At 41.6% G+C, this 228,174-nt stretch overlaps 3 protein-coding genes, 1 long non-coding RNA gene and 1 pseudogene across 20 annotated transcripts in view; all 5 read left to right on the forward strand.

Annotated features, from left to right (window-relative positions):
- chd9 (chromodomain helicase DNA binding protein 9) overlaps window positions 1–4,858 on the forward strand; it is a 43,030-nt gene extending 38,172 nt beyond the window's left edge. For 5 of the 8 annotated variants that reach the window (XM_088370204.1, XM_088370206.1, XM_088370211.1 and 2 more), the window contains 8 exons: window positions 1–11; window positions 82–306; window positions 845–1,025; window positions 1,107–1,237; window positions 1,335–1,559; window positions 1,634–1,783; window positions 1,979–2,083; window positions 2,227–4,858. The exon at window positions 1–11 is cut by the window's left edge and continues 159 nt beyond it. In XM_088370204.1, coding sequence (XP_088226330.1) covers window positions 1–11; window positions 82–306; window positions 845–1,025; window positions 1,107–1,237; window positions 1,335–1,559; window positions 1,634–1,783; window positions 1,979–2,083; window positions 2,227–3,084 — 1,886 coding nt within the window. In that variant the 3' untranslated portion in view covers window positions 3,085–4,858. The remainder of the gene's footprint in view (window positions 12–81; window positions 307–844; window positions 1,026–1,106; window positions 1,238–1,334; window positions 1,560–1,633; window positions 1,784–1,978; window positions 2,084–2,226) is intronic. The other 3 variants (XM_088370205.1, XM_088370207.1, XM_088370208.1) reach the window with 3 other exon arrangements.
- Window positions 4,859–4,867: 9 nt separating this feature from the next.
- Window positions 4,868–11,207, forward strand: LOC148400904 (uncharacterized). The gene is made up of 3 exons (XR_015857388.1): window positions 4,868–5,666; window positions 5,909–5,966; window positions 9,154–11,207. It is a non-coding gene; the product is annotated as an uncharacterized LOC148400904 (long non-coding RNA).
- A 16,157-nt stretch (window positions 11,208–27,364) lies between these two features.
- tox3 (TOX high mobility group box family member 3) lies at window positions 27,365–84,399 on the forward strand. 2 transcript variants are annotated; one of them, XM_088370214.1, is made up of 8 exons: window positions 27,365–27,395; window positions 28,833–28,892; window positions 69,882–69,947; window positions 75,516–75,767; window positions 81,107–81,370; window positions 81,466–81,696; window positions 81,837–81,917; window positions 82,004–84,399. In XM_088370214.1, the coding sequence occupies exons 2-8, from the start codon at window positions 28,845–28,847 to the stop codon at window positions 82,754–82,756; spliced, it is 1,695 nt and encodes a 564-aa protein (XP_088226340.1). In that variant the 5' UTR covers window positions 27,365–27,395; window positions 28,833–28,844; the 3' UTR covers window positions 82,757–84,399. The 2 variants fall into 2 exon arrangements, with proteins under 2 accessions (XP_088226340.1, XP_088226339.1); XM_088370213.1 differs by lacking the exons at window positions 27,365–27,395; window positions 28,833–28,892 and adding an exon at window positions 51,819–52,462.
- A 14,356-nt stretch (window positions 84,400–98,755) lies between these two features.
- On the forward strand, window positions 98,756–223,143 carry sall1a (spalt-like transcription factor 1a). 9 transcript variants are annotated; one of them, XM_088371053.1, is made up of 7 exons: window positions 98,756–99,077; window positions 160,965–161,058; window positions 163,545–163,665; window positions 188,038–188,127; window positions 195,269–195,397; window positions 216,679–220,067; window positions 221,725–223,143. In XM_088371053.1, exons 4-7 carry the CDS (start codon window positions 188,121–188,123, stop codon window positions 222,172–222,174), a joined length of 3,975 nt encoding a protein of 1,324 aa, XP_088227179.1. In that variant the 5' UTR covers window positions 98,756–99,077; window positions 160,965–161,058; window positions 163,545–163,665; window positions 188,038–188,120; the 3' UTR covers window positions 222,175–223,143. The 9 variants fall into 9 exon arrangements, with proteins under 9 accessions (XP_088227179.1, XP_088227178.1, XP_088227182.1 ...); XM_088371056.1 differs by lacking the exon at window positions 195,269–195,397 and adding an exon at window positions 211,772–212,670 and having other exon boundaries at window positions 98,757–99,077; XM_088371052.1 differs by lacking the exon at window positions 163,545–163,665.
- On the forward strand, window positions 108,137–109,015 carry LOC148400907 (profilin-2 pseudogene; annotated as a pseudogene).
- Window positions 223,144–228,174: the final 5,031 nt, after the last annotated feature.

The raw sequence follows: 228,174 nt of genomic DNA on the forward strand, positions 1-228,174 counted from the left end.
ACTGGCCGAAGGTGAGTCGCCGTGTCGCTTATTGACGAACGACAGGCGCCATTTGCAATCTGACGATTTTGCAAAATTCAGGACCGGGTGATCATCAACCGTCTGGACAGCATATGCCAGGCGGTGCTGAAGGGCAAATGGCCGGCCACGCGGCGCGTCTACGAGCCCGGCGGCCCCGTGGCGTCCTTCTACACCACCAAGCTTTTGGACAGCAGCCTGTGCGAGGACCCCTCGGCCTCGCCACAGGGGTCAAAGGTGACCGAGCATGTTGCAGAAAGCAAGGAATTCTCAGTCAAGCTGAACGATGTATGTTGATTTCTCCCCTCCTCGCCTCGTCCCCCCCCCCACTCCCGGCTCCTCCGCCGCCACGCTGGGCATGTCGCTCTGATTTTCCCGCTCTGTCTTTCCTTCGGGGGCGTGGGTAGTTCTTCTCACAGCGGGAAGAACGTAATTACTGCCCTTCCTCTCTTTTTCCTATGCGCTTACTTTAAAATAGCCCCCAAGGACAACATTAGCCCAACGTAAAAGGTTCCACAATCTCCTTCGCGCTTATAACACTTGGATTTCTCCTTGTTTGGCTTCCATTTACAGTCTGATTAATTCTGCCTACTTGGCACCGTCTTGTGTGTCAAGTTTTCTGGTTGCACTAATACGCTTACAGTGGAACCTCAGGAAAAAATATATATATATCAAGCCGGTCTAAAAAGGTCATATTCTACAAAAACAAACCAACGGCAACACAAAACCTTTTGCTGTATAGGAAATGTTACCATTCTCCAGTTTTACCAAATACATGCAAAAAAAAGAACCCTTTTGGACTTAATCAAGTTTGGCCTCTGTGCAGCAGGAGGGAGGTCTCAAGTTGACCTTCCAGAAACAGGGTCTACCTCTGAAGAGAGCCCTGGACTCAGAGGAGGCACCCCAAGCCCAGCAGCAGCAGTATCTGGCCCGGCTCCATGATCTGCAGAGCGCCTCTGACACGGGCCTGGCTGACATCACCAAGCCACAATGCAGCTTCCAGAACAGTACGTGCAAAATGAGATGATCGGTGACCCACAAAATGGCAGCAAAGTTTGTTGCAGAGATTTATTCTTGCGTGCTTTCAGGTTTTTCTGGCACCGTGAGGCTGAACGGGGTTCTGGATTGCCAACCGGTAGTGAAGCGTCGACGGGGGAGGAGGAAGAACGTGGAGGGCATGGACCTGCTCTTCATGAACAGGACTCAGGTTCCCGAACAGGTAAACTTCAGCACCAAAATATGATTTACAAATGCATAAACTGGAATGACCTCTAGAGGGCGTCAGAAATGAAATTGACCCTCACCTATGTTTCCAGGCGGCTCCTGGGTGGGGCGGCATTGGCCAAGTGGGCGCGGCAATTCCAGGGTACAACCACCAGACCTCTGGGCTGGGCACGGAAGACGTGGAGAGCAGGGTCTCGGTCATCAACCTCAAAGACGGCACCCGGCTGGCTGGGGACGACGCTCCCAAGAGGAAAGACCTGGACCAGTGGCTGAAGGAGCACCCGGGCTTCGTGGCCGACACGGGCGCTTTTATCCCCGTGAGTTATCTACCGTTACCAGGCAACCTCTTGAGTATGTTGTCGTGGTGTAACGCGTTTGTCTTGGTGCGCAGGGCGTGAACAAGATGCCTCTGCAGTTCCACGTCCAGGACGGGCGACCCAAGCAGAAGAGGCACCGTTGCCGGAACCCCAACAAAATCGACGTCAACAGCCTGACGGGCGAGGAGCGAGTGCAGATCATCAACAGGAGGAACGCCCGAAAGGTAGACAGCTAATGTGTGCCTTGGATTGGAGAACACTGTTGCTTTCATTTTACTGATTTATTTTTCTAAATTCTTTCTAAAGTTTGTTTTCTACGTTGATCCTAAAGACTTTTAGAAATCGGTTTCATTGTCATTTGTACAGTAGCTGCAAACTCCAAGCAGGCCCGTAACATCTGTTGAATTTTTGCCCTCAAGGTTGGTGGAGCTTTTGCGCCTCCTCTCAAGGATCTGTGCCGCTTCCTTCAGGAGAACCCGGAGTACGGCGTCCCGCCCGAATGGGCCGACGTCGTCAAACAGTCGGTGAGTCACTGAAAATGTTACGCTATACAGCAAAGCAAGATAAAGTATATTTATTCATTTAAGTTATTCGATGTGGTAGTAGCAGCAAATCAGGTTGTCCACAACTTAAATGTTGGTTTGAGGGAATACCTTTCTTCTTTCAGGGTTACCTCCCAGCGAGCATGTTTGACAGGATCCTGACGGGTCCCATCGTTCCCGAGGAGGTGAGCCGGCGAGGGCGGCGTCCAAAGAATCCTCTGGTTAAGGCAGCGACGGCGGCCATGACGCCTAACACTACGGCGATGGCGGCGTCTTCCGCCCTGGGCCTCAACCCCCTTCTGGCCAATGGGCTTCTGGCGGGCATGGACCTGAGCAGCCTTCAGGCCTTACAGCAGAACCTGCAGCTCACCGCCGGCCTCATGGGCCTGCCCCCCTCGGACGCCGGAAACCTGGCGGCGAGTAATCTGGCCGCCATGTTTCCCATGATGCTCTCAGGCATGGCGGGGCTGCCCAACCTCCTGGATGTGAGCGGCTTGCTTGGGAAGAATCAGGAAGGAGGCGCAGGCGGCACGAGCGGCGTGGGCTCCGAGGACAAGGAGATGGGAATCGGCGGCACTACAGGAGAGCCCTGCGCCCCCAGCGAGGAACGGACAAAAGGCGGCGACTCCGCCGCCGCCGCCTCCTCCCAAAGTGCCTCGTCCACCTCTAGCCCCCCTCTCCCGCTCAACCCCTTGTTGCTGTCCAGCATGCTTTACCCAGGGATGCTTCTCACTCCAGGCCTTAACCTTCCCGTGCCCAACACGCAACCCGACAACACGCCGGTTCCTCCTCCCAGTCCCCCGCCTCCTCCTCAAGCACCCGCTGTCAAAGCGGAAACTCTGGAAGATGACGACGACGACGACGACGAGGATGAAGAATCAGGAGAGCACAAAGACAACAGCGGGAAAGCCGAGTCGTCTTCATCCGACTCCGGGAGCTCTTCTTCTTCCTCAGACGACTCTGACTCCAGCAGCAAGGACTGACGGAATATTCATTTATTTATGTACTCCCCCCTTACAAATGTATTCATATATTCACAAATATGTGGACCCCCCCACCTACCACCATCTATCACCCTCCTCCCAGCACTTACGTTTTCTTTACATGTAAATAACTAACTGCATTGTTGTGTATTAAAGCAAAAATTTCAACAAAAACCACCACCAACAAAAAGAAAACTGAAATCAAATGTCAACGTTGGTGGATGAGGTAGCGTCTTGTTTCCAGACATTTTGCATGTCGGACTTGAATAGAAGCGTCACCTTGTACTGTTTCAAACAAAACAAACAAAAAAAAAGGCATTATTGTAATTATTATGAAGTCAGGATTTAATTTTATTATTAAAAATGCGTCAAGCTGTACTATTAATATATATTTGATGGCGGGGTTATGATGTAAATAAGGCACGCTTGCTTTGCAGATCATGCGGATGTGAGCAATAACTCGGGCAGCTAACGAATGTCACTCAAGCTGTAGATTCTGTCATGTTCCAAAAATGGCTTTTCACTTTGGTCCTGTCATTCATTTATTTTTTTATTGTATTTTTTTTTGGGGGGGAGATGACCTCACAGTGGGATGAGTGTTTTCAACACATCCACCTCACAATCGAGAGTCTCTCCCTGTGCGGAGTTTGCATGTCGACCTCGTGCTTACGTCTCTGGTTACTCCAGCTTCCTCCTGCTTCCTCAAAACATGAATTTCAGCTTTATTGAAGACTCTAAATTTTCCAAAAGTGTCAATGTGAGTGTTTGACCTTGCATCAAGATGGGGTAATAATAGAAGTTGTTTCTTGATGGAAATTTACCCACCGCATCACGCAAACAGCCCTTGAAGCCTTCCTGCCCTTCTGCTGTGCCAAAAGCCAACCTTCTCCATGTTCTTCAAGAGCTTCCTGATGCGTTGTACCTCTTCTTCCTGTTTCCCAGCCTACCTTCAACAACCTTCCGACAGCACAAGCACAGAAAAAAAAATATGGTTTTGATTGTTGTTCGACACAGCAGTGCCACATCTAGCGAGCGCGCTAGTATGCTAGCTAGCTCGGGCAAGGGCTCGAACAATCTCGCTACTCACGCTAGTTTTGTTTTCGCTTGTTGTTTTGAGCTTCAGCTTAGACTTAGAAGTGCCCTTATCTTGTACCTCTGATTTTCAATCCTCTTATACATTGTGTTTTTGACCGCCAACACTGGAATTCCAACAAAGCCGAAGTACCTTTGCCCCCCTCTTGTGGACTGTTATTTCATCAACACTCTTGATTGTGACCGTCGCTCTGTTCTCCAATGGTCAGTGAATGCACCCAGACTGAAACGCTTGCAGTGACTTACACACAATATGCTTATTTTTTTGTTTTTCCTGTTGTAGTGCCCTTATGCATATGTGACTATTATGGTACAATCACACACATTATACACACACACACACTACTGCTGTAAAAGATGGTATCATCCATGTCATCACTGAGACAAAATCATTTGTATTATTTTGTTTGTTTGTTTATTTTATTTCATGCTTTGACGATATCCAAGTGTCACCATGGTCAGTTTTTGTCTTATTTTCTGTAAGTAATATTTCGTGCTCTGTATAGTCAAACTAATTTCATGTAGTCAAATGGAGGAGAAAAAAGCAGGGGGGAGGGGGGATGTGTCTTAAAAACAGACAAAAAACAAGAGTCATTTGTAATTTATTGGATTACTTTCTATGAAGTTCTATAGAGGAAACTGAGGTTTAATTATTTTTATTAAACATATTCTTCTGACTATCCATCAGGTGTCAATTTGTATGAGCTTTGTTCATAATTTTTAAGAAAATATGTTTTGTTTACATTTGTTTTATTTTATTTGGATCGCACTGCTTTTGTGATGTAATCTTTATGTATGACAGTATCACTTGAGATTTAAACGTGAGCGTCCCCCTGGTTGTGTTCCGGAACCCTAACCCTAACCCCCATGGCGACGGGCACATATTGCAGTAGGGATGGGAATCTTCACCCGCCTATTCGCGCGAGACCTGAGCCGAGACTTGAGCAGAGACTTGAGTAGTAGGAGTGACTGAAACCCAGAGACCCGTTTCTAAAAAGTTATAATTGTAGATATTAATCGATATGTATCGATGCAAATAATTTAGATACGATGCATCTCGTGTTTTAGTACGTTTTTACGGATACAGACGTTTGCAAATCGATGCAACTGCATCTTATAAGTCGTATCGATTTACCGATGCATACCGGTGAATCTTCCCAACCCTACATTGCAGTGTGTCACCAGGTATGTTTAGGTAAGCGAGCAGAACAATAGGAGGATCCAGTTGCACGTTAGGTTGTGATCAAGGTTCCGAACACCATACTGAGATTAGGACAGCGCTTTAAAGTCTACTGGCGTGCAGAGAAAGCAGTAACTTTAAAGTTATGGGCTGCAACACCAGTAGGTGCACCCTTCGGAACCGCCAACCGAAAGACCCAAAACGGCGGCGTTGGCTTCTTCGCAGAATGTTAAAATGGACGGGAAGACAGATAAAGGGAAAGCTGAACAGGAGGACAGCTGAAGAATGACATTACAATACATCAAATAAAGTAAGTCACCAAACATCAGCCAACAGTATCTGCTTACACAAGTATGTATCAATTGATCAAAGTATGATGAGGAAAAATCTCATAATATGCTGAGAATATGTTGTCATTTTGGAAAAAAGATGGTTTCCCAGATTATATATTATTAGATGAATATATATTTTTTTAAATTACATTGATTTTGTTTTTAAGGAAATAGTATTGATTTTATTTATTTATTTGTTTATTTGTTTGTTTGTTTGTAGAGATCCAGAAGTAAATGAGGGGAAAAAAGACGATGCTTGTATTCAATGAAATATTTTGGTAAATATATTTTTAATCTACCTTTACACATCTCTCAATTCTGTATTTCTGCTAGTCCACCGCTAGAGAGCGACATAGTGTAGGAAAAAAATTAGCTGCAGTTTTTCTTTCCTCCACCAGAGTGTAGCAGCGGCCTTGAACTAAGTAGGAAAACGAGCAATGTCAAAATGTGACATGTCCATTGGAAAACTACTTTTTTACATTTTTAATTACATTAAATATCAATTGTACAAATATCAGGCAACACGGAGCAGTCTGCTACACAATTGTGGTGCTAAGCAAAACCGACAGTGCCATGAAGGGGAATAATACAGCTTGTCTCATTATTTAAGGTGGAAATTTGATAAAGGAACAAATAATTATTAAATAAATAGGTGGATCTTTTTGGGGGTCAAATGTCAAACTCCACTAGAAGTGAGTAAAATGTACAAGTAGTTGATGAACAAATGGAGAGGAGGTCGTGTTAGTCCTGAAGGCAAATCCTATTCAAGTGGACTTCAAAAGGTCAACAGATATAAGGAGACATGCATGTGCACCTCCTCCACTGGATGTTAGCAGGACTAACCTTTAGGGTACAAAAATACAACCAGACTTAATAACCTCATCTTACTCAGGAATTATTATTTTTTCAATCATCAAGTCACCTTTTCAATTGGCTCAACATGCCCCAAAAGTGGTAAAAATATGACCGATCAACCCGAAATTGGGCGGACATGTTTATCATAACAGCTCCAGTTGTCGTGAAAAGTGCTACATAACTAAAGTTGCATTTTTGTGTGGAACATGATGCATGAAAAACAAGTCCCAGGGTTCTGGCTAACTATACTTAAAAATGAATAGAGAGTCAGCCATTTTGGTTTGGAGCGGCAATTCTGTGACTCGGTGAACTCTCCTACAAGAAATGCAACTTGATTAAATTAGTATGTGTAGATAATGTGAATGCCATTCATTTAAGTACAAGGTTCTCTTTTTATGGTGAGCTAAAATATCATGCTTCTTGACAAAGAAGGAAAGTGTTTATTTGTGTAGCAGTGGTCTAGTGTAAGTCTGTCATTTTTTTTTGTGGAATTCCGAATTATATATTCGCTCTGCACCATCAGTTCATAGAGTACTCTTCTATATGCATTTATTTATATCCAATATCAATATAATCATGTACATTTTGCCTGTGTGTGCCAGGTGGCCGTATCGCTGAGAGCTATAATAATAATCATTATTATTAGACTCTCATATCCTTTCCCAGACCTAATTACATGGCTGCCATTAAAATGCTAATTGGTGCTATAAAAGGGGCAATTAAAAGGCTCATTAAAAAGCCTTTGTTCCAGCAGCCTACCTGCATGACCACTGGTACTAAAGTCGACTAATCCCTTTTAAATGCGGGTTCAGATGAGGGTCAGCGCCTTCTCATAGGGGGCGCTATGAGGCTTTTAATTCTCAAGCTACACGTCAATCGTTACAAGTGCTAAAAATCAGTCTTGGTCAATCTAGTGGCAAAGTAATGTTGCAGTCATTGATCATGCCCCCCCCCCCCCCCCCCCCTTCGCCTCCAACGCCACCCCAACCATTATTTTTACTTTTTAAATGTTATTTAAAATCAAATAGTGGCTTAGTGAGTTGACAAGTTGGTGTTGACACCGAGGAAACAAATCTTGTCATGTGACCCATGGTAGCCATGTGGCCCGGGGGTGGGCTTGGGGGTCGGGTGTCCAGGTTATGGGTTGTCCCCCTGGATCAGCTCACCTCCTCCTACCAAAAGTGGTTCATATGTTCGATATGACACATGACTGCCTTGATATACGTAAGTGTGTTCACCCCCCTATCTTGCAACCAGCAACATCACACAGATGGGATGTGATGGAGACAATTCTATCTCTATTCCCTGGACCTCTGGGGACCTGAAAAATACATTTAAATAATCCTGTATATCGGTATGTTTTGTCTCTGTGAGGATATCATCATGTTTTGTTTTCGGCTGTGGAAATTCCCCTCTTAAAAGGTCAGCTGGCTCCGAGAGGTCGCAGTATAAACTACCAGGAGCATATTCGGTTCAGACCAGATGAGTAAATCGTACACATGTTGGAGTTGACATGGAGTCATTCTGTTGAACTGTACAATGTCCACCGGGCCGAGATGCAATATGACAAGCAGACTGGAGCCTCACGGCGCTCTCTGCTCTGTTTTGTTCCGAGTACCATGAGCTGTTTGGTGGAGTACAACCGCATAGTACGACAAAGTCAATCATTCCATAACGAGTCAGTCCTTTAGATAGACACACAAACCTCACTGTAGATAGTCATATAAAATACAACATTGGTTGCTGTCTTTAAAAATACATGGTTACACTTTACAAGGCTTGTTATTCCCCATGTGCTTCTCTTATTTATTAGTCTGTCCACAGCCAGCATATATTCCTTTTTATAACTGTCAGCTAAACTAGTTAAAAAAAAAACAGTGTGCATCATAAGGCATCTTTTATTGTAAGTGTAACAAGGCAATGCCTTGTCTGTCTTGGTTTTCCACTTGAATGACAATTAAAAATGATAAAACTTGACTTCAAACATTGCTACAAAACAGTTGGAGATCAGTGTTTATAGTTTAGACTGCCCCCTACTGGATGGGAGTTTGTCTGTTTTAGTCCATCAATACCACTTATCCTATTCCAGCCACAGACTTCAGTTTAATAAACTAACTATTGACCCCTCACAACTGAATCCAGATGGCGACCATCTTGTGCGGCCACTGAAAAGACAATTATCAGTATGGTTTTGTTTTTATACACCTGTAAGAGAATTGAAGTGTGTGCATGTGTGTATATGCGTGTGTCTATGAATCCCAATCCAATCTTTCACGCCTTGGAAAGCAGCTGCTCCATTTTCTCTTCATCTCAAAAACAGCACAGCACCCATATTCTACTCATATGTTGTCATATCAGAACAAAGCACAACAAGCATGAAAAACAAAAAAACAAAAAATGATAGAACTCGCTGGGGGGTGGGTGTACATCGCCGGGGAGATGATCTATCCAGGCCAGACGACAACCATACGAGCAGATGAAGTGCAACAACGTGACATTTGTTCCACTTTAATTACTTTGCAGGGCTGGGCCACGCGGGTTAAAAGCAAACAAACCGTAACTTTCCCTGACATCCCTATCCCCCTCCCCCTATGCCATTCCCCCTTACAGTGACCTCTGATGGATTCTCCCTGACAAAGCATTCCTTATGACAGAGGACACGAAGGTTTCCATGACCTGCCTCGAGGCGCACGTCAAGACTAACGAGTCGTAGAGGTAATCCAAAAATGTTTAAAGTCCCAACCAATGAATAATAATTGTCCATTTTAAGTCACTATATTGAGGAGTTGAGCCAAGTTAATGTGTGTAATACCATGAGAAACCTCTAGTGGCCGCTGTATTGCTCAGGCAAGTCTTTGGCATTTAGCTCCTCCTATCATTTTACTGATGGGTCTTGTTGTTATAACATGATTTTTTATTTTATTATACATATTTTTAGAATTTGTTAATGAGTTGATGTTGGAGTCTGTTTACAAAAAAGGTCTACATCTGTTTAAAATAATGAAACTTGTCAAAATTTCAAGAAAAACGATGCTAGATTTTTCTTCTTTGCACTGTAAAGTGCTTCAAAATGTAATTCATCAAAAATCTTTCCAACTGTCTTTCAAAAATGGACTTTCTTTTGAAGTATTTGACATGCCACATTCATTGAACTAGAAACGCCATCCAGCTCGTGTCGCGCAAGGTCACAAGGAATCACTGCAGAGTAGAGAGAACCACTCGGAACAATTCCAAACCCTAGCAAACAACAGCTTGTCACACACGTGGTCGATGAACATTTAATGAATTTGGATCGTAACTCGGAAAGGTTGGGAAGTGCGCTATGATTTGATTCAAATATTGTGATTGGAAGGGTGGATGAAAAAAAAAAAAACACCTCTCCAATCTTCAATAATTGTTTCCCAGAGTGAAATTGATTCACGCCCAACCGAGCATGAAATAAGCTTGGCAGATGACACACTTGTAACTGTGCCCGAGACCTAAGTCACACCACTGGAATAGCAATAATCGAGCTGAAATGTTATTATAAGATACTTCAACAGGTTGGATTTATGCTTATTACTTCAAATTGTGTGTTTTTTAATGTATATTCTGAAAATATGGAAAAATGAATGGATGGATGATGGAAGGGTCCAACAAAGTATGATTTATGAATGCATGGTGGTGGTATGTATGCAATAATAGACAGTGTGACTATTTAATTGAGATGATTGATAAAATTTGACTATCCAAGCGACTACCATCTTGACTCTGATTGGCTGCCTTTGGCCCAGCCCTCACCATTATCCTCCCATTCGACCCCACCAACAAGCCAGTTGCCTCACCAAAAAGAATTTAGTATAAGCACACATCACAATAGCACTTTAGTCCAAATCAATAGGACACATTGTCTTTGTCCACAGAAAAAGCAAACAAATAGATCAGTGAGGCAGAATTGAACAGAACAAGCAATTACAGTCTTGTGGGCAATCCTATACTGTAATTATGCTTGGTCGTTTTATTCAGTGTTTTATCTTGTCAATTTTGGTGGGCTGTGCTAATTTCTGCTCTTGCTAGCATTTTTATGTCAATTTGTGTGATTGTGTGTGTTCACATTTTTTTTTTTTTTTAAACCCACCCAGTCCCACTGTGAATTTCCACTTGCCCCATGTGCCAGTAGGGGGCACTGACGCAACATAGCAGGCTGCCAATCTGTTCTGCCTGGCTGGCCCTCAGAGATGTTTGCAGTAATTTAGTTCCACTGCCAATATATAAATAGGCATTCTGCTGTTAGCACAAAAGAGGAAAAGGGGGAGTGGAAAGAGAAAAAGAGAGGGTGCAGAATGAATGTGAATTGCTCCCTTGCTCCCATTTCGACATCAAAGTAATCAAGGAAACAAGCTTTTCTTTTAATGGAAAGTATACAGTTACAAAAAAGCAAGAAATGGATGGAGGAATCCACCAGAGATCATCCAACGTTCTGATTATTTCTTCATATTATAATATATCTTGTTACTTCTTTCCTTTGTGCGAAACAATAGCTCCATTTTGTGCATTTGAAGGACACTTTTTGTCTTAATGTCTCACGGAAAATAAGAGAAAATGTGTTGCCATGCAAGGACATGAGATCTTTTACCGCACTCATTTGTTTGACACCTATAATACACACACACACACACACACACACACACACACACACAGTGGGGGCCATCTATATGGCGACCCCATGCTGTCCTGTCCTGTGCAATGTCACAACAACGCTAAACATTTGGTAGCTATAGAGGCCGCAGAGCTGAATGGGCTGTTTTGTCCCGCTGAACAATGGCGGGGCTAAAAAGTGCTTAGCAGCTGTGCACTGCAGCAGGCTCACTCGTTTGTGCACTTGATCCAGGCACAAGCTTTTACAGCACTGCCATCATTCAAGTAGGAAAGATTGTAATATAAAAAGATATGCACTCCCATTGGATGAAAATAAATAGAACTTATTTATTTAGGGTGATGTGATGTTATTGTTTACACTTGTAGGTATTCCTTTTTATATGTATGGGGTGATTCTTTTTTATTGGATTTCATGTAACGGTGCAGGGACCTAATGAAGTGTCCAGGAAAAAGCAAAGACCGAGGCTAAATGACTCTCACTTTGTTTGGAATGGAGTGGGGGTATCAACGTGGCTCTCGGCCGCAGCTGTCATGTTTGATGCATTCAGTACGCTCAACACCCAACGTCTGCTTCGGCGCTGTGTGTGCCAGTGTAATCAAGCTTTGTCACATGACTGACAAGCCATCTTCTCCACTTGACTTTTTCCTCATTCACACCATCCCCGTGGACTCCATCCATCTTGTCTGTCCACACACGTGTCAAATGATTGCGTTGCAGCATTGAAAGCTGTTGTTGACGCTCTGCGACTCACTATTCACGCGTCTTATGTGTGAACGCAATTATACTTGTATTAAAGCTGGTGTTGTAAATCGTCCATTGAACAAATATTTTTCAAATACTTCTTAAGTACTCCATTGAACAAATGCTTTTGTTGTCTAGCCATTTACAAATTGACTAACACATGCACCAACAAACTGATTTACGAAGCTAATGATTAACTCACCTATGACTGACTAACTGACTCAATGACTCACTAATCGACCAATCTGCTCAGTAACAATGGACTGACTAAGTGCATATGTACTTGACCAACCAGTTTGAGTAAATTCAACACATCATTCGCAGTGTAAATAACTACCGTATTTTCCGCACTATAAGGCGCACTGGATTATAAGGCGCACCTTCAATGACTGGCCCATTTTAAAACTTTGTCCATATGTAAGATATATACATTTAGCCCGCGGGCCGGACTTTGGACACGCCTGCTGTAGTGGCTCAATATTGGTCCATATATAAGGCGCACCTGATTATAAGGCGCACTGTCGGCTTTTGAGAAAATTGGAGGTTTTTAGGTGCGCATTATAGTGCGGAAAATACGGTACCTAACATTTCCACCAGTTGATAATACGAAAAATACGGATCCACTCCAGCCCTGTAGGTGGTGCTAATCAACATTACAAAACTAGTTCTAACTGCTACACTTGGCAAACCGTTTTCCCAACTGCTTGAATGGCTGAGACCACCAACGTATGCAGACTATAAATGCAGTAGGCTACCAACAATGTGAATTAGTTTCATCGCCTGCTTAACATCCAGGAGCCAGTATATGAATACAAATGATATCAGCGTGGCACTGTGTGTGTTCTCTGACCCGCTGCTCTGGTCACATCTTTGTCTCCTGGAGAAGAAACAGAGAGAGACCTCATTAAGATACACTCCAATTACACCTCAAATCAAACATGCTGCTCTATCTTCAAGTCATGTTATTTGCTATTTTATTGTTTTTTTATGTGTACGATTCGTCACATGTTAGAGGGCTTGCTTCAGATGACCTAAAATCTGTTTTGTCTGCGAGGTTGCATCAACAGCTCCCAACCTTTATTGATCCAAGACCTCTAGTTTACCTCTGAAAAATCTCAAGGCATACTACAACAATAAATAAATAAAAGAACTGAGATAGAGATGAATTCATTTGATGCTGAACTACGTTTCAAAAGGATTATTGTATCTCCTACTTGCGTCCGCTCTAGTGGATGTGGAATGTTTATTTCGTATGCATTTATTTATATATTCATGTATTTATTTATGTATTTATTTAACATACAATGGATGACATGTTAATCATTTAATTTTATAAATTATTTTAATTTATTGAAGAATCCTGTAATTGACTGTTTAAATATGCATGCAGAAATAGCCTAAAGATGTCAGCTGGAGGCAAGTGCCTTGTTTAATGTAACGATAAGTAAATATGAAAATCACAAGCACATCCTGGTGATTAAAAAAAATCTCTTTAAAATGCATTGAAACAAAAAGGCTTTTGCATGCAAGTCCTGCAAAAGGAATCAGTGAATAAAACACAGTGAACAATGTGAGTCAATGACTCAATAAAAATGCAGCAGCAAAATGTATTTAAATGTATTCATTTCAGCCGTGCAAAATGGAACATATGGTTATTTTCAAATTGTAATCTTCTGCTTGTGATTCATGTGCATGATAATTGACGCCGCGCAAGCTTATTTAGTGGACACGCTTCATCTTTTTGCTGCTAACAATTATGTGATATTCAACACCATCCATCACAAGGGAACCTGCAAAATGGAGAAATATGCGTGGGCATGCAAAAGTTACCAACATTTAAAGTACTGAGTGAGTTTGGAGGGTCGTGTTCGGAACATTTTCACCGGGCTTACAAAACTTGGTGAGTTTTGGTTGATTACAAAAGTTTCGGTCGAAGCCCCACAGGTGATTTAATCATCATAAGAAGAATAAATCTATTTGCATTCCAATATGACATCTGGTCGCATTTCCAAGCTCAACAGATGTGTAGATCTGGACCTGCTCTCATTAACATCATCAGAAGCCTTTGTTGACATAATATTTGTCTCTTTTATATCGCAAGTAGTTCAACCGTGAGATCAGAAGCGCCTGTGCTAATAACAGCATCTCTCATTAAACAATTCCAGTAAACAAAATGAGCTCGCAGAAGAGGCTTGAGTGGATTTTTCTCCCCAAATGACGGCAAAGAAATCAGAGTAACGAAGAAGCCTAAATAAGGAGGGTGCATGGCGGGTTGTCGTGAAACAATCCGTGTCACTCTGGGGGTCCTGCAGGAGAAGGCCGGGATGCGGGAGGAGGAGCTCCATTAAAAATTCATCACCTCGCATGCATATTTCCATGAAAGACATTATTCAGATTATGCTAAGTCACATCATCTTGTCTACTCATCTCATCCAAAGAGATTCATTCAATCATTCTAAAGTGTACATGTCATCTAGCATCAGGCTACGTATGCTAATTGTGAAACGCTTAGCTCTAGCAATGTAGCCATTACATTTAAGACTCGCCACAATGGCCAACAAAAAGTGTAAAAATGACTTGATTCCTTTTATTTGAAAAATGTTCAACACGTGAATTTTAAACCCTTCTTTTCTGGGAATGCTGTGGCTCCTCAAATTAATAATTTTGCTTCCATTACAAACTGCGCATCATATCCCAGCATACCTGCTGCGAAACAAGGTATGAAGGCCATGTTGTGGGGAGCTCCTGCGGCGCATCAGTGTAGCACTTGTTAACTAAATGGAAAGGTCTGGGGGTCCTCTTTCCCCCTACTGTCTCTACGCCTGTGCCGATAGCACAAAGCCTGAATAGCGGTAGGAAGCGACCGGGTCTTCGGAGAAACACAACTCGCCGCAGACAAACGCCGCCAATTAGCCAAGCGCCTCTTACTCATTAGCCGCGCGTTCACATCTGATTAACAGAGCGCATTTGTTGTAACGGGTCCGGGCAAACGGGAAACCTTTCCCCTCAGGCACTTGCTTTTCTCCTCCTATCTTAATTTATGTCAATTAAAAGCCTTTATTATGATGCTAACCGTGAGACCCCTCATGGGAGCGTAGTGGGAGAGAGAGAGAGGAAAAAAGCTGTTACTGTATTGCACCTTTGTTTCCTGTGTACCAATAGAAATCTCAGTTTGGCCTCCTTGAACATTCTGAAGAGGAAGCGCAAGGAAGAATCGACCACTTTTTAATGACCAAATACTTCTTCGAGTGGCTTGTGTGGAATTGCGCAGCCGAAAAGGTGATGCATTGTGTTGCAGCTGCTCGCTCAGAGGCCAGCTGCCCTCACCTGGACAGCTGCAACTTCAAACTACTAATTCACCTAAATCGTGGTGTTCGTGAATAGGACAAATTTGGACTAAAAAAGAGAAAGAAACAAGAGTTACATCAGGAAGAGTGAAAAGAAAGACCTGAGTGAAGACAAAGGCAAGGTGATGAGGTTGTGGGTCTGCTCAGAAAGAAAAATGGTTCCATTGTTAGGGGAGATTGATGAGGCTGAAAGTTGACTTAAACCTGCTGGAACCATGTCAAAGTATTGGCGCAGATGCCGTAATAGGATTTTGGTAAATTGAATCGGGGCCCGGGCAGATAGATTCGGATTCATTAAAAGCATTTTTATTTCTATTATTATCTTTATTATATGTATTTTTAATGAGTTGGGGTCACACGTCTGTGTCTCCGAGAGCCCGCTTCTGTGATCGCCCTAACCAACATTACATCATGTAACTGCTTGCACTTCCTTAAAAACACACTTCAACCTCCAGCAAGGACTCCAGCAAAAATCAATTTCTTCTTCCGCCATGTCAAGGACTGCACTTCGCGTGTGCCAATTTGAAAGGGAATGAAAGGAGCCGCTTTCATTACCAGTGGATCAAGTCAGCTGTGTTCACACCCACAACGGCGCAAAACCATCAAAAAACCCTGCAAAGATTTAAACTGTGCCTCGCACTAGACATAGAACATAAAGCCCTCAGTCACATGACCAATGTCAGGCACCATTTGTAATATCTGACACATCGTCACATGAATGACTGTGGTAACCCGCCAAACGACTGACATGTCGAGCCATCAGTTGGTGTCAGGTACACACGAGCGACACAATTGCAAGCGGCGTCCTGTCACGTATCTCCATTTTGACAACCCTAATCTAATCTATCCGCTCACACACATGACCCCATTGTGTTGTCTTTTAAGGTGCCTCCTCACGGACGCCCTCTAACACACTTAATAGTGTTTGTAGACTTTCTCAAAGGCACTGGCTTTATTGTGGGTGAGACCGACACGAGGCATACCAACGCCAACTGGAATATTAAGTGAGGCGGACGCGGCAATATAGAATATAAATGGGCTTATTTTACACGTTGGAGCTGTGCAAAGCTATGCGCAGACTCCTCTCGTCGTAATAAATCACTCCCATTCAGACAGCCTTTACTCTTAGGGCATTGTTTAATACTATCTGCAGTAGAAGGGAGGGGCGGATGGGTAAATAAATTGGTTTACACTGAAAACAAAAGATTGTTGGGAAACAACACGATATGCTGATGAAAGATAGAAAATACTTGACTTATTGATGATAATGAATTTGCAGATAAAAGAAGGCAGCCCGGACGGGAGTCAGGGGGGACTCGTACCAAGACGAGAGAATGGAGAGAAATCTCAAGTAAGCAGTAAATGGAGCAGAGTAAGGTTTTCTCTCTTCCGAATAGCGTTTTAGTGCCGAGCCAGCCGTGGATGGAGCTACATAAAAATGCAATCTATGTCTCGGTGACACAGTGAGATAAATATTTGGTCAGACGTGCTGAAGCTTAACGGCCCTCGAGAAACACATCTTGCCACTTTGCTGGGTTTTTTTCAGGGGGGGGGGGTCGAGTCAATCAGATTTCAGATGATTTGTAGAAGTCTATCATTTATACACAGGCTATATTGTGATGAATCAATAACACTAGTAGTCGCGTCTCTTTCATTTGAAGACATTCATAGTTCTAGTTCGCTCACAAGATGGCCACTTTGCGGCAATGACAACTTACTGTTGCAAAGACACAATGATCACTTCTGTCTTGCTTTGACGGTTTAGTTGATTGAATAAAAGCCTCTTCAGCACTAGCAAAGTGATTTAAAAAGATTGCTTGCGTGGAGAAATAATCACATGACCAAAATGCTAATTATGTCACCAACCAATGGCTGGGACAACATGCAATGACTGACAATTGATTGTAATTCGGTTTATATTTTCATTTTAAAGATCGAATCTGATATTTATTGAATTAGTTCTGGTATGAGAGGAATTGCACTCTAGTGATTGGAGGATGATCCTGTCAATCCGTTAAAACCTCTCCCACGTGTTAATAGGCTTCGAAATGGTCAGTTAACAGTTTAGCGAATTAAGCCGTTTTTAAATTGGTCTGCATTTCAGCGCAGTTGACGGATTAATTCCTTTTTTGACTGTTTCATAATGGGAAACGAGCACTGAGTCGGTATCAGTTGCTCTTGCTGGTGCCTCATTATTCTCGTGTTGTAGTCGCTTTCCCTATGTTTTTTCATTATAATTAAAGACTAGCCCAAAAGGTCAAGAAAAACAAAACAAATTTAATCATCGGTTAAGTAAGGTCTTGCGAGGTCATGCGTGATATGCTGACTATGGTCTTGTGGATAAGAGGTCAGAAAAAAAATCTGACGAGTGGAGTCGGTGTAAAATTGCTCATTCCTGCTCGAAATGGTAAATCGTTGAGCCTCCCTGAAATTGAAAGTGTCCACACGATAGCAGTGGATCTTCTTTTGATATGACAGGCGTTCTACTAAATGTGTTAAGCACTGTATGCACACGTACCAGGAGATGAGGCGTTAAACAATTTATATGCTTTTAAACGCACGTCGTAAAGCAACGACACCGGACGATGAAGAACGATGACATACAGCACTGCATTGTTAAACCTCATTTTTAACTCTCTTTTACAAAGACCATCTTTTACCAAAAAATCTTTCGAGAACTCTTACGATCAATAGCAAATTGCTCCATTTATCAAGCCTACATTAAAAAAAAAGCACATCTCTCTGCCAGTGCACACATAGAGTAAAATTCCTCGTTTAATCCGCAATAAAAAAATAGATACCTTAGCGAAACGTATTCTTTCCAGGAAATTAATCATCCGATTTTAACACATATCTAATAATGAACGGACAGCTTGGTATTGCCACAACTCTCTGGCCAGATCGATTGCGTGTAAGGGAAAATCCATAATTAAAATGATGCCAGCAAGAGAGAGCAAATCATTAAGGTTTCTCTAGGCTGCTTAGGGAGAGTGAAATATGCACCCCCTGCCGGTGGTGATTCATTGATTCTTAGGAGAGATGGTATCCACAATGTGTACTTGAGCAGAAATATTTAAAACGTAGAAATAGAAGAATAGTGCTCCGAAGATACATAAGCAATGATTTTTTTCTACCCATAGATTTTTTAATGTAAGTACAGTGTATAAAAATGCTAAATTATGATTATATTAATCTAGCTATGACATCTACCAGACATTTGGTCTCGCTAGAATAGCACAGGAAAAATAGTACTATATTTTTATTACTTAGTTCTTTCCCACCAAGGCAGAAATAAATGATTATAGTCTTTTGCAAAAACTGGGTGCTTAGTAAAGCATGTGATAATTCTTGTGTAAAGGGTGAAGTCTCTGTAGCACGGACAAAAAAAAAACGCATTAAAAACGGCATGATTGATTAAAATGGCCGTTGCATTTACTGCCTGCCACTAACCCCGGCCATTGCTGTGCTCACATCTAACGTTGTGTTAATATCGAGACATCTGAGTGCGAACAAGCTGAATTGTGTCTATATAAATTATTCAGCCGCTCTGTATCAATATCTCATTTGCTGCATTTATAGTATTCTTAATGGATGTATAAAGTATTACTCAAAAACACCAGAGGGAAATCGATGTTAAATAAACAATAAATAGTGTTAAATGGTACAATGATGGATTGCTTTGGGTCTGTGAGTCGGGTGTTGGGGGTTGTGTGTTTTATTAAGGGGGTCTTTTAAACTAGCAGTATGTCTACATTTTGGATTATCTCATTAAGTTTGGGGTTTTCAGTATGTCTTGAGATATGAGAGGTACTGACATGCTATGCTACGTGTTAGCATACAAAGTATTCTGCTTAGCTGAGTTGCGTAGTTTCGCAGAAACAAATGTGTTCCTTTGCTACCATCTTGTGGCATTTACAGGCAATTACGAACCTGTTCGAAATTGGATCAGCAACACTCCATAGTGGTTCGAAAACTGAGCATGATTGGCATGTGCCATTTGGTTATGCAGAGGGCCGACCACTGGGGGTACTGGAGGGCACTCTGGTCGCACCGTCAGGGATAGAGCATGGAAGCTGTAAGGGCAGCATGTTCTACCTGTCGGAAGACTCACACGCTCAGAAGATTGAATTTCACAACACAACCAATTTTCAATGCTAGCATTTGCTAATGCTAAAAGCTAGCAGGTTGCTAGCAATTTACCGTTGTCTTGATTGAAACAAGGCTAAATTTTGCTCCGCCCAGGCTTGAGCTATGCCCTTAGATGAGCTCGCCGCAAGTACAGATAAACACCACTCACAATGCAAGTGTTCCAGAACAATAACACAAGTGGCCTATTTACGGCACTCATTTTGACCGAGTCCAAGAAAAATGTTCAAGACATTGATTCACCTTTTGTTGAGAAGCGTACAATCTAATTATAGCGCTGGGACTCCGAGTCAAGGCTGCGGTAGTTCTCCAACATCTTGCTCTGCTCGACGTGAATCATAACCCCCCGTGTGGTTTTGGCAGCCATTAGAAAGAAAAAGAGCGCCCTTTCTATTTCGTCTCTTCCATCCACCGCAGCGGAAAGGTTAACGTCTTTAAAACATTCGAATGATCAACGTGGATAGAAAAATAAGAGAGGAAAAGAAAGTAGGGTCACCGCTTGCAAGCTTTTCTAACGAGCCTCTACTGTGTTTGTAATTTGTGTGCGGGTGTGTAAAGTAATCAGCTTCTTGTCGCTGTTCTACTTGGCACCCTGTGAAAGTGTTGCTTATGCATGTATCAGCTGCATCAAAGGAAAAAGTAGGGGGGGCAGCGGGGGTCTTTGTGAGAAAGAAGGAGGCAGGGAGTTGTTCTGTGAAGCTCATTATTCAGTCGATACCACATCGCATCCACTTCATTGTTCTGCACATCAGCCTACGCACAACACAGCTGCTTCATTTGTGCTGAGCAGATTTCTCCGACCATGAAGCGCCATTTTGAATCAAGTCTTTGCTTATAAATAGCTAAAATCTATAACATGACAACACTATATATTGAAAGATTCTTATGACTCGTTTAGACCTATTTTGTTAATATCTCGTCGTTCCGTGGAACCACTCCAGTCTAATGTGAGACAGTATGAGTAGCTTGCTAGCAACTTGCACGGGCCAAATGAAAATGGCGGAATCCGTACTTTATGTTGATTGCTAACATTCTAACACTTATTATGCTAATATTCAATGACAGATAAAACATGACTTGACTAAGTCTGTCCCTATCCATCTTGCTAAAATGCCAACTTAAACTACACGTTGCACAAAATTGTGTCTATCAAGGCCACAAATGTGCTGCGTTGTTAACTTTTTCCTGTAAGATTTATTTTTCTGCTAAAGCGTTTATTCAGCCAAATATCCAATGGAATGAAAATGGAAAACATGAGGCTAGTATATGCCACAAACATGAGTCCTAGTAATATGTAGTGTTTATCTTTTTGTCAATATTTCAATCTGCTCATAGTGTGTAGTGAATCATTGCAAGGCCTACATGACCCAGATGACCTTGTGGGGATAATGGCGAGGCATTGTTGCTGATATAAAGAGTATGAGAGGGGAGAAAATTCAATTTTGATTCAGCAGAGTGGGTCCAAGTGATTTTGACCTAATGGATTGGCAGAGATGTTGCATGTAGAGGTCACCCTGGATGATGGGCTAAATGAGATTTGTTGAAAAACACACAAGAATGCTTTGTCTCAAGGTTACATTCTTTTTGAATGTTCCACTACTTTAATAGTTCATTTTTTATTTCGTGTCTGCGCTTCAAGGTCTTAATTTCCTTTCTCCCAGCCCTTATTTGAGTACTTTGTGCAGTGTGTGTGTTTGTGTATATGTGTGTATGTATGTATATTTATTTATTAATTTTGAAGGGAGGGCTTGTATTGACACACACTGTTGTCATGATGGTGCTATGTGTTACATCCCAGCAGAGGAGAGATGGAAAAGTGCAATCGAAGCAGTGGTGCATCTAAAGTCTCCATGAAAAGCCACTTGGACCGTTGTTGTTGTTTCACTTGTGAGGGGACACTGTGCTCTCGCTCTCTCTCGCTCTCTCTCCTTCAAAGCAGCCAGTGCAAATAAATCATTCAGCGAGCAGTATACACACGTTCAATTTATATATGCTCCCGCTATGTTTCTTCTCTGCTGACATGCCTCAAGTAATATAGAGGGGGAGAAAAAATGGAGCCTGCCATCTCCCTCATGTCTCCTGCAAGAATTGGTAAACAGATGTACACTTTGATAAGGTCGTGTTGAAGTAAATCTAGAGGTGAACAAGGTGCACTGCGACGACATTCTTGCTTTTGCTGTGCCAACTAGTTTGTTGTTGGACAACTTCAGCTGTTAATGCTGCAAGATGTTCTATCCGATATCAAGGAACTGCTTGGGAACATCTACAACATCCAAAATATTGAGGCGATGGTTGTAATATTTTATGAATATGAAGTGGGCATGCACAATAGGTTTTGTATATTAGGCGACATTAATATTTTCTCCTCCTGAATCCGAGGTTCGACCTCCCGACGGACCCTCCTCTCCAGCACCCCTGAATAGACCTTACCAGGGAGGCTGAGGAGTGTGATTCCCCTTCTAATTGGAACACACCCTCCGGTCCCCCTTCTTAAAGAGGGGAACCACCACCCCAGTCTGCCAATCCAGAGGCACTGTCCCCGATGTCCACGCAACGTTGTAGAGGCATGTCAGCCATGACAGCCCCACAACATCCAGAGCCTTTAAGAACTCGGGCGGATCTCATCCACCCCCGGGGCCTTGCCACCAAGGAGTTTTTTAACTACCTCAGTGACTTCGACCCCAGAGATTGGAGAATCCGCCTCAGAGTCTCCAGGCCCTGCTTCCTCAATGGAAGCCGTGTAGGTGGAATTGAGGAGGTCTTCGAAGTATTCTCCCCACCGACTCACGACGTCCCGAGTCGAGGTCAGCAGCACGCCATCCCCACTGTAAACAGTGTTGACGTTGCACTGCTTCCCCCTCCTGAGACGCCGGATGGTGGACCAGAATTTCCTCGAAGCCGTCCGAAAGTCATTCTCCATGGCCTCACCAAACTCCTCTCACGCCCGGGTTTTTGCCTCAGCAACCGCCGAAGCCGCGTTCCGCTTGGCCATCCGGTACCTGTCAGCTGCCTCCGGAGTCCCGCAGGCCAAAACGGCCCGATAGGACTCCTTCTTCAGCTTGACGGCATCCCTTACCGCCGGTGTCCACCAGCGGGTTCGGGGATTGCCGCCACGACAGGCACCAACGACCTTACGGCCACAGCTCCGGTCGGCCACTTCAACAATGGAGGCGCGGAACATGGTCCACTCAGACTCAATGTCCGCCGCCTCCCCCGGGACGTGGGAAAAGCTCTGCCGGAGGTGGGAGTTGAAGCTCTTCCTGACAGGAGATTCTGCCAGACGTTCCCAGCAGACCCTCACAGAGCGTTTGGGTCTGCCAGGTCGGACCGGCATCTTCCCCCACCATCGGAGCCAACCCACCACCAGGTGGTGATCAGTTGACAGCTCCGCCCCTCTCTTCACCCGAGTGTCCAAAACATGCGGCCGCAAATCCGATGACACGACTACAAAGTCGATCATCGAACTGCGGCCTAGGGTGTCCTGGTGCCAAGTGCACACATGGACACCCTTATGTTTGAACATGGTGTTCATTATTGAAAATCCGTGTCGAGCACAGAAGTCCAACAATAGAACACCGCTCGGGTTCAGATCGGGGGGGGGCGTTCCTCCCAATCACGCCCTTCCAGGTCTCACTGTCATTGCCCACGTGAGCATTGAAGTCACCCAGTAGAACGATGGAGTCCCCAGAAGGAGCGCTCTCCAGCACTTCCTCCAGGGACCCCAAGAAGGGTGGGTACTCTGAGTTGCCGTTTGGTGCATAGACACAAACAACAGTCAGAACCCGTCCCCCCACCCGAAGGCGGAGGGAGGCTACCCTCTCGTTCACCGGGGTGAACCCCAATGTGCAGGCGCCCAGCCGGGGGGCAATAAGTATACCCACACCTGCTCGACGCCTCTCACCGTGGGCAACTCCAGAGTGGAAGAGAGTCCAGCCCCTCTCGAGAGGGCTTGTACCGGAGCCCAAACTGTGCGTGGAGGCTAGTCCGACTATATCTAGTCGGAATTTTTCTGCCTCGCACACCAGCTCGGGCTCCTTTCCAGCCAGAGAGGTGACATTCCATGTCCCAAGAGCCAGCTTCTGCAGCCGGGGATCAGACCGCCAAGGTCCCTGCCTTTGGCTGCCGCCCAGCTCACATTGCACCCGACCCCTTCGGCCCCTCCCACAGGTGGTGAGCCCATGGGAAGGGGGACCCACGTTTCCTTTTCGGGCTATGGTGCTCGCCTTCGAGCCCCGCCTCCAGGCCTGGCTCCAGAGGGAGGCCCCGGTGACCCGCGTCCGGGCGAGGGAAAACTAAGTCCATTTATATCACTCATCATAAGGGGCTTCTGTGAGCCGTGCTTTGTCTGGCCCCTCACCTAGGACCCGTTTGCCATGGGTGACCCTACCAGGGGCATGAAGCCTACTTGGCTCCTAGGATCATAGGGGCACACAAACCCCTCCACCACGATAAGGTGACGACTCACGGAGGGTCAGCACCTCCAAATCCGAGTCCATGGTCCTCGATCGGAAAAGGGTGGAATGCCCTCTCCGGATCGGGGATGAGATCCTGCCCCAAGTGGAGGAGTTCAAGTATCTTGGAGTCTTGTTCACGAGTGAGGGGAGGATGGAGCGCGAGATCGACAGGCGGATCGGTGCAGCGTCGGCAGTAATGCGGACCCTGTACCGGTCCGTTGTGGTGAAGAGAGAGCTGAGCCAAAAGGCAAAGCTCTCAATTTACCGGTCGATTTACGCTCCTACCCTCACCTATGGTCACGAGCTATGGGTCGTGACCGAAAGAACGAGATCCCGGATACAAGCGGCCGAAATGAGTTTTCTCCGCAGGATGTCCGGGCTCTCCCTTAGAGATAGGGTGAGAAGCTCGGTCATCCGGGAGAGACTCGGAGTAGAGTCGCTACTCCTCCACGTTGAGAGGAGCCAGATGAGGTGGCTCGGGCATCTTATCAGGATGCCTTCTGGACGCCTCCCTGGGGAGGTGTTCCGGGCATGTCCCACCGGTAGGAGACCCCGGGGACGACCCAGGACGCGCTGGAGAGACTATGTCTCTCAGCTGGCCTGGGAACGCCTTGGGATCCCCCGGGATGAGCTGGATGAAGTGGCTGGGGAGAGGGAAGTCTGGGAGTCCCTCCTAAAGCTGCTGCCCCCGCGACCCGACCCCGGATAAGCGGAAGAAGATGGATGGATGGATGGATGAATATTTTCTTTTTAGGAACTTATATGAGGCAGAAACGGCTGCATAAAATCAAAAATATTGAAACGACCTTTCTAATCTTATCAGTGTAGAGTTGTGCACATTCATATTGGTGAGGATCAATCACATTTTTTGGATGTAGAGCTTGTCATAGACTGTGCTGTTCAAAGTCTGACTGCATTCTCTAGCCACTGCCACTGTAAAAGTATTTTTTTATTCTTTTCTCGAAGGAAGAACATGAAACACTGACATGGTTTGGTGGTAAATTATGGCGATACTTGACAACGCCTTATGGCATTTTTATGGCAAAATAGATGAGGAAAACAAGATGGAAACTGAACCATGTGACACGTTGCCATAGTGACCACGTGCCTGCTCAAAACTGATGTGGTACTTGTATATCATTATTTTGACACTACATCAGCTTAGCTTTGAAGCTTCATATTTGCAGTCTTATTGTTTATACACACTGCTTAATCGAATGAATGACGATTAATTTTCAGTGTGCTGGAAACAGTGACGATAAGCAGGATAGAAAATCGATGAGACTATAGGTATATTCCAAGAAAACAATATACGGTGCAACCATTCCTCATTTGTTGTCAAGCAAAACAAGAAGTACGATGGTCTCGGAAGATTAATTCCACCTTCCCGTTGAATTTATCTTAAGTGTTAAGTTGGAGTGTACAACTGGAGATGACGAGCCATAACTTCAAGATACTTTTGTTCCTGTCTCAAGGCAGCATATCAAAATTACCTTTCCCGTCGCCTCATCAATTTGCTCCTCCTCCCATGAAGACTGATGTTTTTTTTCCTATTACTCTGAATGCTTTAAAGCCTCTTTCCCAAGCAGTCTAGTTGAATTCACTTCTCATTTGAAAATGAGCGATTGAAGTCTTGCGCTAATGTCGTGCCGCAAGGCTACAGTGTTTACCGCGCAGCTAGTTCGGTTTTACACCGTCGCTCTTGAGTTTTATTGAGCATTACTTTTGCTTTATGGAGTGATTTCCACACGTGGTGTCCTTGTCAGTAGCAGTGGTCTCGCAACTCGAGTGATTACGCAGCCTTAAACTAATGAGTTAATACCTGCCCTTAAGGTACGGATGTCGAGAATTTTTCCACAGGAATAGGCGGGGGATATTTTACCTTATACAACTTAAAGGAAACTAAAAGCTCACTTGAAAATCTGGAGTACAGACAGGACTTCGAACAAGTTTTTACTTTCTAGGTTTACACTTCAAACATGCTTTAAACAGAATCAAACTTATTTAAAATACCAATTTTAATTATTCCTTAGAGCTTGTTCTCACTCTTTTTCTGGCAGTTTTCCCAGCAATATGAAGAAAAATGCTCTTTTAGCTGTTGTAAGATGTGACAAATAAACATAACAATTTATATTAATTATTAAATTTATACATAATTAAATTATATTGTGATTAATCTATATTTTTAATATGTCCTAACAAATCTAGGCTAGCAAGAGTTGCCTAGTTTATTACTAACATATATCTAACATAATGTGAAACGTGACAAACTCGACATCATGAACTAGCATTCATTTTACGATAATTTGAAATAACAAACCCGCAAATAACTAGTACTTGTATACTAATGTACTGTGAAAACTCAAAAAAATGTGATGCAGTATAGGGACATAATGGATGGTTACAATATTTGAAAAAAATCATATTGTGCAATACTTTGAATACTTGTGTCTTGTTAAAGAATTGAAATGTGACCCTCGGGCGGGACAGATGCTGTCGACCTTCATTTGTTGATTGTTTGTGTAGCACTAACGCATCGACACAGAAGACATTCTCGAGATCCATCACCATGACTTCCGTGTGGAAATTTATTGGACGCGTCAGGTGAAAGTGGTCGAGCCGAGGGACTGACTATTAGTCGCCCCTGAGTAATCATTGCACAATGTTTTTTCTATCTTCGCGGACAACAAATAGGTCGAAGGTTTGCTGCTAAGGCACGGTGACATATGTTGTCCAGCGGCTATGCATCAAGAGGTCCTTAGACTTCGCTTTGTAGCTTTTCATTATTGATGGATCTGTGAAGTTGGGCCTAGCGTAGCGATGCGGTGACAATGTCAGGCGTGTCAAGCATGACGCTGCACTGAATGATACGTAAACATTGATGAATGATTTAGCTTTGTGGGAAGCTGCTGCTGTGTGAAGCAAGCAGTCGGAACACAGCAATTAGAATTTTCTGTAAAAATATATTGTGCCTAATATGAATGGCCCAAAACTTCCATAATTTTCAACCAATTTTGCTTTCTATACTACCTCACTAATTTTACCTAAATAAATAAACACAAATGTGATAGCGGTTGAAAATATTGGTGTCCGACTTGAGATCAATATTTAATAAAACAGAATTATGAGAAACATATTTTCTCCAAAGGTTTACATCCAAGCTTTTGTCACAGAGCTGATTTAAGGCGGTACAAATAGTTGTGCTTTATGGAGCGTAATATTTTCATCACATCCAAGTATATTTCATTATCGGCTCCTCCAGTAATTCTACGATTGCCTTGACACTTATGAGATGAAATTGAGCTCAGTTTTGGCCGACAGCTCACTCTCTCATATTTCTTTTCTTTTTTTTTCTTTTCAGCACAAGCCCAGCTTATGACCTCAGCTCTGATTTGCGCTTCAGGGGATCTTTAAAGCAACCTCAGTAAGCATCACAGTGTGTCCGAGTGCCCGTGTCCGTCTGCGTTAATATACTGCAGATGATATTTTCATGGAAGACGGAAGATTTTACAGCACCTCTCCAGAGTGAGTGAGTAAATGTGAAAATGCAGCCAAAATGATTGCAAAGATCTCGCCGTAGGCGCAGAGCAATACTGATAACTACAATGATGTGACTTGTTGGCTGCAGGTGTTTGACATCAGATGGATATCGTGACCATTTCCACCTAGACTTCTTTTGGAATTATTGTTTCACACAATGACTTCCAAATAGTTATATATAATTGTAAAAAAAAAAAAAAAAAAGTATGTGTAGGACTAAAAACATTAATTAAATAAACAAATAAACAAATAAATAAATAAATAAATAAATAAATAAATAAATAGATAAATAGATAAATAAATAAATAAAGCCTCTGCCCTCAATGTATGGATGATACAAAACAGAGCTACAAGATCCCATGTTATATTATCGGCTCAATCACATTTGGTAAATGTTTAATGATCCCCCCCCCCCCCCCCTTTCCCCAAAAAGAAAAGAATAATTGCTCCTGACAGTATCTCTGAATATTTATTCAAAAGATAATATTTATGCAAAGAGGGTCCTGGAGTCTTTTCTCTTGAGATGACTGCTTCCCTTAAAGCAACATCATAAATCCACACTAAGATAATGCGCCGCAGTGCTAAGGTGCACTTTTTATTTTAAAAAGGCTTAAACCTATTTAATTGACACTTTGTCCCCCTGAGTTGAATGGAATATTCTCCAGAGGAATCAGCATACATTAATAATATTCATCCGTCTTTGAGAAAATGAGCCTTTATTTAAGGGAGATGTGTAGGTTTCCGTTTACAGATATTGTCATTTCAAAATAATAATTTAGCAGTCTCTCTGATATAATTACATGCTGTTTGATTAACACACATACATTACATGTTGCCACATGAATACGAAATGAGCATACTGAATGAATGTGTGATTAACACAAGAATAATAGAAGTCTAATGGAATTTTTTTTTTTTGGGGGGTAACATCCATAATCTGCTTCTTTCTCTTTGTTCAAACACAAACGCTTCCGGCTTCAATTTCCACTCCCTCACTGGGAATAATGAGACAGTAAATTGAAGTGAGCGGTCCAGTCAAAGAAAGGAGGAAGGACAACTTTCAAATTCAGCTCATACGTATTCTGACCTTGATTTTTTTTTTGTAGCATTATTTAAAAAAAAAAGAAAGAAACTATGTGATGCAATCACAGCGATTCAAATGGAAATCAACGAGGTCATGGTCACAGCGGCATTGACTTTACACTTCATTAAAAGACACTTCATCATTTGTTAGTGCTGTTTATATTATGTGTGGGGGCGAGGGGAGTTCATTACAGTAAATTGTGGGTTTTTCAATGAAAGAAGAAAAATTACCAAGCTACACGAAGTAACTAAACACACACAGTATATGAAGTTTTGCTGGCTCTCTGGTTAGCTGTGATTTTTATGCTCAAAACAGTTTCAAATATTTGTTCTATTTAGATTGCCTTAAACATGTGTGACAAAGCAGCATTGTGGAAGAAGAGTCGAACTGAGCTTCAGGTACAGTACGTCTTATCTTATATCATGTCCGATCTGACCTCATTGTGCGAGTACGTTTAGGCAGCCAGTCTCCTGGATAAGGTTAGACTTGGTTGTCATGGTAACAGTTACAGCAACGGATGATTCATGATGTTAAGTCACTGCTGGTTTACATGACAAATGCTGAAATCCAACAAATGGGAGCTTGTTGACTCAAGTTCTTACACAAGAGAAATGTCCTGGCTGGTATTATGGGTTACTAATTATAAAGGATGGAGGGCTGGACAACGGGCGGACTAGATATTTATCTACTATTGTCCCTTATAAAAGCCCTTGTACAACCCAGAGCAGTTTGAAGCCATTTTAACGGTCACATAATTACATGTTGTGGCTTTTACAGCGTGAAAATGACACAATTGAACTACTGTACAGCTTCATCAACAGTGCTCTTTTAGTGGCAAAATTGCACTAACAACATGACCTCATTGGCAGAGGTAATAAGGTCTCAACACACACACGCACACATGTATAAGTCCCCCCCCCCCCCACCTTCCCACCACCCTCCATCCATCTATTCCCTCATGGTTAATTGAACAGAATAGTTCAGTGTGCAATTAATTATGATGTGCTGAGATGATGTATGGACCTGACAGGGCATTGTGGGTAATAATAATAGGGGGGCAATTTATTTACTGGGACTACTCACATCCAGAAAAAAATTAATACATTTTCACAAATTCAAATTATGGAAGAAAATAGGTACGGAATTGTGTCAGACTCATACGTGAGCAAGCCACTCGGGGATGTGGCTTGTGCGCATTATAAGGCACACACACACACGTGCATGTGCACACACATAGACGAACAGAGACAAAGGGAATCGATGTTCTTGTGGGAAAATTGCAAATGTAAAACGGCAGAAATGAATCACGCTAATGACACAGCTGACACTTGTGCTCAATATTGTGATTTCAAATCCCCTGGAAAGATTGATTGCATGTAAGCTCTCCTTTATTTACTTGCTGCAAGACAATAAGAACTGACAGTGCTGGTGGATGAACAAATTATTCAAAAGGACTCACTATCATGTTAGCACAGCAACTGTTACAACGCATAAAAATCTGTACGCGTTTGTAATTTTGCCTCTGCCCATCAAAGCACAATAGGGCCACGCCAATTGCTAGCATGCTAGATGTTAGCATAGCTAGTTCTAGCAGCCACACCTTGCTGCTCATTTGCACGTGTTCAATCCGAAAATTAGGTTTCTCATCTTTTTTTTTAAAGTTCTTAAAATGATAATGTAACCAAAGGCGTTTCTTTAATCAATGGGGTTCGAAGCTAACTGAGATTGTTGCAATCGACACTCTTAGTGGGTGTGGCTTGCCAGGTTAGTCACTAAGCTTAAACCTCGGGCGGCCAACTCAGTGCCCAACACCTCCGTTGAGGGCTCAGACGACTGAGTTTTTACGATATCGTACGAGAGTACAATAACTATAAGCATAATATCCTCGCAAAGGGCTATTCAGTTTGGGAGCAGAAAATCAGGTAGTGGTGCACTGCTAGTTTGTATGCAGTCAAAGTTGCTCTCCTCAGGCGTCGCTATCGTTTCTCCACTTAAGTGGCTCTTTGAAAAGTCCAATGAATTGAACGTAGCAGCAGATACGTCTGTCAATCAGAGTGGATGCTTACTGGCTTTCTAGTAGCGTACTTGGAGTAACCCTTTCTAAAAGAATGACATTGATAGCGCTTTACTTGTACTTTTCATTGCGTATTGTTATCACATCAACTTTATATTTTTCTTTTTGACTTGAATTCTACCTGGTTATGAAGGATATTGAATTAATCTGATCGTGGTGATCCATTAGCGTTGGAGCCACCATCTTGTTAATGAATCATTAATGGACAATATAGGTAAGCGGATGTTGACTGATGAGTCGTGTGATTAAGTAACATACTTTGTCTTGTCTCGGTAAAAAAATAAAATAATAAGTATCAACTGCTTATCAGGGGGCTAAGTGATGTAATAAAGTGACTTTCAACACCTCACTGCTGCTTTGTTCGGGCGACGTTAGAGCAAATGCCTTTTTTCAGCTCTGAACTCATTTCCCCAGCACTTCTGTCGGAGATTAATGGGCCTTGGCTTCCTTGATATTGTCCCCCTCTGATCACAGGAATGAAAAAAAAAAAAGGTGCCTGAGATTGGGCCGGTCATCGGGTTAAACTGATACACTCACTGGACAGAGATTAGACGGCATGGGAATCAAAGCATTTGATGGATTCATGCAATATTCCAATTAACGACTGCCTGAAAAGAGCGTGTGTAATGACGGCCAATTGTTCTGTTTGTCTGTGCGCGGTGCTTGACAAATGTATTAGACCAGCACCTGATGTCAGGGTGATGCCACTGCTGATGGAAATTAACAGCGTTGGTAATTACCAAAATTATAAAGGCCTGAATGGAATTTGAATTACTGTGATGATTATAAATGTGTTTAATAAATGATTCAGATTTTTTTTAGGGGGAGGGTCATCATTCTTGAGAACGGTGTGCATTTTAATCAAAATTAACATTTTGGTGATCTCAAACACAATCCTCTGAGAAAAAAAAAATCAACATGAGTTTCATCAATTAACACTTAAATTTTTTGGACATATCTATCATAACAGAATTCATGAAAACATCTGGACGACCAGTGCCCGAAAATGGAAGTCATCCATTTTTGTTTGAACCAGCCATTTTGTGTGAATTCTAGCATTTGTATTTTGGCAGACTTTTACCAGGGAATTGGCCCAAATGAGCCGAAATTAGGCATACAAAACAGCTTTTTTGATTCTCAGACAAAGTCACCAGTTTCGCCTAATGACTCAAAATTGGGTGGACATGCCTATCTTAACAGGATGATGAGTTAATTCCTCTTCAAAAACTGTAAATCTTCAACAACTCACTGCATAAGCACTATTGCATGTTTCATATGATCAGTATTAATCAATCCCAAATTCAATAGCAGCAGTGCACTATGCAGTTAATAAATCATATCCGCCTGACCGTAATTCATTCATCTTTTTTTTTTCCCTGATTGTAAGGTCTCACAAAGAGACGTATTGTATTTTCATGCTGTGGGATGAAAAGACAAAGCATACTTTCATCATTGGGTCCCATTTGACATCACTCTGGGAGCTTTTTCGATGCGGCACCAAGGACGGAACGAGGCCACTCATAGCGGAATAAAGATAGCTACGCATACATGCGGAAATAACGAACACGCTCACTGAGTATACTGTTATTTGCTATTCAGTCTTTGCCAAAAATGACTGGAAATATTTTATTTGTACCAATTTTACATACCGCTAGTTATGTTTTTGCATTGTTTTAATTAATATTTACTATATGTTATTGTAGTCGCCATTTTTGTGATATTTACTGTAGTATTATGTAGCTTAAGCAGCTAGCTATCGGCTAGTCGAGATGCTAACAGAAAGTCTACTGTGGTTTCTTGTAGATATTTTGAGCTGCTACAGAGGAGGAACACAAAAAAAATGTGAATAGTTTTTTCCTCATAGATCGTTTCCACAGGGGGAAAAAAACGGAAAATAGGAACGTGCAGTATTCCCCCACAGTATCACTATACCAGTGAAGACCAGGGTTCACTCTACTATTAATTGCCGCTTAAAGCCTCAGCATGAATTTATTCATATAGTCGTAATATCTTGTAGTCATCACTTGAGTCAAGTTGAGATGCAAAGTGAGAAATGGTGCATAAAAGATTTCATCAATTTCTGCGATCCATGGTGATGTACAATCAAGAGGCTTTAATAGCATCATAATCATATTCATGATGGGGAGAGTAATTAGGTTGTGAAAGGGAGACAAATGTAATAAGAAGACTGATTTAGACGCTCTCGTCACCAACAGCTGCCGCCTGTAATCATGACGCCATGTTGGTGTGGGACATGCTGTTATTAGATTCCTGTCGTGATGAATGTTATTTATTGATGGTGTGAATGTTTTATTCTGAGGGTGTTCGCTTTTTCGCCAAAGATGTTTCAAGATGTTTATTTCTAATAAGCAACACAACATAGCGATAAAGACTTTGAAGGTTTTGACCTTCTCCACCTGCGTTCCTCTGATTACAAATAGTGCAAGCTGCTCTTCCCTTCTCGATAGCTAAATTAAAAAGGAACTTATTTAAAACCCAACCTTGATATCAAAAACCTTGGTGCTGGTAGCAGATGTGTAAGCGTGCTGTGTATGTTTAGCATTACGGGTAGGAGTCATAAATCATTCAGCACTTTCTAAGCTCAGTGTGTTTGTTTGTTGACCCCTCTGCGCTAAGTTAAGACACTCAAACCGACCACGCTATCTTCAATATCATATTGTATATAAAACCTTGGCTATTTGTCACTCGGTATGACGCAAAGCTAAAGTTGTGCTTTAGTTGTGCCCAAGAACTTGAAAAAGGATGATGTAAAGGGGAATCAGCCTAGTATACTTTATTCCCAGAGTGAAGTGCTCATTCATTATGTAACACACAGCATTCATTTGAATTCAGACCACAGAGCCGCAGTATACTTTCGATATACTATGTTTTCATATAAAGTGCTTCTTCATGCGGACAGGACTCTCACTGTACTGATTATCGCTTAAGTCAATCAATAGTCATGTCACAGGGTTATAATAGTTTTGGAATTTTTATTATGGATGTTTTGAGAAAATTGGAGGTTTGTAGGTGCGCCTTATAGTGCGGAAAATACGGTAATAGAAAATTCCAAATTACATCACGGATATTGTGTAGTAGCTAAAACCTCAACAAAAATATTATTTTATGAACAGCCATCCATTAATCAAATAGAAATGTTTAACAGTCCACAGACTTTGAAGCACATTTTGACTTCAGCTGCAAGTGCTGTTCACGGCCATGTTTGCCAAGGTCTGGCTAAGGACAACCTCTTTTGAAAACCAGACCAAAAATATTTATTCTATTATAGTCCTAAATTAATTCCTTTTTTTGAATATGTTTGCCTATTTACAGCATCTCTTAGCACTCCCGCTCAATTTCTTAGGGAATTGCCAATCCAAGTTCGTGTTGTTTATGTTATCAACTCCCCTTCCAATTTTGAAGCTGTCATTTCTTCAAAACATCACACGTGTAAACAAATTTTTACCAAAACACTCCCATAAGCCCTCGTGCCTCACAAAGCAGAAGATTGGAAAAGATGCTTCGTGCAAACACATCCAAACAACATCTCTCTAGAGGCAAATTACACATTGCTTCTTTAATTGACTAGACAGGAGGGAGAAGAAGCTGTGTGAATTTAGAGAGAGCCGAGAGAATCAGTACTTCCTGAAAGAGGAGCTTCTCCTTTCTGCTCTTTCCACGCCACTTTGATAAAGGTGCCTGACATCATCTAGGCAGAGTGAAGCCCATTTGTAACCAGGTTACAGACTATCTCTCATCTGTAATTGAGAACATGCAGCTTGAGTCAGAAGTGTATCAACAATATAAAATGTTGTTAGCCTTCCATCAAGCCGACTCTGTGGAGAATTAATAGCTATGGTCTGAGAGAGAGCGAGGGGGGGGGGGGTCTCAGACAGACAGTGACGGTGAATGATGTTGCAGCTATGGGTATTGCCAGTGCAAGAAAAAAGGTAATAATATCTCACGTATGTTAATAGAGAGATACAATTCTCTCCTTTTCTTAAAAGAGTCAAAAAATGAAAAAAAGTTGAGAATTTGTGGCCATCTTGTTAGTTACTGTTCATGCAAGCGTTGGCCACTGGCGCAGCTAGAGGGTGGCCACAGGAGCACCAGCCTCCCCTGAAATATGATTGGACCTCCGTCGGGGGGGTTCAGGCTGAATAATTGGCTATTTTCCTGCTTTTTTTCAGGAATTATTTTTAATACTTCCACCCTTATGGAACATATAATGACTCTTTATGAGCATTTTCCGAAAAATATTAAGAGTTTGTTTTCTTGGGTCCCTGTGGTTAATGCCGTGTACACCTGTGCTCATTTGCTCGTTCCTTTGTGTTACCCAATCAGCCTCCTCCTACCATTTGCATCTTGTCTAGGTGTTCCCTGTTGTCTTGTTAGCTGGTTTGTATTTAGTTCCTTGCTTTTTTAAGACCGTGTTAATTGTCTTTATCACAGCTTTTTTTTTTTGCTAGTGTTTGTTTTGATACTCTGTTCGCCTGTTGTTTTGCATTCCTGTTGATTAAGTGTTCAATCCACATAGCAGCAATTGTAAAAGTTGATTACTTAATGTACTGGAACACAATCAAAATTCAGAAAGTGTCCCGTGGGATACATAGAACAGTTTTGCATTTACCGCAATCTTTGGGTTTCTATAAAAAAAAACATGTACAGTACAGTATGAAACGCACATGCTCGGTCGTCCATCTTGCTGTCATATTGTGAAACATGTTTTCTATTTCGGTTCACTTTGTTTTTGCAGGGAGGTTGAAATGAGATCCTGCCATGCTGTAAAGCTAAACAAATGGATTAGAATGCGCTGTACGAAATGTTGTGCGCGCGTGTGTGTGTGCGTGTGTGTGCGTGTGCACGTTTGCTGCAGGCACTCAGCACTTTGTCCTAATGGGAATTTCGCTCCAGTCTTGTTTGCCTGCGAGTGGTCTCACTGCTTGTGTGTGCTCTAATTACAGACAAGATTAGGGGGGAAGGCAAATGAAAGCACTCGCAGCCACTCCTTTGTAATTGCCACAAGCAAACGTTTGTAATTATGAACAGATTGCTTCACTATTGACAATTAAAACAAGAGCGCAACTTATTTAACGACTGTCGGGAGACTGGCGGAAGGTGAGGGTGAAAAAAAATATCCCTTTCTACTGCATGAAAGTGTTTTTTGTTCTACAGTTAGTTAATCTGTACTGTAGATGCAAAGTAGTAACAGCAAGTAGTAGTAGTAATTTTTGTAGAAATTGCATATAAATGCTCAAATGTTGGAAAAAAATTAACATGACAAAATTTGGGAAAAAATTCTTAAGAAAATAAATGATTCTGTCAAAAAGTAGGATTCTTCTATTTGAGTATATTCAACAATCTGAAAGTGAACTGTTTAATTCTGGGGAGAAATGATCAATTAAAGAAACTCAAGTTGGGGAATTTAAAACTATTTGGGGCGGAATGTTAAAAGAGAAAGAAAGAGTGAGAAATCATTTATTTTAAGTGCAAATTTATATGTGGGGGAAAAAATAGGAGCCCGGATGTTCTGAGCAAGAAGAACATTTCATCATCGGAAACATCGGCCATGTTTTTCCGCCCAACATGCTGTTTAGCATTCACGCAACAATAACAAGGTCGCCAGGATTACTGCAATTGTCCATTTTGTTTCTTGGTAAACGATACGCCAACGGCGTCGGTATTATTAGTTGCATAGCCATGACTATAATATCTCCCCACCCCACCTGTTGCCCATGGCCATTTGATACTGACACGCGATATCAAAGTGAGGTGGGTGACCATGTCGCTTTGCTACCTACTAATGAGCTGCATTATGAGCAACTGGCAGCAAGCTGCTATACATTTCAATCCAATGATGATGATAATGACGGTATAGTTAGGGTGGCCATTAAATCCTCATACTAGTCTACTGTTTATGTAAAGACCGTGCATACCATGTGCTCTTTTTCAAGGATATGTCCCCTGTGTGTGGCCAATGTGAAGTAATTTGAATTTTAAAATCATGCATCCTTTTTTCGTCATTGGTCTTTTATTCACATTACACTCGCCATCAGCTCCCATTATCAAGCGTATTCATTATTACACTCATTTTCTTTTTCTTTTTTTATTCATCTTGTGTGCAAGGTCTTTATGTCCTCATAAGTCGCTCTCGATGCCATAACAGATGGTGTTTCATTTTGTGGTCAAAGAGTGCCAGGAGTTGTGTTTGATTTTATTAGCGGCGAGATTTAGCACATACATGCTACATTACAACACAACACAAGTCCCATTTCTCATCTGCGGGAGAAAATGAAAGTGTGATGAAATGTAATATAGTCACCCTCGGGCACGACTGCAGGGACTGGGAATTGCGGCACAATAAATCTAATGGATATTACTACAACCCCTTCACCCCCACCCCCAACCCTACTAGGTCTATCCTTTATAATCGCTCACTCTATGCCTAGGTTACCTTCCTTTATTCTCTGTACAATGCATATGTTTTCACCCCCTCTTTCTGTCACTTAGTTTTCCCATCAGATTCGTTTTGCATGCGCCTAATGGATTTCAAGATGGGATCGCTAAATGCGAGTCTGGCTGCGTTTTAAAGAGCATGTCGTCGGAGGCATACATACACAAGTCATTACGGAAGCATGTGACCGTGACATGAAAAGCAATGGCGGGTTGTTCGTTATTGTAACAAAAGATGCAGTTACCAAATTCTATTAGTGCAGGATGTTGACAATTTTAGTTTTATTTTTTTGCAGTGATGCATATTGCTGTCAGGCAGAAATATCCTACATTCAAATTCCATTAATTAATTAATTTTTTTGTAAATCTAAGTCCCTTCGTGTGCCCTTTATTTTATTATTATTAATATTATTTGATAAAATTTTGACTAAGTGATGAAAATGATGACGTCTCAGTGGCTCAACAAGCATGCAATATTATTATATTGTTACAAAAAAGGATTAAAGATGGGATGAGAAACTTCAGAGGAAAAAAAAACTATAATTTATTTTTAATGAGGCGTATATTTCTGAAGAACAAACATCACTATACAATCCTGCACAGGATGAAAAGGAAATTAGTAAACGGATGTTTTAGAGCATATTTAGTATAAAATTAAATGACATGTTGACTGACAAAAAAACGAAACGTGGAATGACATTGAACTATACGGAATGATAACGAAAGATATAAAATGATGTGAAATGATATTGACTATAATGAATTTTTCAAATGTGTCAATGGGAATGAATGTGTGCTTTTACCAAAAGAAATTGAGACTCAAAGTGCACATAGAATTCATATGTGAACTATTCAAAGCCTTGTTTAAGGGCACAAATGTGAATAGCACAGATAGAAATAGAAAAAATATAGTAAGAGGTGCTGTCTTAACAGATGGCGGAACACCTACACAGTGGCAGCAAATGCTTCTTGTTGCCTTGCGTATTTATAGCTCGCTCAACTTTGCTTTCATTTGACTATTTACTGTTTTCTAAAGCATTGAAACCAGTCTGCTGAAAAGTGATGCTTTCAGAAGTTGGTGGATTTTTGGAACCAAGCTAGCGATATATAAAGTTGCTTTCATTTTTTTTTCGCTCAATTTTCAATATTTCAGAATATTACTTGTTGAAATATGACCTTATTATTCTTATTATTTATTTTATAGTCAGCGAAAAAAAAATATAAAAATATAGAGACAATTTCTCTCTATTATATCTATATTTTTCTTATTACTTATTCTGTAATCACAGGAAAAAAAAACACAAATTAATAATACATAAAAATATTTAACCTAATTAAAATAAAATAAAAATTTACCAAGAAAAAATAAGACATTTCTTTTGAATTGTGGCTCAACAGAATTATATATTAAGAAAAAACAAAACAAAACACTGTACTCTTGGTTTTTGAAGTAAGTGCTAAGCGTACAGTTGTGAATGACGCCACCACCTCCATCTTTTGTACTCGTCTCTATTGTGCTTTGCTTACTCCGGCGCTTTCTGCCATGAAGCGACAACCCACACCTCCTATTAATGCCTGATTAGGCCCAACACTGGCTGTGAGCATTTGGGGCGCCACTCCCACACCAGAGAATTGGAAAATGACTACGCCCCCCTTCCCCTCCCCTCTCCAAAAAGGCCAGCACTTATCCTCAGTCTCTCCAATGCTCTATGCACTCATAGCACAAAACTTTTTTTGGGGGGGGGGGTTCGACAAGTGTCAAGCTTTTACCACACACGAAGGCCAAACTTTTTTTTTTTTTTTTGCTCATTTCCTGCAAATACGTTCATTCAAACAAACTTCAAGATCAAGTTCTCCTTTGGGGTTTTGGGATTTGTTTAAGCTAAATAAACCTGCACAGGAAGACAGCTTCAATATGTGCTTTTCATCTCATGGCAACAGGGAAGAGAGAGAGAAAGGGAGGGAAGGGAAAATGGCTCATTTAAGTTCAGCTAATTAGAAATCCCTTCCATTCTTTTATACAAATGTTCTATTTAAGAATTGAGGAAATCAGCAGAATAACTTTCAATTAGGGGAGCTCTGCATAACAGAAAACTCTAGGTTTTTTAAGAAGAAAAAGTTTGTTCGGGGTCCTGAACTTTTTGACTTTTTCAATTTTATGACAATCTTTACTGTGACTTGATATGCTTCATAAAATCATCCCACATTATCTTGCAGTAAACTGTAAATTTATTCTTGCTGCGTTTTATTTTTGGGTGAAATTCCACAAATTACGTTCACTCGCCTCGTAAATTTAAAGGGATCGTTTATAGAATATTACAACTTGATTAGTAGCAAAAAATGACCACATTCAGATATTTCTTATTTTCATTATTTTACAAAAGGAAGACAGCAATTTCATTTCACAAGCTCATTTAAGTTGAAGAACTAACTACAAATGATTTCTTTGATTAATGAAAAAACTCCAGTTCATCTCAGCTCATCTCTAACTTGTGAAATGTAAAAAAAAAAAATATCAGATAATTAAAACCCTTTCAAGGACATTCTTTAAGGGGGAACCATTTATTAAGTATTCATTAATATAAGTTAGAGTGAAGTTTGAAGCTAATTAAAAATTGGCGCAGACAGAATTGTGTGAGTGCCTGAGTCAACTGGAATGCTAATCATTGCTGAAAAAGCAAGAAGTGAGATTGTCATTTTCTGGAACTCATCCACACAGATAAAATGAAGAGAGATATATTATTTGTAATAAATAATTAGCAGCGCTAAGCTCATACTTATTGTTGAGCCAGTCCACTCAGACCAGGCTGAGGTAAGAAGGGGCTCCCTGTGAAGAGTCAGCACAACATTAGTCAGCTAAGGGGGTGGGTGGTGGAAGGGGGGGGGGATCAAAAACAGAATATGCATGCATTAAATTCAACACATTTGTTCCCATGGCAACCATTCAGTATGTCATTCACTTGTCAAGCCGCATCAGGGCCAACGAAATCCATTGTCTGGGTCCTGGTGGGCAAGGTTACTCCAAGGAAGGGGGGGGGGGGGGTTGAGTCCCCCAAATCTTCCCCGTTCCCCCCCTCCTAGCTAACATCCAGGTCATTCAGCATGCTGTTATTTTGCTTTAATTTAGATTTTTTTTCTTTTCTTCCAGTGCTAATCACACGACAAATGACCAGCTAAAAAGAAAGCAGCAGTGTGGTATCGAGGCGTGGTTCTTATTAGAATGGGGGGGGAGGGGGGATTAGGGGGACCAAACACCTCAAAGATTTCCCCGCTTCACTTCATAGATGCAGTCCACCCTTGACGACTGGCTGTCAAGATCGGTTAAACACACACAATGGCAGAAAGGGACATTTGACTTTTCTTTTCTTACTGTTCCCAAAACTCTCGGCATGATTGAAACCCCACATTGCGTTTTATTTTTCGCACCGATACTACTCGGGACGGGAAGTATTGCAGAACGAACGGTTTGTTTGTTTGGCTGGAACAGACCCGATCTCCTTTGGTTTAACAAATGTACACTTCCTCCTCGGTGTTAATGATCAACCTCAACTTGTTCACTAGCTAAACATTCAAGTCAATGTTGTGCGGCGTGACGCAAACATTGATAAAGGCTGACTCTTATCCATTCATTTTCTTGGGCGTTTTTTTTCTTATTAGGGTGGTGAGTTGAGTATGTTCAAGTGTGGTACGAGAGGCGAATGATCATTTCTGAGAAACTTTGCATTACTGCGGTGTTTGACTTTTAAGGAATAATGGACGAGAACATAGAAAACATTGTGCCTTGAAAACGACAAGCATGCTTGTCGGGTTAATAAGTAACATAATTTGTCACCTGTTTATCAGCAGATACCCTCATGGTTGCGATATTTCATTCTCAGGAGTGATTTCCTGTCTGCACAATAATGACTGGCTAAATTGCACCGGAGGGGGAGGGGTGTAAAGAATGTTTGTATCATATCCGCAAATTGCGTGACATGTCGGCTTTTGTGAAACAGACTCTGATCAAAAGGTGAGAATCTTCAGACAGACGCAATGAGAGTGTGTGTGTGTGTGTGTTTGTGTGCGTGGCAAGAGCGACATCTGAAATATTACCAGCACCAATTTATCATTTTCACACCCGGATAATAGAAAGCAATCTTCCGACCGTCCGGGCTCACACTTCTCCAAGAAATCATATTTCATGTAAGGAAAGACATGCTCGGCGGAATATCTAAAGTGCCAATCGCAGAGTGTAAACACTCCAAAGTCAAGAATGCCGATGAAATCGTGGCGGTGGATCAGGCAAAGGGGGGGGGGGGGGGGGGGGGGGATATGTAGTGGATAGGCCTGACCCCGAGAAAATACGTTTGTGTTGATGCAAAGCACTTGACAGATAATATGACAACATGACAAAGTTTGAATGCTTCATACTAGCAACATGAAAAACAGATTCAGTCAAGCAATATTATGGATGTCTGGTGTGAATTGCTCTTGTGAGGTCACGCCACAGCATCTCCATTGAGTTCGTTTTGGTCTTTTGGTGCCATTCAGTTGTCTTCTGCATCATAGAGGATTATTTTAATGCATTTGATCAATGCTAATGTAGCTTTATTTTTTTTTCAAACAAAAAAATTATACATATACATAATATACCTTGATACTATTTTGTGAAAAAAAATATGGTTAATTTTTATTGTCATATTTATTTATATTACGATATATTTATAAAAATACACCAAAATATCTATTTATTCTCTAGCTGTTTAAATACACCAAAATATTTACTATTTTGTGAAAAAAATATGGTTGATTTTTATTGTCATATATATTTATATTACGATATAGTATTATATATTTGTAAAAATACACCTATTTTTTATCATCCTATATTATCATCAGTAGCAATTAGCATCCCATTATACAAATTAAGTGGACTTAGTACTTTAGGTGTTTATATATCGCTGTAGGTGCTGCTGTTTTGACTCGTAACAGAGCTCTAATGAACTGTTTGTCTACATAAAAACAAATATGTTTGGTTACTCCCCGTCTATTTGAGGGAGGAGTTTATTCATCCAAAGTGGACTGCACCACTATTTGAGGTAATAATACACTTTGTACTTTGTATTTGCACTTTGTATCAGCACTTTGTCACTGCTTATGTGCTATCAAGGTTCACATCTGAGCATGTTTTCTTTTCAACAGATACATTCCCTGGTCCCTTGGCGTTTCTCTATAAGTATCTGCAGTCGGACTGTTTATGTTCTTATCCAATGCAGACGACAGTGTGTTGTGATTGTGCTGCTGCTGAAAGGGGAGAGAGATAGAGAGAAGGGGGGGCTGGGTAGATCGAGGAAGAGGAGGAGGAGAGTACATGCCAGTGAGTGTCCCAAGCCATTAGAACAAGGGATATTTCTGCTTGACTGAGCAATTCATTCTCTACATGTCACATTGAATTTTTTCCATTATAAAACACTGCTGCCTTTTCCACTCCAAAGGCAGATTGCCTGCACCTCTTTGGCCCACTGAAATATTGCCTCGCTCGCCCTCAAACCATCTTTTCTTGAGGCAAAAAAAAAAAAAAACTTCAGGGAGGTGTTTGCAAACAGTTATGAGTCTATGCTCACTCTCGAGGTTGCACATTATTAGGGTGAGACACAAATGCAAATATGCACATATGGAAAAAGTATTCAGATGTACGTTTGCTTATGTAAATGCAGCAACCGCCGAGTGTGAAATTACTCTCGTGCAAGTACAAAAGCAAAGTATGACTGGGAAATAGAAAAACTTAATTTCCTTCAATAAAGCTCATCCTTTTAATATATGCCTTGCCCAAATGATTTCAAATTGGTTTCATATTCAAACAAAAGAAGTGCTTTGGCGCCAGCTTGGCATTTCACAAACTGAATTGCAGGGAAGCGGTTCGAATAAGTCAAATCGTGACGATGAATCTCCGACGTGTATTACCCTGTGACTGACAGGTTGCTGGCTCCCTCCATCTTCCCAAAAGTCAACCGGAGAAAAGCTCTCACCATAGAAAATGGATGAATGGGAATGTGTGTGTGTGTAGGGGGGTGTCCAGAACTCCTAACAACTAAATTGATATATTTATCATGCACTTTATTGTCAGCGCACGGTGACATGCCATGTAAAGAGGACGAGCAAGTATTTAAGCTGAGCCGCTTGCATGGCGCTTCATCCTCACTCTGACACTTTCCCCAAAGCCCAACACAGGAGATCTGAGTTCACTCCGCGAGCCTCCCAGACAGCTCTGACAAGAGCTGCAACAGAGATTGATGTTGCCCGGATAGAAAATATAACAAGAGCGGGGCAATTATGTGCCGTGTAGCAGTACGGCAAACTGCACTGGCTGCATTGTTATCGTTCTCAATATCTCCAAGGTGTGTTGTGGGGAGTAAATGGATTGTCTGCGAGAACATTTCATCCTCCTGCTCTTCAGCTTTGTTCAATCTCACTGCCATTTTTTTCACCCCCTCTCTCCTCTTTTTTACACAACTGCATGTTATACAACTGGCATGCTGTTAGTTTAGACCCAGAACACGGCATTGCGTCTTCAATGCTCTGAACATGAAAGGCTAAGATAACCGAGGTGATGCAAGAGCTATTGTATTACGAAAGATGACGAAAGAGAAACTTCACGGCTAAACCGCTGTGTACAGTGTACGATTGCTTTTACCAGCACGGAGAAGCCAATCGTGTCATTCATGAAGACTTAAAGGACACAGTCCAATCGAAGCGAGTTGAGAGTTTGTCAGGGCACTGGCGGCTCTACACTAATGGAAATGACAGCTTTCGGAGAGAGACGGCAAAGGGGTCGAGGCTCCTATTTGTCGACGCTCAGCCGTATCGAGCGATTCAATTCACAATATGAAGTAACTTGACCTTAAAATAACTTGAAATGAAAATAATTTAGATGACATACTATCGTCTCTTGAGGAAAAGTGCGAGCCTGTGACTGAAATGTAGTCAGACGTTTAAGAGGTTGATGCGGTAGTGCTAACTTCTGCGTTAATCTTACTGTGCTCTCATTTATTTTCTCAAAAAATTCTATCCGATTGAATTTGTAAGTTTAAAAAAAAAATCATTCTGTATTTTAATTTATTTTCCTGATTTTGTGGTATATTCTGGAGCCCTGGTACCCTTAGGCCCAGTGCTCAAACAATTTATCTCCTCAAAAAATTCTATCCGATTGAATTTGTAAGAAGAGTGAGTAGTAGTGAGAACTAGTTTAAAAAAATCACGATACTGTATTTTATTTTATTTTTTTCCTGATTTTGTGGTACTGGAGCCCTGGTACCCTTAGCTTAGCATAGGCTTGGCTTGCTGCTTCCATGAGGCAAACCTTTATGCCCTTCCCTTTTCATTCTGGACTAGTAGTAGCTCATATCGTCATGGTAACCAAAACTGTACTTGTCTTCAGTTAGTCATAGAGCAAGTGAGGTGGCAGTGGCTCATTTGCATGAGACAATAGCAGCCTGGAAAAAAAAGTTAATTATACAATAATACTTGAGTCTTGGTGGTATTTTGGGGAGAAAAAAAAAAAATCACACATATGTTCGAGTCCTGGAAACTGTTTTAAATTGTGAAAAATAATGCATAGTAAGCCCCCTGAAAATATTTGCATGCATTCTGGCATAATTAAGCAGCAGAAATCAATTATATTAGAGAAATATTATCATCAGCGCCATCAGCAATTTGTTTTGACTCGTTAAACGAGGTTGATTTAAATTACGCTACGTCGCCTTGATTCTGCTTCAGCTTACATTAGCAAATAAGTTTCACTTATTAGATGTCGGCATATTACTTTTCTCCCTGAATGATTGCGGTGGGGGGGATGAGATGCCGTGAGGAATTACAGCAGAGATTGAAATGAACTTTTTGCTGCAAATCAAAGATGTGTCACTCAAGTGCTGACACCCTCTCTTATTAATTTATGAGCACGCAGATGAGCCCCGCTCTCTTCGCGATGGACATCTCATCTATGGCAGAAGAGTGGCACGTTTATATTCCGTCAGAAATGAGGTTACATTTAGTTTGACACCATTGTTGACATTTAATTCAAAAGACAACGTTCAAGAGGGCAAGGCTATTCTCTGAGCCGTTTTAATGTGTTTCAACATTCAGTCGTTGTGAAAAAAAAAAGGAGAAAAAAGAGCTCCAATTTTATTGTGATAATGGAAAAGTAGACTGGAAAAGTGGATTTGGAATTGGTTTGCACATAATATCGGGCTGCTATAAAAATGAGATTTGCAGCCATGGGGGAAAACAAATCAAGCTCCTTTCTTCAGTTATTGGAGCATGGAAGCGAAAATGCAGTTATTTTAATGTAGCTGGGAAAAGTGCACTGTGTTCATAGTGTCTGTCTCGATACTCTGAGTCTGATGTGATTGCCGGCCAAGAAACACGATTGTCTGTAAATGTGCATTGGCAAAATGTCTTTTTTTTTTTTGCCCACCGCCTGCCTATCTAAAACGTCTTTTATTGCCACACAAACAGAGAAACACAACAGATAAAAAGTGAGCACATTCAAAAATAACACAACAAGCTATTTCTTCATATCAGATATGGCGACTGTTTGAAGGACCCTGCAAGTTCTGCCTGTATCCATTTGTATGTATCGGGCCATATGTAGATTTCGATTTGTCTAAGGGGCGCGCTATTTCATTTCATGCTGAGTGTTCAGTTGAGCTGGAGGGCATACATATGCATGAGGAGTTCTCCTCCCATGATATAAACGCGGGAATATGGCCGGCGACAGGCATTACTGAGCTGGGCCACAGTGGATCAAATAGAATAACCTGTCTTTGATACTACAGAGACGTCGGCGGCATTACTGTGATTACACAAAACGTATGCGGCATAAATAGGACTCGTTAAAGCCGCTTTGCCGCCTTTTCTTATGCTGTAATGCACTGTGATGATTACATCACATTTACACACCTCTACAAAACAGTCCAATAGTGAGGCCAAATACTTTATTTTTATTATGGATCGCTTACCAGTTTAACAATTTGTGAGCAAAAGTATTGAAACACTAGAATGTGTGTCCAATATATGTGTTATAGAAACAATCACTAGTGCTGATTGCCACAAAACAACATAATAAAACTTCAAAATGACTGGACAAGCAAGATAATGACCCCAAACACAATTCATCAGAAGCAGTGGCGGCGCTAGGATTTTTTGCTTGGGGTGGCCAAGGATATCCCAGCAGGTCTTTAAAACAACCTGATAGGATTTCAAAATGATCACTTCATAATCTCAATCTTCTTAGGGTCCTCATTTTCAGTTACAGATGCAAGAAAAAACAACTTTTCTCCTTGTCCTTTCTATTAAGTATACAAAGGAATGTTTTCCTGCAGAATAATTGACTGTTGTAGCTGAGAGCTATTAATCATCCCACATTGAAATTTCATTATTAAAAACTCATTACGGCGCACCATTTAGAGTACGTACACAACCACAGGAGACGCATATCATGTTTCCTCGCGAGCCAACGTTTCTGAAATAACAGATGTACTGTCAAAATGTAAGCTAATTAATGTTTGGTGGCAATGGAATAAATATTTTACACGTTGTGTGTCTGTGTGTGTGCGCTTGCATGTGCTTTTAATTTATGTTGAATGTGAACTGCAGCTCAGAGGAGTGACTTTACACCGCTTTATAAATCAGCAAATCATTAAAATTTCACACAATTCTTTCCCCAACACCAAAACTGCCGCGTGGAATAAAGACTCGCATCCAAGTATCTGTTCAAGATGATTTTTTTAATTTGATACGCTTATGAAAAGCAAACGACGGATGGTTCAAAACGGCTGCAGTTTGACAACGAGAAAAAAAAAAAGCTGAATAAATCAGATGTAAGCACAAGTAATGGATTTATCACAGTGTGAAATATCATAACTTGAACTCCTTAAAAAAACTCGATTTATTAAAAGGAAAAAGTGAAGCACGATTCAATCCTCTCCCGGGTTTTAAATTGAACGTCAATCAAAAGCTCTATCTTGGAATGGCTTAATAGGATATTGAAATGTCCTCCTTCCAGCACGCAAGACGAGCACTAATTAGTATGAATGGCGAGCGCTAAGATGACTAACGTGACTGAGGACGGATATTTAATTGGGAGTAATGTAATGAAGTCTCCTGCACATTTGTCATTGTGCAGTCCTTGCTCCTTATTGGCCACCGAAGGCCAATATGGAAATCATTTTACGGCAACACAACGAAATCCCTTTAGGAGCCTCTTTGGGTTTTGCATTCAGACTATATTTATACTTGGGGTGTAACCAATATAAAAAGCGGCAAGCAACCAGACATTGTTAAAAATACACACGGAACACTCCCCTAAAATGAAATATGGGATTTGAACTACAGTGTGACAAGTATATAGATATTCTGTTATTATGGAATACTTTGACCGTAAAATGTTACATACAAGATGATTGGGAACTGTTTTGAATCATAGTATGAAGATATTCTGTCATTATGGAATATTTTGACCACAGATGTCATGAAGACATCTGGGAACTGTTAAATTTTAAATAATAATAAATGAAAACAATATTTCCGTTAAAATAATTGGCCCTGGAAATGCTGTCAATGGAAATGGGGTGTCAAACTCATTTTTGTCACGGGCCGCATATTTTCCTTCAAAGGGCCATTATGACAATGCCTTGTATTATATCCAGTATAGGCTACACAACAAACAGTTCTGAATAACTAGTAAAAACTGTTTAAATATTTTAAAAAAGATGAAAACATTTCTAGCAATTTTTCTATTTTTCAAAAGTCGATGCACAATTTGTCTTTGCAGGCCACACAAAATTATTTGGCGGGCCATATCTGGGACCCCAGGCCTTGGGTTTGACACATATGACCTAAACGGAGGGTTAACTTACATTTTCTGCATTGGTTTTAGGTGAGCTTCAGGTGAGCTTTTCATATTAATACTGAAAAGAAAAGCACTAACATTATTGCCTCGAAAAAAAGTCATTAAACTTCTTTATTACTGCAATATCTTCCGACATTAGAAATTGCCCCCTTGTGGATCAATATGTTGCTTGGAGTGCAGTAAAAAGACCAGAAACCATTGCGCAGGATTTTATATTAATAAAAGATACTTTGGAAAACCTCAAATGCGATGAATTTCGTAAATGTTGCAATTGAAACAAAATACGTCACGACAGTCAAATGAGACGTCACATTTCGTTTAAGAATTCAATAATCTCAAGAGACCTGAACGAACATATGTCCTCAACTTTTTTATGTATGGGAAAAATGTGACACAATATCGTTCCTTTTTAGTGGTAGTCCAAATTTTTGCTCAACCCATATTGCTTAGCTTTCAACATCTTAAAAAGTCACGATAATCATGATTATTGTCTGCCGTGGTAAATACAACCATTGTCAAATTATTTTTTATTGTCTAAGTTTAAAGAGCAATTCATGAGGTGTCGCACGAAATCAACAATCAACAACATTATTAAGATACTGAATTATTTTTGCATTTATTATTTTTGTGGGCCTAATCACGCTGCTCCGCTTTAAATGCAGGCGAGCAGGAGTCGGCAGATGATGATAATTTGTTTTCATGTCGTTTCGGTGATGCCAGGCCTCGGAGGAAATGACATATGGTGGAGACGCGTAACTCATCTTCGCTTTTTCCAAAAAGCAGAGGACAGAAAAGGAAATTAATTCCACCGGCTGGTTGCACTGCTAAACAACAATAAAAAAAACATGGAATAAGGTGCGAAAAATAAAAAAAGATTGTGTCATGTGGCCAACACAACATCCAATAAGCAAGCACAGAGTAGAAGCTTGCTTATCTGATGTGTGCTGCGTGGGAGACGGCGTGGGATGTTTTATGTGTCACTTGAATGGGATTTGATTGGGTGGGCGTATCTGCATGTGTAGCACTGCTTGCTTCTGCGTACTGGTGCAGGGAAACGATATCAAACGAGAACACGTTTTGCATGTAGGCCAACATCAATGTGTCCGTAATTACAAAGCGCATTTCTTGGCGACACTTCCGGATTGTTGACCATCTCCCGAGCAAGGAGGTTGGAGAGCGTTCAAATGGGGATTATCTGCCTGGAGCACAGCAGCACACTGTACCACATTGATTACGCTCACAGACGGTCGCAAACATGCCAACACACACTGCGCTCACTTTCATTGGCTTCTCTGGCTTGTACAATATACTCCGAAAGGCAACAAAACTATGAGTGAGTTGATTTTGCGCATGAATTCTGCTATTAGATGAAATAAAAAGATATAATAACTCAAATCTTGATTGATTTGATTAGTTTTTGGTTTGATTACATTTATATATGCAAAATAGTCCTGTCACTATGATAGATTTCTTTAGAATTAATCATTCCAATGATGAAGGGAATAATCGGAGTCTTGCAAAACCATTTTCCACCGATTATTGTTGATTGAAGATGAAGTCAAGTCAAAATTTTCTTTGCAATACTAATTCCCCCCATAACCTAACCCTTAACATTGTATTGCAATTAAAATTGCATTTGTGGAATATGAATTAAGCAGCAAATCTGTCCTGTTTTTATGCATCTCGGGGTTAGCCATTTTGCCACTTGCTGTCAAGGTCACGTGACCAGGTAGGCGTGATGGTCATTACCTGAGCAGAGCACAGATTTAGGATACAAGCGCCTGATGATGGCAGTAAACTAAACTCAGCCCACAGCAGTACAGCAAATAGTGAATAATTGATCAAAAATTGTAACTTCAAGCTATTTAATGCCACTCCCAATTGAAGTTTTGTCAGACTAGACATAAAACAAAACAAATGACACCTCATTTTTTATGCTATTTTATGTCTGTACGGCGACCGTGAGTGCCTTGAAAGGCGCCTTATAAATAAAATGTATTATTATTATTATTATTATTATTATTATTATTATTATTATTATTATTATTATTATTATTATAGGCATTAAAAACAGTCAAACTTAAGAAACGCCCTGTTAACATAATGCTAATGCTATTTTTTGTTGTGGCGCTTTAACCCTTTAAGGCATGTTAAAATGTAAAATAAACTAACTTGGGCGATTCAAGTCAAGCAACACCTCACTCATTTTTTAAATCTTTTTTGCATTTTTGTTACATATTATATGTTATGTTAACCAAAAAGATGAAAACGGTCTTGCAGTTATTGATAAAGCGTAATGCAAAGGTGTTTGGGGGCTACAGAAGGTGTTTTGATGGCCTATAAAGTTTCTGAAGGGCTGAAATAAAAGTTTTGTGACTTTTATTTAGATTTGTTAGTCAAAGGGGAGCTGCATCAACTCCGACACCGTGTTGAAAAAGGTGCAATACATGTCAAAATAAGTGTGTTTTGACTTTGTTGAGCGTGGATGACAGGTAGAGTGGGTGCATCAACTCCATCAAGAATGTTGACACGGCTTGAAAAATTTGTAAAAAGCTCCACCAACATCTTTCAGTCACACAGATGCACAGGTCTCTCATATACTGTACAGTTGGATGGATTTCCAACAAAAGATTTGTTGTTTTGTATGTACAGACACTTTTGACATTTTGCAAACCAAACACAAACACAAAGCTTTGCTCATGTGTCACACTCAAGGCCGACGCCATTGATTTCCATGTTTATTCGCACCTCTTTTGCCCCCCTGACAGAGCCAAATGTGACAACCTCACTGAAAGAGCCCTGTTTGAAAAACACCGCATAGTAGTAAATAGCAAGGTTGTAAATCTAGTTTATTTGACAAGAAGGAGCACCGAGTGAAGATGTCGTCCGCTATGTTAACTTCTCTCGCCAGCTGCCGACTGGTTGTGTTAAAAAGGAATATAAAATACATTTTGTGTTTTATCACCTTCATCTCACATCAAATGTTGGATTACACTGCTGTTGAAAAGCGCTGACCTATTTATTAAAACACGCAGGAACCAAAATTCTGTTACTCCTCAGAGGAGCAACCTATTTCTTAACACAATGTATTATTAATGTTTGCAGAACTTTGTAGTTTAACCACATGTATATGACTAGAAATATTGGCATGTGTGTAGAGATAAGTTGTTAGCATTAGCTGAAAGGTGATCTAATTGTCAATGACTGACAATTAAAAAAAACAAACTAAAACTTGCAGCTAGATCTACACAAATTTAACACTAAACATGCAAATTGCGCAATATATATATATATATATATATATATATATATATATATATATATATATATATATATATATATATATATATATATATATATATATATATATATATGCGACATGACCTAAAAACTAGTTTCAACGCATTCATGTCATAAGTACAGTAAGTTACAGTAGTAGATAGCAGTGAGTGTCACCTTGTGGAAGAAATGGGGCAACATTTTTGGTTCATGGAGATGTCTCATAAATTGTGGACAATTTGGGACTCAATTGAACAGTAGTTTTATTCCATTGACATTTTGTTTTAAGTGGAGAAACTGTGTTGTTTGTCATGTTACCAATGGAAAGTGGCCATAACATGTTTTTCACCAGTCAAAATGCATTCACACATAATCAAATCTCACAAATTATTTTATCTCTGCTGTATGTCTGCAATATTCTAAGACGTGAAATCCCGAGATTGATTATAAAGGGAAAAAAATCACGAGCATCAAAGTAAACCTGCGTTTCATGCAATTGGACCATACTTTCAGAGAACTACCCATATAGTATGTAGTGACAAATCGTGATTTTTTTCTTTCTTTCTTTTTCTTTTTCCACGTTAATCATCAATATGTGTTGCCAGCCTTTTAGCATGGGCGTGTCTTGATCTCCTGCGCACACTTTACCTTGTTTTCCTCTGGTTGTGTGCGTTCAGTCAGTCTTTACCGATCACGCATCACTTCCACTCACCGCGTATCCTATAATAATCTACTTTCCTCCGCTAATATTGCATCTACTCGCGTGGAAATGTGTCGGAAGGACTAACTTTTAACTTTTAATGGGTGCACGTGAGAAGGAGCTGGAGAAGAAGTAGTAGGAAAGGAGGTGGACCCGCGCTCACTTGAGCCTCGCTCACTCGCCCGCCCGCTCGCTCACTCGCTCCCTGCCGGTCTTTTGTATCCAGCAGCTGCGCGTACATGCTCGGCCACTGGCGCTCCATGAGGGGCACCTTCTTACAGCTTTCCTGCAAGGATTCCTTGCGCGCAGAAGAGGGATAATCCAACTTCTACTTTGACTACTTTTACTGCAACTACTACTACCACCACCTCCACCACCAGGCTCCCCCGGTGCGCTTTGGATTGTAAAGCTGAGCACAGCACCCAGTACCCCGGTGCGCCACAGCCGCGCAACCCCCTCTCATCTTTTTGCCATGGATGTACGTTTTTACCCCAATGCCGGTGGAAATTCTATTCCTGGAGAACCAGCGAATCTGGATTTCTCCCACTGTTTGGGATACTACAACTTCAACAAGGTGAGGAGGGCTTATTTGGTGATGATAACCCTAACATCAGCGTGCACCTCTTGCAAACTGACTTCCAACATGTACAGTATTTTTTTTCTGATCTTGATCTAACCCCATTGGATTGAAATCTACTCGGTTGATTCATTTATAAGCAAACTTTTAACAGACTTTGGTGCAGCGTGTTAAAATCTGCCAAGATCAAACTTAATGAATGACATCACGAATTAGGAACAAGCGCACAGGAGGCATTGACTTCTTATTGCTGCAAAAATGGACCGTAAAGCCATAAAAAAAGAAAAAAATCTTCACTTGCAAATATTTTTAGGATCTAAAGGCATAGTTTGGTCAACCTCAAATAATGCAAGATAAAATCCGATCTGTACTGTAGTAGTTGCTGCAGTAAATAGTATTTCAGTTTTTCCACGAAATGTAAAATTATTCTTCAGAAATAGTTCATGCATTTTCTACTCCAGGATGTTTTTCAAGATAATATAGAAGTACTTTGAAATAATTCAATATCGGGATTATCTTTTCCTATTCGACTGCTTTGCACAAGTTATGGTATCCCTTAAAAAATTGTTTAAAAAAAAAAAAACATGAAACAATGGTGGAACACAAGGCTGTTACTGTTGCACTTTTCTTCTCCTCCTACCTCATAATTTTGACTTTTCTACTGTCGTATTATTGATTTAGTGATTGACTGCAGGCAGTCTGGACTTGAGTACAAAATTGTGTTGTAAACTAAGAAACTAAACAGCATGTCAAATTGTATTAGTACTTGGGTGTGAAACTTTACTAAGTCACTACAGTTTTTGGCATTTTCCGTAAATGTCATGTTGCTTCTCGTTACGAGCCAAGTCGTGCACTCCAATTTCAAAACAAACCAAATTCATAACAATCTCAAATTCTCATACCCATTCAAAACAGATTTTAACCACCATATCTCATCAGCTATGTTTCCAAATGCAAATTATCAGCGACCATGTGATGTTGTCCATTAACACGACGATTTCCAAGAATCACCTCACTGCCTGCTTGATAAGCATCTCCAGAGAGTTGTACTCTGTTCATTAGCCCCACAATGTTACGTAAGCCCCACTTTTTTTTCTTCTCACAATATGTCAGCATTGTAGCGGTGGTGATACATCACTCCGATAAAAAAATAAAATAAACCCCCACAACTGTTTTTGTTGTTGTCCAACCTATGCCCCTCCTTTGCCCCCAAGTTATCAGATTTATTTGGCCTCTCCAGCTACATTAAAAAAAAAAAAAAGTTGCCGGCTTTGTCGCACTGTTTCATCATCTCCATTGTGACCAAGTTGTCATATGTGCCTGATTTCATCATGTCTTCATCAGCCCCTAGAGAACGCTTCTTTGATTTGGCTTGATACCTTCGTTGACTTCTGAATTCCTCAGGTCAAGTGTAATCGTCCGTAACAGTTAATTGCCAACAACGTTAAAAGAGTTATGATGGGAAGGGAGATGATGCATGGTGGACGCGTGCTCTCGTTTGCACGCATCATTCAAACTCGCCCTCTGTTTATTTCTCACTTTGCCAAGCACTTGCAGTCAGTTGCTGTTATGCATCGCTCAATTAAATCTATTAATGCATCCTGACAGGATCTTGAGTAAAAGAACAAAAACATACTCAACACAGAAGCAGTTTTGGAGACATGGGAGGAATGGACAGAAAAAGCCAAACGAGTGACACAAAAGTTAATTAGGTGCTCAAGTTATAATTAATAGAGATGAGATGGAGGAGGATCAAGCTACGACTTCACACAGATGAATAGTGATTCTGTAAAATGCTTTCAATTGAATGAGGGAATTTCATCATCCAGTCTATAAACTAAGCATGTAAGAGGAGAACATGAAACTAAAAAAGGTGGACTGGGCCAAGATTCATAACCAGAATGTCAAAAGTGTGAGACGTCTCTAATAAAAAAAAAAAGAAGAAAAAAAATTATATATATATATATATATATATATATATATATATATATATATATATATATATATATATATATATTTATTTATTTGGGATTGTTTTTTACCTCAGAAGTTCCATTCTACTCAGATTTAGTCTGTTGCATTCACTGTCAGGTGTTGACATTATTACTTCACTGATTGGTTGTTAAGTTGCTGACTCAGCCTTGTGACTCACGTTTTTTATTTTATTGCAATTTTGGATTACATGAAACAACACAAGGTTACAGTCAGTAACAGAGCTGCTTTCAATGTTTGGAAAAGCTTTAAATGAGCACACTGGAGTTTTATTTCCACGCATCCAGTGTTTATTTGTTCGATTCCGTGTAATGCCCATGATGGGAGACAGCGAAGGTTATGCGGTTTACACATGTAAATCTCAGCAGTGAACAGAAGACAAGGAGCTATTTGGGTTTGTCTGGCTTTTTGGTATTTGTAAAAGCAGAATGTGATCAACCTAAATGCTTTCATGAAAAAGGGACCCAGTGTATCCCTCAGATTTATGACCATCTGGTCTGCCTCCCTCCTGTTTTTTCTTCCTTAATAATGTTTCAGATACAGTATCCATTTAGTGTGGGATTTCATTGCCTCCAGGCACAGAGAGATTGAAATTACCAACAGATGTTCTTGCAAACTCTTCACCTGCTCTGGTGCTAATACTCAAACCAACAGGAATTCCACCAGTGCTAAAACATATGGAGAGACGTAAAACAACTTTTGTGTTTAAGAGAGGATGAAAGAAAAAACATTGGCAGAATAGTTGTTGCACTTGTAACATTTGATCATACATGATGATAAATGATAAATAATAATGCATATGCTAACATTACCTTACCTTGTTGCTGTGCATTTGATCTGGATACGGCACTTTGCTGGAACAGTCCTCAGTATCTAAATAAAATTGACATATTATTGTAAAATTTGAGTGAATTTGGCTAGATATGACAAATAAACACATGTACTGTGTTACTGTTGGCATACTAGCTAACATTTGAAATGCCGTTGCGAGAAATAATCAAATAATGTATGCTAACTTTAGCTTACCCTGTTCCTGCACAGCAGCTCTGGACATTGAAAATGTCCACTCCAGCTACTCCACAAGGTGCAGCAGCCCATTTTCTTGCTTCATTCAATCTCCTCTACAATAAAATTGCAGCTCCACAGTAATATTTAAGTACAGACAGTGATAAATGAGAACGAAAAAAACATAGCTTACCCTGTTGTAGGGCAGTATTACACTCCAGTCTCCACTTCACTGCAGCAGTCTCGTTTTTTTTTCTCCCCTTGAATAAAATCTGTCCTCCAATGCCAAGAGGTCCAGCAGACCATTCTTCACCCCAATTGTTATTGTTGTTTATACCATGCCTCATTTTGAGTAATCTGCTCAATGCGGTATGCTACATATTACATTAATGTTTGGTGGGCTCCTCTGGCTGCTAAATTAATCTATTTTATGTTCTTAGTAGCCTAGAACATTACAAGTGCAAATTGCATTTTTACAATTATGCATTTTTTTTTTTTTAAGCAACTAATGAGCATCTCGAGTCACTCATGTTTAAGCTGTGGAAAAAAACAGTCAGTTGAAGGGTTGCAGCTGTAATTACCTGAGGCATTTACTGGGTCTGTAAAAAGAAACTGATCCTGACACTGAATAGTTGCAAAAGCTCTACCCCCCCCCTCCCCTTCCCTCCCTACTCTCATTGTGTCCTTTGTCCCGCCTTCTGCACAGTAAGCATGGAACGGGTTAAAGCTTCGCCTGGTGGAGCTTGTGCATCCCTCTAGTGTACACAGCTGGTGCCATTTCATCACACACATTCTAAACATATCCAAACACAACCTAAACTGTGTGCCCGGGAAGCGTGTGTTTATGTGTGTGTACATGTGTGTATGGATACGTGTGTGTGTGTGACCTCACAAGCTGTTTTTTCAAGGCCCACGGTTGACAGATAGGACTCCAGGGTACGTGTAAAATGCGTAATTGTACAAGACGTGAATAGTTGATCCTGTTATTTTTTATTTTTGGGGGGGTACAGCCTTTTAATTGTAGGCTGTCAGGAACTGTAGTTTGCCAGATTTATTAAACACCCAATTTTCCCACTGAGATGAGAGAGGGTTTATTTTTAGTGCCTCGTCATCGCCGCAGTAATCTGAAGCTGAGAATTATGTTGACGACAGAGGCTTTGACACTGCCAACAGTCAAAGTGACCAATTTATTTTGTTATATTAGTTTGTTGTTGATTTGCAGGATCACTTATTTTGATACATTTGATTTTTTTTCTGAAACATCGTACTCTTTGTACTCTTTCTAAAATATTGATTGAGTTGTAAAACACAACTCGTGTTTTATAAGACAGATTTGACAGAGGCGCCAAAAAAAAAGAACAGGCACTAGAATAGTCCAACACCCAAACCGCTCTTTAATTCTGACATTGAAGCTTGTTAAAAAAAAAAAAAAACTCACAACAACGACTCTTGTTTACTCAGCGTTCAGGGCGGAGCACACATCTTTAAATCTGCTCTATCGCTTGTTAATCAAATTTATTTGTCATCTTGTTGTCATCGGGGATAGCTTTGTGTTCTTTCGCATTTTGGCTTTGATTCGAGTCTGGCATTGTTTCACTACAAATACTACCACAAATCGGCTGCCCACAAAAATGTGCGGGGTAGTGACTGACCCATTTGCAAATTATTGTGGTCTTAAATTTGTCTGTCTGGGTCACAATGAAGTAATTATCCATGTAAGTATTAAATTGGTATTGTCCATCATACAGGCATGGATGAACAAATTCTGTCTCTCCTCAATTAGTTCACATAAATGTAGTTTAAACAATAAATGGCCCTTGACAGATGTTTTTAATTGGCTCTCGTGCTATTACTAACAAATCTCAGCAGAATTCTTTGAGCATTTATTCTGTTTGCAAAAAAACTACAACATAGTTGTCGACAATTAAAGTCGGCGACCCTTAAAAGGCGGCGAAGCACCCCGAGTTTGAAACCACCAAGTACATAATAACATGGTTCTTGTTTTTTCTCTCTCTCTCATTTCAAACACTTCCCTAAATCGAAATTTTAAAGGCCCTAAATGATGTTTGCACATGTTGACTCAGTGCTATTAGTGCCCAAGCCTCCGTGTGAACTCGCAGCTGTGCATTCAGTTCGCAGCTCATATTATACCGCTTATCTCCGTTGTGTGCTTGTACAATGAAGATATGCGCTTGTTAAGTCGGCAGCCATAGAGACCACACTTTCCTGTCACAATACATTCAACATCAAATTGCTGGATATATAAAATTGGAATTAAAGACAGGCAAAATAAAATTCTAATTTATTAGCAACACCATTTCAGTCGGTGTATTACTTTCCCCAGATCATCAAATCACAAATAAAAAAAATAGTCGTAATTCCGAGTCGCCATAAAAGAAGCGCTACATTGCTCAGTTTTATTTATATGTTCTGTAAATGTTTAACGCTTGCTTTAAGAGTTGATTTACGATGATTTCGTAATCAGATGTGGTAATCAAACAAGGTCAAAACAAGTGCAGGTGTTTAGGACTTGAGATCCTGCTTCCAAAGGACCCTGTCCTGGTCTTATCACCTCAAAGTCTCTGGTTTGGTATCGGGCTCACTGCATCTTAATTGTGGACGATACTCACTACCCAGCGACGTCTATCCCAAGTATTCCTCAATCGAGTCAGTCAATCACGAGTTGTTGGCTGATTCAATAAGTGTTGTACGTGTCCCTTCAGTGGTTAGGACAAATCCATTTTTAAAGCTTTCCAGATGGGGCAGAACTTGGATGTTTCATAGCTCTAATATCCAATCCTCCTAATGGGCTCATGGGTCGTGTTAAAACAGTTGTCTTTTCACTTGACATGCTTGATTTAAGATCTCCCCCCCATTCCGCCCATGATAAATTCACTCCCCACATAATTCTCTCAGTTAGATTGCTCACATTCTTTTTAAATGTTTCTGCTGGTTATCTTCAATTCAGATGGTAATCAAGATAGATGTGTAACATCATAAATATGGAATAGTATCGTCCCCTGTCAAAACTAGTTTAGATTTTTTTTTTTCCAGCAACAGGGTTAGAATTTCTTCCTTCTGGGCTGCTGGTGTGTTTTGCGTATGATTTATCTGCACAATACAATTAACCGCCAGTCCGCTCCCCTCACATGACACATTCCCATAATGCAATGCGTTACCAGGCTGCACTCAAAAGGACCGACAAAAGCAGCAGGTGTGCAAATATCTCACGGAGCCATCGGGCAAAAAGCTTCAATATTAGCTTTAAATAAAAATTGACTAATGGGTGCACGGCGGAACACCGAGCTTTTTATTTTTTTTATCACAGCGATGAAACGATAGTGTGGCTTTTATTATGTTAATCGTGCAAGTGTAACCAGAAACAAAGAACTACAGTAGAACTAGTGAAAAGACATTGTTGGGTAGGACAAAAATCCTGTAGGTTCTTTCTTGATCCCGATGCAAGTGGACTATCGTAGTGGAAAATCCAAATAAATTATCGTTCCTGTCAGAAGTGTCGCTTGCATTCAATTCAGCTGACAATCTCTTATTACGCTGTCTGTCGATGGATTATCATATCTTTGAGAGGTGTTTGGTCTACTGGTGTAATTACCAAAGGAAAGTGCAGCACGGCGGGCGGCCCAGTCCCTGAAATATCAACTAACATTTCGCTGAAAAGGGGCTCTATGAAATTCTTGATTCAACTTCTGATATTTTGGAGTGTTCACAGCATGTCCTGGTTGTTTTCTTTGGCTGCTGGAGTCGTCCATGAGGCGGAGTATTAGATGAAGGCTTCGACATTGGCAGTGTATGCCCTTGATGGCATGACTGTTTTATTTTTTTGGGGTAACTGTCTTAATACCTGCACAGCCCGTAAAATTGTGCATTTGATGTTTTTTTTTCCTGGCCGATAAACAAGGAGAGGGGCGGCCCGATCGCCCTGTTTGGAAAGCATTACTGGCAGCTGATTACAACGTTAGGTCAAAGTTAGCCAAGGTTAACCGTCCATAATGAAACACTTTGAAAATAATGATACGCCGCATGGTTTTATGAAGGCCTGCTGCTGGCTGCTCCGCTCTACAGTGGTGACCTTCAGCAGCTCCAGCAGCTAATCGAAGCTAAGCGCTCCCTGTAGCACAGAGACTCCGTTTGCTTCTGGGAACTGACCGTCAGATGTGTTCTGTTGACCATCTTTTGTACACTTCACCTTGAAGCTGGTCTTGATTCTTCCCAAACACAAAGTTGTTTGAACAAAAGAATTTAACTTGTCTCAGCTGATCATCCTGAGAAAAAGAGCTAAGAAACTACCCGGCACATCTGTTCGGGGATTAACAACAGAACTAAATTGGATGGAGGTAATCAGAAGCACATTGTGTTGCGAGAGTTATTCCAGGGAATGCAGCCTGTTAAAACAGCTAAGTATTGAACACCTGGATTATATTACATTTGTTCCATATTCAGGGCAGGTCTCCATCCACGATGTGTTGTAACGAGAGACAGATACAACACTGTTAGCTTTGGCTACAGTGGTAAAACTAAACAGGCCTCTTGCAATAAATTGCGTTGTTAACTGTCATGGTACAGTATCGCTAAGTGTGGGAAAATAGCAATCGCAAAGAATAGTATCGTGACGATTCGGCGATGCATGAGAATACGTTTAGTGATAATAAATCGTAGAAGATAATTTGGTATGTCACAATGTGATCTTTTGGGTCCCCCGAATTGACTTAATGTAAGGTAAACGATAAATGAAAATAAGTTTTATTGTATCATAATATCAACTTATTGATTACCTGGTGGATAATCGTATCTTGATTTTACGATAATATTACGATTATATTGTATTGCACTAAATGCACCACGGATGGATGGATGGATGGATGGATGGATGGATGGATGGATGGATGGATGGATGGATGGATGGATGGATGGATGGATGGATGGATGGATATTATTTAGTTTCATGCTACAGATACTGGAAACACTTTTTTGGTTACATTCAGCCTGACACTTGCATGTTCAATAGTTCTTCATACAATTTGATTTTTTTTTATTCCGCAGAAGAACGGACGGGAACTAATTAACAAATTAGAAAGAAAACGTCTCGGGCTCTTTCATTTATCAATGCAGCTCCCTCGTAAGAGGCGAGCTTCAAGTAGAAACAACAAAGTAGTAAATCAAAGTGGTTTCCTTTGCCAAGTCGGAGCCCCTTGGGAGCTACCTTGGTGCTTAATTAAAATCCAGAAGGATCATGTTTTAAGTGTAGGTGAGCTAGCACTGAATTACAATGACAAATCACACCCCAGAGCACAAGTGCCTTATTTTATTCATTTCTTTCTTTGAAAAAAGCAGACACTTATTTCTTTTATGTTGCATGAATTCAATTTGATATGACAGGGAACCATATTTAGTGCATCTTTCTAGAGAACATGCCAAAAAATAGGATTGACATACTGTATTAATCTCTTCATTATCCAAATAGGATTAAAAGGAATTATTCAACATTATTAAGACCTCTCACTGCTTTGTTTATGGTATTATAGAATTGTTGTCTTAATGCTGTAATTCCATGTCAATATACTTTGATTTATAGTCAAATAATTATTGGAAAGGATTTAAATTTTTGATTAGCGTTGAAGCTTAAAGGCTGTTTTGGAATAACAGCACAGTTTAGTACTGTATCCTTGGAATTAAATAGTTTTATTTCCATTTTTCTCCCGTGAGGAAACATAATTGAAAAAATCGTTGACCAAGATCCTGAGAATTGTGTTCAACCATATAGTTTCAGTTCTACTTTAGTTCCGAGAGCATTTTCCTTATCATGCCTACATACCGCACTGGATGTCAGAGACCTTGGCAGCCATCCTGTGGGCTTTTCTTGTCCCTGATCTTTCACTTTGTATACATGACATCTCCAAAGTGACACGAGCCTGTCTGGGGTTACAACACATACAGAAAAAAAAGGTATACAATATTGATCCGTTCCCACAAAGAAAAAGATTAACTTTCCCTATGATTCTGGGTGACTCTGCCCTTTGGCTGTTGGTAAATGAGTTGATGACAGCGGGGAAGCCATTTCTAAGCCTTTCTGGCTGGGCGCCCCCTTGTTGAATGAACAGATTTCCTCATTGTTTTTACATCGATTAATCGGCTTAGTGCAGTTTGGCTCTCGAGGCTTCTTGACCATCAACCTAGCTGAAAGTGTCCACATTGCTTTAGGAAGGATTTACAAAATTCTGTCGGAGGTGTAAATAAAAAGTGAAGTCCATAAAGAATAAGCTGGCTGACCTCATCTGTGTGAGCGGAGAAACTCGCCTTCTGGTCCAACAAATCGGGTCAAGGCTCAAGTACAGAAAATGTCAATGAGTCCCTTTCTTTTAAAGCGACTTGCAGTGGAGAAACAAGGGGGATGGGTAAAGGAGAGGGCACTAACAGGGGGCGTAGATGGAGGAGGAAATCAATACTGCCGGGGGGGAGGGGGAATAGACGTCCAACAGAACATACAAGGTTGTTTCAATGCGCTCTAATAGCAGAAGAACAAGAGCAATTTCTATAATGATGCTGGTGTTTGTGGGCGTGCAGCAAATGGTCTTCATTCATAATCACTAATTTAATTGTGCTCATTGTGTCAGTTGTGCGTGACAAGCTCAAGTCCGCAGGATTAATTACATGCTTGATCCAATCAATGGAGAAATCAATGGAGGAATAGTGGTTTACCACAAGCTTGTTAGTCTTGTGGTGCGTTCTAGCGTTCCATTGTGTCATTTCCACTTCCACTTTTCAGTTTTATCTCTCAGGGTTACCGTCGTGACTCATTCGCTGCCAGCTCAGTACAAAGTGATGTTTGACGTCAATGCCAGCCCAGTACAAAGTAATGCTTGACGTCTATTCTCGTCAATGGCAGTGATGGAGTTAATATATACCCTGTAGGCCTTATTATTGCGCTTCAAAATATTACCAAGGGTTGAAAAGAGTTCCAAGTTATAAAAGTGAAACTGTCGGAATACCAGCCTGAAAATTATAATTATTATGGAATTATAATATGTGAAATTAAATTCAATCTGAAATTTGATTTAACATTGTCACTCAAATGTAGGTCAATGCTCATCAGATTAATACACTTCCACCCTCTGACTACAAATAAATCTTCGATTTACTGTTTACTAGGAAGCTACTTCAACCAATTTAGTCCCAGTGCTATAAATAGCAATATAAAGGTCTCAAATAATCCCACTGTATCATCTAACTGACATTTCGCTGTTTTTCCATCATGCTGTAGGGTACGTTTTTCTTGCTCTTTCTGTCTTTAAAATGGCTCTCTCCTCCCAAATCACATTAGCTCGCAAGCTGCATGTGTAAGCTCGCATGGCCATGTGAGAAACCTGAGATTTGGTGCAATAATGTGACTCTCACTAGGAAACTCTTGGACCCAAATCTCTGTCTATTCCATATATCATAGCAGAGATGTAAGATTTTCTGATTTAATATAAAAATATTCCTTTTACAATCAGGTAATTTGTTTTGTTTGAAGGTATTCAAACAATGAAACGACATTTGAGCGTTTATCAGATTTGACTAATAATGTCCCGAGTTGCTGTCAGTCTCACAGATGAATGCAAAATAGTCCACCAAGGAGAAAATACTTGAAAAAGCTAATTGCCTCTAAAAGCCCACTCAGCCATTCTGCGACTGCTGCATGTTCACAGATGTCTTTTCCAGCTTTTTTTTTTCTTTTTTATTCAACGAAACTCGGCAATAACATTAAGTGAGATCGAACAGTATGAAAACATTGAAACATTTTTAAACACAACAAAGTATATTCTGACTTTAGAAAGAATAGACAAAGGACATTTTCAGAAAAACACATTTGGGACCATCTTTGAATTACAACAGTAATTAGAAAACATTTGGAATGTTATCAAGTTGTTACGAACTGGAAACATGCGGCGATTACGTTTTCCAACCAGTTGCAGGAAAAGTTGTGTCACACAATCTGCATTTTGTACATTCTCACAGCTTTCGTTTTAATTTTACCCGGCTGTTGCCGTTTATTCCCTGCCAACTTGTTGATTGTCACTTTTTGGAAGACACATTTCTGGAGAGCGGCCCGAGAGTATTTGCAGTGCCGGACCTCTGTCGGGGAGTGCCAAGCAACACAGCCACAAATTGGAATGTGGCGCAGCTCTGGGAACGCTGCCAGGATTTAAATTAGACAATAACCTCTGCTCTCTCCATATTGCTTCTCTTTTCCAGCTGCAGGCCCGGGCAATTTGTTTAATACAGTCGAGCTCGGCGCTATATAATAGACTGATATACGAGTCGTCGCTCAGCAGTTTGTGTGTTTCAGATTTATAGAGATTGAACAACTGGTCGTGCTTATATGTTTGCTGCAGCTTTATGCTATGAATACCAGTGAGGACAAAAGCGGCACTGGGGATTTGTCTCACTAAAGGAAAAAGAAACAGATGAGAATGGAATGCTTTTATTGATATTCTGTCTCCCCCCTCCCTCCCTTAATGATACTCCGACGCATTCAAAACAAACACAGCAAGCCACGTCATAGAAAAACTAGTTGAACTTTGACTTCCAAATGAGCATGTACTAAAAATAGGTTGACGAAATTCTGCTTCCTGCATTGCAGGCTTTGAAAAAAGTGACTTATTTCACGTTCCATACGGTTGTTGTAAAAGGGATATTTGCTAATAATAGTACTGCAGGGTGAGACCCATGTGTGAGTGTGTTGCTTCAGTAACTGGACGTTTTTCTGATTCCGTAACTTGCTGCTCAGTCAAGCAGCAGAAGTAAAACCAGAGTCACCATTAGTACCACTAAAAAAATATAATTATACACAGATATTTGCTAGCCACAAAGCTACATGGCTCTTTTTTTATACCGACACAAGACCACAATGATACCAAGGCCGTGTCGTGAAAATTGTGACATCCCGACTAATTAGTTGTCCCGTGTTTGGTAGTGAGCTCCACTCAAACACAGCAAACTGAGCTTAGTCCCAAATACATTGAGAGCATCTTGGAGTTTGTTCAAAGCCTCTAGGAACAAACAGTGTGAAGACGACGTGGGGGCTCAAGCTGAGACAACAAGAGCCCACCATCAGGCCTCTCATGACACCGCCACTCCAGCTTCAGTGTTCATGTGCTAGAACCAGCCATTGTGACAAGACTACACCATATTTCTGAGGCCCTCTTCATCTCCTAAGCTTCTTTTGTGGCCGTCAGCCAATGGCCGCTCACCCCGCAAGATCAAAGATGGCGCCCCATTTAGCTGGTTGCTTTCTTGTAGGACGACGGTCTCATCTCAAGGACGGGAAGCAACACGGAACAAAAGCGAGGTTGGATGTTGACCTGCACTACCACGGTGTTGACATACTAAGCTCAAGCAACAAACAAATGATGTGAGTTAATTAGTCAGCCATGCCGGTGGAACCTTGTTAGGTCAAGCCATCGGGAATTTAACTTGCCTTTAAAGTTCCCGAAAACCTTACCGACTGAATATAAATTCATCCTTAAGGAATAAAACAATACCATGCCTTCAACTGTTAGTTGATCTTAAAGAAGAATAAAGGCACGGGAATCTCCATCTTGACTTTGATGTGTCGACAGAGTGGATTTCATTGACACCTAGACTCCAAGTAGATTTACAGCGGGAGTTTAAACTGCGCCTCTAGGCTGCGTTGACGCTCGCTCGCAGAGATAATCAGTGAGGCCAGAACTGAACTGAACCGTCCCGACTCCGAGCCCAACCACCGAGATGACATTCAGCGATACTCGGAACAAACTTCCCCTCGGCGCTGCCCTTTCTTGAGGACTGGCCGTCCTAATAGTGGAAGACAGTGCTGGGCCGGGGGAGTAATGATTTTAGCTTTAAACTGAATTAACTATTGATTCAGCAGCAGCCCACTGTGTGGACATGCTGTTCTGTAGTCTTGCTTCTCCAAAACGTAGCCCTCCACACATATGACGGGATACATCCATATATGTCAGCTCAGCATCGTATTTGCTAGCCTGCTGGGCGTGAACGGGCCCCGTGAGGGCTACAGTAGCAGCTGCCCACTGTTTATGCTGAATGAGTTTATAGATGAGCACAGATTTTGGAGAACTGGTGGTGTATCCCGCCAGGATTTTTTTTTTTCGTGGACAAGGCTTGCTGTTTTATTTGGAACATGTTCTGAAATCCGCAGTTCCATCAAGCGGGTTGTATCAGTTAAATCCGGCAGTTTGTTGGCGGGATTGAGATCGCTACGTTGGCGATGTAAATAACGTGATATCACATTCGCATCTTCCAAATAATAGTTCTCCCTCCTTTCTCTTATTAGATTATGAGTGAACCCCATTTATTGGTGGTTGGCTATTCACTAATTCACCTAATCATTAATGGATTTTTTTGCATGTTTGGGAGTTTGAGAATTTGCATCTCGCGGTTGGCATTTTTTGTATTTAACTTTAAATTAGTTTGTAAATCATGTAGCTGTCTCTTTTGTAATGTTGCACAAAATGTGAAAAACTAATTTGGAGTGCTCCACCCTTAGAATTAAACTTTTTTAAAAAAGTGAGCACAGTAAATTTGGAAAAGGCTAGTATAAACTTGCACAACAGTAATATATACTCCTAGTTTGTTCTTACTTTGGCTCGTTAAAAAAATAAATAAAAGTAGCGTTTCAGAGTTTTACTAAATGCGAGTCAGTGACATTGTTGGCCGAGCTCTAAAGGAAATTGAAAGAAATAACGGAGTGTGTGTGTTGTACTGCAGAACATATTAGCATAAGTGTCATGTTCCGGAGGTCTTGGCTTGACTGTAAAATGGCTTGTCAGCAGTTTATGTAATGATGGAAATGAGGGGGTTGAATTAGTTTAGTCCTTTTCGATTAGCTTAACGGTTATGACTGTTTGATTGTACCCTTGGAAAACTGCTAAAGCTAATGAAAAAAGTGGTAAGAAGCCCTGCCATGTGTTCACAGACCTCCATTGTCGTCAAGGTAATATTTGATATTCGATGCCAACGCATGCAGACATTGATGGTCCTCAGCTAGCGTTCAACGCTCATGTTTGCTGATGTGTGGTTACTCCATCAGATTGAGGGTGAGGTGGGGGTCATATGGATGCAATATTGTGTTCACCCTAAAGGTTGAAATAATTTTGTGCAGGATAATAGCTGCAAAATGCCTTATTTCCCAGTGGACGTTGGTTCTTTCACACAAATATTCCTGCACTGGGATTTAAAGAATAGGTGTGAAACCAGCTCTCAATTGAGACAGACAAAAGAAAATATACTTGTATTCATGCTGGGTTTAAATAGACAGTGGTGTCCATTCAAATTGAGCTCAGCATCTGTGTAGCCCTTAATATCTCCTCTCTTATTGAAGAAGAGGAATATAAACACTGTGGCTTTCTCTTTATGCCGCTACATTTCATCAAGCGCATGTGCCATAAGCCACCGTTTTTCCATTAAAACTGTAATGCATTTTTATTGAATGCACAAATCGTTGTTGCCTCTTGACATTTCAGCTGAATGCGTTTTAGGAGTGGCGATGTAAAATAAATTGACTTTCCTCTGCGTTTCACTCACAGGAACGACAAAGAACAAGGTAGTTGTTGAACAAGAAATAGAAGAAGCTAGGCTAACTGGAATCTTCTATGTTTTTGGAAAACCTTCTTGTTATTTTTTATCGTGGAAAACGACCCAGACAAGTTATTTAAGCTCTCAACACTACCAGTTGGCCCTCTGTTTGGATCTGTCAATTGCACAGGTTGTTTCCTGTTTGGCTATCATTCTGTTTCCTGTCACAATCGCAGTCAGTTACTCGAACCATTCACACACATATATATTAATTTTATTCATATATATATATATATATATATATATATATATATATATATATATATATATATATATATATATATATATATACAGTAATTGCCAAAGTAAGTTGGGCAAAAAAACAGCACTTGAGCTTCATAATGCGTTCCATTCTACATACATAGAGACGCACATTCATCCGTCTCATCATTTTTAATTACAGAGCCTACATTGTCTGCGCTGACCCATTTTACCGTCAGCTGCGCAGCCCCTCCAATCACACTTAATTTCATCTGGCATTGGACTCCAAGAACAGTAAGGACCTCCTCCTCTTTGGAAAAAAAAAATGAATCGGGAATGACACGCCCGATCTCCACCGAGGCCTTTGAGCCCCCCTTGGCTCGGAGACACGAAACAGCTTTTAGCGGCAAAGATTGATACAGGTGGCAAGGGATGTTTTCTCAAGATGTTCATTGAGGAGATTAGTAAACACACTTAAAGAGCCCCTTTAAAAACCAATAAAAACCCAGAGCTCCATGGGGATGTCACACAGCTAATTATCACTTTGACGATCCCGATCAATGTCCGCGCTTTCGCGTCTGTTGACGTTTGTGTTTATGACACGTGGCTTACTGATGTATAAACTCTTGCGTGCTCATGAAGTTGTCATCCTCATTAGCTGCTCATGTGTGATGTTTGGGATGTCACCTCAGAATGTGCATGGAATTGGCATCTACAGTTCTCGGAGGAGAATCATTTTGCTCTCTACAGACTGTTTGAAAAGATCTTATGATCTCAGAACACGAGAAATTGTAAGGACAAATTGGTCCCTCCATTCCTTGTCAATGTTGCATAAATATGCTCCTCAAAAGTGTATCGTTGACATTTCTGAGACTCCGTGGAAGTAACAGACCAACACTTTCCATCTTTTGGGTTAATTACCAATTCGCTAAGCGAGGTCGCATCTTACGTGCGACACTCCTGGTTGAACACAAGTTCAGCAGGACATCTTTAGGTGTGATGGCACCAGAGGCTACGAACCACCTGCTCCGACAACCTCTTCTCGTTGATGCGGAACACTGTTAACATGGCTCCCCCACGCCACCCTCCGCTCACACTCTCTCTCTCTCCCTCCAGGGCTCAGACTAATTAATGGATACCATTCCTAGTTGATTAGCCCAAGTCCTTTCGGTAATTACATTCGCATACTAACCACTCGGAATAAAAGGAGATGGTGGAGAGAAAAAATGGACACAAAAGGCTGGGAAATATATGAATGCACTTCATGCGTTGGCTCTGATCTTAATTTGTTTCACTATTGTTTGGCCCTGGCAAAGATAAGATGTTTTATTTCTTCTTCTTCTCATCAACTGGAGTTCCTGGCGACTTTTTTTCCACACACACACAAAAAGAATGATAAAACGTAAGAAGTTTAACGAAGACCCCGCGATTCTTACTATACCATCCCCCAAGCCAAACCGGGTCTTGCGTGGGTCGAGCCCACACCACACAGAGCTTCATTGTGCTGCCTGACCCAGCTGCTAGCCCATAATTCTTCATTCTACGTCCTATTGTTCCGACCTTTCACCACGCTTGTGTCCCTAAAGAAAGGAAGTGGCTGCCACTTTTCCAGCAGGAGATGCACGGGTCAGGAAGGGGGTTTCAGAGGTTGTGAAAACATTTCTTTGCAAAGTGTCCATTTTAGTAGCTGAAACTAGCATGTGGCATTTACACCCTCCATGACTTTAATACAGGAAGTCCTATGGTTGTCCATTACAAATAATGAGACCTTTACCAACTAATATTAGGTTTGTTAATTGGTTAGCGATAAAAACTATTCTGACTTTACACCAACTATTGAAGGGAGTGCATGGCTTGTGAGAGACTGCCAAAACTCACATTAACTAGCTCTGATTACCCCCTGTCACCCCCCCCCCCCAACCTCTTGCGGTATCACTACTCGCCCACAGGTTGTGTGAAGTTAATAAGCCGCTAGTGCATCTTGATGCTTGTCTTTGTCATGCAAACACACTTAATTGTCATCCCCGAAGCCGCTGAATAGACAGAGAAGCGTCTCATTACTTTCCACTTTGAATCAACCCGGGCCTCTCCGAGCGACACGCTCATCGGGGGCCAAAGTAGCGGCACGGCCTCGTGCAAGCGGTAAAAATAACTAAAAAAAAATAAAGTTTTAAGGCTGCTATGTAAACGTTGGCCAGTGAGTGAAAGGTACAGCAGCCTGCGCTCCCGCACCGCCAGACTCACCAACAACTTCATTCTCCAGGCTGTTACAATCCTGAACTCTCTTCCCCCTTCTGCGTAGCGTCCTGTACTTATTTATTGTGTTATTTGTTTATTTATTATTTATTCATCACTATTTATTCATTGATTGTGCCTTCTTGTTTTATTTTTCTTGTGTTGTTTACTTGTATGTACATTGTGAACTGTCTCGTCACCGTGGGATAGTGGGAACGTAATTTCGATCTCTGTGCGTCTTGGTATGTGAAGAAATTGACAATAAAGCAGACTTTGACTTTGATAGCTGTCCACGATGAACAGAGCAGCAAGTTGATGGTGTTTTTGTTGTTTCTTCTTCCCCTTTCAGTTCCAGAACAACAACAACTACATGAATATGTCAGAAGCGAACGGCGCCCTGCTGACTGCTAGTGATGTGAGTATACATGACTTTGAGCAATAACTCTAATACATTGTTAGACCATTTCATTTTGAGGAGATAGTATCGTATATCTGTGTATAGTCTCGGGACAATGCAGGAATAGTGTACTAGGGCCCATTTTAAGAACAAGGGCAATGAGTTGTGAGGACTGTATAGGATTCAAGTTGATGAGCCACACTATAAAATTACAGAAAACAGAAATGGAGGCAAGAATCAGAAAATAAGTATTTGTGAGCTTAATTGTGGTTTCTTGTCTCGGAAGACCACCACAGAATGATTATTTGCCTTGTTAGAGCTCGCAAAAGCTCATTACAGGATTCCCAAAGAGCCCTTGTGGTACTGCATGAAGAGGTCTGGGGCAGCAGGAAAGTGTTTTGGAATAGTCCAGAACATGAATGAGTGCGGTAGGACAGCAGTTAGGTGTGATAGGTGGAGGTGGGACGGCATCAGGGATTAAATCTGAGCCCCTTCCTTTTTGCAATAGTGATACAATCTTAGTTGTTTCAAATTCTGTCTAACTCATTGATACTCCAAATGAAGTTCGCTCAGAGGAACAAAAATCAAGTTAAATATTTAGTCATCTTCAGATTTTCCCCCTTTTTTGTCCTTGGTCTTATTGTGGTGGTCTTTAAAAAATGCAGTATGAGCAAAAGAAAAAGAATAACCGACCTTTGGAGTTCATCCTCCAGATGCTCAATGAGCCAAACTCTCAAGAGATTTGATGATGGCACTTCAATCTCTATTTTTCTCTGTGACTTTCAGATTTGTCCTGATCATATTTTGACTTTATTTGGAAATTAATTTCTTTTCAGTTGCATGCTGAAGTGTCTATAAAACTGGCAAAAAATGTGTTGTTTAAACAAGAAGGGGGAACATAGCTTCCCTTCCTTGGTAATCCTTCAGCATAATTTCCATTCAGTTCATTCTTTTCATTGGCCCCATTCCATGAATAATAGAGCTCTTTTTCATTTCTTTGTGTCACATAATTCACCACTTCTAAGCATCAATTCCAATAAGCCCAATACACCATGAAGCCCTCTCTACTTTTCATATGGATGAATTCCTCTTACTCCATTCTGCTCTGTTATTTTTATGACCTGAAACGTTTCAGCCCAGAGAGAGACCCAGAGACAACACAGGTAGCTTAGTGCTGACATCTTGCGTTGTCTGCTGCTGACGTCCAAGGAGGGGACGTTGATACGATGTGACTGCACTCGGTTAGAGATGCTCTGATATACTGGAAATAATGACAATGCCTGCTTTGCTTCTCAAAGACAAAGTTAAAAGTTCAGCAGTTCTCCCTCCTGATAGAAACAGAAATTCAGCTTCTATCGTTATTTTCTCCTTATTTACGCGATACAGACCTCAAAGGCATATAATCGAAAAAATTGACAGGTTTTATCTGTACCATAAGAGGAGAGTTACTAGCCGTGATCGCATAATCATCCACTTCGGGAAAAGGAGGTGGGAAGGGGGGAGTTTGGTAAATCGTGGATGCTCCTTGAGTTATAGAACGAAAGAAAAAACCAGCCAAACTCATTTGCACTTTATCAAAAGGAACAACTGTTTCCAGTGTTTGGGCACAGATGGTACTGCTTCTTGCTAAGGAGGACACAGAGAAAGAGATGGAGGATAAGAAGCATGAAGGCTTCATTGTCGGGATTCTTCAAGCTACTCATCAATTCAATGTACATGTCAAAGTAGGAATTAATTTGAGATGTTGTATTTCCTCACATATTGGACAAGGATATTTATTGACACTAATTTGTTGCCTAGGTGTTACAAATTAAGTCAATTTCAAGTGGAGGGTTTTTTTTTTTGTATTTTATTCACAGCTTTCAAGTTTTAAAGAGAAGGGAGCAAAGGCACAATAAAACACCCCGAAAAATTGCCGCAATTAAGCAACAAAGATAGAAAGAAATTTAGTGTGTGATCAGCACGTGTGCTCCTCCTCCACTAAATTGGAGGGAATGAGTGGAAGATGTTCAGTTTATAATAAAAGTGTCTTTTCATACGGCGCAACCCAATCAATTCCGACTCAGGGACATTAAATGCTGCTGTTTTGGTTAGCAACATCGATCAAACAGGTTAATTCTTTCAGGTCTGTGTGTGAATGATAAGGCTTTTTTTTTCCTTATGGAAAATGGGAGGTGATTATTGGAGGCACAGGCAATAATGTTTTCCATCCCAGCGTGATCGCTTACTTGTGTTGCATTTATTTGGCGTGGCGTTTTGATGGCCGGTGTATCATTTACCTGATGCACTTAGAGGATGAGATAAGATGACCTGGTTGTGCCTCCTAAAGCATACATCCTTACCGGCAAAAACGTTGACTGCAATCCAGTAAGATTGTCTTCCACGTCGATGGATCACTTTACTTAGTCAATCACATTAGAGACATCTAATGAACTATAAATATGTAGAAATGGACTACAAATTTGAAATAATGTTGATTAGGGCTTACAGTGGCTGATGTTGTCATTTGAGCAGTTGCACTCTGGCTGTCTGCTGATTTGAAACTGGATCCTTAATCCTGCCTGCCATTGATTCGCAGGCCGGCTACATTCAGTAATTACATGCTGCTGCCTTCAACATGTCTTGGTTATTGCATCTGTGAATCACATTAGTACATTTATTGAAGGGCTGGGAGTACTGCCTGAAAAGCTTTTTGTTCTCTCTCCCTGAAAGAGCAGCCTGATGGCACTCGGATAAGAATATAAATAAAAAATCCCAACAACAAAGCCATGCAGGAGAAAATCCACTGATAACAATTCAACCTTGTTTGTTTTTATGTTTGTTTCTGTAAGCAGTGTTGTAATCTTTTTGCTTTTGTGCATTATATATGGACCAATCAAAGGGTAGGGTCAGTGAGGTGTCGAGGAAATAGTTCACAAATTCTAAAGCTGATACTGTACAAGGTTAAAACAGGGAATAAATCATTCAACAAACAAAATAGTGCTTACCCAAGATGCAATATTCGCCTTTTTTTTTCTTAACAGTATAGCCAATTGCTTTATTTTTGCTGTCGCCCCCCCCAAAAAAAACCATTTGGATTAAAAAATATGAATATGAGAGAAGAAATCAACAATTTTAGGACATTAAACTAGTCAATCCTCAGACTTAAACCCTAGAGAGGATGCAGTTTGTAGTAAATACCTGAAAATGAACATTTTTTATTTATTTTTATTTTATTTATTTATTTTATTTTTGGGGATGTTCATCTGGTCTTATTTTTATGAACTATATTTTTGAATATAATTTCTTCACGTCCGCGAGTGCTAATGCTAGGCTAATCACCCATAACGGCAGCCAACGTTGCCCCCTCGTTAACATGAACGTGTACTTCCATCCCGTGCCAGCAGTTCTTTTGGCACTTTCTCAACCGTTTGAATGCATTCACAAACAGACAATGAAAAGAAATTAGACTGTGCGTTTCGTAATCTTCGATCACAGCCGTCCTTTAAGCTGCTCCTGTTGTGGAATTAGCTTGGCTTTATTGCAAATGACTCGCGGCTGTGTTAGCAACACCGTGACACCCTGCTACAGCCAGTAGGATCTGACACCTCTACCCTCCCCGGAGAGGGTCTTTCCTCATGGACAGGAGACATATTTCAACCCTCTGTGTTCCAAATGAGATCTGACCGCACCGACGGCCTCCGGTGCATATGTTAATTTGCATCATCGTTAACATACAGAGGAGATGGACCCGGCAGTAATACTGCTGCCCGTTTCCATCACCGCATGTCATCAACTTCCTTGTTGTTCATTAAAAATTAAACAACTGATGAAGACAATTCTGATCCCCCTTCAAAAATGCCTCACTATGGCCAACCTTCTATTTTGTTGGACTCTAATATCCTGTTCTGCAAAGCAAGCCTATTGGGCCACAAATATAAACCTAGCTATTGATTGGACGTCTTTTGTAACCTTGAGACACTATGTCGGGAGTGTTATAAACTAAAGAAAAACCCTTGTACAAGGTCCTCTCAGAACAGACCACAAGGTCTCCACACCAGCATACAGCTTGACCCGGCTCGCTCGAAGAAGTCAGAAAAGATGAATGGACGCGGCAAAGATGGAGTATCTGGAGCTTTGCCCCTGCTTGACTTGTGGCAGTTTAGTGTATTAACTTTTAGACACATTTATATTTTTTCATTGACATGCTGGCATCGCTGGGACTTGAGTGGACGGAAGCTTGTGATAGCGGAGAGCTTGTTGCGAACAGCTCTCACTGGAAGTTCTTGTAATCTATTCAGCACTCAGGCAACCAGAGGCTGGCATTTTGACAAATTGGGCTTTAGCTCCCTGTGAACTGAAGGTGAACTGGTTCTGTTTTCGGAACGAAAATAGTATTAATGGGTTCTGCCCTGGATGGTTATTGGTTATTAGTGCGTCTTTCGATGCCCTCAGCAGTCATGATTAAAAAAAAAAAATCACATTCATAGACATTTATTATTTGGATGGATCAGAACTCCCGAGTTTAACTTCTGCACCCAGCTAACTAGTTTGGAATGAGTCAATAGGTTGCAGCCAGGAACTGCAGTCCAACTGTCCAAACAATTGTCGAAGAACTTACCAGGATCCCTCAGAATGGTACAAAAGTTTGTGTTTCTGTAGAATTGTCTCCTCAGGAATATGAATAAAAAATGTGACCATCAAAATTTGATGCTGGTGTACTGACAGTTTTCTTTGTCATATAGATATTCTCTCCCACCTTATTGACCATAGAATTGGTATCTTCTCACTCAACTGTGTCCTCTGGGTTTGGATGCAAGGTTGTCATGGTGGTGTATGGTGTGAGCACGTCACCTTGAATCTTTAAAAATTAAACTGTGTTTGAAAAGAGACCTTCGTGGTTAAAGTAAAGGCCTTATTTTGGCTTTCAAGCCAATTATCGTCATGTCAAGGATGCTTTTAAGTAGAATAGTCCTGTAAAAATGATCCCAATTGGTTTTGGATATGTTCCATTATTTTACAGATATAATAATTTTAAGCTTTTCAAGCAATCCTGGTTTTGCGAAATTACCTATCATTACCTTTGACACCGTCTTTTGGTTTTGCTGTGGTCATTGTGAGCTTATGAATATCCCCCATTTCCGCAGAGTGGCTTAACGCAACATTACACATAAAAACAAGACCTAAGTGTGTGAACATTCCCATCTCCAAGAAGGCGAGTAAGCAAATTAAGCGTGTCGGAAAGCTTTAATTCCAAAGGCAGAAGGATTAGGCTGTTTGATGAGCAGATTTAAGGGTGCAGGCAAGGGGAACAAAAAAAGAAATACTCCTGGCCAAGTGTAATCATCTTGAAAATGTTTTTTAAAGCCATCTCGTTGGTGACATGTATTGCACCCCAATGTTTTGCATCCTTAAGATTAACTGCTTTAAGATTAACTGCCTTTATCACACATCATCTCACTCTTACGTGATCGTTGCTTGATTTTTTTTTTTAATGCCTTCAGCAAATACAATATTTTACTGCACTTAGAAGACTTAGTTACGTATAACCTCACTCCAAAAACTCAACGTCAGTCAGATCAACCAATGCTTTCTCTTTCCTTGCAGACCTTTCACACACCAAGTCTAGGGGACGAGGAGTTTGAGATTCCCCCTATCACACCTCCACCGGAAATGGAGTCTGGCCTCGGCCTGTCTGATGGCGAATCGCCTTTCCCCACCATGCCGGAGCCTCCGGTCCAGCACAGGGGCTCACTCATCCCTCAGTTCCCCCCTCAGAGCTTGGATCTGCCTTCCATCACAATCTCGCGCAACATGATGGACCAGGAAGGACTGACGATGAGCAATGGCCAACCGGTGGTGAGTTTGACTGCCCTTCTACTTTGGTTCGACAAAAACGGGACAATGATAAAGTTGTTTCATCAACTAAAGTCTTCATCAAGTTGTTGTACCGTTCCAACAAAATGGCCACCATAGCAACATGCTAATGCCTTTTCAAAACATTGTTCTGTAAGCTGTAGAAGACGAAACTCACATTGTTCGAGGTGCGCTAAAATGGTGTTGTCTCATCCCTGACATGAAATGGTCAATTGCGGGGTAGCTGGCAGGCCTGTGAGATTGTTGTCTGAGGTTGGAAAAAGGTGTTCTTAAATGCCATGGTGGGTAGAAGCACTGAGGAGGAAAAATGGAAATGTCAACTGGATGACTGCTTGTCTATTAGGAAGAAAACGACAGATTCATTTAGCGAAAGGACAAAAGCATGATTGGCCCAGATAATGACGAAATTGAGGTGTCGTTCTGAGTAGATACAAAGCCACACTTTTCCTTGTTTTTATCACTGATAAACCTCCGAGGTGTTTTCACGAGAAATGTAAATCGTATTTTTTTTGTTGCATCAAACATCTATTGAACATATATGTCACAATAAGATCCATATTTGATTTTTCGGTTATTATGTTTTGTTGTTGTTATCACTGATAAACTTTGGTGGTGATATCACTAAGAAGACAAACTACGGTATTTTTTCAGACCACCAAGTGCACTTGATCATAAGAGTCTCAAGGAACAGGTCTATTTTGGAAATTTCTATATATAGAAAGGGTTATAAGGTCATTGTTGTTTTTTGATCATATATAAGGATTTAAAGTGCGCCTTATTGTTCGAAAAATACGGGACGCAACCCCAGAAATTCTGAAGTCCTCAACCATTTGACGGTTTGAGGTATTGTTTAACTTTTGAGTCATATTTTTTCCTGGTTCCACTGCATTTATTTACATTCCATAAGGGGAGACGGGCTATAAACTCTTAACAGCTCAGTTTCCCTGCCTCCGTGCTCCAGGGCCCACAAGATAATTGCCGCTTTTTTAAAACATCCCGTACAGTAAGTGAGGGCCCCAAAAGGCTTGTGCCTAAAGAATTTTCATTTCACGGTCAGTTAAGCTCGGTACATCTGGAGGAACCTTGACACAATTACATTCCGGACCGTTCTCACGACTTGCTAGAGGATTAGATTTTGATTCCCTGGCATTTATTCCTCCTTTAAGACCATTTGCATGGCTCATGTGTCTGATTGGACTCTTATTTCAAAGCTGAGAAAGTAGGTTGCCGCTCGTTATCGGCCATCGCACATTCTGCCACGAGAAAAAAAAGGAGATGGTCCCTCATTTTCTCCTGAAATGGGATTGATTCCCCAAAAGCTTTGGCACAATGAATATCGTCACTCCTTTCACCTGATTCTTTCTTTTTTTTGTTATCTCCAAGAGGAAACTTTTGAAACAAGATAAGTGCCGGTCTCAGTTTGCAGACAGTGATTTACGAGAGGCTGAGAGGGGTGTTTTGTCATTGTTGTCAGCACGCTGATAAAGGAATGACATGCTTATGTACGTGATTACAAGCTCTCTTCTTTGTTATGGCTGCAGGGGCCAACAAATAAACAGCACAATATTACAATTACATTTTTCATTTGATTTGTTTGCTTTCTGCTCACTTTGCTCCCATAATTACGCAAAGTGGCTGTAACAGAAGATATGCCGTTTATCTACCCGATGCTAGTTTTTAGTGTCAGTGTGAAAACAGCTTTTGATTCTTATTCCGGAGGTGGACAGTTGTCGAGTTGATATTACCTCAAAAGACAAAAAAATATTTTTTTTCTTCTGATACTACCAATTGTGTAAAGCTACATCAGGTATGGTCAATCTGTACATAAGGCAAAGTCTCCTAGTCCATGTCGGCGAAGGTTCTACAGAAAGGTAAATCAGAAAAAGTTGGAGATACAATATTCGCTTTTACACTCATTGTAAAAAAAAGACTTATTTGTTTCAAAAAAAAAAAAGTGAAAGCCAGGCTGTGAATACAGCAGTTCTGATTTGCAAGAATTTCTATTGCATTGCCAAGTGCTCCTCTAATTCCCCAGTCCTGACTGCTCATGCAGCACGTAGATCTTGCAAATTGTTCACCTTGTTAGGGGCAATGCAACGCCTGAATGCCAAGTCATTATTTATTTAATCCGCTCTCTTAACAAGCTCCGAACTCTCGAATTTTTTGTTTCCCAGTGTGTTACCATCCCCTCGTTTGTGCTCAAACCCAATCGTACCGGAGGGTACAGCTTGCCAGCGTAGCTTTATTCACAATTTCTTCTCCCACCTCTCCTCTACTGTACAACGAGGGTCCTGGGCTTCTATTTCCAAAGAACGCCTGGTGCTTTCGCCATGTCTTGACATGTGCAAGGACACAGAGAAAATTGCCTCAGTCTGTCCTCATATGATTGGATTAAAAACATACAGTAGATGTCTTGTAATGCAATCTCTGTTTACCAATGTCATGTCATTCCACCCGTCCGTGTTCTATTATCCTGTTCAGGGTCACAGGACAGCTGGAATTTAGTGTCAGAAGCGGGGGTAATATCCTACCCTGATCACTTGTCAAGAGTCTTAGGCACTGAAGTGGTCCTGTAATGTTAGCATTGATGCTAACATAGTATGACAAGTGCCCAATATTATAGACTAGGTAATGTGTGGATTTGCATATTTATGGCTAATTTTATATATTTGAGATTGCCCCAAAAAATTAATTATTGGTTTTTTTTATAATTTGTTGGTTTGGTAACAAAAAGCTAAATACTGTTAAATGGGACACTCAGAATGTGGACAGGCTGCCATTTGCCCGTCTTTGTTTATTCACACAATAATAATTCATTATGTTTGATCGTTACGTTTTTAAATAAAAACCGTGTGCCCCCAGAGGACTAAAATAGCCCCGCCCCTGGATTGTAGCCTTTACCAGTACTCACAATTGTATTTTTCTCATTTAGCTTAAGCACAGTTGCTGAAAATGGAAAAAGGGGAAGGGCCGTGTGTGCTTGCACTTGTATGTGTTTCTGTGTGTGTGTTTTAAAAATAAAAATGATGTCGCCATTTAGAAGCCCAGTAAAGGAATATGTGCAGAGTGCTGATAAACTATCTTTAATAGGACTGACCTTTCATGCTGGCGAAAGTTACTGGGGGATTCATCCACCCATAATTACCATATAGATGATTTTTAGCCCTCTGCTGCCACAGAACATTTCCAAGAGCTCTGCTCATTGATTGAATGGAAATTGAACTTGTTAACATTCTTTTCAGTGCTCTTACAGCTTAGCACATGCGGGCACTGTTCATAAACTCTTCATCAATTCAGATTTTCTATTTCATTTTTTCAGATATCTTTGTTGAAATTGTATCGCACGTGTCATCGGAGCCCCGAAAGATGACATTCATTTTATTGCTGTCATTCTGCAATAGAAATGCAGTAAATAAGTCATTTTCCTCTTCCTTTCTCAGAGGTTATGTGAGGGATATTGCAAAGTGGATTAACATGTATTGATTAGAGACATAGTAGCTTGTTTAGCTGCTGAGCGCCGGAGATAAGGACTTATTTGCCGATTTACGACAACTATCAAAACATCTCGTCAGGAGTGCTGACAATACCGTAATCAAAATGCAAACGAGGAACGGCAAGGCCGTGATCTATTTGTAAGCGACTGTGAGCCAAGATGATTCGTCAGCCTTTATCGTCACACGCTGATTCCAATTCGACACACTGCATTCACTGTTGAAAAACTGATGCCATCGTGAACTTTTTTCATTATATGCCTCAAAAGTAAAAAAAAAAAAAAAAAAAGGGAAGTTAGGAAAAAACAAATGAAAAAAATCAGGAAAATCTTAAAATAATACAGACAAGTACAGTAAAATTAAGTATTATATAAAAACAAAAATACTATCTGCGCATGTAAAAAAAAATAAATAAATAAAAAAAAAAAAAACAAGGTCACCCCTGAGCACAAAAGTTTGCCATCTCCAGTTTCAGGTTGTTTCACTTCCAAAGTTTCACTAACATTTAACCGAAAAAAATTCTCAATGCTTAAGAGGCATTTTGAGGTAATCAGCATATTCCAAACAAACGGCGCAACGGCTCATTGGCCGGTCTGCATCGTTGCCATACAGATGGCCGCGACTAATGAGCTCAGCATGCGTCTTTTTATGGCGCAAACGGCAACCCGTCATGTTTTCGGTAATGACAAAAGCACTTGGAAGTGAGGTGGCTATGCAAATATGCTCACAAGCTTGTCTATGTTTTTTATTATTTGGGAAAAAAAACAAAAGATTTTCTCACTGCATCTTCCTGCCACGAGTAAACAGACACCTTCCATCCCTCCCCACAAATTGTATTCATGATAAGAGAGAAGTGACAACAATATGTTGTATCCTTAAAAGCTGTTACAATACTTCAGCAAGATGGGCGAGTTCAATAGAGCCTCATGCGTTGGTTTATGATGTGTTGATTTAGGTGGAGATTGAGATTGTGTCGCTGAATACCAGATGGACTCAGCCAGAAGGAACAAATCACCTTCTTGTGTTGCGCTCACATCTCCTCCTCTGTTCCATGTCAGCTCTCTGATCTGGCAGCCCTTAGAGACGGCTGCTGGTTTCAACCGAGTTGCAATCAATGCTAACCTGTGTAAACATGCACCTTGCATAAGGCACTTCTAAGAATATGCAGTTTCTTCCCGAACACTCTTTTAAGGCTCGGTTGTTCGGTCTCAAAGACTCTTTGAAGAGTCTGTTGTTACAAGACCCGGTTGTTTCATTTTAAAGCATCAAAAAAAATCTTTGTTGTTACTTGAAAGATAATATACGACTCAGCTCTGTTAAATGCAAACTCAATGTTCCCTCTTAAGTGCAATTCCAAGAAACAGTTCATGATTAAAGATTTTTTTTTTCAAACGCTCAGTGTTCCTCAGTTATCTCCTGAAAATCAATTGTGCCTTCTCAATCACAAGAATTTATTGTTCAGTCTTAAAGATCATTCCCAATTCTGGATTACCGTGATTGCCGTTGATGACATCCGCGCGTAGAGAATGGTTAGCAGTGATCATTGATTATACCATATTGTTTCAAGTATAAACGACTTATCATTTTGTACATGTAATGAAGAAGCTGTCGCACAAAAACTAAAATATGAATATAAAAACATTTTTACTTTAAGTCAATAATTTCATATAACATGCACATTGTGGCACTACCATTTAACAATCCACCATCCATTCCTCTCTTGAACGAAGACACTTGAGCTGCAGGCATAGCAACTTAACATCAAAACAGAGAATCAATACTGCATTACCATGTAAACAATGCCTCATTTTCCATTGATGCCACTAACAGAACGTTGGATCGGCCCATATCCGCCAGTACGCAACCAACCCAGCCATGCTGATGAAGTCCATTGCCAACATAAACGGCCCCAACGGGATGATCTCGCGGAATCAGCTGACCACCATCAACCAATCGCATCTCAACGCGCAGTTGAACCTGAACATGGGTGGAGCCAACATCGCCCACACTTCGCCATCACCGCCGGCTAGCAAGTCTGCCACACCGTCGCCTTCCAGCTCCATCAACGAAGATGACCAGGATGACGGCAACAGGGTGAGGAAGTCATCAGATGTCTGCGAAAAAGCTTGAATCTATATGTATATTTACAAGCCACAGCCCTGAGCAACATCTATCCTCTATTATTTCAGGTTGTGGGCGAAAAGAGACCGGCACCCGTCGATCCCACGAAAAAGCCCAAGACCCCCAAGAAGAAGAAGAAGAAGGATCCTAACGAACCTCAGAAGCCAGTGTCGGCATATGCCCTGTTCTTCCGAGACACTCAAGCCGCTATCAAGGGTCAGAACCCCAACGCCACCTTTGGCGAAGTGTCCAAGATCGTGGCATCCATGTGGGACGGTCTCGGAGAAGAGCAGAAACAGGTACGTCTAACGGAATATGAAGTTTCTACTGACCCTGCTGTATGCAACTTGCAACATCTTTTGTCGGTCTTCCTTCCATGCCTTCCGTGTTTCAAGAAGAATCTCGTCCCTCATTGATCTCTTTCGTGGTGTTATTTCAGGTGTACAAAAGCAAAACAGAGGCTGCCAAGAAAGAGTACTTGAAGGCCTTGGCAGCATACCGCGCGAGTCTGGTGTCCAAGGTCAGTCATTTCTCTCCTTATCCTGAAAACAATTGCATTGTGAAAACTCAGATGATTGATTCGTCTGGTTTTTTTGCGGGGTCCAGGCTGCGGCAGAATCCGCAGAGGCCCAGACGATCCGGTCTGTGCAGCAGACTTTGGCCTCCACCAGCCTCTCTCCGGGCTTGGTGCTGCCCTCTCCCCTCAATCAGCACCCCTCCATGCCCTCGGCCTCGCAGGCTCTTCAGCAAGCCCTACCCCGAGCCATCGCCCCCAAGCCTCTGCAGATGAGAATCGGGGGCAATCAAATCGTCACCTCGGTCACCGTTTCCCACCAGAACATGTCCCCGATGCCGCAAATGCTCGGTCAGATGGGCTCCGGCGGGACCATGGCGCACTCCTCGGTTGTGTCGCAGATGAGCCCGCCCATGCAGCAGCAGCAGCAGCATTCCATGCAGCAACAAATGCAGCAGCACCTCCAGCACCACCAGATGCAGCAGCAGCAGATGCACCACCAGCAGATTCAGCAGCAGATGCAGCATCAGCACTTCCAACACCACCTCCAGCAGCAACTCCAACAGCACCACATCCAACAACAACACCACCAACAACAGCAGCAGCAGCACTTGCAAATGCAGCACATGCAAATGCAGCAACAAATGCATCAGCAGCAAATCCAACATCTTCAGCAACACCAGTCCCAGTGTTCCCCGCCGCATCACTCTCCCGGCACGCCCCATTCTGTTGGCTCGGCATCTCTCGGAAGTCCTCAGCCAGCCCCCCAGCAGCAGAACCCTCCACCGCCGCAACACCCCTCCCAGGCCCACACGCAGGTCCTTTCCCAGGTCAGCATTTTCTGAACCAAAATTCCTTCAAGGACATTAGAATAAAAGCATCAGTCCAGGTTGCTTTTCAGAGTTGCACTTAACAAGTGTGTCACAATTTAGAATGTTATATCAAGAAGAACTGGTGTCCATTGTTATAGACGGATATGCACTCGCGTGGAAATGTGAGGCCAAAGGGGGAGAGGGCTTGATGGGGTTTCGTCCAAGCTAGGACGCCGTTTACAGACACTCCCTAACTTACGAACAAGTTACATTCCAGAAGGCTGATCGTGTCTTGAATGGTACGTATTTCTCATTTTTTTTACCATATTTGTTTCAAATCAGTTAAATCCAACTTTTAATAACAAATAGCTCGACTTCAATACCGTCAACTTCATAGTCGGTGTCATCCAAGGTTTTTTTAGCGGGTTTCTTTGTGGTGTCAAATCTCATGGGGATAATTTTTGTCTTGGTAAATCCATCAGTTGCTAAAATCTGTAAATCCCGTTGAAACCTATGAGAATATATCAATGTTAGGAATGGAGAACTTTCTCTGTAAGAAAAAACAGAACACGCAAAATTCAGTCTTGTGGAAAAACCATTTCATTTTTTGACTTTTTAACTATTCGTGTCCAAAATATATGGGAAGCTTAATGTTCGTAAGTAGGGGGGTGTCCGTACTCGTTTGTGGTGTCTTTCAGTTGTTATTGGGTATGCCATGTGTCTGTCACTGTTTTTATTTAACGCTAAAGCTTTATTTATAAGGGCAGGGGCGACAACTAATGGACAAACGCGAGGGACTGGAGCAAAGTCAGGACTTTGGCTGGACTGGTCCCAGGTTTGGGGGACATTTAAAGACCTGGAAAGATTGTTTTTCTGTCTCCATGTCGTCCGAGTGTAGCTGTTATCTGCTGTATGTGTTTTTGTAGTGTCGGGGTTGCTACTGCCTGAACTCACTCCCTCAAATCCCAATCCTCCTTGATTACTTTTCCCGTCAGTTGTTTAACAATTAAATTATGTCTTTTATTTTTCTCTAACGAAAAGGGGATATTTTATAATCCATTTCTCCAGGCGGACGCTTTGGGGGGAAACAAATGTGATGTATTTTTAATGTGATGAAAGATTAAAAAAAAATAAATAAATAAAACAAATAAAGCAGAGCCAATCTGCTGCTGCACTGCCAAAGCCAACTGAAAAATAATTTTAAAAAATAAAATAAAAAGGCATTGGAGGTATTTTTGCCAGCTGTACAGTCGACCCTAAAGTTACAAACCCACAAAAATTAATGTACATTTTTTTTCATATCGCTTGTAAAGTTTTAATAAGTGAGGCTTTAATGAAAACATTGTTGAAATGACCTGTGGATTGCTATATCACAAAATGCATTTTCTGCTCTTTTTCTACTTTTTTTATGAGTTACAATAGCAACAATCAGTTTTTCTTTTTACCTTCGCTTTGCCATACAAGTAGACGAGTCATCGACGCATCCAGAGACATTCCATCACATTCTAATATGACAGTAGCCATATTTTTTTTGTATGAAGTATTATATATTTGTGTGTGTTCAAAATTAAACTATCAATCGCAAATATTTATTTGATGGGATCCCTTTTGTTTCAGGAGTTATTATGCCTTTTATCTTATTGTTAGCTACTGAAATAAACACTTATGAAAGTGAATGGAGACAAACTGTTTGACCCATTATTGTTCGTGATAAATGGCCAAACTATTAATAAACTAATCTTATTTCTTCCCCCACCTTTAGCACCAACACATTTGGTACCAAATGCCCCGCCTCTTAAATGTACATAAAACAAATATGCCTAATATGTAGTTTATAAAATGAATAAGTTTAAATATGTGAGAGGGTCTGCCCAAGGTTTATCCCCATGATAAACAGGTTTTTGTTGTATTTTTCAGCAAGGTAGCTTTATTTATATACTGCAAACCAGAACAATGAAAACCATTTACCATAAAAGACCTTAAGCATAGGGAAAATTATTACACTTGGGGCTGAATTCAATTCTGTTGGCCACATAATCCATTCGCATGCAGCACAACAGCTAAATGCGGCTTCACCAAGTTAGATTTGAACTCTGGCCTCCACTAATTGACCCGAATCTGCAGACCTCAGAGCCCTACTAGATTTATATTCCATTAGCATTTCTTTAATGTAATTAGAACTTAAACCGTTCAGCAATTTATAGACCACTCCGATGATATGAATGCTCTTGTCAGTTTCCGTCACATTTATGGATGTCATTTGGTGGGTTTTTTTCGAGGCAAGGGCAGCATGAAACTGCTACTTGTCTTCATCATTATAATAACAACACAGGCTCCTCCCCCCACTGCTATTTCATACTGCCTTCAGAATGGCTTCATTTCCAACATGTCCCCAAGGCTTGGAAGAAGGAGGGGGTGGGGGTGGATGGGCTATCGGGGGTCTTGGCAAACAATAATTATCTTATATTCACAATAGGCTGCCCAGAAAGGACCCTTTTCTCTTTCTTTTTATGTCTTCCAAAGGCGACTGAGGGGATTTCAATTTACAAATCAGCGGTGTGAATTGACTCTGATTTCAATACGTTTCTAATTTGTTTTCTTTTTTGTGTGTGTGTGTGTGTGTGTCAGGGGGGGGGCTCAAATAAAAAGGCCAATTTCTTTCACCATGATTAGTGAAGAGGCAAGCACACCGACACAAAAAACTCTTATGATGTGATGAAAATTAAAAGAGCCAGGGCGCGTGAGTTGAATGTCAATGCAGGATCGAGAGAGCGAGAAAGAGGATTGAGGAGCTCCGGTGTCCATGGCGACCGAACGCAAGCTTTTAAAAAACACACAATAATGAGCCTCTGGGAAATGGCTGTTATTATTATTCCAAGCGGATTCACAGCCGAGGCCCCATAAATAATGCATGGAAGAGTTCTTCGCTGCTCCTGGAAGCCCTCAGAGCTGAGCCGATCAGTGTGTGGACAAATATCTCACAGCCGCCCGAATCAAAAGGTTACGGCTCCATTTCAAAACACTTCATTTAGCGGAGGAATAAATGCACTTCCTTCTCAATGCCTGACTCCACATAATTTGACTCAACCAAGTAAATATCAAACAAGAAATAAAAAAAATCACCATCACTGACAATTTTGTGTACTAAAGTATGTGTCGCATTTCCATCAAACAAGTGGTCCAGTGGTCCACGTTCCAGTTGGCACTATATATATATATATATATATATATATATATATATATATATATATATATATATATATATATATACATATAGTAGATATAGATACAGATATCTTCTCTTCTTGACTATTTCTGACAGAGTTCAGCTGTGATTTGCACGGGGGCAACTGGCTTGTCCAAAAAAAAAAAAAAGCTGAGTTAGCAATGTTGCAATGAAGTTTCTCGGTGAGCAAGCAGGGCGACGGGTGGGCGTAGGCCTGGTGGTCAGATGGTCGGTGTCAGCAGGGCTTTTGTGGCGATGGCATTGTTTATGTGCGGCGGACGGGAAAGCGACAAAAGAGTCAAATAAATGATTAAAATACAAAATCCCTTTGCTTGCACATCTGATTCTGCACTCAGTGTGACGGGGGGGGGCATAATTAGGTCATCCTGAGATTGTATTACTTACAATGACAGACCCTATTCTGTCAAAAAGCAGCCGGGGGGTTATTTACTCAACTCTAGTAATTACCAGGCATTTATTGAAGGGATGAGTAGAGTATAGTAGTTGCACAAATCATCTTGATGTGAAATTACACGTTCTTAATCAGTTTTCAACACTTAATCAAAATCATATATTTTAGTTTTACGATATATTCATATGGGATACGGCATCCATTGAAGCGGAGGCCACCATAGGAAAATACAGTCGTAGTTCGGTTAGAATATGCATCTTTTATTTATTTGCAAGGTATTTATTGGACTAGGGCTTTTATTTGTTCAAATGCATGTTTGGGCCGATCGATACTAAGGATGTGGGCTCACCTGTTTTGGAAACATTGAAAATAAAAAAATAAATAAAAAATAAGATAAATAGAGTAATGTGGGAACATTGCGGGTGTGGTGATTGATAGTGCTCTAATATGCTTCATTCTGTTGTTAATGAGAGCAAACAGCCCCGCTCTCCACAGAGTAGTTCAACATTAACGCACTCAATAAAAGGCAAGATATACGGCTGTGCCGATCATGTTTCTCTTCCACTTTAAAATATCACTCTGGGAAACCGCAAAATAACAACATGGTTCTATCAAACCAAGGCTCGTTGTCTCTGTCCTATTTATTAAAAATTATCCATCAATATCTGTAGCAGTATCAATGGCACTATCTCTATATCTTATTGAAATTATATTTTGCTGATATCTTCCAGTAGAATAAACCTGACGCATCCACTTACAGTAATTTGCAACAAATATTATATAAAAAAAAAAAAAAACCTACTGCGAAATTACCAATACCCGGTCCAACTTGCCTCTGTGCAGATTTACATCACTCGTCATGCCAGATTTGCGCCAGTCACGAAAACAGAGGTCGATATGTTCCAGTTTTGGACACCATTTGCACAATCCCAGTCTAGTTGACCGTGTTTGGGAATTTGGCAGACCGATCTGTGGCATGCCGGGAGTTCTGGCAGAACAAGGGCCTTTTCCTCTACACTCAGAAATTTTAGTGACTGAAAGTAGTCGAGACTTTAAACCAGCTCTGTATCTTCTTGGTGTCGTATCGATTCCAAATGTAGCGTCCGCACTTTATCATCCCTTCCTTTTTAACGCACCTCACTTGGACTGGTAATCATAAAAGCCATTAAGTTGGCCAACATGTTTCTATGGAAACTCAATTGCTTAAGCACGGCAGCGGTGATAGATTACACAAAAGCTCGCCATGTCACATCCAATTACATCAAGGCCTGGCGTACTTGCCATTACGCCACCACTCGCCGTGATAATCGATACGTATGGACGGTGCCCGCCGAGTTTCTCTCTTTCCTCCATGTCGTGCCACAAGAGGCAGGTGGCGCGGAGACACCATTGAAAAGTTGCCCCTATTCAAAGCAAACTCCTCCAACGCTCCATTCATGCATAGCAAAACACCATCTGCTCCTGTTTTGCCCCCCAGCAATCGCAGCTGACCGAGAAAAAAAAGAAGAAGAAGAAGAAGGGGGGGTAAGAAATCTATGATAACAGCTGTTGCCAAACAAAAGGTGGGTGGGGGGAGGAAAAGGTTAGAGATGAGCAATAATGACTCATTTACTCTGTATGCTCTGTAAACATTTCATGTTGCGCTGCAGGAGGGATTCTTAAAGGGGTGAGCAAAGGTGATGATTCAATTGTTTTCAAAGTCCGTGTAAATGAATGAAATGATTTCAAATTGGCATTTAAAAAGCTATTAAATGTATTGTTTGGATTATCGAGGCCCCACACCAAATATTATGCAATGATTCAGAAGGTTTGATGCACACTGGGATATTTTTTTGTCTGACATTGACCAAATATGTCCAAAATTCACCAAAACCGTGTTTGAGCGAACCGTCACACTGCCGGTGCAGAGTTGCAATCGGTTTGGAGATCGGGTTGCGCTGATACAAAAAAAATCAAACACCTGTCGAGAATTTTGTTGTTCAGCTGTTTGTCTTCTTCATCTTTGTCTTCTTCAGCTCACAGTGAAAAAAGTGCTGAAATATTTGGACATTCAAAACTTTTGGAAAGTCAAATGAAGTTCACCTGTGAAGGTTAGTGTGTGTTTTACACTAAAATTTCCTCCTCAAGCTGAATATTGAAAAATTGTGAGTTGTGTCTTGCAACATCATGTCTCAACATTTTCATTTCGTTTCTTCGGGAATCACAAAAGTTAGTTTTATCAGGTCACGCATTCGTTGGTGAGCGTGTTGGCGTAACAAATCACAAACCGACGCCAGCTCCAGACGCACATGAGCGATTTGTTTCGAGCGTCAGAGTGGACAGCTGCGATGCGAGACCTGGATAGTGTACAGTCGACGACGCAAGACAGACTCCTGCCATGCTCCATTAGCGAGCATTTGTCTGGCAAAGCTCTTCCAATTCTTGTGTGTGTATTTTTTTTTATCAGTTTACTGCCCAGCCCATCTTCATTAGCTCTTCACTGCGAAGAACAAGTATGTTTCTGTCAAAAGCTTGAGGGAATTGCACAAGGGGGGGGGGCTTATAGCGGTGGGCTCGTATATTCATTCTGCTCTCAGAGTGAGCCATTGTTTGAGTCCTCTCTTTGTTCAGGGGACAGGGGCCAGCCAAAGGGGAGTGTGGGGGTCCCATGCACCTTGTGACCTTTCTGTCCTGGAAGTCCATATAACCTTTTGTTTGTTATTACTTAAGCACCTCAAAGTTCTGAAGTTCTGGGTTCAAATTTATATGGTCTACCTGGATGGATGCAAGTGTGAATACTTGTTGACGACCAGTGTGGGGGGTATCCAGACCCTTGCCCCAAAATCACTCTAGTTACAGTACCCATGACCTTAACGAAAGCTTCAACCAGCCCAAATTTTGATCGTAAGGATTGCAAACCGATTACAGCAATTACATTTGAGTTTAGTACATTTCAGGTGATCACAGTGAAGACTAAACCGAACCCCAATGCCCTGCCCCCTCCCTCCCGGACTGCGTGTTCAATAATTCGTCCATCTTCTTTCTGGGGTGGGTGGCTGACGTTGGCTCTATTCATCAGCCCACGTTTTTATGTGCTAATGTGGTGTTGCCAGTCACAAACAGCGTCATCCATCACCATCGTTTTGACAAGCCACACATAGCAACATCCCCGAACCGCCATCTTGAATCAGGCGAGGGGTACTTTGGCCCAATGTCAATCTTTTCAATCTGGTTATCAGCTGTGAAGGGTTATTGTAAATTTCAGAAAATCTCCACAAACACCAACATCAGACATTTTTATTTCTGGTCCTTCAAACAGGAACCACTTTGCCCTTGCTTTCAGATAAGATTTTCTCCTTGAAAGGAGCTGTAATTTCAATCAACTGCGTAATGTTCTTCAGGAGGAACATGAAGGTACTGTCCTTGTAGATAATAGCATGATGCATTAAAGCAGAACTAATGCATAGCAACCCAAGAACAAAGTACACTTGCAATCCAGGGACTGTCCCCTTTGTTCTTTCTATTGATTAAACCGCTTAGAAACGTTTTGTGTTTTGGGCGGCGGCGTGTACGAGGTGGTTTGCAGATCTGTGTTTCGGTTTCTTTTCGTATCCTCATTAATACTTACTCGACACAGATTGATTGATGTGGAAATTGAAAAACCCGAAATACAAACGTCAATCATACTTTTCACGTTAGAGTCCAAAGACGATATTCATGATCAGGTAGCGGTAATACGAAGAAGCCTCCATCTGTACTTACCGTAATTCATCGCGCTGGCAGTACTCGTCGACTTGTCGGATTGACGACTCCCTTTGACCTTTCTTCTAATGACGAGAGCAGAAGTGCTCTTAAAGGGAAGCATCCTGGAAAATAAATGAAAAAGGCCTCTCAGTGGAAAGGTCAAGACACATGTTTGCGTGACGTGGCTTTTGAAAAACACATTAAGACTTAAAATAGGCAGTTAAACCGCACGGAAGTGTGATATCTTTTTTTTTACATTCCTTCGAGCATAATTAGACTTTAGTGGATTTCGCTCAGTCAAATTTGGCAGGTGGGTGTTGACCCTTTGTGCTTTGCGAGCTTACGCGTCACTCACAGCCGCTTCTTTACTCGTATTATTGCCATTTGGTAGAATAAAGGTAATATTATATATATATATCTGTGACACTGTTGTCATCTGAAATTCCTTCAACTGCTTCTTAATACAGAAAAATACATAATGTTATGTTTGTTTTTGTCCCTCAGGAAGCTAATATATAGGACAAAATGGTAAACATTAATGGTGTCGGTCACCTGGCGCAAACAATCTCCCGAGCGACTCCACAGTGAATTATAAAGATGATGGATGAGTGCAGAGTAGCAAATCTCCAGAGAGGGAAAGGTCACAGTAGCTATAAACCCATTGCGTCTGTTAAAAAATAGAGAGAGAGAGGAAGAGAGAGAAAGAGGGATGGATTCTTTCAATTGTTGCCCACTTTCCCCTATTTTTCCCTCCTTCTCCATTGCAAATGTTCTCTCTCTCAGCTCCGATTGCGAGCGAGCCAGATGATTTTAATTTTCTATTTTTGCAAGTAATAAACATTGACATGAGAAGGAGCCCCGGGCAAGAGCTCTAATGAGAAAATGAAATTAGTTTTTCAGCTGACTGATCAGAAACATTTCATACATTATAATCAAGCATTTATTTGATGTGATTTGTTTTTGTGTGTTTTTGCCTTTAATGTGGGCCCGTGGCTGTGTGTGTGTGTTCGTGTGTGTGTGTGTGTTTGTGTGTGTCCAAATACATTATTCATGCATCTCTTTGCCATGCTACCTTGTTATTGCTCGAACACGCTGCAGCTCATGACATTTTACAACCTTTTCTACGACAACTAGCTCTCTCGCTATATGTGACTTTTATATGGTTCTTATTTTATGATGGTGTCAGCCAATTACAGCCAGCGATGTAAAGCAGTGATGACAAAAACATATTTGATGTCTATTAGATTATGTCCACAAAAGTTTCAATAGCCTGCCATATGAACATTTCCTTGCTTCTGAAATTAGAACTGACATGGAAGCTCGCCCAATGACTGCAATTAGCAAATCAGATTATTATGTCTGAGCAAGATTAAATTACATTCATTTCAAGATTTTTTTTCCACAATTTTTTTGTGGTATTTTTTTTCCCCCTATTTATCACCACATTTTTTCATCTCCTCAAATTAATTAAAAATGCATCAAACTGTTGCCTTCAGTTTGATCATTTTAGCCTTTATTGTTGCATGGCCTTTGAATAAGTTTTTTTTTTTTTTTTTTTGTATAGTGCCCCGAGGCTGAAGCATCACGTTCATTAGCGTGCGCTTGTTGTTGCTAACCCTGTTTGGATAAGAGCTCGGATGACGGCAATCTGCTTCTCATCTCTCTCTGCTAGCACTGAGAGAAGAAGAAATATTGCTTTTATGTAACATCACTCACTTGATCAGCTCGAGAGAACATTCTGTTTTATCGTTTGGCTCCGAGCTGAAAATTATTTAGCTGCTGTTTGATTAATAAAGATAAAGGAGATGACATCATTTCAAATCAAATTCTACTAAACTGTTCACAAGCATGACATTTTGGAAGTTAGAAGTTAACCACTGTAATAAAACGAAAGATATAATTTCTAACTGCTATATTAGTTTAGTATGTTCACTGGGGGATATCAGGGGCGGAGATACTTGGTGGGTAGGGGTGGGCATGGCCACCAATATTCACTCTCTGGCCACCCCCTTAACCATCTGTTTATGATTGGGTTAATTTGGAAATTATTTCAGGACGGACATTGAAATTTGCCTCAAAGCTACAAAAAACGATTATTTGAGAGCAAGAGTCTTTAATTGACTTTTTCTCGTTATGGTTTACACTATGTAAACCGTGCTAATTTTTGTAAACTTTCCAAGGTGTGCTACTGATCAATTTTTTGGGGTCATTTTTGCAACCTACTTACAAATGTTTCCCCAAATTTCCAACCTTTCGGGCATGCTGACCACCAAAACAGCGACTCATTCCATGCAACAATTCTAATCGTCTGTTTCAACGCCGCATTCTCACTACCCAACTCAAATCACATAACTTGAATTTGTGACCATGAATGTATCACATTGAATAGCATCCATACTTTGATAATGCACTTTTCAAAACACACACACAGAGCTTATTGTGTCAGCCCACACAGTCACAGCTTGTTCCCACAAAATGAGAAGAATTTTCTGTGTATGTGTTTGCGTGTATCCCAGAATAGAAATGAATAGATATGAGAAAGAAAAGGTACAGCATGTGCTAGTTGGCAAAATGTAATAACGTTGCTTTTATATTTAGCTTAAGAGAGATATTTGATGTGTTCAAAATGCTGACTTTATCCTCTATATAGTTAACTTGACTGATACTAGGGAGGATTTGTTATTTCTCGTCCGGCTGATCCCAGCTTCAGTTTAAGCTTCACTGTCCCTTTGAGGCTTCTGCTGTCATACAACGTCCGTGCTTTTAGCACTTTCCTGAAAATAATAATTGGTTCATTTGAGCTAATTGAAGGATGATGGAAAAAAAGCATCCCTTTAAAGAAGATCCATTGTGCACTTCAGGGACTCATCTACTTGGCTGTCCTATTTATTGTGCGCGTACACATACACAGACATGGATTTGCTTGTCTCGCTTGTCACGGCTATGAAGGAAGAAGGGGATGATTAATGACTCAAGTTTCTCTTGAAAGTGCCGTTATGGGGAATTATTCAGCATTGCTACCTCGGCCATCAACTGTCTTCTCACTTGCTTTGAACGGAAAATGACAATTTGTTTTCTCATGTGAAGAACACTGAAAATGATTCTTTTTTTATAGCAGTTGTTTGACAGGAAGTCAAAATTGGGAGTTTTTTATTACTTTTTTTTTCAGTGGACACCAAATTTAAAAAGGAGTGTTCACACCCACAACAGCGCAAAATCCCCTTTTTGCGTTGGTCTGAGAAAATACTCAAACTTGGCTTGCCTTCATGCAGAGTTAGACTACTTGCTGGTTTATTATTTTTTCCACTCAAACCACTCAGTCAGGTGTCTTTTATGTTGTTTGGCCTTGGTGGAGGTCTACAAGCCATTCTGGTTTATAGATGCAACAATTTGTTGTTTTCACCTTACTTCTGAGTTACAGTTGTTGCCTAAAGCATCAGGTGAAGAATTAACTCTCCTTCCTTTGCTTCGTTTTTATTTGTGGTTGTAGTTTTTTTTTTTTTTTTTTTTTTTTTTTTTGCTTGCGGAGAGGCTCATTTCTCCACTCCGCAGTGTTCCATGAGTAAGCGTCCTCTCCCGGGAGCTGATGTTTATCCTAGGATCTCAGATTCCAACCTTCCCTAACAGGGCATAGCTGACCTGGAAGAGTACAGATGCCTTCTTTCTTCCTGCAGCTCCAATCTCATAGGACTTTCTATACACATGAAGCAGCTTGAAGAGATTGCAAAGAGTTGCTTTTTTTTTTCTTGCAAGGGGAGGTGTTGAGACGCTGTTTGCATCTTAATAACGTACCCGCTTTATCCTCGCTACTGTATCCAATTCACTTCTATTGATTTCTTCTTCCCTGCTTTAAATCAGTTGATAGCTTTGTAGACTTAAATGTGCTTGGCTGGAGGCCCGAGTCTTCTCTGTTTAAATTTGTAGAAGTGCGCTTTAAAACTGGAATGCAATTTACGGTTAACCACTGTTGACATAAAAAACGCTAAACTGTGTACGTCATTTTTGTAAATGTACTCATACTTATTGTACATTGCATTAAGTGCAAAGTGCTGTATCCAATTTTTGTGTTTTTATTCATTACTTTAAATCAGTTTTGTGCAAAGTGTGCTCGTTCTTTGTGTGAGTACACGTGTGAACATGTCGAAGGTGTGCTTTGGAAAAGACGAGGCAAACAGATGATATCATGCAGTTTTAAGCTTAATCCAAACACATTAAACATATGTGTAGCAGTCACGGGGGGAGGGGAGGGGGGGCAGTAAATTCTTCAGTCTTTTGTGTGCTGTTTATTGACTGAAATGCGTCACTGTAGTTACAGAAACCTTTAACAAAGCCAACAAAGGGGCAGGTGCAATTTCCTTGTCTCGTTCACATACTTGTGACAATGTGTGCTAATATACGAGTTTGGCAATCACTCGCTACACTGAAAAAATAAATCACAATTTGTATTTTGGGGGCACAAAGAATCAGCTTTGAAATGTAAAATATTGACCTTTAAAGCAACAATTTTAGCTGGATTCTAATAGAACAATGTTAGTTAGCGCAGGAAAACAAGCCAGTTGCCAACAGTTCTGTAAATTAATGCGTCTTTATTTTGTTAAGCGGCCGCAAGGGAAATTAACTTAAGCTACTTCTTGACTTAAGCGCTAAGTAACTAACAAGATACTTGAGAGAAAAAAATGGGGGGAAATTGATAATTTAGACATTAACTCACTTTGCCAATTGGTGACAGCATTTGTGATTTACAACTTTTAATTGGTTTGTTCATTTCTTCAAATAATCTAACCTTGCAGCCGGTTACGTCAAGCCGCGGATAAACGACTCAATTAAGCGTCCTGACTTTCATCTACAACGCAGCTGCTCGGCCCTGAAAAGGACAAGAAGCAACAAGTCAATAAGCACGGTTATGACTCTTCATCCATTATTGACGCTGCACGGCTGCTTTTGTGTGGACCCACGCCAGCCTACGATCTTGTCCACTTGTTTTGTTCCACAGGCAGCAGGTGGCTTGCGTTGTGTTCTAGTTTTTCTTTTCTGTTTTGGATTGTTACTTGTGAATTTGAGACTCATTTTGGCACAGTAGCGCCATCCCGGGAGATGACGAGGTTCGGGTTTCTGTCGTGATCTTGTTGCACGTTTATTGTCAGGAAAACGGTTGCTAAACCTCATCACCTACTTTAACATCAGTCAGAAAAGCTTTTTTCTTCAGTTTTTAAGCCACATAATAATTTCAACAAAGTTGCCGAAACCTGTTTTAGCTATTTTATATTGCAGTCAAAAAGGCTACAATGGCAAATTTGGGGCACTGCAAATGAAAATCTGTAAATTAGATTTTTTTTTTTTGCACTTTGGGAATCACTATTATTGGATTCTCCTTTTTTCCTACTCCTTCATACAAATTCCCATGTTGTGTAACCCTGTGCAGTTTGTTATGACAGATTTTTTTTTTCATTTGACAAGCAAAAAAAAAAAGCACTACTCATTTACTTCAAGTATGCTTGTTGCCCAGGCTCGGCCTTAACAGCTGCAGTAAAAATGCAAACATCTGCTCATTCAGGATTTATTCTGGAAGCCTTTAAAATCTTTGGCAGGTAGCAAAATTACAGGTTTGCTTGAGAAACTTGTAAACTTAAATATACTGCGCCATACACATCCCAGCCCTTTTATTTTCTTATACAATAAGAAATTGTATGGCCGGGATAAGCCGCTTTGCCTCTAAACGTGTCATTGAAAGGCCGTTGTAAAGCTTGAATTATTTATCACTGTGAGAGCGTTTACACAAGATTGCTTAAGGCGATGATGACAGGACATAGACCTCAACATTTGTGCAATCAATGTTGATAGTTATTGTGATTAATTAATCAAAAACCGTCTTCGGGGTGTTTTACACTGGCAAATGCTCAGATTAATTCTTAATACTGGTTTGAAACTTTGGAAATTCTAATTTGAAATCTGAAGAGTGTTCTTATTTTTATAAAGGGAGAATTTTACATGCAGCACATGCATTGGATGTAATTAGATAGTGCCAATGAATGTGTTCATCCAGTGAGGTAGAAGAAATGTAGCTATTGGAGCCAGGGCTACTTTTCTGCAGCCTCCAGTCATCATTCCTCCATTTTTATGGTCCACACATATACTGAAATTCATGACCTCATCATAATGCAGGAATTGATTTGACATGCTGCGATTTTTTTTCCCCCTTACCACTTCCCAAACCCATTTTGACTTTTTATTTTCATGCCAGCGAGAATATGAAGTGCACCTCTTCCCGTTCCATTTGATGTTTAGAAATCACATTTGATGGTGCGCGCTGAATACAAGATGATGGTTCCACATGAAACAATAATGTTCAGCTATGACTGCAGAAGTATTTGTGTTTCCAAGTGTCACTCTGTCTGCACGCCGTAAAAAAAGGACAGATGGATAATACACTCAGATGACATTAATTGAGTGTGTGATGTTGTCATGAGATGACAGGTTGGGGTTTATTTGATAGGTGGTTTTTGCAAATGGAACCGAAAGGCGTCATTAATCTGCTCATCTGTATGCCGCGCGGTATCGGGACGAAGGTAGCGAGGGAAATTGCTCGTCATCCTCAGCGGCTGTTAATTGTTTTCCTGATGAGTTTGGCGTGGGAATGTGTCTATTTACCTAAATGTTAACAAGGACAGCAGTGACCCACTTAATGCTCCTCGCCCTCCCCCTCTTCACTCTTCATTCTGAAGGATGAGTGAAATCCCTTTGCGCTCCATGAACACAGAAAAAGGGAATATGATAGCGCTTTAACTTGAAACATGTTTTCATTTATGATATGACAGCAACAACAACAACTTGAAGAAGACATCTTTTTTTTTTCTCAATTTCCAACAGCTCCAAGCTTTCTTAAAAGTGGAAAAATCATAGAAAATTGACCCAGTGCTTGTATACAGATTTTGTCTCTGGGGTGTCTGCTCACTCAACAGATGTGAAATGAAAATGTTGCACAGTATATTTTTGGGAAAATGCAGATGGCAAACTCGAGGCTCATGGGCCAGATTTGGCCCTCAACATCATTTTATGTGGCCTGTCAAAGCAAATCCAATTGGTGTTTCATGCTAAAATCAATAGTGAAACTACAAAAGCGTATTATATTTATATTATTTTTTTATATTATTTTTTCCGTTATTGTCCTCGACTTTGGGGTTTCAAAACAGAAGATCAATTAATTTAAATGAGTCAATTTTAAATCTCTTGACTGTAATGGGGAGCAACAAAAAATGCTTTGTAATAATTTAGTCAAGGACTAATTGTATGCATGTGCATTAAGGATTTAAATTATTAGTCGGCGGGTTAACTACTTTGATTTTAGGTGGAATTAACATTAAAAAAAAAAAGCTGCAAAAGAGAAGAACCTGTAAAAGTCACCTTGAAGCACTCACTGCAGACATGGCGCTAACCCCAAATTACCTGCTAACACCATAGCAGATGCAGAGAGTACACCCTTCTTTTATTACCAAGCATGCAATCACACACAAAAGCATTACTTTTACAATGGGTGTCTTGCGTTGTTTCCACAAAAACGGCAGGATTTGTGCCGCAGTCGTCGCTTTTTACGTGGCCTCCTGCAAGCGCCTCAATAACAGCTTTTGGCTGTGTCTTATAGTCACTTTAAGGAATACAAACAAAGCATCACTCGGGCAATGTTTTTCAACAATAGACATAGCTTTCAGTTTTTGAGACAATTTTTGCTGTTATACACAAATGATTATTTCACTCAGTTCCATCAATCCATTTTCTTGGAACCAATCCCAGGTGACATTTGAGAAATTGACAGACAAGCACAAGTTTCCTGGTAAATAATCAGGATAGACATGTTGATGTACTTCTTCTAAAATCAAACTACGGCATCAAGACACAATTAATCAACAATCAATCCCTCACCATCGAGCAAAAGTCCTAATTGTTTAAACGATCAATATTGTGCACATTGAGCATTGGCTCACTAATGAAGACCCAACAATGTCTTTTTAATTTACCATTATCGGTTTTCGTTTTAGCACAGCCATTTGTTAAAATGAATAGCAAGATAGATTGACCGAGATGGAAAAAAAACATATGATTATTTGAAATGCTAAGACACTTTTTTTTTTTTTTGCATGGATCAAATAAGAATGTACCAGTGCTGTCCGTCTATTTGAAATACGTTTACTGAAAAGCAACCCATGAGAAAATTTCCTTGTGAAGAAGAAATAGGTCACAGATTCAATTACAGTCACTGAAGCATGGACTCAATCTATCATGCCAAATTAAGTGTGTTTTAGCAACCTACATTTCTCTCAGCATTTTATAGACACATTCATTCGAGTGGAGAGATTGAGTTGAAACGGAAAGTTATTATGATCAGACCACTCCCTTGTGCTCGTTTTTCTTCATTTCAAACATTGTAAATGACTCAGTGTAGTAAGATATCAAATTATGTGCATTAAAATATTGACTGAAGTGAGTTTGATTTTTCCTCACTGTTTACTCTTCATGATCTTCTATGATCAGGCTTTGATTTGGTTTTGATTCAGAATTTAGTTTCATTTTTCTTATGTTCCTTTTGCATGTGTCTGTCTTATTAGGTTAGTGTGTTAACCCAATCCCCGTTACCCAATCAGCTCCCTCCAACTATTTGGAACCTGTTCAGGTGTTCCTTGTTGTCCCGTCAGATTGTTTGGATTCATTTCCTTGTTCTGTTTCGGTCCTGGTCACAGGTTCTAATTCCTGTCTGTTCAGTTGTTTTCCTTTACTCACTTAAGTTACTTTTGATCATCATGATTTAGGACTTTTGATTTTTAGGTGTTTTTGATTATCAAGCCAGCTTGTTTGGCTTTTGATTCCTTTAAATTGAATTATTTTTTTGACTGACAACCTCGATGCTCATGGAGACTTTGATGAGCGGAAGCTCGATTATCGGAACGTGCCGGCAGGAGTCATCTGTTATTTTTCAACATAAGAAAATGGAGTCACAGAAGGTAAGTTATGTTTTTATACATCTACAAAATGATATTGCTTCTTTTGTGCTGAAGGTAGTGGGTGTGGCTTGCCAGACTAATACATTGCACTGCCATGAAGGTCCTTTAGGGGGCACTGCACTCTCTAATGTGGAAATGATATTATTTTTCAGGTTTCCAATATGAAATGATTGAATGTTGTTTTTTTATGTTAGACTAGCTGATCATGTCATAAATCAAGATTCCCCCTTTTACGCAACAGTGGGGAGGAAAATGTGGAACAGCTTGCTGACTGATTTCTATATTAGCAAAAAAACAAAATATTTTATATATTTTAATATTATATTAAACAGTACATTTAGGGATAAGCAAGTGTCAAATGTGTAACGACTGGAATCCATCCAATTACCCGAAGGTCCATTTTTACAAATCAAAACAAATTACCTTCAGTGTAGTGAGTAGCTAACTAAATATTTTAATGAAGCGTCACTGAACTCCTTTTGTCAACAAACAGATGGAAGCCACGTAAAAAGACACTTATGTTTAGCTTGCCTTCAGACCTTCTGCTGAAATGCCACTAAGACTTGTATGGAAAAAGATAAACTGTCATTTATAAATGCTGCTCAGGCACACAAAAGCAATTTCACCAAAGGCGATTCATCGTCTTCTGACACTTGTTATTGTGTGCTGATATTCGCGCAAGGTAAATCTGTGCTTGTCATCTAATAAGCTACGCCAGGTTCTCTCATTTCCCCTGCTCTCCTTCAAATACTGGTTGCCATGGCAAAGACAGACACTGACCATCAGAAGAACCTCTCTGCTGCTTGTTATGGACTCTTTTAACACTAAAGCCGCCGTTATGTTGCAGTGGAGAGAAGATAGCTAGAATATTCAGATTGTTGCACCTCTCAGTCGAAAAACTCTATGAAGTCATCTTTAATTATTCATAATGCCCAGTAAAGATTCGGTTACAAACTGCTGAGACCCACAAAATTCTTTACTGTTCAGCATGTCAGTGAATTATGTGGAATATTTCTGAGGCTATGATAGTCCAGGAAAATGAAACGACTTTCATAAAACTCAGATTAATTATTAATTTCATATATAAGAAATTGCAATTATGTAGAAATATATAGCCGTGTGTGTGTGTTTGTGAGTGTGTGTGTGTGTCTGTGTGTAAAAATAAATCAAAATCTTAAAATTTTAATAATAAATTTTGATAAATACGCTTTATTTGCAACATGGAGCCCATTAAATGTTGTTTTCCAAATTTTAAAAGTCAGATTCATTAGGACACTGTTTCATCATATTTGATATCATCAGGCTTTCCCACTTTGTTTTTGGAATTGTGCGTACTGCTCAAAAAAAGCCCAAAGAGCATAAGTTTTATCTAACTTTTGAAGCCAATTTTTGGTTGAACTCCAAGTTGTTTCACTCCAACATCATTTTGTGACCTACTTTTCTCACAGTCACATTTTTCCTTAGTCCGTGACATGTCTGATCACGTTAAAACATTTAGTGCACTTTACTTTAAACGAGTCGTTAAGAATTTGCTTTCTATGTGTCTGGCACAGAGGAGTCACATGACTGTTTTGAGTGCTCGTGGCAGTTTAAATGAAGTACAAATATTGTGCCGGGAGTAATGTGTGTTTAAGCACGCATCACGCATTCAGCTTGTGTACGCTTTCCTCGGTATGCAAAGTATCAGGCAGGTAATTGATTTTACAAGCTTCATTAGCTGCAATTTGTATATCAGATGGGCTGGAAAAGAGAGTTGTTGATAACTCAGATCTCGCTTTCGGAAATTACTCTTCGCTGCAACCCTAACAATGTTGATTTATAATGTTGACTCTCAGCAACTTTTTTGTTTATTCAGTCTTAGTGGTTCTTGTGTGTTTGCGTGCGCTGTCATAAATTTTCGAATTAATGTGCTGTGTTATAAATTGAAAACTACGCTGCGGCATTTTAATACATAGTTAGCATGCATAATGAACGTGCGCATATTGTATTTGCTTTTTCAATCGAATTACAGCTGTGATAAAAGTTTGCTGCGTACGGCTATTTTTCCTTTTTATGCACTGCTTTCACATTTTCTTCAATAAATGCTTGTACAAATATTAACCAGAGTGAAACTCAAGTTTACTAGATGCCTTCTGTGCAGCCGACAATTTGGTGACAGTGAATAGCGACAGATAAGTAAATTGTCTGTGTTCACCCCCACAACGGCGCAGATGCCCATTTCTAACTGCAAAAACTGAAATGTAGTTTTTCCAATCAACCAAGCCTGACACACCAAATTTAAAAGTCTATCACTTGAGTTTGTTTTAACTAAACTAATATAACCCGCTGTGACTTGTTAAGTCTCTAAAGTACATACAGCACTGGAGAATATTACACAGGTTTCTTTCTGCAATTAAAACGGGGGAGGGGTAAGCATACATATCTTGGAGGAAAAGTGCTCTTAAAAAAAAAGAAAAAGAAAACAGTGATAATATAAACCAGCCTTGACATGAACATATTTCCAGATGTAACAAATACTCCACTTTTGTGTCCAGCACTTATTTTTCCATTAAATAAAATGAGACCTAATCATCTGAACATGTTCACAAGAAACTTTTACTTTCATTGCTCTGTTCATATGCCATGTTGAATGTTATTTAATGAGCGCCCCCTCCCCAACCTCGTAACCAATTTATCTGTAGACCACCTCCTCCTCAAAGGGCCTCTTGGACCACTTGATGGTCCTCGACTGTATGCAAAAAAAAAAAAAACATTAGGGAGAGCGCACTTGCTGGTACTTCTCCACAGGATTAGAAGTGTCATTTGTTTGTAGATATTTTGTTTGTTTTTTTAAAAAAGCTGCCCGCTACTCTTAAAATGTTGTTTTTAATGCGGTCTGTGTTCTGGTACTTTCTGGCCATCTTAATGGTTTATTTCTGTGACACTTCAGCACTCTCGAGCTCAATTTGCTGCCATAATGTTCTTTCTCTTCCTCTTATAAATAATACAGTCATCTCGCTGTCCCTCTGGCTTCACTTTGTACACTGTGACAAGCTCAGCATACAGTATAAGAGCAATGCTGCTTTTTAAATGAGGTAGAAGTAGAAAAGCAATGCAAGATGTTTCTTTTTAAGGATTTGGGATATTTTCCATATTCTGCATTTGTGCAGCGTCTGCAAAAATGGCTGATGGTGTGTTTGTTTATTCAAAGCAGACCCAGTGCTTCAAGTATATATTATCAACATAGCAGGGTGTATGAAGAGGGCAAGAAGTCCTACTTACAAATGAAATTTGGACTTGCTAAATTTTCCTCAGAAGGCGATTTTGCAGTATTTTGAAGTTGGGATTTGGAGGGATTCTGCCTTTAACTTTGGAAAAAAGTATAACACCATGTCAAGCTCTCAGTACTTTTCTACTGATGAAATTGCACTTAGTGAGAACTTTTCTTTTACAGGTTTCCTTTTTTATTTAATTTTTTTCTACAATTGGGTCTGAATTGACTTCACCTATTGGTCCATCTGGATGGCTTGAGCAGGGAGGCAACACAAGAAGTAGCAGCGAAAGTCCAACTAATGTATTTGACTATTTGTCCTGTTCACTAAATGTCTGAACTGAAAGTGCATCAGCAATTTTACTCTCCTTTTATCCTTTTAAGGGGTGGGTAATGGGGGCATTATGTACCCAAGGTTTTTTTTCTATTCTAGTAGCTGATGGGCTTGGTCCCTATTTTCTGTAAGTAATGTTTCTTGGACACATTTGGCAAAATTTAATGTATTGGTAAAATGTTGGCTAAATGCTAAAAACCTTGTATTGTTTTACCCCATAATGCCAAATTGTACATGCCTGATGAAATTATGGGGGGGGAATGGTGTATTGCTTTTAGCATGTAGCCTACATTTGACTAATGTCTTCCAATTGCATCAATATTTACTCCATATTGACATTTCCATGTTTTTCTACATTATTATCAGAAATACTAATATTCCCGAGCCACCTGCCAATGGTGATTGTGTGGTTTGTGGTTGTCAAGAAGGGAAACCACCATTTGCATGGCGCTTCTTCGTACGCCATGTTTTAAACCGCAGCGTGTTGCTAATCTTGAGCGATAAAGCTCTCAGCCTTGCAAAACCACATAAACATGCAATTTCACATCATTTTCATTATCCTTATCCACATTTCCACCAGCTGATGCAAGTCAAAAGAAGAGATGATTAAAAATTCCAATGCTAATTTGCTCTGAGGCTCCTGAGGTGAAAACGCAGGCAGTGCTGCTTGTGATTATTTATGAGCAAGGTTATTAGAATAGCGAAACAAATTAAGTAGGCGCCAATCTGCATTATGTTAACACGATAAAACTGTGAGGATGAGTTTGAGCACGTTGACGGTGGTGGTCAAAGCATCGGCAAAACCCGCTGACCTCACGGCGCTATGTGCTAATCCATTAGCGTGAGCAAGACTAGCACATAGTGCGCTAATCCATTAGCGTGAGCAAGACTTATACACAGTGTAACGCAGACCTCCCTTGATTTGTGGGTTGGGAATAATGGTCGTTATTGTGTGGCAATGTGGCGTCACTGTCTGGTGGCTAATGTTAGCTAATGATTGTCGCTGCGGTGCCACTGGCTGTACTGTAATTGCCTAGCATGGTACAGTTGATTGTGCTGTGCGCTTACTTAAAATGCAACAAGGAAAGATTGTTTCTGTCATTTCAACAGGCAAATTGGGATCAGATTTATGGAAATTCCGACAATTTTGTTTACCATCAATCTTACGTCAAACAGAGCATTCATGCTAACCAACACATCTCAGATGACGGAAACAAGAATTTGTTGGGAATCAATTGCAAGTCTTTGGTTAATGCAAAATGTCAATCTTTCTACTTCATGATGTTTAACGAAATGTCCTAGATTTTTTTTTTCTCGCAGAATGTAAACCGAGGCTACCTCCATGTTTAGCTAATGCAAAAGTAGCATGAAGTGAATTTGTTCATACTTGTAGCAATAACAGTGTAAAAGTTTCCTAAAGTTTGAGTTCATGGTGTGTATGATTGTCAGTAGACAGAAATTCATTTTCATAGTATATTTCTCTGTGACCTTTCGTCGACTTTATTATACACAAAAAGGCTACAGGTTTGCTCAACAGTTATTTATATTTATGAGCTCTAACACTTGCAATATTTTCAGTTGTTGTTTTTTCACCGCCTTCACGCCCCCCCCACCCCCTCCTCATTGTGTTTCTCGGTCACGCCGAGTCCAACACAGCATCTTTGTTTAATGGTCTCGCGAACATGAGGCGGGGTCGCTGTTAGGTCGCAGCGACTTTATCTTAGCAATGCGCCGTGAGGCAGGCAGCATATGAAATGCATCTTTACATTGATTAGTTTGGCTATATGGAAGAAAAAGAGTCCAGTCGGAGAAGTTTCAGCAAAGGTAGCATGGATGGGGATGGAAGTAATGATTCAGAGTTTTGTTCTCCTGACATTTGTCGAATGTTTGGAAGTTATTCTCGCTGTCCTGGTAATCTCATTAAAAAAAAATGCTTCTGTCAAAGTACTTCTGCACAGTCACGATTAAAATGGAGACAAGAGGCAGTATTAAAATGTCGGGTTCTTTTAAGGTTGCGCATAGCTCATAATTTATCTATATAGTAAATAAAACGCTATATAAATTGGATGCATGATCAAAATTATTAGGAATGGCTTTACCATAGACAGGAGGTATCGATACACAATCCTTGAAGATCGGGTGTGCATGCAATTAAGATTTTTTCTGTTTTTGATTATAAGTCTGAATTTAGCTCCCCACAAAATTGAAACTGTTGCTTCAAGAATCCTCCCATTGTTGATATATTTTAATCGCCTATTATTCATAACAGGACGAACAAAAATATACTTTAACAAATTGTTATTTTTACAAGGTCGTCGTCATGTCATGTAAAGGAAGTGTTCTTGTTTGATTGTGATTATTGCGGTACGGTTTTGTTGGCGCGAGTGTGCTTCAGCGTGCCTCGCCAGTGGCTTCCTTTTCCCACATGACAAGCAGCTCCATTGTTTATTGCTCCGTTTGCATGCTTTGTCTGTGGGCCAATCTTATCTCGTACTTGGACCCCAGCCAGACGCAGATATTCATGAGGAATGGAATTGCATTAATTAACTTCCAGTAACCCGATATGTTGAAATGCAATATGTCAGAATCAACCGCTGGCATTTCCAGTATGTCCTTCTCAACTTTGGAGCTTCGACATTATTCCGTAAAAGCATTTGGGGAATCTTCCCCATCGGAAAGAGCAGAGGTCTTATTTTATTTTACTTTTTTATGATGCGGTCTGTTTCGGGTTCTGTAATGACTTCTCATGTCTACTCGTGAATGCATTACCATCTGTGAAATGCCAAACAAATTACATGTAACGTACACCGACTGGATCCAGCAGCACTCCTCCTGATGTCCATTAGAGGCCAATGAGCTATTGCAAATATTTTATTGGCAAATCTAATGAAGCCACGGCTCTCATTAGGAATTTCCAGTACACACAAAGCTCAAGACTGTCATGAAGCTTTTTCATCACTGTCTAGCTTGAATGTAGATTGATTTATCAACGAATAAATCCAACAACTAGAATTAAGGGAACTCCGCGGTAGGTAGCTCAATGTTATTCTATTATCTTTCCAAAGTTTTCCTTCAGTCATCCATTTTGAATAGCATGTGCTCAAAGTCAGCGATACGCTCCACCTCACCTGTAACCCTAATGAGGATATGGCCGGATTCTTCCCTCCATTGATTTAAATGATGATAAACAACCAAATTACTCCACTTGCAGACGTGACCAATTATTTTGCTTATTTAATGATGCGTTTAACTCTAGTGTAACATATGGAGACCATATTTCTTTTTTTTTTTTTATTGCGTTCATTGTGTACTAATTAGATTTACAGCGAGTGGTTTTTGTGTTGTTTGGGCAGATGTGTATACCGATTTTGAAGATGTGGTGCTCTGGTGCGGGAACAATAAGCGACATTTTTTATCTTGCCCCCACCATACCAATTTTTATGACTTGTAACAGGCAGTGTTGTAAATCCTTTCTTCCTTTCCCTCTGTCCATCTTTCTGAGGAAAAAAATGCAGTTCATCCTTTGATGCTGACTGAAAGGTTCTGTTGGATGCACTGATGATTCGCATTATATGGACATCATGCATGCAAGAACTGTTGTTATGCAGGCCCCGTGCCCAAAAGGCCACGTTTAAACCTCCCTTATTGAGTTGTGTTATGTGATTCACACTTATGATTATGAAAGCAGTGAGTGTTGCACGTGTAATAGCTCCATGGTGATAATTCAGATGTCTTTTTGCAACTGCGTGTGCTGTTTTAACAAGGGCAAAAGTGGTGTAGTGCTGCAGTACTGCCATCTAGTGGGATCAGAAGGGACTGTCGTTAGTTATGATTGTGCCAGAATCATAGAATATGTGAGATAAAATTAACGAGTGAATGAAATATCAGAAAACTCGAATGAGTTTAAAAAAGAAAAGAAAAATACAAGACAAATCTTTAAAAGCTGCATTCATTCAATGAGCTTTGATTTGACTTGAGTTCCTTCCAGTTGAGTTAAAATGTAACACTGGATAATACTGCTATCTTGTGGTCATGCTGAAGAGATACAACTTGGTCGAGCGACTGGATTAAATAACTTGATAAAAAATTAATTTAACCAATTTAATTTAATGAATGACTAAACTAAAACGAATCTAATAAAGATGTTCTAAAACTGATAAATGTCAAGGTATGCTATGATGGATATAATATTACATTATTGAAAGATAGTTATGTTTTTTTTTAATTTTATTGCCCAGAATAAAATAATTTGTCTGTATAGTAGAGTATTTTTAAACTTATTCTGCTGTACACATCAGGATTAATATTTACTGATGGTTAAATTTAATGTAAAAATATATAAAATAATGTATTTGAACCATTAATTCTTAGTTAGATTTTTTTAACTGGAGCACTTGAATTATTTTTTCCGGGTGTTTTGTTTTCATTTGTCTGTTACCACACTGTGCCCATTGACAACAAATAAAAAGTAAAAAAAATATAAATATATCATTAAAAATAGATCCATAAATCTTACAAATGCTGATTCACTATATAAATTAATTGTTGTTTTATATATATTTTTTACTATGGCCTTCAGAGGTTTTGAAATTGCGTTCCTTTCAGCAGAGTTACAGTAAACAGAAATGTATGCTTGTGGAGAAAGTGCTGTCGTATATCTACTGCCCCTAAAGCACAGCAATATGTGGCACAATATTTATTGACTTTGTTACTGTTAAATTGTCAGAGGCAAAATATCCCCCCCGTCCTCAGGTAAGCTTTCTTCTTTTTGCTTGCCGAGAAATATCCGTCATTAGTCTCAATTACGAGTCCAGGAAGCGTTCTATTGTAGCCAATAAACACTGTATAACATTTAAATAATAAAATTACTCTTCCCGTTTTATTCAAAGTTAGGTCCTAAAAGTTCAGATTTCTCCTGTTCCTCTTCAAGAGTGCGCCACCTGCATCATCAGTAAAATGCTGTCGTGGCTTGTACATTTCACCAAATGAAACATTGATGTTCCCCGCCATGCCCTCCATCCTTCTTACCGCGTCTTTTTCGCAGACAAAAGCACTTTTGCGTGGCAATTTGTTCACAGACAAGATGTATGGCGGCCATGATTAATATTTAAAATCAAATTTGGCAAAAAGACATAGATGGATGCGTTGCCCCGGGGCTGTCGTACTCGGGTACAGGTGCATCCGCGTGAAACTCCGTTAACACTACAGTTCCGATTTACTGGCTGTACGGTGCGGTTTGTTCTTGACTCAAAAAAAGTGTCACTTCCGAATTATGACCGAGAGAGGTATTTATGAATAATGTCAGCCCGGGTTTACCTCATGAAGTGACCTCTGCAAGGGGAAAAAAAAAAAAAGGCTTTCGATGCTGATAAATAAGCAACGTGATGACAACATACAGCCCTGTGATGTCACGTTACCTCATAGCTAACCGATGTCACACAATATGACATAATTCCTTACATACATCGAGGCATTTAAAAGCTATAGTTGGGTGGAGTGATCTCGTCAGCTCTACATCCAAGCCTGGAGTGGCTTTTCTCGGTCGGTGAGTTTACGAGAATCCTTTTTTTATCTTGGACCCAGTGTCGGAAAACATGTCCTGGCAAACTTACGTGGAGACCCTGATGGCAGAAGGCAACTGCCAGGATGCGGCCATTGTTGGGTTCGGCGACGCCAAGTACGTCTGGGCGTCATTCAGCGGCGGCACGTTCGCTAACATCACCGCCGCTGAAATCGACGCGATGGTGGCAAAGGAACGTGATGCTTTCTTCACCCAGGGGCTGACATTAGGTAATAAAAAATGCTCAGTACTCAGGGATAGCCTCAACGTGGACGGCGATTGGACAATGGACTTTCGGACCAAGAATTCAGACGGAGGCCCTACGTATAACATTTCTGTAGCCAGAACTGACAAAGTATTGGTTTTGCTCATGGGGAAAGCGAGTATCCATGGAGGTGTGCTCAACAAGCAAGCGTATGGGATGGCCGACTACCTGAGGAGGTCTGGATACTAAAGCGGCCTGCTCCCGACCTGCCTGTCAAGCACTTCATGTCCTAGTTGCAAGTTATTCTCTTCCTCCTCCTCTGTAGCCAAAACGATGTTATCACAAAGGAAGTCACCTGCCAAATGAAAGCCGACATTTTTCTTCTGTGCCCTTTGACATGCCAAGTCCTGCCATGTAAACATTACCTTGGAGAACGACTGATTTCCCCCCCCCCCCCAACAAATGGACACTGCAGTTTGCAATTTAAATTCATTGCTGTTTTTTTTTTCTTTTGCCAGCTTCTGTAATGTGTCTCATTTGTAAAAGGCTGTCGTTTTGTTGGACAATAGATATCGCTGCTTTCAAATGATCTGAAGTGTCTTGATTTTCCAAATAGGACCAAGTACGGAACAAGCTAGAGTTGATACAGATACCCAAAATATGAGTCGGTTGTGTTTAACGGAAGGGGACGATTAGAAAGCACTCAATGGGATTGTTTGGAATCAATTTACAGGGCTGTCGTAAAAAAAGATATTTGCCTCCTTTATGCTGTAGCCGTACAGAAAAGTTTAATTTACCGTATTTTCCGCACTATAAGGCGCACCTAAAAACCTCCAATCTTCTCAAAAGCCGAAAGTGCGCCTTATAATCCGGCGCGCCTTATATATGGATTCGTGGATGAGGACTAATTTATTAAAGTAAGCTTTACGTGTTTATTTTGTGTGTTGTGTGATATTAACGTTTGAGCTATTGTTATTGTTATTGTTTTCACTATTTCGAGTGTTACTATATTGTGATTGCATGAACGTTTGAGCAACGTTGAGTTATTTATTCTATGCGCCTTATAATCCGGTGTGCCTTATAGTGCGGAAAATACGGTAACTGGAATATGTCGGCAAATAGCCACTAGGGTGTTAGCTTAGCACGGTATAAGGAATAGCAGCTATCTACTGTACTCGACCGAGCGAGAGTTATGATAGCTGAGCGCTGATGTGCATGCCGCCACTTGATCACCATTGAACACAGAGCACCTTTGTCACATTCACAGTGATGACAAATAGGTGGAGCTGGCACATATTGCTCGTGGTAGCCCACAGCAACACAAGAACCCGGGCAGGACTCAGACCTCCCCCAAGTGACATGTGTGAGCTATTAAAAGATGTCGCAAAAGTTTCCGCTCTGAGGCTACTTTGAAAAATACACCCCTCACTGAGTCATTCATCTATTTATGGTGGATGTGACATCACATGCTTTGTCTTTATCAAGGAGCTTTGGTCTTCTAATAAACTTTTAAAAGATCTTAAAAGCAGACAAAACTAAACTTTAATCATCTGCACACTTGCGAGCTGAGTGAAATTCATCGTCAGCAAATTTCTCCTCTTCATGTGATGAAGTAACTTGTATGAAAAGTACCCACTTAACCTAGACATAGTTTGAGTCCTGTTGCTAACCAAAACAGCAGCATGTAAACAAATTTATCAATGTGGACACCTAAGGCCACGATTTGTAGCAGTATGAAACTTAACATGGTTTCTTGTAGGCCAAACCACATGATTGATGACAAGTTACATTTTCTATTTTTTTGCAGCAAACATTACGGGAAAGGACACATGCTGTAAAAATGAAAACAAAATTATGATGTCTTGAAATAACTTCAAACCGGTCCAAAACCTACATTAGAACCATTAAGGCGTTGCGCCATTAAATTGTGATGGACGTTTTAATGATGCCACCATGCTACAAATTTATGTGTCCCCAAATAGTCCTTTGGGCTTCTCTTAAAATACTCCATTAATTATTAAAATACTGTCCACTCTTGTGTGGCTTTCTATTACAAAGCATTGCTTCCATTACCAATATGGACATGGACCACTATGTGTATGCTGGTTGCCATGGTGATGTACAACCGTCACCATGTGGACATTTTGACGGGTTGGTTGGCCAAACTTGGCTGTAATTAATCATGCTCATGATGTTTGAATAGCATTTACTCTTCGTGTTATAAGTTCAGCGAATAAGTTTGGCTTGCTGGCTAATTGTCGTGTCTAAATGTGACAGGGCCATAATTAGTGTAATTATACAATTCCATTTTTTTTTTCTGCAGCCGCGTGTCTTCTGTAGAAATGGAAAATAGGTCTTACAATAAATGGGTATGGTTTACAGTTGAGACAAATGGTGAACCAATTCCGGTTATTAAGCCGGTGTCCCTAATAAAGTGTCCGGTGAGTGAATATTGGTAAAATCAGCCTCAATGTGCCAAATTTGGCTCGATTAAACTAAACACCTGACTTATTTTTAGCCCAGCTGAGTTTCAGGTGAAAAGAGTAGCAAGAGAAGCTGAGAAGTGGCGCAGCACATCTTCCTTCTTATCTTAATAAATAATGAGGCTGCCACTCGCTGACAATGAAGTATTTTGAAAATACTTGTAATGTATGGCTGCAAAAGGAGAGGCGCGGCATTGATGTATGGCACAAACAGGGCTGGAAACAGGTGAAATATTAATGGGATGCCCCCCCCCCACACACACATACACACACACACACACACACACACACACACACACACACACACACACACACACACACACACCGCCAGCCCCTTGGAGTTAATGCATCTGATTGCTTTGAGGAAAAAGGGAATGAAGAGTGTGGACTTAAGGATGCCGAGGTCTAAAACAAATTTACACTTGTTTGGATTATTATTTTTTTATTGTTTTGTAAGCATTACAACAAATTGAGCTGCTGATATTACCAGCACGTTTTGTGATTAGTTTTTTTTCCCTATTTGTAAGCTACTGTAAATGTTCTCAACATTTTTTTTTCCATCCATCTGATTTGTCTGGCCCATTCTCACATGGTTTCAGAAAGTTAATCTATGAAACTACCACAAGGGTGCAGCAGTGTAAAAGGAAGAGGTGCTGAGTTCAAAATGTCAATTGTAAATTCCATACACTTCAATGATAGAGGCCTCCACTATCATTACTCTAATTCAGTGCACCTCATTTTTCGTAAACTCCACCAATCATAATGTTTTGGAGAATCGATGCCGCAAAACATAGCGATGCCTTGTGGAAATAACGTTAAAACGCTTTAAAGCGGTCTAAAAGGCGCACCCAGGAGACAAGCCTAAAACAACAATGGCCGCCGCGTGAAATTAAAAAGTTCCGTTTTGCGAGTGGCGCTGGCATCCCGAAATGCCATTCAACTCCCGGAAAGGTCAATAGTTAAAATAACTTTTGTCAAGAGGAAAAGGAAAACTTGGCGGGGTTGTGCTAAATTGCTTCCAGATTGGTGGGTTTCTTTGCGAGCCAGTTATTAGCCAAATTGAGTGCAGACAACTGACAACACTTAAAGTCGAATTTTCAAACATTGTTTGAAGTGCTGCTCGGAATCGTGACCTTATTTTTTCCTCCCTCTTATTTGTTTCATGTGCAAAATACATGCCTGGCTGGCATTTCACTTTACATAAGATTAGAAAGGATTTCTGATTGACGCAAAATGGCCCGCTAACGACGCCACGATGCTAGCTGCAACCCCGGCGTCTTTCGAGCTCTCAAATTACCTTTTTATTGTTTCATGAATACCCTCTGCAACACTTTCCATCCTGTGTGTTTTGATCCATGATTGCACTTTATTCTCCCCGCAAAAGTGGTTTATTTGCCTTTTTCCCAGAACTACTATCATTTTTTTTTTAATGACTAAAAAAAAGTCATGCATTCAGTTAGCATGTACACAACCACTCAACACGGAATCTAAGCTTAACTACGGAAAATTGCGCCTTGCATGGAAGTGGCAATATATTTGAGTGAAGTAAAGTGACAAGAATAGCCATGACATTACAAGAAAAAAGGTTATATTGATGTGAAGGGAAAAGAAATTTGAATATTTTGCAGAAAACTCACATTACAAGAAAGTTGTCATATAAGAAAAGTTAAGATTTGTTTTAACATGGCCGCTTACCCAGATTAATATTTAACATTGTGCCCAAAGCAAAACATTTATCAATAGATTATTGATATATTTGCATTCAATGTTTGAGTGGTGGAAAAAGTTGCAAGCGGCACAATTTGGCTTCAGTAAACTTGCATTTTATGGTGTATTTATTCATCAAGCATAGTGTGAAGGCTCCCATTGGCCACGCTTAAGGCGCACTTCATTTCAGTCTATGACGAGTGCGGAGCTGCCCTGCAGCCTAGAATGAAAAGCAAATATTAATATTAACTGGTGTTAGTGCGGAATGTGAAATATGGGAGGCCCCCGGAGGTGTTGCGCATTCCTCGTTTAATGACACGTTTACGCTCTTGTTTTTCTTCATCCGCATGAATGCCTCATTCAGCGTTCATTGTACACTTTGTGGCTGGTTTGCTTTTAGAGTATAAATATGATTTTTTGGGGGGGTTTAAATGGTTTGCTGTCCTTAATGGTGAAATTTAGGTCACATAAATGATTGTGAGCAGTTGCTTCAAGATACAACACAGCTCAGTGCAAAGTTGGTTAGTATCGAAGCGTCTTTTATGACGCGCGAGCCTGCCGCGTAATCCAGTCGGATGGATGGATGGCCGGCCGATCGCCATCGGTGCGCCCAGCTCACTAGAGGACATCATTAGAGGACCGATTACAACAAGGCGGGATGAAAGAGTCTTTGTAAATATGAAATGGCCGCTCCGAGGTGACATTAATGGAGTTAACCCAGGAACTGAGTGGGGCAGGTTGCGATTGAATTGGCCTCGACTTTATTAACCAATCCGTCTGTGTCGACTCGGTATAGCTAATCGGAGAAAATGAATGGGTGTCATCAAAACGTGATAAACTCTGACCAACTGCTTTGTCTTTAGTTGGGAATTCTATTTTTGGTCCATTTTTGTTGTTCAGGTTTCTACGGTGACAGATGGCCTCCTACTTTATAGACTAAAAGCCATTTGATCGTGATTCTTGACAGCCAATCAAATGCCAACATTTCACACAAATTCGATGGCGGGTTTTAATTGGGTGGAATGTACCGTATTTTCCGCACTATAAGGCGCGCCTAAAAACCTCTAATTTTCTCTAAAGCCGACAGTGCGCCTTATAATCCAGTGCGCCTTATATATGGACCAATAATGAGCCACTACAGCAGGCGTGTCCAAATATATGGACTTATATATGGACAAAGTTTTAAAATGGGCCATTCATTGAAGGTGCGCCTTATAATCCGGTGCGCCTTATAGTGCGGAAAATACGGTGATTGGGTGTGAGGTCTTTTAATTGGATTCATCAGAGCACAGGTTGCTCGCCCTCAGATGGACGTTGAAATACAGTGACATTTGCTGGTCGGCTGTCCCCGCGTTTAAAAGCGTATTGGTCTTTACGCACGCCGCCCTATAATGAGCCATCATAGCATGGGCTCGGCCTGGCCCGGCGCTCCACATAAATAAGCAGCAATTTGGCCATCTGCTCGGATTCTTTCCGTCTCCCCGGAGACCCCCATCTGCCTTTACATTATCAATTACAGTTCAAGCATGCTGCTGCCCCCCCTTCTGCTCTCTCCTCACCAACTTCCCAACTGGCTCAACCCTCTTAAGCACCCTTGAAAGTAAACACCGCAAGCCCGATTCGAGCACAATGACTTGTTTGTTTTAAACAAGATGTCAATCTCTCGCATAAACTTTAAACTGACACATAATCTAAAGCGGGATTTGCAAGTGTTCGATTCTGATTTGTTATAGATGTGATTGCTTTACCTTTTGTTGTATGAAGTATCTATCTATCTTGATATCATATTGATAGCAAATGGGGAAAATAAACACAACACATTTATTTTTTCTTGATTAATTTCTTGATTTTTTTTGAATAAGAATTTCTTGATTTTTTTATTTTTTTTTTCTTCCTCCAAGAATCCTGTTTGACTGCCATGAATAAGAATAAATACATAAGAAAGAAAAAAATCCCCCATAGGTTATTATTGTATGACTTGCCTTGTCAAAGTATTCATAAACAAATGTTTGTGATTGCTATATTTTTAATGTACCGCATTTTTTAGACTGCAAAACAATTATTTTAATGAACATGTCTATTTTTGGCAATTTAAATAAGGCTCATCAGTTTATAAAGTGGATTACTGCACAGTAAGCAAAATAAAAAATACAGAATGTGGGAGAGGAGATTTTGAATCATGCATTGACCAATATTTCCTCTTTCTCGCTAGAAATAAACTTTTTAGGGATTACCAGGAAATGGTGTTTTGCAATTTTAAAATACATGGCATTGCCTTAAGTGTTGTGATCTTTCTAATGGTAGTCTCCAACTCCATCTTGTTCTCAATAATCCTGCAAGATTGTTCCTCTGAGGAGATGCTGGAGGATGAGATTTCCAGGAAAAGCGGTGGTGCTCACATGGGTGAGGGAGGGGGGGAGATGCAGGTATCTGTGAGAAGAGGACCCTCGTCAAGCACCCCGTTCCTCGTAACCATGTACTCAGGTGCTCTTTTGACAAGTTCATAAGCAGTTCAGCGGCAGCCAGAAGGCAGTGCACTTTACAAGGCTTCTGAAAGATCTTTGAGCCGACCAATCCGATAATCCTACTTTCAGGAATGCCAGTCTTTCGTCTCCCGATCAATCCCAGATCGAAAACATCAAATAGAATACACACGACCCCCCTCCTCTCACAAAAAAAAAAAAAAATCACTTACTAGATGGAATTAGACATGCAAGCGAAAGTGTCATCACCTTAGGGATGAGAGGGTGAATGGATTTTCTACAAATTGCGGAATATTTTCCTCTAGTGTAATCCGATAGTTAGGAGCGCGGCATTTATTGATAAGGCGGCTCGCCGGCGAGAAGCAATCCGCAGAAGTGCTCTTTCATGTTGGTCTATGTAAGTACAAGAACAAAGCACGAATTAAGGGTGGGCCTTTCACCCACAATACACCAGGACTATTTTTATCATTTCTTCCCCTGGGAGGATGGTCCTGTGGTACCAAAAACTCCGCCCCCCCACCCCCAATGTGGGGTCTTTGCCTGGCACCCGGGACTGTGGGAACTTCCCGCCTCCTGTATGGCAGCTGGCAAACACATTTTGAAATCCGCTCATTTAGAGTGTGGCTGAAACAATCTCATTTTGTTTATTTAGAACAGAATCAGAGACAAGTAATCGCTTCAAATATTTTAAAAAGATGAAAGGCATGAATAATTCCTAGCAATTTGTAATTTTAGTATTGACACATGAAGCCTTTGCCCAATTTTTCTTTGTGGGCCACATAAAATGATATGGCGGGCCTTGAGTTTGACACCTATGATTTAAAGGAATTAAGAGTCGGTAAATTGACACCTATGGAACAAAAATCCTGGCCTTGCTGGGAAATCCCATTTGTATTTTTCAAGTAGTCTGCGTGCAACTACATGAACCCAAAAGACAGCGAGCCAGACTTATGGAGGTCGTTTCTTTACTTTCCTCTAACCTTCCCGCAGGACTCAAAGGTCCCTTTTTAAAAAGACCCGTCTCGGTTGAATCCAATCCAGGTATCGTTGCGATTAATTACAACTGAATAAATAATGTGCGGCGGGCCTATTTAACAGGTTTTATTCCGGAGACCGCGTGGGCCATTTATTACCGGGGTCAGTGTGAGAGGGCGAGATAAGCAAGCGTCGCATTGAAACGGGCCAAACAGGTAGAATTTAGAACACCAATTAAACAGCAAGACAATCACGACATAAATCACAACTTAAAAGAAACTATTGATCAGTTCTCTAACACCAGCTACTTTTCGAAAACCCCAAAACATTAAAGATGAAACAAGTACGAGATTACTTTGTTTTTGAGTGTCTGTGAGGGGAGGGGCGGAGCAGGCAGGTGAAGTTTGCCCTTATTACCAATGTCAGAGATTCAATTAAGCACGAGGGGGAAGCAAATGATCCCAATGAACTAATGATTAATCCGGCAGGTCTATTTACTAATGTAGCAGAATGCATTTGAGGCATAAGTTAATGGCGACAGGACATCAATTCAAATACAAATGAAGCGCATTTGCATCGGATGCTTATTGAGCGGTGTAACAAAACGAATTACAAAAGGTAATCTACTTATAAACCTTGGGAGACGAATGAAACATGATTCCCGACATATCTGCTATCCGCTTTCGGAGTCGCCTGGAGAAATGACGATGTCGATACAAACATATCGAATGCTTTGTTGTCAAAATAAAACATCTGTTTAAGTTACGACAGGAGGCGAGGATCAGTTAAGGTGATTTGCTGTCGAGCCTTTAAAGATTTTGACCGTTTTTTTTTGGGACCACTTTGACTAATCCCGAAAATGTTAATATGAAGCAGTCGGTTTAGTCGCAGGAAGGAAAGCGGCTATCGCTTTATTGGTTGACACGTTCAGGGACACTTGCTCACTTTGCCGCCATCTTCGAGATGAATGCATTACAACAATATATGCAGGAATCCTAGTGGAACGCCACCGAACTACCTCGCCGACTTATGAATATGTCCAGAACCGAACAAGAGCAAATGATGGCGACTCCGCCAATTCATTTTGCTCGTGAGGCGTCCATCTTTAAAACGTCGCAGTACACCCTTTGTGGCTCTTTTGGAGTTTTCAGATGTGCCTTGAATAAATTGGAGTCTCATTCCGGGGGTGGTGAGACATGACTGGGAATATCAATCCGGTACGATAGTAGACTCGCTAGTTCCGCACTGTGAATAGCTGGAACTGTATTAATTTGAAGTATGCTGGAAAATGGAGGGAATAGTTTGTGGAATAGGCTCCTCTAAGAAATCTGTGACCGATCATTTTAAATTGATAGATTAGGGGTTTTAATTTCAAATGTGCGTAGTGATGTAAGACATTTCTAAACCAGATTGAGTCACCATATTTACTATTTTTGTGTTTTAGAATCTCATCTATTTCTATTTTGGTTGTTCTTTGGTGTTCCACTAGATACATAAAAAAGTAGTGCAGTTATTTAAAGGAAGTGATACTTGACTTTGATTTGAGCTTTGTGTATCTGGAAGTAGCTAAGTTTAGCCTGGGTCGTAAGTGGAAGTTTTTGCTCCATGGGGACTTCCAGTACACTTTTGCAAAATGAAATAGTTTGAGAGACTTTTTCTTTAAGGGAATTATTATTTCAAAATGAATTAGAACTGACATCAAACTGTTTTGGGATGTATCTTTTTGTTGTGGTTCTTCACCCTAGACAAGTCGCCTAATCACATCTACGGGAAATTTGAATTCCAAGCATGTTTTGGAGATTTACGCGGAAACCAAACATAAAGATTCCGGCTCGTTCGGAAAACCGCAAACGTCTTTAAGTCGAGTTATTTGCCGCCGCGTCTGATCGATTGCCTCCCTGCCGTGATTTCTGCGCTTTGGGGCAATTTCATTTTCCGCCGCCTCGGAGAAGTTATCTAAATGGATTGCACAATCAACGGCCGTGCCCCGTAACCATACGGCAAATAATTATTCTGTGTTCCGATGTTTGACAGGAAAAATTAGTAACAATCACCAAGAGAGCAGGTGTTTTTCTTTTTCTCACCCGCCTCTCCCGCTTCCTTTCCCCAAATGCCTGCAGCGGTAACGCTTGTGCACAAGACTCATATTGATTTTAAAGCCATTTGACAAAGAATAAATAAGACTGGAGAGGAGGGAGGTCTTAGCCATGAGCTTTTTGATCAATCAACATGTCGCAGCTGGAACTAAATTCAATTCTTATTTATCAAAATCTCCCCCGCATGCTCGTTTGGAATGCTACACGATGGCGCTCTGCGGAGACTCTTAACGGTCCTTTTGAGCCACGAGCGTCACTGTCACCATCATGGATTTCTTGACAGGAATACTTTGTTGTGAAATCCTTATCGTGCGCATTAGAATTGCATGAGCTTGCTTATTCACACAGATGTGAGATAAATTAAGGCCAGAAGATGACAACGAAACAACCCTGTGGGGAATTCAGGACGGGTATTCACTTCTCAATGTGAGTACACGGGAAGAACTTTGTTGTGACGATACTTCTGCAACTACTTCTATTTGAGGTTTATACAGTAGAACTCTTTTTGACAGTAGGGGGCGCCTCTGAGTCTTTTCAGGGTGGTCAAGAGTTTTTGTTTGTAACTTTTTCTCTGTTCTTAGCATCTTTCTGGTTGATTTTTATTTATTTTTTTAGCTATTTGTAACACTTTTGTTTTGCATGAAAAGTGTTTTCGAAATCATGCTTAATAGATTGATTGGGTGAACCTTATTGAGACCTACCCTTGCCACAAATCGCAAAATCCATAAGTGATACCCCTGTACTATTGTACTGTAATTCCTATGGATGCTCCAAAATGGCGGCAGAGGACTACTTTTGTCTAAATGGAGATCCTCAAGTTGCGCAATAGTGCTAAAGCTATAGTGTTGTTGACTCGGCTTGACTACATCAATTGAATTTTGTCATGAATACCAAAGAAAAAATATCATAGGACAATTTTCTACTGAAATACTGAAACTCATCCGAAAGATTGTATCCAGTTGTTCCCCACATTAGACAAACACCGCGATTTCATCTCGCCATTGTGATAAGAAGATGAAATACATCGTAAGATGCTTGCATGATGTTTAGGTTGAACACAGAGCTTGATTCACATCCGCAGATGGCCTGTTATTTCTTTTTCTTTACATCCCCCTTGGATCAGCTGCACACCCTGTAATTTATGACAGTGTCAGCGTATGTTCAGAGATCAGCGGTCATGATCCAAGGCAGTCATTTGACGACAATACGACGTGATAATCAAGCGAGACCTCGCAACACTTTGCTTCAAAACACGACTGATTAGGAAATCCATTTTCAATCATCGGCCATCAAGTCCGATAAAAAGCCTTTCTTGACTTGTCTGGTCGTGGAGGAAAAATACAACGGGGGTCATCATTTTAGAGCAGGAAGGCCACTCCCACTCATCCACCTCTGCTCCAACAGCAACCCTCATGATTGCTTCTTTGAGGCTCACATAATATTGTACAGTCCCGAAACATGTCATCGTGTTTGCAATGCACTGAAAGACTGTAACAAACCAACACGGACGTAGCGACACATTCAATAAGGTCTCGAAAGGCTAAACATTAGGCTTAATTTCCTATCAAACATGAATCTGTTCTTTGTGTGACGACGACAAAGACTTTGATTATAATTGCAGGTTATTGCTGTGGATTCACCAACATAATTCCAGCCCTGAAGTAGTATTACGATGATATAAAGACAAATCATGTTTGCGGACACCTTTATTGACTCGTGTTAAAAAAAAAAAAAAAAAAAAAAAATGTCGGATAACCAATGTGGAATAATATAGAATATATATTCAGTATTTAGATATTTATTGAGATATTTTAAGAAATATTTATTTTAGTAAAGATACAATTTTTTTTCTCATTATTTTTCATCTCATTTGTGGGCACATTTATTGACTCCTGTTAAAAAAAATAACCAATGAAAAATAATATAAAATATATATTTAATATTTAGAGCCACAGTTAGATATATTAAGACATATTTATTTTAGTAAAGATGAAAAAAATATGCTTTTTATACTCAAGTTTGCCTTTTTGACAAGGTCTTTTAGCCTACTTTAAAGAATATACGTATATATATTTTCTATTCCATACATGTGCCTGGTAAATGACAAAAGAGCATAAGTAAAGCAACTACAACCAAACTGGAAAATCTTGCGTATGTGACTAATTTGAAAAGAAATGAAACAGATGAATGGCGCCACATTCTCGCCCGTTTGTGTGACAAATTTGAAATGCTTTTGGCAATTAACAGTCTGTAGCTCAATAAGAGCTGTGTGTTTTGACAGCGCAGATTTGGATTAAATCCATCTTGAGTGGGAGTTCCCTTCATACTGAACGGGACAATTATTATGAATTAAACATGCGATGAATAAAGTGTTTAATGTCATTAATAAGTCTCATTCTTTTGCCGGGGCCCCATCGCAGTATTTGCATTGAGCCGAGGAGGAGGCGACGCTGCGTCAATGTCAAACCAAGCGTTTATAATGTCGCCGAGCACCCGGTTTCACATATTTTCGACGATGCATTAGCGTCAGGATGTGTCGTTTCCATTTCTCAGAGACGAGCGGGAGGGCCGACAGCCCGGGCGGATGTGTAAATACAAGAGAAAACACTTAACGATGACATCATCATCGATGCTCTTCCATTTTAAATGGAGCGACTTGGTTGCTGCGCCTTAGCTCTTAAGTGCTGCACGATTATGTTCCACAGTCTTGGCTGCCCAAAACATTTTTCATTTTTAATTACTTCTATGGCACCCGTTAGCAAAAAAATAGGTCCCTATTAAAAACTCTAAAACCACGTTCAGTGATATCTGCTTTTAATCGGCACGTAAACGAAGCCTGATTGGAAACCGGCTTGGCCACCAAAGCAAAAAAAAAAAAAATCATTGCTCGGCAACATGGCCTGTGTCATATTAAAAAGCTCATTACCTTCAAATCCATTAAGAGCGACTGTAAATAGTTGTACTTGGCGGGCAACTGCTCGGGCCTCTGAAGCTGACAGTCTGACATCTTGTTTTATGCTGTTTATTTCTCTGTCATCCATTCAAAAACAAAAGACATGAGACCTCAGGACCGATAAGTGGCTGAACTTGACTTTATAAAAACACGCGGGCCTTTAAGAGCCTTTTACGAGACACTTGAATGGAGTGGCATGACTGCTTTCAGATTTTTGTGAGTTTATTGAAATTGGAGTTGAAGACACGGCGCTCGCTATGAGAATGTTTATGGGACAAAGGTAACATTTTTGAACATTTCAAAACATTTTTTTACAGCTTGAGTGTTTCAACGCTCAAGGAGCTTTGATTTGAAAATAATCAGTTGAACCTCACGACATGCTTTCAAGAGAAAGCAGAAGGCTAAATTAAAAAGATATTCTTTGTTCAATTAGAGCAGTTGATTTGAAGGCCATCGATTACACTCAGATACTTCATTATTCATTATCGGAAGTAGCAAAGTGCTCCGTCAAAATGCCCGGCGATGAGTCGATGATGCGCACCTCTTAGCGGCCTGACATTTTCATCCGTCACGTACATTTTGAATCTCTCAATCTGCTCGCCGCTTCATCATCACGTCGCCACTGTAACATGTGGCCGGGGAGTTTTCCATTAATGAAAAAATAACATATCACCGCCATACAAATGGGCTTAGGGAGAAGTGAGAGCACTTCAGAAAATGCTCAGATAATTAGACTGTCTCGCAGCCGATTGATGGATGCACTATAATTACCTTTGTGTTATTATTTCAGGACCAGACAAAAAAAAAAAAAGGGGGAGGGGGAAAAGCTCTCCTTCATTAATCTCATTAATGTGCGGAATTAATATCATTTTATCAGACATTCCAGAGCTGCTGGTGGTGCGTGGTGCCGGAGTCATGATTCAGAGCTGTCAGCAGCGAACGCATCGATCTTAGTCGCGGGAAAACGTACGTAACAAATATGGCGGTTGCTACGTTGGGCTTTTGTTCTACTGTCACCGTTTCTTCTCAAAGACAGGAAAATATCTCATTGCTTTTTTGTAGCTAGCATTTTTTAACTCCCTTGAAAAAATGATGATTGCAGGTTATTGTTGGTAATGTTGTAAATGTGAGCATTAATCGATGCAGTCATAGACATGGCTGCTAAATATACAAACATTTAATTAACCTGGATTGGAGCTGAGTTTTGATTAGTGTCCCCTCACGGGGTGTTTTCTGCTTCCATTCTTTGCGGCAATGCATCGTCATTGAGAATCGGAATGAGACGTAAGGATTGTTGTCTTACCGTCTGCCATTTTTACGCGCAACGAAGGAGAGCCGGACCACCTGCAGTCTGCAAGTCATTACGACGGGGTCACGGGATAACCTACATGTAAACTCTAAGTCACTTCACCTCAAATTGGGTGTAAAGATCCCATTTCCTCTCCAAGCTGAACCACCTGCGGGATGACTACGATATGATGTACTTCTCAACCTCGACGCTATTCTGTTGGAGCAATAACAAAGGCTGATTGTGAGGGAAATGGACAGGCTAGGCCTCAGTTTGACCAGAAGGCAAGGCGGTTTTATTTACAGTATATCTACATGCCATGGAGACCGCACAGCTCTCTCTGTGATGAATTTGAAGGAAATGAGCAAGAGCCGTTTTGATTTGGCTGTGTTCGCTCTCACAACGGCGCAAACATCCCCTTCTGGGCACAAAAACTGGTCCCCAGATATTTTAAATAGGTACCATTCAATCCAGTTTGATTAGATGCACTCAAACCTTTCAAAGCAATTCATTTTCCCACTTCAAATTCATTTTTATTAACACCTAGGTTCTGCGATACTATTTTGAAATGGAACCGTCGTGAGTCGGAAGGAATAAAAGGGACCGCAATTGCGGCTGTTTTTATTTTTCTAGGCTAAATCTTGTTGAGGCCCGGCCGGGCATAGCCCGAAATGGAAACGTGGGTCCCCCTTCCCATGGGCTCACCACCTGTGGGAGGGGCCGAAGGGGTCGGGTGCAATGTGAGCTGGGCGGCAGCCAAAGGCAGGGACCTTGGCGGTCTGATCCCCGGCTGCAGAAGCTGGCTCTTGGGACATGGAATGTCACCTCTCTGGCTGGAAAGGAGCCCGAGCTGGTGTGCGAGGCAGAAAGATTCCGACTAGATATAGTCGGACTAGCCTCCACACACAGTTTGGGTTCCGGTACAAGCCCTCTCGAGAGGGGCTGGACTCTCTTCCACTCTGGAGTTGCCCACGGTGAGAGGCGTCGAGCAGGTGTGGGTATACTTATTGCCCCCCGGCTGGGCGCCTGCACATTGGGGTTCACCCCGGTGAACGAGAGTGTAGCCTCCCTCCGCCTTCGGGTGGGGGGACGGGTCCTGACTGTTGTTTGTGTCTATGCACCAAACAGCAGCTCAGAGTACCCACCCTTCTTGGGGTCCCTGGAAGAAGTGCTGGAGAGCGCTCCTTCTGGGGACTCCATCGTTCTACTGGGTGACTTCAATGCTCACGTGGGCAATGACAGTGAGACCTGGAAGGGCGTGATTGGGAGGAACGGCCCCCCTGATCTGAACCCGAGCGGTGTTCTATTGTTGGACTTCTGTGCTCGACACGGATTTTCAATAATGAACACCATGTTCAAACATAAGGGTGTCCATGTGTGCACTTGGCACCAGGACACCCTAGGCCGCAGTTCGATGATCGACTTTGTAGTCGTGTCATCGGATTTGCGGCCGCATGTTTTGGACACTCGGGTGAAGAGAGGGGCGGAGCTGTCAACTGATCACCACCTGGTGGTGGGTTGGCTCCGATGGTGGGGGAAGATGCCGGTCCGACCTGGCAGACCCAAACGCTCTGTGAGGGTCTGCTGGGAACGTCTGGCAGAATCTCCTGTCAGGAAGAGCTTCAACTCCCACCTCCGGCAGAGCTTTTCCCACGTCCCGGGGGAGGCGGGGGACATTGAGTCTGAGTGGACCATGTTCCGCGCCTCCATTGTTGAGGCGGCCGACCGGAGCTGTGGCCGTAAAGTCGTTGGTGCCTGTCGTGGCGGCAATCCCCGAACCCGCTGGTGGACACCGGCGGTAAGGGATGCCGTCAAGCTGAAGAAGGAGTCCTATCGGGCCGTTTTGGCCTGCGGGACTCCGGAGGCAGCTGACAGGTACCGGATGGCCAAGCGGAACGCGGCTTCGGCGGTTGCTGAGGCAATAACCCGGGCGTGGGAGGAGTTCGGTGAGGCCATGGAGAATGACTTTCGGACGGCTTCGAGGAAATTCTGGTCCACCATCCGGCGTCTCAGGAGGGGGAAGCAGTGCAACGTCAACACTGTTTACAGTGGGGATGGCGTGCTGCTGACCTCGACTCGGGACGTCGTGAGTCGGTGGGGAGAATACTTCGAAGACCTCCTCAATTCCACCTACACGCCTTCCATTGAGGAAGCAGGGCCTGGAGACTCGGAGGCGGATTCTCCAATCTCTGGGGCCGAAGTCACTGAGGTAGTCAAAAAACTCCTCGGTGGCAAGGCCCCGGGGGTGGATGAGATCCGCCCGGAGTTCTTAAAGGCTCTGGATGTTGTGGGGCTGTCATGGCTGACACGCCTCTACAACGTTGCGTGGACATCGGGGACAGTGCCTCTGGATTGGCAGACTGGGGTGGTGGTTCCCCTCTTTAAGAAGGGGGACCGGAGGGTGTGTTCCAATTACAGGGGAATCACACTCCTCAGCCTCCCTGGTAAGGTCTATTCAGGGGTGCTGGAGAGGAGGGTCCGTCGGGAGGTCGAACCTCGGATTCAGGAGGAGCAGTGTGGCTTTCGTCCTGGCCGTGGAACAGTGGACCAGCTCTACACCCTCGGCAGGATCCTCGAGGGTGCATGGGAGTTCGCCCAACCAGTCCACATGTGTTTTGTGGACTTGGAGAAGGCGTTCGACCGTGTCCCTCGGGAGGTTCTGTGGAGGGTGCTTCGGGAGTACGGGGTGCCGAGCCAACTGATAAGGGCGGTTCGGTCCCTGTATCACCGATGCCAGAGTCTGGTCCGCATTTCCGGCAGTAAGACGGATTCGTTCCCAGTGAGGGTTGGACTCCGCCAAGGCTGCCCTTTGTCACCGATTCTGTTCATAATTTTTATGGACAGAATTTCTAGGCGCAGCCGAGGCGTTGAGGGGGTCCGGTTTGGGGACCTCAGCATCGCGTCTCTGCTTTTTGCAGATGACGTGGTGCTGTTGGCTTCTTCAGGCCGTGATCTCCAGCTCTCGCTGGAACGATTCGCAGCCGAGTGTGAAGCGGTCGGGATGAGGGTCAGCACCTCCAAATCCGAGTCCATGGTCCTCGATCGGAAAAGGGTGGAATGCCCTCTCCGGATCGGGGATGAGATCCTGCCCCAGGTGGAGGAGTTCAAGTATCTTGGAGTCTTGTTCACGAGTGAGGGGAGGATGGAGCGTGAGATCGACAGGCGGATCGGTGCAGCGTCGGCAGTAATGCGGACCCTGTACCGGTCCGTTGTGGTGAAGAGAGAGCTGAGCCAAAAGGCAAAGCTCTCAATTTACCGGTCGATTTACGCTCCTACCCTCACCTATGGTCACGAGCTATGGGTCGTGACCGAAAGAACGAGATCTCGGATACAAGCGGCCGAAATGAGTTTTCTCCGCAGGATGTCCGGGCTCTCCCTTAGAGATAGGGTGAGAAGCTCGGTCATCCGGGAGAGACTCGGAGTAGAGTCGCTACTCCTCCACGTTGAGAGGAGCCAGATGAGGTGGCTCGGGCATCTTATCAGGATGCCTCCTGGACGCCTCCCTGGGGAGGTGTTCCGGGCATGTCCCACCGGTAGGAGACCCCGGGGACGACCCAGGACGCGCTGGAGAGACTATGTCTCTCAGCTGGCCTGGGAACGCCTTGGGATCCCCCGGGATGAGCTGGATGAAGTGGCTGGGGAGAGGGAAGTCTGAGAGTCCCTCCTAAAGCTGCTGCCCCCGCGACCCGACCCCGGATAAGCGGAAGAAGATGGATGGATGGATGGATGGAATCTTGTTGATGTTTATAGTTTAAAAAAGCATCAGGTAATTAACTTGGTGAAACAACCAACATAAAAAGGAGCATAGCACTTCTCCTGTTCGGGGCGGGCAGCGAAGCGCCTTTCCCTGCTTTGGGATGTCCGTGGGCGGGTCGAAAGTATTCCAGAGGGAGATCAACACTGGTCGAAGGTGGCGTGGGCCGTAGGAAGCCATGAAACCTTGCATCCGTGTCCTAATTGGAACTCATTCATCATCCTGGGCAAAGAACAACTCAATGTTTCTTTTTGCCATCATGTTAAGGTCTTTTCTGTGGACAAGGACCCCGTGTCATGGTGGGCATGTGTGGGCCAGACGCTGTAAATACTTAGCAGTTAGCATTAGCTTGAATGTTCTGGACTCTATGGCTGGCTTTAGTTTTTGTCTGAAAAAAAGACTTAAAATAAAAAAGTATTACAATACAAAAGAATTATGCCTTTATTTTTATATATATATTTTTTGTTTTCAGGCAACACCATAAAATTATTCCAACTCCTCCGTGTTCCCTGACTGATATGAATTAGGTGTGGGAGTACATCTGAAAGCTGGAAATCATCACCCCCTTCCAGCAGCCATCGATTGGGCCAGCAGAAAATCTATAGTGGCTGATTTGTGAACCAATTTGAAGGCAAATCTCATAATGTTCATATTCAACAGCTTTACTGGGTGCCAGGCGAGGCAGCGCTAAAGAGGCGGGAAGTGGCGGTTAGCGCGTTAAGCTACCGCGTGTTTACAGTCGCGCCGTTAGCAAATGAGGGAATCTCATCGGAGGGATTGAAGATCATTAAAAAAAATCAATGCGAGTCTATCTGCAAGATTGCAATAAGACAATGAGAGGAATTGCACAGTGGGGGGGCCGAGGGGGGTGTTATTATCATATTTACAAGTTGTCTTTGGATTTATTGAAGCGTAGCAACAACAGCGTCTCTCAGCTTCAGTCCTCGTGTTTGCACAACAAATGAAGCACACATCCTGGTAGGTGGTAGTCGTTTTGTCAAACAACAAAATATGCGACTTTTTGGGCTCCGAATTGTTTTTATCGAGTTATCCAATGTTGCTTCTTATATTTATTCAGTAGTTGACTCCATTTATAGAGTTTCTAAGTAAGCAGGTCAACGTGTGAATGCGCCCTCAGCTCAAACATTTGACCTGGTGTCATTTTTTTCAAGTGGCTTGACATCATCTTTGCTCAAGCTAGAAATACTTTGAATGAGAGCTCCTGTTCACGGTCCAACCCGATTGAGGTTGAGATGGCTTTTTCAGCTTCATAACTCCGGCCTTGTTCCTTCAGCTCCCGGTCAGCCAGAGGTCAGCTCCACCACACACGCTCATTGCTGTATGTATTTTTGCCCGACTAACTCTGTGGTCCAATGCCATCATAACGTGAAATGAAATGATAACATTATTTTTTCCTAAAAAAGGAGCTGTTATGCTACAGGTGTCAAAAAAGTCACCAGGGAATATAAATCACAGTTTTTGCATTACACGAGTGTGTCGCTGCACCTTAACACTGATTTGCTTTTACAGTTCAAGCACCCAGACTCGTTTTTCATACACAGCACATTAAAGCAACTTGCACAGAAAGTTGATAGCTGATAAATTTAAAAAGTCAATTATTGAGGCAACAAAATCCAGTAGAATATGCAATTTTTGCAAATTAGTTATTTTCATTATTTGGTCATTTAGATCAAACAACATATTTGTATGTTCTGGCAAATCGATTGGCAAATTGATGTCTTGTGAGTTTGAGTTAGCACCATGAATTTAATCATAATTTTCTATATTTTGAGATAGAGATCAATTAAAATAATTTGGACATTTCGACCTATTAACAGTGTAGCATATCGTAGACAGAGCTCCCCAACGACAATATAACCTCCTTGGCAGAGATAATAACAAATATGGCCTTATCTGCTGGATATATCTCCTCAGCTTCCCTGCGAGATGTGTTGAGTGGCATCCTAATCAAAAATCAATACACCCACTTGAGTGGGGCCACGAGGCTTCTGCGGAAGGGGTTATGTAATCTGATGATATCAATCATAACGCCGTTGGAGGCGATCCACCTGACTTCCACCGCGATGGGGTCACGGCGTGAGTAGCGAGAGGGGAGGCCTCCATCAATTATCAGCTATTATAGCGCCGGGCTTACTGTCATAGAGTTGTGTCGACCGCAGCTTCTATAAATAATATTAACGGCGGCCGGCTCATCAATCAATACCAGCAGAGTTGTATTGCCGCAGCCTAAACGGCGGCTTCCATCGCCATCCTCGATCAATGATTCTGGCTCCTGTGGACCGAGGCGAGGAAATCTAGCCCGGCGGTCCTCAACCTGCCTTCCCCACTTGTCTTGAACCAATTACCCGAACCCAAGTCACATGGTTAGTTGTCGTGCAGCTTTTTTAAATCAACAGGTGGCGCTCAAACTCATATTTACTTGGTTGGGAATAGCGATCCATCCACAGAAAAGATGATTTGTGGAATTAATATTAAATATGATATCGACTAGCAGTCGTTTTTGACCAACAATAATTTGAAAAAGGCAGCATTATCTTGCAAATCTGATAAATGATTATAATCAGTTAGAAAAAAAAATGTTGCATTGGATTTATTTGTATAGTTATTTATTTAATTATATTTGTTTATTTATTTATTTATCTACTTATTTTCCCTTTGACTATAGCATATCTCCCCACAGTTAGGCATCGCCAAACTTGCGCCATGTGACTCATTAGTGGTGTGATTCTCGAACACAGGAAGTGTCAGAAAAGTGAATACATCGACTTAATGATTCCTTCCCTTACACAAATGTCTTGTTGCAAAGCAGCAGCATCAACGTAAAGCATGCAAACCAACGGAAGCAGCGAGGTGGTGCGACGTGGGGGTGAAATGGCACAACGGCGTTAACTGTTTCGTGCAATTAGCATTCCGAATGCAAAAAAAAAGATGAATTAATCTCATGGTGGCCCGTCGACCTAAGTCTTTCCCATCCCCAGCTGCAGCAGCCTCATCCCGAGTGAATCATTCAACCGGAGAGCTCCCCTCTTTTAAAGCCTAGCAACTGCTCAAAGGCTAAACACTCAGGTGACCTTTGACCCCCACACTGATGCTTACCACAACATGTCATTGTGAGATATGAAAACACTCCCAGGTGTGGAAGTGTGCTCAACATGTCACTGGGTATTTATCAGACAGGATAACAATCTCGTAGATGCTGTTGGAGGATTTTCTAATTGCCTCACTCGTGTTTTTACATCAAACTCCAAAGTCATATGGGATGTGAGGACAGGAATGTGCAAAATGTCTCCCAATTGTTTATTGTGAAGAAAATAACAGACATGTGAATTGTTGTCCGCTTCGAATAAGCTTTGCCTCACCAGTCGTGTTCCAGCTTTAACAGATAAGCATCTCTCAGGTGCAAGCAAGTCATAAGATAAAACTTAAAATCCCGCTGATTCTCATCAGCTCACATCAAACTATGCTTACGGAGTGAATTAGCGAAAATGGAAAGCATAATGTATTTTTCTGGACTGGAATGTCTTGTTACTTTCCAATCAGCCTTGTTTGAACACGGCTGTGCCTTCAAGTGCTAACCCCAAGATGACCCTCGGACTACAAAGCGTCTGGGCAGACAATTAGCTATGTGGTACTAGCAATTTGTCGCAATAGGATAGAGGGGTTAGTGTCATTTGGTCGAAGACTCCTGACTAACCCAGATCTCGTGGATCCACCGCCACTTTCAAAACCTTTTTCCCACACTGTAGTTTATTTCAACTTGACACCCATCTTTTCTTGCTCAACTAATCTTCAATATGACTTTAAGGGCCAATTAAAAATCCATCAAATCTCAGTTTTCAGGATGTTTCACTGTAGCTATTTGAGTCTGAACCAGTGCCTTGCTGAGATTGCAGCACAGTAACGGTCACAGTCGACTGAGCCCTGTCAAGTTAAGATGTATGAGTCGGCGTATAAAGCGGACATAATTTCATGGAAAAGATGGGAAATGTTATTACAATTTGATTGTTGACGTTTGGAAGGCGGGAGCCCTTTGCTTGGGATTAGTTTTGGGGTTATACCGGACTATTTGTGTGTACATGTCCCAGTTTTTAAACAGTGTAAACAAAGGCGATCCATCATAAGCGTCCTAATTGCTACCAGAGGTGGCGGTCTGGTACGCACTTCAGTCATCAAACAATCATGTGAACATTCATATATTTGCATCTGGTACACTTGAAAAGGCTTTGTTTAAAGTAGCGGAGAAGCTAATTATACTAGGTTTATTCTAGCGTTTGTAATCTGGGCCTCAAAATCTTTTTGTGATTTTTTTTTTTTTTTTTTTCTGCTCAAACATTGCAGTCATAATCCTTGGTAGTTTTATTTGTTTTCAAATATGCTTGTGAAATAATATTAAGTAATAAGTGGAATTACACGAGAAAGGTCAGAAGGTGTTAGCATTGTCACGGCTAAATCGTTAACATTACATGATGACCACTTGCGCTAACCACGGCATGTTCATCGACTTTCACCGCAGTCATTTCAAAGCATAACAAGCAATTGATGCACGACTGCAATATTGCAATTTAATTCTCTCCATTCTCAGCATTGATTTTTTTTCTTCTTCTTCCATGAACAGCTCCCACTAGCACATTAATATTGCAGCACAATTAGTTTGCACATTACTAAATTACCGGCAGATTAAAAGTGGAACAGCACAGTTCATAACCCGCCCCGCATAACTGCCAGAAAGGAAATTAATATGGATTTGAGTTGGTCCTCTGAGACGAGCGTGCTAAAACAATCCATAAGGAGGAAGTCCTCTGTGCACGCACGTCGGGAGTTTCCTGTCAGCAACGGGGACTGCCGGGGCAATTAATATGGCCTTTAATTAGATTTGCATATGAACGTCGATGAAGGGGCGGGGAAGGCGCTCGATGGTGGTGGGCCACGCTGTGATACCTGTTTATACTACGTTGGAATCCCTCAGGTGGGAGTTCAACGAAGCGTGTTTAAAAAGTCAGAATAAATTCGGTGTGGAAAGGAATGGAAACAAGAAAATATTTGTTGACTACTCACGGTGTGAATAAAGTCGGTGTCACTGACAAATATTACAATAATGTTTTTTTTTGTCGATTGTATTCTTTTTTTTGCACATTTATTGCAGTGCTCGATTTGAATACGATACTAAAAGTTCTGAAAGCAAGCAAGTGTCGATTCCGTTCATAGGTCACAATATCTGTTATACTGAGCAGCCGGAACCAATACTACTTTAGTCTCATAATGTCTTTTTTTTTTTTTCAAAATTTTATTAATTTTGCAACAAATTATCAGGATAAAATGTGATTTTATTTTTATTTTTTTGCAGCGGATACGTTTTATATTTATATATATATATATATATATATATATATATATATTTATATATATATATATATATATATATATATATATATATATATATATATATATATATATATATATATATATATACATACATTCAAGCAACTAGCAGAACCTTCACTGCAACTCCTCAACACAAACGTGTTACTTTGACCTTTTGATGTGCACATTGATCCAATGTACTGAGTGGCCATTTCCCCAGAAACAAACAAATATAATTGGCTCGGGGTTCCAATGGCGCTCTTTCTCTCTCTCTTGGTGTCCGGCAGATGCTTTGCGGTGATATCAATCAATTTGCACTTCCAGACACAATATGGGTGCTTTTAATGCTGACTGGTCATTTGAGAAAGCTTGAGCGGTAAGAATTCAATAGAGCTTTATCAGTCATCTGTCTTCATCAATAGTCTACTTCTAATTGGGACTTTTTAAACTGCATTGAGAAGAAACAAGTATAAAACTAATTATATACAGAAGATGGAAAGACCTTTGAGCTCTCATAAAAAGTTCATTGTTGTTGTTTTTCCGTAGCAAAAATATATGTAGTTTAACACCCCTCCCGTATAGAAAGACTTCCCTCCTCAGATGTTTTGTGCATAAATAGTTATGTTTAAAGGTCTCGGGCGAACATATGCTCGTAAAGAAGGTGTTTTCTCACCCGAGTCGTACACTTCCTCCCTGGCTAACCAAAGTGTTACATGTGGCAGGCTCTGATTCTGTTGGGATTGGATTGTTGGAGTCTGAAACGGCATTCAACGGTCTCATTATTGATGGACTGCCCGTGGCTTCTCGTAAATTATCACTAGCGCACCGAGTTGGGAATTCTAATACAACGCTAGCGTGGATCTTCATAGTGACCATTGTTTCTTGGAAACATTTCCTGAATTGTTTCAGTTGTTTCAGGATTTTGCGCTCCCGTTTCTGGCAAAGATATAAATTCTGTTTGAGCCACATTCCCACCAAGCGTTAGAACACCAGTCGAAGCAGTGAATTAGCTTCATATTAGCTTCACGCGTTCAATTTGTCACCATTCAGCTGGAAAGGAAACTGTTTTTCCTATTTAACCATAAGTTCATAATAACAACGGCGTCACCGCTCACTATATAGCAGGCTACCTGTTCAAGTATTTACTCAGCTGGACCCCGGGGCCTCTCCTCCTCCTCCATCTCCAGCATTGCACCGAAAAGGGAACGGGGTCGCGAAATATTTCATTTCCCAAGTAAAACATCTCCTCTGGTCATAGTGATGGATGTGCAATCAAGGGCCGAGCACTCGTTATTAGCCCTGACTTGGGATCCACCGGAGGAAATGAGGGTGAGGAAGAGAAAAATGTTGTTTATATCTGGCGCTCTGTCACTTTGTCAAGCAAAGAAGAGGACGTTGTGAACTTTCAAACAAGGATTGCACCGGGGGGCTCGAATGCCCAATGAGGGTCTCTAAAATTGAATAAAGGGAACAAGTACTTCATTGTGTTTTCCCAAATTCACCTATTAACATTTTTTGGTAACCGCCATTGGCTTTCTTTCCTCTTCAAGCTGCCAACACTTGCTTATTTACAATGTGTGAACTGCTGTTGAAAAACCCAACAGGAACATCAGAATGAGCTTGTTCGCAAAATTGAAATTTTGTACGTTCAATTTATAATTGCTCAAAATATGATTTTTTTTTTTGCATTCGATTCGTTCACGTACAACATTGGAGACGAGCTTTGTTCGCCATCTTGGGTAGTCGCGGAGAGTTTTTACACCTTATTCACATTTCGGTGCTTTTTAAAATAAAGTAGTAAGATATTTATTTTGGGGGATTTTTTTTCACATTTTTATCACTTTTTTTTAAAATTTTACTTTTATTTTTCATTATTTATTTTGCTTTTGCTCCTTCCCCCTTGTAAATTTAACCTGTCCTTCCTCGACTCACTTCTCTAGACAGCAGATGGTGCTGCAATCTCTTCACCGAACTTCAAGTGGTTATGGAATTCTGGAAAGTGGGGGAGGAGAGGGAGTAGAAAAAAAGTCACACTCGGGCTTAGTTCCTGAGTTGAAGCAAATGTTTGTTGAAATAAGTAGAGATTTCCTGGTTTTCCTTTGTGGGGGGGAAAAAAAGGGATAGTGTTGGGTGATCACTTCCCTGCTGCTTGTTGCCTGCCCTCTATTTCCTTCCTTCCCTCTTCTTCTCTCTCTCTTGCTTTCTATCTCTCTCCCTTCAATGTTTATAAGTTACCGAGAGGATGCTGCCTGGAATTTTGGAATGGTGGGATGCATTTACAGAACAGATGGAAGTAAACCAGCAGGCTTCGGATCTAAAGACAAAGAAGCGAGAAGAATATTTTACTCCATCAGGAGAGACACTTGTGACTTTTCGGTGTAACAGTTTTTTTCCTCCAACAAGTGGAGTGAGCTTGAGGTGGGGAAAGTCGTCGAGGAAGAGGAGGAATGTTAAAGGGATGACGGCGTTATGCGGTGGGTGGTAGGGGGGCCTCCGCCAAAGGAAATGGATTGAGAAAGTGCAGTGAGGCAGACGGCTCATTCACCATGACAAATGGGGAGGGTCTCCGTGTGTGTGTGTGTGTGTGTGTGGTGGGGATGATACCTGATACCCCGCAGCGGCCTGTGTGCACCTGCACAGGCACCGCACTGGAAGTAATCCACGGTCAATTGTGGAAACTCACTTCCATTTGGAACAGTTGCTCAAGTCTCACGCTTGACAAGAACGTAGTGTGAAAAGTGTTCATTTAGTTCTGAATGTTAATTTTACAACTTATAAGTATATAGGTTGATAATATTTCAGTTTCATGAGGATAAACAATAACAAGAATAAAGTCACTCTTTTTCAAGAATGACGTTGACAAATGTATAATTTCAGAAAATCTTTACATGATACTCAACAGTCTTTATATTCTACAACTATATCTGCAAAACCTTTTACTTAAGATAATGACTTTTTATAAATTTATGACCGTTGCTTGTTTTTGTTCTCTAACTATTGCAACTTTATTCTCATAATTTTACATACATGCTTCTCGAACTTGTTTGCAACATTCATTTTTTTAAGTTACGATTTGGTACTCGTGGTGAATTTATTTATTTACAATCATGGGAAAAGAACTTGCAAATTGCAAAAAAACCCCAATAAATTGGGCCAAAAAACTTAAACAAAATTTTTAAAAATGCAATTTTTTATTTCATGCGAGAATGTGGACATAAAACATTTTTATTGTTTATTTTGTAAAACAAATACAACAAAATAAAGTTCCAAAGATTATGCTAATTAATCCGCATGTCAAGGAGTTCATGTGTCTTTCAACTGAGCGATCACAAGCAACATGTCATGTGGCTTCCATTTCCTTTAAGTCATATATCAAATTCCACTCGCGTATTATTAAATCTTTGGAAGAGGTCCGAATTAGACCCGGGTAAGGTGCTCTAATCCAATTGTGCGGACCGTACAGGGATGTATAGATTGTCCTTTTCGTGTGTGTGTGTGTGTGTGTCTGTATCTGTGTGTGTGTGTTACAGTTTCTTAGCAATAATAGAACACAAGTCGGTCTTAACGATCTCGAAAAATAATAATTACAAATTTTCTTTTTCTTGTCTTTTTTAACAAAAAAAAATCATGCAAATTGTGTTAAAAAAAGTGTCAGGTCACACTAAGTTTAGAAATTCCATATAAGCAACTTTAAAATGACTTTACTATGTTGTTTAAGGCAGAAGAGAATTACCAGTGTATTAATTCACTGTTTTTATGACCATGCTGAAATTATTATTATTGTTTTCCAACAAGCAAGACTACAGTTAGTGTATGTGCGTGAGTGTGTAGTTTTATTCCGTCTGAAAGCTTCTGGGTTAATCTCATATTAGTCAAGAAGGTTCATTCTCACTAACAACCTTAGACGTGTGTTTCGCAGGGCGATGCGCTAAATTAAATGCACGCGCTGTCACTGGATTACCGCGAGAAACAAACAGTACAGATTCAATCAGGAGAACCCAAGGGTGGAAATAAACAGAATAAACAGAAGCTCGTACGCTTTCAAAGTGTGTCGATCGAAGATGTCCAACGTCGTTTTGCTTTTACGTTTGTCGTGTAATTCTGCAGAAATCATATTAAAAGACTAATTGAAGTATTGTAAATGCAAGCATTTGACTTTTCCATCATTTCCTTTAGCTAACTGTATGTAATTATAGCTCTTGAATTATTTTCAACTATTTATTTTAGGAGCAAAAGACCCATCTGTTGCGCTTAATGCCCAACCGAGCAAACAATATGTTTTGAATCAAGATTTGACCTCTGAATAAGCCTGATCATGTTTATAAATCATAGCGAGTTAAATATGCTATGTAAAGAAGATTAGGTCATGTGGATTTAAGCCCGTCCATCCCTGTAGTCTCCCGGCAACGAAGGCGGAGGGAGATATAATCCACATTCATAATCCACTCATTCTTACAAGATGTTCTTCTGTTGTTATTTGTGTTGCATGAATATCGTTGTAATCGCCTTTAAACGCTCAGTCGCTGTCTGTATTGTGGGGACTTAGTCAGTGGAAGCTGCTGAAGCAATTACCCCAAGAACCTGGTTATCTTACTGGATCTAGTTTTCATTGCTTTTCTTCATCTTTTTCTCTGTTGTTTAAATATATATGTAATTTCTAGTCAAAGTAACATTAATAGTTTAAGAAAATATGTATGTATGGAAAAAAATGGAAAAAAAAACAGAACAATTAAATAGGTGGGAAAGTCATAAAAATGAAATGATTCAATTTGTAAGAGTAACAAAGAAGCAAAGTATAAATTCTGATCACAAGGAGAAAAAAAACTAAAGTTAGTGAGTTGGAATAAGTTGACATCTGTTTATAGTAGTTGGAAAAACCAAATGGAATATGACTCATTAAGTATCTTGATACATGAGGTTCGATATGATTCAAGGACGACTCAATTGCAAAGTGGAACGATTCGATTCATTGGATTCGATGATGTTTCGAGAGGGTATGATCCATTGAGTTTTTTTTTTCTTTAAGTACATTTGAATGAACTTGCCAGTCCTGTACATGTGGAATTATATTTGTCTCATAATTTGATGACATGGAATAACGATTAAATCAAAACCAAAAACAAAAAAATTTTCGATTAAAATTCATTTTTTTACAATCATAATATGATACAATATGTATGTATATGTGGGGCTTGATTGTATCTTAAATATTATTATTAAGAGCAGGTCTTTCATGATCTGTGTTCATTTCTTGAGTGAACTTGATGCTAACTGCCTGCTCGCAGCAGCACATGCCCGCTGTTATTAGTTGCTATGAGTTCAGCCCGTGCAAATCTGCTAATGCATAAGACCATAAGAGCTTCTTATGTTCCCAGCCGGGTCAGAGTGAAGATTAATATTTGATCATGCAGAAGGGCTCTTAATCAGATTTGCCCACCCCCTCCATCTACTACATCCCACCCTCAGCAATTATCATAATTGTCGTTTTAAACGTGCTTGTCCTCGCCGATTCCGGCGGCGCCAAACCCAATTTATGCGGGGTAGAAGGCCGCGATGCCTGCCTGGGTGCCGAGCGGGGCACGGAGGCCTTTTAACTGAGCTTGGAATGATACTGTTTGCGTGTTTTGAAATTACTATAAGTAATTTTCAATGCATTTGTCATTTCCACTAATTTTGGACGTACTTACTATTGTGGAGCCTTGATAGTTGGTATCTCTTAATAAAATAAATAAAAAAGATATTCCTTCCCTTAATTCCTCCCCATTAATTAATTACATGGTTTCATGTATCTATTGTGAACCTTTTTCCATTTTTTTATTTTGATCTCCCCTCCACATTCTTCTTGTTTTTATTCTTATACAACTTTTTTTGTAAAATAATTGGAGTTGTTGTTTTTTAATGTCTCTTAGTTTTGATACCTTATGAAAATGTGACCTCCATGACATAATACATTGACTGTGATCTTTATTTCTAATTATATTCATGTTAATTAAAAACTAGCTACATTACTATTTACATAGCATGGACTTCAATTAATAACACTTGTTTGATACTTCTGAGAGTATACGAAACAATACTTTTGCGGAAAACCAAAAAACCCAATTTGGGATTATTTTGACAGAAAATCTTTCCTTTCCATATATTTTAAATGATTACGTTTCTCTATACTATATATCTAGCTTTCCAAACAATAATAAAGTTTTGCATGGTGACCAATCCACTTGTTTTATTTCTATGCTACGTAAAATTGAGTTGGCCGTGCCAGCTGCAACATTAGCCTTCAGGCCTGTTCTAACTTTTTAACACAACACCGTTGGGATGGCGCCGTTCGGAAGGGTGTTTGTCATAAACGTGAAATAAACAAGCGCGGGTTATAACCAGTCACGTCCGCCATCCATCCTGCGCGACGCGCGGCACTGTGCGAAGCGACTGGCGCCGAGACGCTCGGGCCCATTAATCTATGTTGACTGGCTGGAAATTGCATCTTTGTAATGAGTATTAGGTGTGCATCTACATGAATTAAAGCTCAATGAGCCCCTGATTGATCACCTCCTCCCAAACGACGCCCCCGCCGCGATCATTATTGTTTAAAAGTGACTCAATCATATCGGCATGATTAAAAGTGCTCGCCTCCGCCGACAGCCGAGATAAAGTTGAGAAGCGCTTTGAGGAATTGTGTCGGCGTCAGTGAATTCCCTCGCTGTTGTTGCGTGGGTGTTTGTTGATGATTTGCTGCACTTGCATTGGATTTATTTAAAAAGCTGTACATTTGAAATAGCAAGAGACCGTCAAACACAAAGACTTTGAATCCAGTGAACCAGCTCAAAGAAAAGTAAACAAAATGGTAAATCATGACTTTGTCTGGAAAATTTGTTTTTAGTAGATTCCCGAGGAAAGAAATTCAGTCCCCAAGGCCAGCAAATTGGCTGTAAAATTATTTCTTCCGTACTTCCGCTCGACTCGAATCATTGTTTGCCTTTGCGTGGCCTAAAATAGCCAAATCGTCGAACGAGATCAAACGTCATCGCCTCGTCTTGTGACATATTTCCTGTACCTCTGTAACTTCTGTCTGGTAATTAAACTGCCGAGCCCCCATGGTGCTAATTATATGAAAAACACCCTCATTAAGAGCGTCAAGATGTACAAGCCCTAGAGGCAGGGAAGTTATTTGGAAAATTTCAGGTACATGCGTAACTTTTTACAGTTATGTTATTGTCTTCTTTCTCATTGAACTGCCCAAAACAGTGGTTCTCAAACTGCGGACCCCGAACCCTTGGTGGTTCTCAAGATGTTGCTTGGGGGGTGCCAAACTGCTTTAGTTTTTGTTTTTGATTGCCGTGACAGACATGAAGGCCTTTTTGGAAAAAAAAATTCTACCTTCTCAGTGGTCAACTGGATCCAAAAAGTTTGCGAACCTTTGGCCTAAAGTTTCCCGCCTGTTAAACGACAAACGCTAACTGTGCTAAACGCCGTATTCCCATTAGAGAAAAACAAAGCCGCTATGGTCGTGTACATGACGAATTCAATCGTAAACATGAGTATCAGCAAACGCACATACACACTGAAATTACCCTTTTATGCTGCTTTTAGAGAGGCGGGGTGAGGACATCAATAGCACTAAGTTAAAAAAGTACTTTTCGCCCGGCTTCCGATAAAATGGACTCACTACTCACCATAACGCCAACAGATGAGAGATCATGACAGTCCCACGACAATTCGACAATTTGCCTCCTTTTAAATAATTCACATCTTTTTTTTTCCCCCCGTCAGATATCCAAGCAAAAAAACACGCTACCGCAATCTGCCGATTTTTATGACCGGACGCACCAATAAGCAGATTGTCCGGGATATTTGACGCCATCTGCAGCCTGCCGGAGATAATTAAAGTATATAAATTAATCAAGTGCAATTAATTAGACGCTTTATGTCCACAGTAGTACATCTTTGCATGTATAATTTATATTTATTGATTTGCCGGGTTTCATTAAGGCCCTACGATAACTGAGGCGAAGCATTAGAGGGGAAAATGCACAATTAGCATGCGGCGGTAGATAGATTGGCGTCCGTTCCCTGTAGATACGCGGATGTGTAAACTGTCATAAACACTCCCAATCGATGAGGGATATTCCACGCCATAGGTCTTGCTTGATGAATGATTTTCTTTTTGAAAGCACCCCCCCCCTCCATTAATGGGGGGGCTGATAGGCATGCAGAATTTACTGTTTAATGAGAGCAAAGAATTTACGGCACAATCCCGGAAGCAAATGCTATGATTGGTCGCCATAAGTGCTGCGCTCTGGTGTTATTTGCTCTCGTCAGCAACCAATATGGCCTCGGCATTAAGAGCTCTGTGCTTGTGTGCGTGTGTGTTTTGTTATCCACATCGACTGCACTGACATCGTTCATCACCGACTGCTTTGCTTTTTTTTTTTTTGCGGAGAAGCGGAGGAGGCAGCTCAGTCGATAGGAGCTGGCTTCCAAGCCGCATTGGGCCTTCCCGCATTTTTTGGCGTGATGAAGTTCAAACACTTTCTTCCTATATATATTTGTTATATTCAGTATACTCATGAAGGATATAAAGCGGTTTCTTTTTAGCAATGACCATTTTCTGATAATTATATAAAGTTTTTAAAGTTTTGGAGATTGGACATATTTTTAATACTCATTCTTAGATCATTGTTCATTCTTTCATAACTTATTGAGTGATTTTGTTTTTAACTTTAAGGTGGCCTGCAGTATAATTAAATATGCCGAAAATCATCTTTAATGTACAGTATTAAAGCGGGAACAAATGTTAAGGTATTAGCTGTCCTAAATTGAACAACCAAATTTTTTTTTAATGATTAAGACACCAGGAGATAGAAGTTGTTGAATCTGAATGTTTTTTTACTGTCATCTATTGAAGTTTTATTTCTTGATTAAGATAGCAAAATAGTTATTCACTTCTTGCTTAAGTGGTTGAATATTATGTTTGAATCTCAGTAAGCCAGTTCAATTTTTTTTCCCAAAAAATCTTATTCCTGTTGCAAAAGGTCAAATGTCAAGAGGTCTCCATTGTTGCAAGAAAGCACACGGCTCTGGTGGAGCTCTCATAAATTTTGTAACCACTCAACTATCATCTATTCATCCAAACCACATCACATATGTATATGTCAACTTCTATACAGTTGTTACACCTCGTGTATAAAATCAACCCAACACATTCATTCACTATGTCTCACAAACACCCAATGTGAGGAACAAAATAATTATGAAACATCTAACAAAAACAACAACATTGATATCTCGGTTTGGAGTTAGAGGCCTTTTGCTTCAAATTTAAGACTGCTCCAAACGTAAAATGCAACTCAAGCACGTCTGTTCCCGAAAGCCCATAATCGGAAGCGGAGTCGTGCAAATTGGTTTAGCATCCTTCGAGCTTCATGTTGCGGCTGACATATTTTCAAGATACTGTCACTACATGTTGCGTCACGCACAATTCATGTGGCCGCAGCGATGTAATTAGCCGAAATAAGATGCGGAGCTTTATGGCCGCCACATGTTGCAGTCTGCGGGGAAAACAGCTTCTGTGGGTTTCCGCTCTCGTTGCAACGCATCACTTTGCCTCCTGTGATGTGCTGGCTTGTTTTCAGCCTACATATACATTAAGTGGGCTTGCCGGTGTACCCAAATTGTCACAAGGCTTCCAACTTTGTCACGTGCGGTATCCACAAAAAAGAAATAAATGAGTCGATTTCGGCTGTACAGAAATTTCTTTCATCCATCACAAAATCATAGTTTTGGGAAAATTCATATTTTAGTAAATTTGCCCTTTCCCACTGTATGAATTAATATTTTTATTCATCTCTCATTGCTGTAAAACTAGTCTCCTGTACATGTACTGTAAATAATAAAAGTCTTTTTAGGAAAATAAATTATTGTATTGTTACTTAAGAATTCAAATAAACAACTTTACTTAAATGTAAACAAGTATTTTATCTAGTTAGAAATTTAGTATATTAATTGCAATTGTAAGAACTGTATACATTTTAGCGTCATCTATGAATAACCTGCCTCGTATGTCCATTTGAGTACAAAAGTTGGTCCGCCACATCACGGATTGTATGCAAGACGTATACAGTAGATGTCGATTTTGAGTGAACCTGCAGCTGTGTGCCAGACGTGTACGCAGGCACATTTGCCCTGCGTCTCAGACAATTTCCTCCCCTTGTGTCACGCTAAATGCTTACAGAGACACCGCCCCCCTATTTAGGCTTGCAGATATGTTCTTCACAAGCGGAAGAGGCGTCTTTGCCTCCTGGTGGTACTGTATGTCCCATTTTTTTGTTTTTTTTCTTACACCTGCTGTGTGCACCTCCTGAGGCGGTCAAGACATCCCCAAACCGTCCTCCCAAGGAGTTGACAAAGTATGCTAAGCAGGCCACATATGGCCTGCTCCATTCTTCTATGCGGGATAAATAGCACCATTGATCAATCAACAGACAGACTGATAATCAAATTGTTGCACGGTGGTAAATATCTTGAAAAGAAAAATCTATTAAAACCTTTTTTTATCAAATCATTTCAAATTAGTCAAATCATAAATATTGTAAATAAATAATGTTATGATGAAATATTGGAAATATTTCATGTACAGTCCATATTAAGATTTTTCTTTTTTTCTACCTCATTTACGAACAGCCTGGCTCCGCTCAGTGTTTTACAATTCACATCCTGAGTGAAAGGAAAGTTTGTCCGCCCCTGGTATAGTGAATAATGCACAAGATTGCTCCCAGAAGAAAGTGGTAAGAGAAACCCTTTGACCTTCTCGCTCAGCTGTAGACTCCTCACGCGGGTCGCTGGGTTAGCCGTATTGACGCTATAGGGCACCACCGCGGCCCTCCAACCTGATCACATTTCCCTTTTGAGGCGTCCCCCCCCCCCTCCCCGAGAGGGAGCCATTTTTGTGTGTGTGTCAACTGCAGTTCGGGCTGGGAGGTCAAATCAATCTCTGCTATTTATTACACAGAAATGTGACACTCCGTCTTAAATGCTCCCGTCCCCAGTGATTTAGCGGCGCGTCTGCGTTACGTCTGCAGTGTTTGTCTGCCCGTGATGCGGTGGGGAAGGGAGGGGGGAGGGATGCAACGTTTTATGACCATTGTGCCAAATTGTCTCCCGCCCCTCCTCCTCCTCTTTCTCCCTCTCACCGTCTTTGACCTGCCTCTTGTAAACAAAGATGGCTTAATATGCTGTGCTCAGACAGTTTTATGTAAAGCTTTTAGCCCCGGTGTATGTATCATATTTACTGTAAGTACACTTCAAAAGCCACAGCAAAGGGCTAATGCAACGTGAATCAGCGGGCATAATAGTCACGCTCGGGTCAACTGGGGAAGACGGCAAGTAAATATGATCGCTGGATCAGATTGTGTACGTGTTTTCAAAATGCAATAAGACTTTTATTGAGCACACATTTTAACAGTCAAAAGAATCTCAAGCGCACAAAAAATTTTAATCAAGTGGATATACAGGTTAATGGTTTCTCTGGCCTAAGAGCATTTACTTGTTCTGTCTGTCACTGTAGATCGCTGGTATAGATTGTTCAACAAAGATGCATTATTTGCTGTAAATAATTTTCTGACCAATTAGGTGAAATTGGATAGTTTAGTCTAGTGAGCTCTCACCGCACACAAATTTGGTGAATCACGCACTAAGGTAGGGCAAGGCGATACTGTGCGAGTCATGAGGTTCTGATTTTAAAATAGGAATGCTTCTTCAAACTGAGGTTTAGTCACAAGTTAACAAACTGCAGTTGACACGCTATTGAGCTGTGTTGAACTTAAAGGGGACATTTACTAAAAATTTCACCTTACAGTATTTTATGTTACTACACTAGTCGAAACAAGACTTTCTGATCAATAGTTTGTGGAATATGAATTAAACAGCAAAATTCCGCTGTTTTATTCATCCACGGGGGCAGCCATTTTGCCACATGCTGTCGGCTGAAAATGACATCACAGTTGCAACATGTCACAACCAATCACGGCTCAGCAATTTTCTGAACCTGCACTGTGATTGGTTGTTAATCTTTTTTGGTACACACACCTCACTCTATTTTGTATGCCACTTACGGTCACAATCAGAGAACTGAAACCTCCAAACAAACTTCATACACTCCTATTTTTGTCTCCTTTCAAATATTTGTACTGTATTGAATGAATTTACACTGCTTGTTGGAAACCGGGCTTAAGAGTTCTGATATTGTGAGGCAATCCCCTTTTCCACCCCCACCCCCTCCATTCCCAATGAAGATCAGCAAACCTCCCTCCCAGTAGCATCCGCTTAATCCCCGCCAAGATCATGCACTCCCACTAAATATGCTACCTGTGGACAAACAATGGATTTTTCCATCATAATAAGTTGAAGACATCATTATGAGTGGCTAATGGGCGACCAGGCACACATACGCAGGGAGACTTCCTTTTGATCAGCAGCGGAGGGTTAATCCACGGCAAGAAATAATGGCGGTCCGGGGAAAGGAAGGGGGGCGCCCTATCGAGCCGGGGGTGGAATTTACAGCCGAGGGAGCTCAGTAAAAGGATGATTTTTAGAGCCTCTCGCCGCGTATTGAAGGCAAGACTGTCTGACAAGTCGTCAATGAGGGCCCCGGCGCTGTACTAAACTAATGAAAGCTGCGTTTGATCTCCCTCGAAAAGGTTCAATACCACTCCTGCTATTATTTAAGTCCCTAGCCTGTTTTCAGATCTGGAAGAAAAAAAAAAATCATTAAATTGCACAGTGAAGTAAAAAGTGTTTGTAAGTATTGGACTGTGAGGAAATATCTAAAGCGCTTAAAATGTATCCCCGCTGATTGCTTGCAACTGACTCTTCCTGAGAGCTTTATTGCTCATCTAAAGTGATGTGCTCGGTCGAGTTGATCGTCGCCGTGGCTACAGAACATAAAGTACAGTATAAAATGTCAAAATTTGATTTATACTCCGCCTACAAATTTTAGAGATTTTTATTTTAGTCACTATTGCTAATGTAAGACATCTTGTTTGTAACCATAGCGACCAAGTTGCAGTCTGCACTTATTTGTCTAAAAGAAATAAAATAAAGTCCGGATTTGTTTTAGTGAGACCCACCTTGAACATGAAACATTTGCTTCTTGCTCTTTCGGTGTACATGCGTCATCGGCCGACATCAATGACAGAATAGCACTTTGAACCTCCACCGTCCGAGGTTATGCTAACAGAACCGTGGTAAAGTGATAATATAAACACAGTGATAAATGAGCAGTGTGAAAGATTTGAGATGACCCTCAAGGCATATGTAAAATCTTTCAAAGGATGAATAGCGAAGGGCAACTAGTATCCAAATTTGGTCCAACATCAAATCTGACCCGAGTCTTGTTTGTCCTCAATTCTGTCATAAATTAAAAATTCTTTAAAATTTCTTAATTTTATTTAATAATTGACTTGCAAAAGGTCAGGAAAATGCAACAAAATCTTCACAGAAATGTTAAACACCATTTGTGAGATCTTCAATGCGGGAAAACCATTGTTTATATAAAGAAGTAATTTTATTATCCACTTTGTTGGTGGTAAACAGAAGATCAATCGGCAGTAGTGGTGCTAAAATTGCAACATATGGTGGTAGAGGAATCAAAGCTTGTCAAATAGCTCGAGAGAGACCTGCATGCTGTCAGAAGAGAGAAGCAGGGGTCAAAGCCTGCTAATCCTCACATATATATTTCCCCTAATTAATCCTGATTAGCACTTAGCCCACTCTGGCTTTCCTGGAATAACGTGACACTTCCTAATTAATCAACCTTGCAATTTCTACAAGTGCTACACATTTGCCCGCATGTGCTGGTACCGACTCCCCCCGCCAGGTCTTCCCCATGTGCCGGTCCTGGGCAGCAGCCCTCTTGTCAGTTAGTGGCGTGTGGTCCCGCTCGCCACCAGTTAACTGCTAAATGCTCGGGTCACACCTGCACTCTTTTATGGGATCTGGCAAATCAGTTGGGGGTCTTGTCAGGGGGAAGGTTTTGGCCCAGGAAGAAATGCAGGAGTGTAGTTGAACCACAACACTAGCTCCAAAGGGGAAAGGAGATTAGTCGAGGAACTGATAGCAAAGGAAACATTTCCGCAATGTCTCCTGGAGATCTTCCGAGTTGCAAGGGAGTTGTGGTAAAGACGCTGATCAGGTGTAATCCAAAATATTGTTTTGACAATGTCAGTTAAAGAAGATGCAGGCTGCTACGTCCTCAGTCCAAATCCAATGAGTGCCCGGCAGATAAACAGATTGCTGACCTTAACCTTTTACTTCCAGGTCAGCGGCACCTACTGGCCAAGCAATTTACGGGCCCGACCATAATGAACTCTGGTCTCTGGTTGTGTCTCCCTCATTTGTGAGGGTCCATCCCAGGAAGATGGGATCCTGTGAAGCAATGATTGCTTCCACGATGAGGGCGAGAAGACTAGCAGAGAGCCCGCTTGTGGATCGCTCTCTCATGGTTTCTCACCAACAAGAACAACAGCAGAAAAAAAACAATAGCCTGCTGTCGTCCACCGGCTGATGCGCCTTTGATCAGCCAAATGAAGGCTGCTGGCATTTCTCATGGAGGGGAGATTGCTTATCGATCTATATCAAAATATTCATGCTAATCCCGGGCGGCGGAGACTTATTTTCAAGACGGGCTTGGCAATCACAGCCGCTGCGCTGTCTGGACCAATTCGCCCGGCCGGGAAGTCTAATCAGCCCTGGGTCCTGCAGTCAAATGCACTTTGTCGTTTAAATTTGGACCCCTGACATTGATGGAGGAGTCCTAAGAAAGGTGTTGACAAACCAAATTGTTTGTTCCAGCACTATTTTGCCAGAGATCAAGTCCAGAGTAATGCACAGTGAATTTGTTCATTACCAGCAAGGCCAGCCACCCGCTTGTTATACTGTAGGTCGACTACTGTTTCTGGATTAAAGGGAGGGGGCAGTTTGGTCCCTCCAAAAAAAATATCACAATTGTTTGAAATGAACCCCCGAAAATAAAATGACTGAATAAATAATTTCATGCATACCATAAGTCTTTGAGTAGGTGTGTGTGTCTGTGCAGGCAAAGCTTCCTTGATCACAGATTAAGTTTCCTGACTTCCTGTGGTATAAAAAAAGCTCCTCCTTCCTCTGTCCAGTGACGCAGAGCCTTTCCTTCTAAAGCTGTCCCGATACGTTAATACTGTCATGCAATTATTGTGCAAAGAAATCTGCAAAGAAAAAGCATTGCCAGCGCCGGGAGATTATCCTGCTGGAGGGTTCGAAGGGCTAATGTGTTGCCATATGGCCCAGATTGGAAGGGGCGGGGTCAATCATACATCAAGTATTAGTGTCAGGTGGGGATTAATGCTGAATGTTCCGACACTGTACTTCACCTGCCCGGGTTGAATGCTGAGACACTCTTGGAGAGTACTGGCTTGAATTGTTTGAGTTTTGAATGTCTTTCAAAACAAATATTTGGATTGTCTGAGTAAGATACAGGAAATTGAATTTCTGGTATGATAAAATATAGTTAAGTCAAAGAACAAAATAAAAGTTAATTCATACATAGTCGGGTTCAGGTAGCTTTGGTGTTTTAAAATTTTGTGGTAGGATGAGTTATCAAATATGTATGTTTGCTTCCGATTTCGTTGACAAAATATGACTTTTAAAAGGACCCTTGAAATGGTTGCTTAAGACCAAAATAGTCCTCAGAAAATTTTTTCAAAATTTATTCAGAATATTTTGTGGCTCTACACATTTTTATCAAATTTTATGCAGATTAATCAAACTAGCTTTGGGGACGGGTTTTTTTGCGCAATACTCCAGGAGAAACTACCGAACCAATAGCACATTAAAAATCAAGAAATATTTTTTTCTGTACTCCATCCTGTACTTAAAAAACAATGTAACCGAAATGTAAGACAAAATCCCAAGCGCTACTAATGTCAACTTCAACTGTACATGCGGGAAATGAAAGCAAAAGCACAGCCCCGCATTTTGATCTTCATGAAGCTTTCTTACAAAATGGCTGTTTTTACAATGCTTTTGTTGCCGAAGCAGGGCGATTAGCAAGATTATTGTCGGAGGGCCGTACATCCTGAGCAGGGGTGTGTGATTTACCCGCACACTTAGCCCCCCGCCGCAAACACCACAATGGTAATCAAGATGTGTTTTTTCTCTGATATTCACTTTATATGGATTATTATTCATCCAATATAGCCAGCCTAAAAAATGATGCTGTAATTTGTCGGCGAGCGAGGCGGCGGTGTGCATAACCGTATATTATTTGATTATTGCCGCTGTTAAAAGCATCTTAGCGCCTCCAGTGTCGTTTCGCGAGGGATGTACATACAGTAATTTTCGGCCCAGGCGGTAATTGATACGGATGCCGGCCGTTTTGCTCAAAGTGGCCCCAGTGTGTGAGCCATCCCGGCTTTTTTTGTCACCTGGTACCGCCTTAAGCCAAGTTCTGGCCAGGTTGCTGACCTGAATGCCCGTTGGAGTAATTACCTTCATAATCCCTTTTTGGCTGATTCCGATTGATTGGTTTTTGCCCCCTTGACACGAATGCCGGTCCCGAAGGAGATGGGTCACCTTGGGAAGCATCATGTGGAGGTGCGCGACATGTCAGACGGCAGGAAGGGAAGCGCAGGTGTTGCCGCTGCTTGTCACCTTGTGAACAAACGGCAGTTGTTGGCACCGGTGTAGACACGGGAGGAGGCGGGGCCGATTCGAGCGGCGACGCATGGCAGATGGATGCACTTCTTCATATGTGTAAATAGTTGCAGCTAGCTATTAACATACCTCCATGCAGATGGCGGGGTGTAATAAAGTACAGGCGATAAAAAGGGGGCCGCTGATGCCGAGCTGATGTTTGTTCTTTTTTTTTTAACATACAGTACAATATGTTCCCCCGGCACAAGGGCACAATAACAGGCGGGGAGGGGGTGCTTAGGAGTGCTTGTTGTTCCTGAATAGTAAACAGTTTGCAGTAAAAGCTCTTTGGCATCACAATTTCAATTGTGTATTGTGATTATTTTATTTCTCCTTGCAGCTTTCTATAAAAAGCTATGTTGATGAGAACATGACACAATTCAAATCGGGTTTGAATGAGGATAAAAAGTGAAATGAAAGCGCAGAGAAGTAATGAATGAGTCCTCGCACCCAATTTTTCGTCAGTGATTGCTTAACGCCACGCTACGTCCACATTAAACAGCATAGGCAAAAAAAAAAAAAACTATCTTGGCAAGCGAGTGTCTCCAATCTGTCGAGGCTACATGTTTCCAATCCGGGCTCATTTGAACAAATTCCCTGGTAGGATTTCAATTCATTGCAAGTCTTGGAATCCCACCAAAATGGCTCCTTCGAACTTTGAGCAAAAAGATTGTTGCGGCAAAGACTTGCCATAATTGAAGTTATATCAAAATTCAAATCTAAAAATAATTTTAAAGATAAATTTAGGTCAACATTACTTCCTTCCCATTAAGCAGTTTTTGGGCAGCATCTTAGAAAGGCCCCAGAAACCACGACTAGGTGAGTTTTCAGCAAATAGCTGAGAATAAAATCCACACCTTCAAAAAAGAGTGAATTTAATATTGAATTGTGAAAAGACTGGGATTCACTCTATTTCATATTCCAATCACGTGTCTTTCGACCCACAGCTGGTTCCCCTCCGACGAGATGATCTCCCCCACTTTTACTGACTTCACAGCCTGAAGGAATAGGATGAACCCCCCTCTTAGACTCAGAGTGAGAATGGCGGGTGCTAAAAAGGGGGGAGTGCGTAGTGAGAACAAAATAAAGGGGACTTGCATCAATAGCGTCAGCAATCCAGATGCGCCTTCAACCCGAGTGTTTATTTGCATCGGCGGGGCCCAAGGACTTGTCGTCTGTCTGCTGCCGCTCGTGTCAGTCGGCTGTCAACAAAGGTGGCAAAAGTCGTCACACATCGTAGTTCCGTAAAGTACGGAAAATAAGTTTGTACAGTCAAAAGTACTGAACCAACTTTCGTAAAAAATATCTGTTCGTACATGTGTGTACATACCGTAACGTACGATTTGTACTTAATTACTCCCCACCACCGGGTGTCAAGAGGGGGTCTCAGGTGGGTGTACAAATAGGCCAGGTGAAAACAAGGCTAGCGGCAGACGAGCACTGGAGCCAGAGCTCGCTCAACCCAAATGAAGGGTGACAGCGGCGCGAGAGCCATTGATCCGCCGGTCAGAGGAGCCCTGCGGCGGCAAGCTAATGTGCTGAGAAAAGAAGCATCAGGGAGGGAGAGACGGTACACGTCGCATCAAGCGCACCTTGCCAGGACGTCGATACAGAGTTTGATGTTGATGCGCAGTCCATATATTAACACCCATTATGGACATTGCATGCTTAGGTACTTGTTCCTTCTTGCTGCTACAAAACAACCTCCAGGCGTGAATAGTTTTGTCCTGTAGGTGGCGATAAAGCCCTCTATCCTATGAGAACGAGATTTATTTCTGCTGAAGAAAATGTCATGTCGGCGGAAAACAGGCAGCGTGCTGGGATAGCGATTATCAAGTCTGCTTCAGTTCTGGTCTGCATGTAAATCTCGACTTCACACTTCCTGTGTGTAACTATGTATTTTTTTGCGTTTTAATTTTTTTTAAGGGGTCTAACAGTAAATTTCTCTTTAACAATGGCATTTTGGCATCAAAAATATGAGTTCAATATCTTCATAAAAATAAATCAAACAATTTTGATCCTTACCGACACTGTAAATTTGTTCTGTTCTGCTGGATCTCCCAATCTCCCAATCGCCAGTGCTGACGATACATTTCTGGTGAGCGTCTCGTACAAGATGCATAGATTCAGTGGAGGCCGGCGTGTCAGCACAAAACATGGTTATATAATTCTGATTAGCACGCATCAATATGGACAACGGCCTCCCTTTGGCCCATCTGGCTCTGCACTATTCATCTGCACGACAGGGGGAAAAAATTAAATGAATATAAAACAATGCCTTAAAATTGCTTTTAAGCTATTAAAATGTACCGCTTGGTCGTTTTGACTATTGAGTCGTGTCCTGTGCACGGGTGGCGGGGGCATGTGAGTAACCTGAGTCGGGACCGGCGCACCGCCGCACCACCCGCAACGTCGAGCTGATTGATTGGTGATGCGCTGCTGCAGGGTGAGGGGGGAGATGATTGATTGATTGAGGTTGCTTGGGTGACAAACAATGCAGCGCCTGACCCATCAAGGTGCAGCCTTGTCACTGACAATAATCCCTGATTGCCCCCCCCTCCTGCACGCCCCTTTCACCCCCAAGCCACCGCTCCCTTTACCTCCTTCGGGACTGCACGCGTACTTATGTCATTGTTCTGTGTATTCCACCTCATGTTTTCCTAAACGCAATGTTCCGTTCAGCTTTGCACGCATATTATTCATATTAGTCTGAAAATTAGTCGGCGGGATATCCCGTTTAGATTGCAAAGAGATTATCAAGTGGTGCTTCAAATACTTCCCAGATTGTGGGCGCACTCCACACGGCATCCGTTTAAGATCTTCCACGTTGATCTTAGGTGCTGTTTTACACGAGATCATCTGATTATATTTTGAGTTATAATTTCATTCAGAACCCACATAAGCCCTTCCTCCTAACTCATTCAAGATTGCTGGTGTTTCCTTAGTGTCTGCCCCGCAGCTCTTCCGCCGTTGCTATAGCGGGTCTGCCGTGCACATTTTTAGCAACATGTTTCCTATCTGGTGGGCATCGGCAGCTCGACTCAGACTGCAGCTTTATTTGTATGTTTGTTTGCATCCCGGCCCACCCCCCCATGGGACAGCTATCGGTAATCTATTTTCCCTTCCTTAGTGGGAGGAAACACAGGCGTGCCAGTGTGCGGCTTCATCGACCCGGCAAAGGGGTTAGTGCATCATCACGCTGGGTTGGATTTGGAGACATACTTGGATGCATGTCTGATTGCAATTAAAGGCCAGATAGCTTGAATTCTACAAGAAAGTTTGTTACCGAGTTCATAAAGACTACCGTGACATAATCCATGCGGAGGGGTATATCGAGAGATTAGCATTTTATCCTTTAGAGAAAACTTCATTGACAACAGGCAAGCTCCTCAATAATCCATTTCTGTACAGCAAATCAACAAGACTAATTGTTATTTTTCTTTTGGCTAAACATTGACCACTTGAATCCATGGTAGGAGAAGAGATAAGCGATAACAAAAGTTGAACCAAGTGTGCTGTGATTACATTATTGTTCTTACCCAGACCTTGATTCTTCAAGGACAATAACTGAGATTACTTTCATTTAAATTAACCCCGAAATATTAGATGATATTGATTTCCATGTTTGGTAGGTAGGAGAGAATATTCAGGTGCACTAAGAATGTTTTTGTTTCGTAAAGTAGTTGTGAGAAGTTTCGGGCTAACTTTCTAAAAGTCATCCGTGACTTGGGCCAAATGATCCTTATGGACCCACCGAGCTGGATCAGGTTGGAGTGCTATACGTACGCCAGGTCAGCGTTTGGCATTGTAGCACTCTAACGAAACACTAAGGTACAATTAAAGGTTTTAGCTTCAGGGCTACCCTACTTTGGCGCTAGCAGGAATGCTAGCGCTAAAACCATTAGAGAGGTATAGCCTCCTAGCTGGTCCAGCAGCAATGGAGGTCACTGAAATGACGATCCAAATCTTCTACTGATCTGGCAGCACACCATTGATTCAATCCCTCAACCCTTTTTGTAACCTTTTTGTGTTGTCAGTTCTCCATAGTAGAGATGTAATAAGGGCAATTCCAGTTGAGAAATATGTCTCCTCCACGCTGCCAAGTGCTGCAATTATACCGTGTGATCTCACAACGAGGCTTGAACCTCCTTAACCCGCCTGCCGCTCGCACTAGCGCCGCGCGTCACAATTAAGCGGCGAGCCGAACAGATTGCGCGGCGGCAGATCACAAGCGAAGCATATTGCCGTTAGATTAATACGAGGGCCCGCCTGACGAGTGTGAAATATGTTTAACACGCGCATAATTATGACATCTGTTATCCCGACACACACACACACCGCCTCACCACCCTCGGCTCTCTGTGGCTCAATATTAACTCTGAGGCCATAACAGGCTTAAGTACAGTACACTATCGTGTTGTGTTATGATAGCGTGTTGTGCTGAAATATGGCCGGGGGCTGATTAAATTAAAACCCGAAGGATAATCGCAAAGATAATTGAGTTGCAATCCTCGCGCAAAAGAATGAGAGAGAAGAAATAATCAGCGTGCGGCGGGTTTATTTCTCTGTGATGACCGAGGGACATAAATTCAGCGATCAGATTAAAGAGCGATTAATCAAAGCGCTAAGCCACAATTATAGTGCAGGCAGAATGACATGCTTGCTTTTTTGCTCACGGTCACTCGTGGGCCTTGATGTCAGTCACCGCTTATAGTAAAAATGTGACAGTGGGGCATTTGGGGGGCCTCGCGAAACATATGTTTGCCTGTTGCTGCATGGAAGGGGATTAAACGAGGCACCCCGCTGCATGGCCGAGCTTGTGGGCAAACCAGACATATCAACTCGCCACCTAATGCTGTGACCTCATAGTCCCTCTTGACTTGTCCTGACTATAGAAACTATAAACTATAGACCAGAGTCAGTTAGAAGTGTCTCTGCCCTCACACGTCCAGCGGCTCGTTTTAGAGATGTGAATAATTTAAAGTGGACGGTGTACCATTACCGCTTGATGACAAAAAAAAAAAAAAAAGGCAAATCACCAAGGGCAAAGGGCATGCGTAAGAATCATCCTTAATTAGCGGTCGTCATGGCGAAGGGTTACTGGCCGGGGGAGAAAACAATGAGAGGCCGACATCGTGCAACTAATGAATGTTGTCATTAGCTCGGTGTACAAGGTTAAAAGCGCACAATGTGCAAATATACACAGTCGTCTGCCATCAGACTCTTATTATGTTGTCATGGCAATGTGATATCATTCAAAATTAGGATGGAAGATAACCACATTTGTGCACAGTTATTAAAATATGCCTTTATATATGATTTACTTTTATTGTTATAATAATTAAAAATTAAATTAAGTTTATTTTTCAAATTAAAATATTTTTTATTTAGCTGTTTTCATTATTTATAGATAATACTTTTCAGTGTTTTATTGCTGACATTTATTTTACAATATGCATTATTTGCACCATTTTATCCTTTTATTCTAATATTTTTTTACTTTGATAAACTAGATGCTAAACTTATATTTCTGTATTTTCCATGACGCAAACAATCTTTTTCACTAATTATCATGCATGTATAATTTTTCATATTTTTATTTTATGACCAATGAGACTTGTGCGCATGTTTAATGACTAAAATGAGCTTTGTCGCAAGGTCATCGCCTCATCTCAATCCTCTGATGATAGCGGTTTAACAAACATGAGGAAAAAAAAGAGAGAGAGCGATGTTATCCATGAATGGACTGTGCGCCGCTGACCCTGGCATCATTATCTCAAGATTGGCTGTGAATTCCAACAACGGACACTTTAAGTTCCATTTCCTCTTCCTGCTTACCAGCTCTCACTGCACGTGGTTAACATTAAGCAACAAAGCTCGACATGGCCGTGACTATCTTGACTCATGTCCCCTTTAAGTGAAAATGCCATTGAAGTCCCAAATTAGTACTCAAAGCTAACATGAGCTGTGCGGGCTTTGAATTTATTTTAGCAGCAAAAAAAAAGAGGCATGAGTTACAAATTTTATTTCTTGGAAATTATGACAATCCGAATTCTCACAAAATATGCTGATGTCACATCTGCGACGATTTTCCCTGAAAATTTCGGTGCCAGGTCTGATAGGTCTGCCCCGTCAAAACCCTCCATCACCCCTCCTGGCTGCTGGGAAAGACGGCGATAGCAGCAAATCTGTGTTTGTTCAGCCACTCCACAAATATCCCCTCTCCAGATTGGTCAAGGAAACGACGCTCAGACAGCAGTTTTGCAAAAATGATTTCTCGGTCACGCTTGTCCTTGCGGGTTGGCCGGCTTTTTCTTGGTCTTATTTTGCTAAATGTGCCAATAAATTTCACACGTCCAGCTTTTGTTTTGCTTTCATTCGCCGTCTAATCTCGGTCTCAAGGCTGCTGACCATTCTGCCATGAGTGAACCTTCTGTTTTCACTACAACCCGTGACTGATGACTGGACAGCATCATTACCGGCGCTGTGTTCTCCAGTTACATATCTGTTGACACTGTGTCCAAACACAAAACATATTCATAAGTGGACTATACGACTATTGGAAGGTGTACGATACTACCTGGACATAGATTGAAACAATTTCCCCACGATTATATTATTTAGAATCAACTAATTGTATCAAATTGTTTTTTTCTGATTGTGTTTCTTTTAACTAATATGCTGATTGGTGTGTTCATGGCATGTGTGCACCACACTGCCCCCTAGAGGCCAGGGCCAACAACGTACGCAAAACTAAACGCATACAACTGTTTTAAAGCCAATGTAGTCGTGAGTATAAACAAAAAAAATTGCGATGTTAGCGGTCACGTATGATTTTGTACTTTAGAATTACGACTTTGTTCTCTTGTACTGCCGTGAAATTTTCGATTGACTACGATAGATAACTTTATTCAAAAACTTTTACCATAAAATTATGACAAGCGTCTTAACTTTTTACAAATTAATTCTGGTACATTATTTTTCACATTTGTTTTTATGACTTAGGTTTACTTTTCCTGAAAATAATTGCTGGTTTTGAACATGTACTAATCATGTTGGCGATCGTTTTATTATATGCGATTCAATGGCTCAATTGTGTGCCAATTTCTTTTTGCTTGTTGTTTGTATCACTTGAAGTCTTGACTTCAGGAATCTGACCTGCCGGTAACCCCGCCTCTTTCTTATTTTTACAACGCACTCATTGTTGGCCTCCTCCTTTTAAAAAGTCATACGCACGTCGCAGCCAGCTATTAACCTGACGTTTACGGTACTTTTATCCACTCCTGAGTGCTTTGATTCATAACAGTCATGTAAGTACTCATCTCCAGGCACCCCCCCCCCCCAGCTTCCACACCGACACTCCCTACTCCGGTGCGCCTGTTGCTGTAATATCATATTTTCAGCCTTTGTCTTGCAACAACAAGGAGACATATGCGAGGCCGGAGCTGTAAAAGGCTGCCTTGAAGCTGAATATGTTTGCACATGACTAATAGATGATGCATGCACTTACAGGCCAGACACAAAGCACTGGCAAGACAGAGCTTTTGTTCAAAAGACAAAAACAGGAAGGAGTCACCTCCGTTGACAGGTGGTGGTCCTCCAAAACTATGAATGCTTTCTTGTTTAATTTGGACCAGCCAGAAGACATTTAGTTTCTATATAACGAATTAAAAATGCTCATTGGTTAGGGATGAGCCTTATTTTTAGGTTCATAGAGGCAGCCAAGCAAATAAAATCTGACACTAAGTCCTCCTCAACAGTAGTTGGCGCTATACGACATCATTTTGACACACTGGGCGAAAAATCATCTGTTTTTTTTTTTTTATGTGTTAAATTTTATGTTGCAAGTCCTTGAGGCATTGGTGAGTAAAAAAGTATTGAACATGCAGAATTTGTGGAAATTTCTGGAAATTGCTTACCTTGTAGGACAAAATGATCATTGTGACGTTTGACCCGGTAATTAGTTGTCTAGATCCCAAGGGCAGCAAATTAAATGTCCATCGTGCATCCCTGCCTTGATAAATGATATTTTCTTAGCAATGCAGCTTTCACTATTTATTTTTTCTTTTCCCTCCCTGTTATTTCTCCGGAATAAGCCTCGCATTCCCGTATCACACCGCCATAAATGGACGCCACCTGTTTAAACGGGCAGTGCCACAACGGGGTCAAACGGGATCCCACCACAATTTGATTGGACCTCGCGTAAACTGGTCCGAGCACGCCGCCTGCCCTCTGTGGTCACTTTAAAAAACAAAAAAAACTGTTCAGGAAGCGGGGTTCAGGCTTTACGGCCCAGGACATTTCCTACTACAGGAGTTAAGCACTCAGGACAGGAAACCATTTGCTGTGGCTGTAAGATCTCTTTAATGACTGTCTAACTAGAAACAGGCCGGACTAATTCGGTGCCTGGAGCCAACGCGGACGGCTTTGCATCTCCGCGCCCTTGCCAAGTTTACTGCCGCTTTCACCGAGTGGCTTTTGGAAACGGCCGCTGTAATGTTCACAAGTAGGAGGACCTTTGGAGGAAAAGTGTGAGCACATACAGTTGTTTGACGGTTCCGATTTTAGTTGGTGTTGGTCCTGATAGACGGTAACATTTGCATCCATTGCATCTTGTTCAGATCAACATAGTGATAACTTTATTTTTGACTTATTGACTTGTTCATGAGATTTAATCTTTCACATAATGGTAAATTTTTTCACCTCTATAAATACATATTTCAAATGGTAAGTTTTTTATTACAAAAATACAATTTTATTTTGGGATCATTATGACTTGATTTTTGAGAAAAAATCCGACTTCTCGCAAAATTATAACTTTTCTTGAGAAATTATGACTTTCCTATATTTATGACGTATCTCATTCTTATAAAATTTTGACTATTTTCATAACACCATGTGTTAATTCTCTTACAATTCAGAATATTTTGGGGAAAATTACAACTCTATTCTATTAAAAATAATGACTTTATTCTCAAAATCATGACTATTTTTATAAAATTGCAATTTAATTCTTGTAAAATTATAACTCATCCTAAAATTATGACTTTACTAAATGACTACTATGAATAAGAATACATCTTTATATTGTCTTTTTTTTTTTTCTTCAAAACATACAGACGAAGGCAAAACATTTGATTTTAACTCAAACTTCAAACTCTGAGGCAGATATGCTAACCACGACATCAACATGCTCATGCCAATTATATTTAAAAATAATTTGGACCTAAATTATTTTCTTTGGACTGTGACAAAATGTGTCATCTTGTACCTTGCAGCACTGTGTACTGTATGTTTGGGTGCGTGTGAAAGAAAAAGACATCGAGGGAGGGGGTCAAAGAAAGTGTGTGTGTTTTTGTGTATAGGGGGTCAGGAGAGGGTGTAGTGGTGTTAGGTCATGGATTACAAGTGCCCATGTTGCACCCCAATGTGGGTGTCCACACACTGCCGCTGTGCACGCTGTGTCTGTGCTTCCCGCTGACTTGAGGAAATGAGCTGAGACCACCAGAGGTGCATATAGGGGGCGGGGAAGGGGGGGGGGGTTGTTCCAGTCAGTGCTTGACCCCTCCCCACAGTGCCACAGTGTCTGGACAAACTGACACACTTGGGTTTCCCTCCTCCTTCTCTTCCTCGTCATCCCGCTGTTGGATTTAAACATATGCAGTCAAAGCCAATTAAAGGCGAGTGAGAGCAGCGCTGCTAATAGTAACTTTGTTCAGCTGCTTCCTGCTGCGACCAGGCCTCCATGCAATGAGTCGCTTGATAACCCCCTCCGAAATATGACCTCGCTTGGTCACCGTGGGGTGTGCTTATCTTTTAACAAGGCTCTCACCTTCATGTGAAGAGTGTGCGAGGGGCGCGTGGACGGCCACTTGGTTATACTCAGTCTAGTATATATGAGTGAAAACTGAAAGTTAGCTACTATTTATATTGAGATGTAAACAGGAAAACACTCAGGATTATGATTGCTAACTTGAGCATCATAAATCCATGAAGTAATATTTTAACTCGCGTTGCTGCTTTAAGAGTTGGATGTTCAATATGGGCAGTGGTGATGGTGGAGAGAAGCTTTCATGGGAACACTGCTCAATAGGGAGCTGCTGGAGGCAGATGGCCCCCTTTTGTCAGCGTGTAAATAAAAATCCAATAAACATGGAAATTCTGTCCAATTGCAACACACTTTTTCAATGGGTTCTAACGGTCGTGTTTTAGTTATGATCGTAATAATGGAAAACGCTACAAATGCTGTTGGTGTAATGCCAAGTCTTTTATATTTACGTGATAAAAGCGACAAAATTCCAGTTGTGTTTTTCTGCTAAATGTTCTGTACTTCTGTTTCCAATTTTGTTAACATTGTCCAGACGCTTGACACTGCTCAACTTTACAAATTATTTCATTATGATCATATCGGTCCCATTTTGCCCAAAAATGCTTCAAGACACGATTAATCAACAATTGCGCAAATACTTTCGACTAATCGATTTATTGCGGCCATCCCAACTATAACAACCATTGTAACAGTCCCCACAAATTGATGTCTTGTGACTACTGGAGAGTCACTGGAGACCGGGATGAATGCAAAGTGCAACCCCCCCCACCTCCGCCCCCTCCCACTTAAAGGGGTGTCCGTGTTGAGGTATTACTCTCTTTAACCTTCTAGTTGTTGATGCTGAGGAGGCTGCGCTCGGGCAGTTTGCTCAGAGAATCGAATGTCCCCCCTCATTACACTGATAGCAAATCAGGGAGGACGGCCTGGTGGCTCTTTGATAGGTGGCTAATTGTCCTCTAGACACTGGGAAGCCATATCTCCGAGCATCCACAGGTTCCCCCCCACCCCAATCAAGCACCAAACAGCGCTCACAATTGGGCATCGGAGTGAGTGGAAGATCAGGAACGATGACAAGCAGGTCTTAAGAGACAATGGCGAACACGTACGGCGAGCTACAGATACATTTTAATGTCTTTACTTGCGCTTTTGCGACCAAAAAAAAAAACGTGTAATATGTGACAATCAGATCATTAACACGGGGTTACCATGATCCACCTGCCAAACTTGAAATCCCTAATTGCTCGTCAAAATATGATTGGCTATCCAATTGTACATTTTGGGGGTTATAGCGCCACCTGTTGCTTTGGAATGTGCATACAAAATGCATGCTCACGTGTTGAATTAACACTTGTACATTCATAACACAGATGTGGGGTGAAAATGGGGCGGGTTAAAGAGGGGGTAACCCGGTCAGGCCCTATTATACGCCACACTGAGGAAGCCTTTGTGCATGCTGGGGCCAAACCTTAAGTGCCTCTTTATTTTGGCTCCTATTACACACTCTAGATACCACTGTGTGTGTGTCTGTGTGTGTGTTTGTGTGTGGCGGACTTGAATGTAACGCAGGAGCCCCACTGAGAAAGCTAATGTCGCTAAGCAAACAGCCCAGTCTCGCCTGCCAGGTGGGCATGTTGAAACCCACCCTGTCATAATGGTTGCTGCTTCCCATGAATGCCCCATTTGACATTCCTGTCAATCTTGATTACAATTATGGATATGAGGATGTTTTTATCTGATTAACGTGACACACCAGCTGTTTGAGTGGAAGCCCTTAAATGTAAATAAGGGGCCACCCTTTTTAGTAAATATGGTATATATTTTGTTGACCATTGAAGACCACTATAAACACTTTGCATTGATCCAGCTGTCATCATTGTGTTGCCCAAATAGGAACATTCAAATGAGGCTAGAATACCTCCAGAAAAGGGGAGGAAGTACTTGTAGAACTTTGATAGTAGTACCGTTCATAAAAAAAAAAGAACATTTTCATAATGATATCACTTTGACTTGGATATCCTGCAAAATCATTTTCTTGATGATGGCATCAGAAAAGATACATACTCACTTGACCTTTCTTTATATCCATCCATCAGCAGAAAATGAAGCTGACAAAACTCCCGGATACGAATTTACGCTATTATTTGACTCACTTTGTCATGTTTGGAATAACACCGATATCAGACACTTTCCACAAGGGCAGCTTTTTGTTATCTTTTTTTTTGAAGGGGATTCACAAATCAGGAAGTATCAAGGACCTGCGTAACGCTTGAAATGATGGATGTGTTTTCATGATTTAATTGAATGTGGTCGCCCACCAAGTTAACCCCCCCAAGTGGGTTTTGACGCATGGGACTTGGACTGTGACCTCATCGTCGAGGCATATCCTGCTCTGCACTCATTGCTAACCTTGTCTGTTGTTATCTTGAATTGATAGTGTTGATTTGAATTCTGGTTTGCAATGTGCATCTTATAATATTGAGTCATGTATGAACTTTGTTTGCAAAATAAAATAAAGGCAGAAAATAAAATAGCATTAATAATAAAATAAAATATGCTTGGGATATGCCTCAATTCTTTTTTTTCCCCTAAAACAACTCAATAGATACTGAACTGGTGACGTATCCAATGACTTTTCAGGTCATCCATTATTCATCCGCTGACAAACAATGGTCCATTCAGAGCACAGATGAAGCAAATTAATACGTTTTTATAGACACTAAACACAATAATCGATTCGGCTTATGATTTTAATATTTGCTGCTTGTGTTTGCCGCTGCGATGGGTTTAAACACAGAGGTCGAATTTTGCGCAATGCATATAAACATGTGTTCTTGACAATAAATGGCGGTTAACTATTTTACAGATGACACGACCGCAACTTTGTGCATGAATTGGAACTATGGACCAACACTTCCTCATCAATACTCGGAGGATGCTTGCATCTTAAAGGATAACAGGTAGTCTTTTTTTTTAAACACACTCTTTTTATGTCATTAAAACTACGACTCTGACTCTATTTGGCCAGAGACGATTTGTCGTGTGACACTTGATGTGCATTTCTCTTGGCAGAGGACACAATTTCCTGTTTTTCAATTTGATTGTGTCCAGTAAAAGTTTTAATTGGACGGGTGCAACATTAGATTAATATGCAAATTCCGACAAGGACTCTCTAGTTTTTTATGACCGTTTCCGTGATGGTTTTACGACTTTAATTTTGACAATGAACACAGCTTTTGCAGATGAAATGTAGTTTTTCTCCCCTAACAGATGTGTCAGCTTGACTCTAAATCATCTTTACTTTGATTAAATTTCTTCTTCTTTAATTTATGTGGCATAATTCAACTCTACAGTTTTCCAGTAAAATTGGAACACTGCGTGTTCTTTGAAAATCAACCAAAAGAAACAGATGAGGTTGAAACTATTTTCAATTTAGCTAGCATCAAACTATAAAGTACTCGATACGCAAGTTTAGCAACACCTGTTGTATGTCATCGTTTAGTTTTTATACAGTCGCGGAATGCTAACATTAGCCGGTGCTAGCATTAACACCCCTGGCTTCATTCCACCAGGTTTTTGCCCCCACTCACACGTGCACACTGCTACGTTTGTATACATCAGCCCCCAAGATGCCTTTTATTCTTCTCCTGAAAAGAAGTGATTTCTATAATTCAGAGTTCAACCCCTTTCTTCCCCCCCTCTTCTTTCTTTGACTGGCTTTGCCTCTTATACGCTCGTGTCTGCAGCTGTATTTTTAATCATGTGGCAGATCCATAGAGAGAGAGAGAGAGATGGGCATTTTCTTTCAGGGCGTTACATTCTTCCTCCTTCTCCTCCTCCTCCTGCCTGCGCTCATGGATCACTGGTTAGCTTAGAAATACAGCCGCCACAAATGCGGCAGCTGACATGTGGCGCTTAATGGCAATAATGGCCATTTTTTTTAAGGCCAATCAATCACATTTAGTGGACATCTCCATTTTTTTGCCCATGAAAAGGTATAAATAATAATAACACTAATAAAAAAAAGAGAGGGAGAGACATGAAGAAAAGCCGCCTCGGCAAATATTTTAACAGCTTATTAAGATTTGGAGCGAGTCACAAAAGAAGCATCTGTGGCGTACAAAGCCCGCACACTTCACAGATGGTTTTTTAAAAAATAAAATGGACACACTCTGTATTCAGACTACATTTATTGCTTGTATTTCTACATTAGAACTGCCTTTAACTTTTTTCGGCGCATCCAAAAGTATCGTAATAGTGAAGCCAACTCCTTTTTTTTTATTTTTAATGCTGTGGACTAAACTTAGATGAAATAAGAAATCAATATTTCAGTGTTCATTTCCAGGTCTCAGTTTCAGACTTTGGCTTTTTATAATACTAGTTAGAGGTGCAATCGACACAAAAGCCAAAGAGGACAGATTTTTTTTTTTTTGGGGGGGGACAGCCTATTAAATCTGCAATGAATACCTAAGTGTGTTTATCTTTGCAAGCTTCAGATATGTTGACATCTCTGCGCCGCTGCTTTTTATGAGTCTGCACGACTTGCGTAGAGTTTCTTAGACGCGCCAAAAAGGAAGGAAGGGAGGGGCGAGGCTTTTTGAGGATGAGTCACACCACAACGTCCCTAATTTACTGCCTTTTTCTCACTACAAATGAAAACGTGGAAAGCATCCCATCGGACGCACGTTCTTTGTGTCCTTCAACGTAATGAAGGTAAAACTGTAATGGGAGCGAGCGAAGAACACGGCTTTTCACAAGATAATATGGAAAACTTTAAAGCTTTCATCCCTTTCCTAATCCTCGCCTGCTTCTCTTTTATCTACTCGACTTTTTATTGCCTCGCCAGCCTCTGGGAACTTTGTCCTAATAAAAAAGCTAAATTTTCCAGAGAATGTATGTAGTATGAAAGATGGGCTTTCTTCAGTTTTCATGTCAACAAATGAGAAGCTCTGTCATAAGCAAACTTTCATAGCTAAATAGATCTCAATCTACAACTACAATTCAGAATAAATGGCATGTCCACTATACTGTCATTCAAAATAAATAGTACAAGAAACTTGGTAGAACATCTGTCTCCTTTAATCATTCAACGAAGAAGCTACATGTTTCTCGCCCCGAATGACAAACAAGTTATACATCCATAAATTCAACCATGATTCACATCTAAATCGCCGTGCGGATGTTTACAGTCGTGAGCGGGCACGTCAGGACCGAGTCATAATTATGTGTTTTGATGACTCCGGCGCTGAGGAGTCATCACAGGAGGTATGAGGGATGGTCAAAATATTAGGAATGGCACCTACTCACTCTGCTGTGTGAACTACAACCACAATAATAAAAAAATCAAATAATAATAATCGAATTACAATCTTTGATTATTAAAACTGAACATTCTATTTTATATAGTCTAACTTGACTTGACGCAAAGGAACGTGATTCTCTGCAGGTGCTTTTGTTTTTTAATGATCCATCGATTGACAGCGGGGCCTGTGGGACATCATCTTGTCACCTTTATCTCCTGTAAGAGCGAGGTGACGCCGTCCAGCGACCCCGCCGGAGACAGTGAGGTGACAGCTTGGTGTGTGTGTGTGTGGTGGGGGGGGGGGTTCAAAGCTCTAAAGTCATCAGTCATCTCAGCACAGCAGCTCCAGCCATTAATCCACTAGTACGTGGGAGGCAAACACAAGCCACACAACACAAGGGGCGGCTTTTTTATCTCCCGGTGGGACCGGCTCGTACAGTATCAGCGGCTTGTTTTTCGTCCATTGTTAGCGCTCCCGATGGCACAGGATGCCCGTGTGTCTGCTTGGCCGTATTTCCACAAAGCATGTTGATAGCGTGTGCCAGGCTACATGAGAACATGGTTTTTGGAAAACATGACCTCACTTTGCAAAAGATTCCCAAGCTGTTGTTCCTCCGATGGACCCAAAGGGTCATCGAATGACCTTAAGACGCCCGCTAGCAGCCTTGGGGCAAATCTGCAACATAAAAGTATTCTGATTAACATTTTATCTGTGGAATATGTATTACCGTATTTTCCGAACTATAAGCCGCTACTTTTTTGGACAAGCTTTGAACCGCACGATTTATAGTCCAGTCCGGCTTATCTGTGGATTTTTCATCATTTGTATGTCATTGTATGATTTGTGCATATTCTCATATATTGAAATTAAAACACCTGTGGTTTATAATTTTAGCTGCCGCAGTTTATAGTCCAGAAATTACAGTAAATCAAAAATTCCAGCTGACAATATTTAGAATGCTGTCTTTGGACTAACTTTCGTTTAAATATTATCATAAGGCTATAGATTTGTATGTTGAGCATGTTCCTCCATGTGACAATAATAACTAAACAAACAAGCCAGCATTGTTTGTGTCACTTTTATGTGCAGGCCTCTTCCAAAAGTGTCATCCCCCTTTGCTGTCTTTATCTCCTCCCCAGCATCCCTCTTCTTCCTCCAACCATCATTGTGTTCCTATTCTTAGTCCTGATGTTGCCGCCGCCACCACGTGTGGAAGGCCACCGCCCTCCTCCTACTTTTATAGCCCTGTTTGTTTTATTTATCTGCCAGGCGTCCCCCTCTGGTATTGTCCCGGGTTATCAGCACTCTCCTGCAGATCGTGTTACCGCCCGGCGCGAGGCTCTGACCCATCTCAGGGTTCACCTTTTTTTCCTCCACCCCCCAAATCAGATTCTTATCATTACCACCATGATAAATAGGCGAGGGCTTAGGAGGGGAGATTACGCCGCTCGCCCCCCCCCACTCAGGTCCCCTCCTTATTTTTTTCCCACTGTTCAAAGCACTCAACTCAAAAAAAAAAAGATTTGGTGACTTTAGGAAAAGGGGCTACTGCAGTTCCCATGTGAACGTTGGTTTATCTCCTGTGGACGTCCTTTAAAAGCCTCCTTCCTCGCTCTGTCTCGCTCCTCCAAGAATTAGTCAGCACGTCACAACTGAGCTCCCCCATCGATTTTTCACACGCTCCTTATCTGCCGCAATAGTTTCGGAACATTTTTTTTTTTCTTAATGTGCCGCTTCGGAGGGAAAGCGCACACCTGTCATTCCCACCTCAATGAACCCACCCACGGTCGCTTGTCACCTTTCACCGACTTAGTTCTTCTTCTGATGTTAACTTTACGCTCATCAAAGGCCTCAATTTGAAGTTCCTGCAGCCTGAGTTACATCAGAGGAAGTGGCGTTCATGGGAAACTTTCCGTACAAAGGCAAAGTGGACTCATTTAAGTCACATTGAAGAACACTTGTCGTAAAATACACGTGGAACCCCGAAGGTCAAATATAAGTAGTCCAGGGACACAGTTGGGATTGCAAAACATTTTTCCCCCACATAGAAAATAATGAGGTCAGCACGGTGAGTGAGTGCTTAGCACCTTTGCCCCACAAACTGAATTATGAGGTTCTAAGCTCTAAATGTACACTTATTTGCTATGGCTTCCTCACAGATTTCATAAAATTATAAATTAGTCGATATTGTCACAACTACTTCTGTTTTCTATTCTTTGGTTATCATAATACTTTTGTCCTTCTGTGGTGGCAAGAACCCCAAAAGATAAAAAAATAAAGTTTTTTGGGGGGGAAGGGTCAAACAGAGGTTTGGTTCTTTGGTTCAACCTGCGACCATCCCGCTCTGTCGCCTTTTGATTGATAGTCACTAACAGCCAATCCTGCTCTCCGCCTTTGGAAAAATATGGAATTCATTAGTTAGCTTCCCATTTGGGTTCAAAGGTTAAACTGCAACAAGGATCAAATAGGGGCGCAAGGGGAGATTGTTTGCTTTTAGACTTTGGTTTGGTGCGGAACCTCAGCAGCTGGCTCCTCTCATTTATATGATGCGGACACTTTTAATTGGTCGGGTTAGATAGAGGAACGCTAATATTAGTGGCGGGTGCCGATGTCTCCGGCAGGTTCGCAGTCTTTGAGTAAACACGTCGACAGAAACGTACATTTAAGCGACGTCGTCAAATGTGAAGATGCGCAGCTGTTGGGGCCGTCGTACTGGTGGTCTATCCTGACGTTGTGGCACGGCAGATGGTCCTCTTTTTCCACATGACCCATTTCATAGGATTCCAATTGAAATTGTATTGTTTCTTTATTTGGATATTTTTTATTATCTAGTTTCAATTAGCAACATGAAATTCTCTAAGTCGATCACAAGTAGCCCCACATAAAAGTTCTCAAGAAGCCATGACTAATAAGACAGAAGAGGTCTACCATACTGATTTTCAGGTGGCCATTTTGGAATCATTTGGACTGTTTCCAGACATTTTGCCGACAAATCAACAATGCTTAATTGATGAATGCTTATCACTAAAAATATCCACCAACACGCGTTAAGCTCCAATTGGCGATCTGCTGACCTGGAGACCTTTCTGGCTCCGTCCCATTTAGACCAATTATGAGCCAAAATGAAGAATTTGATCCCCAATTCAAAATGGCTTTCCATGTAGCTTCTCCATCTTGTTTGGCCAGCCGGTTAACAAGAGCAGGCTGGTGCATTAATGATGATGGATTCCACACCCAAGGCCTTTGGAGAACAATCACTCCTACAATGCCATGCCAGGGCCTGACCTCTTGACCCCTCTCAGGCCACACAGAAAAGGAAATCCATAAGCGGGTTTAAGTGCAGAAGTGACCAGTAGAGAAAGCCAGAGAAGGTTGGTTGTTGGACTCGCAGCTGCATAATAATCCCTTTCTAAGGCTCTCACATTTAAATCAGGGTATGATGGTCAGTTAAAGCGAATGAGTGAATTTTGTCTTGAAGCTCATTTCTGAACTTGTCTGAGTAAAAAAAATTGCATTACACCTGAGTCATTGATGAATTTCCACAGTGCTGTAAGTGCTCAATGACTAATTTTCCATCTTTCCCACAAAGTGAAACAAGTACACTCATTGTGCCTTTGTCTACTTTTATTAGAATACATATGTTTGGTCGATTATATTCTAATAGTTGTCAACAACCAAGCATTTCTAGTTGACTTGGGAAATAAGGCAAATTTTAGAAATGTTAAAAAATAACATTTGTCTCGTTTCCCATGGCATACAGTAATTATTATGGGACCAATTAAAGATGCAAACACTAATCAGGCTTTTAGACTCGAGTTTTTTTTTTGAGTGTTCGAAATGATCATCCAACCCAAGTAGAGGTTTGCAGGGTACCATCCCTGGAATTCAGTCCAAATTTTCCAATTCATTCAAATTTGGCAGACTTCTTCAATATCGTGCATGATAGACAGATTTGTGTTAATTGAGGACGCAATTGTTAAATTACCAGGGGGCGCCACTGAGTCAGTTTTGGACCTCTAAAAAATCTAATTTTATAGAGCGAGTCTATCGCTGGCAAAAAAAAAAAGGTGAGTCATGGGTTATGAGTTGAGTCATGTTAAATCTGCTGACATTTCCAGGAGAGACGTGAACTTTCACACAGATAGATGTCGGGACGTTTTAAGTTGATGATGTGAAAATGTTCACTTGGCCACTGTAATGACACACTATCTCCAGCTTTGTGTGTGTTTTGAGATATTGATTACACTCCTGTCCTTATCTCACTGAGGTGGTGGGGGTGGATTGTCGGGGCGGAGGGGGAGGGGGGTCATGTGAAATTGTAAATGGGACCTTTCATAAAAGTCCATGGGTACAAACATTGTGCATTCAAGGCCAAATTGTTTTCCATGAACAACTGATAGAACCATCCGTTCATTGCTGAGCAAACTTGACTCATTATTTGCATTTAGTTTAAAAAAAAAAACCTAGGCTGGTCGGCTCCTCTGCAATTAGGCTGCAAGACTTGTTTATCCCGAGTGGCGTAATATAGTTTAACCTTGCTGGCAGATTGTTTCATAGTTGCCCAAGGCCCCGCAGGGACAAATAAGGTTGACCGCTGGGAATTTACTCTCTGAATGAGAGGGAGAGGTGGGCTGTGAGGGGGGTCACTTCCTGAAGTGATGTCATACCAGAGAAAGAATAATAACAACCCTGTGTGTGTGATTAATGAGTCATCTGGTCCTGTTGATGAAAAGACATGAAATCAACCAATAATGTCAAACTTTAATGAAAAAAAAAAAAAAAAAAGTACAAGCCTGGCTGAATTGAGCAGACCTAACATTCAAGGTGCCACTGTATGACTGTATTCCAGTTTGCCAGTTCATTTCTGGGAAAATTGCGTATCATCGTTCATAATAGCATGACTCACGAAAATATGATTCCATTCACCCCATGTTGCTCATTTATGATGTGTGTGACTCAGACAGCAGCAGTTTGGGGGGGGGGAGCCTCACTCTGCGAGTGTTTTGTTGCCAAGCGTCAATCTATACCGTCTTGTTCCCATCAATGTCACGCGGCAGGACCGTTCGGCATTCTCGTAGGGAGGAGAACGGCTGCGGGATTAAAGCGGACAGGTGTTCTCGCTCCTTGGAGAAATAAAAACAAGGAAGCCGTCGATGGTGGGCCATGTCGGCAGGAACATCCATTAAATAGATCATGGGCTCCAGGCCAGGAAATAGCCGATCCATCAGTCCGATTGGGGAATCATTGGTGGATCTTGAGCTAATGTTTAGCTCGCTGTGGGAGCATGTTAGCTTGTCACTGGGGGAACGTGAGTAGTTTAAAGTGTGAAGGCCGAACAAACTGCCAGACGCTCAGACTGCATTCCTTTGTGAAAAAGTTGTGTTTTAAGTTACTGAATATTCTGGTGCGAATATTCTGAAGCCACGAATCGGTTTTGTGCCTTGTAATAGCGGCCATTATCCCCTAAGTAGTTCCACGACAGTCACTCGTCTGGGTTTCTAAACGACAATCTCCCGTTTAGTCGAGTGAATAAGCTGTCATCTTAGAATTAGTGTGCCGCCGTACGGTTCTTGACAAAGGCCTCCCGTAGGAAATAGATTGAATCTTCTGTGTATAATAACATCATATTACAGCGTGCGGGCCCCGTCGGCAAAGCGCTGTCATCGTGGGAACGCTAATTGGATTTGCCGGCTGAGCGCTTGGCGACCGCAGCTCGTTCATGCCGGGGATAATGACGACCCTCCGTGGCCTGTCGAGAAGCGTCCCGGAAGGCCGTGAATATCATACGACTGGTGAATTTGTCACCCTGCTATCATGCCGCGAAAGCCGCCTGTGATATATATCGCCTCGCTTCGAAGAACACGGCTTAACCTCTCAGTCGGTAATCTTGTGGCGGTTTATCTCTGCCGTGCTACGAGTGGCGTATCATGCAGCTATATTTGACATAATTTAGATGGGTAAATGGTTCACAAAATAAGATGGAAAAGAAATCAAGTCTAAGTAATAAATCAATTTAATTTTTTAAAATGTTACAATTATTTTCAATTTTCAATTTTGCGGACCACCCGCAAAACCGCCATGGACCTCTAGAGGGCCGCGGACCACCGGTGGACCACCAGTTGACCAACCGCTGCAACAGACGAAACTGAAGAGTGATTTACGCCACTTGTTGCTTGTCGGACTTCCCTCTGACCGAAAAAATAAAATCTATCTGATGGTAGTTCAAAGAACTTCAGTTAAAATCCATTTCTGGGAATCGCATTCAGCTAAATTCCTTCTTCTCAAGGCAAACCGGGCGTATTAATTCACCCCACCCCACCCCGTGCCACTCGGGCATGTTTTAGTGCAAACGTAATTACGGGCCGTGCTCCTTAAAAAGAACTCCTCTGCGCGCCCTTCAATACCTGATGATGTCAAGGCCCTTTGTGAGGTGGCCGAAGCTGCCACTCATGACCTTTTTCTTTCAAGACGCCGCCCCCTCCTTCTCATCCTCCTCCTCCTTTGACCGACTCTTTCTTCCACTTTTTTTTTTCCAACCCTTTGCTACTTCATAACTCTCCATCCGGCAGTCCATTGGCTTGCTCGCCTGCCTTGATGGCAAACATCTTTTTTTTTTTCTTTTTAACGTTTGAAAATGAACATATTTCAGCACAGTTGGAGGGTTTGATGATGTTTTACTACCCCGTCGGGGAGCAATCTAATCTGGCAAACAAGTATCGTGACGGACAGCTTGTCTGGAGCTTTTTATATTTATTTTATTTTATGACATGCTAGCCACACAGATACACCGCCATCCAACAATTACCGCCGTATTTTATTTTGCTTTTATTTTATTTTTTTTAAGTAAGCTTCCTCCTTCTTCCAGAATCTGTGTGTTCTTCACACTTTTGGCGCACAGCTCTGACAAAACACACAGCTGCTAGAATTATTGCAGGTATTCCAAATTGAGAGATGGATACCGTTTGGGCGTTTTACAGTACATGGAAACACTTTTACGGCGAGTGTTGAAATGCATTTGGTATTTAGCCCAAGTCTACGACTCACACGCTTGTCCTCATATACAGTAGAGTCGTATCCAACTCAGTGAGGGTCTAAAACAGCAACTGCTCTTATCTTGGACATTTAATTATTTCTTGATGGAATTTTATTTTTTAATTTCCTTCAACTACAGAAAGCCAAGGACTTGGAGTTATTTGGATTTTGGAAGAGTGTGATATATTGTAAAATTGTACATGTATATCATAAAGTTTATTGTACTTGTATGTATTTTGAGGGTCCCAACACAACCCACTAAAACGCTCTTAGTATCGCCCCCACTGGAATGTTAAAAAAATATTAGCCCCTTATGGGATTTTTTTTTCATTTAAAAGCTAAACAAGTTTATAAATCACTTGCCCAAACACCAAAACAGTCATTTTACATATTGTATTAAAGTCGCCATTAAGCAAGAACAGGGGGGGAACCCCCCTTCATCATTATTATTTAATTATTTTCTATATAGTTGTTGTGTTGTGCGGTTGCTACGCAGCCCCTCGCATAGCAACGGAGGACAATACATGAATGGATACGTCAATAGTGGAGTTTTTAGTCGTATCTGTACAATTGTGTGTTTCCTATACGAGGAGAATAAGAAGCGCAGTGGGGTGAGGAGGGGGGGTATTCATTTGTCCTTTGGCCTGATTTTCTACCTCCTTTCTTCATCTGTGCAATCCCCAGTGATTATAGCGCACTTAAATGCCTAATTGGCTTTACTCCTTATTAGCCATACAATTATACAGGCAGCGGGATTGTCAGCCATCTGTAAGAGGAGGGGACGAGCGCTCGCATCCATTCCATAATTCAATTTAACAGCGCGCATATTCTTATTCTTCCTTTTGTGACACGCTTATCCGGCCTCGCAGGGCTTTGCTTTTCACCGACTCACCTTTTGTCCCACTTTTGTTTTAAACAAAAAAAAATCAGCGATAACACATACACTCATAATTCACTTGTTTGACTGTGGGAAGGTGGACTCGAACACGGGAAGTCATTGACCTCCATTTTAGGTTTTAAATAAAATAATGATATATACATTTTCTCCCAGGTGTGATGAAGGAAAGCAGGAAAGTTTTGTTTTTTTCTAGAATGCCGTCCAAATAAAGGCGATGAGGAAGCCAACCGTCCGCCCGGGGTCTTGTCCCCCCCCCCCCACCAACTGCACACTCCCCTCATAAGTCAGCACTGATGCTATCTAATGACAAGGCAAGACTCTCCGCTTCCTGATGCCATTATCAAACGCCACCTCGTCCGTCACGCGGCGGCGTGACAGGGAATGTGAGTGCGATGACAGGAAAAGAGCGCCCACCGATGATGATTATGATGATGAGAGGCCGCAGAGGAGGAAGGAGTAGGAAGAGGCCAGGGGAGTGTTTGGTGTTCAGGGGGAGGCTCACCTTTATACCCCCCCTCTGACCTGTGAGCCAATACAAGAACAACTGTTGACAGCTTCAGTTTCAGGGTTACCTTATTTTATGACCCCCATCAGACACCATGCTACTGCTTTCTGTAATAAATACACTTTTACACTCGTCATTTAAAATATTTGGTATATTTATAAAATATATACAAAATAATGAGTATATTTCATTTGTGTTACCATTTTTATTCCCCTTGAGTCTTGACTGAGCGATTTCATATATAATATATTTTTGTCTTTCTTTCAAAAGCCTCCTTGAAACTTTTGCTGAGTAACGTACTTACACGTGAACTTTTTTTCTTAACTGTTCTATGCCAGAAATCCTTTCTATTTACATTCAGACCACAGTCCACAGGTCTTTGCTCTACCAAGTACCTTTTAAGTGCATCTTTAAAAGGCGGTTCTTCTTTTGGATCTCATGAGATTATGCAGGTGCAGCATTCGCCGACCGTATTAAAACAAAAAACTATTATCCAGTAATGCTAATCTGCAGCATAAAGCCATAGTTTATATGATGAGAGTCATGATGTAACAATTTGCATTGTAGGTGCTGGGGACCATATGGTGGGGTGCACTCACTTTTCAAACGTTTTCCAGAATGCTGAATGACTCGAGTTTCTTTTCTGTTTTTTTCTTTAACGCTGGCGCGGATTAACATGTTTGGAAATTCTAACTCTCTCCGGCTGACATCTGAAGAAAAGCTTTTGACATTTTTTCACATGATCAGGGCCCTGCTTGGAGAGAGAGAGGGGGGAAAAGGAAAACAGTGGCTTTTGAAAGGCAGTGAAGCCCAGTGAAATTGTTTGTTGACCAGACAAGCGGCGTCCAATTGCGGCTGTCAAGCTTCTGTGTGGCAAGCGTAATTCCTTTGGGGGAACAGATTAATAGTTCATTTCATGCGGTTTGTTCGCTTCGTGCCGTTTGCATTCACAGCCGGAGAGGAGATGGGGAAAGTGAACGTGAATGGTGCCACTCTTATGAACGCTCGCCTTTATTATGACACAAACAAATCCGGCGGACGTCTTGAACAGATTTTTGACAGATGTTCATGTGAATGAGCAAAGTGTTGTGTGACAAGTCAGAATCTTGGTTTGTTTTATTCGTATGCACATTTTGAAACGGGACATTTGTTGTTTTGCGGGAACCCAGACTATATCGTGCAGACCCCCTTAGGTCTACATACCACAATTTGAAAACCACTTTTTTAATTAAGAGATGTCGCAAAGTTACATTCGCCCTTATTTATTGCCATCTTTACCAAACACTACGACTGCACTGTAAGGAACTTTTTTAACCGCTTAATCCAAGGCATTGCCATTTATTGCACGTTATCATTGGCCGTGTTAAAATTATACTGGTGGAGACATTGTAAACACAAAAGTGTTCACTCACTAACAGCGGCCTAAGAACGAGTGACGTTATCGATCATCCGGCGTCCGAGCGCCTGCAACTTTAACAGCTCACTTACTTTTTAACGGGGAGGTATAAATCTGAGCCGTGAGCTTTTTATGTCGTGTTCATATGTATGTCACATGTATGTGGGGGAGAAGATGGAGGAGGCCATTGACTGGCAAGCAGTTCAGGGTGTACCCCGCCTTTTGCCCAAAGTCAGTTGAGGTAGGCTTCACGACCCTTACGAGGATAAGCGGTCCAGAAAATGGATGGATTGTTAAAATGAGGCAGACTTAGATTAATCACAAACTGAGGTCGTGTGGGGGGGGTGAGACAGACGCCCCCGTTGAGCTTTTTGTCATTCCTCGGCGGGCTCAGACGCACACGGCGAGGATATATGTAAGCTCCGTGCGACGAGACGTGCGATCCGTCTGCCCGCGTCCTCTCAATGGCATTAAAAGCATTCGTCAGGACGTATGCTTTTTTTTTTTTTCTTTGTATGCTCGCCATCAGAGAAGTTAATGCTGCTCATTCGTCATTTCAATCACTCTCAGTTGTCACCCTCAATTATAAGTCTCTCGTTAGGAAGCGTGCGCCTGATCCATGAGGGTTGATTTGATAAGCACCAAGATTTTTACGAGGCCTCCACCCAATGTTTTTTTTTATATGTATGTAAATGTACAGATATAACTGAATGAAATTTCAGCCATGTGACTATTGCGGAATTAAAGCTACGTTGACACTATTTTTCCGGCAGCCACAACAGACTAGTTTCCCTGATGACGGAAGTCGTTGAAATAAAGGTCGAGACGTTTCAAATGCTAAGAGCTTTAATACTCAGTCAAGGAGCTGCCAGGAGCAGGACTTCCAAAAACACACTTTTAATCTTTCCCGTCACAGTTGAGCTCATTGTCAGCGTCGGACATTACACGACAAAGTTCAGCTAAATGGCTAAGCTAGCTGACAAATGGTTTACGGAATACAACAACACGGCCGCACCAGTTCTCAGATTAAGATTTCTTTTAAAGTGTTTAAAGGTACAAAGTGAAGCTTGCGAATTGAACAACAAAGACTGCTCAACTTGAAACATGGCCATTAGGGAACAAACTAGTTGACTCCCTACTCCCCCCGGTAGGACTTCTTCCACATTTGTAGACAGGCGTCCCCCAGGTCCTGACGGTTCAGCCCGTAATTACAGAGGAGCTAAAATTACACGACCTGCATGCTAGGAGAAATCCGGCCATTGTCGACATTCGCCCGCCTCACCCTCTGATACCTGCGTATTTGAGAGGTACAAATAATCCCGTCAGAGGTAAACAATAGCTGCTACTGCACCTGTCCGACTCCACCTCCGGGAAATTAGTCGGCGGAAAAAAACCACTTTGACTCAGGCTGGTGATAAATTTAATTTTAATTGTGTATTTTTTTATGGGGTTAAAAACTACATAAAATGGTTCATGAAGTAGTCATTGTGTTTTAAGAACACACCAACATTGTTGTGCGTATCATTCACAAGTTGTTGAGTTTGCATGACAGCCCAGGCAACCAATGGTGTCAATGAGTTGACCTCCGGGTTCAAAGTTTAAGCTGCCTTCCAGTTGACTTGTCAGCATAGTGAACCTTTTGTGTTGGGGACGTTCTGCCAAGTGTGGCTTGGGGCAGAAGTGTGTTCAGTCACAAGTATTGTGTCATTGTGACGGCGGTTTCATCAGCATCAACGTTACATCTTCATTGTATCCCTCTTTAAATTATGAGCAAGACATTGTCTCATCTTTTTATTTTTTATATGTACTGGCCTCTTCCAAAATAACCCAAAATGAAACAGGCTCAGGTCAGACACTTGTCTTGGTGACCTTTCCTGCCAGGTTGCCGTCCAGTTGAGCTTAAAAGGATTTGCAACGGCTCAACATTTACACCATATGGATGCTTTATTATCCAGTAATGGTGGCTCTCTCTCTCTCTCTCAAGCTCTCTCGTATTCTCCCTCTCTCTCTAACTAGAGATGATTGGAAAAAAGCAAACAGCTTTATTGGTTGTCCGGGTGATTAGAGAGACTTAAGTGGGGATTGAAATGAATTCTACAGAGGAATGTGCGGGATTTTTATTTTTCTCACTTGGTGTGTCCAATTGGGAGCGAGCCCGTGAATGGATCCATAAAAATCCATCCAATTAAATACAATTCATAGGAAGCCTGAATGAATTGTTGCAGACAAGAGATGACTTAAAATCTCACTGAGACGTGGTTTAGCCATGCTCTGGTATTCTGAAACTGGATGGACACGTAGTTGATGCTATGCTATGCTATGCTATGCTATGCTATGCTATGCTATGCTATGCTATGCTATGCTATGCTATGCTATGCTATGCTATACTATGCTATGCTTTGCCATCATATGGACGTCACCATTAAATTTATTAATGTTTGGGTTTGCCTTGCTACCTCATGCTATGCTATTCTACGCTATGCTACGTTAAGCTTTACTCTGGATGCACATATTAATAAAGTTATGTAATGTCATACTTCTATGTTAGGCCTAACGAGCAACAAGATGGGCAGCATCTGAACAAATTAAAACAAGAGCCTCTTTCCTCACTGATTATTTTCTTCTTCAGCATTAACAGTAATTGCATTCATTTTGAAATGAGCGCTACGCTACCGATTGATTTTTGGCTGCGGCATATTAGCGCTTGAATAATCAATGGGATGGATCGCTCGCTTATTAAACTGGAATAAGCTGGGACGGCCCTTCTTTTCCATTTGTCAGCCAATGACTGTTAATCTCATACCCGCTGGCCCTAATGTCTTTTAACCTCATCGGGGTGTATTGCCATCGACAGGGGGGGCTCAAATTACAGCCGTCGCATTGATTGGCGTATGGAAATGAATATGTTTTGATGCAGTCCGTGTCTTAACAAGCAAGAGTAAAGAAGTAAATCAAGTGGCTAAGAAGAGAGGCGGTTGGGGGAAAAAAAAAAGCCAGGATAACAGCGTTCTTGTCAGGCCAAAGCCAAATTATGGCCATGCTCCACTTTCTTTATCGGCCCATTCGAATTAATTGTAAGGAGTGAATTTGCAAATGAATGCGCAAATATAACAGCAGACTCATCCGGACAAACGAAGCCAAACAGCATCCTAATTTATTAGCGTCGCGCAACATTTTTTAGCCGAGGCAACTGCCACGTCTGGCCTGAAATGAAATTAAAAGCTCTTCTTGTAGAAACAAAAGCGCCTGAAGTCTCGCCGTTTGGCACAGTGAGGTCATCCGTCCGAGTTGAAATCAGCCGCTTTTTCCTACCGTTTTCATTTCTCACGCGCCTCTTTTCATGAACCTCGCAGCATATCTTTAGCCTACCCCCCTACTCCCCCCCTTCGATCGCTGAATGGGCTTTCCCGTTGACGAAGGTGACCCGACACTGAGAAAAAGAAGGACCTGCCATGAACTGAGTGTCAGCCATTAAATATGATTTCGCCCCTGAATGGTGAGCCGACACATTCAAGCGCTGGAACTCATTAGGGCCGCTTAATCTCTCTTTTCTTAGGCATGACAATGATTTCAGCTGGGAAATGCAATGGAGCCATTGATTTGAATTGCATTGAAAGCAATAAATCAAGTCCAACTTCTCATCCTGGACCCCATTTGCCTAATTCAGCGCCTCTCGCCCTAGCGGTCAATTAGTTTGGAGCAAATATATTCAATACAAACGTAACTGCGATAAATTTCCTACCGCTTTAGAGATTGTCCAACGTAGAAGGAGCCACAAAACAACCTTCAACCAGGAATTTGGACATATTCTGGACAACTGTTGACTTCAATCTAAATTTCTAAAATATATTGCTGAAGCCACAGGTAGTAAATTCTTCTTTTATACTGTCTGTGAGGGTCGATGAGGACTTGACTTCAGAGCAAGGTGGGACTGTGAGAAAGGGAAAAGCGTAAAGACGAGACAAGTGTGTGAAGATTAACACCCGACGCTCATTTCTTCTACTGGTCTGATTTTGTATTTCAAACATCACTGGAGCTGGGACTGCTTCATTGTGGGAGCAGCTGTGTGACTTGGCCACCTTTGTAATCTACGATAGAAGCGGTAGCGCAAGAGGCTCAAAGTATTTCAGCGCCCTTAGGGAAAAAGTGGACAGCAGCAACATCAAAGATTCCAAAATTCCCCAAACTCTCCTCCAAAAATATTGGAACAGTGAGGACGATTACTTTTCTTTTTATTTGCACTCCTATTTCTACACGGCGAGACTTGTTTCGAACACTCGGCCATTTGTTAAAAGGCCCCTGCTACATGAGGCCCAAGGATTAGACGCTCCATATTTTGTGCTTGGCTTTAAGTTTGGCGGAAATGGTGGCAAAGTAGAAAAGGGTCGGGGGAGGGGGGCGCTTGGCACGGGTAAGGTGTGAGAAACGATCAAATTGTCAGGCCACGACAGAAACGGTTACACACGGCGCCTTCTGGCTGACACTCGCACAATGCTCGCTTAAAAACCTTTGACACACTACGGCCTCATTTGCATGTATGTGATGAGACCATGTGCTTTTACAGCATATAAATGTGATACATATGGAATTGGATTCTCCTGGACTTTATTTTCTTCGGAACTTCTATTTGCATGCCAGTGTTGTCTTGAATAGAATCATGCTATAGCGGCTTCTTTGGACGGCCAAAATCTTTTTGAAACAAAATACCTTCACCACCTACCTAACCCTAACCCATCCCTCCTTCCCTTGACCCCTCCTTCTATTCCACCTTCCTTACCCAACCTACCCATACCCAATCTCATTTTACCCCTCAAATCCAAACTTTGTCACTTTCTCACTCGCCTCTGTATCTGCTTTGAAAAAAAGACCTGTAAAGTGTCAACAAATGGCAGCTTCCCAGCCAAACCTTGTGCCCTTGACTTTGACCCCTCAAATGTCTTCCTGTTAAAAAAAAAAAAGGGCAGTAAATTCATAGAGCTATGAAATTAATGTGCCACGGAGGCCCAACTCAACTCTGGTTTAATCATAACCAGGAACAGACGTGTGTGCATTGGAATTTAGTTTAATATTCCTGGTGCAATTACTGTAAATGTGCTTTTTCTATTAGCGCCCTTTAAAATTTACAGCAAAAAAAATTGCACAATGAAAAATAGTGAATTCATTCGTCCCAGTCCAAAATGTAAATAAACCTCCCAAAGCTACGAGCTGTGTGTACCCCCATCCCCCGCAGAGTAAATGTTCCGTTCAGTGAACCTGAGCGCCCACCAATGAGGCATTATGTCGGCATAACATCAGCCGAGTGGGCCGCTCTATGGGGCGTTCCACGCTGCGTTTAATTACCGACGTCGTCAGCGGTCGCCCGGTGCTCTCACCCGAAACAGGAAATGACAGGAGGGCAGACCGCGCTTACTTCAAACGGCAAGATGGAAAGGAGTGCTCCATAAAAAGTCAAGTCAACTCTAAGCAAATGGTCACTGCATGGGAATGCAAGCATTCGAGTACAGTTTAACAAAACCGTCGCTAAAATTATTTTACCTCAATAAAAGAACATTTACACTGATTTGTTGGGAATATAAACAAATCTTTGCTACAGTTTACGAACTTGTTGTGAGGTAAACAAGTCTTATCTACAGTTTACTCACTTGTTAGAAATACAAACTAACCTTAGGTAGGATTCACTCAAGCCATATTTTACCCACAGCTACATTTTAGTCGTTTATTGGGAACGTATTGGCTGTATTTTTTTAACTTGTTGTGAATAAATCAGTAGCTTCTGTAATTCCATTTATTGTGAATGTGAAATAACAATAGCTATATTTCACCTACTTTTGGGGACGTGAATCTTAGCTGCGTATATTAGCTATTTTAACTTGTTCGGAATGTAAAAATTCTTTAAGATGAGAAATAAACATTAGCTACACTTTGCTTACTTCTAGGAAAAAAACTTTACTCACTTGTTGAGAATGAAAACTTAAAAAGTTGACTCAGTTTTACTAGCTATTGTTTTGTTTGGTAATGTAAACAATCATAACTATGTTTGGTTAATCTAAAAAACCTACTGTACATTTTAGTTAATAATGTAGGGAATTCTTTGTTTCATTTTATTCACTATGGTTTCGATATGATCCATATTTGAATGAATCCCGTCCACTCTTCCATGACACACTTATTGCTGACATCCTGGCGCAAAGCCTCAACGTCCCATCAGCGGATGTTTCTGGGTTACTCTGTTCCCATCTTCCAAGCCTTCATTCCCAACCATCTGCCAACTTTTGTATGTTTTATTTTTTTTATTCACCCCCTCTTCATGTTATTTGTTAGATTTTGATTCACAGCAAGGTTGAAGCCCTGTGGGAGTTATGATGTTTTCCCTCCTGTGATACTGTATGTCCCGGACAAATTGTGCCGCAAACTAAATATTAATCTATGCGCAGACTTTGTTCCCAGCCAGCTGCTCGCTTGCTATGTGAGTTTTTCTCCCTCTTTTCTGGACCGGGCCCAGCTTTTCCCCGCCCCATTATCTCCCTGTGTCTTTTGTATGCACTGATTTATTTCAACAGTGGTCTTTTGGCTTAGCGCTGAGCGCCGCCTCTTTGTCAGCTCCTGTGTGAACGCAGAAGCCTTTGACCACCTTTGACAGTGTGAATATTTTAGCGCCTTTTAATATGCAGCTGAACTTTTATGTAAATATGAGGAGTGGAAAGTGAAAAGGGGTGGGGCGAGGGGGGGGTCTATGTCTGATGAGAATTCTTTCAGGGTAAACGATATTGTGGTTCGACTGGTTCCTTTCTTACCCATATAATGACATGAAGTGATTTTTTTTTTTTTTTGCTACAAATTCCTACTGTGGTACATGCAGCTGTTGACTGTACACGCTCTTCTTTTGAGGGTGAAAATAACAGGCAGCTTCCCATCGCTGGAGCAGGTGCAATGCCAAATGTTCCGGATGGTCAAATAAGGTTTTGTAGTGTCTGATCACGGAAATGTTCACAAAGCGACATGGGAAATCGCATCCATAATAACGCTGAGAAGAAACCTTGACGCTGGGGATGTTTTGGGTTTGTTTTTGTTGATTTGGGGTTTTTTTACACTATTCATCAGCATGAAGGCCAGAGGTGGTCAATGAGGAACTTTAAAGCATTATATTATATTATGTGATATTATATTATATTATATTATATTATATTATATTATATTATATTATATTATATTATATTATATTATATTATATTATGTATATATTTTCTTTTTGGAAACAAATGATGTGCTTTTTTTGATGATGACAATTTGAACAGGGAGTTGGTAATGTTCGTTATTTTCCTCATCATGCTTTTCTTTGGTGTCAGTCTCGGTTATAGATTAATCTTGACCCAAATAGCATTATGAAGTGGAATCGACACCAAAACAAGTCTAAAGTTCCTCATCTGACAGGCGATCAATTTTGCAAACATTTACCTTTTTGTTTTTGCCTTTTCATTGCAACCTGTTTTTTATTGACCGAGCTTGCATGATGATATTGAATATGCGGACAATTTCCTTGAATTATATATTTGCACAAACTCTGTTTGAGCTTTGACCTCTCTCTCTCACACACGCACCCACACACACACGCACACACACACACACACACACACACACACACACACAGCATTGCGTCAAAGTTCAAGCAAGCATCAGTCTCTTTGATTTCTCAGAAGCACCCTTGCGTTAGTCCACCCGGCACTGATCATTTGTGCGTGTTATTATTCCCATAATGTTTGCTCAGCCTTGCCAGCGTATGTTTCGCTTGTAATCCGGCCGACACTTTAAGACGTGGATTTATTAATCCAGCTGGTGTTTTTTGATGAGACTGCCCCCCCACCACCACCGCCCCACCAATCTAAACCTCATCCTCCCTCATTGTTCTGCTTTCCATATCTGCTTGTCTTAACCTTGACTCACATCAAAACACAAGAGAGGCTGCACTCCAAAATAAAAATGGGAGACAACTCAAACACTGTTATTCACAAAATAACAAGCACAAATTTGCTGCAAGCAGAACAAAGTTATGGGTAGCCTGGTAGTGAAATTGAGAAAGGAAAAAAAAGAAAAATAAACACCTGTTGGACCTTGGTTGGGGAATCTTCTGGGTCTAAACAAGGTCAACTGAGCACAAAATGACATTTGGAAGGATATAAACAAATGTCAAATGTCTTAATTCATTAAATCAATTCATTATTAACTTCATTAACAAACATTAAAAACATAATCCAGCATGGTACTAATAAATGAAATTAATTTAAATATAAATATAAGCCAATTATAATGTATACATGTCCCACTCTGCAAAGTATGTCACCATTAAAGCGCCGGCGGGCCACCAGCTCAAACAATAACCACGCAGCGGATTATGAAGAGATAGACCTCTGCCACCAGACAAGTTGGACAGAGAGAGAAGGGCGGTGGGGTGAGGAGGGGGGGGTTCCAATGAGGCGTAGAGGCCCCCACTCATGCCCCCACTGATCACAACAGGGGATTAATTATGTCAGCATAATAAGTACAAATGGTGATCTGAAGGTGGAATTAGCCCCCTGAGCAGAAGCTGCTGCGACAGCGAGGAAGAGTGGGTGGTAATGGAAGGTAGGGTGGCGGGGGTGTGGGTGGGTCGATTGTCCCAATTTGTCCCAGTCTGTCTGTTTGTCTGTCTTAGCGGGCAGCTCGGGGTGGGCCGGCGGGGGCCTTCTGAACCCCGGCCGCTCGCCTCTGTTATGATTTGCATGGACGTCAGTCTCACGAACGGCGGGGACACGAGCTCAAGCTGAGCCAGGCCGAATCGTTGCCAAGATAACTCGAGCTTGCTTACTACTGAGGTCATTTTACTCAAGTGCAGATGGGAAAGGACTTTATTATGTTGCATTTTGTATGTGTCAAACTTTGATAATCATTTTGAGGATTTTGACCATTTTAATTACTATTAATTATTTTGTATGATCAAGTTTTATCGTCATTACAATGACCCACATCCGATGTGCGAAATTCCTGCTTCCTGGTTGTCCGGCGTCTAGCTTGAATCCCTCCAACTGCTCTTTCCTTGCTGTCGAGTTGCGCTTGAGAAGTCCAAGGTTTGGATATGTGCTTCTGCTTCACATCCAGGTCGTGTTGCCCTCGCTCACTCGCTTGCCGCGAGCCCCAAGGCAACTTGACCCGCAGCTTTAACAGCAGCAAGCACTGCTGCAGCATAGTACAGTGTTCATCGTCAGCCTCCCTCCCCTTGTTGTCATAGCTGTTGTCTGGCCCTGCTTGGCTCGCTGCCCTCGGTACTTCCCTTGACCACCTGACTCTCCCTGTGAGTGCGTGTGTCAATGGCACACATTCTCTGCGTAAAAGATATGCAAACAAACAGCAACCCAGAGCAGTGCAGGCTCAAGAAAACTTTTCAAAACTTTGCTTTTGATACACACCGATCTGGGGAATCGAACCTGCGTTGTTTTGGCTGGAGGCCATGTTCTTCAACTCCAACTGTTTTGGAAAAGATAGCATTATCTTTTTCTTATAAATGTTGAACATGTACTTGTTTTTTTCCCCCCAAAAATTAAAAAAATAGTACAAGTCAAAACTAAATTCTGTGATTACACAATACAAAAATAAATACATGTATTTTTGGAGTTGATAGTGTTTATTTTAATCATGCATGCACTAGTTTTAGTACAGTACAAAATTTAGTAGGGATATTCATCTGTCCAATGAAACAGGATTTCCTGTACTACCTGATACATGGGGTGCAAAACTATTCAAGGACAATCGGATTGATTCATTATTGATTCAGTATGATTTTGATTCGATTCAATTCGATACGGTAGAGCGTATGATGCAATGGGTTTTGTCATTTTACAATATGAATGAACTTATCAGAGATATAAACCTGGCCTTTACTTCTGTGTTATAGCTCTGCAAAAAGAAATGATTCAATGTTTTAAAATGGAGCGACTCGAATCGGTTCAATTACATTTTTTACCTGAAAACCGATATTACGATTCAAATTCAAACCAACTTGTTGCCGTTTAGTTGTAATGCACTAAATCTCATGTAGGAATTCAAGTGAAAGTGACCCCTTAAAAACACACAAGCATGGGATTGGCCTCCTTGTTGACAAGTTAGTCGAGCTAACACACTAAGTGAATCTATGAAGCTTCCAGATCACACATCGTGATGGCAGCGAGATGATGGAGATGATGGCGGCTGTGCATTCTGGTCATATGCACTCTCCGGCCTCGTAAATCCCTCCTGCTCAGTGATGAGCACCGCGCTCGATGACTTATGGGAGGACACAGGCGTCCGGCTTAAGGAGGCCCCCCTCGTAAAAACGGCTGCCTGGCGGCGCTGTCAATTTTCATATTTCATCATCTCTTAGCGGCACGAAGTTATATCACCATCCCGGAATCTCGTTAAAGAGCCTCTGGAATGAATTCATCCGGCGTACTCCATTGTTATAAAGTGACTTCCAACAGTAAATAAGAATGTCTGTGTTTACTCGCTCTCCGTGTCATGGATATTCAACGTTTAGTGATTCGACAATACAGGAATGTGTGTTTGTTGAGCTTTTTTTTTTTGTGTGTGGATTTTGCACAATTTCTCAGCCACATTGGTGCATTTTCAACTTTAACCTTCATTCATAAAATTAGTGCATATTTATTTATTTATTTTGATTTACAATTACTGCACAAAATTTATTTGGATGTTGATAAGTGTCTGCGTGCGGCCGTTGTCAAAAAGCTGAGCTCATCTCTCGTGCGAGTGCATTCATCAGGCGTGAAGATGATCTTATTGTGTTATTGTCATCCGTGTGACAGGTTTCAAAGAGCACCTGGTTGGCGTTGCACACTTCAGCTCCTTGACGAGCCAATCAGATGGCGTCTTCGTACAGTAGACCTCTGAGTCATTAGCGAGCCTCTCGCTGCGGCTTTGCATGCACGTCCGATTTTTTTTTACGTGCGGCCTCCATTGTGTCGAGGCCGAGCATGTTCCGGTAAGCGACATTGGAGGAGTGACTCATCTAAATGGGGGGTAGGGGGGGAGTGATCTTCGGATGGGGTAGCCAGCTGACTCAGAAGGCGTCATCACTTAAACAAAGAAATTGCTCGGGCGCTAATAAAGATGTTTTGAAAAATGCAGCAATGGGGTTCTGGAAAGACGTGATAAACATGTGCAGTAGAATTTGGGCTCACTTGGAAAGAAAAATCTGGATGATCAGAAATTGAGCCACATATATTTAGTGAGTATCCAAATACCTTTTGAGAATCCGTACACACACAATGACACACATTATCAAACGTGTGTGTGTGCTTTACAGGCTGTTTCCTCTGTGTTGGCGCGTGTGATATTTACAAAAATGTTATGCCTTGACAACCCTCAATTAAACCTGTCATAACAAAGCCCATCCGAAAGCGAGACAGGAAGGAAGGGGCGCTCCGATGATGATGTCAGCTTGGCGGCAAGGAGGGGAAAAAAAAAACATGTAAACAGATGTTCTTGGATCATCAATGATCGTAAGGGGGTCTCCAGGAATGGGGGGGGGAGTATGTATAACATGTTTATCAGAATATGCCCAACAGCAGCGTTGATTGGCGCCATCCGAGTTCAACAAGAACATTACGTAACTCGTGTTGACAGTTGGCAGTAGTTTGGTTGTTTCATTAGAGTGATGTCTTATGATGGTATAATGTCGGTCTTCGATAGTTATAAATCTACCCGTAGGCTTTGAAGTGGCTCCACCGAAAAGGGCGAACGCGGGGGCAAATGACGATGCAAGTGTGAGTTATTGCGACGTGCTAAACGAGCGCTTTTTCACAGAGGTGAAAGCGAAAAACAAGCTCGGCCGCTTGCGCCGTCGAGGTCAGCGTGTGTGTTTGCTTTTGAGAGTCTCGGGATGCTCTATTTGAGCCATGTGGATGTTGTAAATTACAAGGCAGGTTTGACTGGTGTGTAAGTGCGTGTCTGACCTGAGGCAGTAATGCGTTGCAAAAGTTGCGCTATAAAAAGTATTTGCAGAGTGGCTGGGTTGTTTTTTTTTTTTTCTTCAGCAGTCTCGAGCACATCATTGAACCAAATAGAGAGCATATCATTTCAATATGAAGCTTTTTATTTAAGTTTTTTTTTTCATTTTTTCTGCTGTTCTATGATGGAAATGTGGTTTCGTTGATTTTTTTATTTTATTTTTTTTTTATATTTTTTTTAGGTTGCATGGCTTTGAACGTTTGCTTAATATATAATGTGATAACACCAGCCTGATGAACACATCAAAACTTCCAATTTTTTTTTTTTTTTTTTTGTATCGTGACACAAGATAGGGCTTATTTCATTTTGCCTTGCTTTTGTCTAAACACTCAAAAGTTTCATTTATTGCACCCCAGCTCTTCCCAACAATCATGTGACCATCCAAGTGGAGTTGGCCAACAGCAATCCTGCTGATTCCCAGATATGATTCAGCATGCAGATGACGTGGGGGCCCCTCTTAAATGGCATTTAGCGCAGGCTGGCATGGCGGTAATTGAAAATGTCAGTAAAAAGTGCTTAGGAGAAATTCCAGCAGGATTATCGCCCCAGTAACATGGGCAGACAGAGGCCTCGTCTCTGGGGAGAGCACAAAGGACTTGTCTCCATATCATAAAACCTGCTCTGTTCCCAACGCAGGGAGGGGAGTCGCAGAGTAACATCTTTTTTTTTTTTTCCTAGTGCGTCCATGTATGTATATGTCTGTGTTGGAAAAAAAGTGGGGGTCAGGGTTGGATGGGGGTCCTTTTTTTTTTTTTTTTGCCACTGTTGTGGGTGCATCATATAAAAGAAGATATACAAGCGATTCACATGCAAATGCACCGAGTGATTTAGAAAAAAAAAGGGGGAGGGTGAGAGGGGAGAAATGTGCTATTGAAAGCCACCGGAGGGGACAGGGAGGGAAGAAGGTGGTGGACATTAAGCAAAAGGGGAGGGGGTGGAGTGAGGTGCCTGAAACAGAGAGACATTTGTGTAATCTGGCTTTATGTATCACCACTTGTGAATAATAACATGAAAAAAGAAAAAAAAGGAGACTTACCTCATCTGCCGGCTCGAGCCAAGGCGTAAATAAAAGGGCGCGACAATGGAATGACTATTAGCCGGGCCTCGGCGCTCAAGCTCGATCAGCGCCCATTCTTTGGAGGCACTGGCAAGAAGATTAATGTTTTGTTAAATATCAGTGTGGGAGCATGTGAAGAAGAGGAGGGAGGGGAGGGGAGGGAGGAAGGAAGAAGGCTTTCTTAGCGGGCTTTCGGAACTTAGTCAGCCAATGTGTAATTATGCTTCTGTTGCTACGCATGCATCCCACGCTAAAGTGACAGTACGAAGTTGTTATGGTATCACATGCGTGTATTTGTCCAGAGGTTTATGTGTTCAACATGTGTTCCCATACAATATGAAAAACAGGACCTCCCCCAAGGCTTTTATGAGGCTAGGAATAGCAAAAATTTAATAGGCTGGGGATGTGAGAAATCTGTAGCCCTTCCTTGTTGCGTTTTTATGTTCATCCCTTTGTGTTCCAAAAACTTGCACGGTAGTTTAGTGAAATTTTACATTTTTAAATTAATCTAAACTTCCTTGTAGTGTCATTAGATGTTTGTCCAGAGGGTCACACCTGCCTTGTGCCTCATACCGGGTTGGTAAAATTTACATTTGGGGCGCACAACAACTCTGCCCCTGGTTGCTATGGTAACACGCGATAGCGCAGGGTAGAATGAGAATGAACTGCTTCCCAAAACTTGCCTGCTGGTCATGATTCATATATTTTTTTAAATGTCATGGCAGATTACTTAAGTTACATTAGAGCAGACTCAAAAGAATAATTGTCGATTTCTGTTTGGAAATTATCTGCTGTGCTGTGATTGGCCATGCTGCTTATTTTGGGATGTGGCGAATTTGACATTGGATTAATTTAATAGAATAGGGTTATCATAGTTTTTGGGTTTTTGCATTCGAGTTACTTTTTATTTTCGGTTAGTATGTGTGCTTAAACACACGGCATCCTCCCCCTGTGTGCACAACAGCTCTGGGTGGGTTGCTTCAACCACAATATTACACAGCACCATAAATCTGAGACCCCTTATAGCATTTATGTCTCAAGCCCTGTGATCCTTGCAGATAGGCATGTCTGGACACAGCAGCCCTCCCTCCTGGGCCTCCGGAGAGGCAAAGGTCAAGGCGGGGTGCGTTCTGAGATGGGGAGGCGGGGGGTTTGCATGACAGTAGAGCTGACAGTCTGGCTGGCTAAGGGGATAGGTGACAGGGTGGCACGGATGTCGCTCAGCAAGGTGATGGTGAGGGAGGTGACAGGAAAAAGTGACCAGGTGGGGAAGTTGAGGGTGAATGACGGGATCGGACTTCACCGAAGGCTGTATGTCCGTCCATCCTTCCATCCGTACTGTCTTGCTGTCATCCTTCCGCTAAGCATTCCGACCCAGCACGTCATCACGACCTGACGTTATGTTGGCCTGATTACCGACACGCACTCATCCAATGCGTACCTACAAAATATGAATAGAAGAGAAATAGTAAAAATATAATAATTTAATTAATTCATGTTGAGATGTTTGACCAATTCTGACAAAACTGCTCCAATGGCAAAATCCACAACCACTTGTGGCTAATGTTTGCCCACTCGTTGACAATAACCAGCAAGTGGAACCTTTTTTTTTTTTTAATGACTTTGGGCTCCAGTGACTGCACTCTTTCTATATATGAGTGACTATACATGCGTTTGACTGTCTTCCTGTGTTCTCTCTCATCTCTGACTCACAGGCGTGAAAAAGCAAAGCGGCCCCGAAGTACGTCTGTATGTGTGTGTGTGTTGGGCACTCCAAGAGAACCACGCTGGGGAGGAAATGAAAGGTACTCCCCTCATTTCATACATCAGCAACCTCACACTCTGACTCAGCAAGCCAGCTTGAATGAGTTGTGTTCACACGCTGTTTGGATTACATATTTTACCCTCTGCATTTACTGCTTAGCCCATTTAACGTCTGTTGCTAAAAAATTCAGCAGCACCAAATTTTAACAATTTAAATGATGAAATAAACGAGTTCCGTTATTCCGAAATAATTTTATATAACCTTTCCCAAATAGATATCCCCCCCTGCACCCTAGGCAGTTGATGGAGACACAATAGCAACACTCCCTCGTTCGGGTTAATAAGTATTCTGTCCCGCTCGGATGCTTTTTACCTTCTAATGCACAGTGACCTCATGTCTGCCTCACTGAGCTTTTGTAAACTCTTCAATGACTCTGCTGCACCCAACCAAACCTAGCCAAGTTGGCCATGTGTCTATTTACAAACCCAGCAATTTTTTTTTTTTTTTTTTTTGTGCCTGTATGAAGATTTTGACGGCCTGTGTACAGAATAGGGTGGCATGTCACAATACACTTTGAGCTGGATTGTAAAGTCTTGGTTACCAGAAATGTCACTGAGCAGCACAAATAACAAAATTCCTTTGGACAAATATATTGGGACATGTTGGCATTGCGTAAAATGGGAAATATGGAGGTGTTGTTTGAATCACCCATGTCTCCCTTTTGTTTTGTTTTTTTACAGTGGGAAATAAGATAAATAAATAATAATGTATAAAGGGCTACAATTTTTATCCAACAGAGACTTTTCTGTGTGTCTGAAATAGTTGTCAAGTGAATGTTCGTAGTTTGGAGTGCCCATGAAAAAAAAGTCGCTAAATAATTCCCGCTATGGCGGTGACACAAACAAACTGTAAACTTTGGAGTCGGTGCTAACTTGTCATTTCCATTGCTGGTAAGATGTTGTCTCTGCTGGTACTTGGCAGCAAGCATTCAACCTGGCAGCCATCAGGTGTCCTGGCCCGCCGGGTTGCTTTGCCGTCCAGAAGTAGAGGACAGCACCAGCGCATGAGTGACATAAACCATCAGTGTCAATGGGAGAGCACTTTGTTTGTTATTTGTCAGCGGTGGCGGTCAAACCTGCCGAGAGCACCTGGCCGCATTTTAAAAACAGCATCCAAAAGGCCAATTTGTGAATGTATGCACGACTTAACGTGCCAGATCGCCACGGGCCCTTGCGGTCACGTGATCTGCCCTCTGATTGTCAAGTTGAATTCTCTTCATAAAAAAAAAAAAAAAGTGGAAAATTCCAAAGCTTGTAGGTCATCCGTCAGACGTCTTTTGTTTGCGCACGGCAGACAGAAAAAGGTAACAGTCTCTGTTTATATAATTTTATAGCTTTAATGTCAAGGCACCCAGAAAAGAAAAACAACATTTGCCTGCCTGATTTATGCCGTGTTTGGACAAGTATGAACAATCTGTCTTTACGCAGCGACTCCGTTTCCTTCAGAAATATCTCTATTGTAACCTCAGAGAGAAGCGGGGGCGTCTAAACGTCCGCATTTTATGTGTTGGTTTAGCAATGTGGTAATTTAAAACCCTCTCAAGTACATGGCCTCTAATTTACAAATGTATTATTTATTATATTTACTTTTTTGTCATTCAGCATGAGTGACTTTAATGCCTTGTTCTGCCAAAGTACATTCTGCCACAAACTGACAGACAAAAACGAGCCGAATAATTTATTCAGTTTATAGTTTTATTTTAGAAATTTATTTATTTATTTATTTATTTATTTTTATTCATTTATTCATTCATTTAGATTCTGCCACAAACTGTATAACAGGTGAGTCGAATAGAAATAAAAATATATTTTTATGTAGAATTGATTTAATATTAACTAAATATTAATATAATTTAATATTTTTCTTTTATTTTTATTATTTTAGTACTTGTTTGTATGTATTTATTTAGTTTATATTTATTTATTTATTTATTTATTTACTTATTTATTTACTTGTGAGTATTAATGGATTATTTTGTTAGGGGTACGGCAGACAGTTCATACATAATAAAAAGTTAGAAAAGCAATAAAAGACAACAAAACAATAGCAGAAAGTCATGGCGGGTGGAGCCAAGAATACTAAATAAGAAGAAGACACAATGAAAAACGCAAGACAAGAACATTCAAGAACACCTGTTGCAATTGGCAAAGTGAGGAGAGAGCAGAAAGCAATAGTAGACGACCTCAACTGATGACCCTTCAGGTTCATAAATGAAAAGCCCACAAAATAAATAAGTCTGGCTTGAGAATCTTTGGGTAGAACAAGAAGCCAAAGTCAAAAACAACAACAATCGAATAAAAACATATTTTTGGATGATTTCTTTTCTAGTTAGCGATGACTCTTGCGTTTTGTTGAGACCTTTCGTATTCCCACAACCTAATCCATAAACAGCATCTCAAATTGCAGGCTTTGAGTTACATGGGGAGAACTTATTTATTGTGGCACCTTTTCTTTTCTTTGCTTGTGTCACTCCACTACAAAACCTAATTAGTGCTTTCAGCGCCTCGTCGATTAGCCGTAACCCGATCCTCAGATGGAGCGAATGAAAAAAAAAAAATTGGCGTATTCCCGACACCACATTTTATAAATCAGTGGTCATGTTTTCAATGGAAATATGATTTCCCAACTACAAATTATCCGACCTGTTTTATGTCCTCCCACACGCCATTAAAACGCTAGCGTGCGAGAGGAAGTAATTTGGTTCAAAGGCTTTTTGGCAGCAGCGGGGTCACGTCTTTTCTGCTTGTTTATGGAGTAACTACCCGCAAACACGGGCAGGCCAGTTGGTCATAGATTAGGATCAACATTGGCTGTGTACATTAGAAGTATTAGAAATTGACTGTATCGTTGAGTGACGCCCTTACCAATGGCAGTCGCTTGTATTTGCACCTTTCAGGGTTAGGGTTAATAATTTGGGTAAGTCAGAAGTTGTTTTAAGGGAGTTGGAGAATTTCTAAATGTTGGGAACTCCCAGTTGATACTCAGTACCGAAAATAGTCATTTGATGAATTTGCAAAATTAGGAGGTTGTGTTTGCTCAAACAGAGCAGGAACACCGGCGGAGCTAGAGAGGGGGCCCGAGGGGGCACTGAAACCCCCAACTGAAATATGCCAGGCCAGACAATTGACTTTTGAGTATTTTTTCTGGGAATTATTTTCCGCAATTCCCGTCAGCTCCCGAAGGAAACACTTAAAAAATGTTTATCAATATTTTCTGAAGAATTTCTATGGTTTGTAATTTGTTTTTTGCGGACACCCTCAAGGAATCCACCAGGGCACGAGAATCAGAACCAGATGCCCAAGCATTGTGCACGTGCTCAAATCCGTGAGATTTGCCTCTTGAGGAAGCATGTCTTTAATGCTGATTATTGTCGTTGTCCCGATGGCCTAATCTCTCTTCATACTTGTAATCCCCCTCAAATTATAATGTCCTGTTTATCTTTGACCTTCCAGACACGGCAAGTTCGTGTAGTGTGAACCGGGCCGGCGTCTGTCGACCAAATTCGAGGGTGTTACCGAGTGTCTTTCAAGGGTCATAGGGCGACTCTTGTGGTAATCTGCTAATCCAATTGGCTCGCGCCGTAATCACATGATGTGACGGGCACACGAGCAACACACACACACACAAATACTGTAAATGTCCACTCACTAAAGACAACAGAAGCATGCACGCACATTTGCTGTCCTCACTCAATTTTGTCGGCATTTAGGTCTGAAGCGGATTAGCAAAGGTGATTTCTGAGTAGGGGAATTCCAAAGGCATAATTGGTAGAATTCATAAAGCAATTAAAAGTAAAAGACGGCTTTCTATTGAGTCACTGTTTGGATGAACATGCATGTGTCCTTTTGTACTTGCATCAAGTGTGCTATTTTTAAATCGAAATAATCCCCAACCTGTGATTGTCCACAAAGGAACCGCTGTCAAACTGACCTCGGAACTTAAACGCAAGTCTTTCTTTGCGCTGCCCTCGCACTATATTGGACGTTTAATGTTTAAATACGTTTAAGTGGACAAATAAGGACTGTGAACTGTTTCACATAGGTGTTGGATTTTTCTTTACAAGCACTTGCACATTTCTTTCATTATAAAAAAATAAAAAAAATTCAAATTAACGATGGTACTCCCCTTGTTACCTGGTGAAATAGGCAGTAGGTAAAAGCAGATCAATAAATAAATAAATAAATAAACAAATAAGGCTATTTAATTGGTGTCAATATATAATTTGGTAAGTTTTTATTGTGAAGGCAGCCTTTCCATTGGTACTGTTTTGTGTATGCTTGAGGCGCCTCAATGACATTTTTCTTGGAAACCACATTTACAAAGTCAAAAATACATAAACATTTCGCTTTCCCTATAAATAGCCCAACTAATATTTAGTCGTGTAAACCACTTAACAAACTATACTGTATCTCACCGAGGTTAAGCTAAAGTCTCGAGGCTGTGGGGGGTGAAACGGGACAAAGCAGGACTCACCGGGAAGAAAGTGGTCCAGCAAGTCAAAGTGCGAGTGTGGCGCAGTTGCTGGCACATCACAAGGAGCAGATGTGGAGGGCCAAGCGGCCTGCTGCATGCAAGCGGCCATCTGGCCAAGCTAAATATTGCCTCAAAGCACCCCCATTCTATTTGCCTTTGGCGAAGTTGTATTGTCCGCGGTCACACATAGGTACACCCCAATCACTGTCGACCGGGTCGAGGATAGAAAGGGGGGGGGGGATTTATTGGAGGTGCCATCAGGGTGATTAGTTCCAGTGGTCAACAATGAGCCGGGGGCCTTGTTGTGTGTTTGACTACAGCAGGCGTGAATGGCATGCGGCGGAACAACACTCCCACCACTCAATGGTGTCTGTCGTTTGAAAAGTCACATCAAACAAACAAGTGCGGACAAAGGAGGGCCACCAAAACAAAAGGTGGCAATCTGCATTATGGGACAGAAATCAGACAAAATGGATGACTCAAGTCTTACTTTATTTCATCCTATTTGGAGCCATAAGATGTTGTAATGACCAAATACGTGCAACGACAACCGTCAAAATGTTTTTTGTGGTTGTCTTCTCCTCGAAGTGCGCAACACCAACGATTCATGCCGTTAATTCAACCGATTTCAAAGCCCACAAGCGCTTAGCAACATCCTCTGTGGACATACAGGAAGCTCCCAGGCTTCGTCGTAGAGCCGCAGGCCCTTCGGACAGACTTCTCTGCGGGCAAAAAAAAATATCCGTCATTAGTCTCACCTTGGTCTGCTTACATCACAGACCAAGCATTCCAAGTTGTCCTCTAATCAAGCGAGCACCAATATCCTGCAATTAGTTCAGTTTCCACACTGTGCCCTCGGGGTCCGGCACCGGCCTGGGAAATGGGATCCAGTCCCTTTCTGTAAAGCTCCGTCTTTTTGCGGAGTGCGACACACACACATACACACTTGGACGGTTATCGCAGATTGTTTGCATGGGAACCATATGTAGTGTGTGCGGATCCTTTCATATGTTCGGGAGGGGGGGCCTGCGGATTAGATTAGCCCGTCTCATAACGATTAAATGTAATCTCGACGTGTCCTTGAGCAAGACAATGTAGTCTGTGAACGACTACATGGGAATTACTTCACGTATTATGAAAAGTTGATTGTGACAGCCCGTTTTAACGTATTTTTAACGTCCCTGGTCGGACAATAAACTCTTTACTGAACTTTTGGGTAATTAGCGTAATTTCAGTTTTGAGCAGATTGGTTTTGGCCTTTTATGGTGCGAGACTTGATTAAAGTAAAGTAAGCATGTGAGACTGTTTCTGAAAAGTTAATCATCTAGAATCTTCTCAGAATTGAACTTTCGGAGGAACTATGGATGGTACTACATCGCTTGGTGTTGGAAGTGTTAGCATGGATTAGCGTTAGCGTCTGAGGGCGGGGTTAGCAGTGGCTCATTAGCATGAGACTGGATCGTCCCCAAAACAGAATCAGAAGTAGACATGTTATCAACACACCTCTGAACTGTCTCCTCAAATTGTGCTGGAAATGAGTTGTTGTTATTGCGAGCTTTTGAGGATGATCCGATTGAAACGCGTGGTGTGGTCTTCACAGAAGCCTGCTTTTGCAGCTGTTTAATATAAATTCCACTCAAATATCTTTGTCCACATGGTTTATTTTTACAAACAATACACAGGGCCCACATTCCTGCCGAGCCCCCACCCATTCCGTCACTGTCTAAGCAGGCAGCTTTCCTTCAGACGCTTGTACGCAGTGTGCACAGATGGTCCAGTGGCACTGCTGTCATACAAACAGGCTCCAATAAAGAAGATATACACACATGTATCAATATGGATGCATAAGTCGTTCATTTTTAGAGAAGGGACAGATGTGCAAGGGAAAACATGGATTTGAATTTGGGGCGCCAAGTGTGTTTATTTTAATTGGAGCCATTCACATTCATCGCATGGTTTGTGAACATGTTCCACATGATAACACAGTATTGCGTTACACTTTTTAGATATCCTGCCAAACCATTATACACTAACATACAAATGTGTACTAGATTTAGAACATACAGCAATCCCGCAATTCATTTTAAATTGCAGTGATTTTTTTTAGATGGAAATGATGCAAAAATATGTCAAAAAGATCAACTACATTGATAAATAAAAGTAAATACAGTATCTTAGTAAAATTAAATAAATTAATTTAATTAGAATAAAATAATTTAGAAAAGTAATAATAACTGCATATTTTAATGTTTCACTAAAAAAATTAAAAAATGTAGAAAAATTACAATAAATAATCAGTCACTGACTCATCAGAGTTGTCTGTTTTTGGCTGCCCTCTTGTTACTGTAACCATGAGAACCAAGTTACATCATATAGCACCAAACTGCTTAAATATACTCCTTACACAGTGGAAAAAAGTTATGTATATTTTATAAAGTATTAAACGTATGCGCAAGTCATAACTATTCACTCCCATGGCCCATTGAAGTCAACCACAAGAGTTTACTTCGAACGCAACTTGATTCCACTTGATTGAATTGTGGTGCCAGGCTGCTGTTCATTCAATGACATCACGCATTTGTCAGTGTAAATTCTTCCTCACCCGCTACCTTCAATCCCCCCCTCCCCTCCCCTTCGCCTCTCCCCAGGCCCCCGAATGCCACATCCACTGCACATCCTTTCCTCCCTTCCGGGCCTCCAAGCTGTGGAGCCTCACAAAGAAGCCCTTAACAAGAGAGAAGAAAGAACCAGTGCCACTTGGACGGGATTACATCCTAGTAAGATTCTTCAGTCCTCTTAACCCTCCCCTGGCCTGATTAGAAAGTGAGCGGCGGAAAGGCCGGCTGCATGTAGAGGGGGGGGAAAAAATAATAAGGGGAAGGGGTTTGGCTTGGGCTGGGGGTACCGGGGGTCTCCATACATGTCCAATCAAGTGTTGCGCTAATGTGCGGAGTAGACTTGTGCACGTTTGCGTCAGTCTGGTCACTTAAGTGTGAAATTGACTTATGTGAGACATCAGAAGGTTGTGGAGGTGTTTGTACACTATAGTCCACAAATTCGGCCATTTTCTCGCTGCCTTTAGTTGCCTTTCAAACAGAATTTGATTCTGTTAATCTCACGACATCTGTGTTTTCAAACTATTGTTTAAAATGAAACAGGTTAAAAAGCTTTATAGAAAATTGTATGCTATTTGATTCACTTATTTATTTTTTAAAAAAGTTAGTTCAAAATTACTGATGGTTTAATTCATTTAAAAAATATAATCCATCAAATATTTAGATTTTTTTTTTGCAATTTTAATCACATTTAATTTAATTAAAGAATATAGTTCAACCTGATTTTTCTTTACATTTTCCTCACACTTATTGATACTTCTGTGAATTTGAATCATTTTGATTAGCCATATATTGCATTGCTTGTAGCGTGTCTCACAAAGTTTCCCAAAAACTTTGGCCATCCCTCCTTTTGTGTAGCGCCGATGACCAGTTTCATAGCAGCCGTGATGATCAAAGTGTGTTTGTGCAACACAATAACAATATCCTCAGAAAATAGAAAAAGCTGCCATTCTGATGGCATAGACAAGATTATAGTTGTTTGGCAGCTGTAATGGCCGCTATTCTTTTTGTTGTTTTTCTTTGCTGCCTTATCTGACATAGTCATTTCACTTGCGATGTGATAAGTACTTTGACAAAATAGAACAGAGAACCTGAGCAGCTGTGAGGGGTGGGGAGGCCCCGCAGCACTCCCCCCCCCCTCCTCCTCCCACTCCGTGCTCCCCCCTCCACCCTGGAAGCCAGCCCATCCCTGAGTTAGGCCTTGGAACTCCTCCTGTATTGTGTTGCGCACAGCAGCCGGGCCAGCCCGCTTTACACGACTCCCAGAGCCCTGGCCCCGGACGACTTTTGCGGCGCTCGGCTGCCCGGTAATTGACGCCTTGCAGCCGGGATGCTTTCACTCACCACAAAGATGAATTGGTCAGATGATAAGATGATCTGGTGACGGTTCTCCAGAATCATACATGTTAATTCAAATGAAGACTGCATCAGTGTTAATGTAAGTGCTAATGCTAGCGCTTCATTGTATAATTGATTCCAACAATTCCCATCTCCAATATTTTTTTAATCATCATACTGTAAAAAAAATGACGTCAGCTCATCTGACTCAACTTGATCCATCACATTATTGCAATTCCCACTCTCTTAACACAAAGTCCCCTTCCATGTCATATTCCCACAACCAAGTTAAAACAAAATTACGGTGTGCACTGCTCACCTTATCTGCCCCCTCATTCCCCTTCGACTCCACCCTAGCAAAATACAGCTAGGGGCCTACAAATTTCATTACAACGGCCCTAAACTGTAGCATTTTCAAAGCCTTCTAATTATTCCTCCGTCAGATGTGGTTGTGTCTTGAAAGGCCATAAATCAACGCGGGTCTGAGCTCAGAGCAGGCCCGGGAGCGCCGAGGAAACTGGAAACAAATGATACTTCCCTTAAAATTTCACTTTGTGGCTATGGGGGGGTTACAAGGGAGCTCCTAATTACTCAATATATTCTTATCCTCAACAAAATGGAGGACTATCTACCCCAAAAGTAACATATTTAAAAAATATATATACATATCATGAAGAGTTGCTCTTTTTTTGCACAGGGCAGCTTTGGCTGACATATTTCTTATTCTGTTGCTATAAACAGCCGTCTGTCACCCGGTGAGGTCATGCCGGTGAAGTGGTGAAGTAATAGACACCTGCAGCTCAGCAGATGTCCCGTCAATTATCACCGCTTGTTTTTTTGCCAGCCTCGCCCGCCATCCACTCCACACACGGCGTTTGCGTGAGGAAAGCCATAAGTGTCCTCTAATTACAGCTTGCCCTGAATTCATAATAAAAAAATATATATTTTTATTGTCAGTCCAGTCGCTGGAATGACGAAACCCCCTCGCATGCCGTCACTTTGTATTGCTCAACTTTAATACCAGCTTAGCCAGTTTCATTGAATTGCGAGAGGGCAACATGGGTGTCCTTGCCTCTTAGGACTTAGAAGTTAACCTGCTTAAGCATCTGCCTTGACGCAGGATATCAGGTGAGGATCATCCAGCATGGTGGATCAAATCTCATCATTGGCCAACACGCAAAGCGCTGTCATGTTTAATACGTCCGGGGAAGGGAGTGATGACAGCCCGCACTAGCAGACACTATTTTCCAGGAAGAATTATCAAATACTTTCTTACTGCCTGTAAAAGCTGATATTTCACACTTGACAATTCGTATACATAGCACTGGCATGAGATGAGAGGTTGACCCAGAAATGACGGCCAACCTGGTACAGGTTGTCCTCAATTTATGGACACAATGGGTACTGACATAAAATTTTGCTTTAGAAAACATAAAAAAGATCTGAAATAATTTAAATTATATACAGTATTTATGTTCACATATGTACTTAATATAAATTAGATTTTTTTAAAAGAACTTTTAATGAATGTTTTCTACAGTACAAAAAGGAATATGTCAGGGGTTCGCAAAACAACAACATTTTACAAACCTCCAAAAAATTCTAAAGAAATTGCTGATAAACAGGTAGGAGTAGTAGAAGTCTTTTTTACATTGACGAAAAAAGGCGGCCTTCTTGTGGTGTCGCCGTTCTGTGTAATGGCCACCATCACTAAATAGGAGGACAGAGTCAACCTGGCATTTTTTTCCAGCTTCAGTGTAGTTTTGGACGGCTCTTTTTACACTGCCTGTAAAAGCTTACACTTACAGCTTTTCCTCATGTTGATGTTCTTGTAAACTGCATGGAATTGGGGGGAAAAGTTCAACTGGGAAGAACCAAAATGGCCCTTCACACCACCTGTTCAGATTTCTGCCTGGTTACCAATTCTAGCAGAAGTCATTTTCAACAACCAAATTATTTTTTTGGGGTGGGAGAAAAACAAAAAAAACAGACAACAGAATATATTTTGCGAAATAAATTGCCGTGTTTGTGTGGACGTGGCCTCGTCGAACAAGGAATGAAGAGTCAAGGAGAAAGACGAGGGCTATCAGCGAAGCGTTTGAAGTGGATCGGCGCGGGCCAAACATCTGAAGAGGACAAGACTGCAAACATGTCACGCCGCAGCCTGCTTGAGCTTAACAGCACATGTTTGGCCTCTTCTACTCTAACTCATCTTTTTCTTCGTCAGCGCTTCCAGGTTGCCCTGACCTGGCAAATTAATAACAAAAACAAAAACCTGCAGCTTGCACTTGTTGATACCGTCCAGGTTTTTCTGTCCAAAGGGTGTGTCTACAATTCGTGTTGTGGGATTGCTAAGGAGGCATTCCCACAAATCCCACCCAGTTTCCCCCACCTCCAGCAAAGACAACCCCCCCTTCCCCTTTGGAGTCCATACATTGTTCCACTCACTTCACGGCAAATGCTCAGCCACGCTTCCCGTTTCCGACACGTAATAACACGACGTTCCCCACCACCGCAGTGAAATTTACGATTCGGGCTTTTAATATTATTTGAGGCGTACGCCGACAGGCCGAGCGTGATGGATGGAACCCGGAGCCCGGGCCATTGCGATTCCGAGCATGACGCCGTATTGGCAGCCGGCAGCTTTATGCCGCCGCGGCCCTTCTAGGCGGCTGCCGGCGGCGTGAGAACACAGCCGGCAGCGGTATCTGGATGAATTATTGATGGCGAGGTGGGACGAGCGGGTAAACGGCAGGCAAGCGGTGTTGACCTGTTTGCGGGCTCACGTAGATTCATGATGGGATGTTTAGGGGGGTTATAAGTGAAGCTGTCATGTGACACCATTGGGGGATGGAGGTTAGCGTAAGCTAATGTTACCGTCCCTCTTCTCCGCCTTGCTAAAATATTTCTCTGTGGCTGGTCTGCAAAAATGACACAGACAGTAAAGGTAAAGCCCACCTGGAAATTCTCTATCCAAGTGTTTTTCTTTCCCAACCATAACAAAATGGTGACTTGGGATCAGAGTGTACTCAGGAAAGCATTTTCACTTCCCGTTTGGCTGTTTGAAGAGCTTGAGTTCATGTATGAGCCTCTGGAGGCAATTTGACAGTTTAGCAAAGTTCCGTTATGACACTACACTGAATCCATAACCCGCTTTCGTGCTAGCGGAATTAAAACATAGCGTTTTAATGAACCACTTGTTGGGAGGAGAATTGATTGTGCAGACATTAAGCTGAGATAAGATAACACAGTAGTACATTCTCTAATCTCACCCTGTCCTACTTCACACTTGACCAGATGGAGATGTTTTTTTTTTTCTTTCCAGTGAGAGAATCTCTTTAAAAATAAATACATTATTTACACCCGTGAAGGGCTTTCGTGCAAATCAGGCCCACAGCAGGGCGAGTCGTTTAATGACTTGTAAAACATATGTTTTCCCCGTTTTAATCGCTTTATTTTTGCCCTTTATTAAAGCATAAAAGAATTACACGCTATCAGTGATAAGAAGGAGAGAATCGGCGATAGAATCGGCTTTGGATGAGGAGGTATTATGTTTGACCTGATGTCTCTCTTTTGTCAATTCTTGCTAGATAAAGTGACGCTATTGTGGAGGCAGGTAACGTTCGGTGAGGAAGGGGATCACCACCTGAGATTTATTTAAATGGCTAGTGATTATAAAAAAGAACAATGATGGCTTAAACAGGGTGAGGGGGAGGGGCTAATTCATGACAGGAAGAGGAGCGCACCTCTAAATAGAGGGAGGATGAATGCTGTTGGCAAACAAGCCTCATTGGCTGGGATTGTCCCGCAGACAATTAAGACAATGGACGTTTGATGCGGGGCAGGCGGGACAGGAGATAAGTTGCGTTCTATTGTCCGTGTCACTGGCTGGCTACAGAAAGATGCCTTTCTTTAACGTCAATTAAATCAACCCGACGACGCTGTAATGTAACGATCCCATCTGTGAGGCCATACAAGCTGTCAACCGAAAGCGGCGGACATGTTTGAAATCACCGCTGTGTCAAAGTGGCATAATTTTCCCACATTTTTCAGCCGTTCAGCCGTGCTGTTTTAATGGTTTTGAGTAGTCGAAGCTTTTCACTCTGGCTTTAAACACAGACATCTTTGCCGATTTTTGGCTGTGTCAAGGATTTGTAAAAATAATGTCAAAATTCAATATGAGAAAAAGTTGACTAGACTTTTTGCCTCAGAGGTAAAATTTGGCTGTAAAATCTGGATTTTTTTTCCCATGTTGCTATTTTGTGGCGAAACACCTGGAAATTTTCAGATGCCCTTTTCAAGCTACTATTCTTTTGCATTGTTTAATAAATGGCAAGACACGCAATAGGCCTCCTGGGGTCATATCAGAAGTTCTTTGAAACTCACATTTTATTTTTTTCCCCATGTTGATGTTCTGTATGAATAGCACCAAAGTGACATTGGGGGAATCAGTCAAAATGGTGATTTTATGAATTTTCATCATCATCATCATCATCGGTTTAAAGTCCGTTTTCCAGGCACCGCTGGGTTGGACTGGGTTCTTTACGGCTTTCTTCCACCGGGAGCGGTCCATGGCCATCTCGTGGTTGATGCCGAGTGCCTTCATGTCGGCTGACACGGTCGTCTGCCAGGTCTTTTTAGGTCGGCCACTGGGTCTTGTTCCCTCTACGTTATACGACATAACTTTCTTCACCCAGTCGTTCCTGTGAAAAAAAAAATTGAGGCAGTATCAAAATACCTTTTCAAACTCCATATGTATTACTCAACTTTTTTTTCCAAGAATTTTTTCCACATTTTAATTTCATTGTGACTCAAATAATTACAAATACAATTGATCTCAAATGGTAATTCATCTTCCAGCCGCCAAATTGTCTTGATCCTTGCCATTAAGACAGTACGCATCACTATCTCCGCAAGCCAAGCTCTCCTGCGCGGTTTAATAAATATTTGAAGATTAAAACATGGTGCAGATGTTCCAGCCAGCGTATGTTTTTCCGTGTTAAGAGGATACATTTAATTCAAGCAGAGAATAATTATTGAAAATGCCCAACTGCAATCCTAATCTGGGCTCCAATCAAAGCATGATAATCTTAGTCAGATTGAATTTATCCCCTACCGCCATGCTAGCACATTTTCATCTGCTTGAAGATATTTCGGAGGAAATACACATTTCCCTTAAGAAGCCAGGGAATTAAATGTTGTTGGCGTCACTGTTTACCGCCTCAGGATGGATTAAAGCAAAGACCCAAGAAGAATAGTTTGGGTTTGAAGGTTACATTTTATTATTGGAGGAAGCCGTTACAATTCAAAGAAAGGTGAAGACTTTACATGGAATTAACATTTTGAGGCCACGTTCTTAAAGGTGTCGCATATCGACAGAAGAATTCATCAAGGGGCCAATAAAGCAAATGACATCAGCACGCACGCCGTCCGTTTCTGTCGGACCGTTTTAGCTTGAACCTGGCCCCGTCTTCTTTACGAGGCACAAAGTGAAACTCTCTCAGCTCAGGGCAGGACGGGTCAACCGGGGGGGTCAGCCGAAGCTTTAAATCTTGTTTGTCGGGCTCTTGTCCAGCGAGACAGCACTTAACCCCCGACGGTGTACTGTCACCTGTGGTAAACAGTCTCACTTGCTAAGTGTCGGAAGGACTGCTTGGGCTCATCTTCTTGATAAGAAGATGTCTCGAGTCTGATAGAAACATCGTAAAAATTGTATGGCCCAAGTTCAACTTTGCCGGATGCACCTTTGACCCTGAGACAAACGTTCTTGACATGGCTGACCTTAAAGGGAGGCAGACTAGTGTGTGTGTCTGTGTGGTCTACATTGGAGGTTCCTGAACTCTGAAGCAGACTCCCTTTAACATCCTTTTGGCCCGTCCATGTTAACATTTCTGTTTCTGACTAATAAATCACAGAAAATAACGACATTTTCAGTCAAGCTTGTTACAGTGTGACTTTTTTTAATGAGCGTGACCAATTGGATATGTTCAGTTCACAACTGTCTCTCGCTTGTGTCTAACACTGACCCATTGTAAGATACCATCATGGCGGAGTTAACTTTGTTCGTAGCTTTTTTTTTTTTTTTGGCACATTTCACCTTCAGGGATATAGTGGGCATAAATTAAAATTGTAAAAAAATTAATTGGCACATTTCACCTTGAGGGTTAAAGTAGGCATAAATTAAAAATGTAAATAAATTTAAAATAAATAAATAAATAAATAAGAGGCTTATGGTGTCGGGCCAACAACAAAACAGCAGTGAAAAATGACTTATTTATTTGCCCATTTTACTGGTATTCATTTGCATCAAATCAGAGCCGACAGCGTCAAGTGGAGACTTTGTGTGGAGAAACGACAGAAAAGTCTGATCATAAAAGCAGGAGGAAGTATCATAATATCACTTTACATCATTCATGGAGGTTATTGCAAAAACATAAACCACGGCTGCAGGAAATGACTTGACAACTGTTATAAATGTCAGTTATATCAGATTGTTCCATTCGGCCTTCCTCTGCAACACATTGGTGGTGTTGAAATGGCAAAAGTGTCGATTTTTTTTTCACTTTGTCCAACAGCACTTTGTCATCTAGATTTTTATAAAGTTCCTCCCAAAATTCTTAAGCTACCACCTTCAATATAGAAATCTTTTGTTGCACTCATTTTGACATAATTACACCTCGCCCCTCCCGGAAGGCTCATCACAATTTTGGGACTCCCGTTGGAGATGAATATGACCACACAGCGCTTAGATCATTGAACCCCGAGTCATCATTAAGTCAACGAAAGGCTTCCGCTGATATTTCGCAGGCCGATTCCCACAAATTGCTTGTTCATGCTCCATTTGGGGTGTTGCTCGGGTGAAGGGGGGGACTTTGAAACAGACGGCCCACGTCCATATGGCTTTGCAGATAAAAGACATTTCAATCTCAGGGACATCAAATGGAGTCTACATGTGGTCAAGAATATCACTGCAGTGAGCCTTTTATCCGCACTTTAAGCCACCCTCGGAATAATTGTCCAAAAACTTGGGATATCTGTCCTGCTTGCGATGACCTGCTGGACACTTTTCTCAGGTGATGAGTCTTGCTAGATTCTCAACTTGAGGACCTCCTTCTCAGCAGTTTCCTAATTATCAGTGCAGGCCTTCCAAATGTCAGTCGAGTCCCATGATTTTTTTTTCTCCCACAAGCCTTTTTGAGTCGTGAATTGGGTAATTAGTACCTGTGGGATATGTCGGTGTGATCGGAGCGGCTTCATAAGAGATTTCTGCGACTGATAATAAACCCCTTCAAATCAGACGAAGAAGTACGGGTGCACCCTCTTAAGTTGCATCCCAGCTAGCAAACTGAGAAAGGTGTTACACTAAAGCAGGAAATAGTGTGGTTAGTTTCGGTGTATACAGGAAGGGGATTTCTTTTCTCGTTTAAAAGAACTTATTTAACCTCCAGCTTCCCTCGCTGTACTCTAGCGGACAGCTGCCATACCAGCTAGCTAGCGCTAAGCTAACCTGGGAGCATTCTGTACATAGGTACGCTAGGTGGAGCTCCAGCAAAACAATCTTATTCTACTCATGGCAAATTATTTGTCAGTTGTGTATCGACCAAGTGGTGCGTGTTGAGCTGTACATAACAAAGAATCACGTATGTATCGCTTATGGGACGCTATTGGTTTTTGCTAATGCTAACCGTGAGTCCAACCATACTCAGTGTAATTATTTGGAGCTTCTATTGATCTTTGCGCAACAGGTGTCAAAAATTGCACAGGTGTGTTTAAAAAAAAAGAGATCTTCGCAAAGGAGCTTGGTATCTTAATGTTTTTGAATTCCTTCCTCTGCCGTGCTGCGTTCAAGCGCCTGTAACTGAAAGCACAGGTGATAAAGCAGCACGAGCGCATCGACCGATGAGGGTCCACTCGCCTCTGGTGTCTCCATTTGATATAAGAGCTATTCTATGCAAACGTGGCCTCCTCCGCCTCTTCCTCCCCCCTTTTGTCACTTAAAGAATGCCGGGTGCCCATGTGGATTAATTAAAGTCCAAACATTAAATATTGATTGATGCATTATCAGCGGCTCACAGTCGCCTCCTCTCAGATTGATTCCCGCCGTGATTTATTGTCATATTTGCGGAGTCATTTCACTTGATAACAAAGAGAAATTGCTTGCAACCTTAGTAACCCCCCCCTTGCAACTACCCCACACCATCCCAAGCATTAGACACCCCCCCCCCCTTCTGCACCCATCCGTTCCCCCTTGTTTTCTCTTGTCTCATTTATTCATTTACCTCCTTTTTCCCCACCGACTTTCTCCTCTTCATCTTCACCGTCGGCTTCGTATCACTCGATAATACGTCAACTCCTGACAGATGCTAGTTATGCTCAATTCCCTCCATAATATACAGCTGTCGGCCATATTATTAGGTACACCTAATCCAGGTAAAGAACCCTTTCAAAAAAGATTTGAAAGATCATGAAACACTTAGTGAACTTAATTTCACAAATTATATGACTTTTAAAAAAATATATATAGTTATAAATTATAATATAAACATTAAAAAATATATTTGTATATATGTATATTTAAAAGTATATAATTTCTTTAAAAATATATATATATAGGCAAGGCAGTGAAGACTTTTGCAAGGCATTGTAGCTATTTCCTCAATGCTAAATGTATGAAAAAAACCCACGAGAGTTCAGTTCATGTTTCTTACAAGTGGAGTTCCATTCTATTCAAATTACCAGGCCATTAGTCAAACGCTCATTTCCTCTATTCTTGTTCACCTTGACGGTGCAGGACGTCCACAATCAGTGAAAATTAGCCAATTAACCCTAATTAGTGTTCATATTCTAGCAACTAACCTTGTGCTTTGACTCCATTCAAATGCCTGTTCAAACACGCGGGTCCCCGTTACAAGCTCATCTATTCTGCCCCGGCGCTTAATTAAGGCTAAATATGCTAATCGTTCATTTGTATTTTTCCCATTGGCCCCGTCGTGATAAATGGCGGCGGCGTAATTCATCTGCGGCTGATGTCATCCGTCTCTGTCATGACAGAGCCTCGGCGAGATGAAGCGTCCATCGTTAGTCGTCATCCGTCACTCTGCGGGGAGAGCAAAGTGACACGTTTGGGATTTGCTTTTACCTTTCAGAATATGAAGATGCGTACAGCATTTATGTACTTGCGTTTTCATCTTCATGGCTTTAATTATCAATATCTCCACCATTCCCTCGAACAATTTCATTTTGTTGTTTGTTACTTGTCGGGTAGGCGTTTCTCCTTTGCCTAGTATTCTTACGTCTCGGCCAAATGTCATAAATGAAGTCAAAGTGCGCCCCAAGATCGATTTAACCGGTAATTAAGATGTAAAGCGGTTCGCCGTCTCACCTGCGATAATAGCAGGGGGCTGCGTACATCAGCTAGTGGTCCATTATGAATGTTTGGAGTGTGTTTTAAGTATAGGCTGTTGGGAGCCAGCAGTCTTTATGCTAATGACGATGTTGGGCGGATATTGACTCACACTGGAGAAGTGTCACAGTCACCTGGTCAAACAAAGGACTTGCAGAAGGATCCAGAACATAATCACCTTATATGCCAAAAGCAATAATTGCGGGAGAATCCGTTCCTTGTTTGGATCATATTGGCAGGACGGAAAGCTTCAACACAATATTGAAAGAAAATAGCAAATAAAAATACATTTTCCCTTTTTTCTGGATCATAATTAATCATTAACCGCCCATTGGTTAATGTCAGATTGGCTTATAAGACATTTGAAAAGATCTATAATTGATCATTTGATGCAGTCAATTATTATGATATTCTTGCTGATATGCTAGCTCTCGATTGTTTTGCCACTTTTAAGTTATTTTTTTATCACGCCATTGTTGCTTATGGGACATTGATGCTGAAGATGGAAGGTCACTTTACCATCAGTCCTGCAATCCTCCCTGAAATGCTATTTAAGAAAATCTGTGATCAGAATAGCTGAAGCTAGCAAGGCTAACCGCTATGCTAAGCCGCAACCAACTTGTTTGTCACACTTGCTGACCCGTGCAGATAAATGAACAAAGTGTCACCTTGTTGAATAGTCGACTGTGAACGTGAAATCGGCTCAAAATCTAAAGTATCGTATAAAAAAAAGTTTTACGAAGCTTTTATTATGCAAACCTTCCATTAGGTGCCGTGACCAACATCTTCTTTCAATACGGACTGCAGGGCCTGGTTTCGCAAGCACACGCTTTTTACAGCAGTCTTTGTTTTTGCTTCCGATTTGCATTCACAGCTTTGATGAGCCAATACGCTTGCGCTCTGGTTCTGTTTGTGTGGCGAGCAGATGTGAGCACTATGTGTGTTTTTTGGGGAGGGAAAAAGTGGGGGCTGGCGGGTGGCAGGGAAACACTGCCGCTGGCGACCCCCTCGGCGTTTGGCCGCTCGCACGCTAGCGTTAACGGTTTTACTCCAGCACCCGGTTAGGGTGGCACATCCCTGGAGAGGTTTGCGGAGATATGTGTGTCCACTCACCACCCTCTTGTGCTTGTTTACACTCGACGGGCCCACGTTTGGCTGTTAACAACGGGTGAGGGACGACGGGGGGGAGTCTAACTGGGAAAACAGCCATCTTGTGAGCGCCAAGGACTCTAAGTGTGAATATTAAAGAGAGACGGAGAAGCGAAGAAAGTAGAAAAGCAGCTATTTGGATAAAAAGAACCCCTGAGCATGTAATAAGCATGGCTTCCTTCACTGCACAGAAGTAGGGAGGGCACCGAATTGGAAAGGAAGTCATTTAAAATAAAGCAAACTTCGAAAAAGAAAAGGAGTGCCGCTTATGTGCGCAGGGTCCTTGTGTGTGTTGCGAGATCCAAACGATTGGATTAGGAAAGGTGCGGCAGTATTTGTTTAAGTTTAAAGGACAAAGTGAGCCGCAAGATGGAGGAAAAGTGGCACTTTGGGTTGTCTGATGCCAGCCTGTCTGGACCAGCAGAAGATGGGGGTGGTACTGTGTGTGCTTCAAACGTGCATGTGATCATAAAAAAAATATTTTTATATACTTAGACAGCAGGAGTGGGGAAACCTTTGTGCTTGAGAGACATTGTTTATGGAAAATTTGCAAAAACCCAGTGTAATTAGTTACATTAATGGAATGTTGCTTGAAAAAAAAAAAGTTGCATACCTTCCACAATGCAAACTTTACAAACTTACAAGGATTGTTTCCCATAAGTTGTTGCTGCAGTCACCACAAGGTGCACTGTTTGGATTTTGTGAGTGAGGGTCGAGAGAATTGGGAAGAGCGAAAAGAGACACGACAGGCCGAGGAGAAAAAGAGAACGGGCGGCTGAGAGGTGACTTTATTGAGTTCCTCCCCTCGGGTCGTTTTTTGGCCAGTCATCAGGGACCTTTCTTGTCTAATGTTGCTCGTCCGACAAGACCTGTACAAGTGGGCTAAATAAAGACGGACAACCCCCCCGCCCTTCCACCACCACCTCACACACTCTCACAACTTTACAAGCCCCCTCAAGCAGAATTCAGTCCATCCAACTCGAGCAATGGCGAAGTCTGACCTTCTTGTACAGTATGATTTTTTTTTTTAGTTAGCTTTATTATCTTTATTGCAAATATTTTGTAACATTTTCAAAAAAGAATCTTCCTTTATTAGGAAAATCCTAATCGTACAGAAAAGGTAAAAAAAAGGGACAAAATCTAATTATTACCAAAACTATTGCAAAAATAATCATGTTAATTTGTAAAAGCTAAAAAATTATGACAATACATTTTTAATTTGAGAAAAAAATTATATCACTAAAATAAAAAAATGACAGACACATATTGTACCTTGTACGACATTGTTGACCTTTTACATTCATAAAGTACATAAATATTAAAGTACTCGTGTGTGTGTGTGTGCGCATGTGTGTGTGGCCGCCTGGTGTGAGGACACATATGGGGACCTCACACTGCGCCCGCGTGTGTGTGTGTGTGTGTGTGTGTGCATGCACATGTGTGTGTGTGTGTGTGCGCGCGAATGTTGCTAGTTTTTAAAGGGCAGTTACAAACGGCGTCGCATTTCGCAGCTCTGTTTGTCCTAAAATAGAGCAATTTAGAGAATGGAGGAGCATGCAGATGCGGATTGACACAGCACTTAAATCCAAGGCCTGTGCCTCTTTTCCGCTGCACGGCACAGCTGTGGTGACATGGCCCGATCGTAATTTTAAGCTTCCAAAGTGTACTGTAGAAGCACAGAGGATCAGTGGCTAGCATATCCGCCATGCAATTCTGACGTTTGCGGGTCGAATCTTTTGTGATTCAATGGCCACAACAGCCCAGTAAACTAATTGATCACTTCTGACACAAAATTGATCGAAATAATCACTGTAGCTCCCTTGCACACTGCATGTCAATGCTGGCAGATTTTTTTTTTTTTTTTTTTGATACCCAAGACTCCGTTCCCTCCAATTTTCCAGACTTGTTGGTCGTATCAGAATAGGGAAATAGGCAGAAAGACGGAAAAGCGCTCCCATAATTATATGGGACACGTGCATAATATAATTACCATATTATGCTGAGTGGAGTAAAAAGGGGGAAAAATACCATCCTTCTTCTTTGTGTATATATATATGCGTATGTGTGTGAAATATTTTTTATCTGTATGTGTGTATGTATGTATGTATGTTTCCGCGTGTGTGTTCTAGTGCAGAGGTTTGTGTGTGGTTGTGACCTGTAACACCTCTGCGACACCTCTCAACTTGTTTTCCCTCAAACAAGCCCCACTGAAAGGAAAGGGGGGGTGGGTCACGAGGCGGGGGGTGCGCGTCTGGAACGGCGGTGGGGATCATGTAACAACAAACAGGGTCCATTGATGCCATTGATATCAGGTGATGCTGCAGGAAGTTGTCAAGGGGCACAATGGGGGGCTTGTGGGGATTGGTGGGGAGGGGGTTAACGGGGTGTAAAGGGGGGGGGGTGACGCTCAAGGACAATAGAGAGGCTTGATCTCTTAATTAATGGAGGTTATTCTCTTGCCGCTGCAGGTTGTGAATTTTAACACGAGTCATTTTTCAGCCGCCTGTTCACCTAAAATTCATTTAAATTGACAACTATAGAGCGTGGCTTGATGATGTCACACATTTTCTCGATGTCTAGGAGCAGGAGGCCGGCTTATGACAATCCCTTTAATCAAGCTCCTAATCCTGGTGCAGGACGTCAGGACGGAGGCCCGTGCTGCGCTTCATATTTGTGAGGAGGCCTACTACGGGGGTCAGAGGACTTTGGTATTCCGGATTAACTTCAAAGAGATGCTTCTTTTTCTCTAAGAGCATCTAAAACAACAAGAAAATACTGGTTTTGTACGTCAAACTTCAATGGATAAGATGGAAGAGTCGAAGTTTCATCATCAAGCATTTACTGATATTTACTCGTATTGCTTACCAACATTTCTAAACAGTCAAGGGTCGCGAGCCTGAATAGTACAACTCAACACATTTTGAATTTTGCACCTCTAGAATCCAGCTTTCTTCAAGTGTTTTTTAACTTTTAGAACCCATTTCCAACTAAAATCTTGTAAGAACACAACAACCTTGAGAAAAAAAACTAAAACAAGACCACTCAAAAGTCATTTGGACCAGGAAAAGACAAGTAATTAGTTATTGATTGAATTATTGAATTCTTTTGTTTTGATCACGCAGTACAAAAAAAATAAGTGAAACACTACACTTAAAATACCACATAATGAAACAGTAATGCAAAGATAAAACTTGAAATATCTTTCTGTTTCAGATGATAGAACACTCTCTCTCTCCCTCTCTCGCTCTCGATCTCTCTCGCAATCTCTCGCTCTCTCTCTCTGTATCTTTCTCTCTCTCTTGCTCACTCTCTCTCTCTTTCTCTCTGTCTCACACCCAGATGAGGGTCTCAACCGGCTCGTTGTAATTCCGCATGCACGGTTAAGATGGAGGTAGAGGATGAGGGGGTTCATTGAAAGAAAAAGCAGCCCACCACGTGTTGAATGCAACATCACGCAGAGGAGAAAAAAAAAAAAAGAGGCTTTCCGGTTAGAGACACAGCAACAAAGTCAAAATTTAAGGGATTTCCACGTTTTTGTCAACAATTGAATGCATCATATGTATCAAGATTTATTGATTGTAATCTAGAAAAGAAAAACAACTTGGCTTGCACTGCAGAAACTTGCTCCAAGGTACATGAATATCCATTTTTATCTATCATATATCCATCTACCTCTTTAACCTTTTTAAATGTTCTTGTATGAATCATTTGTGTAATTTGATGCGTTCGTGTACCCTGATCATTATAAAAGACTCACGCACACACGAACACGCACGCACGCCCCCCTCCCCCCCTCCCATCCCTCTGCTCGGCTGGACTGGGCTGCAAATCACCTTGTTTACAATCTCACACCAACACTCACATCAATTAACTGCACATTGATTTTCCCGCCTGGGACGTTACAATATTGCAGAACACTCCCCGTGCACTCCTTTGCAATGTTAACTTTGTCATCATAGCACAAGCACACACAAATTAATGGCTTGTCTATAATTATGCTTTTTAATAATTGTGCAATTGACACAGCGAGTCCCATTCTTTGGTGTTCTTCCTTTCATTTTCTTTTTCCTTTTTTTTTTCTTAACTCATGAATAAGTAAAGACTCTCGTCGAAACTAAAAGATAGCTGACAAGCAGGGAACACATCCATCCTGGCCCCGCAGCTCCTCTTTAAAAATTAAGAGCAAAATAATGGCATCAGCCGTCGAAACGTTATTATCTTCATTTCTCAACATCAGCACGAGGAGAGAGAGGCTGCGTTTGTCTTGTTTCAGCCCCACCATACACCTAAACACCCCTGAAAGGATCTAGACAGTAATGTTAATGATGTTTTGATTTAAAAAATAATAATAATAATGTAATTGCAACCCCCAAGTTGTGTTCTCAGGCGGCTGATTCAGACATTTTGATTAATATAATTTTAATTGTGAGTTAAATACCACATGCAAAATTTACCCAATCGTATCCTGCCTACAATAGGACATTTTTAATACATTTTATTATTGTTATTATGATTATTGTTGTTGTTGTTGTTGTGACTAACTTAGCCTACTTAAAAATAAAACAAAAGATGATGGAGATTATGATGACGAAATAACAATAAATGAAAACTTGTCGCCGCTGATCGTTGGTGTGTTTGTTCGACAGGAGAAGTGGATGAAAAAAAAGGCAAAAGAAGGCGGGGAAAGAGGCGTGGTCCAGCGTCATGACTGAACATCCCACCAGCCAATCAGCGAATAGATGGGCGTTTCTTTCCCCGCTGTCCCGCTGCTGCACGGGGCCCTCTCTAAAAGTTTGTTTATTCGCCGTTTGCGGTGTGTGATGACAACGTGTTCGCGTGTAAAAAACTACCACCCCGAAAATAGACCATCCGAGCACAAAAATGACTCCATTAAAGTGAAGTGCACGGAGGCACGCGTGGATTTTTGCAGTCGGGAAGACTTGCGCCAACCGGGTGCCGCTCAAAGGTGATTTTTACGCCTCTGGTTTTGGGGACGGACTACTACCTGCTTGAGGCGCGAGAGGAGGAGAAAGTTTTGCAACATTTATCAGTTGGGACAAGACCAAGGTGACCAAAAACTGGAGGGGGCTTCCTTCCTTCCTCAAGCGGAGTTTGGGAACCTCGGGGTTGGGAGACGAAGAAGACCCCCACCGTCCCTCCTTCCAGCAAAGCAAATCAGGAGCTAATTGATTAAAGAGACTTCATTTGAATAGGAGGGGGGGCTGGCGAGGTGCCAATCGCCTTTCAAAGAACCCCCCTCCCTCCTCCTTCCTTACCAGCCCCTCCTCGTCCACCTCCCTCCCTCCCTCCCGTATGATTAATCGCGAGGCATTATTGATAATCATAACGTGGCACATGCGCGTTGGATGGGCTCGATGCGCGTGAAATTTTGAGGGCCCCCTCGTTTCATTTTTTCTTCTTGGTCTTCCTCGTCTCTTCTTTGCTTGGTGTTTGCCCCATGTGCCAGCCAGCATGTCGCGCAGGAAACAAGCCAAGCCGCAACACTTTCAGTCCGACACTCAGCTACCCGGAGCCGGCCACAATGGTGAGTAGCACCGGCCCCTCTTCCTGCGCTCCACCAGCATCCCTCCTACCTTAATAGATTCACTTTTTTTTATTTTAATGCATAGTTCTAAAGAACACGCGCACACATCGTCGCTCCAATTATGTTAACTTACTTTTTTTTAAATTTAGTTTCATTTGTGCAACTTAACGTGTGTTTTTAAAAACTTTATAATTTTATTTTGGGTTTTAAAGCGAACCCTCTTTTCAACCGGCTCGGACCACCCCGGCGAAGTCACTCACACACACAAACGCATTCAAAAAGTGTGTTAAAGCTTCTTTGTCGTCTTAAAATCGTACAAACTGAACATGTTTGCTTGCATTCTTGTTTATGCACATAGCAAGACAGTTTGCTCACTGTCTTTTTAGATATTAAAAAGTCTTACTCAGCGTGAGTCACACACACACACATACATACACAACACACACACGCGCGCTCAGACAGCTAAAAGAATTGTTGACTCAAATAAGTCCGTTTTTGATTACATGAAAGAAAACAGTGGGATTTTTACAGTGCCGTAATTTATGACATCATCAGGAAATAATCGTGTCAAATGTTGCGTTGATGGTCAAAAATGTGATCCGATTCGTTCGATCAGTGAAGTTTTTTTTTTTTCCATGTCGATACGTGTATATTTAAAATAATAATTTGTCATACTTGTGAATAAAAGTGCAGATAAATTCGGGGATAAAAGTTACGGGAGTTTAAAGGTTATGTTTTTTCACAGAAAAAGCCATATTTGAGCAAAACTTATGTCGTTAAAATTTCATTTCTTAGTTAAATTCAAAGTATTAACGTGCAAAATATGTGGATTTTAATGTGCAATTTAAAACAACCTATGAATGTCACATTTCTGGAGTTGCTTTAAATGCACATTTGTGTTAGAATATTCTACTGTTCTGCCCAAATTAAACTTGCTTTTAATCTAAGTACGTGCATTAAGACTATAGAGTTTCTGTCACGTGCAAAATATGTCACTTGGATTCAACATAATGCTTCTGTAAAATTAAAAATAGATTTGTAAATTAGAATTTGTAAAAATGTTTTTTTTCACCCCCCAAAGAATGAGGGTTAAAAAGTGTGTCAAGATTTGTGTGTGTGTGTGCGTGTGTGTGTTGGTGCTGTGCTGTTTTAACCTTTGCCAGTGTCCCTCCATGTGAGGGGCGACCGGGGTTCAGGGCCCTGTGCGTGTGTGTGAGTGTGTGTAAGGGGTGCTCAGAGTTCAGGGCCCAGTGAGATCCACTTCAGGTCGCCATTGACCCGACTAGTCGGAACCGCAGGCGGCCCGAGCCAGGCCCTGACACTCTTTTTCTCCTTCTATTAAGCGTTTAAGTGAGGCTCTTATCAATATTTAGCCCCTATCAGAGTGGCCCCCTGGGGGGGGAATTGGCAAGGGCAACCCCCCTCCTTCGGTCTCTTCTTTCTTTTTTTTGTGTGCCCCTGCAAACAAGAAAGTGTTTGTCATTTGGTTGGGGGGTGTTAGCCCATACCCTCCCTTCCTCCATTTGCCTTAAGCATGACACCGGACCACAGCTCCGCCAGTGTCCTCCTGCGTGGCCAGACTGGACCATGATGGTTTTTGCTGGACCTCCATCTGGTGTTGAGTGCGATGTGGAGCTCCCAAGCCGCCCCTAAAAAAACACAATGTAGGATCTCGCCTGCTTCAAATCTTCACTCATTCTTCTTCTTCTTTTTCCTTCGTCTTTTTTTTTTTTTTTTTTTTTTTTTTTTGAGGCCTTCTTGACTATGATTCATAAACAGCGCATCCTCCTCGCGGCAGCTTTAGCTTGATTCTTAATTTTAATTCGAACTTAATCCCTGCTATTTTGGGAATTAAGCCTAATGCTAGCATCTGCGCCATGTCCTGTGCTCCAGCATTGATTTTTATTTTTTGTCCTAACAGTTTGACACAAAGCTTTGATTGTTTGCTCAAGTAAAATAGCACACTTTGGACACAAAGTGTAGATTAAAACTCACATGCTTTTAAAAGATAACACAATGCTGTTAATATAACTAACCTCTTTTTTAATTTATTTTGTTTGTGCTCAAATCTTGTTTAATTTAAACGTATCGCAAAGTCGCCATCTAGGAACGTCGGTTGATGGAAAGTATCAATTAAACGTATCATAGTTTTGTAAAATGGAAAAACAAGAATTCAATTTGAATCAATTTCAAGTTAGCTTTTTTCGTGACTAAATGTTAAAAAATATAATGTATTTGTACTGTATTGTAATGAGCGTTTAATTCCTTGTAACTTTTAAGCACGTGTACAAAAATTGAAAATACATTAAAAAGATCAGAAAATAAGAGAAGAAAAAGCTTAGTACCTGTAATGTTATGTTTTTGTTGACTTATTAACAAATATAACATTTGCATTGAAGTTCAAAACTCATATCGGAAATGAATGTGGAATAAATATTCTCCAAAAATGTAGTGACCTCATTTGGTTTAAAAAAAAAAAAAAAAGCTGAATTTATTTATTTAAGTGCATGACAGATTCTCATCATTTTTACTTACACACACTTCATTTAGTTTGGTTTTCTAAAATTTCTCACATTTATAACCGTTTTTTTTTTTCCATTTCCGTGTCCCTTTCATTTTCTTATTTGTCTTCCCAAAATTAACTCTCAAGCAAAGCTCTGCATGTTCTTTTCAAAAGTGGGAGATTTGCCGTGAAAAGTTATGGCGTGTGTTTGCATAGTTGGCCGGCGTTCGGGCCGGGGGGTTTATTGTCATGGCAACTTTGCGGTTATCTGCTGTCTGGCGGCGCTGAAGAACACCGAGGGAAGATATAATCCCTTTGAGTGCGCTTCGGAGTGGGACCCGGCCCCGGGGATGAGCTCGGGGGGCCGGGGTCCCGACCAACCGGCCGGCCGACCATCCCCGCCGCTCCCATGCTGCGTGAACAATGGGGAGGCATCCTGTCTCGCTGTGGGGCAGGGGGGGTGTGCACTTCTGCAGGGTTTCATTTGCAAATGAATTCTTGGCCCTGATGAAAGTCTCCAGAATGGGGAGGAGGAGGAGGAGGGTGCGAGGCAGAAGGGGGCTCAGTCGCAATGAAAGGGATTCATAGAAAAATGCAATTTGTAAAGCAACTTGTATGTTAAACAGATTTCGACAAAAGAGGGGCAAAGAATGCAAAATGAGTTTGAGAATTCCAGCAGCACCATTGACGGCGCACTTTCAATGACTTATCTCTTACTTTGGATAGTTTTAAGAGCTTTTTTGATCTCCCGTCATTTTTTTTTGTTGTAGTTTGAGCGTTAGTCATGTGACGCGTCTTGTGATTTGTCAAACGGGATGTTTTACCGGTTTAAGGTAATTCAATCATACTCCTTGAAACTATTTAACAGCATTACCATTCTCTGCGGATATTCCCCCCCATTCCTTTTTTTTTTTTTTTTTTTTTCTTGTTCGGCCTCAATCCTCTCAAACGCATTTAGCCGTACCGATAACCTGTCCGAAATGGCGACGTCGGGCTGAAAATGAGCAAAGTTGACAGCGAATTGAAAGTCTAATAAGTCCGTCCAATGCTTGATTGGCGCAGAGTGGACAAGCAGACTTTGAAGCGCTGTATTGGAAATCAATGAGTTTCTATGAAATTTCATTAAAGGGTCCTAGCCGCGCCCTCGCTGCACTCTGTTCTATATTTTTGATGGATTATCTGAAGAAAATGATTACTTTTGCCTCGGCCTGATGTACATCTTCAAACATCACTTTTAAGCGATATGTGAGTAGTTCTCATTGATTTTATATCCTCTCTTATCTTGTTTCAGCGACCACTGCACCCTTTTTTGTCATCGCTCATAGCTTATTGTTGCTTTTTCGATCTCTTTTTTTTGGTGAACACATCAAGGGGATAAGTGTAAAACTGATTAACTTAAGATTAGCAACAATGGAACTTTAGGAGATAAAGCCGCCGCTTTGGCTGCAAAACATTTCTGATCGCTAATCCTGTTTCGTCCTCTTCTTTTTTTTTTTTTTTTGCAGGGGACACAGAACTTTGCTTCGAGGACCCCCCCTGCAAGGAGTCCGACGCCCACGTCTGCAACAGATGTTGCGCCGAGTTCTTTGAACTCTGCGAGCTCGAGGAGCACCAGAAGAATTGCACTAAGAATCAGCTAGTTCTAATTGTGAATGAAAGTCCAGCCTCTCCCGCTGGATCTTTCTCACCCGGTTCCCCTTCTCTTAATCCTGACGACCAGATGAATGACACTGCTAATAACACTGATCAGACAGAGTGCGGCGACCTCTCTGAGCTCGCTGCGCTGGAAAAAGACGAATCCATGGATGTGGATGTTTCAGGGATGAGCAGCGGTCAAGAGGAGGAATGCAGCCAAGCTGAGAGTGGAAGCCCCAGCAATGCGGCGAGCAGCTTCAGCGGGAAGGCCACTGCCGGGCCCGCCGTGGGTACTTCCGCAATTTCAGCCCCTCTGCCTCAGCTGGGCAACCTGGCCGAGCTGGGCAACTTCTCCATGATCAACAGCAACGTCATCATCGAAAACCTGCAGAGCACCAAAGTGGCTGTGGCCCAGTTCTCCCAGGAGGCACGCACCTCCGGGGGTCCCCGGGTGGCGGTGCCCGCCCTGATGGAGCAGCTCCTCGCCCTGCAGCAGCAGCAGATCCATCAGCTGCAGCTCATTGAGCAGATCCGCCACCAAATACTGCATCTGGCTTCTCAGTCCCCAGAAATGCAAGTGCCCCCGACCTCAACTCCGGGCGCTATGGGACCCACCGCCGCCAGTCCGCTGGCCACCCTGAGCTCCCATCTCTCGCAACAGCTGGCCGCAGCCGCGGGTCTCGCGCAGAACCTGGCTAGTCAGTCAGCCAGCATTAGTAGCCTGAAGCAGCTCGCTGCTGCGGCACAGCTACCTCAGTCCAACCCGAGCAGCAGTGAGACATCTCAGAGCATTAGTACCCTGGTGCCGTCAACAGGCAACTCCCAACCCCCTGAGAAGAGGCCGTGCCACGTCACTAACACCCCGCTGGCCAAGTCTACCACCCCGTCGTTCGGGATCGGTAGCTTGCTCAGCTCGGCGGTGAATCCCCTTCTACCTCAGCCCCCGCCAGGAAACCCCATGTTCTCCAGTTCTCTTCCGAGTGTCGGCACCACCGTTGAGGACCTCAACTCTTTGGCAAATCTGGTGCAGCAGCGAAAAGGCAAGGTGCCCAACGTCGCATCGTTCGAGACCAAGAGCAGCTCAGAAGAGGCCTTCTTCAAGCATAAGTGCAGGTTTTGCGGCAAGGTGTTTGGTAGCGACAGTGCCTTGCAGATCCATTTGCGCTCGCACACCGGTGAAAGGCCGTACAAGTGCAACATCTGCGGCAACCGCTTCTCCACCCGGGGCAACCTGAAGGTGCACTTCCAGCGCCATAAAGAAAAGTACCCGCACATCCAGATGAACCCGTACCCCGTTCCCGAGCATTTGGACAACATCCCAACGAGCACCGGCATTCCCTACGGCATGTCCATGCCCCCGGAGAAGCCGGTCACCAGTTGGCTAGACAGCAAACCCATTTTGCCCACTCTGACTTCCTCGGTCGGCATGCTGCTGCCGCCGACCATGCCCAGCCTGCCCCATTTCATTAAAAAGGAAGATCACTCGATAGCCATAACTAACCTTCCGGTTCCTTCGACTACAAGTGACTCAGGTTCTTCCGAGCCTTCAGCTAAAAGTACCCGAGCGTCAGAAGAGGGCGAAGGTGCAACTCTGCCTACCTCAAACGGAAAAACTGAAGAAGGCAGCCATTCCTCAGGCTTCGTGACCAACGTCAGCTCTGCTGCCGAGGGCGCCACCGAGTACACCACGTCCAACAGCCCGCCGATGTTGACCAACCCGCTCATGCCTCTCATGTCGGACCAGTTCAAGGCAAAATTCCCCTTTGGAGGTATTCTGGATCCCCTCCACGGCTCAGAGACATCCAAGCTGCAGCAGCTCGTGGAGAACATTGACAGGAAGGTGACGGACCCCAACGAGTGCGTCATATGCCATCGGGTGCTGAGTTGTCAGAGCGCGCTGAAGATGCACTATCGCACTCACACAGGGGAGAGGCCCTTCAAGTGCAAGATTTGTGGAAGAGCCTTCACCACCAAGGGGAACCTGAAGACCCACTACAGCGTCCACAGGGCCATGCCTCCTCTTCGAGTTCAACACTCGTGCCCGATATGTCAGAAGAAATTCACCAACGCCGTGGTGCTCCAGCAGCACATCCGCATGCACATGGGTGGACAGATACCCAACAACCCTTTGCCTGAGAACTACCCGGAATCCATGGTCTCTGACACCGGCTCGTTTGACGAGAGAAACTTTGACGACCTGGACAACTTCTCAGACGACAACATGGAGGGGATGGAGGAGTGTCCCGACAGCAGCGTGCCCGACACGCCCAGGTCGGCAGACGCTTCCCACGACAGCCTGTGCGACTCCCCGGTCGCTCTCGACACCGAAGGACGAGAGAACCCCCAGTGTATGGACGCGGAGGAGCTGCGAGAACTCAAAGCCATGTCTAACGGCTTGACAGAGGGGGATTGTCTCACCAACGACTCCTCGTCTCTCGGCGGGGACGTGGAAAGCCAAAGTGTGGGTAGTCCAGCTGTGTCCGAATCTACCTCCTCCATGCAGGCTCCCTCCCCAGCGGGCATGCCGTCGCAGCCCCGCAAATCGCCAGGCTTGGAAGAAAGGCACCAGAGGGCATTCTCCATGGAGCACAGCGGCCTCCTACACCCTCACCCCTCCAACATCGGAGCCTTGGACCTGACGTCGGTCAACGCTTCCAAGGACCCCCTGGGCATGATTTTCCCCTTCCGCGAGCGCAGCATAGCCAAGAATACATCTTGCGACATCTGCGGGAAGACGTTTGCGTGTCAGAGTGCCTTGGACATCCACTACCGAAGCCATACCAAAGAGCGACCTTTCATTTGCACGGCCTGCAACCGGGGATTCTCCACCAAGGGCAACCTCAAGCAGCACATGCTCACCCATCAAATGCGAGACCTGCCCTCGCAGCTCTTCGAGCCCTCCAACACCAGCGTGTCCTCCAGCCCCACGCCCTCCCTGCTGTCCGTCAGCTCCCTGGGAAAGCCGGAACTCAACGGCTTCCTGCACGGCCTCCACCCGGAGGCCAAGGACCACTCCGCCCCCTCTGCTGTCGTTTCCGTAGCGGCCGCTGCGGGCATAGTCACGTCGTCCGCCTCCACCTCGCCGGTGCTGTCGGCCGCGCCGCCCCGCCGGACGCCCAAGCAACACTTCTGCAACACCTGCGGCAAGTGCTTTTCCTCATCTAGCGCCCTGCAGATCCACGAGCGGACGCACACCGGCGAGAAGCCCTTCGCCTGCAGCATCTGCGGCCGTGCGTTCACCACCAAAGGAAACCTCAAGGTATGCTCGCAAAAATCATAAGACTAAAGTTCGCTTCAGGGTTCAGTTTGTTAAACAAAATAGACTAAAAAATTACACCATTGAGTTTGCCACTCGCCTTCACAATGTGAGCCCGGTCTGCTTTTTGGTTTTTTTTGGTTTTCAAAAGTAAGAACGGACATGATGTCACAATAGTGAACGGTTTCCTGTCTGCTGTGAAATAATTTCGCTTTCCCGATTAGAAAATGACTTGTGATGGATGATGAGTGGTGACGAATGAGGGGATAAATCATGGTGGCGGGGGTTAAACCAAATTGCTGATGGGAATTAGAGTCACTTACATGTTTGTTATGTTTGCTTCTTTGCTACACCAGGAATGTTCGTGGGTCAGTCTGACCCCGCTGCATGTTTAATTCTCCAAAACAAACAAAGAGAACACACTACTAACCCGTTGCGATTCAGTCAATATTTACTGCAACTACACACTTCATTCACTTTTTCCCCTTACGTTTTCACAATGATTTTTGGAGATGAAATGCACATCCACACAATTTTGGAGGTAAAATATGAGTGATAAAGTATTGTTGCGAATGAGTAGATGCTTTTCAAAAAAAATTTTATGTAGCCCCTTCTGTAACTTTGGTGTCAGACTTAATATATTTAACAAATCATGTAAGTGGGTTGTTTTTTAAATGTTAAAATAATCTGAAAAAAATACATCTGCATTTTAGCCTATTTCTTAATTTAAAGAAATATGTATATCTTGATTTAAACTTTAAAACTGGTCACAAGTTGGGAGCTACATGCCCGATAACTGATACAACAAACTGTTTCCACAAAATGCTAAAGCAACAGAACAAATTTTCAATTTATTCAAAAAAATATTTGCAGGAAATAATGACTGCACAATTAATACTAGTGTTCAGTTTTGTCATTCATTCATTTCTGGACAATTAAATCTGACCCGTGAAAATTTCTGGGATAGCAAAGTAAGTGTTGGATTTTCAAAATTTGCCGTGAATAATTCGTTTTTAGTCGACATCATGTGTTGTTAACATTCTTGTATCTTGTTGAAAAACTTGATGGTGCCACAGCAGCAGCAATGAAAGCAGACAGTGTAATTTTCCGCCCAAGCCTGCAAGTCCCGCGTGAGAGCAGCATATTAGGGCTCAGACCAAACGGCCTCCCCAAAATAAGATGTTTACCACCACACGCAGTGAAGCGCCTCACTGCATCCTGGGTGTGAAGCCGGTTTCATGTGCAGTGCGGTATCATTGCTATTATTTTTTCCATTGCATCATCTCTCATTTGCATTCCTGATCCACCCTCCTCCGCGTCTGTGTTGGTCCACATGGGCACGAGGGAGTTGCACATTAAAACATTTAAAAAATATTTCAACAAAAATAAATAAGGGCATGTTTTATTCAATTTTCTGGGGTGGAGGAAGTCAAATATTATGCCATTTTTTAAAAAAAAATTAAATATAATTTTTTTTATGAAATGTTTTTTGTTGTTGCAAGATTCCTTTTAAACAGGTCAGTTTTACTTATGTAACAAGAACGGCAAATTCATGATCCTGTAATGTGACAGGTCAAAATTTTGAAAGTTTTAAAATGTTCACTTTAGTGTGTTTTGATTTAGTTTGGGCCTTTATTCAATCCCTGATTTTTCCATGCAGGTCCACATGGGCACCCACATGTGGAACAGCGCCCCCGCCCGACGCGGGCGCCGGCTCTCAGTAGACGGCCCCATGGCCTTTCTGGGCTCCAACCCCGTTAAGTTCCCGGAAATCTTCCAGAAGGACCCTGCGGCGGTGTCACGGGTGGGCGCCGGCGACCCAGCCAGCTTCTGGAACCAGTACGCCGCCGCCTTCTCCAGCGGCCTGGCCATGAAGGCCAACGAGATCTCCGTCATCCAGGGCGGCGGCCTGCCGCCCATGTCTGGCGCCGGCGTGGGCAACGGCGGCAGCTCGCCCGTCGGCGGCCTGACGGGCAGCCTGGACAAACTCCACAGCGCCGAACCCAACGCCGCCCTGGCCGGCCTGGAGCGAATGGCCGGCACGGAGAACGGCGCCCACTTCAGGTTTACGCGATTCATGGAGGACAACAAAGAAATCGTCACGAATTAGACACGCAGAGACACAACCAGAACTGTGAAGACAAGTCTGTTTTGTACAATGTACATGTTATAGTTCCCGGGAGCTTATTTATTAGTGACTATAACCGTGCTTGAGACGCAGTGGAAAACATTATAACAGTTAGACCAGATGTGTGTGCGTTTGTGTGTGCGCGCGCGTGCGTGTGCTTCTTCTAAAGACGACGTGTGATAGATACTGACCCTGGCATTAAATTATTTTTTCCGTGTCCCCGTATAGATATGACGTCTGCCTGTAAGATGCAAAATGCTGTAAATATTGTACACTGATCTTGTAGACGGTTTGACGTGTGTTCACAGACCCCCCACCCCCCTTCCACGCCCCACGCATTATTTAATGAAAACAAAACATGGACATTTTGATGTTTCTTGCTACTTTTTATGTTTACTTCCATAACCCCACAACCCACGGCCTCCCCCGATGTTTGGAACAGAAACAGCCAATCGTTCTCCACAGTGCTGCTAAAGTGTCGTGTTCAAGAGCCCCCAAAAGATGATGTACATAAATGTCAAGAAGAAGAAGTCCGGTGGACACACAAAAATGATAGTGTTTTTTTTTTTTTTTTATAAATATAAATATATTGGGGTTTGACAAACCTTTCGGACTGTTACATGCACTTTCTCGGAAAGGTGGAAGATCTTTAATGGGTCCAGTTTCGCTACACTTTAATACCTACTAACAAAAACTCTAAGATACTGTAATTCTTTACTCGAATAATAATCAAATACATCTGTTTTCCAAAAGAAGCATTCAGTGTTTGTGTTGGTGTGCTTTGTTTTATTTAGTATCAGTTCACCTTAATTGCATATGTGATCATTTAAGTTAAAAAAAAAAAGTTTAATTTGGCCACCAGACTGGCTGGCAAGTCCTGAGTGTACACCTCAAGCAATGTACATTACAGATAGATTGGCTATAAAAATAAAAATAGAACATTTAAACATGCATGATAGGTCTAAAATGTCTTTTGGTGTGAATGTGACTGTGATTATTGTCTGTGCGCTTTGATTGGTTGGCAACCAGCCCAGAGTGTACCTCTCCTCTCGCCCCAAATTTTTTTTTTTTTTACATAACAATTTTAAAAAGAATATTGTTAGCTATTTTATAGATAAGAAACATCCAGAATTATGTTCTTGTATGTGTATATTTTTATACACATCATTTTAAGACCACACTTGATATATTTAAGTTTGAAAAAAAAACGTATTTTTCCTCTAACTCTTTTTAATTAAAAAGGTAAAAACAATATTTCTTGGCTACACATACATGCTTTATAGTTTTAAAAAATCGAAAATTTATTTCTTGTAATTTTTAATTAATAAATATACGTTTTACTTGATGTTTAGAAAATGAATTGAAGAAAATATTTCAATTCTTTTTCTCATTTTATCAATTAAAACAATTGCCGACATCCCGTGTGTGGCAATTTAAGTCTTTTAAATTAAATAATAAACGGATATTTTCAGACCCTTTTGTTTTAAATAAAGCTGTCACAAAAGACTGTGGCACCGCGTGATTCTGATTTAAAAGGCAATTTGTCGTCTCGCCCTTTTTTCTTTTTCTTTTTATTCTTTTTTTGTCGTTATCCAAATCGCTCAAATGAGGTTTTGTGGCTGCGCCGTCAGACGCGTGTCCTTGAACGCGTCGCGGCGCATCCAATGCTGCGTTCAATTGTATCTCGTCCTCTGGAACTCGCGCTCTGTTTTCACGTGTTGAATGCGGCACTAAATGACTCAAATTCACTTTTCACAAATTTCATTTCATTTTGCAGTATGAAAAATATACATTTGAAATAAGTATAGCAATTTTGTTGAGGTAAGTATATTTCTAAATTGAACTTTATTTGATTGTGTTGGAAGGCGTTTCTGTTATGTACAGTAATTCTGTTATGTTTAAGTCACGTTTTAAAATATTGTCATTGACTTTCCATATCACTTCTACTCGTTCTGCAATTTTTCTTCCATTATTATTGAGATAAATTAATTTAGTTCAAATATGACTTTTTTTATTTGCATAGTCCTAATATTCATAAATTGTGTATGCATACATTTATTAGGGCAAATAGTAAATTCAAAATTAGCTAGCTGGATTGTGTAACAATATAATATATATACAGTAAAGTATTTGATTCATATTGCTAAAGTTTTACATTTAAAAATGTATGCCCTCCCCCCATCTGCACGTTTGTTAACCTTTTCAAACATATGGAGACAAATATAAAGGGAGACTTTTTGCATCATTTAGATTTTCTGTATTTATTAGAGGTACAAGTAATTAGTAATTTATTCACCTTTTCTTCAATTTGGCCGTCAAGTCTATTGTATTGTAAATCATTTAAAATGTTTAAAATTATTATAATATGTACATGTCTACCAGCATAGGAAGTATACGTCATGTTAAGTGTTAGCTCATGTCTCTAAAGAGCTCCGTCATGGGAGGAGAGAAACAGGAAGCACATGGGACTAAATACAAGTGTGCCACCAGGCCCGGCAAAAGTAGAACTTCAGCTTGGCCGCCTTTTTTATTTCTCTCTCTCTCTCGCTTTATTTTTTTTTATTCTCGCCTGGCCCATATGCAGACAGGATGGAAGAAAGGATGGTTGGACAAATGCAAGCATGCACGCGTACAGAAAAACTACAATCTCAGGTGGTGGGAATGTGTTGCATGTGTGGATCTCTTCCAGCGCAACAGCCCAACACACACACACACACACACACACACACACACACACACACACACACACACACACACACAGGCTGAAACACAATCGCTGCAATCAGGAGCCAAAATGGTTCCCATGTCACTTTTTATTGCTCACAAAGCAGACATACAATGCCTTTTTGGGGGATAATAAATTCCTGTTATTCATCATGAATGTAAAGGATGTGTGGATGTTTGCTGCAGAGTCTTTTATTTTGCACATCCTCTTCACGGTTCAGAACACGGAGACTCGAATCCAAGATTCGGCCTTCTTGTGTGAATCACAGTCGCTATCATCACCAGGCCTCGCCACCTCCTACTAGGCAAACTTGAGTGAATCCAAATCGTCGCCCCGGGTGCCGGCACTGCCCGGACTCCCCACGGATCTTTCTGGACTTGAGGCAGGGGATCAAAGCCCGCTTCACTTTTCCCATCCGGATGCAGCGTCAATCACGCGCATGTGACCGGCTGGCCTCACGGGGGGGTTGTAAACTTCGGAGTCTTAAGCAGACCTCCAAAATTGTGTGAGGCCTCAGGCACGCATCCAACGATTTGCAGACGCGTCTTTACTGTCGTTCGCTCGTTGGAGGCTTTCCTTTTTTTATGCCGCCACCGTCTGGAGAGCACGCAGCTGAGGTCACGTATCTGGCGCTCTTCGGTCTTATTGTAGGTTTAGTCCAAGAGCGAGCTCATGTTGCCTTGCCTATTATGTCTGGCAAACAGGTGGGAGAGCAAATGTCAACTCTTTTCCACCCACTTGAGTGGGCACCATTGTTTACCACAAAAGTGCCACTGGTTGACTCCCAAATTCAAATTGCCATAAGGAATAATCAGTTTCACTTGGCAACCTAAAATTTGAGTGTTGGCAGGGCATGCTGATGATATTTGGCAGACTTGACCATTGGTTTTGTTTCTCCCTCATCTTATTGGTCGGCTCCACAAAAAATGTCTCAAGACGTTTTGATTTGAAGCAGCCATTTTTAGGGACTTCAGAGAAACTTGACCCTGGAAGAGATTTGGTCTAATTGTTACTGAATTTGAACCCTGTAAACGAGACGCTGTTTTATAAGAAGTACTGTCCAAGCTTGATCTGATGGGAACGTTACGAGATGTTAACGAAGATACGCTCGGTGTTTGTTTGGCCTCGAATAGGTTCGCTATGTTCGCTATATCAAAGATCAGGCGCTTCGATGACAAGCTGTTGTGATGCTAATTCTTAAAAGATCACGGTTTGTTCTCGAGTTTTTTTTACATGACAAAGCACAAGTCAGGGGTTTTTTTTTTTTGGTCATCTCAGGAGATGAAAACCTGATTGTATCACGAGTTGAGTCCTAACAAAATTGAATTTAATGTGTGTTTCCCTTTCGGGATGAATCACATGTTTCCTCGTTGTGTACGAACAGAAAGGAGACAGATCGTCTTTCTCGGGGCAGTTTTAAGAGAACGGCTTGAAGATTACGACGGGGCTCTATTCAGTGTCCGAATTAAGGTTGGAAACCAGAGACCCCTTCTGCTTTTGTGGTGCTTCAAACACTCAAGTTGGGGGGACAATCTTCACTCTCTGTTAATGTCATCTCGCAGATCCAATTTCCTGCCGTCCCACAACCTCTGACACATATTCTCTGTGGCGCAGTGGCAACTTATTCAAAGCCCGAGGAGGACGGACATTTTGATACCCTTCAGCTGCCTTGTCAGGTGCGTTTGATTCCATAAGGTGACGCCGAGACACGTCTTGACTTTATTGAATTTGTCATTTTCCTGCCCCCCGGGGAGCGATAGGGGCACCTGTGAAGACCACCCTCACAACTCCCCCACACCCCCTTTCGTTCTTGAGCCGCCGCACGCATGACACGATGACAGATGATGCACGGGAACAACCCTCAAGCACTTTTGAAATATTTATTTCTTCACTTTGAATGCAGAGCAAAAAGCATCAAAGCCACGGCACAAAAGTTTATCTAGCAAAATGCTAGAAAAAATTAAGAAGAACTTTATTTCAGCTTTAGCTCAGTTTACAACAATGGGAAAACAAAACAACTACAAGGACCTGTAATGTGCATTCCAGACCTGTAGTTGGCAGTGTCACAAAAGTGTTGAAAGTGTTACAAATGTCATTTTACAAGAATTGATTTTAGGTGAATTGTGTTCAAATATGTAACTTTGAGATAATTATAATAATGCCAGTAGTCGGCGATGTCTCGATATAAAACCATGAAAAAATACGTCATATTGGGAGAAAATAGAACAATTTTACGATAATAATGTCATACCCTCATGAGAATAAAAGTACTAAACTTTTTTTTCTTCTCACCAACCACCTAGACAAGGCTGAATATTCAATGATGACTTCCTGTGGGAACACAAGAAGCCCTGATAGGTGTGCCCTCGTTTATTGGTGGGCCGGCTACTGTGTTGTGTGCTATCAGATGACTCGCCATCGCAGGCCTGACTTCAAGAGCGGAAAAAAAACAATCCCAGAAACTTTTGCTTCTTTTAGTCAAGGTTAGTTGCTTTCCTCTGTGAAATGTCTAATCTAATGTGTGATAAGAACTACATTAGCTCATGGATATTCCCACAGTGTGATCCTTGGAGCACTATGCGTGCGAGTGTGTGTACAAAAAAAAGCCTTACTATACATGGTCATTTTTTTTTACGAAGTCTTATAAATGGTCATTTAAAAAAAATTTACATGGTCATTCAAAATCATCTAGTTGATAGCTCTTTGTCGTTTTCATAGTAAACAAGAAAGAAAACCTCATTTTGGTTAATGTCTTGTATTCTCATTTAAGAGAAATTTTCATGCGGCAGATGTGTTTTGAACACCTCTGCATGCCTGGCGTCAACACCGCATCCAGCCAGTGATAATGCTCCCTGAAGCCTGACTTTTTTTTTTTTTTTAAGTATCGATCCAAATAAAAGCAGCAGATAAAATTGACCGACCCTCATATACTTAATTATTGCAGCTATTTGACCGTACGGCATCTTTCGGAGCGCCGCGTGTCACAGGCCATCAATAAGGCCTTAATCGCCGTTAGTTATTGCGCTACTTTGTTACTGGCTGCCGGACGGCCAGTCTCCAGTGGTCACTTTGGCCTGGGGCGAGCCAGCCAAACAGATGCTAAATGGTTGCACAAACAATTTGATTATGCCGTTTAATTTCCGTCATATATATAGATCGGCGGGAGGGAGGGAGGGGTCTGTTGATGCACTTGTTTCTTGTGGGAGGGAGGGGATAAAGTGCAGCATCACCAGCCCTGCAAGTGCTTGTTTCTCCTT

This window comes from Syngnathus floridae, chromosome 3 (genome assembly GCF_059516105.1).
Source record: "Syngnathus floridae isolate MCC-2025c chromosome 3, RoL_Sflo_1.0, whole genome shotgun sequence".
NCBI classification, from domain to species: Eukaryota; Metazoa; Chordata; class Actinopteri; order Syngnathiformes; family Syngnathidae; genus Syngnathus; species Syngnathus floridae.

Coding starts and splice junctions, on each gene's coding strand:
- tox3 (XM_088370213.1), top strand. CDS start 52,361: ATGGATGTACGTTTTTACCCCAATGCCGGTGGAAATTCTATTCCTGGA. Junction 69,948..75,515: donor CCCTGCTGACTGCTAGTGAT/GTGAGTATACAT, acceptor CTTTCCTTGCAG/ACCTTTCACACACCAAGTCT. Junction 75,768..81,106: donor TGAGCAATGGCCAACCGGTG/GTGAGTTTGACT, acceptor TGCCACTAACAG/AACGTTGGATCGGCCCATAT.
- sall1a (XM_088371053.1), top strand. Junction 195,398..216,678: donor TTGGACGGGATTACATCCTA/GTAAGATTCTTC, acceptor TTTTTTTTGCAG/GGGACACAGAACTTTGCTTC. Junction 220,068..221,724: donor CCACCAAAGGAAACCTCAAG/GTATGCTCGCAA, acceptor TTTTCCATGCAG/GTCCACATGGGCACCCACAT.